Source organism: Paramormyrops kingsleyae, chromosome 1 (assembly GCF_048594095.1).
Source record: "Paramormyrops kingsleyae isolate MSU_618 chromosome 1, PKINGS_0.4, whole genome shotgun sequence".
NCBI lineage: Eukaryota > Metazoa > Chordata > Actinopteri > Osteoglossiformes > Mormyridae > Paramormyrops > Paramormyrops kingsleyae.
Window position 1 is genome coordinate 72,298,831 of NC_132797.1, and position 253,169 is coordinate 72,551,999.

At 46.5% G+C, this 253,169-nt stretch overlaps 13 protein-coding genes and 3 long non-coding RNA genes across 29 annotated transcripts; 6 read left to right on the top strand and 10 right to left on the bottom strand.

Moving 5' to 3' along the window:
* Positions 1 to 13,029: 13,029 nt before the first annotated feature.
* Positions 13,030 to 32,529, bottom strand: LOC111852169 (cholecystokinin receptor-like). Of its 2 annotated transcripts, XM_023827877.2 has the most exons (6): positions 32,366 to 32,529; positions 32,072 to 32,243; positions 27,540 to 27,788; positions 20,701 to 20,962; positions 19,332 to 19,459; positions 13,030 to 18,300 (listed from the first exon to the last, which is right to left on the bottom strand). In XM_023827877.2, the coding sequence occupies exons 2-6, from the start codon at positions 32,238 to 32,240 to the stop codon at positions 17,768 to 17,770; spliced, it is 1,341 nt and encodes a 446-aa protein (XP_023683645.2). In that variant the 5' UTR covers positions 32,241 to 32,243; positions 32,366 to 32,529; the 3' UTR covers positions 13,030 to 17,767. The 2 variants fall into 2 exon arrangements, with proteins under 2 accessions (XP_023683645.2, XP_023683556.2); XM_023827788.2 differs by having other exon boundaries at positions 32,072 to 32,529.
* Positions 32,530 to 37,544: 5,015 nt separating this feature from the next.
* On the bottom strand, positions 37,545 to 44,080 carry LOC111858454 (uncharacterized). The gene is made up of 8 exons (XM_072698417.1): positions 43,928 to 44,080; positions 43,182 to 43,458; positions 42,278 to 42,613; positions 42,095 to 42,193; positions 39,487 to 39,783; positions 39,232 to 39,270; positions 38,983 to 39,072; positions 37,545 to 38,285 (listed from the first exon to the last, which is right to left on the bottom strand). Exons 2-8 carry the CDS (start codon positions 43,195 to 43,197, stop codon positions 38,161 to 38,163), a joined length of 1,002 nt encoding a protein of 333 aa, XP_072554518.1. The 5' UTR covers positions 43,198 to 43,458; positions 43,928 to 44,080; the 3' UTR covers positions 37,545 to 38,160.
* A 1,378-nt stretch (positions 44,081 to 45,458) lies between these two features.
* LOC140578211 (uncharacterized) lies at positions 45,459 to 49,895 on the bottom strand. Of its 3 annotated transcripts, none has more exons than XM_072698421.1 (6): positions 49,763 to 49,895; positions 48,958 to 49,293; positions 47,686 to 47,982; positions 47,419 to 47,469; positions 47,166 to 47,255; positions 45,459 to 45,917 (listed from the first exon to the last, which is right to left on the bottom strand). In XM_072698421.1, exons 1-6 carry the CDS (start codon positions 49,812 to 49,814, stop codon positions 45,793 to 45,795), a joined length of 951 nt encoding a protein of 316 aa, XP_072554522.1. In that variant the 5' UTR covers positions 49,815 to 49,895; the 3' UTR covers positions 45,459 to 45,792. The 3 variants fall into 3 exon arrangements, with proteins under 3 accessions (XP_072554522.1, XP_072554521.1, XP_072554523.1); XM_072698420.1 differs by having other exon boundaries at positions 47,686 to 48,015; XM_072698422.1 differs by lacking the exon at positions 49,763 to 49,895 and having other exon boundaries at positions 47,686 to 48,015; positions 48,958 to 49,086.
* Positions 46,352 to 51,673, top strand: LOC140578215 (uncharacterized). Its single transcript, XR_011982305.1, has 3 exons — positions 46,352 to 46,746; positions 47,648 to 49,221; positions 49,880 to 51,673. It is a non-coding gene; the product is annotated as an uncharacterized lncRNA (long non-coding RNA).
* Positions 51,674 to 51,725: 52 nt separating this feature from the next.
* Positions 51,726 to 58,177, top strand: pdzk1 (PDZ domain containing 1). Its single transcript, XM_023827422.2, has 9 exons — positions 51,726 to 52,239; positions 53,852 to 54,068; positions 54,225 to 54,465; positions 54,908 to 55,044; positions 55,342 to 55,537; positions 56,000 to 56,196; positions 56,524 to 56,736; positions 56,999 to 57,385; positions 57,501 to 58,177. The coding sequence occupies exons 2-9, from the start codon at positions 53,862 to 53,864 to the stop codon at positions 57,549 to 57,551; spliced, it is 1,629 nt and encodes a 542-aa protein (XP_023683190.2). The 5' UTR covers positions 51,726 to 52,239; positions 53,852 to 53,861; the 3' UTR covers positions 57,552 to 58,177.
* A 576-nt stretch (positions 58,178 to 58,753) lies between these two features.
* Positions 58,754 to 167,214, bottom strand: si:ch73-390b10.2 (Golgi pH regulator). 2 transcript variants are annotated; one of them, XM_072698397.1, is made up of 15 exons: positions 167,093 to 167,214; positions 64,862 to 65,028; positions 64,610 to 64,669; positions 64,277 to 64,380; positions 63,972 to 64,078; positions 63,671 to 63,772; positions 63,284 to 63,404; positions 62,961 to 63,041; positions 61,468 to 61,577; positions 61,216 to 61,304; positions 60,440 to 60,532; positions 60,142 to 60,237; positions 59,924 to 60,013; positions 59,712 to 59,777; positions 58,754 to 59,144 (listed from the first exon to the last, which is right to left on the bottom strand). In XM_072698397.1, the coding sequence occupies exons 2-15, from the start codon at positions 64,901 to 64,903 to the stop codon at positions 58,938 to 58,940; spliced, it is 1,368 nt and encodes a 455-aa protein (XP_072554498.1). In that variant the 5' UTR covers positions 64,904 to 65,028; positions 167,093 to 167,214; the 3' UTR covers positions 58,754 to 58,937. The 2 variants fall into 2 exon arrangements, with proteins under 2 accessions (XP_072554498.1, XP_023683396.2); XM_023827628.2 differs by lacking the exon at positions 167,093 to 167,214 and having other exon boundaries at positions 64,862 to 65,083.
* On the top strand, positions 74,008 to 100,619 carry LOC111834019 (uncharacterized). Its single transcript, XR_002835895.2, has 3 exons — positions 74,008 to 74,082; positions 74,319 to 74,405; positions 99,391 to 100,619. It is a non-coding gene; the product is annotated as an uncharacterized lncRNA (long non-coding RNA).
* On the top strand, positions 104,695 to 124,253 carry st6gal2a (ST6 beta-galactosamide alpha-2,6-sialyltranferase 2a). Of its 3 annotated transcripts, XM_023792630.2 has the most exons (7): positions 104,696 to 104,939; positions 112,330 to 112,457; positions 115,372 to 116,171; positions 118,833 to 118,930; positions 119,021 to 119,122; positions 119,334 to 119,508; positions 120,775 to 124,253. In XM_023792630.2, the coding sequence occupies exons 3-7, from the start codon at positions 115,409 to 115,411 to the stop codon at positions 121,020 to 121,022; spliced, it is 1,386 nt and encodes a 461-aa protein (XP_023648398.1). In that variant the 5' UTR covers positions 104,696 to 104,939; positions 112,330 to 112,457; positions 115,372 to 115,408; the 3' UTR covers positions 121,023 to 124,253. The 3 variants fall into 3 exon arrangements, with proteins under 3 accessions (XP_023648312.1, XP_023648398.1, XP_072554507.1); XM_023792544.2 differs by lacking the exon at positions 112,330 to 112,457 and having other exon boundaries at positions 104,695 to 104,939; XM_072698406.1 differs by lacking the exons at positions 104,696 to 104,939; positions 112,330 to 112,457 and adding an exon at positions 112,472 to 113,465.
* On the top strand, positions 131,475 to 143,804 carry uxs1 (UDP-glucuronate decarboxylase 1). Its single transcript, XM_023790498.2, has 15 exons — positions 131,475 to 132,078; positions 135,465 to 135,492; positions 135,720 to 135,768; positions 136,473 to 136,516; positions 137,824 to 137,884; positions 138,023 to 138,203; positions 138,764 to 138,868; positions 139,437 to 139,496; positions 139,754 to 139,875; positions 141,439 to 141,558; positions 142,489 to 142,532; positions 142,779 to 142,839; positions 142,924 to 142,981; positions 143,062 to 143,165; positions 143,257 to 143,804. Exons 1-15 carry the CDS (start codon positions 131,988 to 131,990, stop codon positions 143,386 to 143,388), a joined length of 1,260 nt encoding a protein of 419 aa, XP_023646266.1. The 5' UTR covers positions 131,475 to 131,987; the 3' UTR covers positions 143,389 to 143,804.
* On the bottom strand, positions 143,860 to 145,414 carry ecrg4a (ECRG4 augurin precursor a). Its single transcript, XM_023790612.2, has 4 exons — positions 145,224 to 145,414; positions 144,736 to 144,786; positions 144,484 to 144,644; positions 143,860 to 144,176 (listed from the first exon to the last, which is right to left on the bottom strand). Exons 1-4 carry the CDS (start codon positions 145,285 to 145,287, stop codon positions 144,027 to 144,029), a joined length of 426 nt encoding a protein of 141 aa, XP_023646380.2. The 5' UTR covers positions 145,288 to 145,414; the 3' UTR covers positions 143,860 to 144,026.
* otos2 (otospiralin 2) lies at positions 147,335 to 149,677 on the bottom strand. 2 transcript variants are annotated; one of them, XM_023805416.2, is made up of 4 exons: positions 149,237 to 149,677; positions 149,022 to 149,094; positions 147,810 to 147,845; positions 147,335 to 147,679 (listed from the first exon to the last, which is right to left on the bottom strand). In XM_023805416.2, exons 2-4 carry the CDS (start codon positions 149,083 to 149,085, stop codon positions 147,495 to 147,497), a joined length of 285 nt encoding a protein of 94 aa, XP_023661184.1. In that variant the 5' UTR covers positions 149,086 to 149,094; positions 149,237 to 149,677; the 3' UTR covers positions 147,335 to 147,494. The 2 variants fall into 2 exon arrangements, with proteins under 2 accessions (XP_023661184.1, XP_023661258.1); XM_023805490.2 differs by having other exon boundaries at positions 149,217 to 149,677.
* On the bottom strand, positions 149,800 to 167,091 carry LOC111840268 (cytoplasmic protein NCK2-like). 6 transcript variants are annotated; one of them, XM_072698410.1, is made up of 6 exons: positions 166,957 to 167,085; positions 157,508 to 157,587; positions 153,530 to 157,409; positions 152,772 to 153,013; positions 151,019 to 151,689; positions 149,800 to 150,887 (listed from the first exon to the last, which is right to left on the bottom strand). In XM_072698410.1, exons 4-6 carry the CDS (start codon positions 152,995 to 152,997, stop codon positions 150,693 to 150,695), a joined length of 1,092 nt encoding a protein of 363 aa, XP_072554511.1. In that variant the 5' UTR covers positions 152,998 to 153,013; positions 153,530 to 157,409; positions 157,508 to 157,587; positions 166,957 to 167,085; the 3' UTR covers positions 149,800 to 150,692. The 6 variants fall into 6 exon arrangements, with proteins under 6 accessions (XP_072554511.1, XP_023660888.2, XP_072554509.1 ...); XM_023805120.2 differs by having other exon boundaries at positions 153,530 to 153,608; positions 153,930 to 157,587; XM_072698408.1 differs by having other exon boundaries at positions 153,530 to 157,587.
* Positions 167,215 to 172,676: 5,462 nt separating the features above from the next.
* Positions 172,677 to 176,004, bottom strand: c1h2orf49 (chromosome 1 C2orf49 homolog). The gene is made up of 4 exons (XM_023814874.2): positions 175,872 to 176,004; positions 175,176 to 175,333; positions 173,775 to 174,111; positions 172,677 to 173,586 (listed from the first exon to the last, which is right to left on the bottom strand). Exons 1-4 carry the CDS (start codon positions 176,001 to 176,003, stop codon positions 173,530 to 173,532), a joined length of 684 nt encoding a protein of 227 aa, XP_023670642.1. The 5' UTR covers position 176,004; the 3' UTR covers positions 172,677 to 173,529.
* On the bottom strand, positions 175,872 to 185,493 carry mrps9 (mitochondrial ribosomal protein S9). Its single transcript, XM_023820039.2, has 12 exons — positions 185,344 to 185,493; positions 184,618 to 184,800; positions 181,628 to 181,690; positions 181,509 to 181,539; positions 181,228 to 181,307; positions 180,109 to 180,194; positions 179,530 to 179,605; positions 179,144 to 179,312; positions 178,914 to 179,022; positions 178,294 to 178,463; positions 177,173 to 177,802; positions 175,872 to 176,140 (listed from the first exon to the last, which is right to left on the bottom strand). The coding sequence occupies exons 1-11, from the start codon at positions 185,467 to 185,469 to the stop codon at positions 177,711 to 177,713; spliced, it is 1,185 nt and encodes a 394-aa protein (XP_023675807.2). The 5' UTR covers positions 185,470 to 185,493; the 3' UTR covers positions 175,872 to 176,140; positions 177,173 to 177,710.
* Positions 185,494 to 207,997: 22,504 nt separating this feature from the next.
* Positions 207,998 to 212,098, bottom strand: LOC111848919 (POU domain, class 3, transcription factor 3-B). Its single transcript, XM_023821343.2, has 2 exons — positions 210,031 to 212,098; positions 207,998 to 209,694 (listed from the first exon to the last, which is right to left on the bottom strand). The coding sequence occupies exons 1-2, from the start codon at positions 211,252 to 211,254 to the stop codon at positions 209,581 to 209,583; spliced, it is 1,338 nt and encodes a 445-aa protein (XP_023677111.1). The 5' UTR covers positions 211,255 to 212,098; the 3' UTR covers positions 207,998 to 209,580.
* A 1,347-nt stretch (positions 212,099 to 213,445) lies between these two features.
* On the top strand, positions 213,446 to 225,926 carry LOC111847424 (uncharacterized). 2 transcript variants are annotated; one of them, XR_002839113.2, is made up of 3 exons: positions 213,624 to 214,078; positions 222,455 to 222,604; positions 222,756 to 225,926. It is a non-coding gene; the product is annotated as an uncharacterized lncRNA (long non-coding RNA). The 2 variants fall into 2 exon arrangements; XR_002839109.2 differs by lacking the exon at positions 222,756 to 225,926 and having other exon boundaries at positions 213,446 to 214,078; positions 222,455 to 222,647.
* Positions 225,927 to 253,169: the final 27,243 nt, after the last annotated feature.

Below are 253,169 nucleotides of genomic sequence, written 5' to 3' on the forward strand. Positions count from 1 at the left end.
ATATCTTGCATTCGCATGTAAGCATATAACTGACAAATGCATCACAATGGAGAGATAAATCATTGTGGAAAAACTAGGCAAATCAAGAGTGCAAAAAATCAAAGACCTTCCTCATTCTATGGTGGTCGTGATCAATGTTGAATTACAACCACCCCCCCCCCCCATAGTTATTCACATTAGCATTAACCACCAATTATTATTAACTGACAATGATTCAATTAAAACAAATTTTATTTATATGGCTTCAAGACAGTACTATAGTGTCGACTGACATCCCAAAGGGCCTAATCTGTTGTACTTTTGAAGATGTAGCTTAACCTTAAAGAAATATACGTAAAATGATGAAGTACCTCAGTGAATGATGTAAACTGTGGGTGACTCATATCACAAAACCATCTACCTTCAAAATATGTATTTATAGACTATGAATGACTAAGGCAGGCAAGCTTATTAGTCTGAATACGTAAACGAGCTAGACCTGAGGTAATTAAGTGAGATGTCACATGCTGTCCTAAACTCGTCACTGAGTCAGTGTGGAGCGCGAGTCACTGCTGTTGCCGTGGCAGCGATCTTCCTGCTCCAGTCTTGCCCCATTTTTCCAGTTTGCCTGTTCAGACCCTTTGGAAGCTGCAGGAATGGGCCTGTAGCCGGGGCTCCTAGTCTGAGTGCCTTCTCATCTCCGTGCCGAATTTAAACCCGTCTAAATGCCTCGTCCGTGACTCACATCGTTCCCCTGGGTCCCCGGGTGTCGTCTGTCTGGAAACACCCGCACACCCTGCCGTGTTGTGTCTACCTCAGTGTTTTTCGCCGCTCAAGGTGACAAGGCTTCCCGTCTGTAAATCCCAGCATGCCGAAAATCCCCATCAATCAGGGACGCTGTGGGGGACACCACTTTGCCGTCTATAATTATTATTATCTGAGTGTGTCTGATGTGCTGTATCATTTGCCTAGTAATCATTACTCTCTGACACAGGGATGTAGCTAGATATTCTGGGTCCTCTGACTGCATAGAGGCCTTCAATGGTAGATTTTGGGTACAGTGCCGGGGTCCCTGAATCTGCCAGGGTATCCATGCCCTGCCGACGCCCATGTTCTGACATACTCAGTATTGACTTTCTTTGTTCTCCTCAAACCTTGCTCTGGGCTTGAGTAGGGAAAGCCCAACAAAGACCTAGATTTTCATGTAAGGTTTTTTTTGTCGCTTTCCAGAGGAATGCAATAATATTAGCTGCAAAAATGAATTAATAATAAGATTCAAAGTAAAACCACATATTATGAAGTACATTAACCATTCGATGAGGTGTTTCAGAACCTCCTGAACTTATAGTAGATCAAATTAACAGACCCCTGCCTGATCTGCACATTCAGAAGATATGCAGTTTGGGATTTGAGATTTAAAACGAGCAGTAAAATTTTTTTAGTTTATGCAGTCTACCAGTCTACGTTTGCTGCTCAGTCAGTTAGTACATTGTTCCTGGGATTGGAAGGTTGTGGGTTTGAATCTATGGGTCAGTGGAGTATCACTGGATATCACTGGTGGGCCCTTGAGCACAGCCCCTAACCCCCAATTACCCCATTGGATTGGCTGACCCTCCTTTCTCAACTATACATCGCTCTGGACGAGAGTGACTGCTACATATATAAACGACAATGTTCCAGTTTCGCCATGTATGTATCAGTAGTTATGTTTACGTTATTTTATACAACACAAAGAAGTCTCGTGGGGCTGTGACATGACAGATCTTTGAAGTACCATAACATGACAGAAAACATAATATTTATAAACGGAATGAATGAAGGCACCACTGGGTTTCCTCTGAACCACAGCGATATCGGAGAGGTCAGAACTGGGCCGTAATGGACTACACCAGGTTAACCGTCTGGACGTGACTTGTCGATTCCCAGCTAGAAATACTCACTATACGTGTCTCAAAAAAATGAGAACAGATTGTTTCCCTTTTGTTCAAAATGTAATTTTTCTTAGGAAAAAGGATCGAGATTTTCTGGTATTGTTTGCATTAAATCCAACAATGTTTATTCTGCCCAAACCATCCCTTGGCTCTATTTCAGCCGGGTGTGATTTTCATTTATTAATATTAAATATGTTGGTGTTTTTCTCCTCAAAAAAGGGAAACTGCACTAAAAAGCATGTGGAGATCTGGTGTCTTTGCAAACAGCCAAATATCGTCACGCTGCAGCTTGACAGTGTTGCTACAAGGTCAACACACACAGCTCTCTGCTGCCGCTTCACTGTGGGGATTTCATGCTGAACTTCTCTAGGTTACAATAAATTTCAGTGCTACCTCAGACTTTTTTTAAATCTGAACCTATGGATAAGTCTTTGTTAAACTGGGGTGTTAAGGTGCGCTGTAATTTGCCAAATTAAAAAAAAAAGTGTATTCTGGGGTGTTCTAGAAGTGGAAGTCGGGATTATTAATAGTCACGCTCTATAAATAGGCATGGCGTAACAGCAGGCATCACTGATTGGTCTGTGTGGCTGTCCATCACCAAGCACGCTGTGCGTTGGCAGACGATGCTCGCAGCTGGAGGGATGCAGTAAGCAATGAGGTCAAGCTTACTACTGTACTGCACATGTATAACCACTTACAGGCCATATATACTTCCAACTGTCTGTCAAAGTCTGCTGAGGTGTGGCATGAGTAAATGGTGTCCTGCAGTTGTGTTCTTGACATACAGCAACTCTGGATATAACGGACTTTGGATATAACGGACTGTTTGGCCAGATCCCTTAACGTCCATTATAACGGGATTGTACTGTATAACGTTTGTACAGAGTAGAAATAAATATGAATATTTTAAGTGTAAACTTTATTTCTGAAAAAGCACAAGTAATAATACCAGGAATAATTAGTTATTTAGACTGGACATTTCTATTATGTGTCATTTATGAAATAATACAAACTATGGGCAGAGTATTGAGCTGGGAGCAGAGCACAGTGGAACGACAAGTACACATCTGTCTCAATGCGTTCTCTGTCCTCGTGATCGTTCTTGCAAAACAAGGTCGCAAGACTGGTCTTGCCAAGACCACAAGTACGGTCTTTGTATTCTTAGTATTGAGATTCACCCCATATCTGTTTTGTGGTAGAGAATGGGGTGGCGTAGAGGTGGTCCACATCAGTACTGAGAGGAGGAATGTAACTTCAGGACTGTGACAGACAGATAGGTGAGAGACACTGGCCTTTTGGCTTTAATGTTCCACTGACCTAAGGAGGCTCTTTGAAGTGGACTGGTCTGATGTCCCTGTGCTTGAAGTGGACGACATAATGAATCACACTTTATCCAGTTTGGCTTACTGTGTTTTATACACACTGACCGTTCCTGCATAACTTCCCATCCAAACCATGCTACAATTTTCATCTTCTTTGCCAAATAGATGCAAAAAACATGCAAACATATTCAGGAAGTGAATTCTACAGCAGGTGAACCTTACATACAAACTCCTGCACATACTGAAGTGACCAAGTGACCCATAAATTAAAATGTGGAGTGAGGCAGATGTGGGTGACACCTGCCTGATATTCATTCCATCCTGAGGAAGCTATTAGCCCTGAATGATCCCCCTCACAGGTAGTGTTTCCACTAACAAGGAAGTCAGGAACATGCACACGGACGCATAATGAAGCGAACACACACGTACGCCCAGCCAGGCAATGAACACACACGTACGCCCAGCCAGGCAATGAACACACACGCACGGCCAGCCAGGCAACAACCCAAAGCCATTTTTTAAATGCCAGACTAAGTGTTTCTACTTACCGTGGTGGCACATTGTTAATATAATCAGTTAAAATACACTTACTTCATTAAAATCTCATTTGCATTCAAGCAAAATGTTGCAGCTGGCCCAATCTGATTTGTTATTTAATGTCCACACTGATCTGACACACTGTTGACATATTGGGTTTCATTTCATTTAGAACAATAATTTCCAAGAAGAATAATTATATATATATAATTTAAAATTTCTAAAAAAGTTACATTTTTAAAACTATTAATACTTTCATACTTTTTCTCTAAAGACTATTATGTTATTTTGCTGTAAAAGTAAAAGATGTCCCTTGATTTAAAAGATAAATTTAATGTACAGTTTACTTAGCCCTTGAGGACTTCCTTATGAACATGGAACAGATTTATACCTCAATAAGTAACTTGGCCTCCATGCAGGTTATAATTCAGCAGACGCCTCCCACACAAGGGCATCCCCATGGTTGCCGTTTGTGTCTAAGGATTTCCTGTTTCTGCTACTGGCTGCCTGCTGAAGACTGGTGAAAAGCATGCAGAAAACTCCACCTCCACTTTTAATTTAGTCTCAAGCTCTTAAATCTAAACCTAAACTTGCAGGAGGCAGCAAAACGAAATGGCTCAGTCAATTTAACAGGTGACAGGTTTGAATCCAGGAGGTGATGTCTGTTATGTGTCATGTGATATATATATATATACCAATTTCCTAAGCTGTCATGTGATCAAACTTGCAGTCTCAGGAACAGCACTTTGGGTGTTTTTGTCCTTCACACTATGTTTTGTTACTCTTTCATTACTGAAAGGATTATGGGCACCAGTGGTGACATTTTGATAGCTTTTTGAAAAAATTCTTAGACGTGATGTCCATGGTGCCGTGACCTTTACTCCCTACCAGACAGACATACGCGTAATTAGTCCTTCGACAAGGGACTGCTCTGCATTATGGGGTGTAGTTCCAGCTTCCAAACAAGCGAAGGCCCAATCGCGCCATCTGGCTGGGCTCCAGCAGGAGATTCATGGCTTGTTTTCCAGCCCGAGCCGCACTGGGACCCAGCATGGCCATTATCATTCAGCTCCAAGCGCGGAGGAAACATAGCAAACTCACAGATCCTCCTGAGACCACATCCAGCCCGCAGGGTTTGTTTCGATTACTCAACACAGGTGGCGCCGCTGGCAGAGAAGGTGCTGCATTAAGCCGCCCCCCCCCCCATACCCCCGGCTCCATAAAATAAAATAGTGCTGTTAATGCAGGACGAGGACCTTAGCGTCCTGGACCGGCTTCCAGTTCTCCCCCTCGCCGGTGTCTGTCATAATGTGTGTCATTAAATGTTTCTCGCAGGTACCATGAAGCTTTCGCAAATAGACATTTCAACACTAATGTTCTCGTTGTCACTTTGACTGACACAGATAAGAGGAGAGTTATTCTCTGCCGAGGACGAATTAGATGGAAACGGTACACCAAGACCGTAGGTAAGCGTTCGAATTTTAAGTACTTTTACACGAAAGAGTGCGACGAACACATGAAAGACAAAGAAATATGAATCGTTTGGGGAAAGATTGACTATGACTGCATTGGCATATAAGGCGTATATGAGACATGTTCAGAAGTGACTTCTGAGGTGCAGGAAATGTGTCATGTGTGTTTCAGAACATGCCGGAAAGGGCAGGACAATGGAGAGTGACACATAAGCAGGCAGACCAAGCACCAATCACCCTCCATTGTCTGTACTGTACATCCATTGTATATTATTCAGTGGAGCAGCTGTACATTGTCAACATGCAGAATCGTTATGGATGTCAGATTCATTAGCCCATCAACAGCGTTAATTACCCACATGTGCAGAATGTGGTGTTTTACTCTTTGTTTTGCAGAAGCTTCAGAGAGGAGGAACAAAGACAAAATGCTCCCTCCAGGTGTCAATGATTCTCTTTCCCTTCAGTTCAGCCATAAAAATGGTTGTGAGAAAAAACTGTCAAGAAGGAAGGAAGAAAAGAAGCCTGGAAGACGTACTGCTCTTCGCTTCATCCTCACATCCACCCACAGATCAGAAACGTTCCAGGTGGTCTGAGACGGCTTCTTGTGACAGCTGATCGCCTTCAGCTTGGGGCAGAGCAGCTTCTTGTTTTTCTGGTTTTACCAAAGTCACATCAAAGATATTTACTGTGCCAGTCAAAGGTCTGGACACACCTACTGAAAATGACTTGTCTCTCAGCAAGACAACGACCGCAAGCAGACCTCGAGGTCATGTAATTACTGTGGTATCTTGTGATCAAAGATAGAGATGGAGTGCTGTGACAGATGACCTGGCCCCCACAACCCCCCGACCTAAACCCTGTAGAGCTGGTTTGGGATGAGTTGGATTGAAGAGTAAGAACAAGGTAGCCAACATGTGCCCAGAACTTGTAAAAAATCCTTCAGGACAAGCAAAAGGGGGCCATGTTCTAATCAGAGGCACAGTGTCCTAACCCGCTGACCCACACTAAGCCCTTCAAATCTCCAAGAAGCCCTAAGACATCTGGAGAAAACAGGAAATACAAGTTTGAAGCCCTACACCTGTAACTGTATCTTCACTGCCTCTTTAACATGAGAAATGCAGCCCAAAGCCACAGAGACCACAGCTGTCAAGCAACAAGAAATTATCTTGAGGGTCCAGCGGTCGTGCCCTTGAAGGAAGCACCTTCCTTGACCTGCATCGACATTGATGACCAACCGTACCCATGCAAGAAATCATGAGGCACTTAATAATGCTGAAGTGCGTAGGACCTGGCGAGATGCCAGTCGTACAGGAAACCGAATTGTACCTCATTAATAAGCCACATTGCCTCAGCACCTTCCCAGAAGACCTAAGCGAGCAGCTTGATTAGTTCTGATGCAATATTCTGATCAAGCATAAATGAGAATGACATGGCAGTGGGTAAAGTGTGCTCTTGGTGTCACTCGTACGGGGAAATAAACAGGACTTTGATTAGTGTGGTGATCTGACCCTGACAATCATTGAGCATTTCCCGAAACAAGAGCAACGTGAGCCGGCCATCTGTGAATGCGATGGCCAGCTGACGATGATGATCTTCGCACAGCCCTCCCGGTTCACAGCAGTCCGTGTGGAGGTTTGAAGCAGGGCTACCCCGTCCGGCTCCTCTACGGCAGGGCTACCCCGTCCGGCTGCTCTAGGGCAGGGCTACCCCATCCGGCTCCAACAAGAACATCCCCTTCATTGGTTCTGTCTACTCGCTACAACAATCCAGTAATTCCTGACTACAGCGACCCCTTTTGGACCAGCCTCACCTCCTGTTCCTTCTGAAATGAAAACAATGCTCTATTTGCCATTTGCACAAGCACAGGTACAGCAAAACGCACCATTTCACATTTCTCATCATTCTCTTTTTATTGAGACATATACATACATATATACAGTTTATAGTAAAGTTTGGAGCCAGAGCACAGGATCAGCCATTTATCCCCCATCCCTGGGGCATTTCAGGGGGGTTAAGGGCCTTGTAACAGGCTCAGCAGACATGTGAGTATTCAGAAACCAGTCCATGGATGGGATTCAAACCTTCTGACTATAGACACAACCCACTGAACCACACTCTGTCCCTGTGTTATTATTCTAACACATATTCTGCATATACAAACAGAAGAAAACATATGGCGGGCTGACTGACTCATTTTGTAATAAATGTGAGCACTGGTGCTTTATTTGTAAGTGTGAGCCTGGGAGGGGGGGGGGACTCACCCCAAACTGCTATATTCATTTATTGTTGTATAAATAAACGTGGTTCCATGCCTGATGAAATACCCCCATAAATCTGAAAACAGCGTCAAAAAACACAGCTGTTGCTTCCTTCTGTGGGCCCCCTCTTAATTGTAATTGCCCCCCCATGCCTATGAGCTGTTTGCGGGGTGCATCCAGTGTCACATTCAGTGTCTGGCCCTGTGAGCCTTTCAATGCCTCCCGGACCAATTTAAGCCTTCGCCAAAGCTACCAGCTAAGCCGGGAATGGTGTCCTGTTGCTGCCCTCTGACCAAACGGATCCTAGCAGAGACACTTGTATCTGACCAGCTCCCAGGTTGACTAATTAGAGATGGACCAGATAGTTAGAACCTCCAGTGTTTGTGTTATGGACCTTGGTCGCTGTCAAGCTACTGAGAGCCTAATTAGGGGTGAGTGAGAGCAGCAAACTATCTCGCATTTTTCTTTATCGTTTAGTCAGTTTTTTTCCCCAGCAAAAGCTGAATTACATTGAGGACAACAAAAATAATAAAAGCATGCTTAAATAAACGACTTAGACACAGTGGCAATTAAGAGGAAAGTTATCCTTATATTGTTATTCATTGAGTTGTCAGATTATTCTGCCAGGAGTCACTGAAGTAGTTTAAGTTACTCATGTTTTATTTGTTCTTTCACATGAATATTTATCATTGTAATATTTTTATATTCACAAAGGCTGCACTTCATGACGGGTCGTTCATTTTCATCAGCATCTTTACTAAGTGTTTTCCCCATTGTTCTGTGAAATTTCTTTCAAGATGACCTCCTGTTTTTTTGCTTCGTTGTCTGTAATTTTTCTCATTTTGTGGATAAGATGCCAGTCGTGGTGTGAAAACCATGTTGTCTCACACCATTTTGTAGCTGGTCCTGTTCCATGTGCGACGCTTCTGTCTAATTAGCAGCCAATCATTTGTTAGGTAAATCCTCTGCCTTTCAAGCCTCTTAATCCTGCACGCTGATAGACTTTGTATTTATTTACTGTCAAAGGCAAATTCTTTTCAACGATACCTATGAGTGCTAGTCAGGCATTCAACCGCTTTTGTTAATATCATAGTTCATAAATTATCTTAAAAATAGATCAACTGACCTTTGGACACAAGAGAGCCTCCTCATTCCTTTGGGAAAGGGTTTCCTAACCCAGTCCTCGGAAACCCCCACATTTTTGCTCCCTCCCAGTTTCCAACCAATCAAGAATTCCAAATACTTGGTATGGGTGCATTGGAAGCTGGGAGAAACCAAAAATATGAACTGTCTGGGGTCCCCGAGGACTGGGATGGGAAACATTGCTGTAGCTTCTCCTGATTGCTCTGCATTTTGAAGGCTGATTTATATTTGAACTTCATGACCTTTGCCAGGAATCTCCACAGCATATTCACACATTGACCTCACATTCATTGTGCTGATACTCTGGAATAAATTAAGCCGTTTGTTTTTTTAGCACTGACTCCTTATTCGATAGGAGGATTGCAACAGCATGCAAAGGTTTTGATGTAGATTACTGTGTGACTGTTGCCTGGAAACTGCCTCATCAGAGAGTGATGGACTCCTGTAGGTTTGCATCTTTGCCATTACCTTGTTTTCCTTTCCCGCAGCAATTAAACCGACAAATACCTAAAAAAAATATCTTTTTTTCTGGACCATTTTGAAGTAGTTTGCAGTCTGGGTTGTAGTCCTGAAAATATGTCAAGCAGCCTTCATGCAAATGAATACTTTCAGTCACTGAGTGGATATTTCATTAAAGTGCTTGTGCACAGGCAATCTTCTGTGAATTTACCAGGGGATCACCGCAATAACCCCACCCTAACAAGAAGGTGGGGGAGGGGGGCTTTTTAAATGTTTTTTTTTTTAATTCAGTGTATAGACACTGTTTCTTTCCCTCTTAGTTTGGTACTGGGTATTATTGGTGATTTTGATGCTGATGATGATCAGGGACATTGGTAGGTCTATTTTAGGGGGGCTTAAGCCAGCCCTCTTTTATAGTCAGTGGTTTTTAGCTCCTCCTCACAAATAAATGTGCGTGTCAAATAATTGGCTTAAGTCATAAATAGTTTACCATCAACCCCCCCAAGTAAAGACTCAGCCCCCCTTTCTCCCCTGCTGACGATGATGACGATAATAATAATAATAATAATAATAATAATAATAATAATAATAGTAGTAGTTTTAGTAGGTTTGCCCCAAAGGGCTAATGTAAAGCGAATTCATATTCATTGGACAAATATCAGTCAGAATCCCTCAGCCTTTTCTGTTGGCTGTTATTTAAACGAGTGTGAATTGAGAGATTTTTATATCCTTATGTTTTACTTTCGCATTTCCGTTACGCAAAGTAGTCCTGACAGGAAATTTACAAATACATTAAATTACTGGAATTACTGTACTGTTGTTACGGATAGTTGATAGCTTTTGTTTTTCCGCACGCTGCCTGTCATTCCCATTCTGCCTTCTGGAACGTTCTCTAAAACTAGGCACCACGCTGTCTGCACATCATTCAGAATGAGCACCACGTCCGCGTGTCTGTAAGTGATGGAAACGGTGGCTGCGGAGCCATTTTGGGTGGGTGGGGGAGGGGACATTCATCTGGGAGATGTAGCGGATGGTGAACATGTGTAAAGGCTGGATTATCGAAGTACCACAGAAGGTTCTGGAATAGCAAGCTGAAGCCCCAGTCCTGCTGTGATGCAGCTCTCAGCCATAACCCATGTGTCAAATGTCATCAGTTAGTCATTCTCACGGCAAAAGGCTGTGGACCCTCCATCAACCTAGAACAGCCACCATTTTTATGTGGAAGCCAACCGAAAACATGGTAGATGTGTGGTACTTCTGACATCTGGGTATGGAAACAACACCAGCCATTGCAGATCAGGCCTCCTCTGGGGAAGGCTTACCAGCCAAGCCAAAGGAACTCTTTCACAGAATATGAATTATTTACTGTAAATTCTGAGCTCGGCAAAGTGAATATCACACATGAACACACATCTTTTTCCAAGATATATCCCTCCTTCTTGGTAACCCCAGTCAAGAGAGGAAATGCTGCTGCAGAATGATTAGTGGCTCTGTGTTCGAGTGACAGGAAACTTTGGCACCGTTTATGGTGAAGTCTATAGTCTTTAAAGAAAGGGTGAAAGTATATTTCACAATCTCCTGTGCTGCTCTATGTGTCTCACGTACCAGGGCTTTTTAGATGACTCATAGCTCATTTCTTCGTTTACTTACATTTATTTGTTTACTTATATATGTAGAGCAGAAAACAGAAAATCACTATGAATTTCAGTCATATTGACAATAACAGTACAGGGTGTCCCTGCTGGGTGTCCACTGCCGCAGCTGGAAGATGGATGGATGGAATGATATTGACAGTTTTCTGATATAGCTGGTGTGTTGGCGCGTTGTACCATTAAATGTAAGATGTAGCTAAACCACTCGCTGTGGCATTTGCAAGTCAATTCTTCTCTCGACTTCATGGAGAGAAGTGAGGAATTGTCCAAACCTCAGAGCATTAATTAAAAATGAAAAAGAAAAAAAAAATAGTTTTGGAATTAAATATAACAGACTACCGTGAACGTGGTCTGTATTCTCTAACCTCATTACTGGGACTGGAGTCATTATTATTTATTATTTAATCGTTATTAGTCATTATTATTATTGCTATATTATTATGGAAGTTATTGACTAATACAGAATTAGAATCAGGTAAATCTTTTGAGTCAACAGAAATAAATATACAAGCAGACTAACTGTTAAAAAAAATAATAAATACTAAACCAGGGCTTCCCTGTTTATCTTGTTGTATATCTTGTTAAGCACCGATCAGCCCTAATATTAGAACCACTGACAGGCGACGTGAATAACATTGATTTTCTCATTACAATGGCAGCTGTCAGGGTGCCTGGATAAATTAAGGCAAGTGAGCAGTCAACTCTGGAAGCTGATGCTTTGGAAGCAGAAAAAATGTGTAAGGATCTGAGCGACTTTGACGAGGGCCAAATTGTGATGGCCAGACGACTGGGTTAGACCATCTCCAAAACAGCAGGTCTTGTGGGGTGTTCCCAGTATGCACTGGTCAGTACCTACCAAGAACAGCCCAGGAAAGCTAACCAGTGAACCGGCGATGGGGTCATGGGTGGCCAAGGCTCATTGATGCACTGGGGGTGTGAAAATTACCCTGTCTGGTCCGATCCCACAGGAGAGCTACTGTAACACAAATTGCTGAAAAAGTTAATCTGGTTATGACAGAATGGTGTCAGAGGACACAGTGCATCGCAGCTCGCTGTGTATGGGGCTGGGTAGCCGCAGACCAGTCAGAGGACCCATGCTGACTCCTGTCCACCACCGAAAGCACCTACAATGGGCACGTGGGTGTCAGGACTGGACCATGAAGCAATGGAAGAAGGTGGCCTGGTCTGATGAGTCACGTTTTCTGCTTCATTTACCCGTGGAAGAGATGGCACCAGGATGCACTATAGGAAGAAGGCAAGCCGGCGGAGTCTGTGTGATGCTCTGGGTAATGTTCTGCTGGAGATCCTTAAGTCCAGGCATTCATATGGATGTTATTACCTAAGCACTGATGTAGACGAGGTTGCCAGCTTCATGGCAACAGTATTCCCCGATATTAGTGGCCTCTTTCAGCAGGATAATGCACCCTGCCTCACTGCAAAAAATGTCCAAGAATGGTCTGAGGAACAAAAAAGAGTTCAAGGTGTTGACTTGCCTCCCAGATTCCCGAGATTTCAATGCAATCAAGCATCTGTGGGATGTGCAAGAGAAACAAGTCCATGGAAGCTCCCTCTCAACTTACAGGACATAAAGGATCTGCTGCTAATCAAAGTTAGGCAGGCGGTTTTAATGTTATGGCTGATCTGTGTATTATGGCGTACCACAAAGATTTGAACCAAGATATTTGCTACTGTAATGCCATAGTATTTGCACCCTGGGATGCCAGTGGTTGGCTTGACCTTAGTCCCAAGGCTCCAGCTTCTGGGTTTGCCGGCACGAATGACTAAAACATGAGGACAACTTAATCAATTCGAGGGCCTGAGATAGCAAACTGAGATCATAAAAAAAAAAATGATTGTGTGCACATTTTAGGGATTCTGTGAGCTCAATTTGTTGTTTTTTGGCCACATTAATCTAAATTGTGAGCACAGCTTAGTGTTTGTATGTATAAAATTAATGAAAAACTTTGTGACTCCTTCAGGGCTCCTTATTATACAATTACTATAGCAGAATATATTCCATAGCAATGATAAATGGTATTTTGGGCTTGTTATGTACACTTTCTGACCCAGAACACATAAATCCATCCATCCATCCACCTTATAACCACTTATCCTTTCCCTATCCCAGTCAATCCCAGGCAGCACAAGGCTGAATTGGACGTCAGTCCATCACGGAAACCAAAGAGCATCCAAATCGAAACCATTAAAGATACGCTTCATGGCCATGTTTAGGAAAAGGAAAGATCATTCTTGATTTCGGAAAAAAAATGAAAAGCTACATGAGAGACAGAAATATTTATTAAATTCTGATCCTACAACAGCGGACAAGGCAGTGTAGCGAATAACAGGTCAGCTTCTTCAGTTGTTTACACTGTTCAGGTATGTTTTTGGTAATAACCGCTGACAGTACATATTACAGAAGACAAAATTATACACTTTCCTTCTAACAGAGACACTGTGTACATAAATGATCCTACTTTTATACGGCTTTTTGGCAAACCGCATGCCTGTATTATATTCCACTCCTCTGTGTCTCTTTCCGTCTGTCACACACATATAGGTACTGTGAATACACAGATGATTTGACACGGCAGTTTACTTCAGTGTAACATACAAATGTTATTATATAAAGAAATACCCCCCAGCTTACATCGCAAGACACGACACACGTATGTTGAACCAGCCTGGACCATTATTTTACTGCGGGGGTGGGGAGGCCGGGTAATTCAGCGCGTCTCGTGTTTCTGGTAGCTTGACAAATATCATTGAACCAGGGGGTGTAATAAGAGTAGGTATAACATTACGGTACACACAATAACCAACATCAAAAGCACAAAACCACAAATGATCTATAAACGACAAGGCACAGGGAAGAGATAACAGATCTAACAAAGGACTGCGGTACTAACATGAAAGAATATCAGATATGGAGGCACAAGCAGCAGTGGCAATCATGTCTGACCCCCCCCTCCAAACTGACAGAGAGGAGATTCCCCCCAAAACAACCTCCTGGCATCTGCTGTATCCGAACACATGCAGCATTGTGCGACCAACATGGGTCTGAATACTGTAAACCGCTTTAGATAAAAGTGTCAGATAAGTCAGTTCAGACCATGGAGGCTGGGAGATCATCTCAGGCCAGCCTGGTACCTCGGTAACTCAAAGTCCTCGGATACCTTCCTCTCGCAGTCCAGTCATGCCATGTTTCCACTCACAGGCGACACAAACCATTGTGAGTTAGCAAATGATCACCATTAGCTGCCACAGAAACATCCACAGATAGAATTGGTAAATTTCAAAGCTTCTGCCAGATTCAGTGCTTATTTTGCTGTTGCTAAAAGTGATGCATTTATGGGGGACTGGGAAGAGAGCAATGACTGTAAAACAGCTTTCTGTAATCTTTTTACTTTAATGATCATTGATTTACTTTCTTCTTAGATATAATAACATTAAGTATGAATAAATAATATATGTGACTGCCTGAATCCCCAACCAAACACCAGCACAAGAACAAACATTAGAGATTAATGAGACTGACCATTGATTTGAAGTAATGTAACAAAGATCTGCCTGTTCTGTTCTGAGGTTAACAGACTTTTGGAAATTGCTTAAAATAAAGCAGCACAGACTGCGCATTTCACTAGGAATAAGACATTCTGAGGTCTTTAGGGGCACATCTGCCTTACTTGAAAACTCACCAACATTACTGGGTTTTCAAAATGAGACTGAGACCACACAGTGACTGTCTGTACAGGTATGTGTGTCACCGTCAGACCTTGCTCTGAAATATACTCTGAAAGGTGACGCGACACGTATTTCTAGGGGAAAATGCGGTTTTATATGCTGGAGCTGACAGATAGCCAGTTCACTGGGAGCACAGACTTCATTGGCGACATTAAGTCTTTGCTGATGATTATCCAAACACCTTGGAGGCTGTTATATGGCCTCTGAATCCAAGACACATAAATCTGCAGTGAGGAGCAAGACTGTCATGAAAAACAGGCTGCAGGCATGTAGGAATCCGGGCTTTGTACATCATATAAACTCACCCAAAGCGTAAGGAAGAATCTTCATGAATGGAGACCATGGCTGGTGAGTCACAGGTGATAGTCTCACACGCCACGATGCGCTGCCAGTCTGCATGTAGTTTACAGTTAAAAAGCACTGCGGTCACTCTGACATTATACCATGAATTAAAAGATGAAACGGACAACAGATGTTTCCTAGAAGTGACACATAAGGAGCGACGTCATGGTAGCATCCTTCACCATCTGTCCATGGGCACCACTGAGCATGTGGCCGTCTATTAAGGAACTTTCTGGTAAGTGATGCTATGAAAAATTTGAGCACATTTCAGAGAATAGTTTGGCTCTCTTCGTGATGAAAAGCCTGCTCCGATGTGCTGTTTCCTTCAGATAAAATGCTGTGATTGTCCATCCATCTTCAAATTGCATATTCTGGTCAGGGTTGCAGGGGGACCTGGAGGCTGTTCTAGGCAGGATACGAGACAAGGCTGGGGGGACACCCTGGATGGGATGCCAGTCCATCACAGGGCACGGGGCAGGGGTACACCCTGGATGGGATGCCAGTCCATCACAGGGCACGGGGCAGGGGTACACCCAGGATGGGATGCCAGTCCATCACAGGGCACGGGGCAGGGGTACACCCTGGATGGGATGCCAGTCCATCACAGGGCACGGGGCAGGGGTACACCCTGGATGGGATGCCAGTCCATCACAGGGCACGGGGCAGGGGTACACCCTGGATGGGATGCCAGTCCATCACAGGGCACGGGGCAGGGGACACCCTGGATGGGATGCCAGTCCATCACAGGGCACGGGGCAGGGGACACCCTGGATGGGATGCAAGTCCATCACAGGGCACGGGGCAGGGGACACCCTGGATGGGATGCCAGTCCATCACAGGGCACATGCATGCAGCAACATACACTACAGTCAATTTAGAGACACCGATTATCCATGGACTATGTGAGGAAACTCACACAGCATATAGAGATCTTGCGAATTCCACACACTCGCCAGAGGTGGGACCCTAATCCCCAGTGCTGCTGGTGTACTACCCTCTGAGCCATCATGGCACTTGCAGTGAGCATCATATGTCATAAATCTATCGATAATTTATTCAGTCTCTGCGGGTCTTATGTAATAAATCTGAATCCACTGTACACTGATGCTCCAGAACCAGAAGATCCAGTAATAGGAGGCATGAAGCTACGGAGGCTCTGTGCCTCATATTACATCAGGCAAAATGAGGCAACACTTGGGCGACTCTTCAAATACTGTAACAAACTGGCAGCAGAACCCCAATGATGTCCAGCTGCAGCCCAAAAGACTAGAAACACCCAGCACAAGTAACGCCTACAAGCCACGCCCACTTTATAGTGATGTCACACTACAAGACACGCCCACACGACAGTACTGTCAACACAAGTAAGGCCTACAACAAGGCGGCACGCCCACTTTATAGTGATGTCACACTACAAGACACGCCCACACGACAGTACTGTCAACACAAGTAAGGCCTACAACAAGGCACGCCCACTTTATAGTGATGTCACACTACAAGACATGCCCACAGGACAGTACTGTCAACACAAGTAAGGCCTACAACAAGGCACACCCACTTTATAGTAATGTCACACTACAAGACACGCCCACAGGACAGTACTGTCAACAGAAGTAAGGCCTACAACAAGGCACGCCCACTTTATAGTAATGTCACACTACAAATTGGGAAGTCTGCACTCTCAATCAATACATTAACTGGGAAAAAATGTAATGATAAATGTATTTGGCTTTAACCAGTTAGAATGTATCTAATAGAATCAAACGTAACAGAAAAAATATGTAGATTAGATAGGTTAATAAATAAGCTACATAAATATGTAATTGGTTCAACTTATATTATTGACATGATTTATAAGACACGCCTCCTGCCACAGGCTATGCCCCTACATCTTCCGCCACCGCAGACAGACCCATCTCGCAGAACAAGCCTCATCTCAAAAGCCCCGTCTCTATCATCCCTCTCTAAGCCAATCAACAGCCTCTGTTCCCTGGCTGCTCCCTTTTCGTTTTGGTCCACTGTCTTCCCTCCAAACTGTGAAACTCGTTAGCCCAAAAAAATGCCTTAATGTACACTTAAGGGGCCATTATTTTGGCATATTTTAGGGTATCCGGCTGTAAAAGCAGAGCAGTGGTAATGATGTCTATACGTGTTACCTCATGATGGAGTTTTAGAGAGTACCCATGGCCAGCCTGGGTCTTCCCAGTGACCCTGACCAAGATAAACGGTTAGAATGGATGGATTAATGGATGGATCTACAGAGCAATCACACAAAAGGGGCCCTCACGCCAATATAACTGAACACGGGGTAAGAACCACAGCTATGGAAGAAACCAATAGGCGATGGTTCTAGGTCACCACAAAACTTGACCCAGTGGTGTGACCCAGAACCATCACCCATAGCCATATGAGGTTTCTTCCATAGCTCTTACATCTTATGATGCACACAAAGCAAACCCCTGGCACTCTGGGTTAGTGCCGGTGTTGACTTTTCCCCTGGTGGAATTTATGTAGCCCACTGATGAAACCTATCAAGCAATTTTCCTCTGTGATAAGAACATCGTATGTAAGTCACACGTCTGCCCTGCTGTAGTTCCCCAGCCACCTGCTTGATACCTTCTACCACGTGATGACAAAGTCAATAATCAAAGCGGTGTCAGGAAGACAGAGGGGTGTCCCCGCTCATTAGTCACCACGGCGATTTGCTTACCTCAGCCCCAGGCGCAGGCTATAGCTACCACATTCCTTAGGGACGCCCCAACCAAGCAAAACAAAATCAAGTACATGGGAGTGTAATCATGAACTGCCTGTGTTTGTTGGTCAGTGAAAGAGTGAGTGTGTGGGAGATGAATAAATAAATAAGATAAATAAATAATAAGGTGCCGTCGCTGCTGTACGGCTCCCACTTTCATGTGAGGCGTCTACCCATCAGGGCGGCCCCACGGTGCTGACAGTGGTATAGCTGAATTTGGAGAGCGAGGTGCCGATGGCGGTGATGTCATCGTCGGGCGGTACGGGCCGGCCCCTGCGACGGCATGGGCGGCAGCAGGTGGCGAAGGTGGCCAGTAGGGCCTTGCGGAAGCGTTTGTTCATGAAGCAGTAGATGACGGGGTTGACGCAGGCCGACGTGTAGGACAGAAGGTGGATGAAGGAGATGGGCGCCCCCGACAGAGCGCGGTGCGCCGACTGTAGGTCGAACGCCTTCCAGGTGTTCACCGAGTAGAGCGGCATCCAGCACACGAAGAACATGGCCACGATGACGATGAGCATGCGGATCACGCGCTTCTTCGCCGTCAGCCGGGCCTCCGAGGTGTTGCTGCGGGGCCTCTCCACCCTGCCGCCGGCTGCCGGGGCCAGCGCCGACATCTCCATGGTGCTGGACCGCTTGGACACCTGCAGGTAGCAGCCGTCGCCTTCGTCGCTGCCGGACGACACCACCACATTCAGGCCGTTCTTCTGGCCTGCGGGGACAGAAAACGGGGAAGAAGATCTCATTAACCTCCTGTGAATCCGGGCTGTCCTCATCCTGTCCGACAGAAGCCAGATAGCAACAATTCTCGGTAAGGGAATGACGGCAAGCATGAGTTCCCTAAAATAGACTCCTGAAATACACCAGTTATTCACTAAATGGAGGCTATTTGGAAACTCAATAATTCAGAGGAATTTAGAGAGTCCACCAGCTTGCTACCCTATTAGTGCGTGAGGTCCTCTTTAGAGACCTCATGCCGCCTCAACAGCCATTTATCATAAATCAAAAGCCACCAGGTGCAGCTGATAGAAAAAGGATAAAGGCACGTGGAGGAGCTGTGGACATCCGGCACGAGCCCACCCACCACTGCCGGACACGCCCCCTCCACCTAAGCTCACAGAGAGAACGCGGCTCTTAGCACCTCAATAAGAGCAGAACTTTGCAGGCAACATGCACCACCTTGGCCTCCAAATCACACGACTCCTGCATGTCACCGATTGTGTTTCTTTTCCACACCCTGACGTTGTCGCTCATCACTGAAGTAGAGGGTCGAAAACGATCATCAGGATCTATCATCCTGTCCAGAGGGTTCCCAGAGAATACTATCCTATCCTGAGATCAAGGGTGGATGCATGCAAGACTTAAGAAGGAAACTGACATAGCTTATTCATGAAGGCACTTCCTCGGCACATTAAAGAACTAATGGGTGAATCCCAATACTTAGAACGTAAAAAATGTACTTGTGGTCTTGGCAAAACCAGTCTTGCTAACTTTCCTTCCAAGAACAAACTTGAGGTGAAATAAATCATGAGATTAGTCTTGTCTGGCGAGGATACAACCGATGTATCCGTGATATTTAGGGAGCAGCAAGACCAACATCCAGGGATTTGTAACCGTCCTCTGTACTTCTGTTCTCAGTATTGGAACTAGTTTTCGGCAATGGAAGATGACATAAAACGGGTACCGGAGAACACAGGTACTGTCAAATACGCATATAGAGATCCACCCTATGGCAAACCCTACCAGTGAACTCCTTCTTGTGCTCCAGCTCTGACTGTATGCCCCGATACAGTTCTCTGGATATGAGTCCATAAGCAACGATCATCACCACTCCGGGGATGAAGAAGAGGATGAACAGGAGCAAGATGTACCTGAAATGAAGACACAGAATGTCAGTGTTCAACTGAACGCATAGACCTGACAACAGAATCCAGCCGCTCAATTGGGCTGTCAGTACTGCCAAAATCAATCATAGGAAAGCTTTATGAAGTGACAGCCTGTCATTTGAGGCTTCAACACGCCAGTTCGGGCCATCACTGATGTTTTATTTCTGTTGAACACGTCGTGAGTTGGTTATGGTACTTTTAGCAAATGTGAAACATCAGACTAACTGGATCTTGGGCTACTATGTACTGTAAATGTGAGACCAACAGAACACAACATAACTGCTGACTGTCTAAATAAGGACTTGCTGTGTTTTTTCAGTCCATTTTAACAGCCCATAAAATGTTTTGCTAAAATACCTCTTGTCCCGTTTTTTATTAATTGATTGTCTGGATGCAGTTTAAAAGTAGGGCTCAGGTACAGGCTTTTCTATTATCTGTTTCAGCGACAAACTACAGACCCATTAATGAATAAAAGCTACCAGTGAAAATAGGAAGAAGAAACGGAAGATACGGAAGATCTCTTTATACGTAATTGTACCAAGACACTCAGTGTTAAACATTCTCTTTTTCCATTATCTATTGCAATAGCTAATTTTGATTGACAGCCAGAGAATTTGCAAGCCACCATGTCTTCACATTCGAAGAAAAGGAGAAAAATAGCTAAATATGAACATTTGTTGCTATTTCCAAGCTTTTCTGTCCCTGCACTCTTTCTACAAACTATGATCACTTTGTCCAAATATGTGTAACTGAAATCTTTACATAAAGTCTATGGGGAAGGAGTATCCGGAGTTGGATCAGATTTTGAGAAGGAAAGAGATCTGAAACCTCACTGAAACATCTTCCAGACCCTGTAAATCTGGGCCCTGTCTGTGTGTCTGTTCAAGGCAGGCTGTTAATCACATCCCACTTCCCTGCAGCCTGCAGGACACTGCAATTACCACCAAACAAATGTGAAGCCACATTACCACCCCCACCCCACTCTGTCTGGGGCATTCTTCTCCCTGTGCCCATCTCCCTGGGCTCTGCCAGGTGACTAATGAAGTAAGCACACTTGTCAGATGCTGTTTTTTATGAGTGGTGATAAGCTTTTTTCCCAGGGTGCATAAACAACCTGGAGTGGTCTCCCAAATCAGCTCAGTGTTCTTAAAGGCTACATAAGTTCTGTGCGTCTAATCTAAGAAGCGTCATTGGTTCATCGGTGTCACATGGGCCTGGAGACTCACCATGACTGCTCCACCTGACTCCACGGCCAACTCAGACGACACATGTGTCCTGTGGTCATGTTGGCCTTGCTGAAGGTCACCAGGCCACTGAAGATGGGGTACGGAGCCATAATGACCAGGGAGAGGATCCAGGTCGCTGCGATGACGCGGTAGGCGTGCGAGCGGGTCTGCCACGCCCGAGACTTCAGCGGGTTGCAGATGGCGCTGTACCTCTCGATCGCTATGGCGACTAGGCTGAATGTGGAGATGCTCACTGATATTCCTGCAAATGTGGCAGGTGGTAAGAACTGAGAGAAATGGCCCAAGAAAATCTAACGTACAACAATACGTCTTTGTTGAAACATTTGCAGACTGGATATCTGAAGAACTGTCCCATGTTCAGCCATTTATAAACCAATACCGATTGATCTATCCCAAAGAAGATAGTTACTAAGTGTCACGTTCGGGGACCGGCGAGCCGGGAAGCAAACGAGAACAAGCCAGGACTGACGGGCAAACGGGGTTAATTCTGAGGCTGACGGACAGACGAAGCACAGTACATGACAATACAATGCCGGATCTGGCAGACATGGGGAGACGCGGACTAATATACACAGGACTAGGTAAACGGAACAGGCAACAGGTGAGAACCATCAGGGCTGAACACGAGGTAATGAGGGGGGCGTGGCACACATCGGGATCGTACGGAGCGGGATATGACAGAACCCCCCCCCAAAGGCGCGCACACCGGGCGCGCCAGAGGAGAGGCGACGGACGAGACGAACCGGGAAAACAGGACCAGGAAAACAAAACAGAACATCAACCAAAACCAGGGAACAGAACGGAGACACAGAACAAGAACAGGGACGAGACGAAAGACAAGAGGCGACACAGAACAGGGAAGGCGGACAGACAAACCAGGAAGGGAGACACAGAAGGAGAGACAGGCGGAACAAAAGGGCCAGGAGTGAACGGAGGAGACAGAGAGGGACGAGGAGCAGAGACAGGCGGGACCAACGGAAAGGGAGGAGGAACAAGGGGAGCACGAGGGAGCCCAGGCGGGCGACAGGCAGCAGCCGGAGGGGCCGCAGGGGAGAGGGAGGAGGGAGCAGGAGGGGACCACCCAGGGGCCAAGGGAACGGGACGAGGGAGTGACAGAGGGGACACGGAGGGAGCAGGAGGGAACCCCAGTGAAGGCGGGCAGGAGGGGGAAGCCGCGGCAGGCGGAGGCGCAGCCGGAGCCGGCGAAGGCGCCGTCCGACGCACAGCCGGAGCAGGGGGGCCCGGAGGCGACCGACATGGAGCCGGAGGAGGGACCGAGGACCGGCACCGAGGATCCAGGGGAGGACCCGACGGCGACCGCCGACCCCGAGCCGGAGGACCCGCAGGCGGCCCCGGAGCCCCAGCCAAGGCGAGCGAGGGCGAGCCAGGGGGCAGGGCGGGCGGGAACCGGGCCCCACGCCTATGGCCCCGTCCCTTTCGGGACACTGACAGGCGGGGTCCTAAGGGGCGTCGGCTTTGCCGGGGTAAGGGTGAGGGAGTCAAGGCCTTCACAGAGGCAACAGGCAGGGCAGTCAGAGCCGCGGGCGTGGCCGCAGGCGGGACCGTCAGAGCCGTTGGCGTGGCCGCAGGCGGGGCAGCCGGAGCGGCGGCCTCAGGCGGGGCCGCGGGCAGAGCGGCGGCCTCAGGCGGGGCAGCCGGAGCGGCGGCCTCAGGCGGGGCAGCCGGAGCGGCGGCCTCCGGCGGGGCAGCCGGAGCGGCGGCCTCAGGCGGGGCCGCGGGCGGAGCCGGCTGGACAGGCGAGCAGGGCTGGGCCGGCTGGACAGGCGAGCAGGGCTGGCCGGACAGGACAGGCGAGACGGGCAAGTCAGGTACGTGACCCGCAGGGGGTGCTGCAGGCAGAGCAGGGACCGCTGTAGGCTCCTCGGGCATACGGTCAGCAGGGGGCGCCTCAGCGGGCGCCACCAGCACGCGACCAGCAGGAAGTGCCGCAGCGGGCGTACGGTCAGCAGGGGGCGCCTCGGCGGGCGCCGCCAGCACGCGACCAGCAGGGGGCGCTGCAGGCAGAGCAGGGGCCACTGCAGGCGCCTCGGCGGGCGCCACCAGCACGCGGCCAACAGGGGGCGCCTCGGCGGGCGCCGCCAGCACGTGGCCAACAGGGGGCGCAACCGCGGCCGCCTCAGGCAGTGTAGGCGCCGGCAGGACAGGCAAGACGGGCAGTTCAGGTGCCGGCTGGACAGGCAGTTCAGGTGCCGGCAGGACAGGCAGTTCAGGTGCCGGCAGGACAGGCAGTTCAGGTGCCGGCAGGACAGGCAGTTCAGGTGCCGGCAGGACAGGCGAGACAGGCAGTTCCAATGCCGGCAGGACGGGCGCCGCCATCCCGTGGTCAGCAGGGGGCGTCTTGGCGGGCGTCGCCACCCCGCGGCCAGCAGGGGGCGCCTCGGTGGGCGCCGCCAGCACGCGGCCAGCAGGGGGCGCCTCGGCGGGCGCCACCAGCACGCGGCCAGCAGGGGGCGCCTCGGCGGGCGCCACCAGCACGCGGCCAGCAGGGGGCGCCTCGGCGGGCGCAGCCTCCACGCGACCAGCCACCGGGACTGCAGGCAACGCAGGCAGGACAGGCGGGTCAGATGGGACAGGCGGGTCCGGCAGGACAGGCGAGACAGGCGGGTCAGGCAGGACAGGCAGGACAGGCAGGACAGGCGGTGCCGCGGGCAGAGCGGCGACAGCTGCAGCCGGCAGCGCAGCCGCGGGCAGACCGGCTCTAGAGACCCGGGGAATGGCGTCTCTCACCGGGCTGATCCCTTTGCCGTGCAGGCGTTCCGGCCGGTACGGATACGCCTCCCGCGGTGGCGGCAGCTCACCCGGGACGCCGAGCAGGCGGGTAGCGGCGAAGTCATCCCAGGGCAGCTGTGAGCCCTCATGCTCCCTGGCTAACTCCCAGGCGGGGAGCAGAGTGCAAGCCCCCAGGAAGAGAGACGGAGCCTCCTCCTGCTGCACTCTGTCTCTGTATTTCCGCCGCTTCTTGCCGCTTGTAGCAGAAAGCGGAGCCACCGCGAACACGTCGTCCAGGCTCCGGGCGACGCGTTCGTCTCTCCGCCGCGTGAGCCGCTCACTCAGACGGCGCATGAGTTTGCGTGCCCGCTCGAGCGGGTACTGCTGTCCAGGCGGGCGCTCTTCTGTGAGGAGGTCCGCGCCCCGGGTGGCCAGCTCCAGGGCTACAGGATCCTCCAGTACTTGCGGTTGGGAGCGCCAATACACGAAGTCTTGCAGGAGACCGAGCCGGTGGTGCTCGGTCTCCCGCGTCGTGTTGCTACAGAGATCCGGCATTCTGTCACGTTCGGGGACCGGCGAGCCGGGAAGCAAACGAGAACAAGCCAGGACTGACGGGCAAACGGGGTTTATTCTGAGGCTGACGGACAGACGAAGCACAGTACATGACAATACAATGCCGGATCTGGCAGACATGGGGAGACGCGGACTAATATACACAGGACTAGGTAAACGGAACAGGCAACAGGTGAGAACCATCAGGGCTGAACACGAGGTAATGAGGGGGGCGTGGCACACATCGGGATCGTACGGAGCGGGATATGACACTAAGTCCATTTGTGACCTTGTTTTCCTCAATATTACAATAATTAATATTACTAAAGTACCATCGTGGTTGACCTTACCAGCACCTCTAAGGATCTCACAAACCTGTACCCATCACAGAGTTTGATTAAAATTAAAGTGATTTAGTGGTGTTGACTCAGCTTGTAGGTTTCAGGAATGCCTGGCATCCAACCAAACTTCGAAGCAACCATGCATCACTCCATCAGGCTCTCACCTCTACAGAGCAGTAGGTGCATGTTCAACACTAATTGCGCCAATGACTCGCAGCATATTAAACAAATTCACCATAATTACAGCAATCCCAAATTTTTACAGAACAACGAGAGCAGCGTGAAGAGGGTGTGTGTCATTCATGAACCAGCTGTTGTCTTTTTTTGTCCATTATTATTGTTCTGCTAATTGCATTCTTACAACTGAGTGGCTCATTCTGAGCCTTCAAATGGGACTCATTTTTTCCAATTATTCCTGCCCTTGCATGGTTGGTAGGAATGTTTATTGTGGGCCCGGAGATTCAATTATACATTTGAACAGCGATCAGTAAATATATTTCATACTGCAAACTGAGCAAATTAGCTGAAACACTAATCGTGGTAAGAGAGTTTAACTTCAAGTCGTCTTCAGTCTTCATGAGTTATGCTGTTTGATTCGCCCACCACAACATCGAGGACATTGACTCCCCTGCTCAGAACTCAGTCTATAGAAATTAACCCTTGCCTCACAATCCCCCTCCTCACCCAAAACAAACCATTAATGTAACGAATCATCTGACTGCCAGACCCTCTATGGATAAATAGCACATGTGAACAGGCCAAGCTAATAATTTTTCGTTCTATGAACGTTTAGCGAACGTTATGATTAAGGTATGGAAACATTCAAAGTGTACGGTTTTTCTGATGTTCCCGGAACGTTATCCCGCTACTATAACTACTACTACAACTTAGACTAATAACACAAACCCAAAAGAAGGGCATGTTAGAGTAGTGGGTAACTCTTGCGCCTTAAAGGTCATGGGTTCGAGCAGCATCTGCCCTTTTCAACATCGTGTTAAAAGGACATTCAAGTAATAATGTTACCATGCAAACATTGACAGAAGCTTTGTTAAAATGTGACGTGGAAATAATAATCCATTACAGTTGTAGTACAAACATTCCCTCCAGCTTTGAGAAGATCTTCACATAATGATAGCTAAAGTTCTCGAAACGTTCCCTGGTAGTTGGGGGGGAGGGGTGCTTTAATGCATGGGCTTATACCCGGGCTAAAGCCCAGGGGCGTGAAACAACCCTCAAATCTCCGCATTGACAACTTTTATTGTCACCAAATCCCCCCACCCCCCACCTGTTGACAACTCAAAAAGCCAGGGGCCTCTGACCACGTTAATGTTCCTCTGCATGTCATTCATTCCTCTTGACTCTGAGAGTCATCAGAAGTCCATTCTGTTCCTTTTTTTCTTTCCTTAATGACTTTCTTCCAGACTTCTCATAGATGCCCTTTAATTTTTAAATTCAAGGAAGCTGGAAGAGTCATTATAAGAAGCTGATAAGCTCTGAAATGCCCAGGCTTCGAGAATGCATGAGCCTGTTTTAACATTTCTTTCTACTCTGACATTGTATTTTTTTCTATGTGAGTCATTCACCGAACATGCTAAACTATACTTGTCATCCATTTCTGAATATTTTTTTGTAAAACTTTGATCAAAGGGCCTTCGGATCAAACTGAAGAGAGTGATGTTGGTTCTCTCTCAGGAAAAGCCTTTTAAATTATTAGAGTCCATGTATTTCCAGGATGATAAAACAATTCTGTTTGTTAAGTTCTACTTGAGATTATCTCACACTGTTTAACATATTTCTGAGAGAAAATTGTGAGCCTTTTGGAACTGTGCGGATCCCTGCATTCTCTGTTCCGAGGATGTGGTATGATTTATATATCTATAAATAGTTCATCTGTTTAAACAGCACACAAACGATTGTGCTTCATCATATTTTCTTCAAACTCTATTTATTTATCTGTTTATTTATCTATTTATTTGTTGCAGTCTGCTTCCATGCCAGACTTCTATACCAATTTGCACAATCTTCCCCTACGAATTAGGTGGTGACCTGTATCTCTTTGTCACTGTCTTAAAATGTCTTGTCCAGGTCTTAAAATGTCACGTCAATATTATGTTTATATGCCTTGGTATTTATATTACAGTATATGTATTACGTCTCACTTGCACTACAACCAACAAGGACGGTACTACAGCTCAGTGCATGACTTCACACATCTTATATCTGAAGCTGATAATAAATGATACTTGATCCTTGAGTCTATGGTGAAAACAGAGGGAATCTAAATGAGGTACCAGGTGTTTCCTCCCTAGTTAATTCCCAGGAGCAATTTGCTGACGTCAAATACAATTCAGTTCAAGAAAGAGATACCAGATTAGCTTTCTGGTGCTTATAGGCCATGAAACTGCTACACAACTTTTCTAAACACTTGTTGCTTGTATCGATTCAAATTCAGATACTTCAGTATGATGGATCATGTCCTTGGAATCCTGTTCCCAACAACAATTAGCACGAGAGTTTACCGTAAAATGCTAAAGAGGCAGCCAAGAAATCCTGAGGTGATGGGCAAGAATCTGCAGGCATCTCCTGCACTTCCTAACTCCTGTGCTACTCAGGTCGAAATAAGAAAAACAGAAATGGAGAAAGAACATGGTTTGTGGGGAGGTAATGTTTTGGTCGTCATTAATACAGGAATCCGGCTGATTCGTTCTGTTATCTTGAACAGCTTATCATAATCAATCTATATTTGGATATTACTGAGTCCTGGATGACATAAGGCTTAGAGAGCAGAGGTCTTACACTCCAAAACCCACTGGTCACTCGCTAGGGGGTCTTCAGCATAAGCGGACCACTCCAGATGAATTTTTTAGCCGCAAGAGAAAAAATATTTATGACGGGTAATGACGGGGAAATTTGTGAACTGGGGTTGGGGGGGGGGGGGGGGGGTTGTGCAGTACTGAAATTCACTCTGCTGGCATATTTTACCACTGCTGATTAGCAGAATGATGTTACATTGATTTTAATTTTCTACAGAAAACATTCAATCGATTGATTAATGATGATTAAAAAAACTTGCCAAGGGCCGTATAAAATCGTCTCACGGTGCAGATAAAATCATCTCTTAGAGCGTCAGCCACACCTGGGACTAAACCACCCAGTGGAACACTCTGCCAGTACTGGTCAGGGGGGGCATCTTACCCATAAGGTAAGCGACGATCTTGCACATAGCCGCCCCAAAGATGAAGTCCTCCAGCAAGTTAGGGATGAGCGTGAAGGGCATGCAGAAAATCGCCATCATCAGGTCGCTGACCGCCAGCGACAGCAGGAAGGAGTTGGTCACTGTGCGCATGTGCTTGTTCATGATCAGCACCATGATGATGAGGAGGTTTCCGAAGACGCCCAGGAGGAAGATGAGCGTGTAGAGCAGAATTCGCACAGAGTCCATCTCTGAGAGAGAGCGAAGGGGCGGGGGGCAGGACAGAGAGAGGTGGATGGAGAAGAAGAGGGAGGAATGTTTACGCACTTTTAACCCTAAATGAAAAAATTCTCCGCATCATGATACGTTTTCATGACCGTCTTTTGTGGTTCAATATCACCTCTAAGTCATGTGGATAAGACCGCCACAGCACACCTAAAAAGAATAGCAGCTCTTTGATTTTGCTTTGATTTATTAAATTAATATCACTAACACTATACGTTCCTCCAGAGTCTTAATATTACATTATTTCAGTAAATCAATCCACTTGCTATTCGGTATTTTTCTTGATCTTACAAAGAAAAGTAATTTGACTGAACTTCAGGCGGCCAGATTCAACACAAAGGATTTTAAATCTTTCTCTAAAATAATCATGAGTTCGCTGCACACATGAAAATGTCAAACACAAAAAAGACAGTCATGCATAGGAGCTACATTATACATTCATCGTATTAACATATAATTAACATCCATCTCAACAGAAGTATTAACCCCACCTGAAAAAAATGGACTTTTCTCCATTCCTGGCTACTATTTTGTCCCTACAACACAGTTGTACATCTGCAAACAAGTTCAATGAACATCAAGTCCATTATCACTATAAATATTTAAAAAAAATGCTCATATCAGACAGTAACACCAGAACATTTTCTTTAACTATTAGAGTTTATGTTACATACTAAAGGCCCCTAAATGTTCACTGAATGACTCATATGTTCCTGGGTTAACTGCTTAAGCAATCAACACAACGTTCAACCTCCAAATGAGCTTTAAAAGGCCTAACGCGAATGGAAGGGGAAGCTGATGAGTTCAGTGTTTAATTCAATCCACATTCCTTCAGAAGCGAATCAATAATGTGGTGTATCGAGTTGTTCTTGCTGACAAAGGATTCTTACAATCGATCAGTGCTGCGTCCATCTGTTGGTGGTTAATGGAAACTCAGCACGATTTCACATCGTTTACTTTAAGATTCATAGAGTGAAAAACCGGGATGAACAATGAAGTTTAGTCATCCAGGACTGATATAATACATTAGGTGATGCTTTGACTTTCAGCCTGAAAACAACATACATCAAGTTCTGACACCAAAGCAAAGTACACAGGCTGTTAGCGAAATGGATAAATTCATTACAATGTGGGCAATCAGAACTGCATTCATGATAATCAAAGACAACATGAAATATGACTGACTATGTACTAAAACAATTTTGCTTTTGATTAGGATGTAATGTGCACTGATTTTCCATCTAATTGTTTTGAATATCCTTTGAGAATTTTGTGCCCTGCAAAGCCTCATCTTTCAGAAGGCTAATTGTCTGGAGTGGGAACCAAGTGAAGCTGGAAATTTAATCTTTTAGTCCCTATTGCAGGTCTTATCAAATTCCTGTTCATTGATTCATCGAGTAACAAAATCATCCGTTCATGAATCCATATCTATGAAAAAAGGCCAATTAGAAGCTGCATTACTAATCACAATTTTATGAGTTGTGCAGTTATATACTTGGACTGGATCTAGAATTATTTCACTTTTTTGTAGCTGTTCATACCTCAAGGTTGATTTTCTGCATGGCAGTACTCATAGATATTCTACAGTGAGGGGAGTTTAAAAGTTTACACTCCATAATCAAAGGTCTTATGCTGTCGACCCTGTTTCCTTCATGTGGTATCTTCTCATTTCTCTCTCTACTGGCAAACAACCGCTGTCTCCATTCTTCAGTCACTGTCTATATGGTAGCCAAGAGGGTAGCACTGAAGGACCAGCCAATCCTGAAGAAGGCAGAAAGGCTTTGGTCACCCCTGTGCTTAGCGACTGTGTGCTTCCAGGTATTACAAAACAAACAGGGCTCGCTGGTGGGTGTTGTACCACCAGATAGTGTGAAATTACTTTGTTCTTAAGCTGAAATGTGGCACCTCGAGGATGAAAAAATTATTTTATTTTATTTTGAAGAAGTGAGGGGCTACTGAACTCGAAGCTACCGTCCTGGTCTGGGATAACAGGCTGTGTGATTCACTGTATCTTCTTTAAGGCTGGAACCGAACTGCGATCCACTCTTTTCTTGAGGTGGATTGTCTGCAGGCGTGTTTTACACATTTAACAGCTTAGTGATTACAAGGCCTCTAGTGAAAGAAGAGTCCCAACTGGGGTCGAATGGCGCAACCAACTAAAAAGGCCAGAAATGATGGAAAAAGAGTCTAACTTCAAACTTGCTGACCTAAATGAGAAAAAAATCCCAGACGAATTCTTTTAGATGTATTCGTTTATTCAGCATCCACACCGTGACCTCATTAGAGAAGTTCCTTGTATTTCTCTAAGTACAGAAATTCTCATTGCTGTTGGTTTGGCTTCCTTCAGACCAATTAGGGCTCATGTCTCACATCTCAAAGGAAGCTTCAAACAAGCCTGTACACAAACCAAGATGGTTTCACCATTTTATGGTGTTTTCTAAGTTTGTTTTTAGAGTATAGATGAAAGGAACTTACATAGTTTTGTGTTTGTATATAGTCATGGGAAATAATGCAAAAATAAAGCTGAAACTAAATCTCTGGATGAATAATAAGGGTTTGGATTTTAATAACCAATGATCCTCACTCTTGATATTGTTGCTGACTAAATAAATCAAAGATTATCCATTGGGAAGGTATGACTGCAAATCTCTATGCTAATCCCATGATGGTGATCATTACCCTCAGCTGATAAATGACTCCGCTTGAGTGTCTCCCTCCAATCAGCCCCACAGAAAACAGGTGGTTCATAATGCTGGACGTCGTCCTCTCATCCCACACCCACCCTCCTTTACTGATGTCTGTCACTAAAGGGACACCACTTTGCACACGATCCCTTGACCTATGACCTAAGGGATCCAGAAGAGCAGGGCGGTCTGTTTATCAACTGGTGATAAACAGGTGGATGTGGGGTGGATATACAGAGAACCAGGGTCGGCATCGGGGGGGGTTCATCACACAATGGCTGAGAGCATCGACTGCAGGATCTCTACACACGCAAAAAAAAAAGAAAATTCGCTGGTTGTATTTGGTTAAAACGTTTCTATAGAAATTTTGCTTATTTGTGGTGATACCACATTGATTATTGTACATGTTCTGCTGGAGTACCCATACATATTTATTGTCTCAGTTCTCTGTGAGTAAAATATGGAATGAGGGAATGATGTAGACTGCATCCAGGTATTCCCAGAAAATTCAATTTTAGGGGGTGAGCATCTTCAAACTCAGCATCTTCCGAAGGCAAAAATCGTTTAAGTTTCCGTTGGTCTGGCTTTTCTTTACAGAAACGTCCACAGAATGGCCAATAACTTTCACCACTGCATGAACATTTAAAAGCAACAGCACCCGCATAGCAAGACCTGGATGGTATATATTGTTTTCCTGGAAGAGAAAGATGGCTTCTGTAATGTATTTCACACAATCCAGGCATACCCTTTGAAGAGAGTCCTGTACAAATATGTACAACAAAATAGGATGAATTTCACCAGTTGCTCTTTGATAATAATCTCTTCTGGTGAAATGCTCCCATTTATCTGATTATATTCATCACCATAAGTGCTCATTGCGATGAAAGTCGGAACGACCAATAGACTTAAGTTCTTTCGTAGCTACAAAAACGGCAGTCCTTTTGGAGAAATTATCATTAAGTCGCCACTGAGACAGTTCGAGGGAAAATAGCATAAGGCTATGGTAGGAAAGGATTGGGATGCGCGTCGTTTAAGGTTTAAAAGCACCGTCCTTTGAGAACTGATACCCCCGACTTTGTGGACACGTCACTCCCCTAACGATCTTCGGAGAGCTTATCTTCATCATGTCGATTTAATTACGTGTTTTTTCACCAAATCGTTAGGCGTCAGACTGCAAATGAAGGACATTTTTCACGCGGCCCATTAGAATCTCCTTCAATCATCATGATGAAATGGGTTTGAAACTGTCAGTGCGATACAGGTCAATTAACTGGAAGGGACTGGAACACAAATGAAAGTGGGAAGCGCAATGCAACTTGCCTTAGTGGAGTGTTCATGGCAGCGAACCATAAAAATTACTCACAGGGTGATGGATGGATGGATGTTATCTCAATCATACCTACTTGAGTATGTTCCACTATAATAAACCCAGTATTGTGATCTTACGAGCTGAGCTTATGTGATAATTAACCTTAAACAACGAGCGTGTATGTTAGATAGCCTACAGAAAGACGCAGTAGTACAACAATCATAAAGGCATCTTACATAGAAACATTTCATCTCACCCCTTTGTCTCCCTGGCTGCAGCCGTACAATAGCGGACGCATTTCCACAGTTGGCGGCATCAGCGGCGTCCGCGGTCCCGTTTTCCGTGCCGTTTCCCGATGAGTTCCTCTGCACCGCCACGCAGCCCAGCAATGCCGAGGACGCTTCGCCCAACTTCTGCAAATCCATCGCCTTTATCGGAACAAATTAATGAAGAAGCCGGTTGCACCGGTTCAGAGTGAAGTCTTTTCTTCCAGACCGAACCGCAATGGCTAAAACTTACTTTTCATGATAGTAAAACAGGTTTCACTTACAGGTGAAGCAATTTATGTATATCCCATAATAAAAAGAGCAACAGTGTGAAGTCCCAGTTTGTCCAAGCATGTACCAGTAAACTGACAGCAGCAGCAATGCTGTCCTGCCCTCGTCCTATACAGAAAGGTGCAGATTGAGGAGGGGTGACAAGGCGGCTTTATTTATGGGTGGGCGAGGATCGGAGCAGCTTAGAGGGGTGTTCCAGTGTGTCTAAATACGGACCCAAGGCAGAAATCCCAGCCAAGCTGGTATATAGCGCCACCCCATGGCCGCTCTGTCTCGGATTAAAAAGTGCGCGCCTTCAGTCATACCACCGCGATTTAGTATGACAAACATGCAATGGCCGTGTAGCAGCCGATGTAACGTACATAATGCGATATATGAACATGATGTACGATGTAGCCCTATATGCATGGCTCTGTAACGGTACAGGATGCTGCGGAAATCTTACAGAAACGGCTTCTGGTTGTGTAGTTAAACTAAATAGGAAGTTTTTTTAACTTCACTAAGTTTTGGAATTTTTGTCAGGTTAATGATATGTTTATTGTACGTTAAATGATGACTACATGTTTACCACTGTATGGCCACGTCTGATGATGAGAACGTTCATTTTGGGGGCGCAGGGTCTGGCATCTTGCCACCTCGGGACCACTGAAGTGGGAAATGTGCTCGCTCAAGTTAAACTCTTCTTTTTGTAAGCAAAATATGTTAATTTAATTTTAACTTTACTTAATTGTTTTGGCATTAATCCAAGTAGTAAGAAGTTTCGTTCGTTTCCCTTTTCCGTGGGTGAGAGAGAGACATTGGCCTTTTGTTAATTAGCTTGTCGATTTTCAGGTATGACAGCTTTAGTTAGAAAAACATTATTCTTGCTTGATATATTTTGTCATTTAATCTATTGTGTGTTACTAACATGATTTGCTAAGTTGGGTTTGCCATAAGATTTAGTCTAATTGTGCTAGTTATGTTCAACTGTAGTAGTCAAGTGAAATTATATAATCCAATTATATAATTTATGTTTAATCAGTTACCTCAGGACCGCTGTAGGGGGTAAGAGGGATGCTGCCCTTCTGCTAATTAACTTGTCAATATTCAGTTAATTAAATATCAGATTCCCTGCGCCACGAAGCACCGGCCGCCACAATATCAAGTCCGCTACAGTTGCATTGATTTGCAGACATCCCACCTTAGGCATATTTTAGGCGGATGAGGGAGAACCGAGAGGTGGGGGATGCTGGCTAGGCTTGGGAGGTATTACGGCAATACATACTGTGGTATATTTGGTATTTCGGGTATATCGTGGTATTTCCGTTTGCGGGTGAGGGGCTAAGATTGTCTAGATCAGGGCGGCTCATTCCTGTTTCCGAAGATCGACCCGTTATGTCGGCGGGTGAGGACAGGAAGACGTGACCCAGCACTTCGCACTTCACCCCCGGCGGGCAACTTTATTTGGGATACAAGCAAATACAGTACAGGAAACAGACAGCACAAACAGGGGATAATGACCGGACTGGGGTACACAGGATGAGGAGGTATTAATATACCTGACTAACTAACTAGGGGAAGGAGCGCCACCTGCTGGCCCTCACAGGAATAGGACAGGGCAGGCCAGATCAGATCATGACACTCGTACCCTGCATCATATTAGATGCGATAATCATATTAGATGTGTCTCCCTGCCGGCCACTGGAGGATGGGCTCCCCCTTTGAGTCTGGTCCCTCCCAAGGTTTCTTCCTTCTTGGGAGTTTTTCCTGGCCACTGTAGCTTATGGCTTACTCGCTGGGGGCTTTGTGTGGGGATGCTGTAAAGCGCTTTGAGACGATGTAATGTTGTGTTAATGCGCTATACAAAAATAAATTTGTTTGTTTGTTAAATTAGGGCTGCACCTATGCTCTGCAGGGTAGGTAGATCCACAGTAAATCTGGGTTTTATTATGGTCAAAGGTGACCTGTCTTAAGTTAAATGGCTAACCAGAGCAAACTCCTTACAAACTAAACCATTAGCAGTGGCTGTAATGACTTACTGGCTAAACCGTTTACCTAACAAGGTAGATGAAGACAGATATGCACTCCTTATGGGATTCTGTAGATTGCTTTTTTTGTGATTGTTGTGGCGCACGCCTTGAGTGCGCAATTTACATTTTCAAACTCTCAAATTCAGTTGTGCTCACATTTCGGTTTTCTGTGTGCCTGCCTGTAGAAAAAGTGTCTGAGCCAGAAGCTGGCGTGAAGTGTGCAAATACTAAAGGTTTTATGGTAGTTTTCATTTATTCACTGAAATCTTTGTAATAACGCATAACATGTCTCCTCTTCCATCTTGGTCTTTCTGCTTGTCCTACCGCTTGTCCAAACAATGTTTCAACCAATACTATGGTGGAAATTAGGGTTTATGATCATCTATCCATCCATTTTCTATATTTGGGTCCTGCCTTGTACTTAAAGCTTCTGTAATATCATCATGTAACCCTTAATACTGCACATAGTAATATCTCATTTATGTACTGTATACATTTCTGAACCTTTATCTTTATAATAATACATGTCTTCCATTCTTATTCTTCTATATTTTTAATAATAATTGATACTTTATTGATCCCCATGGGGAAATTCTCTTTACGCCTCCCCCATCTTGCTCTTTGTAGAGTAAGTTGCCCGCGAAGGGCAGCCACCTGTAGCAGCGCCCAGGGAGCTGGGGGTTAAGGGCCTTGCTCAAGGACCCACAGATGTGCTGAGGCTGGGTTCGAACTGGCGACCTTCTGATTACAGGCACACAGGCTTAGCCCAGTGAGAATGGACATTTAGTTACCATTCACATATTTACACATCAAGTAATTTTTTATGTGAATGCAACACAAACAGTGACTTTATCATCATAGTGGGAAAGCACATCTATAGTTCTCACTCTCGTTGTGTCCTGTCAACCTAAGAATTAATTCAAATCAATCAGCATTTTCAGAATATCAGGGTTCTTTCATGGTTCATGTCATTTTGATCGGCTGGCTGGCTAGAAACATGCATCTTTATCGATCAAACAATTAATCTTCATTAGGGTTGACAATTTTGATTTTAAGAAATAAGGGAAACCAGCCCCCACCTTTGTGAACAATAAAATTTGCTGGGGCGGGGGTGGTTGAGTGTGCAGTCCAGCAATACAAGACAAATTGCATCCCATATTGGTTCAAAATGGAACACCGCTGATTTGATTTTTCAATACATGAATTTACATGGAGTACAAGGAGTAATATGTGGGACGAGTGCCAATAAAGATAAAAGAATATTAGATAATCTAAGACTGTTCACATTACTAAATACAGATTACAAGCTCCTTAGTAAAGTTTTAGCATCAAGGTTGAAAGAAGCAATAGATAATATCATAAACCCAATTCAATCAACTTCCATTAAACTCATTCATCCAGACCTGTGATTTCAGGCATGCAACAGGTTCTGCAAAGTGCCTGGATGAGTTTCTTTCTATTCACTTTGTTTCTAATGAGAAACTCACGTGTTTTGTTTTTTTCCCCAGAGTGTGGATTTATCAAGGGGAATCGGCAATGTTAATAAAAGGACATTTTACCTTGTAATTCTAATTGCCTGCATACCTGAACTGGGTGGTCAAGGGCTTTATGATTAGCTCACAAGAGGATACCTAAAGACTCCTGTCATTCCCCAACAAAGAATCACTCACCAGGAGCAATGGCGGGTTTGTACTGGACAGTTATGTGTGGCTGAAGTCATGCATGTCCACTATGCATGTGCAAGAAAATTGACTAGGTGTTTCCAGCAGGTGGCAGCACTGAGTTTCACAAAGTAAAGGTCAACAAAAAAAAAAAAAAAAGCAAATTTTGTCATAAGGATACCGCGATATCCTTCGAAATCCCTACCCTCCATGCCACCTAGCAGTGAAGTGGATTCCTCGATGAGAGTCAGTTTTAAAGCATTCAAACAGCCCCCAGCAGGGAATATATTCCCTCACACGAACATATATTCTATGAGTAGATGTAGTATTGTGAGCCGGGACAGCGTAAAACCAAAAAGATTAGTCAACATTGAGCAGTACAGTGCTCTTGCCTTGATACATGGGTAATGTGATGTAGTCGACTTCATAGGTGTGAGAGTAGGTCTGTGATGTCCAGTGAGTTGTAGATGATGCTGTACCTTTTCAATTCTGTGTCAACTGTGCTAAACAGAATTTTTCATTGATACTGTCTCACGGGAAGCATATGATTGAATGGTTATAGGTTGAGCTGGAAGCAGCAGCCTACTAGTCTGGGATAAAAGGCTGCATGTGTGATTCACCGCATCATGCCCCTATGTGTACTGCTAGTTCGGACAGGTGTGAAGTAGCATGTATAGTCGGAACCACAGTGAGAGCGATATTCGGATCAGTATCGGCGCCGATCCAGACTTTTTCGACGGATCATGTGTGACCGATCTACGTCCGGTACTTACTCATTGAGTTTTTGGCAATCCCTAAAAAGACAGCTTTCATTTCATGTTAAATCCGTTTGAACAATCAATCACACAACAGCTCTTTCCATTTTAGACGTGTTTTTGCGGCATTCAAACTGAACACTAACGCTGCCACGCGGTTTCTTTTGCTACTCGGTGGGTGTGAGCACTTCCGAGTGACTTCCGCCTGCGGTGACGTCATGCGCATACACTTTGCAGTACGAGGAGCGAATAAAAAAAATCAGAAGGTGAGGATCTGGGGGTATTTTACACTTTAACAGCAACTAGTAGCACATCGATTTGCAGTCTTTGTAAAGACGAACTTTTAAGAGGTGGGAATAGCTCACGGGACTGTGCGAAATAGCGCGCATAATACGAAAAAACAGTGAATGATTTGGGAGTTAATAGCGTGGGCAGTTTTGCGTACTGAATACAGCTTGTGATGCACGGGGTGATGAGGGGCTGCTGTCACAACGAAGCAGAAGTGACGCTGTTGTCAGTGGGAGAAACATTGTGGGGTATTTTAAACATTCACCACTTTAGTATCCTCGTTACATACTGAGGGACAGAGCATCAGAGCACGTCGAGGTATTGCATAGTTGTACAAATTTTTCCGCTGTTATGTAAATCGTGCTTCATAATAATAAAACTTAAAAACTGCTGACATAGGCCAAAACCCGCAAGACACCCAACCTAACTTCATTACTAAAAAAGAAATTACAAAGCAACCACCAAAAACAATTCTTTAATTCAACCACAAAAGAAACCATTTCCCATCCACCGACATATTTAACACCGGCAAGCACCACTTGAAACAACGCTCCAAATCACGCAGGTGTCACTAATGTGTTAATGTGAAACAGCAGGAAGAGTCTTTCAATCAAAGAAACTGACCAGTCAAAGCAAAAGAAGAACTGAAGTATTTAGCCAAGAGCAGGAGCATTTCAGTTTTAAAGTAGTCTGTAAACCCTGAAGTGGCTTAGAGCCACTCACCCTGCCTGTCCTGCACAGAATAACAGAAGTTCCACTTCACAGTGCAGACGGTCCTAGTCCATCTGCTCTGGCCTCGTTCAGGCAAATCACAGCAGTATCAACCTTTAAACTAAGTCCGATTTTATGAGGTAAAGAATTTCCTAAGGGAACGCTGTCTGCATACAAAGGGGTCACTGCCATTTACCAGGATGACATGCTGTGTGTTGGGTCTCTGGCACAGGCTATTGGCAGGAGAGGGGGCCAGCGTGGAGTACAGAATACAACATGACACAAACAGCAGGCGGAAACGAAAACTTGCTGTGATTAATTGGGTTAACATTTACACACTGATCCCAGGTCAGTGCAGTATGTATCACACAGCCGCACAGTCATCATAGTCCAGTTCAGTGTCGTTCTCTGTCTCAGCCTGGATGGGATCCCCCCCGGGGGTGTCATCCTCTGTCACCTGGACTGGGGAGCTCCTCCCTTTGGGGTACGCTTGGGGGTAGAAGGCACAGGGGGTGAAATGTAGAAAATTCACAAGACGAAGGGTAATCACACAAATTGCTTGAGACCCAGCCTCGTACTGAAAGCATATTTCTTGCTCTGGGATTAAACCATGCAGGGTAAGTCAAAGTCTTGCGCCCTCTTCTGGCTGAAATGGGCTATGCACCCAACCAGGCTCCTGACCACGGAAAGTAATTACAAGATGGATGGATGGTGTGGTGCTCGCCCGGACAGAAAACACGGATCCGGAGATGCAAGCAACAGCCGGCTTTAATGGCTGGATCGGGGCGAAGGTACAGACAGGTATAAGCAATAAGCAGGGTTGATGGTCGAAAGCGAGGGTCAGTAGTCAGGGAATCAGTCCTACGGGGAAGCACGGGACACGACCACACAGGGAAGCGGGGACGTGAGGTGCCGATCTCGGCAGGGAAAGCAGGTCAGGTACGGGAAAGGAAAGGAAAAAGGGTAAGGAGAACACACTAGGCAGACTGAATTGGCGTGGGAAATAGGGCAGACGAAAGACACAGAATTGCTCGGTATGGCTCAAAGTCATTTAGCTCAATTCTTCGTAATGTGTAGCGGCTTCTCGGTCTCTATTGAAAGTCCGCTAATCAGCTGTAATGCTGCGCACCCGGTGGGTCCCGCCTGCGTGGGCGTGACAGATGGTCATATGGTTTGCTTTTTTTACCTGACAACTTCAGTCTCCAGTAAACATTAAAAGCAGCAAACGATCCCAGCAGAACTGTGATCTCTACTATCTGCACAATGTTGAGAATCCCTTTGAAGACACACAGACACACACATGCAAAATATCAGTGTCATTGTAGGAGTTACTGACATGAATACATTTAAAATGTGTACCATGTGTATGTATGTATGTATGTATGTATGTTAATACACATATTATAGCTGACATGTAGGCGTGGTCTGAGCATACCCACTGTTACATCCCGTCCACATTGTTTAACCACATCCCCTGTTTGTGACGGCAGAAAGAGGCCGTTAGTTATTTCATATTCATTGGAACTGACAGATGTGTGCACTTTCTTTTGACCAAATTCCTGTTTTTACTGCATGCTACATACATCCTGCATATGAGCATGTGCTTTGACATAATGAGCAGTATGATCATTAACTGTTTAACCTGTCTGCAGTCGCAGAGGTGAAGGACGTGTATGAGAGATGGACCCACCTGACGCCAGCAGCCGAATCGGACTGCTGAGAACGTCTCCCGTGACACAGGGACCGGCCGGTGACGCGTGGCAGTGATACTCTCCTGAATCCGCCGCGCCGATGTTGTACACGGTGAGGTACGAGACCCCCCAGGCCGGGCTGGGCTGAAGCCACATGAGGCTGTACTTGTCTTTGTCCTCCAGAGGGGTACAGAGGCCACCATCTTGTTTGCACCACGTCACTGTGGCCGGATTCTCAAACGCAGCTCGACAGGACATGATCAGCGGGGCGTCGGCTGACCGGCTCCACCAGCAGTCTTCAGACACAAACGTATATTTACATTTTTGACCTGTCAAAGATAATGTTTCCTTCAGCAGCTAAGTCAGCTAAGTACATGTCACACCACTCTTTCACATGGGGCCTTGGAGGGCGAGGGGAGCTGTGCAGGTCCTGGGTCGGCTGCTTCGGCTGCCCACAGCTGGACTGCGCAGCTCCCTTCCCCTCTATTTTAACTCCACTTTAGACACTGAGGGCTTGGGGGGGCGGTGGGGGAGGACCGCAGCTCTGGCTGGGGTGTCTTTTCCCCATATGCTCCCCCATATTGTAACGACACCTTAGTTCACACACATGTTCACCATCAATGATCAAGGTGGATGAGGGGCAGACGGGGTGGGGTAGGGGGTCCTGGGTGTGGCGGAGGCGGCAGGCGCTGGCAGGTTGGCTCGGGGGGGATGACTGCATCTGTGGGGTGCTGCCGGCCTCAGGCGGGTTGCCCGCTTGCCTTCGATCTGGGGGGGTCCATCATCTGGGGCTGTCCACTGGGCAATTCCGGGGCATCTGTTGCCGGGCCTCAAAGACGATCAGGTGCGACTGGGAGTGTGTGTCTGAGTGTGTGTATGTGTGTATGCATGGTTCTGTACACTGTATACTGCTGTCTGCATGTTTGTCCTGGAACGGGGGAGCACGTGGATGATGGGGTGGTGCGGGGGCGGTAGTGAGGGGATTTGGGGGAGGGAGGGTGCGCCCGGTGCCTCCCCCCTCTGCCTCCCCCCTCTGCCTCCTTGGGCGGACGCGAAGCCCTCCGGTGGCGGGGGGCCCGGGTGCCTGCCCGCTGTGTGGCGACTGGGTCCATGATCGCTCGGGGCTCTCCTGGCTGTCTGGGGGGCTCCGGGGCGGTGGCTTTGTGGTCTCGCACACTCATTGGGAATCATTTCATATTAACCTGCACACTAATACATACACTCACAACACACAAACATACACACATGCGCACACACACACACGTACATATGCACACGCACACACATACACACACACACACACACACACACACACACATACAAGATAGCCCAGGGCTTTCTTGCCCTATTTTATCCCTCTCTCCTCTTCTTGTCTGTGTGTGTGATACCCAATGGCAGTCAAGGTGCTGCTGTCTAGCCTGTAGAGGTCTGTGTGTCCCTCCATGGATATGCCTCCCCTGACCATCACTGACCCACCACCAAACCGGTCATGCTGAACAATGTTACATGCAGCATAACGTTCTCCATGACTTTTCAGACCCTTTCACATCTGTCACATGTTCTCAGTGTGAACCTGCTCTCCTCTGTGAAAAGCACAGGGTGCCAGTAGCAGATCTGCCAATTCTGGTATTCTATGGCAAATGCCAATCGAGGTCCACAGTGCCGGGCAGTGAGCACAGGGTTCACTAGAGGACGTCGGGCCCTCAAGCCACCCTCATGAAGTCTGTTTCTGATTGTTTGGTCAGAGACATTCACACCAGTGGCCTGCTGGAGGTCATTTTGTAGGGCTCTGGCAGTGCTCCTCCTGTTCCTGCTTGCACAAAGGAGCGGGTACTGGTCCTGCTGATGGGTTAAGGACCTTCTATGGCCCTGTCCAGCTCTCCTAGAGTAACTGCCTGTCTCCTGGAATCACCTCCATGCCCTTGAGACTGTGCTGGGAGACACAGCAAACCTTCTGGCAATTGGCATGTATTGATGCGCCATCCTGGAGGAGCTGGACTGTGCTGTGCAACCTCTGTAGGGTGCAGGTATCACCTCATGCTACCAGTAGTGACACTGACTGTAGCCAAATGCAAAACTAGTGAAAAAACAGTCAGAAAAGATGAGGAGGGAAAAATGTCAGTGGCCTCCACCTGTTAAACCAAACCACTCCTGTTTTGGGGGTCGTCTCATTGCTGCCCCTCTAGTGCACCTGTTGTTAATTTCATTAACACCAAAGCAGCTGAAACCGATTAACAACCCCCTCTGCTACTTAACTGACCATGTCAATATCCCAGAAGTTTGACTTAATGCTTTACTCTGATTAAAAAGTGTTCCTTTAATGTTTTTGAGCAGTGTATATAAGCAAAGAACAAACCGATACGTATCATTAAAATGTCAGAATTAAGTAGGTGGTGTAATTGAAAGAAATTTGGATTGCTGAAAATGCGCAGCATTTTTTGTGCCCCGTTGTTTGTTGCCATACATGTTGCAAAAACGAAGCGAAATTTTGCTTTGCGTTAGATCCTAAAAATATAGCCAACCGTGTTACATTGCTGTGTACACAGTCATTATCATCATGTTTCCATGCTGAGCAGGACCAAATACACCAAGATAAATTCAATGTACCTGATGAATGAAGTTGATTCTGCTTCAGTCTGGTTGGAGTATGAAGCTGTGAATCCAGCACAGCGACAAGCTCACTCCGTGGGCCGTATGCAGGCAGCACTGAAAAATAATATTCATCGTTTTAGTGTCCTGACATGATCTAAAACGCATAGAAAACAGGGAGCTGAGGGATTTCTGTCTTACCTGTAACAGTGATGTTAATGCAATGGCCGACAGGGGGCGCACTTCCAGAAACATCACACCTGTACAGACCAGCATCTTCCATGGATATATGTTTAAAAACCAGCCGTGAGGTGCTGATGTCTGGATCTGTTTTGTCTCTTTTCCATTCTATTTTAATCTTGTCTGTCTCTGTGACAGTCATGCAGTAGAGCGTGGTTTTCATTTTACACCATGTAAGTGTTGGTGTCCCTCCACAGTGCTTCACTGGACAGTTCAGTGTCACTCCGGACTTTTCCACAGCCAATATCACCGTGTTCCATCGTTTCAGAATCTCCACAGCACACTGGTTAACATTTTCTAAAAGTAGAAGGTACCGAATAATCAGCTGGTCCCTCTGTTGACCAGAGACCACAGCCATGTGTTCAGCGCGGTAATTTACTCTGTTTTACATGGACGTAAATGTCCTCACTCTGGCTCGTGCACAGGCAGTACAAGTTAGCAGCATGAAAAATCAGAGCAGGGTCAGAACGCCATAGAAATACTTCAGAAATATTTCACTTCATTACCCATCTGAAGGTACATTACATGTGCAGGCGCAAATATCACTTTTCACAAATAGCTTGAACATTTGTTTCATGTTGTAAAATATTTAATCAAGTTTAAGCAGTGTTTAATCAATTATCAGTATCATTAATATTATTATTATTGTTATTATTGTTTTATTTTTTATTTTAGGATATTTTTCTTATGTTACAAACAACGATAAGGGGTTAATCTCACCCCATTTGGAGATTCTTATTTTCAATAGAGATTTCTTATTTTTAATATGCAGGAAAAGAGCAGTTTGTATGAAAAGCCTGTTTTACCCGTGACAGAGACATTAATGAAATGACTGACAGCAGTCACATTTCCATAAACACCACACCTGTACAGACCAGCATCTCCCATGGACACACGTGTGAAAATCAGTTCTGAGGTGATGATACTTGGCTCAGTTTCATTGTTTTTCCATTGTATTTTAATGTTGTCTGTTGGATTTACAGTAATGCAGTGTGTAAGATTCCAGATTTTACACCATGTAACTGCTGGTCTCCATCCACAGTGTTTTATTGGACAGTGCAGTGTCACTGGTGAGTTTTCTCCAGCTGATGTATTGGTATGTCGTGGTACTCGAACCTCCACAGTACAAACATCATCAGATCCTGAAAGGAGGTTTTAGTTTGATTAGTTTTAATTATCCATCTATTCAGAATCTCCATGCCACACAAACACTTGCTAAAACAGAACAAAAACAAGTTTATATCCTTACCCTATCTAAACTAGTAAATATTGTCTTACCTCTCCGAGATAATAGACAGATCACTGTCTGAAATTATCTTTCACATTATATTTTTTTGTTCCGACAGCTTAATGAAAACTATAAACACTTGCACTAACATCCTTAAAAATGTTAAGGTTTTCTTTTCAAATTGTTCCATTATCATAGTATAGTATAACATAATATTTATTATTTAACATATTTACACATTGTACCTTCAAATTGATCTGTTGAATTTACAATAAAGCATAGTATTATGAGCAAATATACACTTACTGCACAGCTAAATAACTTTAAACATAATTTCCTTTTGCTGCCTAAGACATTTGCACAGTGCATGCAGATATTCTCACCTTCAAGTCGATTTGTTAGGACCAGAATTAACAATCCAATCATTCCCTTCATAACTGCAATAATTTTGATTATGGCTATTTTCTGAAGGTCAGGGTGTCTGTGAATCTGCTTCTCAGATCTCTTGTCCTCACTAAGACCTTTCAGGAGGTTGTTAGCTGTATATAATCAGAAACAGGAAACAGAGACAGTGGTGTTTGTGTGTCTGCATCCCTGACACACTGTAAGGTGTGTACTCTCTCTCTCCTACACTCTGTCACCAATGCTGAATTAGCATTCACTTTAGTTTTCATTTAAAATATATAGTATGTATTTTATTACAGGGCCTCTGCAATATAATTGTGTATATACATACTCATTACAATATTTTGACCTTTCTAGTTTTGTGTCTATGGGTGTTTAAAAATGAAGAAAGAAAAACAAAACTCAGGGCAAATTATACAAAAATAAATAACAAGTAAATGTCAATCTAATGGACAACATGTAACCAACCACAGTGAGGCTGACTGAAGGAACTCTGTTACTAACGGAAACCGATACCCAACCCCCCTCCCCCCATAAAGGTGCGGTTTTATTTCAGCTCCTTATTGTTCAGTGATGTTTTCTCACCGTTTAGTTTCTGTCTGACCTTTAAAGTTAATAACTCACAGTTAATATAAGACGTATTAGCTTGATTCAGATCTTTTTTCCTTTTGCAATATCTTGCAGTTCCTTTAGAGTAATACAGAGTCACAAAAAGAAGCATATAAGTAATTTAAGAATAGTGTGTGTGCAGGGGGCAGCAGCAGATCAGTGTGTGTGTCTCAGTTTGAGGCCGTGTGACTTCCTCTTTCTTAGAAATCAGCGTAAGAACAGGAGTGAGTGACTGTGCCTTTAAGCCTCTCTGCCTCGCTCCTGTGAGCCTCTTCCACCAGGGTCAATGCGATGCTGCTGTTTCTGTGTACTTGCCTTTGGTTTCTGTTACTGACACGTTTTAGCTCCTATAGCTGTTATAATAACTTTGTGCTGGTGACTGCGAGTGAGGCTTCACACTGTTGAATTGCTCTTTATTATTGTTTTCTAATTGCTGTTTGTGGTCATATGATTCTTACTGCGCTATGTTTGTATTTTGTAAATTAGTGCTGGTGTTCTACAATGCGATATATCCACTTAAGGAAATTCCTCTGTCACCCCCCTGAGGTTTACCAGAATTTTACATTGCGCCTTCAAAATCTGTTTTGTATTAATTGGCCATTCTGAACAATATCCCAGAAGCCTTTGCTGCCGACTTTCTTTCACCAACTAGCTGAGCCAATCACTTCTCCACAATACCCTGATATGATGACCAGGGCTGGTTACACACAGTATTTTAGGTCTGATTTCTGCCCAGTACCCTGATTTACTTGTGTGACGGATCTTCATTTTGTTTCCCTGTCATTTTTTTTTTTTTAAATCAAGCCTCGCTTGTTTTATGCAATTTTACATCCGAATAAGTGCACAAAAAGGTAGCATTTTATAAAAGTGTACAGGAAATTATGTCAATATTTCTTGTTTTGTTAAAACAATGTTTTTATTAAAAAGCTCAGAAGGAAAAGGGGTCCCATTCAGAAATGGCTGATAGTACAGCATCAGAAGCAGCTGCATCAGGATTCTGCCTCAGTCTGATAGTCTAGTCGAGTGCTGGTGATACACATGACTGCCAGCAGGGGGAGGTCATGCTCCTTGACAAAAAAAGCAGCACCCACAGATTACATACTGTAGCACGAAGAAAAAGAAAAGAAACAGGACACAAACAGCAAGGAGGAACCAAATCTGAATTAATCACAGCAAGTTAACATTTTCAAAACTGATCCCAGGCCAGTGTAGGTCCGATGGCCGCGTGTATGTATCACACAGTCGAACAGTCATCATAGTCCAGTTCAGTGTCGTTCTCTGTCTCAGCCTGGATGGGATCCCCCCTGGGGGTGTCATCTTCTGTCAGCTGGACTGGGGAGCTCCTCCCTTTGCGGTACGCTTGGGGGTAGAAGGCACAGGAATGTAGAAAATTCATAAGTAATCACATGAAATTCTTGAGATCCAGACTGAAAATCTGCTTCTTGCTCTGGGATTAAACCATACAGAGTGAGCCCCAGCCTGTCGCCCTCTGCTGGCTGGGCTGGGCTCTGCGCCCAATTCGGACTTTTAGCTCCAATTTTCCGCTGGCCAACAGTTTTTGGAGATCGCCGATAAAACCTGAGGCCCATCAGCTTTCGATCGCTATGTGTGAACAGTTCAAGATGTGACCCTTACGAGTCACCAATGCGCCAGTTATGTGGCGCCCTAAATATCTAGACCAGGGGTCTTCAACTCTGGACCTCGATTCCAAATCCAGGCTATGTTTTCAGTTCTCCCAGGTAGTTGTTTAATAATTACTGATTCTGATTGGTCAGAGGCTTCACACCTGACTGACAGGTAAAGGAAGGCTGGAAAACCAGCAGTGCTCGGACCTCGAGGACCATGAGTTGAATAACCCTGATCTAGACTTTGTTGGCGACTCCAATTCCTGCAGGTGCGGAACCACAGCCAATGAGAGCACAAGACACGGAGTTTGGTAAAATTCCTTTAGCCCCTTTAGAAAGGTGTTTAAAAGGTGTTAAGAAAGCGTAAAAAGTTCGGGGCACTTAGAAATTGCCTTGTTTCCGAAAGAAAAGCATTAAAAACAAAATCAGGTTAAACAGAAATATAATGTGGACATTGTTAATGTTGTAAATGACTATTGTAGCTGGAATTAGTTGAGTATCTGGAGCATCAGCAATTGTGTATTCGATTAAAGGCGTAAAATAGCCAGAAGCAAAGACCGAAGGTATGTGATACCGTTTCCTGAAAGTTCTCAATATACGAGGTGAATTTGTCAGGCGTTTGTAAATGCCGAGCATAAATGTTGTCATTTGATTGCCGTGTTTAACAGTTTGTGGCGCATTGAGAGTAGTTTTTTGATTTCCCGGTGTCATTCAAACGCGTGTTTTCGTGACAAAATGTAGTTTGGAGACCAGACGAACTCGTCTGAGATTCTTCCTGGTGAAAGATCTTGTGGTGTGTGACCCCCTGTCTTTGATCAGTCATGCAGTGTGTAAACCAGAACAACTTAAAGACTCCCGATTACGACAATTCGTGTAGCGTGAACAGTACAGCAATCTAACGACTTTGAATGTCATGTAGTGTGGAGTGTGGCTGGCTTAAGCAGTTAGAAGACGGATGGTTATATGGGTTATTTTTTTTTACCTGACAACTTCAGTCTCCAGTAAACATTAAAAGCAGCAAACGATCCCAGCAGAACTGTGATCTCTACTATCTGCACAATGTTGAGAATCCCTTTGAAGACACACAGACAAACACATGCAAAATATCAGTGTCATTGCAGGGGTTACTAACATGAATACATTTAAAATGTGTACCATGTGTATGTATGTATGTATGTATGTATGTATGTTAATACACATATTATAGCTGACATGTAGGCGTGGTCTGAGCATACCTACTGTAGGGGGACCTGTTACATCCTGTCCACATTGTTTAACCACATCCCCTGTTTGTGACGGCAGAAAGAGGCCGTTAGCTGTTTCATATTCATTAGAACTGACAGATATGTGCACTTTCTTTTGACCAAATTTTTGTTTTTGCTACATGCTACATACATCCTGCATATGAGCATGTGCTTGGACATAATGAGCAGTATGATCATTAACTGTTTAACCTGTCTGCAGTCGCAGAGGTGAAGGACGTGTATGAGAGATGGACCCACCTGACGCCAGCAGCCGAATCGGACTGCTGAGAACGTCTCCCGTGACACAGGGACCGGCCGGTGACGCGTGGCAGTGATACTCTCCTGAATCCGCCGCGCCGATGTTGTACACGGTGAGGTACGAGACCCCCCAGGCCGGGCTGGGCTGAAGCCACATGAGGCTGTACTTGTCTTTGTCCTCCAGAGGGGTACAGAGGCCACCATCTTGTTTGCACCACGTCACTGTGGCCGGATTCTCAAACGCAGCTCGACAGGACATGATCAGCGGGGCGTCGGCTGACCGGCTCCACCAGCAGTCTTCAGACACAAACGTATATTTACATTTTTGACCTGTCAAAGATAATGTTTCCCTCAGCAGCTAAGTCACTCTGATTTACAACCTCTCACATGGACAACACCAAATGCACTGTAATGATTAGCCTTGTCCTGTGGGTGGTGTGGTGTTTTTGCCCTTCAGCAGGTTGGCCTTGGGTTTGAGTATAATTATTGGCTGTCCTCTCTTGAGTTGCTGTTACATGGTTGATCCCCTAAGGTTGTTGTCATCTGTTAGAGCAGTGGTTGTCCTGTGACATCTTTCTTTCTCGACCAACTGATCTCACAGAACATGTTGCATTTCAGGATTATGCATTTTTATGCATATTCAGAAAATAATTTTGTGACCCCCTCCCATTTACTTTGTAACACCCTGTGGGGTCATGACTCTGTCTGCGAGCCACTGGGCCCTATTTCCCACCAGCGCAGCAACGCGCCACAACGTGGTTTGATAGTTTTGTACCAGCTCATTGCTCATTTTCACGCCATACAGGCACATCCTCAAAATAACAAATTTTGCGCCCGCCTTCTGCTCGTAGGAATGGTGTTTTTAAAATAATAAATGTCCTCACTCTGGCTCGTGCACAGGCAGTACAAGTTAGCAGCATGAAAAATCAGAGCAGGGTCAGAACGCCATAGAAATACTTCAGAAATATTTCACTTCATTACCCATCTGAAGGTACATTACATGTGCAGGCGCAAATATCACTTTTCACAAATAGCTTGAACATTTGTTTCATGTTGTAAAATATTTAATCAAGTTTAAGCAGTGTTTAATCAATTATCAGTATCACTAATATTATTATTACTGTTTTATTTTTTATTTTAGGATATTTTTCTTATGATACAAACAATGATAAGAGGCTCATCTCAATCCAATTAGAGATTCTTATTTTCAATAGAGATTTCTTATTTTTAATATGCAGGAAAAGAGCAGTTTGTATGAACAGTTTGTCTTACCTATGACAGAGACATTAATGGTATGACTGACAGAGGTCACATCTCCATAAACACCACACCTGTACAGACCAGCATCTCCCATGGACACACGTGTGAAAATCAGTTCTGAGGTGCTGATATTTGGCTCAGTTTCACTGTTTTTCCATTGTATTTTAATGTTGTCTGTTGCATTTACAGTAATGCAGTGTGTATTATTCCAGATTTTACACCATGTAACTGCTGGTCTCCATCCACAGTGTTTCACTGGGCAGCGCAGTGTCACTGGTGAGTTTTCTCCAGCTGATGTTATGGTGTTCCGTGGTACTCGAACCTCCACAGGACAAACATCATCAGATCCTGAAAGGAGGTTTTAGTTTGATTAGTTTTAATTATCCATCTATTCAGAATCTCCATGCCACACAAACACTTGCTAAAACAGAACAAAAACAAGTTTATATCCTTACCTTATCTAGACTAGTACATATTGTCTTACCTCTCCGAGATAATAGACAGATCACTGTCTGAAATTATCTTTCACATTATATTTTTTTGTTCCGACAGCTTAATGAAAACTATAAACACTTGCACTAACATCCTTAAAAATGTTAAGGTTTTCTTTTCAAATTGTTCCATTATCATAGTATAGTATAACATAATATTTATTATTTAACATATTTACACATTTTACCTTCAAGTTGATCTGTTGAATTTACAATAAAGCATAGTATTATGAGCAAATATACACTTACTGCACAACTAAATAACTTTAAACATAATTTCCTTTTGCTGCCTAAGACATTTGCACAGTGCATGCAGATATTCTCACCTTCAAGTCGATTTGTTAGGACCAGAATTAACAATCCAATCATTCCCTTCATAACTGCAATAATTTTGATTATGGCTATTTTCTGAAGGTCAGGGTGTCTGTGAATCTGCTTCTCAGATCTCTTGTCCTCACCAAGACCTTTCAGGAGGTTGTTAGCTGTATATAATCAGAAACAGGAAACAGAGACAGTGGTGTTTGTGTGTCTGCATCCCTGACACACTGTAAGGTGTGTACTCTTTCTCTCCCCCGCTCTGTCACTGTCACTGAATTCACATGCACTACCGCTGAATTACCATTTTACTTTTCATTTAAAATACACTAAAAATATTTTTTATAGTGACCCCCAAAATATAAACATCAAGTCTTTTATCAATGTATTATAATTTTTTGTACTTTTGCAGTTTTTACTATATGGGAGTGTGTAAGTGAAAAAAAATAAAGAACAAAATTACAAGTAAATGTCAATCTAACAGACAACATGTAACCAGCCACACCGAGGTTAGCTGAAGGAGCTCATATATAATGGAAACCAACACTCAGCCCCCAAACTTCACCACCCTCTATATGTCGCGGTTTAATTTGGGCATCCTGTTCTTCAGTGGTGTTTTCTCACCGTGCAGGTTCTGTATGACACAATATCTTATAAAGATACTTTAAGGTATTAGCTTGATTCTGATTTTTTTTTTCTTTTTGGAATATCTTGCATTTCCTTCAGAATGACACATAATCCCAGAAATAAGCATTTGGATATGTTAGTCTCCTGCAGGGGGCAGGAGCAGATCTGTGTCTTAGTGCATCTCAGTTTGAGGCTGTGTGACTTTTTCTTAGAATTCAGCATAAGAGCTGGAGTGAGTGACTGTGCCTTTAAGTCCGTCCCCCCCGCCAGTCAGTGCAGTGCTGTTATTTCTGCTTACCTGCCTCTGGTTTCTATTACTGACCCCCCAGAAATGGAATTGGAGAATTATTGCTACTGGCCAGCTGGGCTCGTTCATCGCCCCACATGCTCTTTCCCCCCTAGTAACTGGGCTATTGTTCAGTTTTTTTGGTACTAACCCTAAGTGACTCACCTCCTGCGAGTGGGTGAGCTTTATTTCCAGCCCTGCTGACACCTCTAACCTCCGTTAGCTGCCCTGATGACCATAAGCTGCAGGGTGCAGGTTCCAGAATGACTCTACAGCACTGTGCAAAAGTCTGAGGCAGTCAAAGAAAAAGATGTTTAAATGATCTTCCTGTTGGTGAAAAACTATGATATTCTGTCTGTCGAAGTGTGTCAGCTTAGCCATTTAAAAACTTCCCCTAAATATTTGCAGTAACTATCCGATATACCCATGCATTTTTTATTCGACAAATTCCTCGCCTTGTTTGGCTAATCAATACCTCATGAAGTTATTTGACTCATTATATTAATTAATTAACTGAGCTGGTGGTAAATTTTAACAAAGATATGAAATGGTTGGCGCACCCCTAAGAGGTCTGGGAGCTGAAGCAGTGTTCATCGAGTCATACAACAAGGTATAAGTAACTTTTTAGAGAACTAAAGCAATTCTTGCTAGTTTTTGTTGTTACTCTTAATTTGCATATGTTCTAATCTTTAATTGTTTTTTTGTTCTGAGCAAATATACACTTAATACCCAGATAAATAGCTGTCGACATTTTCTTTGACTGCCTGAAACCTTTGCACAGTACTGCACATGATTGAGCTCTGATTACTGTGTTTCAGACCAATGGTTGACATTTGTTTGTTGACATTTTTTTGTGCCCATAAGTTTTAGCCACCCTAACCCTATACTTGTTTGTTCTATACAGGGGTCATAGGGGTCTAGAGCCTGTCCCGGAATCTACTGGGCACCAAGTCATCACAGGGCACACACACACACACAATTTGGTATCTCCAATTCACCTTAGCATGTTTTTGGGCTGGGGGGCTGGGGGGCTGGGGGGCTGGGGGGGGGGGGGGGTCACAGGAGACCATAAGTACTCCACACATGTAGAGTTGAGGCGGAGATTGAAACCCTGGTCTCCAGAGGAGTGATGTAACCATGCTAGCAACCCCACCCTCGGAAGCTTTCTTTTTCTTTTTCTTTTCTTTCGTTTATTTATACTGTTGAAATAAGGTACTGATGTTCCACATAGAGATATATTGAAAAATGTCTCTATCACCATGCTGAGGAATTATGTCATATTTTACATTGCATTATCAAAGTCAACTTTATGAACTTTCATGAACTTCATAATATCCCAGCAGCCTTTGCTGTCCTTACAGCGATTAGCTAAGCCATTAACTTCTCCACAATACCCTGGGATGATGCCCACGGCAGCTTAGTTAAATAACTCAGCCTACAAGTCAACCTTTGGTCAGTCAAAGTCCTGCGGGGAGACGGATAACAGGTGAGACGGGCAGGTGTGGATCCTCTTCGGACTGTGACTGTGAGGCAGCAGGTGTGGATCCTCTTCGGACTGTGACTGTGAGGCAGCAGGTGAGTCCGTGCTCTTCTACTGTAGCTTTAGCAGCGAAATACCTAAAACCACTAACAACATGTGACAATATCGTTCTGCTTTTGTGGCATATTTGTTGGGTGACAACAGCAAAAATAACTGGTCATGCAGATCTGAGGGGAGGTACAGGGTGTATGCAAATGATTATTCATTTCAGTTCCTTCAGTAGCCAGCAATCAATAGCAAGCAACTTTGTTCCATGAGCATTGTCCATACTGTGCAATGCAGATTATTGTTTATATACATGTTACAATTTCAAATGCTCACGATTTTAAAATAGCTGAACGAACTGTAAAAAGGTACCATTTTACTGAATTTTGGGTGAATGTCTTACTAGACACAAGTAGATTCACATGCAAATCTTATTAGTGTTTTTTTAAAGACGAAAGCTGTGACAGGCTTGTCATAAGTCAGTTCTCCATTGCAGTTAACAATTAACATTGACGCTAACGTCCAGAGTGCAGATCTTGAAGTCAGACATCAGCATTTCCCTGATAGTTTATTTCAGGGGATCTCCACAGCTGTCACTCTGACGCGGCCATTTCAGGTGTTAGCTTACAGTAAAGATAACGGCGAAGGTGTTTCTCCATCCACACAATGTTTCTAAAATCTGCTGAGGTCAAAGCCAAGGAGACACGTGCAAACGATTCAGGCTTTAAAGTCTTTATAGTTTTCATATTTCTTGTCATGTTTCAATCTCTCTGTGCTTGTTCAATAGACCCCTTTCATCAGGTAATGCAAAAAACGGATGTTTTAGAAACATTTGCTCATAATATCAGTATCAGACAGGTACCTATAAAATAATAAAGATAACACATAACTCACATACCTATCCTGGTGGAGTCATTGGTACTTACCAAAGGTCGGGGACATTTCCACGGTTTGATGTGAGATAGATTATGATGTGACCAGCGGTAGCATTAAATGCTGCTGAGCTCAGCATGGCCTAGGTGTGCTTTGATAGACGTTGTGCCGTCAGGGTCAGCCGGTGAAGTCATGTTGACATGCATGGTGTTGGGGTGGCCTTCCAGATGGGCGATGGTTCAGGAGAAACAGGTGGCTTCAGAAACCTTCCCATTTGACAGCAAAGCAGAATGACTGCGTATCGCTAACGTTTATGCAGCCACTGAGAGGGTAACTGAAATTTTTGTTTTAAGCAGGCAGGGCTGAGTCAGCTATAACATCTTACACTAGGGGGCCTTCATAATGCTTTGCAAAGAGTCAAAGGTGATGGATAGTGGACAAGGATCCGGGTTGTTAGTTCACAGTGTGTTGTAGTTCCCTTTAGTGAAAAGTTGGTTAAGAATTTAACCTGTTTTCGTTCACCCTCCCAGTGATATAGACATCGGCATCTATGTTAAGAACGGAGAAAGACGACATTCAAAAAATCTAAATAACATCTCAGTCAACGAAAACTTAGACTCTACACTTCAAAAACCCTTTAAACAACATAGTTAGAAAGTTTCACATTTTTAGGTGCCTCAGATATTTTGTAATAAGCAAAAATAAACCTACCGCGGCGGCCATATTTAGGATGCTTTGGTTGAAGGCAGTGGGTGACTCTCTAAGCGTTAATGCTGCGTGATGCTCTAGCGGCAGAGAGATGGAAGCTTTGAAAGTGAGGGTCATCAGCCTGAACAAGCGGGAGGGCCAGAGTTTCGGCTTCTTCCTGCGGGTGGAGCAGGGCGAGGAAGGTCACCTGATCCGTAACCTGGAGACGGGCAGCCCGGCCGAGCTCTCGGGCCTGAAGGATGGGGACCGCATTCTGAGGGTCAACGGGACCTTTGTGGACATGCTGGAACACCACCAGGTAGCTGTTTGATTACCCAATAATGATAATAGCTGTTACATAACTAATAACTAACAATAATGTAGCACTAACTCTGGTCACATTAGTCAAATAAAACCAAAGAAGTCGGCTGAGTACGTGCCCAACCTAAACCGGCTGGGGAATCTTGTGGCCCAGGTGGTCGATCTGGTGAAGAACAGCGGGATGTCCGTCACCTTTCATGTTCTGGATGAAGCCTCCTACAAGCATTCCAAGGAGACTGGTGTTGACCTGTCCGATCCGCATCCCAGCTCTCAGTCCAGTACGGCCCAGGCACAGCCCGTTATGAATGGCGTGACCGGTTCAGCACCTAAACCCAAACTCTGTTTCCTGGTTAAAGCCAAGAATGGATATGGATTTTCTATCAAGTCCGCAAAAGGTGAGATGGCAGTAACCCTCTGACTGGTAACATTCATCAAACCAGTATGGCCTGTTTAATCTCAGATAGCTATTTACCTAAGATAAGCACATTAATTATACTCTAGTGGAGAAGCGAATCTATTCTGTATTCATATTAACATCCAAATGAGCTTAAATTAACTGCACATTTCAAGAACATTAAAACTGAAGGATGAAATTAATCAAACTATCCATGTATTGTCCAGTAAGTTGCACTGTCAGGTTGGTGTGATCTGTGCTTCCTTGGATGGACTCTGGATAAATGGCTCTGGAAAACAGATAGTTGGATTAAACAAGATACCTCTGAGTATGTTTTTGACGGAGTACCAACAGCTTCTCTATTGGCTATTGAGCACATGCTGAGATGGTTTAATTCTCTCCTTATACTGCTGCTGTAATTTATACTATCTGTCTGCTTCCAGGCATGGAGGGTGTGTACATGACGGATGTGACCACCTCTGGGGTTGCAGACAGGGCTGGGGTCAAGGTCGACGACCGCCTTCAAGAGGTCAATGGGGAAAATGTGGATGATTGCACCCATGAGGAGATCGTGGAGAAGGTTAAATCAATTTTAATCTATAAGTCAATAATAATCATTCATAAATATAAATGACACACAAATAGAGATGAATGTAAGGATTTAGTTGTAGTGTTTGCATTTATTCTCGTTAAATTCTCATTATGGAAGGTAGTTGGTTAATGGTGCTGACAATACAGCAAATTTGTGATGTTTCATATATATTCATGATATGAGTCTTACTGAGCTTTGAGCCATATTGAATCCTGTCCCCTACGAGTGCTAATGCTGGAGGTTTGTGGTCAAGCCTCTCTCTCTGCCCAACCCCTTCTCCTCCAGATCAAGGTCGCAGGTGATCGGATCATGTTCCTGCTTGTGGACGAGCACTCAGACAAATACTACAGGAACAGGAAGCTGAAGCCGCGGGCTGAGGACGCCACCGTCAGGCACCTCCCACACGCGCCACGCATCGCTGACATGACCAAGGGCCCTGACGGATATGGCTTCTACCTGAGGGAAGACCCCAAAACGAAAGGTGTGCCTGGAAAGACAGAGAACATCCATTACAGACGGAGAACATGGATACAGAGCAGCAGGAATGCCAGTGCCACTCCTCACCTTTAAAATAAAAATGACAAAAGTGGCTTTTGAACACATGAAGGCCAAAAGAATTCAATTTAATCGCTGAATTCTGCCACAGTTGAGACCCTAGCAAATATCACCATTGTCATTTCATCGAATATTTTACCCCCAGTCATCTGCTGCCAGGGGAGATTCTAGGGTGTTTTTTAAGCGGGGGCCTTAAGAGGGGACATAATTCATACAGAGGTGCTAATCTTATCATTAGCTAATGATACGTTTTGAATAGGTGAGTGGCAGGGGAGGGGGCACTCTGGGGCCAATCAGCTTTCAGTTTGGGCCAGTGGCCTTGTGGTTCCGCCCCTGAAATATCCCCGTCTGCTCCCCTGTGTAAAACATTTCAATGTCTGTCTTCTAGGCCATTTCATTAATGACATTGACCAGGGGAGTCCAGCTGAGAAGGCAGGGCTGAAAAACATGGACCGTCTAGTGGCGGTCAGCGGGGAGGAGGTCAAGCACTTGGACCACGACGAGGTTGTGGATCGAATCCAGGGCTGTGGACTGAAATGCTCCCTGCTGGTGGTTGATGTGGAAACGGATAAAATGTACAAGATGGTGAGAAACTCTTTCCAGAATGAGGTGGTGTTCTCTGCACTGAAGCTGTTTTTGCGAACCAAGCAAGTCAAACATTAAATACTTTTCTGTAACAGAGTAGAATCACATTTCTGCTCTGGCAATATTTAACCCCTCCAAAAGCAACCATTGGTCTGTTGTGCAGAATATTGATTCCCATACTTTACAGACCATGACCCCCAAAATAACAAAATTTCATTACCAGGGATTCCAGATCCACACTCACAACCTGGTGGTGGGGGGGGGGGGGTTATCACGATCAACCAGACCTTGATTAGTCACTGACACTAACACTAAGTCATTCCACAGGGAGGTGTGTCTCCTTTTCTTTACTGGAAAGAAATGAGGGGGGTGGAGCCAATCACAGCACTCGGTGCTGAGGAGCCAGCCCCAGTTCGGGGCAAGGACACGCCCCCTGCAAAGCAGCTCAAGCCCAAGCTCTGTAAAATGGAGAAGACTTCCAGCGGCTTCGGTTTCCACCTTAACGGCATCCAAGGGGTACCAGGCCAATACATTCAAGAGGTAGAGCGAGGAGTCACACTTTACTGATCAGACACAATCAGACTGACATGGGACTCAAAATATCATTATCATTAATCAAATATCATTGATTTAATATCCAGGTACAGTAAAGCTCCTCAAGCTAAGCTTGGTCTTCACCTCACTAATATGTACATCTCCACATTTCTCATGATCTACCCACCTCAGTGTGGTCATGCAATCAGTAGGGAAGCCCTGCATTTCTGCCACCACATGTGATTTTGACAGATTGTACGTCTCCCAGGTTGTGACGGATGGGGTCGCCGACCGGGCGGGTCTGAAGAACGAGGACATTGTCGTAGAGGTCAACGGCGTGAATGTAGAAGACAGCACCCATGAGGAGGCTGTGGCCTTGATTAGAGCCAGCGGTGACCGCCTGACCCTGCTGGTGGCCGAGAAGAAGGCTTACGACTACTTCAAGGCGGAGAAGATTCCCATCACGCCCCAGCTACTGGGCCAGACGCCCACACCTCAGCCTGAACCTGCAGCCACGGCCAAACAGATTCATACCACCAAGTCCCAGGACCCCCAAGGGAAGGAAGAAGAGAAGAACGAAGAGGAGAAGGCAGAGGAGGAGGAGGTGGCTACACCAGAAGCTGCCCCACCAAGCGAGCCAAAAACCCGCGACAGGGTAAGAGCCCCAGGGTTGGTGACCTTCCTCAAAGAGAAACCCAAGTAGATAGGATATGTGTGTGAAAATCATCAATTTGAGTTTATTTCCCTTTTGCTTTTATTTCTTTTTATAGACACCATCATCATCCTCTTCTTCTTCATCAGAGGAAGATGAAAGACTCTGAGGAGATTAGTCCTACTGGCCGCTTGCTGTCCATTAGTGTCACTCCAGCTCTCACCCTGATTGGTGAGCATTTTGTGTATCTGAGGGCTTAATGTACTATAGCAGTGTTTCCCAACCCGGTCCTCTGGGACCCACAGACGGTCCACGTTTTTGCTCCCTCCCAGCTCCCTCCAGACTGTCCTATTTTTGCTACCTACTAGGAACTGGGTGGGAGCAAAAACATGTACTGTCTGCAGGTCCCTGAGGACCGTATTGGTAAACACTGTACTATAGGACAACATTGCCACTTCTGCTGGTAAACACTGTTCTTCTGTTGGTGTTTGTCTTGATTTAATCAAGCTAACTTATTACCCTGTATGATGCAGGCTAGCTTCTGTCCGAAATATATTTACATTTATCTTAGGGTTAATAATTATGTACTTTCTTGCTATTATTTGGTTATAAATTTTCTCATGAGTAAACGACGACTTGAAATTAAATCTAAATTAAGTATTCAGCTTGTCACTGAATCTATAATGTGCATTTCTGCACCTTTTTCGTCTCCTGTTTATTGCTGAAAAAATATTGGAGAATAACCTGTCACTTACCATGCCGCGAGGAAATTAAAAACCTTCTCATTAAAAACCAGCCTCTGTCATGCTCTTCATGACGTTGGGATACAAGTTAGCATCATGTCCAAGAGTGTAGCCTTGACTCGCAGTGTCTTCCTGGGAAAGAATGACTGTGACCCAACACAAACCTTCAAAGCGGCCTCCTGGTCCAATGACACTCATATCTGAGGGGCTGAACTAAAGATTTTAAGGATGATGAAGAATAATCATTGGCATCAGGCATGTTGTACAATTACCCAAAGAGGTTTGTTCCATCTCTCTCCCTCATCATTTTGGTAGGGATGCTGGTCCCCCACCCAAACCTATTTCTGGTTATGGGCTTGTTCTTTTTGTCGTTCTTTGTGTGAAATAGAAACACTTCACAAATTACATCTTACAGCAGTGAGTGACTTCTCAGGCAGAAACCCCTGGCTGAGCAGAGACTATTAGCAGTATCAGTTAATTAGACATAAATTAATAAAGAGTTCTGTGCTATACAAGGGAGGACACAGTGTGAAATGTGGGGAAATGTGCTTCAAAGTGACATTGCTGCTAAGATTGAGATTTTACTTCCACGAGTTTCTTTCTGAACTGCAAAACATAAAGACTGAAATTCGTCCAACTGAACCTTTTATTAACTTAAAAAATTAGAGCATCATACAACTTTTCACATGTTGACATCAGAAATGCCTCACAAAGGCTTTACTCTCTCTCTCTCTCACACACACACACACACACACACGCACACATACACTCTGACAGTGAATAAACAAAAGGTTTGAGTCTCTCCCATGTGATCACATGGTCATGTGCTTCTCTGGAGCCTGTTTGTGGGCCAGGTAGAGGAAGAGGATGCTGGAAAGAGCGCTGACGAGGAAGATGACGTCAAACCAGCGGTGGTAGAAGTTAAACTGCAGCTCGCCCAGAACCTCGGTCACTATGGTGCGGTACTCCAGGGGCATACTCATACGCATCAGCAGGACTGAGGAGACAAAGTACATGCCCTGCCAGAGAGAGAGAGACAAGGGAGAGTACTGTGTGAGCAGAGAAGTGAGAAAAACAGAGAGACAGAGAGGTGACAGCACTGTATGAGTGGGGCAGAGAGAGAGAGACAGGAGACAGAACTGCATGAGCAGGGCAGAGAGAGACAGGGGCAGCACTGCATGAGCAGGGCAGAGAGAGACAGGGGGCAGCACTGCATGAGCGGGGCAGAGATAGACAGGGGGCAGCACTGCATGAGCAGGGCACGGAGAAACAGGACAGCACTGCATGAGCAGGGCAGAGATAGAAAGGGGGCATCACTGCATGAGCGGGGCACGGAGAAACAGGACAGCACTGCATGAACAGGGCAGAGAGAGAGATAGACAGTGGACAGAACTGCATGCGTGGGGGAGAAAGACGGGGCAGCACTGCATAAGCAGGGCAGAGAGAGAGAGACTCAAGATCTCAAGAAAACACAAAAACACTGAGAAAATACGGTTTCCATAATTTTTTTTTTGTTTTTTTAATGTATTGTTTGGCATTTTGGGGTCACTGTGCTCACATCTGGATCACATTCCCCAAGAACTCACCATGATCTGAGCCAGAACCAGGACTATGACATTGGAAGACTTGCTGCTGGAAATGGCATAGAAAAACTGTGAACGCAAAAGGATTTTTGTAAAACACAGGCCATGAATGGAAAGAGGGGTTTATGTATAGCCTAACACAACAGAAAGGCTGTTTCTCACAATTAAAATGAATTTTGATAGAGATGAATGTCTGTAATGCTTGCTCCACTCACCTTGGTAAGCGTTATCAGTAGGCCTCTGATTGACGTCACGATGATGATGCCCACAAGAATGAAGGATATGTGCTGAGACCAAAATTTGACCTGACAGAGGGAGCAGTAGGAACAAATAATTAATAACGACCATGTCAGAATGAAAACTAAAATCCCAGCTCCTGATAAAACATTCATTTGAGAGAAGAAAGTGCTGCCCTCCCCAACGGTGAACTCACATCAAACTGAATACCCAGGTAGTTGACCGTGATCTCAATTCCCCGTGTCACAGGATCGGTCTTGCCTACACGATCAAAGACGATGTTGATGGTGGCCTGGAGGGACAAACAGTGCTGCAGATTACGGATCTCTGCTGACAGCAGGCCCATTCATGTGTGCCCTAACTGTGGAGTGTGAAGAATATAACAGTAAGAGGAGATGACAGATACACTGATTACAAAATCTTACAGTCCAGCAGATGACACCCTGAGTAAGACACTAATCCTTTCAAAGTTGCGAGCTACGGGAAATTCTTACCATAAAGATTTTCCATACGCAGTAAATGGAGAAAAAGTATCCCAAGACGTTGAAGTACTTTCCTTGAAATGTTTTGGAATATTCGATCCTTTCCTGGGTTAAGAGGAGACAGACATCACCTTTACTTGAGTGGTACGAAATCAAAGTTCAAAGATCACAAAAGATCAAGGAGATAAGTGTTAGACTCGAAGGAAATATTCTATAAAACTTTGTATAAATCTTTCCTCATCCTCGATGTATAGCTAATCCCCGAAAACGACGGAGCAGAGTAAAAGCTGCTTGTAACGACTCGCCCAACTCATGTTTCCCATACTAAAAAATAGTTATTAATTGAATAACCTGCATGGGTTATTCCACGTGTAAGAAGTACAGTTCTGACACCACACATCACGGCTGTTAACAATTAACAGATACTCCTATCGCAAGGCTCAGCTGATAAAGTAATCCAGAAAATGCGAAGTGGCAGCTGGACTTGTGAGTGTACTACTGAGATACTGCTCTTGGACCAAGGGTGACTGAAAGACCATCTAGCTAAATATAAAGGGAGAGAGCTGGTAAACTGTAATTTATCTGGGTGGGAGAGTACAGGGATTAAATGATGCATAACTGTAGATGTTCTGCAAAGTGGCATGTTGGGTTTCCTCTTAAGAATTGTGTAGATGAGGTTCCTGCTGAGGTCTAAGAGCTCATAGGTTATGCCAGCTCCCATGTCTGACCACCTGTCTTATTTGGCAAAGCCCCTTTAGTTCGGTCTGTCACACCCCATCCATTGCTACCTTGGTGGCCTGCAGATCCACAGTCTCCAGGAAGAGCTGGCGACTGAGCTCCTCCAAGGCGTCCACTTCCTGCTGGATCAGCGACAGATCTGAAGCAGAGCCGTCGAGGCACCATAACCACAAGCAGAGGAGAGAACGTTCTGTGGGACGTGACCATTTACGCAGCCCTTTGCAGACGGACCCACCAGGTGTTGAATGCTGGTTTCTGACATAGACGGTGTGAGCGGACAGCCTGATATATGGGAAGGATACTCTCGCTGTTTGGCGGAGGGGATGTGACACTTCTGATCATTCCCCAGATGCCAGTCTGCTTGCTCTGGTCCTCCCCCCGCTGGTACATCTGTCTCCTGGTCATAGCGATTCTACAGCACAACAATCATTACACATCACTTTGCTCATATCTATTACAAATACCAATTTTAACTTCCCCATACAAGCGTAACACTCTGCGTATCCACTCTGCGTATCCACCCTGCGTATCCACCCTGCGTATGCGTATACGGAAACGTTCATACTTCTCTGTTCAAGCCGCGTACTTTGCACATGCGCACAACGTGTTGAATTTATATTTTCCCTAATGATGATCATATAAATTATTATTCTGATATTCCCTGCACATGTACCACAGCAGTGAGGTTAGTGTCCATTCCTCAATGTTTTACAAATTCAGAGGCAGCTCACAGGGTTGCCTACTTTGGTCAGCTGGCTGGCATGAGATTTTCAATTCGAGACGAGTCTGCACACAAATACACATGCGTTTACATGCATCTAACAGTTTTATTGCCTTGTAAATAGCCTGTAGGGTTTGCAAACCACCCCAATGCTCGTCAAAAGCATCCACACTGTTATTTAAACTGGACACTACCGAATCGATCATGCGCAGTGGCCAGAACTGCGCGCACAGCGCTGTGCAGACACAAATTTGGAGTCCAGCAGGCTTTCGTCCGTTAAGGCGTACAATGACATCAAACGCGTCATTAACGTTCGAGCAGATACGTCCACTAGTATGCGTGCGGAGAAGTATGAACCAGCCTTTATGATTAGTAATATTACCATTGTGTCTGGGGTGAGTTTAACTTAAAAAGTTTACTTAATGGGCCTTTAATCGTTTGATTAAAAACTCGTGTTTGAATACAATGCCACCTGCTGTTCCATTTAAGTATTACATACGACGGTACACAAACATTTCACAGATGCACAACATACGGTTTAACTTCAGTCTGATCTGATTATGAATTCAGACAGATCAATTAAAAGCGGAAAGCAGGGAGCCATATTAACAGAATAACTGCAGACATAATGAGAAGTTCTGAATGTTCCCCAAACGTTTCAGGCCTGAGTTAACCTGACTAGCTACTTCGACACAGGCCAACCAGCCTCACATGTGAGAGGGAGGGGTTAGAGGAGTGTACTGAGAGCTTACCGCATCTCTGTGGGTCACAAATGTGTCTTTAATTTGCTTTTCAGCACCGTTCATCACTTTTTTCCTTAAAGGGGCTACGTTCCCATTTTTGCTCTTTTGAGAAATAAACTTCTTTGCTTGCTCCTCAAGGCTGACTTCTCCACACCACAAAATGAACCGTTCTCCTCACAAATGTCTGATATATGATCCTCAGGAGAGAATCGCAGAAGCTTCTGTCGTCATTTCCCGCTCATTTGGCTGATGCCGGATGCATGTGCAAACGTGACTCTTTCTCCCCCCCATGCACTTTGATTCAAGCAAGGCTGCAGGAACACAAGCTCACCTCTTTTTTTTGCTGATGATCATGTCCATTGTCTGCAGTAGCCTCCTCTCCAGGGCCAGGATGTCACTGTCAGTCACATTCCTATGCAAGAGGAACACGTCTCTCCATTGTAAGTGAGAGCATTCACCATGCATGCGTAAACTATGAGCAAATAACATTAATCAACGTGTTCAGGCAGCAGTATCACGGTTACCATGGTGTTGAGTATGACAACACAATCCTAAAAGAACGATGGCAAAACCGCAAGAACATTAATACTGGTCTCACCCCAGCAAATGGGCCAATGGATAGTAAATGGGACAGAACGAGCAATGAAGACACACCGGAGGAAGTAGGACATGTAGGTGTAAGGACAGTTCACTGCGCCAAAGCCGGACAGTAACGCCATCAGGGTCACACCTATTACACCCACACGGCTGATCAGCTGCTCAATGGACAGAATCCCTGAAGGAGAACAATGGCACTGCATTCAACCTCACTACAGTCTCTAAGACAGATTAACCTTAAATAACTTTAAGAAAATGTTTAAACCCCCTAAAACAACAAGAGCAACAAAACTTTCAATTTGAATTCCAGTATGTAATTCATACAGAGGGAATCTCATTGACAAAGTTACTAAAAGATGGTGAGTATCTGTGGGTTAAGCCTATGAGGTTTTACACAACTGAAAAAAAGCTGAATTTTGAGGCACAATGCGACAGGAATGTTACCGTGTTTGGGACTGAGGATGGGAAAGGGGTCTCCCAGCTTCCAGAAGAAATACATGAAAGTGAACCAGACCACACAGGCGAAAAGCAGCTTCTGCCTCTGTACTAGAGATGAGTCACCAAAAAAAAAACAGTTCAGAAAACAGCAGCATCCATTTCCATTTCTGGACTGCCCATATTTTTAAGGGAAGTGTCCCCAAAACAATCACAGTTTATATTTACAGTATGATTATTCATTACACATTCACAGCAATTTATTCAAAAGTGAATTAACAGGTTATGCAGGGCAGAAAGAGAGACTTACAAAGCCGTATGTTGCTAACCACAAAGTATCCAATGTAAAATGGAACCACGAAGATTAATACCAACAAAATGACGTACAGGTTTAGCTTCCAGTGAAAATACCTAGAACTGAAAAACAAATATCATTAGCTAGACAGCATTAAATTAAATAACATTTTGTTTCATTTTAAATCTTTTTCATACACATGAGAAGTACTGGGTCTGCCAGAAATTCAATTCAGAGTAAAGTCTGAGTCTTCGATGGAAGGCTTCATTAACAATTTGTGCGAAAGTCAAATGCAAAGGAGCACATGCAGAGTCACTCACGTGCTGCTTAAGGCGCCGAGTATCTCAAAGATGATGAGCTCAAACATTGTGCAGGAGAACGCAAAGGTCACAGAGAAGACGACCTGCACAATATAGTGACGTACCTAAAGGATGAAAGCACTGTCAACATTTACTAATAGGTTCAGGATCTCCCAAGACTGACTTCTGCTGAAATAACATTCTGCAATCCGATGTGTTAGCTATCAGTATTTTATCAATAAAATTAAATCAATTAAAATAGTTTGAACTTTTTTATAAAATAGATCTATTTACAGTTGAACATACTGAAGAGTATCAAACATTACTGTAAACTCCTGGACAAAATTCCTTTACCTCATAATCTTTGAACAATTGTCTCATGAAGAAAAGCCACCCGAAGCCAAAGAACAGCACCTGCGGAGTACAAAAGCTGCATGTTGGACTCAGACATTCCTCACATTTTAGACCAGACACCCACAACGAAGCTCAAAGGGGAACATTAACATGACTCTTAACTGCCGCTGCTACTACTACAACTAATAATAATAATAATAATAAAAGTAGTAGTAAAAATAGTAATGTCTATGAAGATGCACTGACAGATACCTGAGAGGTGACCATGATCACAGAGTCTACGAGAAATGACATACTGAACCAAAAAAAAACTGTGGGCGACGTAGGGGTGAGTGCACCGTTCTTGATAAACGTGGTAATTAAGTTTCTGACATGAAGCTGACCAACCGGCTGACACACGGAGCTACACGGAACCAGCGCTTACTCCACCGCAAACCGGAAGCGCTATTACGTCATCATTCAGAATCCTATTAGACAACAAAGACAACTTCCGTCGCACGTTGCGACGTTTCCGTTTGTGTATCCTCTAACAAATTTTAAACGGCGTGGATTGGGTTGCTGCTTGAACGCGGGGCTGTGCTGTATTAATCGGTACTGGCAAATTGTGGCGAACATTATGATCAATATATTTTTTTTCTTTTACCACGGACATGATATTTAAAAACGTAGCCTACATAGTTATTTTAGGTTGACCAGACAATCCATGTCAAGGAAAACACTTTGAGCTACTTCATGTTTGACGAAGCTCCCGTGCTTGGCTAAAACAGTTCAGTTCTTCTCGTGCTTTGAATGGTTTGTTTAGTTGATTGAAAGATTCATCCAGCTGTTTCCAAGGCTGCCAACTTTAGTCAGCTGACTACATGGGACATACATAAATACTTATGTAACAGTTTTATTACATTGTAAATAGTGTGTAGTGTTTGCAATCTACCGGAACGCTTTTGATGTACCTAAATTTAGGTTTATAATGCATTAATATCGATTTGCCGTAAGATTTATTGCGTGATCGTGACAGTCTGAAAGCGTGAGTGCCACGCCAGATGCGTGAATGTTGGCAAGCTTGCCTGTTTCACATTAACCCCAATCAGCATAGAGAAAGAACTCAATGCTTAAGTGAGATCCAGGTCCCTTTAATCCATATGGTAATTCATAAATCCTGTCCTAGTTCAAAGTGACCTCCCTGACATGAATTATCTGGGGGTGTTCTTCGTACGTGGACTAACGGGTTATCCGGATTTAATTGTTGAATATTTGACAACATCCCGTATTTTTCGGTTCTTCTGAACCCTTGTTGAATTGAGTATGTAAGCTCAAACCTGCTCGGAACCGGTATATTCCTTTAAACAAGATTATATTGCATATACAAACAGTGCTCTGACCACTCAGGAAACCCGGCCAAACATACATCGTTATTAAAGTTTGTACGACTATTTTAGTGCTTGATTAATTGATACATTACTGCCGATTAAGGATGTGCGAAATAACTCTTTTTTTGGCACTTTGTATGAAATGGATCTGAAACGCTTACATTCGATATATCAAAATGTCTATTATTTAGGCTGAAGAGTGCTAATGAGTAAGTTCAATACCACCAGGGGCGCCGTAGGAGAGGAGGGTAGAAGTTAGGACGATTCCAAGTGCCCTAAAAACTTGGAAAATAACTGGATTGGTCTGGACTGGGGGGTCCAATATCTTAACTAACGTACCTGCATGAATACCACCAATAAATCATGTAAAATTCTTGTTATTGAATTGTAGTATAAGTCCCTCAACATTGTACCTTAGTTACTCATGTTTGTTAAAAACGCAAACATAGCTAACTAGTCCAAACGCTAACAAGCCTTGATTAAAATAATTTTAAATCATGAGAATGTTCCATCTATAAAATTCAGTTGCAGCATACGGCACGTCACTGCACATGTAGTCTATATGCTACACCAGTAGATGGTGTATTTCAGTCACGATCGAGGTACGGCTCTCCCTCGTTCAGTAGCTTATCCAAGCCTCTAGTTCACTGATTCGCTCACCAGTTCGTTCACTCCGTCGGGTTACTCTCGTTCTGGGTGCATCTCCATGCAATAGCTGCCTCTAGCAACTTACATAGTTGGACCAATTCAGTTGTCAGGTATAAATACAGTACAGTACAGTCCAAAGAATTGTTTAAAACTGTTTATCTGGGTAGCAAGTGTACTTTGACTTAGAACAAAAAACACAATTTAACAATTTAACAATACATGTGCAAATTAAGAGTAACACGATAAAAACTAGTAATAATTTCTTCTGTTTTCTAAAAAGTTACTGATATCTCCACAGGGGCACCTCAGCCGTTCAACGATTTTGCTAAGTTTCACCAAGAGCTCAATTAAATAATTAAATAAATTGGTTTAAAAACTCAGTGACAGATTGACTAGCTGAGGAAGTCAAAAAATACATGGCTGCACTGGACGGTCGCTGCAAATACCAGGATGATTTTAACAGAGGTTCTGAAATGGCTAAGCTGACACACTTTGACAGGCATAATATCATAGTTTTATACTAACACGAGGAAAATCTAAACATCATTTTCTTTGCCTGCCTAAGGCGTTTGCACAGTACTGTACATTATACATGTATAAATACACAACAATTTAAATGATATGCATGCAAACAAAACCTGTTCTTATTTCTGAGCAGAGCCAAATGATCTGGCTCACTAGCAGCATCAGGAATTTCCATCAGTAAATTATCAACTATCGGTCATAGTGGACGCATACGTCCAGTTTCAGGTTTAGTTTCCAGCCAATCATTTGCTCGCTTACAGCACGTCCTTACATGTCTCACTGGCTCTCACTGGCCACAGTCGAGGAGGGTGGTGAACAAAAGTGTGCAGTTCTTGTAGGGGACTAGTTCCCCATGAACGATTCGTATTCTAACGTCACACCATTAAGTACTGATTATTTCCATGTCTGTTTTGCGTCCGTTTTCTGTTGTGCGTTGTATTATGTGCGTTTTAAAATCTCTTGGTTAGGCATAGCCTTGGCTGGTATCATGGTAGCAAATTAGCAAAATTATTAAACGTATGTTTTATAAATCAACGAATCTTTAGGTGGCTTGAATCAAATAAACTGTGTCCCAAAAAGAGTAATTTCGCCCATCACTATCAGTAATTATGCAATAGCAGTCCGTTTCGGAAAGAACCTATTATTCATGCTGAATTCTCGTTAAAACCGGATATTCGGCTCAACCCTGGCGTCTTACATTTTTCCCTGTAACCGTTTCCAGCTCCTCCTAGTGGTCAGGCAGCGTATCGTGCTAGTATTTATTCCAAAGTATTTTTTATTTCGTTTATTTATAAAACTTTTTATATTATGCACAATACATGGTGTAGGACCTGCCCTTAGGTTACGTGGTTCACTCGTCTGCACCGCAGTGCTCTTGAGTGAAGAGGTTTGTAAAAGCTTCAATTGTTTGATTTTAAAATGTGGCTTATAATTATTCTTCTTGCCTTTTTAATTAATTACTTTAGTTTTAAATTAATTAGCAATGTTCCACTTAAAGCACATTAGAATGAAACAAACATGTCTAGTGTTATCACCCCATGATAATTCCATGATAAATTCTCTCTGCCGTGTCTCCTCTGAGTATACTGCATGTACATATTAGTCAAAGGAAAACTTTATACACAAAAACTCTGGCATACACGTGTCTGTGTGTGTATTTGTTCAGCTTATCAAAAAGCCATCTATCTTGAAGTGCTCCCAGAGAGCAAGCCAGAGGTGACAGTGGCAAAGAAAAACTCCCCATTAGGAAGAAATCTTGGGAGGAAAAAGACTCAAATAGGGAGCTCATCCTGCTGGGGCCAGCAGAGGAGGTCCGGAATAGCAAACGTGTCACGTGTGGATCAACAAAATTTGCAACAGAATTTGTTAAAACCATGCTGGCATCACAGATGAGTTGCATGTTGATCGAATGACAGAACATTCTGTCCACAAAAGCAGCTGCCTTTCTCCTCATTGTTGCATTGTGTGTGCAGTCAGTAACACTGACTTTTCGCTCCACTACTTCTCTTTTCCCTGCACTTCCACATAACATGTACCAGTTATGCATTAGTGTTTATGAGCAACTTATCAGCAAAGTTTATCGCTTTAAGTTCCATGTAGTAGTTATTGGTTGAGTGAAATGAACCGACTAGCAGGGATTAAAAAAAGGTTCAGTAAGTTCATCTGAAGAACTACAAATCAGGTCGGATTCCTGCTGTGGGAATGCAACAGAAGAAGGATCTGGTTTCTGTGATGGGAAAGTGCCTAACATTAGGAACGATGGATATTGCTGTACATTGCGTTTTAATGTCTGCCTGTACAACCACACCTTGACAGTCTGTGAATAGCAGTCACTACTTGAGGAATACTGGAACTCAGTGTGGACTGGGATATCCCTGATCTGTCAGGCAGTTGACTTTGGTATGTTCATGTCATCAAAATTCTAGGTGTTGTCAGTACTTGAGTACTTGGAGATGGACAGGACCAGAATGATGTTGTAATGTAGGTCCTTCAAGAGTCGAAGGCCAATTCAACACACAACTACATCAGGATTGCCCTTGGCAGTCTAAAATGACTGATAAGCCAAAAATTATCTTTGAAAAAATAATTTTGATCTCTAAATACTCTCTCTCTTCATATGTAGCCACATGCAATATCCTCTATCAAAACTAAATATGCCCAGATGATGTTGCGTGAGACATACTTTTTCTTGATAAATCCCAAAATCTTCATATAATAGTTTGTACAAATGTTTCTTCTCTCCAAGCTTTGTCTATGGGGGTTTGGTTTGACTTCAGGGGGCGATATGACCCCTAGAAAGCATTAATGTTTGTGGCTTTGACATGAAGAGAAATGTTTGCATAGTGGAATTACAGTGGCATTTAAAATTAAATCTGCTGTTTAATAAGCATGAGCGTGCACGGTCACGTCGATGAAGACTGACTGCCTTTTAAGAAAGAGGGTTCGCTGTGTGAGGTGGTATTTGCACCTTGGTAATTCCATCTAGAACAGCTGGAGGTTTTCATCTTATTTCAATTTAACGGCTTCAGGGAGAGTGTTTGGAGCAGCACGGTTTTAACCACGGATATACATAACTGCTTCGTTAGTACGCATTTGGACGAAATGGAGCAGTACCATAAAAGAAGCACATGTGACAAAAAAATTCTGACTAAAATTATATCTATGTGCAATGATACTTGAATTTTCATTTAAATTTTGAATTCTTATGAACTCACAAATTTACACATCCTTACTACTATGGAATTGTTCCAAGTAACCAAAGGAAGGACATGAAATGTAAAAATCCTGCTGTGTGCACAGAAAAACTCAAAATTCCTGCAACTCTGTTTGCACTGCTTGTAGTGTTGATAGCAACGGCGTTGAGGGAACATGCCGTGACCAGGATGGCTAGAAGATCAGAGTCATGCACTGGCATCCTGCTAATCTAACGAGCTGAACAAGTTCGCTGTGTTGGCCTGATTGTTCCGGTTATCGCTTCCAAAGATGATTTGTGGCTGCCTTTTTGTTACTTTTCATTTGCAGGAGACTCATTTTCGGACTGTTTATGACACTTTAGGGGCGTTCATAAATCCTCATATAGACACGCAGCTAAGGTGGTGCTTTTATCAAGTGGTAAATTTAATCTGTACTTGCGATATATTCGGGGACAGCAGAGAGCTTGCTGTTTTCAGCATTGTCATTTTGTGGGTTCCTGTGTTGCGCCAAGGTACAATCTTGGCTGTGAAACCTGTGAATGACTTAAAAGGTATTTTTAGGATCCAAAGTACACAGTGCATTGGACACTATTGTTTTCTTCCTGTTTGTTCTTTCAGTGTACAGTATCTGTGTAGTTTTTGGGCCTAATTCAATTCTGTTCACCAAGGGCCCCCTTTTTTTTTTTTTTTTTTAAATCCCTGCTCAGACAAAGCGTTGTAAATGTATCTATAACTGTATCTCTTGATTGAAGAAGGAAATTTAGGAGGTCAAAGTGCCAAGTTTTGCCCCCCCCCCCACTCCACCCCACAAGTCTTATGGGCAACTTCCAGAAATCGAGACAAAAATTTGATGAATCTGAGGAAATGGAAACCTTCAAGTGTTTGGTAGACAGCATTGTGAAAAAGAAGTGAATCAGACTTACAGCTCAGCAGTATGTCATTGAGATCTTGAATTGCTGAGGAAATTCCCTCCCACTGTTCATGCAGGGATGTGGTTAGGAGACCGCTGAGTGGAGAAGGGCCCAGTAGGATTGTGATGGACAAGAGTCTGCAACTCTCTGCCTCATGACGACTACTAATCTGCCCCCTTTGCAGAATAACGTATCAGAACTATGCATGAGACCATCTTAAATGGGTCTGTCATGACGAGGGGGCTGGCTTTAATTGTAACGGTTGAATTACCCCTTCAAAATATACATTGAGACTCACCGCTAGTTGTTTCATGTCCCAACTCAGGTCAGGCTATGAGAGAGTTTTTTTTCCTCTGCCACAGATAAAGCAGGTAAAGCCAACAGATACTTTTAGTGTGATAGAGGATGTGTCCCTGTTCTGTCTAGTTTTGTCCTGTCATGAAAATGAAATAGAGTGCTTTGTATCTGATAGCTGTCATAAACACAAAGGCGATCCCATTTAAATTCATTTTATTATTGATTGATATTATTGAATTTTGGCACCTGAAGTCTGCATACATTTCAGAGCTCAGAAATGTATTTTTTTTCAGTTGCCCTCTGAGAGGTAGTGCCTTTTCTACACAGTGAGTAAAAAAAAGTGTTTTATTAAGAAATGTAACTTTTTTAGTATTACAGCTAGGGGTGTGCAAAGCAGCCGGTATTTGTATCTGTATTTGTATTTGTTGAGGGGGGAAAAGTATTTGTATTCGTATTCGAGTAAAATTCAAAATAGGCGTAAAAATCCATTTTTTTTTGCGTTGCACTTCTAATTTACGCTATAGTGTAACTATTCTTTAATTATATCCATTATAATAATTATGGATATGCAGTAGACAGAGTAACTTAAACGTACCATATAACTCCTACAAGTGCATACAATTCGACACAACTACACAAGCATTGTTTTAACCTTTTTAACCAAACGTTAACGTTACTCTGTCAACAGCCTATTGTCTAAATTACCGAGCTAACAGAGCTACGTAAACAGAGCGAACATGAGAGCACCTGATTGCAGACGTCAATAATGCAGCGTAATGGAATAATCTCCCGATCAAACTCCGCTTCCCGAAAGTTATAAACTGCCTCCGGAACCCAGTTAAGGTACAAAAATCTATTCAACAAAAATAGTGATACAGTTAAGTCTTTTTTCGCTGAGCCGAGCCTTCTCTGTTGCTGTGTGGAGCAGCCTGTGTCAGTCACCTCTTTTACTCCCCCCCCGACTCCTGAACTCACTCACTCACTCACTCATCCGGGCATGCACTGCGGTCTCAAGAGGAAACGCAGCTTTTTGATATAAAGTTTTTCTTGTTCCCGAATACAAATATTTTTTTAAGTATTTGTTCGAAATAAGTATTCGTAAAAAACACATTATTTGTGCCTTTCCGAATACCGTATTCGGGTTCGGCTCCACCCCTAATTACAGCTACATGGCATTATGCTTTATAGCTCTTTGGAAAGCTCAAAAAGAATACTTTTTCACAATATGGTCAAATTCGACATTGGAATATTTTTTCAAGGTCAAATTCCTTCTCATGAGCTGCATTTTTTTTTTTTTTACTAAATTTGTTTATTACAAAAACAGTGAAGCTTTTGGAGTAACAAGTGTGTATGTGTTCTTGTCGTATGTAAAACCTTGACTTCCAACTTGGTCTCCTTCATGAGACAGGCAAATTTACTTTTGAAAGGATAAAAGATATTTTTGAGCCTCAAAAGTCATGTGTTTTTTCATTTAACTGGGGAAAAATACTCTTTATATGCTTTTCGGTAATGAACAGACTTGGGATCCAGTAGCAGGGTGAATTTACGTTTAATGTGCAGCCTCAAATCGTAATTGCAAACAGGCAGGTTCAAAGCCAGAAAGGCAGTGAAGCGAATCCGGCCAAAGAGGAAATGCAAAAGCACACGGTTCAATGCTCTGGGGACGATGATCTCTAGAGGTGTAGCAGTTCAGGTGACTCGACATAGTTTGGTCCGTTCAGATGCAGACGTGACACTTTCAAACGAACAAAAAAGAAAAGATCTGTTATTCAAAGGGGTGTAGGGGTTACGTGACTGAACTTCCAGGAATGATGTGGATGGACTTCACCTTGCAGGACAAAGAAGAAATTCTCTGAATAGCCTGCCAAAGTACATTAAGCACTTTACACTACATGTTAGGAACACCTCAGGTACACTTCAGGCTATTTAATGAACAAAGGTGTGTAGCCTCAGGGATTTATTTGTTTATTTTTATATGCAGAGCCTCCTAAATCCTACACACCTTTGAAAATCAAAACATTTTTTTGTTTGAAAGCAGATAAAGTCTGAGGCAGCTGAGAAACATAAAGCTGCCTCTTCCTTTCTTTTTTACTTTCATGCCATATTTTGTGTTTATCTAATTACTGCCTACATGTCTGTAAAGCCAAAGCTTTGGATTTTGATATATCCACCACTCTTTTATTGTCTTTTCTGTTTTTAAGCTACTTACAGCAATGGTAATCCTAGACGACTTCTTGCAAGACAAATGAGAAATTCTCTGAATAGCCCCCAGTGTTTCCCCTGTGTTTACAGCTTTGATAGATTGACACCGACAGGATTCATGGTGTTTATGTGTTTCTTTTAATGACAGTAGTCAAAAAACGCAGATATTTTTGTCTGCATTTCAGGTGGTTGACTCTCTGTCCTCTGGTGGGAGTGTGCTCACCTGTGTGTGCGTGCACGTGTCTGTACACGATGGTCGGGGTGGAACTCCGCCATGCACGATACAGAGAGCAGAGGAGAATTGTAAACACGCGACCGTGTAGAGACAAAAAATGACAAGCTGTTGTGTAAAAGTTTGTTTAATAAAAGGACAATGTATAGACCTGTCCTATAGGAAAGGTAATCTTAAACGACTTCTGTTGTGATCCGGCGCTATATAGAAAATAAATAAAAATAAAATTAACTTGACCTTCAAGGGGGGGGGGGGGGGGGGGGATACAGTGGCCCCCCAAAACATGTTATCCCTTTTGAATAACATTTTTTTGTTTGCTGTCAGTTGCACTACCAAGCGAGGGAATGATCCAGAAACAGCTGTTTTTATGCTTCACTAATCACACTGATTACAGCTGATCACAGGTGGAAGCCAATAACCATGGTCTGATTGAGTTTACGCCTGATTGAGTTTACATTGTTTAGGAGAGGGGTGATCCTTTATTAATCTCAGTATTTCTTGTTTTTTATTTTTTACAATTCTTCAGAACTGTAGCTGTGAAATCGTTCACTTGGATGTCATAGGTTGCATTGAATAAGTACAGCTGGCAAAAATATCGGTTTGTGTGTTTTCATTTAAGACTGTAAAGCAAAAAAAAAAAAATGGGAATATTTCAAACTGGTTGATTCTTTTCTATACCCACTGTATAAATTGTCTTTGGATTATGAAAGCTCTTATTGACCTCAGCACGCAACACCTCTTTGAGTATAATTATGACATTTTTAATTCGACATAGCACAGTGACCTTGGTGACCTTTGCACGGCTGTTACTGAGCTGGTTTGTTCTCTAATCAGTCTCACTGCTGTGATGGAATCCCCGTCCCATCGAGGAAGGAGGCAGATGTGAAATGGGAAGCTGGTCTGGGGGTCTCTGACCGATGGGTAAGTGTCCAGATGAGTCCTAGTCAGTTGTGTTTATAGCCTGGACACAAACCGTGAAAGTTGCTGGTTAATCTGTGCTACTTCAGCAAAGGGATGAAACCTGGGGGTCTTTATTTTTGCACATTCACATCAATGCAATGTCACAGGCAATCGCCAGTCTCTACCCTTTTTCGTTTCCATTTGTGTCATATCTCATATTTACCTCATTGTTCCCCGCATGTCTGGAAGTCAAAAGCTTGGATTTAGATGTGTCAGTCACTTCTGATTTCTGGATTTGTGTTCGTGATGATTATATGAGATGTGCATATAAATAAAAAGTCTTTGATGTATTTTAGAAAATCTGAACCCAGCTGGATTTTACAAAGGTTGTGTCATGGTGGAGTTGGGCTTTTGTTCTGGGGATTAAGTAGCATGTTCAGCTAATTTGACTGGGGTTTGGCATACAGTAAAGGTCTTAGGAAAGGTTCCTGTTTGTGACCTTGTTGACTACCCACAATACCCACAATTCCTTGCATAATAATGGAAATTATATAAAGGGGCACCATGCATGCTTAGCAACACCTCCGTCTCACAGTTTCTTTTTAGCATCTTTGCGATATTTTAGGTTTTTTAAGACGTTTCTGCTGCATGGACTTGACAGGATACTTTCATGTGTCTGCATTTGTTGCTGCTCTTTTGTCTGCATGGGACACAGATTCGTTTGAAGGCAGTGTTGACTGTGCAGTATACAGATTAGAAAATGCCTTCTTTATGTGTGTCGGCCTGGTTGTTCTTCATTTTGAGGGCTTGCAGAGAATGGGTGCAGCCTTGTGAACATACTTGGAGAGGAATACGTCCTCACCCTTGATTATTTCTGCCACGTCTCTGGGCATTTTAGTTCATATCTGAATGAGCAGCTCACATAATCTGACACATTCCATCAGCAATTAATGAGCTCATGTCTTCGCCGTTCTGTGGATCCTCTGGGAATAAGTTCCAAAGGAGGTCACTGCTCTTCTGTCTGTCAGTAATCAAACAGACACCAAGAAAAGCTTCTATGCCACTCATAAAATGACCCTCCCCCCATAACCCCTTATGCAGTACTGGGTCACAGTCATCTTGGAGCCTATCTCAGTAAGCACAAGGCTGAGTCGGTCAACCTGTTAATTAGGCAGGCCTGGACTGGGATTAAGAATCGACCCTGGACATGATGAATTTTGCTGGCCCACAAAGCCATTGGCCCACCGGGACCATGCCTGGTGCCTGGTTTGCCAGATGGCCAGTGTTGGCTTGCCATCAGGCCTTGGCACCAACTTGTCCTGGTGGTGAAGCTCGCCTAGGCTCACATGGGCTTCCACTGACTAGCTGCATATGGTACCAGTCTTACCTAAAACATGTCTTTGGGCAGAAATTGGAGTTCCTGGAGGAATCCCGTGCAACCAAATGGAGAACAAGCAGACAAACAAGAGTAAGTGAGGGAGTTTGTACCGCAGTGCAACATGCTCTGCGTCTTCATGTTGCCCGGAATGGTCACACTGTTCTTGATATTAAGTTTGATGTTTAGTTTGTATGACTGTTACGTTTTTGTATGCATTAGTTGAATCTCCATAACCACACAACCCAGGAGAGTGCAATCTTGAAGGACAATTTGTGCTGATGGAGCAAGGTGAAGATGTTTGTTAGGGTGCACTCACACTAGCTGGTCCGTACTGTGCCCAAGTACAATTGACCCCCAAAGTCCAGTTCGATTGACTAGGGTGATCACTCCATACCATGCCCTGGCCTGCTTGAAGAGGTGGGCCAGGGCACAGTGAGTCGCATCTAGTGTGATCGCCAAGCGTACCCAGGTACGGAACACAGAAATGATGTCAATGATGCAACTGACACGCATGCACACATGTACACTAGGGCTGCCGTGATTAGTCGATGTGGTCGATGACGTTGGCGCTGAAATGTGTGTACAGTCATATCTTAAACTGACACATCATTTATCTAAAACGCTTCAACCCATTATAACAAGTGTTTTCCTTTAATATCACTGCATAATTACAGGAGTAGTTTGTACACTGTGCGATTTCGATGGCGTACCACAGCGGCACGAGCGATATGCACGAGCACCTGAAGGGGAAACACAGGCGCCGTTCTGGAGGATGTTTATGTCTATTTATGTTTATTGAATTACCATTAATACACTTGCTAAATATACTTATTATTAAAGCCATGAGGTTGCCAGCCTGCTACCTGAGAATCTCCATTGAATAAGTTTGAGAAAATGTTTCGGTTAAAATCTGGGCTTATTCTACATTGACGGTGCCCGTGTGTGTTTGTGCTCACTGGGCTTATTGGGAGCAGTTTTATTATCGAAAAATAAAACCAAAACAAAACGGAAACTAATGAAAAAAAAATCATTACCCGAAATAAAAATGGAAACTATGTTACCAAATAAACGAGTCAGACTTTAATCAGCAGAGTACCCCCACCCCACAACGTCTGTTTACCCAGATTAACCACAGTATCTCCCCTTTAAAAAGACGTTCTGGTGGCTCAGCCGTCCCTTTCTTCACCTCCACTTCAGTACTTACTGCTTCCATTATTTACCCACAGGACAGCATGTGGTGCTTCACCATATTTCATAAGCATAAAGATACGCCGAATTTATAGATTACTGATGTTTGGGCATCACAATACGAATCTCATAAAAAATTTAGGCATCAAAAAATAATTTATGTTTACTCAGTATAGATATTTACTTTTAGGTCACATAAGTCTGGAGAGAATGTCTGCTTCCTTCTGAAAAAATCAATTATGTGAATTGGATTCTCTCTGGTCCACACTGACCAATTCCATTATATGGGGGGGGGGGGGGGGTCGGCTGTGGTCTCATCCCCCCGTGGTCCTGGTGGGTGGTGGGCTGGGTCTTGGAGCTATGGGCGTCTAGTGGCTTCTTGGAGCTGGGGGGCTGTGGCTGCCATCTTGTGATGTCTGGGTGTCTGACCTGGCTGGTGGTGGTGGGGGGGGGCTTGGGCAGGTGCTGCCTGGCGGTCATGGGGCGTGGGATCTGGGGTGCTTGTGGTGGTGGGGGCTGTCCCTGGGATGCGGCCTTTTTGGTGCAGGCCTGGGTGAGGGGTTGGGGGCTCTGGCGCCTGGGGGCCTGGCCATTTCCTCGGTGAGTGCCTCCCTGCGCCGGGGTGGCCTGTGCTCCCCCTGGGGCGCCGCCGGGGGGGGGGGCGGGTTGGTCCATGTCTGGGCATCCGGCCTGTGCAGTGTTGGGGGTAGCATGTCTCGTGCCCGGGCTAGTCTGCCACATTTTTGTTGTCGAGTGAGTGGGCGTTTGAGTGCGGACTGCCCTTCGAGGTGGGGGGGGTTGTTGTTGCCGGGGGTCCCGGGTCCACTCCTTCCTGCACAGTGGTGGGGGGCTGAGGTGCCTACTGAACCAGCTGGCTAGCTGGCTCTCTCTTGCCTCTCACACAGGTGCATGGGGGAGGAGAGTGGGCGGGTATTCCTACACCCCTGCTCCCTGTCAGAGATGGTGGTGGGGGGGGGGGGGCTTGGGTGGTTGCTTGGCTGGTGGCGCCCTGGGGTCACGGCTGCCACCGGGAATCGCGTCCGTTCTCCCGCACGTTGGAGGGCAGTCCGGAGTGGATGGGCTTATGTCTTTTTGTCTCTATGTGTGGGTGTCTGTGTATGTTGTGGGAATGTGTGTATGGTCTATGTGCATGGCTGAGAGGTGTGTCTGCAAGATGGTCTGTGTGGCTGGTGGGGGCCTGGGTCCGGGGCTTGCTGCTTCACGCCTGGGCGCGGTTGACCTCCTGGGCATGGTTGCTGGCCCTTTTCCTTGGGGTGGTGGCCTGGGGGGGCTCGGGCCTCTCCGGCGTGGGCGGAGCTCTCTCCGGTCATCTGGGGTCCTAGGGGCCCTGGCTTTGGCTCGTGCGAGAGCGGCCCTCCCCTCGCGGGGTCGGCTGCCTGATGCTTCTGGTTCTCTGGGGCTCATGCCCTTTCGGCTGCGGGGGCTGCGTCTGGGACCTCCCTCCTCCCCTGGCTGGGGTGGGGGAGCGGCTGTTGTTGGGATGTGGGGCCCTGGCTCTTCCGTGCTCTTCGGGAGCTGCGGACGTCCTTGGGCCTGTCTTCCACTTTACTCCTGTCGTTCTTGACTTATCTCTCTCACTTACTCTTTTTTTTACAGTTTTTTTTTTTCTTCCCCCTCCTAATCTGTCCCTCCTCTTCGGCCAGCTCAGCCACTGCAATATTTAACATGTGCTAAAAATGAAATAAATAAAATAAAAAGAAATCGATCAACATGAGGGGCCTATACAGAGTTTATAGAGCCCCTCATGGTAAAGCGAACATGTTTGGCACAGCAGTGCATTCAGACCATGATTGTCACGATCCGTTCCGTTCGATCCCGATGTGTGCCACGCCCCCTCATTATCCACGTGTGCTTTCCCGATCGTGCCCAGCTGTTCCTTGTTATGTCGGCTTGTCTTCTGTATTTAGTCCGCGTCTGAGTCAGTCTTCCCCAGATCCGTCATTGATGTTTGCCGCTGTCTTGCTCCTGTCTGCCCGAATAAAGCCCCGTTTCCCTGCATTCTCGGCTTGCCTCGCCTGTTTCCCGGCTCGCTCGCTCGCCGAAGCGTAACAGAATGACGGATCTCGTTGAAGACACAGCGCAGCAGACCGAGCGCCAACGGCTCGGTCTGCTGCAGGAAGTTGTGTACTGGCTGTCCCAACCCGAGGTCCAGGAGGACCCCATGGCACGGGACTTAGCCAGCCGGAGTGGGGACCTCTTGAGTGAGGCGCCCCCACCCGGAAACGCGTACCCCCTCCGCGAGGTACACGAAAACCTCCGACAGCTGGTCGAGAGGATAACGGAGAGGCAGCTCCAGCCACTCGCCTGCTCCCCGGCCGCCCCGGCTCAGTCGACTAGCCACAATCGGAGGAAAAAGAAGAGGAGAGAACAACAGCAGGGAGAGGTGCCAGCGATCTCCCTAAGGGCGTGCTCTCTCTCTCCTGCTTCTCACGCTGTCACCCCGGAAGTCACTGCCGCTGCCTGTCTGGAGGTACCTTCGCGGGCAGCTTCCCCCTTCCGGGGAACACGGCTAGCCCTTAAAGGGGCCAGGGCCGTCTGGGAGGCGATTCCCCGGATTCCCAAGGCCCTTAAAGGGACAGCGCCGGTACGCCCGGCGCCGATCCTGGCGCCTATTGCAGCCCTGCCTGACCCGCCCGTCCTGCCTGTCCTGCCTACTGCTGCTGCCGCCGCCGCCGCCGCCGATCTGCCCACGGCGCCGCCTGCTGCCGCCGCCGAGCTGCCCGCGGCACCGCCGGCTGCTGCCGCCGCCGCCGATCTGCCCGCGGCTGCGCTGCCTGCTGCCGCTGCCGATCTGCCCGCGGCACCGCCGGCTGCTACCGCCGCCGCTCTGCCCGCGGCACCGCCTGCTGCTGATGCCGCGATGCCAGCAGCTCCGCTTGTCCTGCCTGCTGCAGCTGCCGCCGCTCTGCCCGCGGCACAGCCTGCTGCAGCTTCCGCCGCTTTACCAGTGGACCCGCCTGTCCTGCCTGACCCGCTTGTCCTGCCTGCTGCAGCTGCCGCCGCTCTGCCCGCGGCACCGCCTGCTGCAGCTTTCGACGCTTTGCCAGCGGACCCGCCTGTCCTGCCTGACCTGCCTGTCCTGCCTGCTCTGCCTAGGGCAATGCCCGAGGCGGCCGCTGCGGCGCCCCCGGCTGGCCGCGTGATGGCGGCGCCCGCTGCGGTGCCCCCAACTGGCCGCGTGATGACGGCGCCCCCTGCTGGCCGCGGGATGGCGGCGCCCGCCGCGACGCCCCCTGCTGGCCGCGTGATGGCGGCGCCCGCCGCGACGCCCCCTGCTGGCCGCGTGATGGCGGCGCCCGCCGCGACGCCCCCTGCTGGCCGCGTGATGGCGGCGCCCGTCCTGCCGGCTCCTGAACTGCCTGTTTTGCCTGTCCTGCCGGCTCCTGAACTGCCTGTTTTGCCTGTCCTGCCGGCACCTGAACTGCCTGTTTTGCCCGTCCTGCCGGCTCTTAACCTGCCTGTCTCGCCTGTCCGGCCGGCACCCGAACTGCCTGTCTCGCCTGTCCTGCCGGCACCTGAACTTCCTGAGGTGCCCGCCGAGGCGCCTCCTGCTGGCTACCTGCCCGCGGCCCTGCCTGAGGCCCTGACTCCCTCGCCATTACCCCGGCAAGGCCGACGCCCCCCAGGACCCCGCCTCTCCGTCTCCAGCAAGGGACGGGGACATAGGCGTAGGGCCCGGGTCCCGCCCGCCCTGCCCCCTGGCTCGCCCGTTCGGCCCCTGGCGGTGGCTCGGTGGCTGCCTGCGGGTCCTCCGGCTCGGGGTCGGCGGTCCCCTCCGGGTCCCCCCCTGGATCCTCGGTGCCGGTCCTCAGTCCCGCCTCCGGGTCCTTGTCGGTCGCCTCCGGGCCCCCCTGCTCCGGCTGGGCGTCGGACGGCGCCTTCGCCGGCTCCGGCTGCGCCTCCGCCTGCCGCGGCTTCCCCCTCCTGCCCGCCTGCACTGGTGTTCCCTCCTGCTCCCTCCGTGTCCCCTCCGTCACTCCCTCGTCCCGTTCCCTTGGCCCCTGGGTGGTCCCCTTTGGTTCCCTTCTCCCTCTCGCCTGCGGCCCCTCCGGCCACTGCCCGTCGCCCGCCTGGGTTCCTTCGGGCTCCCCTGGCTCCTCCTCCCTTTCCCTTCGTCCCGTCTGTTTCTGCTCCTCGTCCCTCTGTGTCTCCTCCGTTCCCTTCTGGTCCCTTTGTCCCTCCTGTCTTTGCTCCTCGTCCCTCGGTGTCTCCTGTGTTCACTCCTCGCCCTGTTGTTCCTCCGTTTTCTGTCCCCTCTGTGTCTCCTTTCTCTGTCTGCCTGTCCGCGTTTCCTGTTCTTTGTCGGGTCCTGTCCTTCTGTTGGTCCTTGTTCCTGTTCTGTGTCTCTGTTCTGTTCCCTGTTTTTGGTTGATGGTCTTGCTTTTTGTCTTTCAGGTCCTGTTCCCCGGTCTCGTCCGTTGCCTCCTCTCGGGCGCGCCCGGTGTGCGCGCCTTTGGGGGGGGGTTCTGTCACGATCCGTTCCGTTCGATCCCGATGTGTGCCACGCCCCCTCATTATCCACGTGTGCTTTCCCGATCGTGCCCAGCTGTTCCTTGTTATGTCGGCTTGTCTTCTGTATTTAGTCCGCGTCTGAGTCAGTCTTCCCCAGATCCGTCATTGATGTTTGTCGCTGTCTTGCTCCTGTCTGCCCGAATAAAGCCCCGTTTCCCTGCATTCTCGGCTTGCCTCGCCTGTTTCCCGGCTCGCTCGCTCGCCGAAGCGTAACAATGATTCTGCTAAAGCTGCCGGACAGGATGAAGGAATTAAAAAATAAATTAGGCATACTACTAAACTGCGTATGAAATTATGAGCGAAAATAATGTCTGTATAGTGCCAAAAAGTTTAATTATATGGTCAATATGATTTTCTGGAAGAAAATTAATCGTCTAGATTAAGCGACCAATAGTAAAACAGTCGTTAATGGCAGCCCTAATGTACACTACACATGAACCGAATCCAGACGCAACGGAGCAGACAGGCTGTACAGATTGTGTCATTTCTAAACTGCGTTGCGACAAACAGTGACTCATACAGATCGGGTAGCTTCAACCATTTCACAATCATGGAGGCAAAAGATCACTTTGCTCTACAGTATTGTTGTCACGATACCAAAATTATAACCTCCATACCGATACCAGTTTAAGTATCACAAAACTAGTGCTGCAAAGATACCAGTGTGGAAAAACCAGTTTGGTTCATGGCAAGTTACATACTTATTTCACTGATTTTCAGCAGACATCTCAAATGCATTTACATTAGATTCAACTTGATTGTCATTGTACTGGTAAAACAAAAAAAGTTTAGCATCTAACCAGAAAGTGTAAAGGAGCAATAGTCAGTGAGTGCAATAAGTCGGCATACAAATGAGAATATGCATATTGTATATGAAATTTGAATTTGCAGGTAGTATTTACAGGAGTAATATATACAAATGAGAGTTTACAGATATGTGTACTAATCAGTTAGTATAGATAAGAGATACATGATATATGAATAAATATAGATGTATGAAATATTTTACAGACAAGATAGATGTATGTAAACAGGTGACATACACATGCCAAAAGTTATTGATATTTAGAAAGGTCAGTTATTGAGTGGTGAGGGTTCAGAGTTCACAATGGTGATGGTTATGAAAGCTTGCTGGACCTGAGGTTTCTGTGGCCCCTCCCTGATAGGAGGAAAATTTAAAATGTTACAACTTTAATTTGAGTAAGTTAAGCCTCAGTCTGCTTCAGCACGCAGCCTAATATTGCTAATATGATTGCTTTGATACATTCAGGTACACAGAGAATATGATACATTGTATTACATTTATGAAGAGTATATCCACCCCTGATCATTGTGCACTTCTGCCTTATTAGTATTAATAATAATCATTTTTAGAGCACTGCGGATACCAAGTGTAGTTCCTTCTAATCTGGGCCAGCCCAAAGTCCTTAACCTCAGACGTATCCTGTGGAAAAAAAGTCTGAAGGAATGCAAAACAGTGAGCCTGTTTTTATGGACACTTTTTTTCAATCCGTTTGAATTTAATCAGATTAAAGGAACCCAACCGAACTGTGTACATGAGCGTCAAATAAAGAGATCCGCGTTTGTTCCACGTTTACATGTTCCACCCATTTAATCCGATCGTATATTATTTTGACATGCGCTGTGGTAAGCCTAGGCTACCTTTCCTGTACAGAAAAAGAGAAAATGCTCTGTCTGAACCTCTGAGGCTTCCTTTCTCCTGGTTTATCTCGCCTTCATCACGCGATTAAAAAGTCTCTCGTTTGTTTACCTCAGCATCGGCTACCTGAACAATCCCGTCTCTGTTGCCACCCGCTTATTTACATTTGAGGCTGGCTCATTTAAAACATGGATTTGACATTAATGTTTATTCTGTGTCTCTTGGTAAATATGCTGTCGATAATTCATTATCAGCGGTTTATGGTACTCTGGCACTATTTAAGGGAGCGAACTGAGGGGGAAGTCTTACCATCGCCACTGTGGTTGGCCCCCCTTTCTCCTAAGGTGACCAGATAATCCGTGTCAGGGAGGACAGGAATTGTAAATTACCATTTCAATTAAATGGACCTGGATTTCACTTGAGCCCCGAGTTCTTGCTGTGTGCTGATTGGTCAGTCTCCTATAATCATGCATATGTCACTAATGCTAATGTGAAACAGCTGGGTGAGTCTTTCAGTCAAGGAAACAAACCAGTCAAAGCACAAGAAGATCTGAACTATTTAGCCGAGCACAGGAGCCTTTCAGTTTGAAAGTAGTTTGTAAAACGCGAAGTAGCTCAAAGTGTCTCCCTGACATGGATTATCTGGTCACCCTACATACAGGGCTGCTTATGCAATAATGATAAAAGGAACCATGCCAAAGTCTGCTAAATGGAGTGGAAAAGAAAAGAAAGTAAGATCAACACGAGGACAAGATCAGTCTTAAGATAACATTACAGATCTGTGGAGAGTTGAGCAAATGATCTGGTTTTTTTGGGTAAATTGGGGTGCTTAGAGAAGGAAAAGAGCCAAGCGGTGATCTGGGCTGTGTGTGAACCTTGGGAAGTAGCAAATTAGCTGGGGGGGCAATATTATATTAGCTGACGTAAACAATTTAGGTGGTAAGAGGAACCTGAGCATAATTACCGGAGCGCCGGGCCATTTCGTGGTGCGTAATGTCAACCAAGTGCCTGATCTCTTCTCCTCACTGTTTATTTCCAGTTGCTAGTGGTATAATTCCATCCATCCATCTTCTGTCATTTATTTAGGCCACGTACTGACAGAAAGAGAAATTGGTGCTCATGAACCTGGCAAAAAGGTGAAATCCGTTTCGACCAATTAAAATTAAATGTATGCACATGTCACTAAATCATCTAGAACCTGCAATCATTTACAATGCAGTGCAAAGAAGTTTTAGGTGTGGCTCCCAAAGCAAGTAAACTAATCAAGTGCTGAAACACGCTCTGCCCATATTTAATGTTAACCTGCTTTTCCACCACAAGCCACAGTCAAAACCAGAGGTGTTAACAGTGTCTGGAGACGGGGAAATGTGAAAGAAAACTAAGAGATTAGGATCATGGGGGCCCCAGAAATCAGGCTTCCAGGTCAGAGCAGCTAGTGACGGACTCCAATGACTCGGAAGCATTTTCCGGAGACCAAAGGCGATGGTGAAAATGCAGCGGCGGATGCATGACTAACACCTCCGACGCATGGGTTATGAGATGCCATGGAATGAACGTGCGACATGACGGAACAACTGATATAAAGACGCATATCTGCACCACTGACCTGGGCACTCTTCCTGTATGCTTATCAACTCATGTGCTGTGGGTTCACTCACTGATAGTGCAGATCATTTATTACTATATAATGTATTTATATAGCTCTGCCTGTCATTTCATGTAACTAATGGGCATGTGTAACAGTCAACAGTATTCTGACTGGGTTCAGTAGGTGTACTTGTCTTGAATTGCCGTTACTACTATATATTTCATTGGCTTATTCATTTCTCTTTACTATTCTTTATATTGTCACTTAGTCAAACTAAAATTGTTTGTGTTATCTAGTTTGTTTCCTTTCATCATTCTCGGGTTGCTGTGTGCCTGAGAGCATCCTACCAAGACAGATTCCTCGTATGGAGCTAAACTTTACAGATAAACAGCAGCCGTTCCTCTCCCACATGGCGCGTTTTATACCGAGCGCACATCTGTTTGTTTAGTCTCGTTGTTTGTTGGCCTGTGTGACCGCATGTTTGCATGCGCGTGTACAGGGTCTCGTTACCCTCCCTCATCCTGCCTCCCCACGGACCCGGGGGGGTCCTTTTCAGTATCGACGGCCTGATTTCCATGCCAGAATGGTGCTCGGAATTGTTCCGGAGCTGCTGATGAGCAGCTGCCGCTGCTTTCGCACTGAAGACGTAAGATGATGAGGAAAAAAAGAGCAACAGGAGCAGTGGGGAGGTGCTCGGGGGAGGGGGGGGGATGCTGCTCCCACACAGCTCCCCCCTGTGATTAAGTGTGGTTTTAACTCCCTGCCAAATGCAGCTAGCCAAGATTCTCCTCTCCCTTTTCCAGTCAGTTTGACACAGTCATTTTAGCCCTTTTCCACCACCAGGAACCAAGCTGTACTGCGAACTACTGGTTTTCCATTGCAAAGTACATGAGCCGTACCTGAGCCATAGGCGCTGACATGGGCCTGCTTACTGAATTTAGAATTTGAAGATCAGTGGTCATTGTTGACACACCACAGCACACAACAACAAAATGTGTCCTCTGCATTTAACCCAGGAGTGTCAATCTCCAGTCCTGGGGGGCCGGAGCCCTGTGTAGCTTAGTTCTTTCCCTGTTCCACCACAAATGATTCAGCTCAAGAGCTGTGTGGTAATTAGCACAAGGAGTTGAATACGGTGTGTAAAATGAGTACCTTGCTCAGGGTGCCTCAGTGGTGCCTTGCTGGTCCGGGATTTGAACCAGCAATCTTTTCAATTATAAGTGCGCCTCCCTAACCATTAAGCCACCACTGCCTTACTAGTGGGGCCGAAAGCGAGGCCAAACCGGGCTGGATACGTCACCTCCACCTGATCAGTCAAAATGCAGAGAGAAACCAGTGTTCTGCATGTGGAATAAAAGGGCATATTCTATACATTATTCATTATTAGTAGTATCACAGGTGTGCGACGACAGTACTAATCATCATGACAGCCCTAGAGTGTATGTGTTTGTTATAATATTTGTACTTTTGCAGTATTGTGCTTATGGGCGTGTTTAAATACAAACTATATAAAAATAAACTAAAGTGAAGGCAAATCTAATGTACGACTGAGTACCAACCCCAGTGAGGTAAGCTGAAGGAGCTCTGCTAACGGAAACTGACACTCTGCCCTCAAACTTCACCACCTCCTGTGCCATTTCCTCATCGTTTAGGTTCTGTCTCACGCTTTAAAGTTAGTCACTCAGTAAGCTATTCTGGGGTATTTCCTTGACTCTGCATGTTCGTTTTGCAATATCTGGCAATTCCTATAGAATAATACAGAGTCACAAAAGGAGAAGCATAATAATACAATAATACTGGTGTGCATTGTGTTTTATACTGATGTGTGTGTGTGTGTTTGTGTTTTGTGTGTGTGCGTGTGTGTACGGGGCAGCAGCAAATCTGCAGCCAATGCCTGTTTGCGTGTCTCAGTTTGACGCTCTGACTTGCTCTCAGAAATCATCATAAGAACAATAGTGAGTGACTGTGCCTTTAAGTCTGTCCGGCCCAGTGACCTTCATCCACCAGGGTCTGAATGATGATGTTTGTTCTACTTACCTGCCTTTTGGGTTCCGTTACTAACACCTCTCTAACCTCCTATGGCTGCCTTCAGACCCAGAGCAGCTAATCGGGAACTCAGGGGAATTCCCAGTGGGCCAGGTAGCTGTTTTTTGGTCAGAAACAGAATAATGTGACGTTTAAAATTAAGACCGTCGCAAACAAAAGCATTTTACAAGTTTAAAATTCTACGACAATGCTTCAGAATGTTAAACAGCGTTCTCACACACACGTGCACAGACCATAGTTGCTCAGCATAGAGAGCCGCACAGTGTCATGCAGAGCTGAGTCCGCGCACTTTGAGGATGTGGAGGTGCCACAGCTAATCGCTCGCTATTGCTAATCGCTGGATGTTTCTTAAACAATGGATGCTAGAAAGAGACCAGGCAGGCGGGGGGCCGAAAGAGTCAGACTCCTTGCACAGTTCAAAATGCGATATTTTATTTATTTTCTTCTTGAAGTAGTAATAGTAAATCTATTGGGATAATAACACTTGAATTCTGGTATCAGAATGAAGACAAAATGTAACTCATCTCTCTTCACGGTACGGCTCGGGTATGGCCCGGTTCCTGTACGCCAGTGGAAAAGCACCATTAGAGAAGGAGGAAGCCCCTCACCCTCCTCTGCCCCTCCCCCCCCACCCTCCTCTGCCCCTCCCCCCCCACCCTCCTCTGCCCCTCCCCTGGCCTGTAGGCCTTGGCGGTCACATGACATTCAAATATCTCCTCCCTCATGCTTTGGGGGACATCAATCACTCCTGTTCGTCTGAGTCTGAGGGTGCTTTTTCCACCGCACTATGTACAGTACTTTTGGTACTTTTTCTTTTCCATTGACTTCCAGTCAAGTACCAGTACCAAACGTTCCAGTACCCAACGCGTCAAACCAGCTGGTGACTTCTTTGGTACTTCAGTACTTGTCTTAAGAACATATACAACAAAAAGATCCGCATGTGACAAGAAATGAAAAAGTATTTTGTTGAATATACTAACACAGCAGGCATATAGCATGCTGTCCCAGCCATGTGATTTGGTGACAAATGCAGCAATGTCATTTTGTTGTAGTAATTATTGGGGTATTTATAAAACAAGTTCATAAATTGCTCACAAACCCGTCTTCCACTGATTTAAACAGCAAGGTTGAAAATGATTATGATTGTCTCGGAAAATGCATGCAAAAACAGCAGAGGTAAAACTTTGATTTTTAAACATATATTAGATAATCTATAAAAGGAATAATAATTAAAATTCCAAAGCTTGATAAGTTTTTTTTTCTATGAACAGAGTAAAAATAATTTAGCAAAACTTGAACCCCCTCCACTTTAATGTCAGTATACAGAATTGAAAGTAAGAAAAAGCCTGATCTTAATCTAGCTGACTAGCGATGTAAGGACTGCATGTGCATAACATGCGATGTTGGTATTAATATTTTTCAAATTCATTACAAAATGCCCCGCCTTGTGTTGTGATGTCATTCAGTGCCGGTACCGGATTTTGCGTCAGTGGAAACCAATACCTTGAAGTACTGTACTTTTACTACGGTGCGGTGGAAAACGCCCTCGGTGAAGCTTAATTTGTCAGCCTGAATTCTGGGTGGAGGGTGTTAATTGGGCCATCTTCAGTTTGCCCTCCTCCCAATTATGTAATCTATGCACAGTTTACTGTGCCCTCAGCTGGACCAGGTCTGTGATGTCGATGTTGTGAGCAGACCTCTGGAGAAGACCGTACGCCCTAAGACAGGCAGTGCAGGCAAGGGAAGCCAGTGTAATGAGCAAGAAGTTCAGTGACGACAAAGAGCTGGAAGCTACAGGTGGTGGGGGCCGCAGGCGTCTGACCCCAGACCCTCATTCTCTCCCCCCCAACACTCGAATGTGCGTCTGGCCTGTGCTTATCTGCCCCCCTCCCTGATTTGTTTTATTTTCTCATTTGGTCAGGCCCCAAAGTGCTGCACAGATCAAGCATAGATCAATGGAGCCCCCCCCTCCCCCCAAAGGTGCTCGTCTGGGGGCTGTCAGACTGGACAGGACAGGATGCTTCTCGCTTGCATTCCAGTTGTTGTGCTTCCCAGGGGGGCTGCAGTACTTTGAAAAGCAGGAAAGAGACATTCCAGATCTTTCCTTCCTTCCCCCAGCTCTCTAACTGCCTGTGGGGGGGGGGGGGGGACGACGTGCTGACTCTGCATCATGGGAAAGCCGGGCCGCTGGGAGCAGTTTTCCCTTGATGACCGTGAGCCGTTTCTGCTTCATGGCCGGTGCGTCCTGCTCTCACACGCCTCGCCCCAATCGCGTGCACAAACACAGCCTTTCTGTGCCCCGGACTGCAAGCCCCAGCCCTCATCGTTTGCATTTCTGATCTGTTTAGCAGATGCCCTCATCCTGATGGACATATAATTCGTGATCCCATCTTCGGTCATTTTCGGCCGAATGTATATTTTCAGAGGCTGGTCTAGGTTGGCTCACTCAGGCATTTCGGTCAGAGACCCTTCGACCTTGTCCAGTTCGCCCCCCCCCCCCAAGAGTTAAGGTACCTTCCATTCCCTGTTTGAGCGTTCGGCTCACTTTGAACAAACTTTACGAAGAACATCAAGGGCGTGTTTGCGTGTTCAGTTATTCCAGCCGGTTTCACTTGCCAGGGAAATGTTGGACTGCTTTGCCATCCATATATTCTGCTTGCCCGCGCAGTGAGAGTACATAACACCAGGATTCTATGCCCGCATGTGCCAGCATGTCCTGCATTTGGAGTGAGCTGATTCAAACGGTGATTCAAATTACACCATTCAGGATATGTAATCTCACCCTGGAAGGTACCCACCTTCGCGGTTAGATTTCAGTGTGATGACGACGACGACGACGACGACGATGATGTGTCTACGCTGACGGAATGGACGTGCGATAGGGACACTGAACCTGTGCTGAGTCTGTCACAGGAGAAGAAGGCTATGCTAGAGATGAATTCGCCACACGTAGCATCTGTTCTGCCAGTGACCCAGCTGACCTTCTGCGGGCAGCGGTGTTCTAGACACTCTGGCGTTCAACGGTGAAACGGTACCTGTGAGAGGTCAGGCTTCCCCCCGAATCGGGCGGCCTTCAGCCCCTCCCTGCCTTTTTTGTTCCACGGCCTCCAAATTAGAAGCCCTTTATCATCTGCTGTGACGACAGCTTTGGCGTGACATAGTGCTGTGAGCGGTTGGCGCTGTCACCTCCCGCAGAGGCATGTAATTGGTATGGGAAGCAATTTCCCCTGTCACTACCACATACTGCCTCCCCCGCCCACAGACACACACACACGCACGCACGTACACACACACACACACCCAGCAGTGCCGGAATGTCTTCAGAAAGGAATCTGCCAATCAAAGAAGGGCAGCAAGGCCCATGAAATTCAGCTTTGGGAATCGGGGAATAGAGGACAGAGAGAGAAAGATATGAAAAAGGGAGGGGAGGACATGACAAGAGAGATCAGCGACTCGTCGTGTCTATAAATGTGTTTGTGTTGTAGCAACAGTAACATTATAAATGCTGGTGGCAGTATCTGTTTTCTATTCTCTCATTCCTGACCTTACTGTGCTGCCAAAATACAATTCATTCTTGAAAAATAAATTAACACGGAACAGAGGTAGCGGGGGATGTGGGAAAATTATGCAATTGGATAATCGGCCTTTATTTATCTCTGCTACCTTTTCTCCTCCCCCACCGTCATGTGATCAACACCCCGCAGAGACGTGCCAGCCCCCTAGTGCTGTTTCACTGTGGGCATAAGATGGCAAATAACAGGCCCCCACTCAGTGCCTTTAGGTATTTTATGTGGGCAGAGATACAGTGTTGACATAAGACATCATGGCAAACAGTCAGCTGATCGAGCAGACACTGTTAATTAATGACTCAGGCCTTGAAAACGAACTGCTGTGGGGCTCATCAACAAGGAGAAATGAAAGGAGTAAAGTGTTTGTGGACTCCAACACATCACACATACACGTTAGGCGTTTTCACACCGAGGTTCTGGAACCTGGTACCAGTTTCCGAGTCCCTGGGTTGTCCCAACCTGGGGGTTCTAAAACTCCTGGCCACTTCCGTGTGTCACTTTCACACCGCCAACAGAACTGGGCCCAAAATATTAAGTACGTGTAGGTTAAACTTAACAAATAACTTGAAACTTCACCATCGCCAGAAAAGAATGGAGGATGAACGAGTTCTTTTCTCAGTTATTTGTTTGTTATTAGAGGGATTGGCAGTTGTATGACGGTGCACTGTTGGGTTCTGGGTTCTGTATGTGGAGTTTGCATGTTCTCCCCATGTCATCATGGGTTTTTTTGGGTGCTCTGGTTCTCTCAGAATAAAAAACAATTTAACGTATTCCACTAAAAAGTGCTGGCAAGTGTCACTGCCGGTTTTGCTGATTATGTATTTTCTCCACACTTCCATGTAACTTCCAAGTTTGCGGCAGTGCTTCGAGCCAACCAATCAGTAACCTATCACTGTAAGCACCTCCCCTGTAGTTCGTGTTCGAATGAAAAGTACCGAGTCTGGAGTAGGTACTAAAAAGGGTCCTGGAACTGCCTCTGAGGAACTACATTCGTGCTGAGTTCCTGTAGTCCCTGGTTCCGGAAAAAGGTTCTGGTTCGTGCTGAGTTCCTGCAGTGTGAAAGCTCCTTTACCTGAGCCAGTGAGGCACTTTGAACCTGCCCTACAAAGCAGCTGTGACCAGGCTGCAAGCCAAAGGAATGTCAGCTTCTGCACACTTCAGGTTCTCCTGCCAGTCGTCTTCCAGAGACAGAAAAAAAAGAGAAAGCAGTGAGCCACGTATCAGGAAGAATCTTCTTAAGCATTCAGCTGCACCATGTAATAGCACATTAATACCCCCATCAACACAGTCAGGAGATCACAGGTCACCTGGCAGGTCAGACTCTAGCAGTCGATACATGAGGCTCCTTCTGAAGGCTTCTCTTCCTTGAAAGCCTTGGGTTTACAAACCCAGAATGATATGCATTATATTTATGAAATTCAATCAAAATAAATGATATTCCTACAGGGAAGGCTTTGGTTTTGTTCATTTATCCTTCTCCCAGCCATCGGTCCAATATCCTTGTTGTAATTTGTGCCGTGATCGAAACATAAGAGCTTCCCTTGGGAAAGACGTCATGAATATTTATGGTGGAAGAAAACTCTGAAGAGCATTTCTCACGCCGAAAGAGATGAAATTCCACCAATTAAACAGCAGCCAATCAGAGGCCGTGTGACAGCCGATGATGCAAAAAAGCAATATTCAGCCAGGCAGCAAAAACAGCCGACCGGCCTCTCACAGAGCATGCAAAATATTTAGCCTGGGCTGTTTTCCCAACAAAGCGATCTCAGGATAAGATACACAGGGGCGGGTGAGCGGGCAGGGTTTCGACACGTCAGCCTGTTTGCCTGTCCTCGCAGGGGTGGGTATCAGCCTGCATAGGCCTGTGTCTATGTACGGTGAGAGCTTAAGAAAATATCTTACAGGGAATACTAACGATCATCATTCAAATGAAACGGGAAATGCAGTCTTACCCTTTTTATATCTTGTTTACAGACAAAAGGAACAAGTTGTTACTGATCAAGCTTGAGATTTCAAGATGGGATCAAGGATACCTTTTAGAATTTAACATCCATCCATCCATCCATCCGTCAGTCCATTCAGTTTTGTAACTGCAGTTATCCTCAGCATGTTTTTGGACTGTGGGGGGAAACCAGAGAACTCAGAGGAAGCCCCACAGAGAAAACCCTGGTCCCAGAGGTGTGAGGGAACAGTACTAACCACCACACCAATTTGGCATATTTAATATAGCTGTTATGCTTAAATAACTTTGTTTATTTTTATTAATTTTATTTTATTTTTACTAGAGCTGGTGTAGATAAACAAGGATATGAGAATCCTGTGAACTATCTTGACGACAGATCCTTAAACACATATTTAACCAGTTAGACTAATGACAAAGTAGCAGATATTGATTTACCCAGGAAGTCATGTTAGGCATAAGGAGGTTGTGTCAGTGCCAGCCAGAAGGTCCTCCTCCCAAGAAGGGAAGATATAGGGGAATTCAGGGGCAAAGCTACCAGCTGAAGCTGTTTCTGATGGAGACGCCAGTCAGAGCTTGCTAGGTTTGTAATTGTTGTCTGTTAGATTTTTATTGCAGAATGAGGTCAATATGTCCCAGGCCCATCAATTACCCACTGCAGGCTTTACTGAGCTGGATCTAAACTGGGCAGCTGAGCCAGCTACTGAGAAGCAGTGTGTTGACATACCTTTCGGCATGGCAGGCCTACCTTGTTGACATACCTTTCGGCATGGCAGGCCTACCTTGCATTCCTTTGAGAAAACATCGAACGTCCGTGAAGGAACGGCATTTTGAGGACGCATTCTCAAAACAACCTATTCCATTCAACAGCTAAGTAGCTGTAACGCTATGTGGATTATTTTAATCGGATTCGAGTTTTGAATGGTGTAATCTTAGAAAAGTTCACAAGTGGTCTCAACAATGTTGGAGGGAATGATTGACAGGCCAAGTTATTAGTGAATTTCAAAGCCTGCCCCATTTGACAACCCCCCCCATTCTCAGCATTGTTTTCTGTTTGTCGTGCCTTTAAAAATGCATTTTCTCATGTAGTCACGAAGCAGCTCTCTGAAAAATGACTTGAGGAGGTGTCGTTTGGGTAATGACACTGAAAATAAAGGGGGGGGGGGGATCGTACACCGCATGCATCGCTGACATAGCTGGTAGCTGAGAAGTCATCATAGGCTAGGCTGGGATCCACAGGTATTCATTAACCACAGGCCATTTCGAGGAACAGGTAACACAAACGGGTCCACAACAGTCATTTTCTGGGCAATTTAACCTTTCTGTGTGGAGGAAACGTGAAATCACTGACTCCATTGACCTTAAGTAAATCGCATTCTACAGAATCCCTGTGGTCCCTCCCTGGGAGATTCAACCAAATGAAACACTTGATAACAGTGAGAGATGTACGCTGAGTTTTACAGCTGGGTTACTTCATCAGGCCTCTGTCTCACTGATTTTGTGTCAATAGTATCCAACCATCACAGACTATCGAACTTGGCACAGAATGTAGTGTGTCCTTCTAGTTTCTGGTAAGAACCAAGGTCTGCTTCTCTTATAGTTTATAATGCATGGATCTAGACCTGACTCCCAAAAGTGTGTTGGGTCACATGACCTGTCACCAACAAAATGAGCTACAAACAGGTATTTATAGATGCAATACATTGTTATGGTTACATGCTATTGTTACAGGCTGGTGAATGATTTGCAATCAACCATGTGTTACTGAAGAACAGTGAGAGCCTCTCTGAGCCTCAAACAGGGTTGTGCAAAATCTATCATTTATATATAAATTGTGCTCCATTCCATTCATGAATCCTCCCTAGATTTTGCTGACTGAAATTTCTCAGGGGGGTCAAACTCATGATTTTACTATCTGGCTTTCTGCCTCATGAGTCACAAACAAATTTCCATTGGTCGTTTTATCCAAACACATTATTTTACTATGTGGCTATGTGCCTGAGTAACTCATTCTCAAATATTATTACATTTCATGGATCTAAGGTTTTATCCCTTATATTGTGGCCTAAAAATTTTCCTGCTACACTGAAAATTCCCTCATCTGGTGCAGAGACTGCTGCTATAGCAGGGTATTTGCAGGCTAGTTGTGCTGTCGGACGGGTCGGCATCCTCTGCTGAACATGGGTGATTCAAGTACACAGTGACATCATGGGAAACTTTGCAGAAGGTGAGGGGTTAGTGTGACTTTCCTGAAGAGTTTGGGGACTTTCTTTGGTTGGGACATACAGTCATTATAGCCAGTGTTGAGTCTTATGAGGAGATTTTTCTTTACTTTTTCTATGAGAAGATTCGTCATGGTACACAAAATGACAGTTAAATTATTTGTATTGTAGGTCACACTTCAAATCTTGCATTCTTTCATTCTGAGTTGAATGCCATTTGTTGTGTATGTGTTTTCAACCACAATTCAAATTCAGGAAATTGACTGAATTTGTTTATTCATGGAAGAAGGACTCCTACCCAGTAAGAAGAGAAGTCACGTCATGTGCCTCAATCTGACCTCTGGAGTAGTGTCACCACAGACAGCTGACAGGAATGATGGGCAGCACCTGAACACAACCAAGAGCAGCCATCCAGCATTTTCACAATGAGCTGAAAAATTGCAAACATGATTGTTGCGTGTTATAGCCGACCAGCACCTACTGGGGAGAATCTGTCAGGTCAGAAAGAATTTGGAGGTTCATCATACCTGCATTGCGAGGGAGCATCAGGTACGGCGATACGGCCATGTGGCGCGTCTCCCTGACGGTGATCCGGCTCGCAGGATCCTCATTGCTGAGGATACGAGCGGCTGGACCAGGCTGAGGGGACGCCCACGTAACACCTGGCTGCGGCCCATGGATGGCCATTTCCGGAGGGTGGGACTGGATCACATGTCGGCCTGGGGGGGGGGGGGTCGCCACCTGGGATCCCGTGCTGTTTGTTGTGTGTCAGTGCTGGCTCCCCCACCTGACCTGACTATCCAGGTGGTGCCTAAAACGGAGGAAAATGGAGCTTAACAGAGTGAGCTGGCTACTATCAAACCGATTCCTGAGAGAAGCCTCTATGTCCAATGAATGAGAAAATACAACTTATATGAGTTACTGTACGGCGCTTCAGACTAGTCACCACAGGCCATTGAGATGTCAGTTATTCAGAATGTGTAACCTTGCGCTCAGCCAGAGAGGAATGGCCACTTTAATTTAAACTATCACGCAGATTTTCAATCAGGCCATTTTCACAATGGGCAGAAAAATTACAGACGCAATTGTTCTGTGTTATAATTGTATTCAGCTTCAGAGTCTTCTCCTGAGTGGTTGACATTCTCCTTTTTCAGCTCTTAAACTAGCATATTTGGATGTAAGAATGTAGGTATGACTTTTAAATAATTAAATGTCAAGTCCTGCAAAGGCAGGACAAATGAGCAGGCATTGTCTTCTGGGTGCTGTGGGCCTCAGGAAAAGGGTGTAAATCCTGCAGGTCACAGTGACCTGAAACAGACGTATTAGACAATCAGAAACGAGGTCTTTGGGTCACAGATAGACTGACTTTTCTTTAAATTCCCTTAAGCTTCTTTTGGCTCCCAGTGGTGCTGTTTTGATAATGGAGGAGGATGTGAGACTTTAAAGGAGTTACCTCTTCTGTGCCAAAGAACCTCTGTCTTAGACAGAAGGACATTATGCCACGTTGGCTTCTGTTGTGAAGAGGTGAAGGTTGGGCTGGAGTCCAGGCAAGGTGAAGAGAGGAGAAGCTCAACAGAGGAGGGAGGGAGAGATGAGGGGGGGGTGGGGTGGGGGGGAGACCAGAGAGATGCAAAGGGGGAGAGAAAGATCAAAGGCCTTCTTAGTAGACTTTGGAAGTCCAGCACTGCCCTTTAAATGTCAAAGTCAGCCAGAAAAATCCAAGTGCAGTCAGCAACCATGCTGTGAAAGGACCTATTGTTTCTCTGTCACCTGAAATAAGCTTAACATGGACCTCAGAGAAAAAAAACAAGATCCTCTCGTGGCAGACAAGACTGACTGCATAACGTTAAAAATGATTATGAAATCTGTTAAAGTGCATGTTTGGAGTTTGGGCTTCATTTGTTTATTCATGTGTGTCTTTTGGGTTCTTCCCACCACGTTGTTCTGTTCCTGGGTATAAACTGGGTCTCCCCACAGGAGAGCACATGTCCAATCAGGCAACTTCTCAAGAAATGAACTTCCTGGCAGTGGAAGAGAAAAAGTGCAGCTTGACTGGAGATACAGTAATGCATCTTCGACTAGAACCACAGTGGAGAGGACCAGCTCACCAAGAGTTGATCTGGCTACCTAATAACTGCAGGAGAAATTCAGAAGATGGATGTGTATTTGCATGGGAGCATAGAACTGGGATGGTCCTGTCAAATGGTTTGACAAAATTACTGCATTGACGCCCTAGGCAAGAAGCAGCTGCGATTGTGTAGGGTGATGACGACCCTCTTTATCACAGCCCCCACCGTACTGGGCCTGAGAATGGATCGACATTTTCTTTTCTGCTCGAGTTCACAAACTGCCGTTCCTTGTTGCAGAATTCCATATTGTGGGAGAACATGCCAGATCTTGCCAAGACAGTGGATGTGAAGACTTCATTGAGCATTAGGAGATGTCTCTCTACATGAAACATCTCACCTGACAGCAGCAATTTGTGCCGCAGGCTGACAGAAGCTCCCGTCTGAGAGGACAGTTTGTGATTATTCCTTCTCAACCGCGGATTCCCACTTTTTCGTATCTTCTTCTTGGTGATCAAACAGAATCAGTCAGGCTCTTGCCGTGGTTGACTGCTCACATGAGCTGTGTTTTGGGGGAAGGCCTGCAGGTGTTTTTTGTGTTTTAAAGGAGAAGACCGTTCGTTATAACAGTTCCCATTTCCCGTACACCGCAGTGCCACTCCTACGCATCTGCCAGTACATGCGGTGTGTTTGCTGTCTTCCTGTCCTCATTGGTCGTTTTATCCAAGGTCCTTGAGGGCTTTAAAGATAAAAAAACACCAGGGAAATTGTACAACATGACTATCCGTCCTTGATAAAGAAGATGGCTGTTTGGTTTCTAGAATGAACTAACCTGCCAAAGTTTAAATTGAAATATTCTGCCAGCTTTAGTTATAAATGCAATTGCACATGGTCGATTTAGAGAATATCATATCATGACCGTTAACAGTATCCTAACATGCAATATCAGATTTTTACCAGACTTGTTAGTGTCTTTGGTTTGTTTGTAGTTTGTTTGCCTCTCGAAAAAAGAATATCGCTATGGATGTACTAAAATATTCTTTTAATGTGGTTTGACTAGTTCGTGTTTCTCGTTTGTTTGTTTCTCGGAAAAAAAAGAATCTCTCTCCAAATCTGCTAAAATATTATAAAGCAACAACGCACAACAGCAGCGTGTTTGTGGAGGCTGCCACGTTTGTCCCGAGATGTGTATCTCCAGCAGGAGATTGGTTGGATGTGACGTCACGCACCTGGGAATTTCCGACTTCGCCGACATAATCGAACGCGCCATTAGCACTGGTCCACACTTAAAAGACTAAAGAATGTCCCCCTATGATTAATAAAGTATTATGATATTTATTGTCTCTAATCTTACTTGGTCTCTCTAGAACTACACTCACCTGCAGTGTTTGAGCTCAGTGAAGCTACAAGGACAGATTGAATGCCAGGAATGATTCTATCCTAATCTAGCATCCTTAACCACAGATCTGGTATGGCATCCCACTCATCCACAACTACAGCAGGATGACTACAAAGAATAAAATCAAGGTGAAGGACTCTGTAATCAGGAAGTAAAACTTCAAACCCCCTTGTACTTAAACATCACCTCCAGACCCTGGTGAACTTCTGCCCCAAACTCCCACTGCCCTAAACTCCATTCAATATAGATGTGGCTTCAGTTCTGCTGCTGCTATATTTACGAAGGTCTTTTTTTAGTGTCCCACGAACACCTGCTTTTATATAATAGTCCCGCATGGCAAACTGAGAGGAAGGAAAGAGAGCCGGAAAGCAGGCCGGCATCTGAACAAGCCAGACGGTAATTACAGTACGTTAAGAGTCCAAATTACTCCTAGCAGATGGCTTAGCTGCACTAGTTGTCCTAATACTCCGTGAGCATTGTAATCCCCTCAGACTTCGATGGCGTCCACAGTCAGGGTCTTTGACGACTGTCTTTTTTTTTCAGATGTCAAATTACCATTTAAAAAGCGTCTGAAAAGCTCATAACATAAAGCCAGACGAGCAACAGCAAGAAGGACGGACCTCGAAAGGAGGCTGTCAGTCTTGTTTTGTTTCACAATCCCGGTTGTGAAGGACAGTTGAATCATGGCAGATTTTGTTTGGATTTTCTATGTACGTGTCTTGATTTTGTTGCTTTGGGAGATCGCGAGGCATGGGGGGGGGCTAATCCTGGAGGCCGTTTTTCAGAGCCTGTTTAATAGTGACAAAAACAGCCAGTGAAGTGTGACCAGGACAAAAGTCCCGGGTCCCCAACGGGGCCGCGTGAGAAGCGGCGGGGCACCTCGAGTTGCCTTTTCCTCTCTGTCGCTGATATAAATATTCAGCAATTAGCAGGGGAAGCAGGAGATTGAAGCATATTCACCGCAGGTCAGAGTGCTGCATGCTAGCAGAGCTTTGGCACCAGCGGCCCCGAAGAGCAACGGTGCAAGACGGAAAAAAAACACCCAAGAAAAAAATCACACTGAGGCTGTCAATTACACAGGAGTTCATTTAGATTTCAGGCAAGGCAACCCTTACACGGCGATTCCTCCATCATTCCTGTCGTCTCCATGGAAACAACCTAGTTCAGTCTGGCGCAAAGGCTGTTGCGGCAATGCTTACGGGTTGGAAATGAAACAAAAAGCTGGGGCAGTACGCCAGGGATTATATCACATTCAAGCCCACCACCCAGTTCAAAAAGGATCCAGGCATCAATGCCACACATCAAAGACCAAGTTGTGTTTTCTTTAGTGTCATTCTCTGATTTGGGGGGGGGGGGGGGTCACATTCAACTCAGCTATAATTAATTTCCTTTTTCAGGAATCTGTATCCGGAAGCGAGATACCAGCTGGTGCAAAGAAGAGGAATACGAGGAACACATGAGCTGCGATGGCGGACACAGCCGTGTGACGGGGAGTGACAGGAGCAGAAGGGATGAGATATGGACACAGAGGCATTGTGGGAAAACATGAACAGGATAGAAACACGAGACTGTGACATAAATATGGTAATATGACATGAACCTAGAGGTGATGGAAACACGTGTGGAAGTGTGAGTGAAGGTAAACACATTGATTTGTCGTGGGCATCAGTGGTCTTTCAGGGAGAAAAGATTGTGATCTTTGTCACCTGGGATAAAACAACAGTCCCTGAGCCCCGTGTCACTAAGACATTTATGGACCCTTATTTGGACACACAAAACCATGATTACTCAGGATTCCCCAGCCACCATGCTGGGCTAACACAGCTTCTTAATGTTTTTTTCAGAGCTGTCATCAAAGTTTCCAGAGATCATACCTCATGTTAGGAAACACCGTGCATTGTAGGAAATCTCAGCATGACCTCATCTCTGAATGTCCACCATGAAGTAATCTGTAGTTTGTGATTCAGTAACTGGCTTCACCTACTTCACTCAACTCACTTAGATGATACGCTTATCTGACATCAGCGTATTATTGATGAAGCATACTTTTCATAAATATATCCTTCACGATTCAGCATATCTTAAACACTATTTTGTCTTGCACCGTCCTCATATTATTAGTAGTAATTGACACGTGTGTGTATCTATTTCCATGAGTGAAGTGGCTGACTGACAGAGCACATGGTTCTCAGTTTGGGTTTCACAGAGGGGTGAGGTGAAGCTCCACTCTTATTTACAGGCCTGACACCTCTTAGGAGATCAAAAAGTCTGGTGACAGGGAAGCCCCAGCGGGGGGAACCATGAGGAGGCCAAGCTGAGAGAGGCTGCTCTCCGCTGGGTGTAAATATCACCCAGCGGTGGGGATACATTTGAGGAGAGCGTCTGCATCCCTGAGTCCTGTGTGGACGCTTCTACCTGATCCAAGAAGGAGTCAGACCTGCATCTCAGACTGCTGGCTGCTTTGGCCCAGTCTTTTCACACATCAACTATGTACTGCTGGGTTTCTTCCATAATTACCTCATTAATTTTGACCTTTCTCCTACTGTAGTCTAAATATTAGCATTGAATAATATTAAATAAGTAGCCAGTGATAAAATGTGTGATTTTTAATAATCTGTTTCTCTGTTTCCATATCTCATAAATTAAAGCACCATTATGTACAAGAAATTGACATCATCTTGTTATTTTGAGTTCCTCCCCTAAGGCTGAAAACTAACAAGGTAATAAACTCACAAGCCTAGTGAGCTGAGCACTGCCTGCACAGATGCCTGTAGCTACACAGACTGTGTTTTGGGGCTACAATGCACAGTCATCATGTGATGTGTCCAGGAAGTGTGGTCTGTGCCCTTAAGTGACCTCGCCGTCCCAGTGGGAGATAAGGAACTACGGAACTGCCTCGGCACATACGGCAACACATTTATCTTCTCTAGGACCAGACTGAATGAAAGGCCTGTTCCCAAATGGAACTCTTCCTGTTTTTTTTTCTGTATTGCTTTTCTCTGGCCTTCTGTACAGGTGCTATTCCAGCCCCCATTCTGAGTTCCTCCCCCCCAGGATGCTTTTGATGGGGACGCCATACAGAATCATGTGACACAGAGGTGCGAGGAGAAGCTGGTGCGTTGTAAATGTCCCTGTCCTGATGGCAGATGAGATCAAGGCAGGTACTAGATAAAACAGGCAAATGGGAGCCCAAAATAAACCCAAAGTACTGTTGTTGGAGTTTTAAAGATAACTGAAATGGGCCAGCTCTGGGCTGGTCACTGGGAAATGAAAAAAAATGAAACGATCCTTTATTTGCCATTTGCATGGGAATGTTTCTTTTTACATATCCTGCCTTTCTCTATTGTGACATAAACACAGCTGAGAGTGAAGTCTGAACACAGGGTCATGCCATTTATCCGGCACCCCGGGGGCATTTGGGAGGCTTAATGGTCTTTGCTCAAGGGCCCAAAGGAAATGTAGCAATTCTGCCAAGGCTCGAACCAGCGACCTTCTGATCAGGGGGCTTAACCCCCTGAGCCACACACCACTCTCCGCAAACTGCTATGTTACCTTTAATAAAGTAGCAATGAAGAAACAGATTGATAGCAGCTGGAGACACGCTAATGTTTATGCCGTTGAAATGATTTACATTTCCTAAAATCAGAATGAAAGTTAGGGTATTATAGCAAGCATTACAATTGCACTAAAATGACAAGATCACTCAGCATGACATCCCAGTGTAAAGACGACCAGCATAACTGGACGCTAGCAGACGCATTTCAATGTTCGGTGTCAGGTTCCCCCTGCATTTTTCTACATGACGATCACAGGCAGTCTTGACTGGTGCAGTTCACTGATGTTACTTAGATTGTAGTCAGCCATGGGTCTGTCCTGCTATCCTGATGGCCGGAGATAGAGAGATAGAGAAAGAGATAGACGAGTTCCAGTAGTAGCAACCAGGTTTCAGACGCTAACAGGAAAACACAAGGTCTGGGCGCCAAACCACAGAGCTCGTTGGGAGAAGAGTTACAGGATTGGTCAAAGGGTGATGTGCTCTCCATGGTCAGATTTACACGCCTAGTCAAAGGCTGATGCCAGTTTAACTACATTTCCAAAATCATGTTTTGGGAAATGTTTTGCAGATAAAGGACAAAGCCTGTTTGCCTTTCTCAGAAGCATCATTTAAAAATGCACTAGGGCAGGGAGGCCCAATCCTGCTCCTAGAGAACTTAGGTACAGCCCTAAGGTACAGATAATCAGACACTAAAGTTATATCTCAATATGAGAACCTCTAATACTCTAATACTGAGGTGATACTGAAGGGCCTGATTATCTGTATCAGGTGTGTTAAATTAGGGCCGTACCTAAGCTCTGCAGGGTGGTAGCTCTCCAGGGGCAGGATTGCACAGCCCTGTCCTAGTGCGTGCCACTGCATTTTTCATTGCAAGATTAAAATATGCAGAAGATTGTTTTTCTGCTGTCAGATAATGCGGAACTTACATGTTCTATTTATCTGTACTGTTAGCCCAGAGTGTGTCTCTGGGTGAAGTTGTGGCTCAGCAGAAGACGCAAGCTCATACTGTGTGGATGAGCCACCAAGTATCACTAAAAAAAACCCATATTCACCTATTCAGCTAGTGCGTGCCACTGCATTTTTCATTGCAAGATTAAAATATGCAGAAGATTGTTTTTCTGCTGTCAGATAATGCGGAACTTACATGTTCTATTTATCTGTACTGTTAGCCCAGAGTGTGTCTCTGGGTGAAGTTGTGGCTCAGCAGAAGACGCAAGCTCATACTGTGTGGATGAGCCACCAAGTATCACTAAAAAAAACCCATATTCACCTATTCAGCCATCCTCAGCGATCCACACATACACCATGTATCTGAGAATGGGTGACTGTACTGTATCTGAGTATGACCGACTACATGCAAGTCGCAGTGTTATTAGGTCAAATTTCTCCTGAACGTCAATCAAGGCAGCAGGTGGACGGCGAGACATTAATAAACAATTGTCACTTTCATCACCAGAGATTAATTATTTATAGACATGTTAAATATAGCATATTTTATCAAGAGGTGCAGCAACAGGACAGATAGGGTAGGCAACAGCCTGGGGCCCGAATTTGGATGGGGCTCCTGAAGGCCGTTGATTACGTAACACATTGCATCAATAAATCTGCTGTATTTGTGTATTCAATTTTTCACAAAAGTGAAAACCGAGGTCTTTTGTTTATTAAAAATGCTAAATCCACCCCCACCCAGCAAATTTTACTGAGTACCCATTTTGTTAACAATTTATTAAACCTCCTCCCACCCCCCGCTGAGAGAGCCCCCCCCCCCCCGGTTAGGACACCATGCATCATGAATAACTTTGGAAAGGGATGAATTTCACCCAAAGAAATATAAAGTGGAATTTTACCCAACAGCTCAATAGCTCTATCCGAGCGGCACTCAAATGAACTGTGTAAAACATAAAACTCAGATAGTGCCACAGAATTTTCTATGGATGTGCCCTTGCTCACCTACAGGAAGCTCCAAGAAGATCAATTGAAAAAACAGGGTAATTAACCCTGATTTATGAAGACTGAGAACGGTTCAAGGCTGCCGTTACCAGACAATAACTAGGGCTATTTACACTGCTATTTGTTTCGTGATCTGGATTTAGATTTGCATAAAGATCTAAATCTTTTTGAAAGAGTAAAAAGGAATACAAAATGAAATGCACAAACCTCTAAACGTGTGGCAAGTGAGTACCAGCCACACTCGATGCCAATGAAAAGCCTGAAGCATATTCAGTTTACATTTCAAGTGGTAAGTGGAGATATTTCAATTCACTTTGTCCTATAATTTGACATTAATTATTATTTTGGATTAGTTATCGTAGGCAAGGTGAATCCTTCTTCAAATGTAAGTAGCCTACTGGTATATCAAGCAACCAAAGTCATTGACTTGAGAAATTAAAAATTAATACTGACGATGGATAACTAAGGGCTGTATTTATATTTGAATATTAAATATGAAGTTCGTTTAAACTACTGTTATTGTCCTGTAGAAATTGAACAATGAATATCAGAGAAAGGAGTAACAAACATGTCAAAGGTGAACAAAATATTATTCCTTGCACGCGTGGATGCCATTATGTTTCTCGCCGTGCGTCATTCCTGAACTATGGCATAACCAGCAACCTCCGGCTAAAGGTGTTTACCGTTTTCCGAAAAAGCACCGAATTGTAGTTTGTCATAAGGAATACATGAATGACTGGGATAGGAAACAGACATATTCATTCTCCATGGCAGACCGCTGTTCAGATGTAGATGTGTTTTACAGAGCAGGAAGAGCGCCAACGAAACCTTGCGACGACTTGATTCACTTAGACGCGCGACAGAAACTCAGCGGCATTCGGGGCACCGGGCATGCTGACAGACCATATAGCGGCAGTATTTTCAATTCGGCCATGTTGTAACACATGCATGGCAATTTCATGACAAAGAGATATAAATAAATTAAATAAAAAGGAACACATGATGGGGTGGTGCTCGGGCGAGAAATTAGGACAGCTGCCAAATGTTTATTGCGGTAAAAAAAAAAAAGTCATCGGCTTCCCAAAGGACGATCCCGGCTGGTGGGACCAAGGTGACAGCCTTACCAAATCACTCCACTATGAAAAAAAGACCATCCTCTGCTGCTTTCCTCTCCTCCCCCTCCCCTTTCAGCCCATCCCCCGTCAGCATTGTCTAATCCTCCACCTCGCCATCGGGCTGTATGCTGTTCTGGCGCTGGCACGGTAACTCCGCCTTCCTCCTGCACATTAATGTACTGATCGCGGACAGCCGTGCTGCCCTAACCGGCGGCACATCAGCCCGACGTGCCTAACCTTTGCGGACCTGGACCGTTCAGGATCGGGCGGAGCGCCGCGATGACGGATCTGGTCGTTTGAGAATGAAACCGCGTTTCGCTCGCAGGTGAGCCTTTGTCCGCCCTCCCGCATGCTGCCCAAAGCATTTCACAACACCGCTTTAAATGCCGCTCATTATGGGTTTAGAGGACTTGTTATATAGGTGCGGTAATGTTTATACTGAATAAATGTGAAGTAACCGGGGATACTCGCGATTTCTTCTTAATTTTTCGTTGAGCATTTAAATCGCTGTTTAGTTTTCTTTTATGTGATGTGAGCGATGTGCGGGGTCAGCCGTACAAAACCCGCAAACATGCGGATAAATCCCGCTCCGCTCCCTCTGTTATTCCTGGTTGCTGTTGGGAGCGCTTGTTTCGGGTCGGACTGCCTGCTGGACCTTTTATCCCCCGAACAGTGATAGGAACAGCGGCCATGCGGCTCGGCTTCGGCCGTGGGAGCCGAGAGGGGAACGCGCAGTGTGCCGCTTCCCAGCCGGCTGCCGGGTATCGTTTGGCGTCCAACGGAGGTCAATTTCTCGGTACCAGTCGGTCTTATCTGACTGATACAGCCGGAACGTTATGTAGTATCAGCTTAAAATGTATCAGCGTGACTCTAACAGGCTGTCTCGTTAGGGGCGAGAGGATTTAAGTGCCATCCCAGCAGATGAACACCAAACACTGAGTTAACTTCAGCATGTGCTACACTGCTGTGTCCGTAGCTGGAAAGGGGGGCTTTGACTGGTCTAAGAACTGTATGCAAGCCGCAGATGGTGTATCCAGTGTGGGAGGCGGGGGACTGACTCTGCGTGTCCTGGGGACAGTTTGCGGGAGGTACAGGAATGTCTCCGGCGGTGACCTTAAGCTAAAGATATCCTTGTTACTCCTTATTCATTTTCGACGACAGTGAAGTCTGCTTGTTTCTCACCATCTGCGGTTTTAATTTAGAAACCTCAGCGGGGCTCTTATGGATGTTTGCTGGGACTGTAAGGCATGTCCATTTGGAAGATGTGTTACTGTGTACGTGCCTCTGATCTTTACTTTCAACACGATCCAGTGTACTGCAGTGTGTTTCAGTAACAATGAAAAATGAAGGCCACTCACTCACTATTGGCAAAGCCATCTTGGGTGGTGGGTCCCGGTTTTTCTAGTAAATAATGGTGATCATTTCTGACATGGACTGATGGCAGTCTTATCATACAGGTCAATTTTGATCCAGTGCAGTTACTATTACTGTAAACCTCCACATAGACAGAGTTTTAAGCATTGTACATAAAATTTAACAATTACATTAGTATGCGAGAGTTGTATATTTGCAGCAAGGGTAAGGATTGTGAGTTTAGCTAGGTGAAACATGCTGAGCTAACAGTCTTACTGCAATACTTCTCAGTTGTCGCTAGTGCCCTGTTTTTAAATTATTGCCATTTATTTTATTTTTTTAAACATTTGGTGGTTTTGAGATGGTAATTCCAGCTCTCAGCCAGCTGCAGGTGGAGGTTTTCAGCCTATCCCTGACGGTCCGTGATTTGGCTTAACTCTCGGGGGCTGCTGATGGGAATCGGAGCAGCCTGTCAGCGTGAGGCTTACCTTTCAGTGCTGTGTGTGCGTGCTGAAGCAGGTGGCCGCTTGGGAGGTGGGTCGCCGTGTGCAGGCCAGGCGCGTGACAGCCGCCCGGGCCACCGTGCTCCGCGGCAGCCTGCGTAGCGGAAGGACATCGCACTCTGTGACGCCTCGCTCTGCTGTTCCCGGCACTGACCTGATTTTTTTATTTTTTTTTTACCTCCGTAAAAATACAGTTTCTGGACTGCTGTTTGACTGGCAGAGAATGCTGATTGAGCGATTATATGTTGTGTTGTGGTCTTATGGGAAAGTCACCTGGAAATATCAGTAGTGTACATTCCCAGGGTAACCAGACACCTTGCTGCTAGTTGTCTTTACATTTTTTTTTTCTTTCCATCAGTTGAAAGAAATTGCCAAACATTACAATATTTTGCCATATATTTGAAAACTCCCTGGTTGACGTGCCCTGCCATTGGATTGGTTGGGCTTGGGTGACAGTCAAACTGAAAAGCAGTGGTCTCTAACCTTCTCCAAGGTGAGGGCTACTTTTATGAAGAAGGTAATCCGGGGAGCTGCCGCGTCATTGGTGGGGGGCTCAGTAGTGCATGAAGGTGAAGGTCTGATTGCTGTGATTTGACTAAGAATGTCTTTAAGATCGACCTGTCGATTTGCGGCTGACTGGTTGGTCTAAAGCAGGGGCTTGTTGGCTAGAAGAGGGGAGGAAGGTGAGCTGTGAAGGGGATGGACCACAAACCTCATGGCCAGCCTCCAGACACTGTGTCCTGCTGGGTTGGCTTTAAGGAATGTTCTCTAGTTCCAGGCCTTTGCACATCTGTCCCCACCATGGGCTGTGACTCCTGGGCCCTCAGCTTGTCTCGCAGCTGGCAGAAGGCTCGAGCTTCCAAGCTCTCTAGTTACATTTTGTTCACGAAACTTTGCTGGAAAAGACGTCACGATCCATCTGGTACAAACTAAAACTCTGGTGTGTGATACCAGATTCTGACACACGGTGCATGTTGTGAGGCTAATATTTTAAATGATGATCTTGGGAGCGGTTTCATGTTGACAGATATATTTACATGCTAAGTTAGTATGGCTTCTGTCTAGTGCTACGTTGTGAGTCTTTTGTAAGCATGGAAACGACACATAGCAGCTCCACCATGTTTATTTGCTTTGGTGTGTGGTTGTGGTCTTTGATGATGACGACAAAACAGCGGAAGAAGTGAAGTTAGCGGTGCGATGGGAGGGGGCACCTGGCTGGGGAGGGCCTGTGTAACGTGGCGTGAAACACTCCTCTCTAGCTGCCTGCTTCTTTTACCTATTTTCAGGACCTTGTTTATATTTCTGCACTGTCCCCGAACAAATTATACATACATGGAGAGTTTGGTACTATGGAAGCCCATTTACGCCAGTGTGGAAAAGATGTACAGTGGTACCTCAGTGCTCGAAATTAATCCATTCAGAACTCCGGATCGAATCCTAAAAAGTTCGAGTTCTAATCGACTTTTCCCCATAAGAAATAATGGAAAACCAATTAATTGGTTCCCGGCCTCAAAAAAATTACACCAAAATTTTTTTACCATTTAAACACAATGAACCGGACAAAACAAGAAAAGCACATACTGCACTAAACACATCTAAGCACATTTATCAAAACTAATTTTTAAAGTAAGAAAATAAATGTATCCAAACAATGTGTCATGCCCCGACCGTCCGCTCCTTCCGTGTGCCACGCCCCCTCGTTAACCCCGTGTGGAATCCCCGTGTGATCAGCTCTTTCTGGTTGTCATTAGCCCTCTGTATTCCGTCCGCGTTTCTTTGTTTCCCTAGTCCGGTCATTGTATTTTTCGTCTGCGTTTTGCCTGCCTTACCTGTAATTAAACCCCGCATTCCCCGATACCCTGACGACTGCGCCTTTGTCTCCGTTCTGTCCCCGCTGGGCACGACAATATTATTATAATTAAATCTATTAATGGTTTATTATTAATAAATAATTAAGTAATCTTTTTTTTAATGTATTTTATATAATTACTATCATTGTCTAAATGTATTTTTACTGTCTAAATATATGTATTCAGCTAGTGTAAACATGCACGATGCTATCACAGCGAATGCGAGGCTGAGATTGAAGCTTTACCGTTTGTTTCCGCTGAGAGACGTGCCGCGTTACTCATTTACCTGCGCGTACAAGTTATCTTAGGTCGGCTTACACGGCTTTTCACTTTTGAGATTCAGATCGAATTATAGGTAATTTTTTTCGAACTGGTTGGTTCAACTTTTAATCAATTCGAGTTTTAATGAGTTCGAGAACTGAGGTACCACTCGTTATATAATTTAAGTTGAAATAACGACTTAGTCATCTCAAAAATAATGACTTGTTATATCGAAATTTCGACTTAGTATCTCAAAATTATGAGAAACTCGCAGTCACGTTTGTGTGCGTTTAAGCAGCTTTTTGGAAAAGACAGATTTGGAATACTGATTTAAGTTAGCTTAACAGTTTGATGAATGGTATATCAAGCACTGTAGTATGTCGCTCTGGATAAGAGCGTCTGCTAAATCCTGTAAATGTGAATTGTGCTGAATGATCTGCTGGCTGATTGAATGAATTACTGAATAAGCTGTGTCCGATTCTTCAGTGGTTGGGTGATGTCTGTTTATTTTTCCTGGGGTTCATTACAGTATTTACTAAGTATTTGAACAAAATGGATATGAGTGAATATGGAATTCCAGATTGTCTGTACAATAATCACATTAGGTCATATTTGCCTAGTATCGTGACTCAAACTGATGCTGTAATATAACCGTCAATTTAGAGAAGTCGTTATTTTCGTTATTCCGTTTGACGCAAAGGGCACTGCATGAATGCTTAAAATGACTGAAGGCAGAACTAGACTGGAAAAACATGGCATTCTTCTTTTCCCACTGCAGGCAGACACCAGAAGAATGTCTGTACATGTCCTCGCTATGGTGGGGTCAGGAAAGTCACCAGTACCAGTATGCAGCAGGAGTACATAGCAAATGGGTGGTCTGGGATCTGGATTTGTAATGCTGCCACGGCCCCGATTGATGGACAGTACTTGCTTCCATGCGGTCAGTTATGCTGAAGTAATTCTGCCTGAATTACCCCCCCCCCCCCCCCCACCCTGCCGCATGTAACTTGCACACATGTGAGCCGACCACCGTGTCTCTGGAGGACGATGACTTTAACTCCACATACTCCTCTCGAGGGCACTGAGCAGATACTATATCGGCTGGGTTTTGGCACACGTGATGACATCAGCAAGGTATTACGGATACAGAAACCCTGTGGTGCTACTGCTGCCGATGAGAGTTTTAATGCTGTAACCTGAGGGTTCTAGGTTCTAGGCAGGTCTGCACGAGGTGCCGCATTAATATCGACATTGCAGGTAGTGCACAGTTGCACGCTGTCGCATCGCAAGTACTGTAATAGCTAGATTGAGACTAGGCTTGGGCAGTATCTAATTTTTTTTATACCTTCATACCGCCTGGACATCATAACGTGGTAAATGGCATTTTTTGATGGTATTTTGAAAAGCGACGCTGTTGCAGTATTTTGAGATCTTGGCGATAGAATTTCCGCTGGGGGGGGGGGGGGGCGACGATAAGATTTGCCAGATGGAAATAATCAATGAATTTCACTAGAACATTTTTACTCTAACAGAATGTTTTGATTTTAGCTGTGAATTTTAGGAAACCTAAGCGAGCTTTGCATGAGCTCTGCCTGTGCTCTCCAAGCACAGCCAGCCATAATCATTTTCATCCTTCCTGTTGGACACACTCAGACAGTGTGGCGCATTTGTGAGAAATTCAAAAATTAAGTGAAAAGTAAAAAAGAATTAAGATACCAAAAGACATGCGACTTCCGCTGCATGGAAATATTTTGGATTCCACAGAGACGATATTGAGCTAAAGCAAGTGATCTAGCAGCACAACGCGCAGCTCATACCTAACGTATGCTCACCTGCCATTGGCTTTTCTTGACGTTGGCATTTCCAAATCGGTTGATGTTAAAAACACACTCTTGGAGGTCCTGGAGCTCACATCTCCAGGGTCATGGATTTGAATCCCACCTCAGCTCAGTGTGTGTGGTGCTCACATGTTCCTTGACATTTCCAAGTCAAATCTGTTGATCTGATGGATTGGCGTCGTACCCCAAATGTCCTCTGTAGCCCTGGGACAGGCTCCAGGCTTCTGTGATCCTGACCAAGCTAAGCAGGATGGATGGATTGATGGATGGGAAAACAAGCTCTGATGCCATTTAGCAGCTTCGAAACGCCGTCCTGAGGGAACCCCGGATGGTCCACATTTTTGCTTCCTGCTAGGGAGCAAAAACATGGACTATCTGAGGATCCCTGAGGGCCTAGTTGAGAAGAACTGCTTTAAAAGGCTTTATCAGTAAAAGAAATCAATCTCTTACAGAAAGCGCTTTTTTTGTTTTTAATTAACTCACCACAATAATTTATTCATCACATTCAAGGTTCTATTGACTTTCTCTCACTGCGGAGGAGATGGAGATTTATGACATTAATTTTCATTATTATGGGGCTTTTCTCATTCATTGCTGAATGTCTCTATGTTATTGCTAATGAAGGGATGATTCATTTTGTAAAATCACTGTGCACTTATTAAAGTCCTTTATGTCCCTTGTATAACTGGAGTGGTAAACTTACCCAGGGGTGTCTGGGACATACAGGGTCAGCGCATGGAGACGGCCATGAAACGGGGCCAGTGTGTTTGCTGCCGTCGGATGATGTTTCAAAAGTCCATGCTGGTCTCTGTTCCTCCCACACTCAACGTCTGTGTCTGGTTCCTCACTGCCTCCAAGCTTGATGGTCGCTCCCTCCAGAGATCTGAGATTTTGAGATGTTGAATGCGATGATGAACGCATTCTCTCTTTGATGATGGATGTCGTTTCTGACGTGTGGGCTGGCCGGTAGGTCAGCTTTGGGAGGGTGATGGTCACACTAGGCATGTATAGTTAATTGGAAATGCAAGACTGACATTTAGAACCTCTCACAACTTATTCTTGGTCATCTCTGTTAATTCGGATAATACTTTGTGTACGTTACCATTCAAAAATGTTTGTGCCACTTCCATCTCTTTCATAAACTACAGGTTTTTTTATTGTTAAGTATGGGAAAGTTGAGTGAACAACTATAAATGAAAATTTCCTTTACAACCTGGAAAGAGTATGTAACAGTGCACGTCTGACATCCTGTTAACTGGTTGTGTGGTGATGGCAGTCAAATTCTAGGCTGTCCTTTTAACTTTAAATGCACCAGTTAACCGTTTCATCCCATGAAACAGAGCAGTATTTAATGTCCCTTGTAGAAAGAATGCCTCAAATTTGCTCTGCTGTTATAACTGCTAGAGGAGGTTATTTTGATGAATCAAAGATATGACATTTTCTTGCTAATAAATGTATACTCAACTGGTGAACATACTGTAAATTTGTTAGCAAAGAATATTGGGTGTTTTTTTGTGAATATTTAGTAACATGCAAATGTAGAAAATCTCAGTGTGTGCAAAAACTTTTGAATTGTAGTGTAGGTTCATGATTATTACTACGTCGTGTTCAGTGTCAGGGCCTGTCCAACAAACGTTATTTCGTGTTCAGTCAAAGCAAAGCTAGTGGATTGGATCACATGGGCACCGACACTGAGCTTTAAGCTTTAATTGTTCAGCATATCTACAGAAAAGATCTTGTCAGAGAACTATGAGGGCAGTAAAAAAAATCATTCATTAATTAAAATCGAATAATCATGATATCAATCATGATATTTTCTCTCATCGGCCAGCCCTAGGTCACACACTCTCACCTCGGGACCCTGCTTGACACTTATCAAGATTTGAGCCAATTCCGTGTCTGTTTCCCAGCTTTTTGGACCTCCTGCTGAGCTGGGCCTGATTTAATACGTAGCCCCCAGTTACCCTGGCTGAGGGGGCTTGAGCTGGGCAGACCGTGGACACGGACTGTGGCCGTGTGAAGCACAAGAACGCTCCAGGTGAACATTAAATGATCTTTTCTTCACCAGCCTGGCTGTGCTAACGCACAAACACCCATCTCAGACCTTCTGCTGAATGGCACACTTGACATGTTTAGTTACTTGTTTTAGTTTTGTTCTGCGTGTCGTCCTGGGACTGTCCGCCCATCCCAGTTCTGTTGCCCTTCTCTCCTGTCGAGTTTTTCACCTCTTCATAAATGGTTTATTCCATAAATGCCTGTTAATACAGCTGAAAATAGCTAAACTGGTTCTGTTTGAGTACTGACTCAAAGGCATGACAGGTGGGGCCTCTTCTGGATTACTAACAGTCCTGTAATCATATGTGTTTAATGACTCCCTCCTCCTTCCCAGTGGGAGGTAGTTGTCCATGTGGTGAAGGTGCAGGGAATAGGACAGAGGTTCCGTTTGGTGGTGGGGGGGGAGTGGGGAACACCCACGGGCCGTGCCATTGGTCGGAGGGGAGCGGGGAACACCCGCGGGATTTCCTGCTCCACACAGGTCATAATCTTGACTGATTATCTCCCATGTTATTATTTTATATGCCATTTTCATATTTCTCTTGCCTCTGTTGGTTGTATTGTTGTCCATTCTTTTATATAATTAAAATGGCAGCTTTAGTCAAGACCTCCCAATCTAGGACAAGCAGGTGCAGAGGATGGCTGGATGGATGGATGGATGGACCGTTAAAACTCCTTGAGTAGGGACCGGTGCTGCTGAGAACCGCCACAGGTGGAGAAAATGATATTTGTGGTCGAGCCGGAGCAAGACGGCGTGGGAACGGCACGGTATCTTGTTACCAGTAGTGCGTAACGCAATCTGTCTGTCTGGCGGTGACGGCGAATCTGGGGCGGGTGGGGGGTGCGCGTGGCCATTACACGGCTGGTCGCCCTGGGGCTCTTTGATCTTCAGCTCTTATGGACCTTCCTGTGCAGTTCCTCGTGAAATGGTGGATGTGATTTAAACATGGGGACGCTGAATAAGGCACTTCTTCATGCGGAGAGCTTCCTGGTGAGTGATTAAGAGCCCAGCTGATATTATCCTTGGGTCTTTAGGTTAATCCATTGTCCTTTTTAATGCCACTGGTGTTTCTTGAATGTCGGTTTACACACGCACACACACACACACACACACACACACACCCTTCTGGGGCTCAGACCTGCTGTCATTATTCTAGTTCTCATTTCTGCTTAACCTTTGGCTTGTTAGGCCCCTCAGTCGATGCGCTGCGTTTTAAAGGCCTGACCGATTTTGTCTGGCTCCCCCACCCAGATGCGGCGTGGAGCTCCTTCCCGAAGTCGCCAGCCCCGTAATTAATATCCCAGGGCAGTGCTTCCCCCCCCCCCCCCCCCCCCCATCTGTGGACTGAGAGTCTGTGGAATGTGGGAGGCGTGACCACCCTTTGCTGCCACCCCCAAAGTGGACGGTGTCTCTGCATCGCCCCAAAATACTTCTGAAGACATTTTTTGCTACAGTAATCAAAAAGCTGCCAAAAGCCAGTCGCTGTTTTGTCTTGTCTTCCTGACTACAGAACCGGGAAGGGGGGTCCGGTCCCACCCCACCCCCACAAAAAAAAACGTCTTGGGAGTGGGGGGGGTATTCTGAGAGTTTCCCCATGCGCCACGTGTCTGCTGTGACTTTGGCTTCCTGTGCCAGCATATCCGGGTGCCCCCCTCCCCCACAGCTGGCTGCAATCCAGGTCACTTTTCAGCAAGCTTGTGGGGGGGGCTGGTGCTCTGGGGCCCCTCTCTGTCCCCCTGGAGACGAGGCCGTTGGGTTCAAAGCCCCAGGCCCTTGACCTAAAGAGCCAGGACCCCCCCACCTCCCCCCTCTACCATCAAACAACCACCCCCATAAAATGCCAAGGGGTGCTGGGAGGGCCTGTTTTTTTTGTTGTTAGCCCCCCGAAGGTGACAAGCTGCTGGTGACAGGCTGTGTCATGCCACTGTTTTAATCAACAAAGGCACTGATTGAAGCCCAGATCCTGTTTCCTACCGACGTCGTGAGTGACGCCGTCGGCTTGTTTGAGTGGCGAGCGGAATGCGATCATGTCAGGACACTTCATCTGGCTGCTTTACAGCGTTTGAGGGTTGAGCGTGCGCACTGGTGCGGCTCTGCAGGTTCAGCGCGCCAGGCCGGTTGGAGTCCTGGGTCTGTAAACAGAAGGTTGTCGGGTCAGACCCAAGGGTTGACGGTGATGTTACTGCTGGGCTCTTGAGCTTTGGATGAGAGGCCAGTCAAGTCAGTTTTATTTATATAACACAACTGAAATGACAGCAGTTGACTAAAGCGCTGTACGGTTCTCTTAAATAGGTATAATAAATAAATAAATACATAAAATAAACATGAATGAATGGAGAGACAAAAACTCACCGTTTACAAAGCCAAGAGGACAAATAAAATCGTTTCGGAAAGTAGAAGTGGGGTTGATGCCCGGGACCACCAGAGTCTGCCGGTCCTCAGCAAATCCGCAGCGGTGCCTTTATAAATGAGCCGTGAGATACGGTAGATTAGCCAAATGGCTGCGAGGCTTTGGGAGCTCGGCGGACGGCCCAGGCGAGCCCGTCTCCTAGACGATATGGTGATGTGCTGATGGGCCGTAGAGAACAGCCTCCGCATCCTGCCAGCCGTCGGGTAACGCTTGAGGAATCGTGCAGAAGGGGGAGCGTGAGATCTGGGGGATGCTCATTTGAGGAGGGGGGTTCTGCCCGCCCACGCGGCGATTTGAACGCAGCTGATGGAGATGGGATGCCTGCAGGGGGACAGTCTGCTAAGCAACAGGGTGCCTGCAATCTGGCCAAGGCCTGCAGGGGGTGCTGTCCACACACCAGCCTGCCAGCAGGAAGGATTGAGACAGATTTGGGGGTAGCTGAGAGAGAGAGGTTGTACATTTTACTGTGGTGATTCTGCCTTGCAGGCCTAGCCTCCCCGTGTCTCCCACCCCTGAGGCGACCATGAGGTCCAGCATGAAGCACTGGAAGCAGCTGGTTCTGCTGGGAATGTTGGCATGGGCGTTCTTCTTCCTGGCACTCTTCGCCTACTTCTTGGACTCGCACGGCATGGCCGCCGTCTTCCACGTGGAGTCGCAGCGCCTGGCCCCCCCGCAGGGCCGCCCCCGCGCCATCATGGGCTCGCGGCCCCAGTCTGGCCCTGGCGAGGCGAAGAGTCCGGAGGAGACCGAAGGGGGGGCCTACCCAGAGCTCCAGACCCGGGAGTCGCTGCTCGCCATCAACGATTACCCCGAGGGCCTCCGGGCCCAGGATCAGAGCCAGGAGGAGGAGGAAAAGCCGCAGAGGGATATACAACAGAACTCGCGGACCTTCAAACGCTGGCATCGAGAGAGACACCTGGGGGATTACTACTTCTCCAAGTCCAGGACGGTGCTGCAAGGGCTTTGGAAGGGGTCCATTTCAGCTCAGATGCTGAGCCCCCGGCTGCAGAGTGCTATGAGGGAGTACATGATGGCTAACAAGCACCACGTGGCCTACAGGGGGCGCCGGAACGCAGAGCTCAGGGGCAGCGAGCTGCTATGTGAGCTCAAGAAACGGGTACAGGTCCGGGCCCTGGACGGGCGTGAGGAGCCTTTCTCCCAGCTGGGCTGGGGCAGGCTGGTTCCCATTCGACCTCTGGAGCAGATGTTCGCCTCGAAGTTTCGTACATGTGCGGTGGTGACCTCTGCTGGGGCCATCCTGAACTCTGCCCTGGGAGACGAGATCGGTGAGTGACGGGAACCGCAATGCTTTGCCTCTGGATGTTTCCTGGGGGCAAAGGTCGTATGTGCGTGCGTGTGTGTGTGGGTGTGTGTGCAGATTTATATATATTATATTGTGGCAGCCCAACAAGGGAAACTCTGTTTCATAAAAACATGTCACTGCGATCAGATAACAACCACCACCACTGTAACTACCGTTCACATACATCATATGAGTAGTATCAGTGTGTGTGTGTGTGTGTGTGTGTGTGTGTGTGTGTGTGTGTGCACACATAAGGTTTTCTCCGAATCCTGTTCTTTCATTAATCACGGTTGTGGTCATGTGACCCTGGCGGCAGACTCTCGCGTTCCGAGCTCCTCCAGCTGCTGCTGTTCGTTTGGTGTCGCCCTGCTGACCCTCTGCCATTTCCTGGCCTGTTGTCCATGAACCCCGTTGCATAGATTGTCTGAGCAGTGTGGTTTTTGTGTGGGGGGGTCCCTGGCCTGTAAGCAGCCTGTTATTAAGGGAAATGGTCAAAATTAGGGCTGACATTGTGGTGATGTATGTGGAGTTTGTATGTTCTCCCAATGTTGTCGTGGGGTTTCATCCAGGTTCTCCAGTTTCCCCCTGCACCCCTGGGTTGTTCCCTGCTTTCTGTCCTGCCCATGGGCTCCGGACTTCCTGCGACCCTGAATGGGACAAGCAGTTACAGAAAATGGATGGATGGTCCAAACCGTGCTTAGGCAGCGTCCCACGTGTCTCCTGTAGTCGCTCCATCTCCTCACACCCCTCAGATGGTGTCTTTACCCATCGCACCGAAAGGAGGGATGTGGAAAGTGGAAAAGGCCCCTAGCGCTTCCCGGGGGGGGGATGTGGCCGGGATGTGGCCATGGCTTTGATCCTCCTCCCCCCTTCCTGTTTCTTGCACTCACTGAGGAGCCGCCATGCAGTTTATTTGTCGTCCATTAATTAGCATCTGCAGAGGCGCGGTGCTGCTAATTGGCGCCGGCTGCATTGCCTGCATGTGCAGCTGCCGAGGGCTGGCAGCAGTAATCGCCTCGGCTGCCCTGCGGTGGCGGGCACTGGGATTGCCTCGCGTGTCCCTGCGTGTCGTGTCCCTGTCCCTGTCCCTGGCAGTCGCCTGTCCTTGTCTGACCTCTCTGAACTTTAAAAAAGACCAAGAGTCTCGCTCTGCCCCCTCCCACGCAGCCGCCCACACACAGGTGTCCTTGCCTAAAAGGGGGTTCGAGCTCTCGCTCGTGAAAGGTGCATGACGCCAGTGAAGTAGCAGAGGAGTGCTAGCAGGTGTGTGAGAGTGCTAGCAGGTGTGTGAGAGTGCTAGCAGGTGTGTGAGAGTGCTAGCAGGTGTGTGAGAGTGCTAGCAGGTGTGTTTTATGTCCAGATGCATGGACACATTCTGGCTTGTCTGGATTTGTGTTTTTTAAGAGTTTAGGATTGGCTGATTGATAGGGGGATAAAAGTGTGCGTGTGTGTCTGTGTGTGTGTGTGTGTGTGTGTGTGTGCGTCTCATCCTTACAGACGCAACTGTGTCATTACAGGGTATTAAAATAACCTCCAGACTTTACTGCTCTTAAATGAAACCTTTGGCTGTTACACATGCCTTCTACCCATTTTAAAGATTAGTGCCGAAGGGCGGGGGCGATATGTTAAAGAAATATATGCAAAATCATGTACATTATTATGTAAATGATTATATATAGTCATCCAACAGCCCCCCTTCCTACCTATAATCCGCTAAACGGCCGGTATTAACTCACCAGCAAGAGGGAGGCTTGGCCCCCTTGATCATTTTTTTAGTTTCTGTGGAAATCGGTCGATTTATCGGATTTAATTATGATTTAAAACGCATCACAGGCTGTTTAAAGCCATCTAAAGCAGCAGTGCACAAACTTACAGTAAAACCCTTTACACGCAGCATCATTATAACCAGCACACACACACACTGATACCTCCGCTTGCCATAGAAGGAATCTGTGTGTCTATTGTGTTTATATTACATTGTTGTGACCAAATGTCCCCCACAATGTAGTTATAACCTGTTATTTTGACATTGTGGGGACAATCTTTCAGGTCCCCACAAAGATCTGTGAATACAATCAAAAAAACTAAAAATGCCAAAAGTCTCGTATTTTATTTGGTTATTTATGGTTAAGGTTGGGGCTGGGTAGGGGTTAAGGTCATCATGTTGGGATTAGAATTTTCCCCACAGAAATGAGTGGAGAGTTCCCACAAAGATATACTTACAAACCTGTGTGTGTTTGCATGGATTGTCCCCAAAGTGCAGTAAAACCTGAAATTTCTCTGCTTTTGGGGACATCTTTTGAGGTCCCCATTTGGATGACCTCAGTTTTATAAAAATCTGTGAATGCAATCAAAAAAGTAAAAATGCCAAAAGTCTTGTATTTTGGTTGGTTACTTATGGTTAAGCTTAGGTTAAGTTATTGGACTAAAAACACTAAAAGCTGGTCTGCCTCAGACAGCGAACATTGAAATCAGTATACTGCACTATGTACATTAGAATAAACACAAATCAGTGTCGGTTTTTGACTGTGGAAAAACAAACACGGGACGGGACGGGATGGGTGGGAGGGGTGGAGTTCGTTTCAGCTTTGCTGGTGCCGTGTGACTCGGGGCCCATCTGACAGACTCCAGTTGTGACTCGCAGATTCCCATGATGCCGTCCTCCGCTTCAATGCGGCGCCTACGGACGGCTACGAGGACGACGTCGGGAATAAGACCAGCATTCGCATCGTTAACTCTCAGGTGAGATGCCGCGCGCGGATCCTGCATGGGGGGGGGGGGTCCCAGAGGCCCGCTTGCCCCCCATGTGACGGATTGTCTGAATGCTTTCAGATCCTGGCCAACCCAAAGCACCAGTTTGACACCAGTGCCTTGTACAAGGACGTGGCTTTGGTAGCCTGGGATCCGGCGCCGTATGCGGTGGACCTCGTGAAGGTATGGATCGTGCTCTGCAGCACTGTGGCTTCAGATATCCAGGCTTGTGGCTTTGATTTCCAGCTCCTTTGCTGACAGTTACTGAAAGCTGTTGCTGGCTAAGCCTCACGTACAATGGGCCTCGGGGGATTTTCCAACACTGAATGTCTGCAGGGCTCTGGGCCGGTTCCGCTGCTAGACGGTACTCACCGGGCCTTTTATCCCTGGGCAGTGGTACCAGAACCCTGACTACAACCTGTTCAAGCCCTATGTGGAGCGCCTTAAGACGAAACCCAAGCAGCCCTTCTACATCCTCCACCCCAAGTTCATCTGGCAGATGTGGGACCTCATTCAGGCGAACATGCAGGAGAGCATCCAGCCCAATCCACCATCCTCAGGCTTCATCGGTGAGGGCCTCCCTCTCCCTGTCTCCTTGTTTCATGGCCCTCACAAATTCATCAAGTTTGACGTGTCAGAAATGGGCGGGTCTTCGGTTTGACATTTCTGTGATTGGCTGGCTTGTGTCTCCTAGTGTGCAGTTGGCTAACGTTGTTCTGACTTTTGAGTAACTGCCAGGACTCATTCTAAACCATGTTCCCAGGTGGCTTTAAATCCCGCCCCCTGCCCAGCCCAGCAGGGCAGCAAACCAGTGAACGCTCTGCCCTGTGATGACTGACAAATGAGAAACACGACACGCACTGAAAACGATTATCGCAGAGATCTGTATTGTTGGAAATGAGACTCTCACCTGTAGCATGAGAAAACAGGATTCAGTCCGATATGAGTCACGTGTGTTTGTGTGTGGGTTATGTGTATATTATCTTGTGGGGACCAATGCCCTCACAATGAGATGAAAACCTGTTATTTTGACATTGTGGGGGCCACCTTTTTGGTTCCAAAAAGGGGAAACTCAATTTTATAAAAATCTAACTGCACTCAAGCTAAAAATGCCAAAAGTCTTGTATTTTGTTTGGTTACTAATGGATAAGGTTAGGGCTGGGTAGGGGTTAAGGTTGCCCGTTGCTGGGATTAGGGTTTTTCCCCATAGAAAGGAATGGACGGTCCCTACAAAGATATGAATACAAACATGCATGCGTGCGCAGGTATATTTACAGCAAATGTACGATAAATAAAAGGAGGCCTTTTTCTGACATGTCTCATATAGTAAACAGCCAGGAACTGAGTGTTATTTGTTTAAAAATGAAAAAACGCTGGGAAGAACAGATACGATCCACTTATGACTCATATCGGAGTACGGAATGGCAGCAGGAGCATGTGAAGGGAGATCGTCGGGCATCAGAGAGCGCCCCCTAGAGTCTGGGTGGGTCACAGTGTGCGTGGTGCCAGCTGCAAAGTTATGGTGGGCCCTGCCGTGAGGGAATGCTCATGGTCCCGGACAGTGCTGGGGGGTGGTTGTCCACCAGCTTCCGTTCACAGCAGTAGAGGATCACGAAGCACCAGTAGAGCTAAAAATGAGGGTGGTGGGGGGGGGCATCATTCGATTGACTCCACCCAGAAAGGACCTCTGGGCTGCAAGTGCCAAGGATGCAAAACCTGTAGTGGATCAGCTGAGTACTTCACAGGAAGAGTTTGGGTTTCCTTACTCACGGGTATGACGTCATCCTGCTGGGACTGAACTAGCATCTTATGGTTTGTTTGTGTGTGTGTGGCAGGGATCTTCCTGATGATGGCGCTGTGCGAGAAGGTGCACGTGTACGAGTACATCCCCTCGATGCGGCAGACCGACCTGTGCCACTACTACGAGCAGTACTACGACTCGGCCTGCACGCTGGGCGCCTACCATCCACTGCTCTATGAGAAGGTGCTGGTGGCACGGCTCAACGTCGGCAGCGAGCTCGACCTGCAGCGCAAAGGCAGGATCACGCTGCCCGGATTCAGCACCGTGACCTGTGACCCCTGACCTCCGACCTCCCCTCGACCCAAACTGCTGCAATAACCGCCTCTGTGAGAAGGGGGCGGAGCCAAGGAAGGAGCCACAGTCGCTGCCTTTCTAGCATTCGGGTGGACCGGGCTTTCGACTGTCCCGCCTCGAATCTCGAAAAGGAAACCTTGAATGGATTGTGACACAGTTCTCCAAGAGGGGGCGCTGCCCCCCCTAATCTCTGCGGTAGCTGAGCCTAAAGACACTTAATTATGGGTAGGATAGCAATAGAGCAACCACTGTTACGGCTGTATTGTGGATAACTGGATGTATTTTGCTGTGATTGGCCGTTCTGTTTTATCGGGGTCGGTTTGGGAACCGTTCGCAAGGGGGTCACGTTTGAGTTGACCACAGTTCCCCTCCTTGTGATCGGGGTGGGGTCACAGAGGGACCTAAGTATTCTACTGAATGTTCCATCAGACTTGCCCACACATGCCAATCCAGACACAGCTAAGGGCATGTTGTCATTAAAGAGCCACTTAAATTTGTGGTTTACCTTTTATTTTTTTGTTGTACCACATGGTGTACAAGTGAATCTACTCTGCAACCCCCCCATGCCCCCCCCCCCTTCCATGGCGACATTGCATGAAAGAGCAAAGGCTTTATTTGTACAGCACTTTCAGCCAGGTGCACGCAGGGTTGTGTGAGAGACACATCGCTGTTCATCCGCATTCCGGTTTGCAGGGCGGGGAAGATTCAGGCCAGATACGGAGCCATGGTCAAGGTGTCACTCCTGCATCTGTCCTGTGACTCAGCACATTGCGTATAGTGCAGATTCGTCCTGGATTGGGGCGCTGCATGGCGGGGGCGGAGGCTGGCGGGGGCGGAGGCTGGCGGTACCTGATCACCGGCCCGTTTTGCCCGGACTATTTAACATGAACTTTAAAGGTACTGAGTGCCCCTTTAATAATCTTTGAGCACCTCTCCCTCAAAAAGTCTCTGAACAGCCCCAGGCAGCACTGTGGGCTGAAATCTCTGGGCCTTGTCGACTCGCTGCGATCAAAGGCGGCTTTTCCACAGATCGCTGACGTTCATCCGCGTGGTTAAAGGTACGGAGCCTTGCTGGGATGCTGGACGGCCCAAATCCTCCACAGTGTTGATCTCTGATCTGTATAATGCAGAATGCTGTATTTTTTTTTTTTTTTTTTTTTTTTTTTTTGTGTTTACCTTGAAACTGTAGCACGTTCAGTTCACCAGACCAGGAGCAATGGTAGTAAACTATCCCAGAGAGTTTAATCCCTCAAATGAAGGCGATTCCCCCCCCCCCCATATCTTGTCATATGTAATCTTTCAAATGAAGGGTGTTTTCTGTCACGTGACCCAGCAGGTATTTCTGCTGTATTTCCTATTTATTCACATGAATAAATTCAGGTGTAATGTCCAAATGTGACCTGTGACTATGAAGCGTCTTTTACGCCCAGAGTTGGGTGACAGCCCCCGCCCCACATCTTCAGCACCGCCCTCAGCACTCCTGGCCCTCAGGGTTCCCACTCATCCTGGAAAACCTAGAAAAAAGTCAATTTTCCAGTCATGGAAAACACATGGAAACTGAGAGGAAAAAGTAAAATGTCCTGGAAAATCTTGTGCTGTCCTGGAAAAATTTCAGCAAACAAATAATACTGCCGTATGCAGTTTTGAATATGTTGACATTTCCATGACTGGAAAGTTTATTGGCTACTTTCCAAGTTCTCCAGGATGAGTGGGAACCAATTGTGTTGGGATAAAAACATTTGATTATACTTTGTTTGTACCAGAATAAAAAGAAAATCAGTGGTATCGGCCGTCCATTTGATTAAAGTGGCTTTAATCTGCTATGTTTTTTGTGAAAGGGGCGGTTTGTATATACTTATAGACTTGACTGGACTTGCCCCTCGAAGCTGAAAACCTGCACTTTAACATGCTCAGAGCAGGTTAGACATGCAGTGTAAATTACCATGACAATAGTACCTGAAACTTGCAACTAAGCCTCAGGAAACCTCGCTAAGCCAGCGAAACCTCTTTGTAGTACAGCTGTCTGTAACGCAGAGAGCAGGTGGGCCTGTGTGAGCACAAACGGTGGCCTGTGAGAGGCTATGCATGCCGTCATCTTTCTGGAAATGAAATGGGGAGTAAATGAAATGGGGAGAAAATGAAATGAAATGGGGGGGAAAATGAAATGAGGGACCACTTCTTTATTTAGGATAAACCCTTGTGCTCAGTCCTGAACACAGCTGGGGGGTGACAGAGCAGACAGCCGAAAGCCCCCATGTCACGAGCCTTTCCAAGCAGGGAAGCTTGATTCCAGCCCCCACCCCCCTGCTGGCCTTGTGAACATGTGACCTTCCGTCGGTTTTGCTTGACATAAGACATGGTAATTCGGGAGCGATGCTTTTTTGAATGCCACCTCAACCGAACAAAGGTGACGAAGATAAACTTGATGTTTTTCTCGTTTGCTGTGTGACTCTTTGTAGCCTAAACTGTAGAGAAACAAGTTAATCCTCTGTTTTGAATCTTGATTTTAAAATTAAAATCGGCAGCAGCCAATCGAGCGATCACAACTAAGAATTGGAGCCCTTAGTGAAGATACGTTTGGTTCACCAGAACCTGAATCGCCAGCATACAACAAGACAGTGATGCTAATCTCAGATCTGCTCTCAGGCACTGAGAATATCTGACTTGGCAGTCTGCCATCTGAGCTCATGGCTGCTTCCGGTGTTTACTTTATTATGAGAGTGCAGCAGGTGAACAGGTTGCTTTCAGAATTACACTCATCCCACTGTGCCTGATCTATTCACACGAGTGTTACTTTGTTATGCTGGCATTGGGGAGTCTGATCTGTGAAGGTACAAAACCAGGTACACGTTTCTAGAATTACCAGGTGTGAGACTACTTTGTTTTACGTAAGATCACGATCACTTTTTTGGGTGTGGAGGGGCGGTAATACGTTTTCTGCACGTTACTTGATTTAGCAGACGTTGAAATAATTAATCCTGAGCAAAAACTCACATAGGAACAGCCTTAAATACTGACAGGTATTAAAACTGCTTTGACGAGTAAGTGAAACTGGACTTTTTTGTTTAGGGAATTTTTCCTTTTGACCAATTTGGTCCTTTTTACATAATTCAATTTGTTTATACAAAACAAAAGCTGGTATAGTTTGTATATGTTGTTTTTTCCCTCACATGTCAGTCCATTGTTTTTTAATATGTAAATAAAGCACTGTACGGTAAACCGTGTCTGGCAAGTATTGTAAACAGGGGTGTAGCTGGTGTAAATGCAGGGTTACACAGCTAGGGGGCGCTCACCCGCTCGTTCAGGAGGATGTAGATCATGGAGATAATGTCAGTGCTGCTTTGGTGGTCCAAAACTGGCTATAACTAGCATAGCACCACGGTGACCACCACAGGCAGGATGTGGTACTGCGCTCTTGCAGATTTTCCCCCACCCGCATTACAGGTTATGAGATGTGCCTCAGCTGGCGATAATGTGGACAGGCTGTGCCACAAAACCACGGTACTTTACCTTAGTGCTAAAGCAAAGAATTATGGGAAGTTCCATCTTGTAGGTGCAATCTGAAAAATGTCCCCTGATGTTGGTTTGTGATGTTGATCCTTCAATTAAGGTGAAATAAATATGCCAGTAAAATTAAATATTCCAGTAAGATTAATGACCCAGTGAGATTTAACAGTTATTTACCGATTCTACGTCACATGTCAAGCAGGACTCCTGATTTTTTTTTTTTTTTCCAGACTAAACTAGTAGCTCATCTCTGTAAATTATATCTTGGTAGAATATTCTAGATGATAAAAGTAACATACTCCTGTTTTGATAAAATTGATGCCTTCAACCAACTAATTCATGACATTTAAAAGGTTAAACTCATTCATGACAATATTGTTAGATGGCAAAATATACTAAGGAAAATTAATCAAATTTATTTAGCACCATCTAAGTATGACAGTAAAAACATGCTGATGTAGCTGGGATGTAGGAGTTATGTGCGACTGGCTATTTTTTTTTAGGAGTTATTATATGTTATTGGTTGTTTTTTTGCCTCACTCACCTGCTTGAGTGCATACGCCAGCCTGGCATAACTGTAGACCATGGTCAGCACCGACAGAGCGAGGCAGAAGATGAAGAGGCAGATGATGTAGCTCACTGAGCAGTTCACTGAGCAGCTGGTGTCGGCGGCCTTCCAGCCATAGCTGCTCTGTCCAGAAAAGGGAGTATGACTCGGCCCTGGTCACCACCAGGAGAAGCTTGTGGGGGCCGGAGCCACACCTGCTGCAGATGGGTTACAACCAGGGAAATGAGGGACGTGATACCTGGAAGGTCTAATGACGCCAGGACACGGGTTCGACAAATCGCTCATCTTTCTTATAAAGCAGAGGAACCAGAACAATAAGCAGAAGAGCTTATTGGAACTATGGAAAAGGTGGCCCTAGATTGGGAATCCTGCGGAGAAGGTTTGGAGTCATAAAGATCCACAGCATGTTTCCATTTTCTCAGCTTTCATCTAAATATAACACTTAGGAGGTTTGGGAAGCACTTAGTAAACGTATGGGAACCCATCTCCATCCAAGGAGACGTTCTGATCAACTTCACCTTGAAGTGACTGATGCAATAATCCAGCAAGGATGATCAAACTAGTGGCTTAATCTTTGAACATGCAAATCTCCATCTTACTATATTTAATTGCATGAATATTCAGAAATGTCAGCTAGTCCAAAAGATCACAGAAGGATCGTAAGTTATTGGCTTAACTCAGTGTCAGTGAGCAAGAGATGCAGTCTGCGGGAACTCCGGTGACTTTTAATTTAGAGGAAGCCTGTTGATCGCATACAGAAGTAGTTCCTGTTTTGTCATGACCTCTGACCCCTGACCCCACCACGATCATGAAGACATCAAGGAGAAAGCACACCACAAATGATGTTGGCATCAAAAAATATCAACTGAATCTCCTGTATTGTGTGTCTGAGGTATAAAATATTAACTGAGACAAGGCCTTGAGAAAAACTCACTCCCTTAAGACTCGTTAAAATGAGTGAATTACGAGGTCAGTGGACTGAGCTTTGGGAGTCATCTGAAGTACTTGGGGAGATGAGATACTGTGATTCAATACTCAATAACATAATAAATGACAGATAATTTACCCAAATTTGCCTGCAAATTGAGGCAGTGAACTATTAGGTTTTTATCACACTTCACAGTGCTATTCAGGGACTTGTTGCTTGAGCTGAAATGGTTTATAGTTTCCAAATTATAATTTCGCTTAGAAGCAATTCACGAAAATTCATGTAAACCAATAAAGAGTCAAAAAACCAGAGAAGCAGAGTGCTGTCTATGGGATGCCCTGTGTGACTCATCTTACTTTTATCCCCCTTTTTTAGGGGAGTCCAGTCTCCAAAGCAGGAGTCGGCGAGTCTGTACCACATGCTGCCCACCCCATCAGCTCAGCTGGCCTCTGGGTCCAGCCAGAACCAGCCAGGCGGTGTTAACTTACAGCATGTGCGGGGGGGGCTGCTGGAGAGTGACTACTTTTCTCCTTCCTCTGCAGTGCATCGTCAAGATTACAAATTAGTCAATAAAGCACCACATGAATGTGCCGCTGTTTATGTTCATTTATTCTCAACATATATTTATGAGCCGATGTTTTATTCACATATCTTGTGAACCTCCGTTTCCATGATGGTAATTGGGTCCCTTGCTCACAGAACTTTTCTCCCAGGGGCTGTTCAGCATTTATGAAGGAGTCTTGCTGAACAAAGGCAGGCGTCACCTTCCAGTTTAGAAGAAGGGAATCCCTTGTAATTCCAGACACATCCCAGGGTAATGAGAGAGTGAGGACCAACAGAGGCCTTCACCAAAGAATCCATGAGTTTGGGGGAGGGGGGGTGTTGCTGCTGACAGTATTCACATACTGGTAATTACAGAAATACAGGTGACATACTGCACCTTCTACCGTTCCTTAGAAAATGAGCACCACACAATTCAGGAGCATGCAGGTTCTGCTCCACTCTTTATGCGACTCTGTGAGAAGTCAGTTGGTTCCTTGTAATCCATCCATCCATTGTTCCATCTGTCCATCCACCCATCATCCATCCATCCATCAATCCGTCTATCTGTCCATCCGTTTTCTATACCCACTTGTACCATGCAGGGTCGTGGTGGTCTGCAGCCGATACCAACCCATCACAGTGATCCCTTGTTATTATTATTATTTTAGATTCCTTTCAATTGTTTTTTCTGTGACAATTAAGAAAAATGGCATGTCATAGGCATGTGATATTTTGAAAGCTGGAAGCACCTCATATCAGGACCTCAGAGAGGTTGCCATGTTGATCTGAATATACAGGGTACACATTTTACAACATTTAATCCACCTGTTTCCCTCCATATGCTGCCAATAAGACTCCTTTCCGTTTGCTGATGCGCACCATGCTGGTCATGTGACCAGCCGCTTGCCGGAGCGAAAGCGTTTGATTATGCATGTTAGTCACCTCAGATGCATTCCAGATCATCACTCTCTGCAGACAACATACTGTTCTAGAGGCAAGTCTGGGCTTTAAAGATGGCAGATAGACCAGTGTAAATGCATCTCTCTGTCGTTCGGTGACTTTGTCACATGGTTAAGGAGCAGATAAAATAACTTAGGGAAGCATTTCTGCTGTTCTTTAGGTTCCATTTTAGTTTTCCTGTTTTTATATCTCCCTGCAGACCAGGATAAGCAGTAGCCGGTTGGCTGAATGGACATTTTTCCATAACATTTTCTTCAGAAGATGACCTACCAGGGGTTATATGTGTGTGGAGACCCTCTGTGCTTTTAATTAGACAGCCTCTGTGATACGCAAACTTGCTAAAAGCGAATCATTATATGCCAAAATTCATGTTGTTGTGCATTTTGGATTCAAACAGCAGGATCTGGACAGCTGGCTCAATGCAGGATTTTATTTGTGTTCATGCCAACTGGAAGGTTGTAGGGCCTTGTGGTCTCGTTCGACCACGCAGAGAGAACAAGGAGAAACACGATGGTCTCACGGGGACTACTTAAGACAGCAGAGGTTTGTTAATGAACCTGAAGACATCTGCTAATAATGGGAGAGAGCCCAAGTGTCAATTCATGACAGACTTCAATCCGGCTCTCCTGCTGAAATTGACTTGCTTGACATCAAGTTCTGTGAAACCCCCAAAACTGGGTGATAAAGATCTTCAACCTCAGAGGACGCGTATTGGTTGAATCATTGAACCATTTCTCTGATCCTCTTGCCTGACAGCTGAGTACCACTTCATATACACAAATGCCTTTCTTGTTTACACAAGGTTTGCTTCCTGAAATATCGTGTGCCTGCCATAGATTTGCATTAACAATCCTTGGGTCCATGTGTTATTTCTATGTATGAGTGGAAAAAATAGTTTTTTTGCCACAATAATAGGTCAGTCATCAATATTGCGTGGACCTTTGGGCAATACCGTACTTACGCTGAAGTTTATTCAGCCAGCCATTGCTGTAAAATGATGTTTACAAATCCTGACTCCTCTGGCACATCAAGAAGCAGATGAATATCCCACGAAAAACAAGTGTCTCTTTTGAACATATTGATGTTTTTTGATATATTGCTTGTGGTTCAGTTCTATTTAGAGAAAGAGCAAAAATGACAGGCAGCTTTGGAGAGATTAGCAAAGGTCAAAGGGGGGGGGGGGGGCGGTGCGGGTGAGGAGGGTTTAGCTGAGAAAATGTATGGAGTAGGGGGATGATAGTCATGCATTCCAGATTAAACTGTGTTTCATTCCAGGGTCTGCCAGTACATTTAGCTTCACTGAGTAACAATTACACAGAGCAATTTAGGAGGATGGTGGGGGGGGGGGGGGGGGGGGGTGGGGGGGGGCGGTGGTGGTATATTTTTAAAATGGATGTTCTTTTTTTTCCTTTTCAATTTTTTCCCACATGGAGGGTTACCAATATAAAAGCAAATTATACAAGATATAGCAAGGCAAGGGGCTTTGTTCAGTGCGAGATGTCAGTATCACTGACATACATTAGCTTCTACCCTTATAGGGATTAATCTGGCCTCTGGATTGATTTCTGGAAAATCTGATGACAAAATCGACACTTGTGTTGGTAAGGCTACACAGAGAAGCAATGTGAGGGGAAACTCACAGGTAAGGGCAGGTAAGGGAATTAAGATGTAACTGTTTGATACACAGTGCAGTTGATTCTTTACTGAGGAACCGAAGAAAACAGAAACAGTGACAGAACTACTGCAGGAAATGACCATGTGTTTTGCATTTTTCATCCCTCTCTTTTCCAGGTCTGCATTGTGACAGAAATTCATGCAATCAAAGCCATTGCATTTGAATGAACTGCAGTGCATGCAGCACACAGAATTTCCATTAGAAGCACACAATACAAGGTACTACCCATTGTAATGAATTCTAATTATACCACTATGCAGGGGTAATATCCACTGTGAGCTTGGAACCTATCCCAGAAGGCACAGGGCAGGTCACACATTAGGTGGGATGCCGCTACATTGGAGGGCAGTGGATACACGCCCAATGGGAAGTTTAGACATGTCACTTTACCTCACCCATAGACGATTTTACCGGGAGTAGAAGGGGTGCTATTGCACCCCCTACTGGTCAGATGAAAATGCTATTTCAACATATTAAGTTCATCCATCGATTTTCATGGGTCATGGGGATATTAAGTTCAATAAAATTAAATTATATTGCAAAGTTATATTTGAACTACTTTGAATTATTTTTACATTTACGTATCTAGTTGGCTGGTTGGGCTCTCTCACCAATAACACCCAGGGAGAGAAGCTGAGAGGTCCCTGTAGTTTGCAGGTTTGAATATCAAATGCACTGAAAATAACCAAAGCAGCATTTTCATGGACTGCAGACACACAATGTGGGCGTGGTGAGCAGACCTCTAGATCAGGAGGATCTCCTACTGTGGGCTTCCTCATGGTGAAAGACCTCAGGCATACTCACAAGTCCCAGGCTGAAGGCTGGGCAGCTGGTCTTATTCCCAGTAAACAAGAGGGCCACGTATATACAGCTACTGGGTCACAAAGGGAATGAGGCAGATATCTGGAGGTTCATGATTGAGGAGAATAATCTCCCAGATCCAAACCTGGAAGGATGAATCCTTTGTGTACTTTTGTGCAAGCCATGGGTAGTCCCTAATGAACACCATGTACGAAAATAAGGATGTTCTTAAGCATACAGGGTACCAGTACCCCCTAATCCAAAGGTAAACATTGGAGTTGTGTCATCTGACTTGAGGTCATGTGTTTTGTGAAGAGTGTGGAAGTTGGCACCTAAAAATCTGAGGCTATGGTACTGTCTCAATAAAAAATGAGTTGTTCTTTCAAGTGGGAGAGTCCAACCTTAATGAAGAAGTTTAATGACTTTGGGATCTTGACCAAGGAATGGTTTGGTGAATGTGGTTTTGTGCAGTTGTTGGACTTACTCTCTGTGACAGGGCAAGGAATTCAGGGATCAAGAAGAGCCTAGAACTGGAGCTGCTGCTCCTTTTGATCAGGAGTAGATCTTATAAAGATGCCATCTGGATGACTCCCAGGAGAGCTGTCCTGAGTCATGTCCCACTGGGTGGAGGCACCGGGGCAGACCCAGGACACACTGGAGGGATTATATTTCACAGTTGGCTTGGGAACATCTAGGGATTCACCAGAATCCATAGAAAAAGTGGTCTGGCCTATCTGTACAGTATGCTCTCACCAGCAGTAGCGATAGAAAAATAACGATGATAAAGTGATAAACTTTTCCATGTAAGATTATATAAGAATTGATCACATAAAGAGAACACAGTTTAGTACTTGCTAAAGACTCAATAATTTAATAATTTTAAATATTACACAACAGATTTGATGAGATCTTTAATGTGCGACAGTGATATATACAAGCTGTTTTTGTGCTTTCCCTGCTTTTCTGTTATTTGATTGTTTATATTTTCCACTTTCTGTTCTGGTATTTTTTGTTTCATTGTTTCTCATACCCCATTCTATCTGAACTTAAGTTGTCGTGAATAATTAAGGGTCCTGTATTTTACTGTTATTTGAAGCAAAATACTACTACTACTACGAATGAATAATAATAACAATAATAATAATCGTCATAATAATAATTATTATTATTGATAATTATTATTAGTAGTAGTATAATCATCATCATCATCGTCATCAGAAAAAAACGTATGCCGATATCCAATGAAGGAGCCTCTGTCCGTATATCGAATGTTTCTGCAATCGACTACTGCTGTCTAGGTGAAAGTTCATTTCCCTCTCGCCCAAGTTTAAAATAAAGTTGTTATTTTATTGTATATTTTGAAAGGTCTCCGCCGCGACTTTACACGCAACTTCAGTAATTGTACTAGTGACATAAAAGCTGCGCCGAAAAAAATATTCCCGCAGATTTCCTGCTATCGCGGCAGGACGCTCAATGGATCATAAAGCGGTCGCACGTCGCCTCCTCCCCGCGCGGAAAGGAAGCCGCGTTGAGCAAAACAGCCAAAACGGTCCAGCTTTCGCTGTAACTGCGACGGCGAAGCTGCTTTCGCCTGCTCGTATGTCGTCGCTGTTTTCTGGGGGGAAGATAAAAGAAGAAGCTGAATAGAAAGATGAGAATTCAGGAAACACCAATACAGCGTAGCTCGCTAAGCAGGCTGTCGGCTCGCTGAGGCTGGCCCGGGGCCGTCGCGCTGCCTGCTGGCCGATCTTGACGCCTCTCTGCTTTTTGTTTTTTCTTTATTTTAAATTAAATTAAATTTTATTTGTTTTAGTGTGCATATAAACACGGACTGACTTGGGCTCTTTCGAAGGTTTCGCTCATGAACGCCCCCGAACAGACCTGAAGCGCACCGGGAGCGACCGGGGGTGTGAGCGGGTCTGCGAAATGCTCTAGACGGCCGTGGGGCAGTTCGCCTTGGGGGGGGGGGGGATGATGAAACGGATCTTCTGGGTGGTAACGGGATTAAACAGGCGGATGATGAAGCTGCTGGTGGCCCTGGCGCTGATCGCCTACGTCGCATGTGAGTACCGCTGGCGTTTTGGTTTGGAAGTGTTCGGTCGGGATGTTTTATGGGTCTGTAGACTGTTCACGGCCCCCTTTCCGCCCTTCTGCCTTTGGACCGGTCCGCCGTTTGATGTTAAGCCCACCGGCCCACGAGTACTCGTGCATCATGTAGTTTTTATTGATTTTTCGATATCACAGGTAGAAAAAGATCCGAGGTGTTTCTCTAAAACAGCGAGGTGTGCAACAGGTGTAACAGTCAGCCTCCCGCAGACCGTCCTCTCTGCGGTCACGGCGGGGTGGATCAAATCCCGCCCGTTCGGGGACCTGCCCTGGGTCCATTTATTTCCCGATTTGCCTGTTCACTGGTGTATCTAGATGCGAGCATCTGCCATCTGCGTAGCTAAACTGACTCCAGTCAAAGGAAGACTGGAGCCGGCGAATCACCGCTGTCGCTCAGAAGGTGCAGGTTCTGCATTCGGGGCGTGAGTAATTGACATTCCTTTGCGGTTACGTAAGGCAACTTTAATTGTCCCCATTGAAGATGCCTGCAACTGGCTTTCCCGTCCTACTTTTATGTCCAAGCATATTTGTTTTTGTCTTCAGTTTACAGCAGCACGGATTACAGCCTCCTGTGTGTAGATAAGATATAGAAATTCCCCTCAAGATCCCAAGATCTAAAGACTCCCGCTGGGAGTCCAGCCTGGCTTTGCTGTGAAGTCCCTGCCCTTAAGAACGGAGTGATCAGTTTAATTTTTTACTTGCACTCTGGTTGTGGGATCACACTATGTGCCAGTTTGAGTCTTTCTTTTAGTTCACTCCCCAAGTATCTGGCCTGGGCAGGCTGACTTTTATTTTGTTGCATTAAAGGAAATTCAAGGCTTCTTCATAGAGAATGTTTGAACCATGCTGGCTGCCCACATGGCTCACAGCAAAATGTTATGGTTTGTAGGTGCACTGATTTAACTGCTACCCTACAAATGTAGTTTTCTGAACGGATGTGTAAATGGATCTCAGTATGAGTCAGTTCATCTCCAGCAGAGTAACAGTACTGCCATTAGTACTTGTGCTTTCCCAGTACGAGTCTATGAAGTTGTACTGGTCTTGTGTAATCTGGGTTTAAGGTGAAGCTGCAGAAATATTTAGGGGATCTAGAAAGTCAGTCAGGCAGGTTATTGTCCTCCGTAATTGTGTAATGAAATCCCCTGTTGATGGCTGTCTTGTATATTATTGTTGTTAGAGGAATAATGGAGTGGGTTAAAGGGTTAAAGGATGATCTTCAGTAAATGGAAGAGGAGTGAAGAAAGTTGATCTGAGTTATTCTACCAGGGGATGAACCAGCCACAAAACAAGCATTTCAGCCATTTTATTGTGGGATGTTTTGTCTCCAACCTCCCCCCCCCCCCCCCCCCCCCATAGACACACACACACACACACACACACACACACACATTAAATCTATAATGTACGTTTGGGGCTTGTTAATAGTTTCTGGGCTTAAAGTCACAGCTGTTCAGGCCTTTCAGGTATTCAGTTGAGATTTTATTTTTTTTTTTTAACAATGATTACATGGCAGATGTAACACTGACTGGTGATGGAATTTTCCCCCTGTAGATGTGGCCCAATTAAAGGTTTTCTGTTTTTCTCATGTTTTAAATGTTAGGCGGGGTTTGCCTGCCTAGGCTCATACTTTATGTTCCTGTTACTCTGCTGTGCATGAGATGCTGTGTGCTGGACTGGTTTTGAAGGCCTGTAACTGTCAGTGCGCCATGTCTGGCTCAGAAGTGGGTGGCATAGCTTGCATATGTGCTTGTCGGTTATGACAACTGGCCCGGGACTCCTTGAGGGTCCCACAGCTGCCTACTGCCTAGCCCTCATGGAATTTGCCCCTGGCTGAGGAAATGCCCTGGGTTTGCTTTGCCGGGGAGCTCCGCCCCTCCGGACTCCGCTGCTGTTTGTTCAGGAGCTCAATGGGTCTCTTGTGCTTCTCATAGGAGCTCTTTTAGCGGTGGGCGGCTGTCTCGAGTGGAGACGGGCTACGTGGCACACGTCGGCCCGCTGCGCCCCTGCTTCTCCTCCGCATACGGCAGCCTGTGAGGCGTGTGACTGCTGTCAGAATAGAAAATGGCTGTCCTCAGAGACTTGGTTTGTGACTCGGGGGGTGGTCAAACTATTCCTTTACCTCTGTTTTGTTATTGATGGACTGCTTAACCACTGATGTGAGTGGTTTGGTGGTGACTAGATATGCCTGGCGGGTGATGTATGTTTAGGGCTCCCAGTGAGGTCCTCAGGGCTGATGAGGCCAGAATTAAAACTCAAAGTGTTTGCAGTCTCTGTGCTTGAGAATCCCTTCACTTGTATGTGTCACCTGGTGCATTTTTCTCCATGCAGAGAGCCCTCCTGCAAATTTTGCTCTGCACTGACTCATGACAATGATTAATTCGGTCGGCATGGTTACATGCTTGTTATGTCCATGGGCCTGCGCTGTACACTGATGCTGGGATGCTCGGAAGTCTTCAAGTGGTCTTGAAAGCTGCTTTGCCAGTGCAAGCATGTGGAGCCGGGGGGGTGGGGGCAACCTGGCAGTGAGGTTCCCTCTGGTGTCACTGAGCTCTCGGTCTCGACTGTCGTGTGACCTGCCATCTGACCTGTCTGTCCCATCTTTAATGGACATAGCATGTGGTTTGTCAGAGATTCCTGTGGGGCAGTTCCTCTGGGTGGGGAGGGGTGTCCTCCTGCCTTGGTTTGATTTAGCAAAGACTGCTAACTGCTTTATTTGTGAACCGTCCACTTTAGAGCAGGCGTGTTAAACCCCAGTCCTGGGGGACCAGAGTACTGCACATTTTTGTTAAGGTTTCCCCTCTTAACACACCTGAGTCAGCTCCTTGCATCTCCTTGTGCTAATTACCACATAGCTCTTGAATTGAATCATTTGTGGTGGAACAGGGACAGAACTAAGCTACACAGGGCTTCACCCCCCCAGGACTGGAGTGTGACAATCCTGCTTTAGAGGCCTGATGCCTGAGCTCCATGTTCTTTGAATGTTTGTAATGTTGGTCTTTATGCTCATTAAATAGTTTTTACCTGATTGGGTTATTTTGTTCTGATGTAGCTTTTGCTCCTATACTGCGTTTACTTATAAGTGCCCAGTTACACCTAGTCGACAGCACTTACTTGTGATGTGTTATTTGCTTGATGTGTATGTCGCTCTGGACAAAAGCATCTGGTAAATGAAAATAAATGTAAATCTAGACTTCTACCAGTAATGTGTATCTATAAACCATCTGTAATGATCTAGCCTGGGATTTGCCGTCATTACACAACAATTTGGTTTGCTTGCTGGAGGGGAGCACTGATTAACACGGACTGAGTCAGCAAAAGTGATATTTCTTCTTTGCTTTCCAGCTGTCTGGGGAACCTACACCAACATGAGGTGGAGTATAATGCTTTCCTGCTCTCTTCAGTCCTTTGCGTGCAAATACAGGCATTGATTTCCTTTTACGTAATTGTACTTTCTTAATTTTGGGTCTGTTCGGATCATTTCCTCTGGGTGTGACAGTGCCATGGCACTAGTGGTCAGGCTGTCCTGGGACTCTGTTACTCATGGGGATGAAGAAGCTGCTCTTGACCTCTCTCTTTGCTAACCTTGACCCCCTACAGGTCCATACAAGAACACGGTGAGATGAAATTTGAGCGCAAGATAGATGAGGTTGGTAGAAATGTCCTCAGTTCTGTCTGTCAATGTTAGGGGCACCCTGTGCTTCATGCTGATGGCCAGGCTCATCCAGTGCAGTTCTGTCCTCCATTGAGAGTAACTGGACTTCATTTCTGCTGCTGAATGTTCAATGAGAAACAGTAAATTAATGAAGATGTGTGAGATGGCAAAAAGCGCCTGTTTGCTGAGGCAGGGGTAATAGGGTGAAGGAGGGTGGGAGATGGGTCCCAGTTTCTGAATGTGGCCTGTCCTCTCAAATGAAAACTCTTTCACTTGAGGCAATCCTTCAGTCATTGACTGCCATTTGTTTTAGTGAATTTAGCCCTACCCAGCTCTTTGTTCCATCGCTCTGTCTGTTGTTACATGTGCACTAACATGCGCAGCTTCCGTGCTTGAGGCATGCTTCTCCTTCTGTTTTTCCAGTTACATGTACACTAACTTATGCCCAATCTGTGCTTGAGGCATGTTTTCACCTGTTGTACCGCCTGCACTATACTCTTTGGGATGGTGGGGCTATTGTGCTGGGTGAAAAATGACCCCCCCCTCCCCCAGCAGGGGAGTCATTCTACCCTAAATCCCAGAATTTTTATGGTACAACAACCTATTCTGCCGATTTGGTACATGCTTTTAAACCAGAAGCTAAGTGGGCAGTGTGATAATTGAAAATAGTCTTCACTGATACCTGCCCTCTGTTGTAGGCAGTAGCTCCTCTCCGGGAGAAGATCAAAGATCTGGAGCTCAGGTAGGAAAATCTTATGGTGGATGATCTGATTCTGAGAATCAGGCAGGATTGTGATTAAGTGTCCCTGCGTGGAAGTCAGGATTGTCCATTGTTTGGAACTGCAATGACTGCAGTGTTTATAAAACTGGTAGGGAAATCTGGGTTCCCCGCAAGACTGAAGGTATCTATAAAAGCACAAGGTAACAGGTCACAGCAGACTTCCCAAAGTGTGTCCCAAAAACTCTGTCTAGACCAAGTGTGGGTTGTATGTGTTTTTTTCATGTCTCACTTAGACAGAAGCTGGTGTCAAAACCAGGATGAAATGCATTTGTGTCATTGGACATGACTCTGTCCTTCATGTTGTGCCTGCCCTGCCACGTTTGACGTGTCCCCACTGCACATATTCTGTTTCCAATTTGTCCTATTTTTTTTTTTCCTTCTGTCATTTTTTTTTCTTGGTTATTCCGGATCTCCACATTGATGTAGCCAGGCGGACCTTATTTAAACTGCCGACATCTCTGCCATTCCACATAGTTTTTGTGGGAACTGTTTGCTTTCATGAATTTAGAGATTGTCCACATCTGATGAATCTTCGAACGTGCCCCTGCTTGTGCTTCGACCTTAAGGCCGACATGTACTTCCACATAGAATGTATACTATAGTGTGGCAGCATACCCTACGCTATAGCCTACACTGTGGCCTGACGTGGACCTCCCCAGAAATGTAACTGCACCTTGTGGTAACGTAGACTGTGTACAAGTATGAATGCCCGCAGTGGCATAAACCACTTGAGTAGACCACTGCGTAAGCTCTATGTAGGCTGAGCGCAAAAGTATGAGCCAGCCTTTAGCCTGTAAGTGGGACGAGCATGGAGGTGTGTTTTGACTGGCCCAAGTATAGGTGCAGTAGTGGTTGGGTTACTTGATCAAAGCATTGCATTCTGGTGAGCGCGCCTAGTTAGGCAGCAGGTGCTGGTAGTTGGGTTGAAGTTGCCGTGAGTGTCAAAGACCTCAGGCGCCTTGTGTGCACCTTTTTAATGGTTTTCTTTTAATTGTATATCTGGTGATGAAAGTGGAATGAGGACCCTGTGTCTGCAGGGCAGTGTGGCCACTGTCTGGTTTACCAAAGGGATTTTGACCCTTCAATGGTCATGGTCTGCACCACTTATAATGAGAACCTTCAGTAACTGTGTAGATGTGGTGTGGTTTGCTGTTTTGACCAGAATGCTGCCTTGAACATTATCTGTGGCAGGGCTTAATGCCAGCAAGCTCTTTATTGGTACTCTCTGCTACCTCATGCCTTCTAAGATTTCCCTTTTGTTGTTGCAGCTTTTCTCAGAAATACCCTCCTGTGAAGTTTCTGTCGGAGAAGGACAGGAAAAGGATCTTGGTAATCACTTAGCAAATATTCTGACGTAACTTTGTCATGAGCAGTCTGACCATTTTGCTCTTTCTGGTGTAGCTCTGAGAAATGATCAAACAGCATTTGTCTTGTCAACACTTGCCAGTCATCCATCTCTGTGTGTAGATCACTGGAGGGGCGGGGTTCGTCGGATCCCACCTGGCGGACAAGCTGATGATGGATGGGCACGAAGTGACGGTGGTGGACAACTTCTTCACGGGTCGGAAACGCAACGTGGAGCACTGGATCGGCCATGAGAACTTCGAGCTGATAAACCACGATGTGGTAGAACCTCTGTACATTGAGGGTGAGCTGGGACACCATTGTCTAGAGAACTGGTGTACTATTCATGTTTCCAAAGAGCCTGTTGTGGTTCTGTTCCAATAATCCTCATGAGCGACGTTTGTTTATAAAGTGACTGGATGTTGGGTGAGGGAGCAGGAACACATGGAGGTTGGGTGGAACCTTCCTGTCCACATTATACGTACAGCCTCTACATTCTGATAAGCCTATCATAAGGTGCAAATAGCGTAACAAACATCATAGCCTAGCATATAGCCTACCTAAAACATGCTTAGAACACTTGCATTAGCCTACAGTTGGGCAAAATCATAATAAAATGCTGAATTATTTTTTGAGTAATGTACTGAAACTGAAAAACATTTACCCATCTTAAAGTTGAAATATCGTGGCGAGCATCTGTACTAGCAGCACAGACCAAACTTCTGCTGGGAGCTGAGGATGGAAAAGGTGGGACAGAGGGTGTGGTCCAAACAGCACCGTGCAGCAAGCCTCTGCTCACGGTCCTGTGAGTATATATCTAGAGTAACTCATGAGCTCTGTTGCGTTGTACCTTTTTTGTTGCAGTGGACCAGATCTACCACCTGGCTTCCCCAGCCTCTCCCCCAAACTACATGTACAACCCCATCAAGACCCTGAAGACGAACACGATAGGCACACTGAACATGCTGGGTAAGTCTCAGCGCTGGCCTGCAGACGCAAGCTGCTTTCCCTTGTAGCTCGTGCTAGCTCACTGCCGTATGAGGGGAAAATGGTTGCAGAATTGCCATGGTAACGTTCTGTACTCATCTTGGCTGAGGCAAGGCAGCTATCACAATGCGTTTGAGTTCAACTGACCCGTAGAGGGGGATGTCAGGGGTTGGCTGAGATTCATGCGAGCTTCTTCAGGGACTAAAACTCTGGCATGAGGTGGAGCTGCTGACAGTGTGGGAATGCCGATCGCACCAGTCTGACAAGCGCGCTACCATTTGGGATCACTTTTCAGCAGTCTGACCTTGTGAAATGGCTGTTGCCCCCTGTGCATTCTGGGTAATGGAGCTCTGAATTTAGTTAGGAACGTGTCGCTGGTGTGGGTATACTGATTTTAATTTAGTCTCATTTTTGTTCATCTGCCTCTGGGTTTGACTCAGTTCCCAGGATTTATGATGGGGTTTACCTACATGTTGAATTTAGTAGGTATTGATGGTCAAGTTCCTCCCTGGTTCTAAGGTTTTGATTAGAGGCACATTCGTCTCCCCAGGACTGGCAAAGCGTGTTGGTGCTCGGCTCCTCTTGGCATCTACGTCGGAGGTGTATGGAGGTAAGGTCTGTCCCCAGTCATTGGTGCATTCTGGGAAATGTGTGGGGAAGGATATGGATGTGGATGGGAGAAAGTAATGGGGAAAGAAGGAATTAAATGGCTTTGACTGTGTTTGACATGTTGGAATGAAAAATGGGAGTTAATGAGTGTCTTTGTTTTTTTTGTGAATGGTGAGGCTCCTGACTGGCAACCTGAAAACATAAGTACGAAGGTGTGCAAAAGGCTGACCACTCAGCCCTGTTCTCCCCCCCTCCCAGACCCAGAGGTCCACCCCCAGAGTGAAGACTACTGGGGCCACGTAAACCCCATTGGCCCCCGTGCCTGCTACGATGAGGGCAAGCGAGTGGCAGAGACCATGTGCTACGCCTACATGAAACAGGTGAGCCGCTTATCTGTGAGCTGTAACAGGAGCATCTGCTCCTGAGTGTATGCTGTACAGCAAGGAACTGACAAGAACGGGAGGTTGGTGGTTTCAGTTCCTCAGCCCCGTTTGATCAGATCTTGATGTCAATATATATAGCTTTACCCAAAACCCAGTAGTATCCAAAAATAAGGACCACAAACACGTACTACAGACCAAGACAAATAGTAATGTTTGATGGCTGGAGTTTTAAGAGGGAAGTGTTTCCCTGTCCAGTCCTCGGAACTCTGACGGTACATGTCTTTGCTCCCTTAAAGATCTCTGCCAGACAGTCCACATTTTTTCTACCTACTGGGAGTTGGGAAGAAGCAAAAACGAGGGCAGGGTTGGGAAGTACTAGCTTAGTGAGATACAAACGAACTTGTGCCACTGGAGGTCTGACAGGGTCCAAAAAGTTTCTGATTACGGAAATGATTTTATGGGAATGACCTTGATGTGGTTGACATGAGGACTCGTCTATAAAATCAACAGACCTTGCATGTGGGGCTACAAAAAATTTCAGTAAATTTTTATTTTCAATAAAAACGTGTTTTAATAACTATTACATGGATAATTCAACAAATGGTATTGAACTTTCCATTTTTAATCTGTATTAAAGCAGGTTGCAATAGCCACACTTGGCCGCATCTTGAGTAAAATAGGGGATCCGACAAAATCAAGCCAGCCGTTAATGGCCAACATTGTCAGATCTGGTATTTTTTCACACCAGTGAGGGCTGAGTATGTGTAGTGTGAAATATGCAGAAATAAATTCACATCATGACGTGCATGATAGAGCATTTGAAACAAACATCATTGTGCAATGGAGAGTTATTTATAGTCAAGTCTGGACACACCTACCCATAGAAAGGCTTATTTGTACTATTCTCTACATTTTAGAATAAATATAAAGTCATCAAAACTGAAATAACATACATGGAATTATACATTTCATTGTATAGAGTCATTATATTCTAAAATATAATCATGAAAATTTTCTAAAATGAAGAATCAGACTTTGGCACTACTGTCATGTCAGTCGTGGTGTGAGCTCAGTCCTGAGTGTTCGATGGTGCAGTATGACAGAGCAGCAATGTCTGGGTGCATTAGTCATTAGCAGTAATCATCTGTTAGCGAGCGATCAATTATGACATGTGCACCCTCAGGAAAATCGGCTGTGGCCTCCGAGGTGGTGATCATACGCTAATTTGATGTGGTTAGCGGAAATGTCAGATGCCATGAAGGTAACTGAAGTCCTGGAGATTACATGAGGGAGCTGCTGCCTGTGTAGCTCGTTATCAGTGACGGCTTGTGGAGCCTCCTCTGTGGTCAACGGAGCAGATGAGGATGAATGTGCAGGTAGCGAAGGTGGTGATGTGAGGAGATGCTGGCGGTAGTTGTGAGATCCGAGTGACAAAGGTACAAATAGTGTGTATGAGCTTTTGCATTTTGTCGCGAAAGGTGAGCCAGATGGGAGAGTGCAAGGGTACAGACTCCCTCGAAGGCCCATGGGCGTGAATGATGTCATTTCCCTTCACCGCAGGAAGGGGTGGAGGTGAGGGTGGCCAGAATCTTCAACACGTTTGGCTCCCGGATGCACATGAACGACGGCCGGGTGGTGAGCAACTTCATCCTGCAGGCCTTGCAGGGGGAGCCCTTGACGGTGAGGTGCTGGGATGTAAGGGGATTGTAGCCAGCCACCGCTGGACCTTAACAGAGCCGAACAGAACCCTGTTAGTGGCGTATCTCCGAGGCCAGTATCTGGTGCTTTAAGCATGCTGACTGTCAGTTGTACTTCCTGGGGTGATGATGTTGCTGAAGGTTGTGTGCAGAAAATGTGTGCTGGGTTGTGGCTGAATGGATTGAAAGAAAAAAAATTAATAGTATAGATGCACCGATTACCGGCCTTCTATTGGTATCGGCTGATACAGTAACAATCGGCCATCGTCCCATGGTTAAAAACAAGCCGATATATTATTCCCATTAAAATGGTACCTATATTGCTTTGCAGACCCACCCACGTATGTGCAAACTAATAAACATTTCAACACAACAAATTTGATTGCTCACCTTAAGTCGAGACAGTGAAGCAGGCTGCAGTACTACTGAATAACGCTAGTCAGTCAGTATCACAATCAGCCAGAAATTTCCTTATCGGTGCATCGCCAATTAATACTTCATTTACCATTTGTACAAGTACAGGGATTTTGGAATTCATTTTTCTGGGGGTGAAGGGCCTTGCTCAATGGCCTGACAGAGATACAACTATTCCCCCAAGGATGTGATTTGAACCGGCGACCTTCTGATCACAGGCTCAGAGGCCTAACCCACTGAGCCACACACTGCCCCACCAATAGAAGTGAGGTCTTACCCCAGACCACATGTCATGTGGAGGTCAGTGAGCTGGGTACATGGTAATGGGACCTTGTCGGTGATTCATGAAGCTGACCGAACTTTCTCCTTCCTGGCTCCAGTTAAGGGATCTAATGTGTAAGCACTGTCACACACAAGTCATGAGTTTTTTCTGCCGTGGTAGGGATGTGTTTTATGAGGTAGTCTGGATTGAAGCCTGTGGTATTTGGTGGTTTTGCAGGTGTATGGGTCCGGCTCACAGACAAGAGCCTTCCAGTATGTAAGGTAAGTGATAAGGAAAGCAGGACTAATACATACGTGAGCATCAGTATTGATTTCAGTGATTTGAGTGGTCAGAACAGCAGGGGCAGGAAAGAGTGAAGTATGTAAAGGTATGAAAAATAGGTAGGAATTGGGTACGAGAGAAACAGGTTTACATTTGCATAATGCCACCATCAGAGGGCATCAATGAACAGACAGTCTCGCCGTTTGAACACATGGTCTCCCATCCTGTCTCACATGCTACTGCAGCGATCTCGTCAACGGACTCGTCTCCCTCATGAATAGCAACATCAGCAGCCCCGTCAATCTGGTGAGAATCGACACACTGGGGCGTCCATCAGTGATGCTACAAAAACGAGCTTCATTCATTCTCACTGTCACACTCTCGCTCTAGGGGAATCCCGAAGAACACACCATCCTTGAGTTTGCCCAACTCATCAAGAGCCTTGTTGGTGAGTGAGTCGGTGCATGCACGGCCCGCTTTCCCTGTTACTGTTTTCGCATTGCTCACACTTCTCACACCGCCCCTCAGTCAGCCGTAGTCAGATCCAGTTCCTCCCTGAAGCCCAGGACGACCCACAGCGAAGACGACCCGACATCCGCAAGGCCAAGCACCTTTTGGGTTGGGAACCCGTGGTGTGTGTGGTTATCCTCCTACTCGTGCTTGTACCTCACATCCCTGACTGGTGAGTCTGCATCCCTCCTTCACACTGCTTGTCACCCCCAGGTCCCCCTGGAAGAGGGCTTGAACAAGACCATACAGTACTTCAGCAGGGAACTTGAGCACCAAGCGAACAACCAGTACATCCCAAAGCCCAAACCTGCTCGCATGAAGAAGAGTCGTACTCGTCACACCTGAGCCTCCTGGGCTCTCTGCTCTCTGTGCCAGGAAGGAATACTCACCTTGCACTTTTTTCCCTCTCCACTCCTCCCATTAAGTTAAAATGAGATGTGACAGACTTCTGCTTTACGTTTTTTTTTTTTTTTTTTTTTCTGGGTGAGATGTCTTGCCTCCCAGCTGCCTTCCATTTTATTTCTGACCTGATTTTTGGACAGAATGCTCCTGTCAGTGGACGAACCGGAACTCCTTTCTGCAATTGGTCAATCAATGGGGGCACCTACTTTTCAACAAACTTCCGTTTACGGCCATCTAGTTTGAGTTTTGTGTTCTGCTTTCCAATGGACTACTGTGGAAGGCTTTTAAACTTTCAGCCCTCTCGAGACACTTACCTTTTGAAGGCAACTGTGTTTGTTTGAATAAAAATATTGATGCCAGTTTGAGTCCTTGTGCCAAGTTACTTCGGGGTACCTCAGACAACAGGAGGCCTGGTGCAGCTATGACTTTATTTACTCCATGATGCACTACAGTTGTTCTAAAACTCATCACTACTGGCAGAAATGGACACTAAAACATGGTATCCAGTCTTACCATCTACAAAAGCATGTATAGGGGCTGGGTTTCGCATGTGGGAAGCACTAATCGGTTGGTCAGGTGACTTAATAGTAATCGTAGTTGACGTCGGCGCCGTGCCGGTGGGAGCTCCGGTGCTGGGGTGCCAGGGGGGAATTCTCATCATAATGGTGCTGACGGCCCCGGTCAATGCTCCTGTAGTAATCCCACCAGTAGGACAGATCTGCCTCCAGTCTCTGCAAACAGTGAAGTCGACCATGTGTCAGATCTCTCGACTCGTCACTTTCTCATTGTTTTTGTGACCGACGTCAACCTTTGTAGGATGACGAGGGATAACAAAGCCTGTGTTAGAGATGCCGTCTGGCACGGAGCTAGTGAGGATTGCCTACTTCACAGCTTTCGTACGAGACTTTGGTACTAGCCAGATGACACCCCAGTTTTACAAAAAACAGGCACACATCCACAGAATTTCCCCTCACATCACCACTCTGTGCCAAAATGAAAGGTATGGGGTATTCAGGTGGATCAATGGCAGAGCCTTACCGTCTCGTCAAATCCCATGTACCTATACTGCATAATCCACTGCTGCACATCTGGTCTGCTCCTGTCCCACACGTTCCTCTTTGGCCTCCTGACAGGCGACAGGAACTCCCTCGCCTCTGCCGGTGTCAGCTGCAGCCCGCCGGGCTTTTGCTCCTCTGGGGCTACGGGATGGAAAGACAGACGGCCTTGTGCTGAGCTTTGCTTACGAGCACAGATCTCACCAAGTGACTGCTTGGATTAGCATCTCCTCACCTTCTCTCCTCTTCATCAGGACCGAGTGCAGCTTGCTCTCACCGCACACATCTGCATGGGACATAAACATGACGTTAACAACGACCAGTGAAGTTGCCTTCGGTGCTTCGCTAGCTGTTTTAAAAGGTCCAGGCTTCCCGGGGGTGTCCGATACTCCGGCACCGTCCCATATCCACCTCACGGCACCTCCAATACGACACTCGTGCCTTTTCAGGTCACCGTCACTAAGCTATTTCCATTTTTCCATCTTCCCCCGCTTTCAGGCCCTGCACAAAACCTGCACTTATGCTGCACCCCTCCAATCTGTGTTCCAATCGAAGCCTTGCACGATCTGTTGGTTCCACGACCGTGCTGATATCGGGAATGCATCCCTCCAGGCTCTTGGTTTACCCTCTACTTACACAAACGGAACCACGGATGTCTCATTTCCTGTGGACCCCCGCCCCCCCCTGCTCCCATCATGGCCTCCTCCCTAGGGGCCCCGTTACCTTCGCAGGCGACAAGGATGACCAGCAGTGCCACGAGCGGCATGCGGAGGTCGCAGGAAGGCATGGCGTCCCTTGCCGTACGTTCTGTGCTGTTCAGGACCGGAGACGGAGAAGAAAAGCCTGGAGGAGAATGCGAAGCGTGCGAGCCTTCCACAGCTGCAGGAATGCTGCAGGCAGAGGGCCGGCCCACAGGAAAACTACACGTCCAAAAAGTGTGTGCGTGAGTGATACCCACCCCCTTAAACAGCTAAAGACCATACCTCGTCCTTCCCTCAAAGGCCTGCTTGAGAATGTCTTTCCCTGGCAGAACAGCTCTGCTTGAAGCATGACGGCTCTCGAGGATTAGGGATGGGGGGAGCCTAGCTTCTGCATAGACCTCCTTCCGTGAATCCTCTGTTCCATCCTAAATTTCAGCCTGCTCTTACCCTGAGCCTGTTGGTGACATTAAGCTTTTCCGTGACACGTCACTTGGACATCCTCTGAACAAGCAGTCTTCCCCAGGATGTCCGCCTTGCGCTGTCCCTCATGTGTAACATCTGCTTGCAGATGCCATGAAACGTGGTACGGAACGGCCTCACGACGTTACGGTCTACCTCTGTTTCCTGCACTCTCTCCTGCCCGGTTCTCTCTCTCCCCCGAGGCCTAGGGTCTACTCTTTTCAAAGGCATCTGGAAAGACGCGACTGAGCTCAGATTTTCCATACTGATTTCCATAGTCTGATCCCACCCTGTCTGCTTGAGCTCCAGCCCCCAACCCCCCGCCCCCACAAACCCCCTCGTGCGTGTACGTGGAATAGCAGATTGTACAGTACATGCTTACGTGGATTTGTGCTCAGCACGTGACACTGTAATGGCACATATGCTGAACACATTACCATTAACACTGTCAAGTGGTTATGCTGCTTCATTTTCTATTACTTTGGTCTGTGTTTATTGGGTTGCTTTGGCCAAGTTAACATTCGCTACTCAATGAAGGTTCTTTGTCACACACACACACCCCCCTGCACACATTGTGTTCCTTCGATGTTTGCACTTTCACTTCTTGAATCATAATACATTCAGAACTCCATTTGTTCTAAATGTATTGTTCCTCAACTGGGACACGTCTTCAGAAGCCCTCTGCTGTTCTTCATCTCTCTGCTCCACACAGACCACTCTAGAACTTCTGATCCCTTTGGGGTCTGATCATTTCAAACGTTGTAGACAGAATCCCATTTCTCTGTCAATGGTGATACACACACTCCTTGTTAATCTGGATTTGGGTTTCAACTCTCGATACATCAGTGGACCTCAGTACACCTGCACACCACCCTCAGATTATACAAGTGGACAACTCATGTCTATACATAAGTTATGACAGGAGCAGAATACTCAAGAGCAACCAATCACCCTACAGAACAGAATTCCAATTACTGTCAGATGTACATGCGACTCAACCTGCAAGATTTCTGTACCCCACCCTGATCAAAATCTAATGCCAAAAGCTCATTTTGCACTGAATCTCATGGACATCAGATACACCCCAGATAAAGTGAGCATTATGACACCCATGAGGTATAGCTATCGACTTATTGGGCACCAACTCGTCACTCATGTTCAGGGATCAGTGTGGAAGTTTTACAGTAAGTTAGCGGCAAGACCACCTGCAGTTCAGGCTCAGTAATCCATTGGAAGCTAAGCAGGTTTGGGCTTGGCCAGTACTTGGATGGGCTGCTGCTGGAAGAGGAGTTGATGTGGCCAAGCTCCTGTGGTCTGAGTGGATCCCAAAGCCCCAGTGCAGTGACAGGGACACTGCTGTCCATTGAATGATATGTAAAACCAAGGTCCCCATTCTGTGAGGCCGTAAAAGATGTCTGGATATCCTTTAAAAGAGTAGGGTTTACAATCTGGCCTCCTAATTATCCCCTATGTCTAACTGGTGAATTCTTGCCTGCCCCTTCCCCATCTTAGCTACTGTGTAGCATATTGGTGTGGAATAGCTGCCGTTCCATCATCCAGGTGGGGGCTACACAGTGGAGGAGGCTCCCCATTGGTTCTGTAAAGCGCTTGGGTGTCTTAAAGCTATATGTATATAATATGTGTAACGTTCATTCAAGAAAGAGAACATCTTAACACCGTGAATCTTCAATGATTTATTTCAGATTTAAATATTACGTTTTTGTTGACAAGCTGTGTTTCCGCTTTCTATAGCATATATCAGAACATCCTGCTATCAGCTTTAAACAAGAGCTCTGTTCTCCGTCACCTTCCTGCGGATCCTCCCCCCTCCCCATCACTCCTCCGGCTCCGGGCTCTCGTAGCCCATGTGGCTGGCGGGGGGAAAGTGCGCCCAGAAGGTCCTGGCCAGATCCTCCATCTTGTCATAGCCGGCATGGGCGCGCAGGTTCTCCACCCAGCCGAAGAAGTCTGAGGATGTCAGGGCCCAGTTTGGCAGGCCGCGCTTCTCGCGGGCCGCCGCTACCGATGGCCCAATTGCAGAAGACCAAAGAGTCACAATCAAACACAAATCTGCTCAACACTTACACACTAAAACCAATTTTAACAAATAGCTATGTGACTACTGGTTTTGTCCAGAGTTATTCCCTACCTTCGACTTGTTCATCTGAAGTGCTCTGGTCTGCCACTGCAGGGGGGTGGGGGGGGGGGGGGGATAGAAAGAAAGAGGACAGGACAAAGCTGTCAGGGTTCTGAGAGCAACAGTGTTCCTCCATCTATGCTCTCAGCTACAGTTTCACCCTTTCCCACAGATGGATGTCAGACTTCCCCGCTGGGGTTCCCTTCAGTTCCTGGGGCCTGGCGTTCACCTCACAGACTCATGATATTTCCACACTACGATGAGTCTTTGGGGCTTTGACACAGATGACTCCAACTGACTCCCACTGTTTACAAATGACTCAAAAAGATTTCTATTCTGCCATTGATGCACTGTCAGAGTACAGTGTACAGCCCTGGTACAACATTAATTAGTGGCAGAAGTCAGATGATTAAAACACTGTCATGCCTACACACACAGTGGAACGTGAATGCGACTGATTGTTCTTTACCTCTCACCCACCCATCCATCCATCCATCCATCCATCCATCTCCACTATCATGTATGAAGCCACAGTGCTACCCCTGCTCTACCATGTCCTTCATTTGCTTTAATATTATTATTTTTAGTTGTAGCAGTGGGATTAGCTTCTGAGAACATCAGGAAAACTGGACACATTTCTGTACCTGAATCATAATGTTTGGTAAACATTGGTAGAATGAAAAATCATTTGCGGGGAGCTTATTAAACACAGTGACATTTGGTATATATATATATATACACAGTATACACAAAAATGAACATGCTGGCTACCTTCATTAAGCCCCAGTATAACAGGATGATTAGCATATGAGACAAACTATCAACTGAAAGTCATGATACAGGCAAGGCACCTTTATGGCAAAACCCATGAAGAACTGGATTATTTAGAGCTTTCTTCTCCATCTTCATGTCTTAAGGTCAGTTTTTTAGCAGAAAGGTAACAGGAACGTGCAACATTAGATAAATGATAACCAATCGTCCCCAGTTCACCAAGTGAACAGGACAACTGCACTCTCTGCCTAAACCACAGCTACAGCACGCTGGAAGCATCTCTTGACCGCTACTGACACATTTTGGAAATACAGGATCAAACACATCCTTGTGTAACAAGATCGTGACTCACCTGAAGCCTTCAAATTCGACATCGCGCAGCCACAGACGAAAGCTCGGGACTCCCCTCCCTCCCCTGCCCCCTGCAGATTAGATGGAGCCCTTAATACCTACCTGCAAGGCAGAGGAGCCCCAGGAAGAGCATGCACACCAGCAGCGCCGCACACGGTCGAGGCATGGCTTTCCACTGCCAGACAGAGACAGCAAGAGGCAGATAAACCATCTCTCAGGAGTTCCAGAACCTTTCAGTAACCATAGCGAAACAATTCAAACAATTGTAACAATTGTAACAGTGAATTGAGTGGTTACCTTTTCCTCCAATTCCTTACCGTCTAGCAGGTCCCGGTCCTGTCCGCTCCTCGTCCCGGCAGTTCTGGTGCAGGCAGCACAGCAGATCCTCAGCTTTTGGCGCCGCGTTGCTTTTCACAGCCTCCCTGCACATGTGGAGTCCACTCGCTCCTTTTCCCACCCCACCTCGACTTCTTGCACCCGCCCGACCGAGCCGTAGCTCAGAGGAGCCGCTTGTGGGAGGCCCCAGGAGTCACCGAAAGGACCACAGCGAAGGCCTGATAACTGCACCCCCCTCGCCCAGGCAGGCCGGATGGGAGTAGGTGGCAAAGAATGAGCAATGATGGGGAGGGGGGGGGGGGCAGAGTAAGTTTTGGACAGTGGTAAAATGTGTCACGTTACTGTGTAGTGGTGGAGATGATTGAGAGTTACTGGTAACTAATGGCAACAGCAGCTAGAGTTCCAAGCACAAAGGGGTTAAAATCTGGGATGGCATGACTGTAAAACTGTCTTTTTCAAACAAGAAAGAGGCAAACAGTATTACATCATCATTCATTACACTATGATTAACGTGTTAAACAGGCCCAAAAAGAGCCTACAAAAATTATAATGCAGAATTTTTTATTATTATTATTATTTAATTACATGTCCAGAACCAATCAAAAGGTCAGTGGAAAAACAAATGGGCAGCTGGATCCAGCCCAGGGGCTGTTTATTGATTAGCTTTCGGTTGGATTGTGGACTCAGCTTTGTTTGGTTTTCCTGTAGTGAGAGCGCCACCTGTTGAGGGAAACACGAGGGGAACCTTCTTCAAACCCATTTGATTCATTCGTTCCATCCACTGTGTTTACGCTATTAAAAGGAAACTACCCAGGGACGGTGATCCATTCTGTGTCCTCATTCATTAACTGCATCACCGTGAGCCAGGGCCGCTGCCTCGTTACATACAAAGATAACTCGACATATCACCTGAAACGATCCCTCTTACTGAAACACGACAGCAAGGATATTCACACCTTCCTCCATTAATAAGCGAATCCTTTAATCGAACAGAACGATCTCCCTTCCTGACACGTGTCCACGGCTGTGGCGCTCCGGTCCACATGCTTCACATACACACTTTAGGAGCTTTATAGCTGCACATATAGCAGTAACCAGAGTTCAATCGAAGTTCTGGAACATCAACAGGTGATACTTAAAAAGTAGCAGAAGTCAGATGATTAAAACACTGTCACAGCTACACACACAGTGAAAAGTGAACAGGACTGATTGCCGTTCCTTGCCTCTCATTCAACCATCCATCTGCACCATCATGTTTGTATCAGTCAGAAAACTAGACAGCCACTAGTGAGCCTGCACTCTCTGGCCACGCTGGCAACCCGTGGTAAATCCCACTCAGATGCCCTCACACCCCCAAAACAGAGCGGGGGTCCGGCAGTCTCCGTCTGTCGCTTTGCAAAGAGCTCGGCTGAGGTTGCCGGGTCCCGTGGTGACGTGTCACAGCAGCGGATGGATGAGGTAGAGCCGGTCGCCGGACTCCCCCGTAAAGATGGCCGCCTTTTTGTAGTGCTCCAGCAGCTCGTCTATGGAACAGAAGCGCCGCTGCCCGATGCAGAAGGAGCCCTCCGACAGCCGGACTTTGAAGTGCTTGTTCCTCCCCACGGCCTTCAGGGAGATGGAGAAATCGCTGGGCTGTGGGAACGCAGCGGGACAGTAGATGGGTCAGGATGCTTTGCGTTCAAGTATTTATATGGAGCTCCCAGACCGAACTGCTTAGCAGGCCAGTAGGGGGCGCTCTGGGATATTAAGTAGGATTAACTCACCGACGACTCGCTGTCCCTCACCAGAAAGTCTCCCTCCGCCCCCCTCTCGTCAAGGGCGCGCTCAGCTTGCTGCCGGGTCACCTTTCCATAGTACCAGTCCTTGCCAGCAAACCTGCCAGAGAGGGCAGGCCCCGAGGCGTGTGGGGGGGCCCCGTTCCAGGACCCCTCGCTCACCACCACCACGTAGTTCTTGGGCACGAGGCCAAGCTGGCCACGGGCGTTGCGGCAGCGCCACCATTCCGGGTCGTTCTCGGGCCTCTCCACCACCTCCATGATCTCGCCTTTGTCAAAGTCAAGCTCCTCCTCCGTGGCCGAGCTGAAGGGGTAGAGCGTCCGCACTTTGTGGAGCGCCCGGGAGGGGGAGTCAGTAGTGGGCGGGGCACGCTTCGGCGATGCCCCTGACGCCTCCCCGCCCTCCTCTGACACGTAGTTGGAGGGGAACCAGCCCGTTCGCCCCCCACAGCTGCCCCGCCACCAGCCGTCGCTGCACTTCTCCGTCACCAGCACGCGGGCGCCCTTCGACAGATTGAGCTCGTCCTCACGCTCCGCCGCATACGTGAACTTCACCAGCGCCGGGACGCTCAGCTCGTGGGCACGCTCGCGGCCGGACGGTGCCTCCTCCGCGCTGGGCGTCGGCGAGGAGTTCGCCTTCCGCTTCGCCTTTCCAAGGCCTGAATGGCGACACAAACACGGTGGAAATCACACTCACTTCACACACAGGAAGGTCCCCGTCTGATGCTGGACGGGAACCACCACCCTGGGCTGCATACTCTACATTCAGGCCCCTCCATATTGAGCAGCACTGTTACCATGACGATGCCAAAATCTTAGTATATCCTCCTGAGACCCCACCCATTCATTTATGTCCATTGCAGTGGACATTTTGTTTTTGCATCTATCTTTTCACTGATGTAAGGAAACATATTTATTCCTGTTGTACACTAAAGAGGACATGCTGTGAAATTAGAAATAAGAATAAATTTGAACAAAAATCTAAATTGTAAGATGTCTTATTTCCTTCAAAGACAAAAAACCTAAAATTGAAGGACACTTTTCCCCTTGGGTCTCAGGAGGATCTGCCAGTGAACACACATTAGCAGGGGTGCTACCTGTGACTGTATGTCTACCTGTAATCATCGCTATGTTTCATTTCCGCCACAAGGGGGCAAAGCTGCTCCCATCTAACACCCTTTCATCTTCAAGCTGTTACACAGAAAGGGTTCTGATCATGGGAAGTCGCGTCACACATTTTGACAGAACTCTCTTCATTCTTTACTGCTGCCTGGAGCCTGAGAGAAGCTCATCTTTGAGGATACACTTTCCCGTCCTCGAGTAGATATCCATCATACTGCAGTACAGATCAGAAGGTTCACGCCCGGCTGTGCTTGCCATCCCCCCCCCAGCGCCTCTGGAGTCTGAGAACCACCTCAAACAGGACTCAATCACGGGGCTCTGATGCCTCAATCATCCCTGCGCTGACCACTGGGTGGCGATCTGCAGGTTCTTTATATAACAGTGCTGCCCATTCCAGTGATCACACCCACACCCAGAGGTGGATAGTTCAGGTCCAGAAAGTAAAAATCCAGACCAAGATATTGTTTTAACCAACCAGTTGAGTACTCTCTTACTCTTTATACTCAACTGGTTGGTTGAAACAAAACCTTGGTCTGGATTTTTACTTTCTGGACCTGAACTCTGCACCTCCGCCCACAGCAAAGCGATGACAGCCACAGCCAGCGGCGCCGCTGCTCACCCAACGTGTCCCTCAGGTTCCTGACCAGTGAGCTCTTTTTCGGGCTGTTCTTGCGCTCCACGTAGTTGGACGGGACGTAGCCGGTCCGGTTGCCGGCGTTGCGGACCCTCCACCATGTCTTGGAGTCGTCCAGCAGCCAGAGACGTTCGTTCTTGCGGATGTCAAGCTCCTGGTCCTGCTGGGCGGCGTAGTCCCACTTGGCCACCACCACCACCTCCTCGGTCATCGTTCAGGGCGTCCTCCTGTATGGGGAGGGGGGAGTTTGCCATGGAGTGAGAAGAGCAGGCACACAGCAACAACGTGCCAATGGCCAGACGTCACCCTCAGCCGGCTGGGCCCGGAAAACAGGGGTAGAATGGGGCAAAAGAGACAGACAGAGGGGAAAAGAGAGGGGATCTCATTTTTTCCTTTCGTCCTGCCATCTGCAGTGCTACTGGAAACGGAATAGGACTATTAAACCCACGCCCCCATGTTCCACCCCCCCCCCCCCCAAATGCCCCCACAGTGACAAATAAGGAAAAAGGAGGAGATTCCTTCACACAGTGTGTGTAAACAGCAGCATGCCAGGGAATGTGTGAGCAGGAACTACACAGGACCATGGGGGAGGGAAGAGAGGTCATGATAGAGAGGGTAGGGGGAGGAGAGGGAGACAGGGATAAGGAGAGTGAGAGAGAGGCGAGGAGAGTGAGAGAGGGATGTGGAGAGGGGCAGAGTGTCAGATAGAGATGGAGGGAGACCAGGCATGTGAGAGAAAATACCTTTCAGTAATGAGTCTGGCACGGCCGCTGACACCCCCTTGGTGTCTGAGAGAGCACAGGTGCAGAGAGCAGCCACCTCCTGAGTGACAATGAAAACCCTCCCCAGTGTAAAAACTGTGTTTCATCACGTTGGCTTGGTGCCAGATCCTCCAATCATATAATGCGGGTTATGTGCGAATTCCCCTGCTGATCACACCCCCCGACACCATACACTGTAGTAAAAATGCAGCCTGGCATTCACACACGCAGTTTGACACCCCTCCTGGTAAGCCCCCCCCCCACCACCAAAGATGAGACATGTACTTTTTAAAGGGTGATGATGCCATCTTCTGATGACACCGCAGTATGTGAGCAGAGGACTGGAAGGCGGAGTCTCTTACGGTCTCGGCTCGACACGTACCGGAATGTGAAACTCTATGAGGCAGACGATGCGATCCGGGCTCAAAAATCTAATCGGATCTGTTGTGATGCCAGCGTTAAATGAGCTTGGACAGTCTGACTCACCAGACAGGTGGCTCAGAGTTCCGGAAAACAAATCGCCTTCCGGAACACAGCACTATGGGTGAATTACATCACTCTCCGGGGTTAAACTTGAGATTTGTGTATCCTGTCGAGTTCTCTTTAGCCTGACACATCACACGCCTTCCAAACCAGACCTGTCTGACTCACAGTCAGCGAAAGGGACCTAGACCGAGCACTGGCTGAGCCCAGAGGCATGGATGCTCGGATGGTCACTGCTCACTCTCTGCCGAAGCACAAACAGCAATTCCACCTTAAATGTTGAGCTTTTCGCATCCCTCCCATGGGTGTGCATGAGCCCTGGTGCTTCCTTGACCCTCTCTGGGGTTTGAGGTAGGCAGCACATACGCTACGCGGACAAAAGTACTGGGACACCAGCCTGTCCGACATCCCACTCGGAATCAAAGGGTATTAATATGAAGGTTGCTAACCCTTAGCTGCTACAATAGGCCGTACTATTCCGGGAAGGCTTTCCAGAAGATGGTAGAACATTGCTGGTGGGAGAAGGTCCCCGTGTGTGAGCTTGTGTGGCCGTCACCTCGCAGCTGAACTTCATCCCAGATGTTCCCACGTCACAATCACTTCACTTGCAGTTGACCAGGGCAGCTCTAGCAGGACAGAAACGGGGAGAACCGACTTGCTGGAAAGGTGTCCAGTGGTGTCCAATGGTGGTGCTGGGCTGACTGGCCTCTTCTGTATGACCCCCCCCGTTCTGCTGCCGGTGTTTGATATTGCAGATTGCATGGCTGTGTTCAAAATTACACACCTGTATCTCAGCAATGGGTGTGGCTTATGTAGCCAATTCCTGTAATTACTATGGGTGTCCCAATACTTTTGTTCATATAGTGTAACATATCCTAAACTATACTCAGCTCCTGTACCCGAGGACCCAGAGTAATTAGGACACGTCCAAACACAGAAGGCCTTCATATTAAAATATTAATTGGCCGAGTCAGATCGCTAAGCGAAAAGACTGCTTAGTCTTCATCTTGCAAAAACTGCTGAGGCTGATAAGATGGAAAGCGGTTTTTAGGAAGTGGGGGGGGGGGAGGTCCTGAGAGAGAGACCATGACTGCGGTTAATACTGCGGGTCTACAAAAATGTGGCAGAGCTGACAGAACAAGGCATGGTTTTACTCAAGCTCCGTAATCCCCCCTAAGACGATGAGAGAGAGAGAGAGCGAGAGAGAGCGCGAGCGAGCGAGCAGATGAAGGCCACATCAGTCCCTGTCAGAGGGCCAATGAGCTGATGGCTGTTCTTAAAGACACAGAGTGTTCATGGTCTAAATACAAGGGTACAGCTTCTTCCGTGTTTGATACTCTGGGGAAGGGGGTCAAAAGAAAGGTCAACATTAATGTTTTGTCATTTTTACATTATTACAGTGTGTGTGTGTGTGTGTCTGTGTGTGGTCATGTATATATTACATTGTGGGGACCAGATTTCCCCACAATGTGCTAAAACCCTGAAATTTTCTGTCCCCACAAGGATTCAATTTTATAAAAATCTGTGAATGTGATCAAAAATGAAAAATGCCAAAAGCTTTGTATTTGGTTTGGTTACTTATGGTTAAGGTTAGGGCTGGATAGGGGTTCAGGTTGTCATGTTGGGATTAGGATTATGCCCATAGAAATGAATGGAGAGTCCCCACAAAGAAATGAATACATGGACTGTAAAAGTGCATAGAGCAAACAGACAGGGGTAGGGGGGCACGATAAAAGAGGAACTGAACAAGCAGATTTCTGCTTCTAAAGCATTTATGGGGAGCTGGATCACAGATATTCAGGGAACCACCCTCCACAGCACAAGGCCCAGATAGAGCAGTTGGCAGATATATAAACAAGGAAGACACAGTACTTGCAAAAACCATCCACCGGGGGTGCTGTGCTTATTCCCTCAGATGCTCAGCCAATGACAGAAGCTGAATTTTAGGCTTGGGTGATTGGGGAATAGACATCTTCGTCTGATTGGAGAAAAAATGCAGGGTTCGCCTCCATCTCTTGTAAGGTTCTATAGCGCTCGTTGAGTTTGGAAGCCGTAGGTTACCCCATAGGATGCCACGTCCGGCATCTGCCGTGACGGCTGGAGATAGCGTTAATCTCACCATCTGTTAATAAGATGCCAAGAACTGCACCGAGACCTTGAAACGTGACTGTGCTCGTGCTCATGTGATCACAGCCCCACTGTGCATGTGTGTGTGTGTCAGAGAACTGCACTCACTATTCTGTTCCTCACCCCAATGTTGGGGTCACAGCGAGGTCATGTTGACATAGTAATTACATTTTTCATTCCAGGACCACATAAAAGGTCAAAGGGAGACTAAAGCGCCTTTCAGACACGCACCGCCGCTCTGAAGTTTTCTAGACATTAGCTGGAGGGGCCGAATGTGTGAACGCAAATGTTTGAAGCAGTCGAGCTGGACATTAAAATGGACTTTACCCTGATAGCTCCCTAGTACAAAGTCCGGGCAATTTCCGATTGACCCTCATGCGTGAATGGAAATTGGCCAGAGAATTCAGAGAGCAGGTGGTCATTTTGATGACGTTTCCATTGCTGCGTTTGAACTCGGAAGTTTCTAGTCAGAAATTTCACCTAGAGCACCCCCTGAAGTTGAAATTCCTCTGCAACCCCCGACTTTGGAACTCAAGATGGCTGCATAGTCAAATGTGCAGTTTTATGCCGTTTATTAGCACTTACGTCTTACGTTTCTTTAATTGGTCGTACACACAGTACTGTCCAAGCGCTATCTGTGGATATGTTGCTACGGTGTTTGCATGCACAAAACACCACGTAATGTGTTCTTATTAACTAATATTGCTAACAATGGCTAACAATAAACTAACAATAAAAACAGAACTAGGCCCTGTTTCAGAAAGCAGAATTTCTCATCACAGCAGAAAGGAAGAGCAACACAGCATCGCTCACCAGAATCCGGAAGATTCCAGCACTCAGCACGACCGATGTTACTGCCTGCACATCAGTGTTTATCCCCCTGTCTCCTTCCATGTTCATATACTGACCATTTAGAAGAGACTGCACAAAACAGTCTGCACCATTCAGCTGTGGTGCTTCCAACCGAGAAATCTGAGACCCCCCCCCCCTTCCCCCACGCATTTCAGCATTCTAGCTGCCCCATCTGTGTAGTACAATAAAACTCATTTGAAGAAGTAATACCATGTAATACTGAAGCCATTTACAAGTAAATTAAGCCTGAATTGGGATCCGGTTTGAACACCAGGAAGCAGGCTTGAGGCAATCAGTCTCTGCAAGGGGTTCCCATCGTCGCCCATCAACGGCCGCCATCGAAACCCCGCTCTGCCATTCATCCACAGCCAGATAGGTCAATTTCAGCCCAAAATTGAAACTGCAATTGAAAGGGCTTGTGGGTAAATGAGAGGAGTGATTTCAGGTGAGCCACATCAGGAGGCCAGTGAGAAGGAAAGCCGTCCGAGCCAGACTGACGTTCTTAATCATGCTTAAATCTTTGATTCGGCCCGGTGGAGGGAAACAGTCCAGGTGTGAACTGCGAGGCGTCTTGACCGCTGGACAGGAGAAGAAGAAAAAGAGGTAAAGCCAGTGAGGTGTGAAAATGCTGCCAGATGTGCCACATCTGCTCTCTACTGTGAAAATGCTGGAGGACAACATCAGCAATGCCGGGTAAATAAAGGAACTACAGTAGGAACAACATCTGGGCCATGAGGTCAGGCGTCAGCGGAGGGAGGTGTGACCTCCTCAGTCACCTCCTCAGAAGCAATCTAGGCAATTCAAAGATTCCCTTCCCCACCGCCCAAGCTGTGGTTTCCATGGCGTCGGTCCATCCTACCCTTTCCCACCCGAGTGGGCGTGACCTTCTTCCAAGACCGAGGAAGGAGAGCTAGAATAGCTTGGTCTTTTTTTGACGGGGTCTGCGGTGGATCATCTTCCCATCAGAGGTCGGCGACTCTCTTCCGGACCCCCACAATGTGGGACTCAAATCGAAAACATCTCTACAGACCAAGGCCAAAACGCACAGCAGATGTCCGTATGCAAGACCAGTCCATACATGTGCCAAGCAGCAGGACAAGGCGGAATCAAGATTCATTGTTTTACAAATCCAAATTAAATATTAAAAACTAATTGCACTGATAGAGACTGTTACCAAATGCTTCTGAAAAGTCAAACCTTTTCTTAATAGTGTTACCATCTTTTCTGTCATCTTCATATCTCACTAAAAGTCTTTGGGTGACTATCACCTGCGGCTGACCACACAAATGAAAAGACCATTTAATACCTTGTGAATCCAAAAACAGCCCAAAACTAATACACAACAATCAGTGCTGAGTGACAGTGTGTCAATCAGAGGAACTGCTTGGTTCCTATAAACCAAGCAGAAGAAAAAGTCACCGTGGGAGAAAATCACAGCTATGAAGGAACAATGCTCCAGTTTTTTGTCGTAAGGGAGGGAAAAAAAATAAAAATATTCATTTACCATTTGTACAGCTACACTGGAATGTGTTTGTTTTCACATATGCCATTTTGCTCTCACAGATATGAGGTGAGAGCGAGGCTTAGGATCTGCGTGTAGAGGCATCCTCCCATCCCGCAACCCTGGAGCAGTTTTCCAGGGATTAAAGACCTTGCTTAAGGGCCCAACGGTGACATGCAATTCTACCAAACAACCTTCTGAGCACAGGCACAGAAACCACACACCACCCCCCAAACAAAGGACAGATTAGGCCCCAGGGCCGTCACCACCACAACCCGATTGCAAGCCAATTGTGTTATTCAGCTCTTATGTTCATCAAACCAGAAACTATCCACACAGGCTGCTGCATAACCTATGGGAGCCCCTCCTCAGCCAGCAGGTGACTATCCAATGAACATGCTTCATGTAAGATCCTGGACTTAACGGCACCTCGAGTCACGTGACCCATGCAGTTATAATCCTTTTTTTGGGGGGAGGGCGCAATTTCTCATGTCATATGTGGCAGTGCCATTCCCATTCAACGACTCAGAATAGGGCTGATTGATTTGGGGAAAATAGCTAATCGTGATTTAACAAATATTGCGATTGGATTCAGCGTGTAATAGATTCAGTGTGTAATAGGTAATTCACTTATAAATTGGCAAGCGGAATCAATATTTTTTTGTACTGCGAATGCAATGTTTTCCTTGGGCTTCATGTGTTTGTTGTTTGTGGGCGTATCCACCGTCACCTTGTTCAACTTCTGATGGGCGAAAGTCACGGACACTGACTAACCTTACGAAAGTTTTAAACATTCGGTCAGACGTGCTGTATAACGCACATCCAAAATCGCAACCTTTGCGATTTGCCAACTGCATTGTTTGAAATCACGATTTCGATTTGAAATCCATAAATAATTCAGCCTGAGCTCTTGAGGGGAATCTGTACAGAGGATGCATCAGCTGACAAAATCCCAGTAATTATTAACTAATTACTCTAATGAGAACAGTACGCATTTTCTTCGCAGATGTCCTAGACTGCGATAATTAAAGTTGACGTTATTTAATGACTTTCACTAAAGCACCACCAGCAACACTAACAGCAACAGAGCATACGGCCACTGGGAGGGGGTGGGGGGGACTTATTCATTGGGGGGGCAGACTGGTTCCTAAAGACTTCGCTTTAAAGGAACCTGAACTGTAACTGAAATGCAACCTGAACTGTAACTGAAATGCAACCTGAACTGTAACTGAAATGCCTTTTCAAGGCTGAGCTACGCAGCTCCTACTTCCTGTTCTGATTTATACCGGGGAAAAAACAGATCTATTTCAGTGACACGTATGGCGTCCACAGGGCCGGCTGGACCCTGCCAGAGCAGCGTCTCCTGACGCGCGGCACACCGGGGGAGACCGACGCCACCCAGTACTCAGCACTGACTCCTAACGAGTCTCAGCGATGACACGCGGTCACACTCTGAATTAGTCGCAACTCTACCCAGCAAACCCAGCATAAATCAGGCTGAGCTCCCCATTTGCAATCAATAATTAAAGCACTCCTGCATAATTAAAAGTTGGCCCCCTACAGCAAATCGCTGGCAGCCCTCAGAATCACAGAGAACCCAACAGACGTCTTTAAACCATGTGCCAGTTTACACGAGGCTTGAGGTTAGCATCGGGGCTAAAATAAGGGGGGCTAAGCTAAAATATTCACGGCTATAGCCCTGAGTGATCTGACTGAGCGATGCTCATGCTCTTTCCCCACCATAACAGTCTCTCCTGAATGCAAGTTCAGTCCAAAATAGTATTTTATGCTGCTTGAGAAACACACATACAATAGAAGCAGAACCAAGCACATCAGAAGAGCCTGTTCGTTCCTCTTCATCCTCCTGTTCCTCTTCCCCAGCTTATCCTGCCACAGCTGCAGGCAGAGCATCCAGGAGACTCCTGTGGGGCCCACAGAGTCAGTCGCTAAGAATCTGGCACTAATGCTAATTTACATCCAACTACTGCTATCAGCACCGATCCGTTTCCAGAACCGGGACGACGGCAGATCTGTGGCATCTTCGTATTGAGCTGAACCGCCACCCAGCAGGTGAGAGATGACGACTCGCCCTAACCTCAGTCTGCTGGTTGCAGCTTAGGAAGGGAAACATTTCCACACGTCCCTCTACACGGCGCTGCATGACATGCCGTCTCTGTCAGCGAGAGCGCCAGCAGATGCTAATTACAGTGCCGGTACCACATCCAAGGGTGGAATTCTCTGGGCCTGGAGCCCACGCCGGTGGTGGCTGGAATAGGTCGTGCAGCTAAAATGAGACTCAAAGAAGCAGAAGCACGTCCAACCAGGAAGGCCTCGTTGCTCTGTGTAGAAGACGTATCCTCCATGTTTTTCTTAGCATCCCGTTCATTTTAATCGCCCAAGAACTCGACTGGTGACATTACACATCTACACATTACATCATCCAAGGGTTTATCCTTGAGCATAACAGGACGGCGCACCCCCCACAAAAGCACTGCTCCCGTATAGACCTCCTATATGTTCACCAGCCATCTGTTCCATCGCTGCAAACGTCACACCTGCTGGTTCCGGTCAGCAGAGATGAGTGGTGTGCCCCCCCCCCCCGCTCCCCCGACTACTTCTGTCAGCTCTGCGCTGGAGGGCCATGGCCAGGTTCACACCTCACCGCCGGCTCTCAATCCAGCCTCGGGCGCCCAAAGGGGGACAGCCTGTCACTGGCGGTGACACCGCCTCACAAATAAGGCGGCCCTCTCTCCCAGAATTGGGGCTTTTCATGATGCGTGGGTATTTTTAGGTCTCACCCCCTCCCCAGTGGACACTTGGGATGAGCTCTGCTCATAGTGTCAGTGGGTAACCTCAGCACCCCTCCTCCCACCCCGCAGACCAGCCTGGTATCATTCCAGCTGTCCACATACCAGCACATCGGGAGCCCCCTCCCACAGAACTATAATCGGCAGTGGGCAACTTTTCGCGATCAGCCAGATTCAGATGAGTTGCCCTTTGTCTCAGTTGGCTGGTAGTTGCTCAAAAAGTTGCCCTGTGTATCTTAACCTTTAGGGTCTTAAGGAGCAGCCCTGATCCCGCACTCGGTCCTTAGAAGGCGCATCACCAGGAGTGATGGGCTACATGTCACTTCCTGTTGGGCACCACGTCCATCGCACGCTGGCAGCTGAGGGTATTCCCTGGGGGAACACCCCTCCCTGCCTGAGGATGAGTCTCTGACAGAACCAGTGTCTTTTTACCATCAACCCCCCCCCATGGCATCCTGGTGATACTACTGCCCTCGACCCGACACCCCCCCCCCCATGAAAATCTGGGGGCCAGCTGTCAGATCTGTTCTGGTGCTGACACTGGACAGATGTCACTATTTTACTTCTGCACAGCCGGCTTTCAGCATCACTGGCCAAACTTGCGCAAGGTCTGAATTCACCCTAAATCGCAACAGAACCTCATCCCTTAACCCACCTCCCCCCAGCACCCAAATCCCAGCTTCTTACCTAACCTTTCTGCACAAGTATCCCCCAGCAACCTCTCAGCAGAGGAGCAGAGGCTGTTATTCTCCCTCTGCAGTTCACACCAGCCCAGGCCCTGAATTATTCCCTTTGATGAGCCACGCTTAGCCTCCCCCCCCCCCCCCCCCCCCCCCCAACCGCAGACCCCCATAGCTACAGCTCCTCCCCCCGCACCACCCCAATCCCTCCCGGCACTGACAGAGATGTCGCAGTGCTGCCAGGAAGCGGCTTGCCCATCCCGCCGCGTTCCTGGAAGCCGCCCATTATCCCGCTCATGGCCATTGACCCAAAAGGGCTCCTGGCCAGTCGGTCCATCTCACGTGGGCTGCAGTGACACCGTCTGCGACAGGGAATGGGAGTAGGAGAGATGATGAGGTGGGAGAGTCCAGGAAGTGAGAACCAAGGTGTCCTGGCCCGAAATTACAGCTCTGATCCAAGGTGAGTACTGCCACAACACCAAATGCAACATGAGAGCATTACGGCTAGAGAGAGCCACGTCAGGGAGGGAAGTATGGTAGCATGTTCCGTTTCCGTGGTAATCAGTCCCGGGCAACACATTAAGTGACAGACTGTCGCTTAGGGCGCCATCTTGTGAACAAGTGCCAGCAGTGACCCTTGCCTCGGGCTCCACCTTGACTGGCACTGGTGATAACACCTCTTCCAGAGTCATTAGCAGACCTCCTCGGAAGAGCGTGCTCCTCCCTGAGAAGGCCGTGTGTGCTGGATTCTCCTTCCTTATATATACAGCAAGAAACCCCTGTGAGAAGATTCACCTGGCAGTTTTAAACTCTCTGGGAAGTGATTCATACCCATCTAACCCATAAGAATGGGGGTATTATATGAATCAGAGCTGGAGTCACACACTAAGGCTTTACACAGAACCCGGCCTTCACACTGTAGCTCCATTTACTAGTACGCTACTCCCAGCCAAAATATAGCTTTGGTCAGTTCTCACAAGGAATAATTATTGGGAATACCACAGAGTTTCATTCTAGAATCATCCATCGCCAATGACTTGATAGAGAACCCCACAAATAAAACAGGCGAAGCACGAGCGAATATACGGCGCCGACAGAGGAAATGGACAGCGGCCACCCAGCCAGGCTCTACAGCAGGTGCTTAACGGGTCTTCACCCAATCCCAGACAAAATAAACGCCATATTTTTCCCCACCATCAGTCAGTGCTGACTGCCAATGAAATGTCACACGTCACGGTGTCCACACACAGTCTGAGGAAGGTACTGTGACAGCCTGTTAAAACGTATAAGAGTGATGACATCAGCATCCAGGTCTTTCAGGTTAATATTTGTCAGTCTCCAAATTTTGGCCCCATGATGCCAAGATGAAACCATGTTGGCCGCATACGGCAGCCTGAGATCCTTACTCACACCCTGTTAGCAGGGCCATACAGAAAAGCATATTCTGCTTTCTGGGAACGCTAGAAGAACTATGGCCAAAAATACCAGAGATCCCAAAAATTACCAAAATCAGCAGAATATTACAGGGATCTAATAGACTTACAAACCAAAATCTAAAGCAGAAGACAAGAGACAGATTTCACTGGCGTGCCTTTCGGACCTCGTCTCTCCCGGACCCAAACAGGTTCCAGACCCAGAACGAGACGCACGTTCAGGCAGCCCATAATAACAGTGGCAGATACTGCAGGTTCAGCAGGTGTGTGATTTCACACTGCAGTACACAGAGATGATGACTAAAGGACCCGGAATGTACCATTCTGAAGGCAGCATGGGGGTGGGTATACCTATTGGCTTCTAATCAGTTCAGTCACTACTCCATGCCGCATCAATAAAGCAGGTGCCATGCAGACGGAGCTGAAGTCCACAAGTCCTGTGAAAGGACTATTCCTAGACTGTCACTACACAGAAGAAGGATCAGAAATGACTCTGAATTCATTACAGACTAGTATTGCACTGTTTACCTGTTGAGTGAGGCTGGTCACCCCCAGTACTCAACACTTCGTCTTTCCCTTCTCTCCAGCTCCTTCACCACCTTAGCTACTGTGTGGTGAGTGTACTGGTGCAGAATGGCTGCCGTCATATCGTCCAGGTGGGGGCTACACAGTGGTGATGAAGTGGCTCCCCAGCGGTTCTGTGAAGTGCTTCTGGTGCCTTGAAAACCGCTGTATAAATGCAACATTCACTCATTCACTCATTCACTCATTCATTCATTCACTCATTCACTCATTCCACAGGCTTGAGTGCGCCACCTGTAGGAGTTACACGTTCAGTACAGCAAACACAAAAACAGCACAACCATCGTAACCATTTTAATTGCTGCTTCGCTGGTCTTCTCCGCATTTCCTAAAAAAGGATTCTGACAGAAATGGAAGCTCTGGAAAGACAGGAATCCAGAGCATCTGGATTAGAGCTTAACGGAGCCCGTGGAATTAAATATTCCACAGCCACAGGCGGTCTGACTAACTCAGACCGTGGCGCTTTGTGGCATTTAGATAAGCGAGGGACCCACACTCCAGGCGGGGTAAGTGCCAATCAGACGAGGGGTGCAGCGTTATTCTCCTCGATGTCACACCAGAGTGAGCCGTCCCCAAGGTCAGCCCCTGTAATTAAACTTCAACCATAACTTGCACGACTCCCTTCTACTAGAGGATACTAGACAGTATACCTGGCAAAGTAATTATGGAAGAGGGCGAGGCTATCAGAAATGGCAGCAGGATGTGATTGGTTCATGTGTGGAGCTGGCTAACGGAGCTCTAAGGAGCTTATTAAGAAGCGCACGCACAGCGTAGGCTTAATGTTAGCAGATCGCAGATGTCATCCAAAGCTGCAGGTCTGTAAGGACCCAGACCTCTGAAAGTCCTTAGTCCTGCTCAGACGCCTACATGTTCCCTGGGTGGAGGTAGCCTTACAACACACAGCTTTCACCGCACACCCAACCCTCTCTATGGAAGCATACAACAGCACTTACCCAAAAACCCTCCATCTGCTCCAGGGTCAAGGGTCAGAGGCCGATGCATGGTTCAGCGTCATTAGAGCACAGCCGGATTCAGACCATAGCAGTTCAGAAAAGCTAACCGAGAATGATAAGCCCACAGTCCTCTCATTCTGGCTGGTGATGTGTTGTTTTCTTTATTTGATAAGTTAATTTGTTGGAGAGTGGTCATGAAAAGTGATTTTTCAGTACAAAATCACTTTACTGGAAATCCATTATCCAAAGAGTACCTCTTTAGATGTGACAGGTCCCTCACTGCTTCTGACAGCAAGTTTATTACTTTAGCTAAAGCTGAATATTTGTGTTTTTTTTTGTCAAACTTTTACAGAAAGCCTTGTATGATGAGAAACTGGGACCAATTTGTATTATGCTACTGTGGTATTGTGTAGAATCACCATCTAAAAGCCAGGCAAGTTCAGTTCTGGCCTGAAGCGTTAGATCAGTGGGACAGCTCAGTCCACAGGGGCCGTCATGAGCACCATCATCATAACTGCGAATCCCTTTCCAGCCTATGAGCAGATCCTGGCAAGGGTGAGATGGGCAAATGGCCCGGGGGTGGCATCGTTCAAGGGGCATCATCACATCTGCACATCTGATCAGCTGGTTTACTTTTCACCAAGTATGACAGAGTGTCACTGCGATGCCTAATCTCAGGTGTGTCAGTCATCCACCAATCTATCATGCTGTCTGTTCTGGAGGAACTTAGATAAATTAATATCTAATGATGAACCATCAAAGCCCTATCATACTTCCTCCCAAGGCGAGTGTACAGGAGAACACAGGGTGCTCAAATAATTCTGTGACTACTGAACTATACTGTCTGGGAAAAAAGAGCAGCGATTTGTACCTTTGCTTGTCCCTGGGGCTGTACCCTCAAGGGTCTGCCAACTGTACCCTTAGCTGTAGGTAAACGTACATTTTAAAGCACAGAAATGGAGTCCAAGAATCATTATGTACATCAATGTTGTTTGTACCTTGGGGATGTTCCTCAGAGTCCATTTTATACCTTAAAATGTGCATTTACCTACAATAATGGTACAGTTGGCAGACCTTTAAGGGTACAGCCCCAGTGACAAGCAAAGGTACAAGTTGGTACTCTTTTTTTCTAACAGTGTAACCATGCTGCACAAACACACTTCTTAATACGGAGAGTTAAGGACTTGGTTCCTTAGTCCCTTAAATAAAGTCTTGGCTCGCTTTCTTAACCCTGAAAACACGACAAAAATAAAACACACTTCCTAAAATATATTGCATACTGTACGGCTATAAGCGCAAAGCCTGGTTCAGGTGCACAACTGGACGGTCTTTCCCGAAGCATCTTCCTACCAAACTGGATCTTTTTCTCCATGTTTTTACAGGGTAAAAGAGTAACACCGTGAAACAACAACAAGCAAATCACATATTTACACATACTGAGTTAAATGAATCACGCGGTTTTACGCGGTGTAGTAAACAGCGTCTTGGCGACATGGTCACACAGAGAGTAAGCGTACACATGGGAGAAACCTTTGCTATTCTGTAGCCACTGTATGTAATTTAAACTGAGATCCGATACATTTCAAGTAACACAAACACGTTTCTCATTCGCAGCATGAGTCTAACGCCACGGATGGGCTGTACTAGGAGTCAAATCGCATTCATTTAAAATTTCCATAACCAGGCTCAACTCCGATAAATATAAAGTGGTTTAAATAATAAAGAGCATAGATATGCGCCACACCGGACAGGATCGTGGAGTACAGCCGCGGCGAAAAGCCACCATCACCCGCATATACAGTCGCATTTGTGCCACCGTAGCCGGAGACTCACATATCCTCCACCGCCCCCAGTCCCCCCTCTTCCCCGCAGATCACGCCGGTTCTGACTTTGCATTGGCCGTCCGCCCCCTGGCATCCCCCGTCTCCAGGCACCGTCCCCGATCGCGAACACCCTCCCATTCACGCTACGGCTTTCCCGGTTCTTCTTACCCTGGTGTCTCTCCGGTTCGGATCAGCACAGTCTCGCTGCAGTCACTTGCCGGATACCCAGAAGCTTTGCAGTTTTAAAAGAAAAAACCCTTGGTGCTTGTCTCTCCCCCCCGCAGCTTGTCCCCTCGGCGAACCCCGTAACTCCACGGCGGTCTCCCCTCTCCTCCATGCCCCCAGCTCGGTGACGTCAGGGCCGAGCTAGAGGGACCGTGTCGGGGAGCCGGAGCCGGAGAAGGAGGCGGCACGGCCAAGACAAATTTCATCAATCTGTGAAAGAAAAATTAGTTTACTACGGCTTAATGGCAGGACCGCCGTCTTTGGGGGTCAAGCCCGGGGGATGGGGAGCAGGGGAGGGCCAAGGTGGGAGGGGTTGCGCGTCATGGGGGCCGGTTAAAGTAATTTTGTCCCGGACCTGGGGATTATCCTTAAACTTACACATACTTTAATTAAACACTTGAATTAAATAGTATGCTTTCAGATGGGGAAAAAAGACGCTCGTTTGATACAACGGCTAACATTGCACTCTGTGTCCATAGGTACACATCGCCTTTTCTGTGAATTTTAATAAAACGTGAATCAGATCTCTGCTCGCACGCATGGGACGAATGTCCTGAACTGGACTTTAGTCCATCTCAGGACACTGACCCATTAACACAAACGCAATAAACAGATTGATTCAACCTGTGGAAGGATCCAGCTAAACCAATTGGAAACCAGACACAGTGTCCAACAGACACATTTTTCCTGCTGTACAAAATCTCACAGACGTCTCGCTCTACCAGGACTAAGCTGTTTTATCTGGCCATTCATCTTCTAACCTCGTTAGAAAGCCTTGGGAGTCTGGAGCCTGTCCCGGGCAACACAGGGGTACAGCCGGAACCTGCTGGCAGTCCGTCATACACTCACAAACATAGCCATTCACTACTGTCACTTATTATAACTGCATGTCTTTGCACTGCAGGAGCGACCCTAACCACTGAGCCGCCACGCCACCCCTACTATGTAAATCCTATGGAAATTACACAATGAAGGCATTGCATGGGTTTGCAGCACAGATGAATCCTACGGGGTGCAGGGGAACAATTGCACCCCCTACTGGTCAAATGAAAATGCTATTCGAACATGTTAAGTTCAATAAAATTGGACTATATTGTGGTTATATTTGAAAAAATGAAACTTGTGTTAGTCATATTAATGTATAATAATAATTTATTGTAAATCTATTTATTATTTTTTGCAAATTTATTTATCTGGTTGAGTAGCCTATGGTTTGCAGGTTTGAATATCAAATGCGCTGAAATGAACCAAAGCAGAATTTCCATGGAATGTGATTAACTGCTGTTGTTACATTATTACATTGACAGCATGCTGCGTGATAACCTTGGGGGGGAGGGGGGGGGGTGTCTGAAAGATCTCCAGTTTGGACCACTGGTCGGCTGACTTAATCCTTCAGTCGATGAATTAATGACTTAAATATGACTTAGTCAACCGTGATTGCTGAATTCTTGCCGTGATTTGATTCACATGTCTGAATTCCTTCGGAGATGTGTCATTGAGAAAGCTTAAAAAGTAATAGATTTATCATTTTGTTGCTTCTAAGCAGCGGTCCCTCAGAACTCGTTAGAGGGTTATTGCTTTAGCCAGAGTAAAACTATGATGCAACTCTGCCCTCTGTTGTTCGTGCCGTGTATTTACATGGACTATATGATAACGTTTGTTGTAGTTATTGACAGAAATGTAAATTGAAACCAGTCATGAAATATAAGGAAGACGTGACCAAGTTGCACCCAGGTCAAAACTTGTGTGGGATTCCGGTATGACCCAAAATTAGTTTCTATGTAGAAAAGTATGATTTCTTTTATATGAAATGCCCCCCCAACCCCCTTTATCTCATTGTACATACGTGATGTGCTCACCTTTGGACCGCTACTTGGTGCTGTACACCCAGAGGAAGATAATTTTTTTCTCCTGGTGGAAATCCCAGTTGAAACCTCAAGCCCCCATTGAACCGTTTTATTGAGGTTTTTGGGGCAGATTATCTGATCTCTGTTGTTTTTGGGAATATCGATTTTCTTCTCGTTGGTTTCAACTGCCAGAAACCTTCACTGATCCTGCTGGGAAGGCTGATGGAAAATTCGTCAGGGGTTCCTATACCAGTTTTATACCAGTTTGACTGCGTATCAACTTTCTGAGGTCTTTGAGATGACTGTGACACATTCATTCTGCAAATATGTTTCTGTTCATTGTATTTATATTATCACTTGGCATTTTTTTTGCTATAAACATTCTTTTGAATCAAAGTAGAAAAGTGCACGAATGTCATAAAAAGGATGACGCAGACCAGTATTCAACAATACAATCACAGCTTCCAAATTATAACAGGCTGGAACAGACTGATGTGCTGAGTAAAAACATGTCATCTTGTGACATTTTCACAGTGACACTTAAAGACATTCAGGTTCTCTACAAATTTCCTGTGCCAGTCTGTGTATGACTCATAGCCATGTGAAAAAGTAAGTACACCCCATCATTTTTTTGTTTTTGAACATTTTTGGACAGACATGTATTTAGCTCTTCATTTCAACAACACCAATAGAGAAATATGATAAAATTGAAAAAAGTTATGTTTGAAATTTACATATAATAATGTTAAAATAACCAAAGTTTCTAATTTCTTTAAGAAAACAGTTAGTACACCCCTACATTTATTGCCACGTTAAGCCTACAAATTAGAATCAGATGCACCAAATTAGGTGCAAATCGGTGATTATTAGATGGCATCTTTTTATGGTTTTGTCCTGTCATAGCTAGTTAGGTGTGTAGTACTAGTGATAGACAATGATGCTTCATGAACCATTTGCTGTATTTTTTGACTCCACTAGATGGTGCTCTCTGTTCAAGAAAGGGCACAAAGCATGTCCCAAAGCAAACCAAGAGCACCATACAGTTCTTCAGATTCAGCCCAAGAGCACAACATGCATCATGATGTCTCAAAAAGCCCAAAGGAGTCATCAAGGGATTACCAGTCCGTGTGGATGTGCAGGAGACTGACAGGGAAAGGTGGCCTATCTGTGAGGTCAGCCAAGAAGGAGCCTCTGGAAAAAAAACAGCATGTGAGGAAAGAACCTCATAGCCACTGTGAAGCATGGTGGTAGGAGTGTTTTGGTTTGAAATTGCGTTACTGCCTTAGGACCTGGTCAACTTGTCATTATATAGTGTCTACAATGACTTTAACATCACACTAGACCAGGGGTAGGCAGCCCTGATCCCGGAGTGTCAGCATCCAGCAGGTTTTCCATCCTACCTGAAGAGGTACTATCTGCCTGAGATCAGGTGTGGTTCAACAGAGAAACCGAAAATGTATTTCAGACATCCCGTCTCCTGCAAATCATTCGCAATGTCCCGGAAATCTGTCTTTACGCCATTCAGCAGTGATGAAAGTAGCCGGCAAGAAGTTCTACCACCATCTAGCTCTGGTCAACAGATTTTGCCCACCCCGCCAACCTATGGGACGGAGTGGTGGCTCTGAAGCTTGGGATCTGTACTAGCAACTGGAAGGTTCCATGGGCCCTTGAGCAAGGCCCTTAACCTGCAATTGCTTCGTCCTGGGTATGATGTTAATCTACATCCAGCCCTGCAAGCAGGTCCTCCAACTTACATGGAATAACTTTGGGTTGGTGGCAGGATTGACACTCCAGCCACCAGAAAAACCTCACACTGCTCCATTAGGACTAGTGGGTGATACCTCAGCACCATATACATACATATATACACACACAGTATTTCCGTCAACCAGCCAATCATTGGTCAGCATCCCCGCCCTCCTGGATGCCCCTCATCTGCCTCCCTGAAGTCAGCATCCCTAATGAGTGAGTTGTTGAAGACTTGAGCTACAACTCTGTGTAAAATGAGCTCACATGATGCCTCAGTGGCAGCCAGACCCAGAGCGTGTGCAGTTTTGCAGGATTAGAGTATCATAGCATCACAGATCATAACACTTAATGCAGCAGCCAAAGCCGGTATGTGAGCAGCTGCTTAGAGGGATCATGAAAGGTCAACAGTGGGAAACAGACCAGGGTCTGAAGCCAGAGAAATGTCGTATTATTTAGTTCAGTGAAAATCTGTGAAGGGGCAGCCATCGCGTCACTCATCAGCAGGTGTACCAGAAACTCTCCATCGCCCCCTGCAGGTAATCACTGCTGGCGGCGTGACGTACCACGACCAGCCATGGCATAAAGTCTGCTTCCTGTGCACCGGCTGTGAACAGGAGCTGTCCAGCCAACGGTTCACCTCCCGCGATGACACTCCCTACTGCCTCAGCTGCTTCTGTATGCCAAGAAATGCATCACCTGCACCAAACCTATTAGCGGTACACTCCCCTCCATGCATTTCTTAATGATCTGGTCCAATACAGCAGTGTTTCCCTACCCGGCCCTCAGGGGCCCACAGACAGTCCACATTTTTGCTCCCTCCCAAAATGTGAACCGTCTAGCAGGGAGCAAAAACATGGACCATCTGTAGGTTTCCAAGGTGAAATATAGTATTTGCATATGATTGATACAACAGAAGGTGACTGTCCAAAACTGAAACCTATCAGCATTATTTCATAGATATTGGCTGGAAACTTGGGACCCTCAGTTGTGTTGGGTGGAGTTAAATTTATTTTTATATAGCGCCTTTCATAACAGAGTTACCCTAAGGCCCTTCTCATGGGTGTGTTGTGGTACATAAGAACATCAAGACAGAATAATACAGAAACAGGGAAAGGGGAAGAAAAAGGACTGAAAGAAATGAAAAAGAACCAAAAGAAAAGCCAGATGACAACAGGGAAGAGGAACCAAAAACTCCCAGTTAAGGGGCTTTTAGGTTTGGTCTGTCCCTACAGTTAAAAGTGCTTCTTATCACAGTAACCTGACACAAACGGGCAGGAATAACTGTGGTCTTAGGAATGCAATCAGGTGCCACTTTACCTGGTGACCATCCAACAGCAGCCTAAGCTGCAAACATATATGGAAGCAGCTATTAAATTAAGTAGCAGTTAATGGTTAAATGGGGATGACACAATGTGACTCCAGATCAGTCACCCCTGCAGGGCGAGGGGGCAGTAAGTACATCTCCTCTGGGCAGCGCCAGTGGCACAACCACTGTTTAGGCTGCATGCACAGTGCAGTGTCACTGGCACAACCACTGTTTAGGCTGCATGCACCGCGCAGTGTCACTGGCACAACCACTGTTTAGGCTGCATGCACCGCGCAGTGTCACTGGCACAACCACTGTTTAGGCTGCATGCACCGCGCAGTGTCACTGGCAGGGCACAGCATCCTCACATGCTGGGGTGACATCCTGCATCCCGACTGTGGTGAGGAGCACCCGGGTCGCTCTGGAACCGCCTCAGCAGAACCTGCTTCCCCATGCAGGCCAGCCAGTTAGGGATCCACCCCTGCCTTATTTCACAGCTACAGCGCAGATGCTAGAACATTTACGTCATGTTTATGTCTTTCTCTGAGATTTCACAAACTCATAAATATTACACAGAAATTACATAACGGCCAATTACGTAACAGCTAATCACTCTGCCCCACCCTCACAGCGCAGGAAATTAGCCAAACAGCCGGCGCGACGTGCATTTCCATCTCTCTGCAGACTTCTTAGCTGGACTGAATACAAATAAATCCTCAGCTTCCATTTCTGCTCTAATCTCATTCAGACCCAGCAGCAGGTAGAGACAGACAGTCATCTTTTTATTGGATTTTCTCAGACCCGCAATCATACAGCGAGTATTTCCAGCTCTCCAATACAAATATGGTACAGCTCCGAAACACACCAACCACATGCCTATGACCAAAAGTAAACCAGTAAAAGCTTTATAAATGTAGTCAATCATTTCCCTAAAACTCTGGAAATAGACATGACCTATTGCTGTATTTTCTACAGTTTCCCCCCAATCCCCTGCTCCACACAAGACATCACAGCAGCTGCTCGCTTTTCTGGGACGTCCAGGAGTCACAGCTAGTTGCCGTTTGTGTCACAGCATAAGTCCGTACAGCAGTTGAAGCAGCACTCAATTCTTCAAGCGCTCAATCCACTCCAAAGCCTTAGCGTTACAAAGCATGTGAAACAGAACGGTGGGGGGGGGGGCATGGACCACAGCAGAAGCATGAGGCGGCCCAGAAGGGGAACACTGTTTCCATGGAAATAGCTACTCCTACAGCAACTCATACCCTCCATTACAGTTCCTGGCTAGACTCTAATATTACAGAGCCATTTAAATGCCTCAGAAGGAGAAAACTATGGTTTAATAAGTTAAAAAAAAAAAACATACAAAAGTGACTCCTGATATTATAAAATGGAACATATAACTTGGGGGTCAATAGGACGTAGCGTAGTGTGTACTTCATTTCCTGGAAGAGACGGCTGATCTTCTGGACTCTAAGGGCACTTGAACGTTGGGGTGATGCGCAGACGGCAGCAGTGCAGATGATCCAGAGTCAGAGATCGTCATACAGCCAGAAGCCCTGGACTGCCCCCCCACCCCGTGTCTGCTTCTACGTCCCCTGCTGCAGGAGCGCAGACTCATGGCCACGTTATGGGCTGAATCTTCTTTTTCATTTCTGGGGACTTCAGCTCCCCCTATGGGACGGGAGGAATCGCAACGAGAAAGTGATACAACACCATAACACAAGATCAGATTAGGAGGGTGCATGCAGCTGTATCAGTCAGTCACAATTGGAAAATCACATTTTGTTGGAAAAAAAAATTATCACCAGAGAGATACACGGAGTGCCACTAGGGGGCAGTATACCAATTCATGTACGCACCAAGCTGTCGGAGTCTCCCTCGCTGGTCGCCAGCCGTTTTAACTTAACAGTTGGGGAGGGTTGTGACTTTGCGGTCTCCTTCCCTAAGGGGCTCGTAAGTGTCGGACTGGGGGAGCTGATGGTGATGTTGGGACTGCAGCGGTTGGCAGGGGGGCTGGAGAGCTTGCGGATAGGGTTTGCAAAGTTTCCGGACGGAGGGGGCTTCAGACGATCCATCGAGCCGGAACCTGGAGTCACTTCCGGCTTCTTCAGTTTGATGGCGCCCGTTCTGGTGGGGCTGCCATCGAACACGATCAGCTGCCTCTTCCGGGCGCCACTCTCATTGGAGGAGAGAGAGCTGTCAGGACAAAGCAGGGATCAGAAACCTCAGAACCTGTAGGGTTAGCTAATGTGCCATATTAACATCGACAATGCATAATACACATATGCAATTATCACATCACAAGGACCGCAACAGTCAGCCGGGTTCAGAAGTTAGGCGTCTGCAGTATTTTTTCATACCATCAAAACATTATACCACGTTCTATGGTATTTTAAAAATGTTATTTTACAATACAGTTGCGGTGTTCTGAAAAGTACGTCATAGAATTTGTCAAGTGCGTATGTGTGTTTGTGGGGGTTCTAAACGGAGATCATCAAGCCCTGCTGAAACATTTTTACTCATAGGAAATAAAACTTTGCAAGTGTAATGATGATTTTGCCCATGTACAAGAACTCTGCATGCACTCTCCTAGCCTATCTAAATCATCCTCATCCTTGCTGTTGGACTCACAAACGGTGTGTGCATTTGCAAGGAATTTAACACAAATGAGTGAAGAGGAAAAAAAGTGAACAAGAGAACGTAAGCTAAGAGACAATCGGCTTCCATGGAATGGAAATATTTTGTGTTCCAAAGATACGATAAAGATTAAAGGCCAGCGATTTGTCGACAACTTAGGGCAACATCAACTTATTTCATGGACTATATTGGTGAACAAATTCAGTTTGGGTATATTTTATTTTGGGTACATTTAACTTTTTTGTGAACTTCATCGATATTGCAATATCTATAATATAAAAATAAAAAATTAAGAATCACAACATGATATCTGAATTTCTTTCAATATGCTGCCCCCGTGTAGAGCATCTCACTCCTGGTCCTGACACGAGCACCAAATCCTAAACTCTGCGATGCTTTTAACATGATGCGAGTCATTCAGCCCAAGTCAAGCTCATTAATAAAGATCTCAGCTGAGTCAAACAGCAGCACAGGCTGAGTGCCCCCACCCCCAGATAGCACACAGACCGATTAATACCAACACAGTATCAGCACTGGGCAGCTTTAGATTCCGTCTGCAGAGTCACCAGCAAACAAGAATGCAATAAGCCAATGGGTGGTTCTGGTTGGTCGAGTTTGGGTACCTGTTTGCATGTGACCCTGTGAGGCTCCTCCTCTCCACCCTGCTTCCCCAGCGGCTGTGGGGCAGCTTCCTCTGCGGCTTTGGGGTGATGTGCTGCATGAAGAGCTCCGTCAGTCGGTCCCGGTCAGTCTTCACATCGTCCCCAACCTGTATATTTTTCTGTAAGACAAGAAGAGTAACATTACTTGTTGCCACACTCATTGCTCCCGCGGGGCAAGAACGACACCCGGGGATTTTTACCGCCCTCTGTACTTGTGTCCTTAGAATTGGATCTGGTCTTCGGCAATGGAAGATGACGTCAAACGTGTACACGAGAACACAAGTACGGTCAAGTACACATGAAGACTCACCCCAGGTCACATTACGCTTGTGCTGAACACATCTACCCACAATCCCGTTAGCGTGAACGTCACATATTAATTAGCTCAGACTTCAGGCAGATTTAGGTATCAGTTGTAATAAATAGCCGCGTATCGCAGTGCTATGGATTTGTTGGGAGACCGTCATTACAGCCTGAACATCAGGCTAACGGGCTGCTAAGTGTCGTGTCGTCCCGGTTTGCTCAGCCACACACACCCCCGTGAGCGAAAGGTCGCCTTGGCCAGCAGTAAACACGGCCTCCGAAACAAGCCCAGCTGTCCTTAGCCCGTTAGATAGTTCGCCTTCGCCCCGCTAAATCTGCAATCGAGCCTCTGACCTCCTGTAACATCAACTGGATGAAGTCCTGAGACAGAAGTTCGGGGTGCAACAGCATCTGTAGCTCGGAGATATCCTCTGCTGCAGCCCTATCTTCTCCTCCGCGCCCGGCTGCGCATTTCGCCATTTTCATCTCAGCGATCCCAGCAGCCCTTGCGGCCGATCACGTGTCCCTGCAAGGTGCTTCTTAACCTTTGAATCGGGTTTGGTTTTAATTAGGATAGGAAATTACTGCTGGTTATGATTGGCCAGTAGGAGGGACTCTTCCATCTGGAACAGATTAAACGAGGGAAAACCCAGAAAAAAAGACACTGTACAATGCTCAGTAAAAATAAATGAAAATAAATACAAATAGAGCCAGTCCCTGTTAGAAAGGAATACTTTATACAATCTGGTTGTTATGCATCTCCAAAGAGCCCCGAAGTCTAATGAAATCCTTGCTTAAATGATTAAATCCATGTCCTGTCCGTTTGCCCGTTTTGGAACTAACAATATATTTAAAATATTAAGCTTGAGATTGCGTCATAAATACAATGGCTCCGCCCCATTCATCTGCAGGTGAGACCCTTTTGGCTGCATTTCTTGTATCATGATCACACTCAAGAGTTTCATTGCACGGCTGTCTCTGATAAATCACCTAACGGTAGCCAAAGGATCGCTCACAATGCGGCGAAAAACGGTTGAATTTGCAAATTGAAATGCATTGATAGCACTTTACTTGAAGCGCACAAGTAACTTAGTAACTCAGTTACTTAGGGTGACCAGATAATCCATGTCAGGGAGGACACTCTGAGCTAGGACAGGAATTGTAAATTACCATTTCAATTAAACGGACCTGGATTTCACTTGAGCACTGAGTTCTTGCTGTGTGCTGATTGGTCAGTCTCCTATAATCATGCATGTGTCACTAATGTTAATGTGAAACAGCTGGATGAGTCTTTCAGTCAAGGAAATAAACCAGTCAAAGCACAAGAAGAGCTGAACTAATTAGCCGAGCACAGGAGCCTTTCAATTTGAAAGTAGTTTGTAAAACCTGAAGTAGCTCAAAGTGTCCTCCCTGACATGGATTATCTGGTCACCCTACAGTTACTACTCAAGTAGAAATCATGAACAAATATAAGGGCATGAAATAGCCGTTATGATAGATTATATAATGAAGAACGAACGTGGGATCAGTAGGCAACAGTTTCTGGTACATTCTGCATTTAAGAAAAGTTGAATCACAGCCAGAATTCAGCGCACGGCTTAGTAAAATGTCAGTAAACACAGCAGTCGTGTATTTACACACTAGAACGCACCTACCCTCTGCCCACGTGGGCTCCTTATTCACATCAATGGTTTGCATCCTGCCAAATTTCCACGACAAACTGTTCAGAGTTCTACAATGGCAACAAATCAGTCAAAGGAATGTGCTTCACTGTAAGTAGATCGCTTACACTAGCCTTCATTTGTAATAATTATACTGTTACAGCAGGTGGGTTGCAATGCGTTGTAATAAAAAATAAAAATTTAAATCAGTCACTGCCCCCGTGTGGCGAAACTTCAGAACTGCTATTTCACTACCCTTTGAAGAGGGAGAGAAGCAGATTAAGTTACAATTGATCCAAATGATTTTTTTTTTTTATTCCAGGGAGCCTTTATTTAAACATTACAGCAGCAATTATATTTTTGTTACATGACAGGTTCACAAAATAGGCCAACAAAGTTGCAGAATCTCTGTAGTCCACTGCGCTGTAGGGACAGTTTCTGAGATGTTGGGGATTCCAACGAAACGTGACCATACAGTTGAAGGTAATCTGTGTCACAGGACGAGACTCTGGGTCCCGGGCCGATGCCGACACTATCGCTTCTTCCAGGTGAATTTCTTCCGGGCCTTGGCCTGGCCTGGTTTTTTGCGCTCTTTGACCCTGGGGTCAGGGGTCAGCAGACCAGCTGGTTTGGAAAGAGAGTGAGAGAAGGTCAAGGTTGATGAGGAGGATGGAAGCACAGAAATATCTTCGTAACTGCGCCACATGCCGTGTGCAGTCAACACGACAGATTTCCTGTACTTAACTATTACATTGTGAGGACCAGATTTCCTCACAATGAAATAGAAACCTTTTGTTTTGACATTGTGGGGACCATATTTTAAAAACATGACTGGAACCCAGAAACTATAAATGCCAAAAGTCTTGTGCATTGTTTGTTAAGTATTGTTAAGTCAGTGCTGGGTTAGGGTTCATTGTCATTGTTGGGTTTAGGGTTATGCCCATAGACATGAATGGAGAGTCCCCATAAAGATATGGATACGTGGACTTTGTGTGTGTCTGTGTGTGTGTGTCTCTGTGTGTGTGTCTGTGTGTCTCTGTGCGTGTGTCTCTGTGCGTGTGTCTCTGTGCGTGTGTCTCTGTGCGTGTGTCTCTGTGCGTGTGTCTCCCTCTCACCCTGCCTCATGGCCTCCATCTCGCTCTCAGACGAGTAGCTCAAAAGAGCTTGAGCGATAGCCAGTCGCAGTGCCCCCGCCTGGGCAGAACGCCCACTGCCAGTCACGCTGCCTTCTATGTCATGTCGCCCCAACCGATCCAGGAAATGCAGAGGAAACATCAGCTGCTCCCTGTGGGGGGGTTACACTTACTTTTAGTTGTTAGCTGGCATTTTCATCCAGTCAGCGTTGTATCTATTTACTCAGCTGGATGGTTTACTGAAAGGGTTCCTGCTGAAGTACTTTTCTCAAGGGTACATTAGCAGTCTATGCTTTAAACCTCCACAGTACCATCTATACTGCATTCACTCAGCTATAGGAAAATTGCAGTAAATGAGGTAAATTCAGCTTGAATCCATTCAGTTCTGTACTATCAAATGTCCCGCAAGCCACGTTTAACCCAGGCTGCTGAGATCTGTCTTCAGTATGACAAGTATTCCAGACATTCACAGCGACTGCGATACTCAAATCGTCCAGTAGGTGGCCGTATCGTATCAGTTAAGGTGCCTATAGCCCTTCCAAGCAGCCGGCGCCAGATGTGTGCAGTGCTGCTGTGCAGGAACTGAGAGATTAAACACACACCGGTCCTGCAGAACAGGAAAGTACTGTGTGTAGTCGATCCCGTTGACAGTGATCTTGCCGGAGCCACTGTCCCGCAGCACTGCCGTGGCTGTGGCTGTCTTTCTCCTCCCTGAGGGAGCCAAAGGAAGAGAGCTGAGGAGAGAAGAGGAACCAGAGCCGTAGCGGGTGACTCCGGAGGGGTGGGAGCCGTGGCGGGCTCTGAGGGACCGGGGCTCGCCTTCTGACATCACCTTCTCCTGTGCTGAAGGCCACGCCCCTCTCGTCCAGCTGCAGGGGCGGGACTTGCTGCCTGCGGGACTGGATCTCCAGCTGCCTGCGGAAGCGGAGGACAAACTCCTCCTCCATGGGGCTGTAGGCCATCGACACCAGCTTCTCCATCAGCTGGAGGAAGCGGGAATACTGGCGGAGCAGGGAGAGAAACTGGGACTTAGTGTAAACACACACAAACAGACATTAATATGAGCGCGCTCTAGTGGGCGAGTTATGAACTGCAGCAGATACTACAGAAAGCCCTGATTCTGGGCATTTCTGCCACAGTTACTTAAGGTTACAGTTACAGCGCAATATAAACATTGTATACATTTGATAACTAATGTGGAAAAAAAAATCTCCTTACATCCTGATCAGACATGACTTCCACCAGCTGCTCTTCTAATTCCTCTTTCACCAGCCATCTGCTGCCACCCAGAGAGCTGAGAGGACAGAGATGGGAGACACGAGGGAGGGTGACGGAGAGGATGGAGACCGAGGAGAGGAGGGAGACAGAGGAGAGGAGGGATACAGTTTGGGATACAGTTTGATTTGTTATTCACTGCTCACATTCTGTCATGCTGCCACTGCTGTTTGCACTTTAGCACTTTTATTGACTATTTATTGCCGTCTTGCTGCTAAAATACAGTATAAGTCACAAATACTTTAACACTATTTATTGAAATATCCATATCTTATGGATATTTGAATCGAATGCCACTTTAATAGTAAGTGTTCCACATATAAACAAGGTGACCATACTGCCCCCCAGGATTTCCGGCGGTACTGCGTCTCGCGTACGCGGAACGTTAGTTCCACTCATAGGTGCACCTACAGCAAACGTGACGAATGCAGGACATGCGCGGCAGCCATAATGCGTGAGTGAACACGCTGCGAGCATCGAGTATAAACCAGCCGCAATACTGTCTGCATGTGTGACACTCACAGCTTCTTGGTCTCCTGGGACAGGAGACCTTTGCTCCTCATGCGATCCTCATGCTTCTCCAAAGCCAGCATCTTCCCATAGATGTCCTGGGGGTGGGACAGTAGGGTTATGGCTGATGTAAATGAACCCCCACAGGCCCAGTCACCTGACCCTGTATCATATACAGAGGCCACGCCCCCATCGGCTGGACCTTACCGCTTCCTGTTATGCCCATTGATCCACAGGCCTGTCTGTCACGCTAGGGGGCGTCACTATAAGTCATTATTCTGTCATGATAGGTGGGGTGTATTGGATAATTCAGGAGACTCAGGCGGAGTTGGGGAGGGTCGTTACGGCCCCTCCCCGGCGCACGGCCAGCCGGGCGGATATGAGTGGCGACGCTCGCCAGTGTCTGAGCTGGTGTGGCGCCCACACTGCCCCCGGGCATAAGCGGGAAGCCGCCACTTCTGCGCTGACGGCCGCGGTCTCCGCATGCCCCATCCGCCCCCCCCCCCACCCACCCCCACCCCGGCTACTCCGCAGATGTTCACTTTAATTCCTCCACGACAGAGTGCATCTCATCCTCCGCTGGCCGCCAGAGAAAGCGAGCATCACACGGGGAAGAAAAAAAAAAAACAAATTTCCATCGCACCCAGGAAAAAGAAAAAAAAAGGAAAATGGAGGGGGGGGTGAATTACACATTTTCTCTGAACATTCAGACGCCTCTGAATCCAGTCAAACAGCCACTTCTGCCAGAAAAGAATCCCAGTGTTGGACAGTCATCCCCCCCCCCCCCCACACAAAGCACCCACTTCAGGAACCAGAGGAAGATTCATCGGCGGCCATAATACATGTCTGCTGGGGGGGGGCACCTCCCACCAAAACAGGACGACAGAGCTACAGCCTCCCTCCTGTTCAGATCACCCCGGCCCAGTGACCGTCACCGGTTTGAGGCAGAACAGAACCTCGGGTCCTTAGCTCCCGCGTCTGGGTCAGATCACGCCTCTGAATCAGCTCAGATCTGGCATCTTCACTTATCCTCATGCGATACACTTCAGTGCCACACCGAACACCAGCCTGTTTGCCCATTTGCCCCTCACTGGCCCCCACCAGGCGGCGCCATAGTCACCCAATACTCACATGCACCAAGGAGTAATATGACGTCTTCCCCGTGTAGAAGAGGAAGTGGAGGGGGCGCCCATCTTCACTCCACTGAACAGCTGGGACAAAAATAAAACATAAAAAACACACGCAAATTTTAAACTTGTCAGAAAACAGCATTTAATTCAGTGATTACCCTGCATAGGATAAGCACAGACTAAGTGTAGCGGGGCAGATTATGGGCAGCTGGGCTGGTAATTGAACCCCCCCAGGCACGTAACTAACCAAATGTCCAAAACAGACACGCCTTAACGCCGTACCTCTCTGCCTGGGAAATATTTCGTCCGGGTGCTGTGGATAGATGGGAAAAGGCCCATTAGCTCACCGCCGTCATCCATTCTGCCGTACGGCGAGGTGGGGGCTCGGCTTCCCCGCTTACCTTCATGACGGGTCGGGCTTTCCTGTCGAACAGTCCGGAAGGGAAAAGGTAGGCGATGCTGCGCTGTAAGAGACAGAGACGAGAGTCACGCCCGGAATCGCCGCCTTACGCCCCCATTCAAGCTAAAAGGCTTATAAGTGTGAAAAACCCAGCAGATCTGGAACCCAGGCCTGCCCCCACCCAACCTAAAAGCCTCACAGGTCATTTCTCATCCTCCCAAAGCATCCCGACCGCTGACCTTCCCTGATGAAGCGTCCGCACTGCGATCAGCGCCGCCGCCCATCTGGCCCAGCAGGCTAAGCAGCAAACCAGTCAGAGCTACTGCCTTGTTCAATGGCGGAAGCTCAGCCGCCCCATCGGTGCCCAGCTGCGAGTTAGCACGTTAGCATCGCTTGGACACCCCCACCCCCCCCCCACCCCGCTCTCACCGGGGCCATAAGGACCACCGAGCGGAACCGAGTGGAAGCTTCTGATCCAGGCCACAGATCAGCTGAATGCGGCCCATGCTTCAGGAAGCCGCGTCCCACCCCGGAAATGTGTCTCGTGAAGTCTGTCAGCTTCATCACCACAATGGGGGGGGGGGGGGCTTGAACTTTTCTCTGCTTTGATTTTCTCCATTTTTCAATTAGAGGGGGAGCAGATGCTGAAGGGGAGAGCAGGGCGTGGGGTTTTCACACTGTCAACAGCGGAGGAAATCAGAGAGAGAAGGGGCCAGACAGGAAGGGGGGATGAAAGGAGAGGCAGAACGTCTCAGCAGATGATGGCAGCACCTGTTCCTGCCCCAGGACACAATATGGCACCCCCCCCCCCACCCCACCCCCCAGGGAGCGAGAGTGACGTCCTTGTCAGTGGCGATCTGACTGCTTCCTGGACACATCGACGTGGCCCGAAGAGAGGCCAGCATTCCGACTCACCGCGGGGGGGTCAGGCGCTGGTGTCAGCTGGAGTCCCTGGGGTTTGGCTGACTTGTCACTGCTGTCCCCCCCCCCCCCCCACTACCATTCTTTGCCAAAAAACACAAAAGTGACAATGGCAGGCCCGTCAGAGCAGGGGGGGACAGGACAGGAACGTTTAAATGTTCTTTGGGTTAAAATTGCAGATGATCGACGCTTTGAAGACATCCAGCTTAGGGCTAATGGCACACTCTCTTACTATGAGTGGGAGGGGGCCCTAATTCTAAGCCTCATAATGGTCTCTAACCCTCCCCCCAGGGAATGCTGGGATACCAGTTGGGAACCAGATAAGTGCAGTTTTACATGTAAGCAAGGGCACCGATATGGAGAGGTATTCCACAAAAGCAGGATTTTTCTATTAACCAGATATCTTAAGCCAAATGTCAGGACTGTCCAATAGGAATGTCACGTTCCTCCTGTTGGACAGTTTTCAAGTTCGGCTTAAGTTATCCGGCTAACTGGGAAATTCTGCTTTGTAGAACACCTCCATAGTCTCAAACCAATGGACAGGGGCAAGGATCCAAAATAAACGAGACAAGTTCTGTTGTCTGTCCCAAGCAACAGGAACAGGACTCCATGTCTCTCCCCCCCCCCCCCCCCCCACCCCGAGTTTCCCAGTCCACCGTGGCCAGAATGGGGCGGAAATGCTTCCCGGCCGTGGTGGACTCTCGTGTCCCAGCAGCGCAGGTGGATTTGCTATCCCCCAGGTAAAAAAGTGGGGTGCAGGTCATGTTCCAGTCCTTCATTAAGCAAACGCCCCCCCCCCCTTCCATCCCCCCAGCTGTTAAGCGCCATCAGCAGCTTCACACGTTTGTCAACTCCACTGATCTTTCCGGAGATAACCGACGGCACGCAGGTGCCTGCGTGGGACCCATGACCCCTCTCCCACGATGCATCTGGTGTCCGGGTGTCTGCCGTCAGTTTGGCTTATGCACGCCTGTCCTAACGGCTTCATTCATTAGCGGCGAGGGAGGCATCAGGAATGGGAAAAAAAATCAAAAACAAAACGGCAGGGCGAATCAATTACGGGCGGCTCTGCCGCGTAATTACAGACGCGGCGTTTAAAGCCGGCGAACCCGTGGGCGTGCAGCGACGCTAATGCACCGTAATGCACGCGCTAGCCGGCACCTGCTAGACGGCCTCTCTGCCGAACACGCAGGAAGAGCTGCACCTGAGTCTGGGGTCCAGGGCACACGTGCTCCCAACCGAGGCTCAGACACGCCCCACTTTCAGCAAAACCCCAAATCCAGACATTTTAGCAGTGATCCCTCCTGCTCCTCAGTCACACACCTGTTTTTAGTCTCTAGAAAGATGAATTTGGTGAATAATTACTGCAATAGATGGATCTATTTATCCAGACTTCAAATACACTTTACAAATTTAACTCTCTTTCCATAAATGTTCACATTGCAGTATTTTAACAGTTTTGACCTGTGCTGACATTTGATTGATTATGTATCTATGTTTAAATCAAATTCAATCTGCCTTTTACCCACTTTTTACTTCAGCAACTCAATACACACACAGTAGCCTCGTGACTCGCATCACATGTAACCAAACATGCGATAATCTCGCAGAGCACAATGAAGAACGAGAGTGTGATTCCTGTGTGAAACGTTACACCATGAACTCACAGGCACCAAGCAGGAGAGAGAAAGAGATTCCTATCAGGAAGGGTGCTGATCTGAATGCGGGAGCCTGCCACGGTCGTGCCGTTTAAGGAGCAATTATGTTGAACTTAAGTTAAACTAGTAAAATAGGTGAATAGTCCATGTTCCTGTGGACAAAAATTAAGTAAAGTAACTACGTAAAGTATAATAACTAAGTTGATAAATATACTGACTGTTCTGGCATAAGAAAATGCAACCTTCTGAGGACATTATGGGAAGCAAGGAAAGCGAAAAGACAATTTCTCCATGGGGGGTAAAATATCATTTCTGTGTTCCATTCGACTGCATTGCATTACAGAACAATCAATTGAACATCTGTAAAGAGACCAGAGAGGCAGTAATGCAGTGACAAGCCTGAGGTTCTTACATCCACGTCCTCCTGGGTGAAGGTCTCAGGATCCTCGCCCATCATGTTTGCCAGATGCCTCTTTCCAATGTTGAACTCCTCTATCTGTTTCTTGATGTACTCCTCAGAAAACTTCTCCTGGCCCGTAGATGATTGGTGCTTGCCACTGGAGGCTGGGCTCATGTGAACCCGACGTGGCAGCACCTAGGGGAGTTGAGGCTGCGAGGTTAGAGCTCTGCATGCCGTACTTCTCAGATGAGAGGACTGCCGGACAGGACCATCACACAACACCTGTATTTTTACATTACAGTGTGAAGGAGGGATTGTTGGCACATTACAGCAATTGAGAGGGCAGCATCTTCCTGTCCTACCCAGAGGGCCAAGTGACTCATTAAGTAGAAAGACAAGCGGGTTTTAACGAGGAGTCCTTGCATTTTTACCTTCTCCGTGATGAGATATAAGGGTCATTAAGTCACTACAGCAGTCCCAGAGAGGTCATGGGCAAAGAGGAATTAAGGGATTTTAAATCAGCGTGGTGAAGTATATATGTGTTAGTCCAAGCGACAATAAATCCATATCATGTTATATATGTACATCTGATAATTGAGCGAATCAACAGACATGCCGAGAGATGACAGCTGACTGGACGACCGGTAGGTCAACAGCAGCTACCGGAGCTGACAGATACACCTGCTTCAACTGGTAAATTAACACTCTAAGCGTGAAAAACAAATAAGAACTACTTACGGGAGCCGCTGCGGTGACTGACTGCACATTTCCCGACACGGATTTCGCAGTAATTAAAGCAGAAGCCCTGCAGACGCTAAGGAAAGACCTCATGGCGGAGCCACCGGTGGCGGCCATGTTTGACATTAGCAGCGCATGCGCAGTCGCCAAGATACAGACGCGCTTCTCAGAACAGCCGCAGAGTGTGAAATCCTTACATCCACCGTCAAGCTGCTTTTCCTGGTCAGGCTCGCGGGTATAACTGTGAAATTACAATAATTTGCTTATTCTTGTATTAACTATTTAATAAATTAGGCTACTCGTAAAATATTTTGCTTTTTACATTTTCTTTATCGACATTTGTTGGCATTATCTACGTTATCTCTGTCTCTATGCAATATGTATGTGTGTACATATATGGGCTTGACATGGAGCATGTACGCATGCAAACAGGTGGCTATATTGTTAATTCACAATGATTTGTTTTAGTATGTTGAATTTATGACTGATTGTCAGAGATGTAAATGAGCGAATGCTTTTAATATATTTAAAACTTATCTTTACCTCACCGCAAATTGCACGGAGGCCACAGAGAAACGTTTCCCGGTGGCCATGTGGGTCATGGTACACAAATGCCCGTGTGCGTGTGTCCTGATGTGGTGAGATGACAAAGAATCATGAATCTCACATTGTCTTGTAAGGAAAAGTAGTAAAGACACTGGACATTACACTTTCGGTACTGTCTTTATTCTACAATATTATAGATAAATAATTAGCCAGATTATAACCGTAATATGCATCTATCCATCCATCTTCCATGGGCGGCTGATGCAACGCGGGGACGCGGTCATCATCAGCAGCATCAGCATCTTCACACTGAATTGTGAGTCGCACAGCATCGCACTTCTATGTGATCTGCATGACTTACTGTGATATCTCTGTTTGCTGTTGTATCCCAGATATTTTTCATACGGGTGGCCAGACGGGGTCACGCGAAACCCAAAAGCCGTAACTGAATTTCAGGAACTTTATCATGCTGTTATAGCTCAATGTTATATCAAAAAGACTGTGAATGAATATATGCTGATATACTTTCTGTGACATGGGGATGCACTAGAGGGCCATCGATTGTACCTGGGTGACGGCACCATTGGATGTCCGACCATCCCGCTCAGGTGTACCCCGTGTGCCCAGCCGCACGCTCACCGCATCGCTGTAACCAGGGCTGCTCAATCCAACAGACAACATAGGCGGCTGCCTAAGGCGCCACCTTCCGGGGGGGGCGCGCCAATTTCACTTTGCACACGCAACACATCCTGCATGATTGCATGTCCTCCTTCTTGTTTCTGCGGATTAAAAAACTAATGTCATTGTCTGGTATGAATTAATGCAGCACTTAATTTAAACGCCTGATCACTAACACCACTAAATATAAGGCGTGGATCAACAATTTGAATTAAAATGGCACATATGTTTCCCACGAGGCACATAATAGTGCGTGTGAAGGATTTCCCCGCATTCGGCTTTATGTCTTTCGGCGGAGCCCTAGCGCGCCACCGGGCTCGCGGTGGCCGTCACGCTGCTAAGAGGCTTCTGCTCTAAGATCCCGTAATAACTGGTAACACTGTCACCCTAAACGGGCGGCTTACGCAGCCTCACTGGTCGCAGTAAAGCGCACATGCCGGGTAGAATGGATTAATGGCCGTTTCTGAGAAGGCCAAGTATTAGTTTCAGTCCAGCTAGTAGGTCGACTGTTGCATGGAAATGGAGAAGATGTAGTAATATTGCGTGTTTGGTTTTCATTACTGAAAGCTGCTATTGGCGTGCGCCTGTTTCGCGATGGAATTACTCGCATGTGACCACATGGGGGCGATATTTTGCACCGAGTAATTCGGTTTCTGTCTCATCTACCGCTCAGCAATCAAGTCAAGACTGCAAAGCCTCAAAATTCACTACCAAATAAAGCTACCTAAGAATACAAAAGCCTAAGGAATGAAGATGGCTGTCTACACAATAATCAGAGGATTGTATCCTACACTCAGAAGCCCATTCCTAAACCTCTGCCATCCTTTGTGTCCTGGCATCCTGATCTATGCTGGCCCCCAAATAGTTTCCAATTGTGAGCTTGTGTTGGGGAATCAGTGTTAACAGTAAAGTGGTCATCAAGATTGACCTTCTGTGTTCCCTTTAAGGTTTTGTATACACCCCTCATAAGACTGGAGTGGTTTATAGCTTGTAATCTGACCATGAAAGGCAAACCCTTGACCAGAAATGAGTCGCACTGCTAGTCTTTGAACTTGTATCTGTTTGATGGTGTTAAGACGAGATGGCGTGCGGCAAAAACCGGCCGCTTTCAGCAATAATGGGGGGCAGGCGCGGGATAGAGTGGGAGGATGACATCCACCTCTCTCATCACATTTTTTGATGGTCCAGCGCAGATTAGTAGTGATTAGCTACGTTTGAGAACATTACGCAGAGTGGCAAGGAAGCATAGAGGACCCAGACCTGGGGCTGCATGTGGTCTTCAGACTGAGCCTGTCACAGCCAGCTCACGAGCTTAATAAGGCAGATTAAATGTGATCAGAACCAAAGTCTTTGCATTACCTACTTCTTACTTTCTTTCCAGAGATAAATGACACCTGCTCTTCCATATGTAAAGCCTTTAATGTTTGATGTTAATCCACTGTATCCCTCTCTGTGTCAGGATCACGAAAGAAAATCAAAAAGGCTAAACAGACGCTGGCGACAAACCGTTTAGCCGTATGCTAATTTCGTTTTAGAAAAATGCTTTGTAGAGAGAGTTGTAGTTCTGCTTGTTTTAAATTAGGCTTGGTTTCAGACATATCTACCTGTATAGGTATATGTGGTATTAGTTACTCAGCTCAAGAAACACACAGGCTGGTACAGGGACACACACAGGCTCGTAGGGGGACAGATACAGGCCGGTAGGGGGACACACACAGGTCGGTAGGGGGGACACACACAGGCCGGTATGGGGACACACACACACAGGTCGGTAGGGGGGACACACACAGGCCGGTATGGGGACACACACACACAGGCCGGTATGGGGACACACACAGGCCGGTATGGGGACACACACAGGTCGGTATGGGGACACACACAGGCCGGTATGGGGACACACACAGGTCCAGCTGCTCAACATGCTGATTTAAGCTTGCTGTCATTGATTTAATTTATTTATTTATTATTTATCTCTGATCCAAGGTAAAAAAAAAAAAAAAGACATTCTGGTGTTGGACAGCACCGATCGATCACAGAAACGCTGCGGAGGAGATGTGTGGATTCAGTGAGATTTTGCATATTGATTTGACTGGATGAATTATCTCAGATGTTCCACTTCAGATGCCTTTAACTCATATAATACAGCTTAAAAACACTAGCTAACGATCTTTCATCCTTAACGGTAATGTGCTAATTGAAAGCAATTACTATAATGTAATGTAAATCTTATGGTTAAACTGATGTGATTTAATTACACCTGATGCCTAATGATGAATTGAGACTAATTAAATAATTCAGTAGTTCGTGGTATTCAGAACTCCGGCAACAGCTATAACTTTGCAGGATCTGGATCACATTAGTAGCCTGTTCTTCTCAGATATGACTTTATCTAAATTTACAGACTCAGTTTTTACAAACAGATAAAAGTGTTTCGGGGGAAATTTAAAGTCATGCTAATTTTAAGATAAATAATGATCCTAACAAGCATTTGCATGACTCTAGGTCTGCTCTTCAAGGGATATTGAAATGTTTAAATCTTTGTAGATATTTACAAGAATAATAAAGCATAAAAAACAATCAAGAATCAGTAACTGTGGTGAATTTTAAATACACATTAACAATATTAAATTTATTTCAACATAAAACAACATTCACTAGTCTTTAATAACAACATTTGTTTTTTGTAAATATTATTTTTGTCGCCTCCCGGTGTTAAAAGGGGTCATTACATGGTTGATTTCACGGTGAATGAGCGATCGTTTATGAACGAAAAGGCTGGACACGAGGCGCGGCGCGCGGTGCGCGGCGCAGATTAAGAGGCGGTTAGATCTTGAGCGAGGAGGAGACGGCAGAGAAAAGACGTCAGGTCTGGGTGTCGGAGAGCAAATTAGAGTTAAGGATGGTGTTCTAACAGCTGAGGAAAGGCAGAAAGTAAGCACTTTTTTTGTCAGATAAGGGGGAGCAGACGGTAAGCTCTACCGCCCCCCCAGTCTTTTGGGGAGAGGCAAGGAGCACAAGAACCAGTGCTGACTGACTTCTTCATGGAGGGAGTAGGGGGGCTGATGGGAAATGGTAGCAGGGGTTAGGGGGTGGGGGATGGTAGGAGAGATCACAGCTTCCTGATTGTCTCAAGAGTGCAGAAGAATTCTTCTGTAAGGCATCATAAACCACTGTGTGTCACTCAGTATTTAAATGCTGGTCTTTAAACACAGTGTAACATCAAATGTGGTGAAACTGGCATCCCTTGGTTAGGATTTCGACTGTGACTCTCCGCCCACTTCCTCATCTGTGGAGGGCCGTTGATCACCCGGTGACTGCATGTGACTCACTGTGGACACGTCCCGCACGGTTTGGAGGGGCCTACTGCACGGCGGCAGGGGACATGGCCGGGGGGGGGGGCAACATGGCTGGATTTGCGGGGCCGTCCCGGGCCGAGATCTGGAACGTTCCGCTTGGCGCGCGTCCGCAGCGGGCTAGCTAACGAGCGAGCTAACGAGCCTGGGCGCCCCGCCAGAGCATGGCGGTCCTGCTTCAGGTGCCAGGGCTGGGGGCAGGCCGATTCGGTGGTGGGGGGGCTGTCGGGGGGGGGTTCGGGCCAAAGTTAACAGACTGACAAAATCAGCTCCTTAGAGAAGCACTGGGGTATGAGAGCGTTGCAAATAGCTGCTGTTTATCGAGCATGTTATTTCATTTTAACATATTTAAACAGTTATAAGTGGATAAGCAGTTCCTGAATATGTTTGGATATGACTCTGTTTACAGAGTAATAATGTTGTATTTCAGCAATAAACGATATAGTTTAAATATACACGTCCGCACTGGGTGACGGCTCCTTCCGGAACGTTCCGTCTCTCCGCCCCGCCAGACGGACAGTCATCAGGGTCCCTGGATGCTGAAAGGCCGCAGCGGAGGAAGCCAATGGAGCGGCCAGAGGGGAGGCGGACCCCCACCCCTCAGCCTGTCCGTCAGTGACACGCTAATTAGCGAGGCGCTGGCAGCATGGGCACTGTGCACACATGTGCGCTGGGATGTTGGTCCTGCTGGACGGGGGGGGGTTGGACACCGACACGCCGCCACCTGGGCCCAACCCCCCCAAACAGACGTGCGCCCTGTCGCTCCGGCGTAAGCGCCCTGCCCAGCAGGGGAGTGTCATACAGGAGACAACTTAGGCCCCCCCCACAAAGGGATGTGGGGAAACCCCATCTGAACTACACCCCCGGTTAACCCCACCCCCACTTTGTCTCCAGCAGAAAGGGGCTTTGTTAGGCATTTCACTATTATCGGGCTGAAATACTTCAAGTTAAAAGTACCAAATGCAAACTTAATTGATAAGAATTATATTAACTCACCACTAATTGTAGTGTGTGGATCCTTCCTTATAGTTCACTAAATTATTGATTGGACATCTATATATATATATATTTTTTTTTTTTTACCTCACTGGAGCCTAATCAGACTGCAGACCAATTGGTTATCAGTATATAAGTCCAAAGATACTGTCAAGAACAGAGAACCCTGTTCAATGCTCTAATACATGAGTGATAACAAGGATTTGGGTGTGGGGGGGGGGGTACTAGGGCGGGATGAAGATTCAATCTCCCTGTTTTCCATAGGATAAAAGGGGGGCGTAGTGATTATGGAGTTCACATCCGTTCTACATCTGCCGCATGCATCACTTCTGAAAAAAAAATGTAGTTGTGGGTAAAGCAAAAAAATCAGTAAAACATCCCATTTGTCTGAAGGAGCAGAAGAGAATAAAATAAATGAATGATAATTACGGAGGAAGGGGAGGAAGGGGAGGAGGGGGGGGGGGGGGCTGGTGGAGGCGGCAGAAAAATGAAAAGCGAGGACAACAGCATCCTCCGTAGCTGTGTGAGGGACTGAGAAGCATTTAACCCCACAGCCCCCCCACACCCAGCCAAAGCGGCCCCCTTCTGGGCAGCCCCACGCGCGGACGCTAACCCCGTCGGAGGCGGATTCCGGGATGCCCTCCTAATCCCGCACACTGCCTCTTCCCGTCTGGCTGCCATGTTTGCTCTGCCTCTCAACGGGGGTATCAGAAAGCAGCTGCCAGGGAACGACTCGAACCCTGGCACCGGGAGCCCGACGGGAAAGCCAAGAAAATAGGTATATCCCTACATGAGCCGCCGGCGCCTCGTGTTTAACCCTCATTTGCATTTCGGTCGCCCCCGTGGCTATCGGCCCGTCTGTGTGCGTTCGCTCTGCCCTGTCAGTGCCACGCGGCAGCCCACCCTCTGCTGGATGGCTTCCGAGAGTGATTTATCAGCCGCGGGGGGGCTCTTTTGTCGCCATTTGATTATTTATTTGTCTTGGCAGACGCTACCCCCCTGGCTTAGGAAGCTTTGAAAACGGCGGGAAAATCTCCAGCACATTCAGGTTAAGTACGTGACTCGACGCGGCGTCTGCAGACGAGAGAGCCCCGTTCTGGGAGTGGAACCCGTCACCTTCCGGTTAAAGGCCCGTGTCCCATCTTTCCGTCGCGAGACTGTCTGGATGGCAGGTGCATGGAGCCGCGGGTCGGGGTGCCGCTTGTGTTTGGCCGCTGTGAGGGTCTTCCCTCCCACATGGAATCAATCTGAATGCTCTCTCGTTCTCTCTTTCCTGATCTGATTTTAACTTCCCTACAGGGAGGATTGGGTTTCTTTCCTGCAGGCTGGGGAAGGGGGGGCAAGGGGGGGGGGGCTGCCTCACTTTTTCCCTGAGCCCCACCCCACCCCCCTGCCTCCGTTTCTCCATCTAACGCAGTCTGGGCCGGAGGCGGACAGAGGGTCTCTCCTTCCCGACGAAGGAAGGAAACCATTATGGGGGGGGGGGGGGCATTTCCAAGAGGCCCAGGGGGTGCGGGGTGAAGATCAGTGTCTCAGACAGGACAGCCCCAACCCCAGCAAAATTCCAGAGAGGAACCATCTAAGAACTTGCTCTCCTGCCTTCTCTTACTGTGCCCGATGCGATGGTCTGGGTTGCAGACCACCCTCCATCGCTGCCCCTCTCAGTCTGCTTACACCTGTCACCCTCTGTATTCCTCCGCATCTCACCCGTCCGGGTCGTCCACGCCATTTGCGTTCTCCACAGGTGCTTTGAGCTTAATCTGCTGTGTTTGTTTGTGCCGCAACCACTACGCTTTTCAAACAGGGGCTTTGATTGTATCTCACACCCCACAGAAGCTCATCTAAGCAGGTTTGGGACTGAACCTGGACTGATGAAGAGGAGACCCTGTTTTGCACCCCTAAGGTAAGTTGACACCTCCACTCTAGATTAAAGTGGTGGGCCAGATCTACCCTCAGACATTCCAGCCTTGTGATCCATGCCTCATGCAGCCATAAGACACAGAGGTCTACGGTGATGCTGACCTGGTTTGTCCTATGTTGTGTCCATAACTTCTTCAGATCTTCAGAAACTGTAATTCAGCATCCTCTACAAATTGGCCCACCCCCAAAAAGAAAAATGTCAGATTCACCCCCCTCCTGTTCTTCTGTCACCCAAAAAAGGTTCTTGGGAGTGTGGAGTACTTCCACTCTCTGAAGGCCAATACAGAGAGAATGGGGAGGAGTTTCTTCCCCCACGACATTCGGACCCCCGACCAGGGTAACACCTCGGACTGGCTGTTAATCCCCCCCCCCCATTACAAATCTACTTATTACTTATGGAACTCCCTCTGCCTGCTGTTATTTTTATTCACACAAACTGCTATAACTGCACATCTGTACTTAATAATATCCCTGCCCCCCCCCCCAAAAATGTTAGATTCCTATGTGTAATTATCTTTTTATCTAACCCGGTCTAACCCTGCTACATTTGCATCCCCTTGTTCTGTTTTAGTGTCAAAAAATAACATTTCACTGCAAGTTACACTGTGTAGCACTGGTATGTGACAGAGGCAATTTGAATTCAGATACCAGGGAGGTAAAAACAGGTAAAAGTTTGTAGTAGCTGTCTAGTGGTGGGGGGGGGGGGGACTCTGATTCTCTTAAATTCCCAACATATTATAACCACAGCCCTCCCCACCTGCCACTATGAGTCAGTGTCCCTGACGTATGCAGATGGAGATGACTCCCATGACAGAACCTGTGTTAACAAGTCCTGCTAGATGTCGCGCTAAGGCTGCCCCATCGAGTGACCTGCGTTTCAGCAAACATGCCACTTCATCGGGTCCATCCTCCTATCCGACGGGGTCGAGATCACGGCGTGGCGTAGCGCCTCCACGCTTCCCGAGTCAGAAGTTCAGCGGGTGGTCCGGGGGAGTTTAGAAAATAGGACAGTCTTCTGCGCTGATATTCTGGAAAAAACACACCCCAAAACACAGCGGTCGTTGTCTGTTTTGGCGGCTGCGGCTACGAGCCAGGGAATGAAAAGGCCCCCGGGGGGGGATGTGTGTTTTTAAAAAGTGAAATATGCATTGCGGAGACGCGATCCCACAGCGAGACGCGGAATAATAAAGTTCCGCCCCTAAGATGCTCCCTACGGATCGGCAGATGAGGCGGTCTCCACCGACCACACCGGCATCCGCTCTACCAATTTATCCGCACCGTAGACTATAAAGGTTAAATGACTAAAATCTAATATTTGCCTGGAGGGGGTCAAAGCACTGCAATTACGAGGTACAATGGGGCGGGGGGGGGGGGGGGACAATCAGCTACCTCAGCTTAAAGGGGGCCAAGTCTGCAAGCAAAGCTAGATCAGAAAGGCCTTATTATCCCTCATTGTTTACCTATTTAACCCCCCCTTAGAGAGATGTGGCGTTCCCCCCCCCTTCCTGGTCCAGGCCCGGCTAAATTTAGCCACGAAACGCGTTCAGGTAGGAGAACATTCACAGGCAGGCGTGCCGATGTGTGTCTCCTCACCTGCTCTGGGAGAAGGCAGACGCCTGATTTTGCGGCACGCCAATCATTAACTGACACCGGGATGATCGGCATCGCCTGGGGTGTGGAACGAAAAACTAAAGGTAGAGACTGGGGGGGGGGGGGGAGCCAGCTCCTCCACGTGCCTCTGCATTTGTTGCCGCTCTCCGACGCGCAAACCCTAATGACTGAAAATGAAAAGTGGGATTAGAGCATAATGCACAATAATCGTCTTGCGTCTGGCACTTCTGAACAAGGCTTGGAGAACAATTACTTGTAATCAAATATGTGTCTGTTACTGAAAAAGGTAATTATGTCCTTTGTGTATTACATCAATTAATTACTTTTATTTCTGCACGAGAAGCTTTTAAGCAAGCCGACTGCTATATATAAACTGGCACAATTTCAAAGGAGGGTTCTGTAGGTATTTTTTCAGACCTCTCTGCTTTCCTTATTTCTCGCCTTGAGCAGAATGACACTCTGGGGTGTAATTATCAGTCACTCTCTAACATCCATGCGATTTTATTGTTCTATCAGTCAACAGTGCTCTGACTGCTCTAATGAAATGATCCATACGGCTGACCTCGAGGTCACCGAGGGCTGACGGACGTGACCTTCCAGGCATTATGTCATGTTTATATCTTTGTGGGCCAGTGAGAAGATCTCATTCTGAACCAGCAGAGGTCTTCAAAGAAAAGGTTCAACCGGTATCCATATTTATCCTTATATACAGAACTTACGAAAGAATGACCTTCGTTAGAGAGGCATGATATCCTGCTGCTCCTCTATGAAGGGTTTTCACTGGATGGAGAAGGTCATAAGAGGCTTTTGAAGAAAATAGCGTGCATCCTATAAGTGTGACATGGGTTTGTAAAGGAGAAGATTCGGTTCGGTCACGTTTGGTTAAGATTGTCGCCATTCGTGCTGCATGAGGCACCTGTCAACCGTTCAGAGGCTCTTGTGTGGTGTTGGTGAGGGATGGCGCTCCACCGCTCAGGACCGCGTGCCCAGCTGATGCCACGCCATGCTGCAGGCCCAGAGGAAGACGGTGACACAAATTACCGGAGGCTGACATGACCATATGCTCCAACCGAGCAGGACTGAAGGAGAGGTGGGGCCGGGGTGTCACTCAACCTCAGATCGCAGGGATGGAGGGAACGGCATCTGCTGGACTGTAGGTACTGGACTAATTACCTCCAAAGACATATAAGCTCTGTTTCAGTTCTCATTGGGCAGGTAACCCTTTGTGTCAGGATATGCATAGTTTACAATTAGAGGGGGGGGGGAGAGGGGGGAGGGGGAACGAGGATGAACCTTAACCCTCACCCCAATAAGCTCTAAGGGACCCCATAAGGAGGATGGTTTTACACCATTCCAGTTTATGGTGACTTTTAGGAGATCATCTCCAAGATACGCCGATTATAAGTCAATGAATTTACACATCGATGCAGGGATCACACACTTGTACTGGATGGTCTGGATACACAATTGGTGCACCCAATAAACCAGCGACAATCACAGAGAGCCTGCAATGTTTCCTGCACTCTCTGTAGTTTATGGAGTTGATAGTTATGAGCAAATAGTAACATACCAGGTAATTATTATTATTATTACTGGGACTATGGACAGAATACAGACCCAATCAATTAGAAGAAGGAAAAATACAAATATATTGGCATAATATATGGAGAACCTGTGTGTAACTTATATGTGGATAGGCAGCCTCTGTGAGCTCACATCTTAACCATCCCAAGCCTCAGACATGGGAGTTTCCCACCGTTTATGTAACATCTCTGATTCGTGAGGTATTCTCCAGCTTCTCCGTCTGTTCAGAAATCTCACAAAATGCGTACAGGCAGTTAGAGAGACACAGTTAAGACCTTGAGTCTGAAATGAAGAGCAGAGACAGAATTACTCAAATCTGGCAGTGAGGAGAGCTGTCTGTGTGTGTGTCTGTGCGTGTGTGTGTCTGTGTTGGTGTGTCTGTGCGTGTGTGTGTCTGTGTCTGTGCGTGTCTGTGTTGGTGTGTCTGTGCGTGTGTGTGTCTGTGTTGGTGTGTGTGTGTGTGTGCATGTGTGTGTCTGTCTGTGTTGGTGTGTCTGTGTGTGTGTCTGTTCGTGTGTGTGTCTGTGTTGGTGTGTCTGTGTGTGTGTCTGTGCGTGTGTGTGTCTGTCTGTGTGTGTGTGTGTCTGTCTGTGTGTGTGTGTGTGTCTGTGTTGGTGTGTGTGTGTGTGTGCATGTGTGCCTCTGTGTGCATGCATGTCTTAAATAACCACCACAGTGAGCTACCTAACAGTTTACCTGAGGGATTAATCGTTAACTCGAGACACCCTTGTGCAATGATAAGTAATATATTAAAGCTGAAACCCTATAATCCATAAACAGGCACATTCCTCTGCTACACCCACAGCCTGATTAACCAAACAGCCATATTCTCTCTCCTGGTAGTTCTGTGGTTAATATGATACTGATGCACACAGTCCAGTCGGACTGATCTTCTGATTGCACTCAGTGACTCACCCAGCCACACGCACACACATGCACACACACACACACACACACACACACACACACACGCACCCTGGGATGATGCCGATCAGTAATGTTCTTTCTGCTTCTCCTCCATCCTGCCTGTACCTACAGCTTAATTCATACATGTCTGCACACCCACACACACGCACAGACACACACACACACACCGTGTCAGACAGCGTACCGGCCAGCCAGCAGCAGGAGCGTGTGCCTCTGCACGTCTGTGTGTCTGCGCAGATGTTTGCGTGCCGGCGTATGTGGTAATTTGTGTGTGTGTGTGAGTGTGTGGGTGTGCGTGCATGTCAGTCCCTGTGTGTGTGTGAGTCCTTGTGTAGGTGTGTGTGTGTGTGTGTATGTGTGTGCATTCGCTCTGCTTCTCCCAAACTAAGTATTATCGACAGACGCATCAGAGGCAGTGATGCATCAGCTTCCAGTACCCCCCCAGCTCCCACCCGCCCCCCCCAGGACATGGCTGTGACATGCTGTCACCTTGGTAACCGCTGCCAAAGTGAGCAGCCTGCTGGGATGGCTGACCTCTGTCTGCGCCACGGCAGGGAGCCACGACAGGAAGTGTCACCGGGACTGGCTGTTTGCCGACTGCTGCCATCGATCCGTCAGTGATCTCGCCGGCCATCGATTGCCCCCCCCTGCCCCACCCCCAGGTTTGGGTGAATTTATTCCATTGATACACAGGGTGTGTGCAGGGGGGGAGGCAGGGGGGCGTGTTTAACAGCCCTTGCCAGATGGGGAAGGCGGAGCCCTGCAACGGATCTGAATTTTTAATTATAAACTCAGGTCCTTACTAAGGACAGGAGCACAGATAACGTCAAACCCTCTAGAGCCAAATAAACAGTGTTACCATCTCGTATTTCACTTTCTGAACTCCTGTTTTGGGAAATGTTTTCACTTCAGCCCTAAAAACATAAAAGTTAAACCAGGCACCGACAAAATGCGTTATCTCTTCCACATCTGATCCAATTTCTGCACAGTCAACAGGTTGATCGTTTGCATGTTAATGCAGCAGAATGTTTCCCCCTAAAAGAATCGTAATTTGCAATATATTACAAGACCAGGCTGATGCTGCCTGTAGTGCGTCTGATCGTTTTAATAAGCGCTGGGGCTCAGTGAATACAGCAGTTGTGCAAATATGGATTTGACTCAAAGCTGGTCTCCTTCGGTAATAAATCAGCCTTAATGGGACCACCTGAAGCAGGCATGAAGCTACTGAGCAAGTTAAAAAGAATCTACGTGCAGAATTCAGTGAGAACTCCGAACAGTCCCACCACATTTGATAGGTGTTTTCCTTTACTTTTTTTTAACGATAAAGGTTTAAGGTGAATTTAGGCAGATTGTCCATTTCCCCGTGTTCTGTGTCAGTGCTGCTTGTATGATGTCAGGGGTTAGAAAGACTTCGCCATGAAAGGCGGAGGCACCTAAGGCTGCAGGCCATTAAGCCTCAGCCCCCCCCCCCCATTTGATGTTATGGATGAGGGTAGCAGCCCACACAACAGGGATCCCGTGTCATGGCTGGATCCCATCTGGGGGGGTCATGACTCTGCGCACCCCACGCCCAGCCCCCAAAACCACGGGCACACATGTGCGACCTGTCATTCTGGGCCTGAGCCTTGGGCATACTGAAGGTCCCGGGCAGGTGGGTATCGGGTGCGGCACAGGTGTGCGGGGTCAGGTGCCCGGGGGTAACGAGGCACGGGGCAGGCATGGGAGTTCAGAGCCGCAGACCGAGGGGGTAAATGAACCCTCAGCAGAGCCACTGGAAAAAGTCCAGGTCCTTCTGGAGGCCAACCAGATGAGAGCCCCGGGGATGCTGTGCGCCAAGATGGCAGCTGGCCTGTGAGCGGTGATGGCTCAAAGCTGGTACAGAACCTGAAGAGGCGTGGGGGACTCGGCCCAAACCCACCAGGGAGAACAGAAACCATCCTACACCGGTAAACACAAGCAAAGTGTACCCACAGACAACACACGGAAACAAAGGAAAGTCATACGATACTGTTCACCACTCACAGCACACACACAGTAAGAACTATAGACCATACAAACACGCAGAACACACTCTGTACTGTACACAAACTAACAGTACTCCCAACAAACAATTCACTACTGTTACTCCGATTACATGCACTATACTTCAAAACTACAGTATATATTATGTGTTCAGTATTTGCACTTGATTTCGTTAACCTCGTCTCGTCTATAAATTGTGTAGATCTATGAATCAGAGGTTTTCTAAATCCAGAACCCAACCGCAAGGTAATCCGGACCCAGTCGACAACGCACCCCATGAATCAATATGTTTAATGTGAAAGTTCATGAAACGCTGTTTTGTTACTGAACATTGTTCCGGAACTCTGAACAAAAATCTGATGCGGACCTTTGAGCAAAATGTTTGAGAACTCATGTATGTACACTAGTTCAGCTACAGAAATCTTACATGCACACATAATGTCCCGGATTAATGCAAACAACATCCACAAAAACATGGAGCCAATGCTGACATCGTTGCTGAAAGAGGAAAGATCTCCCTCTATGATGTAAAAATTCGCTTTTATCTAGCATCACATAATAAGAACGTGTTATGTGAATTAAGGTTACAAAATTATATCATATGGGCGACCTTAATTATTCGTTTCATTTTATTAAAAATAACGAACAAATTTCCCAAAGTGATAAAAAATAAACAACCACATATATGAATTAACGGGAATGAATACAACTTGCAAAGTTAAAATAACAAAGAAATATTATAATAATAATTTAGGTGCGACGATATTTTGTCAGCGTGTAGGGTAAAATAAGCATAATAGGTTTTGGTTTCTAAACGCCTTTCAGTCTGCGTGGTGTGGTATAAGACTTAGCGTAATTCCAAATACGAAGTTCTGCGCGAGCGACATGTTTGTATGGGAGGACTATATCTGCACAAGTTGATTATATTATAATATTATATATACTATATATATTATACAGAGAGAGCGTTTAATGTCTACAGTATTCTGTTAGACTGTTGTTTAAATTCTAGTTCTATATATTACAAGAGGTTATTTATTCATACCATAATAATCCATATTTCAGAAATAAAACATTGCAAAAAAGTTTTACCGGTAGGCCTATGTTACATTTTATTACACTCTTTCCTGGAAGCTAAATGGACACAATGAAGAAGAAAAAATCCTCACGAGTCTATTTGTGCAATATTTATAATCGATAAATCTAAAAAATGATTGAATCGCTATGCCTGAGGTGTTGGGGAGCTGAAAGTGCTCATTAGGAGAAATAAAACTGCTTAAAACTGGTTAATCGGTATTCACACTGGCGTTAATTAATACCACGAACATTCCGATCTTCAATTTCATATGAAATTCAGAAAGCATTTAGCGATAAAACCGTGAAAGTCTACATGAATCTCTCCAGGGTACCTTGGTCCATCCTCTGCAGCCTTTCAGGTACCTTCTACATAACGTAAGTAATTATTTTTATTGGGCCGTAATTGCCATTAGCTAAGGCCTAACTGCCACAATAACTTTTTAACTCTCGGCCGAATGTCGCGTACACACTGGTCACCCACAGCAAAGACAGGGGACAGAGAAGGTCACTGCAAAGAACATGCCTTGTAATTAATTGTGCGCGCATACACGGAGTAATATTACAAATCTGCTAAATCATGTTAATCTTGCAGATTTGCCCACCGAACTGCTTCTCGGAGCTTCTGCTCTGCTGTACCTATCTCTCTACGTGCAGAATGAAAGTGCAGAGACTATAGCAGCCCCAAGCACGGAGATTTAATTTCAGACACCGCGAAAATAAGTTTCTGTTTACAGTGTACAACAAAAACTCACTTTTAAGTAAAGCAATAAATGCTAATCCCGCTGCAAAAACTCCGTACGTTTGGCGATGATAAATAGGAAAAAACGTCAGTTTAAGTGTGGTGTGCTTTTGAAGTAGGCCTACTTCTTTTAACATTTGAGACGCGGCGTCTTTACTATTAGATTGCAGAGGCAATGGATACTATTTAGTGATGGGAAAAGAGCGTCATGTAGGTCTATCCGTATAATTACAAGCGTAATAGCAGAAAAAAGGCCAAGGAGGCCACATCTGAAGCGAGATTCGGTTGCGAAAACGCGATTTGTGACATCTGACTTTAATAAAATGCTTATATTGGTAAATGCCCCCGAATTATATCAAATGGTTTTTTAAACTTCCAGCCATAGCCCTGCGATCCTAAAAAAAATCAGCTGTATGTTGAACATATATATTACATAAAATATCAACTTTAGCGATTTTTTTTTTTGATGTTTAGAAATGTTTACCCATTGTGAAATTATTTGTTTATGCATTCCTTTTTATAAATACGATATTAATTATAATTGATATAATTAATGAATCATTGCTGAAAGCTGCAATATTTGCAGAAGATTTAAAATATTTTTTCACTGTTGTCCCAAACGGGATCGTGTATGTATAACCTGCCCCCAGGTGGTGGCGCTGACGTTTCGCAAAATGTTTCTGCAGGAAGATTGACTATAAAATTTAAGTTGATACTTAAGTAAAATGCCAAAATAGTCGCTATTATATCAGTCGATTTTATTCACGTAACGACGTAATCTAGTGTGATACGTCTGATTTACAAGAGCATTAAATTATAATTGTATTTGCACTAACTTAAAATTATTTATATATCCCCGTTTCAAAACAAAACTTTGCAAAATGTTTTCACTTTTAAATTCAGCCATTACTGCGTGTACGCATATTACCAGAACATAATAAACGGAGTAACGTAGTACTCAAATAAGTATAGACCATGCACTTACAAACAAGAAAACATTTTAACTGGATGCAATCCATCTCGGAACACTTCGATTTTATCACCAGAGTTTTACGACCCCTCATGTACTATAATTATAATTGTAATAATAATTATTATTATAATTATTATTTTAATATGGGTACTAATTGGAATCCGTGTTTATATTAAAATTAAATACAAGAACGTTTTGTTTATTCTATTGGTAAAAGTATTTTATTATTTTACGATATCCCTATCTTTGTATTTTATTTTAGAATAAACGTGACAGACCTGTCAACGATAGGTCTCCTTTAAGAAGCGAAGTATCCCCAATGAATATTTAGGCTTATTGTCTAAGGGTGACGTGTTTAATGTCCATACACATAGCAGAGTGGATGGGGCGTTATGGGCGCGCTAGTTATGGAAACCCGAAGGCTCAGTAGCGCTGAAGGCTGAATGGCTGGTGGTTCACGTCGAAATTATTTATCTCACTTTTCTTTACCGTTTTCTCGGCGAAATGGGGATCCCCCACCCCCTCCCCCGTTTTGTGCGCGAGCCGTCACTGGCTTCGGCGCTTCTCTAGTATTATTACACTGTTAAAGTTAGGCGGCCTCCGCCGGTAATGATAGTGCTTGCTTAGCAGTGACAGCCCTTCTCCTTCAAGACGCTGAAAAATAAAATCCCAGCGTGGTTGAACTTCGCAGTGAGCCATGTGTACACAGTAACTCGGCTCTTATTTTGTTAACTGCAAAAACTGAAAACACGAATGGTCACCTTTGCCCAGACTGCCATCTTCAAACCTACAGTATGGAAATAATACTGCGTTTGATTGGACACGCTTACGCCAATTACGATTGTCAATAAGGTCATTTTTATTTAAATATTCATGGAAATTATATAGCTAAAATCAGTTACTTATTTGATTAGCGCCGTTTAACCTGATTAATATAATCTTTTGTGCCAAAGTAAACGTGTCAAGCTAAACAATAGATGCAGACCTGTAATTTGCTGAAGTCCAGTTATTTATCTTTTTTAGAATTTCGCCGGTATCAAGCCATGACGTTCAAAATTTATGTAGAGGAGACGCCGAGAGTCGCGTCACCGTCTGTACATATTTTAATATCCTGAATACGGAAGGTACAAAGCAGACAGTGGCTGAGTCAAAAGCTTCACATGGGGATAAGACACAGGCCCTGCAGTCCACACTTCTTTTTGCACACAGCCATCCACAGGACGTTTGCGCTGATATGGTCCCTCTCCGCAGAGCGGGTGATTAATAAGTTATCGGTGGAGATGCTTGCGGTTCTAAGTAGCCGACCGCTTCAGTATACATATGCGTTTCCATTAATGAGGCACCACCTAACCCACGCTTCATGCTGTCAATATAAGCGGACGTGGATTGCCATACTAATAACACCTTTTGTGTTGAGATCGCGCGGAAGTTTGTCTAAGAAACGGGGCTTTGTTGGCTTTTCACGATCATTGTACTACCAAGAACGGTAAGAATAGTATGAACAAAAAGGTAAATTTATCATATTATTGTTGATTTATTATTTTTAGGAAGCTAATGAGACAGTTATTGTCCCCTATACTGTTACTCGAATGCAAAATCCAACAATTCACATACAGGTCTAATTTAAAATTGCTATTTTCCATTGTAAAATATCTACTGTTAATAACAGAGGATTCCAAATTCTTAACTTTAATAGTGTGATTTAAGGAATGCTGCGTGCTCTTTCATATGCCGAAAAACTCGGGATATGTCTTTCTTTTACAGATGTTCATGACTAGTGTGACATTCGTCGGGAGGTCCGAAAGGCGGCCTTTCCGGCGCTCTCGCGGAAAACACAACATCTTCTGCTGGCGGACAAAGTCACAAAGGATTTTTAAACCGCTCTAACATCCCTTCAGCGTTTCGAAATATGGGTTTTATAGAATATTCAGGGAGTTATCCTTGTCTCAGAAAAGTCATGTCTACTCCCCATCAGTTGTATGCCCCCACACACCTTTCTGAGAGGCAAGCCAAAGGAACTTTGTATTTTTTTCCAGATAGGCAGCCAAGCGATAATTGCTGCTGTTAACAAAAAATGTAAAAGATAATAGGAATAGTTTAGCAACCCAATGCATTTTACTGAACAAATATGTAACACTGAGTAAATTAAGCCCTTAAACTAATCATTAACACTTTGGGTAAGAATGGATATGTCAGTGTAGCCTACTTCCAAAGAATTGTAGAATATTATAAATGAAGTAAATGTTTTACGGGAAAAAAAAGTTCCGTCTTTAAAAAAGTTAATCAGCTTGAATTATGACGTCTAATATCTATTGCTCATGATCCAATGAACTGCTTGTCCATCCATAACTTGAATTAGAGGAATTACAGGATATATCTCACTGGAGACCAAAGACTACATTTAACTACACGTGAGACGCACAAGGGGATATCCTACAAGCTAACAGAAGACGGTGCAGTCCGCAGGCTGTTTCAAAGGGGCTGCTTTTCTTAGCCGTTTATACTTGTGTCATAAAGACAAAAAAAAATACAATGCACATTAGTATGCGGAAATAGCACTTAGAAGGAAAGGGGGTTTTAATAAAATGTCGTAAGCTTTCACGTTGGAATATACGATGACAGTGCTTTGCAAATCTTAGCTGCCCCGTAGTATAGCTATTTGGACCACAGCAGAAGACATGGGGCTGTTGAAAAAGGGGTGGGGCAGTACAAACGTGGTTTTCGGTCTCTTAGCTATGGAAGTGTGCTAAAAATGCGCAAATATTAACATCAGGGATCGGCCTGCATATGCGGGACGCAGGCGTGTTCGCTCCTTGCAGTTCTAGGTATTTAGCTATATATTTAATGTGCCTCCGTTTAAGCCATATAAGCCGTGTTGTTGTTGTTATTATTACTATTATTATTGATGTATTGCTTTTTGTCGTAGGCCTAATAAATGTAAAATACTCTTCTGCTTAAGATGTTCTCGTTGTTCTATCATTTAATATGCAATAATATTTTTACTACTTTCATAATAAGACATAAATTATACAAGCAATATTACTTGTCACCTAGACAGGCGCAAAAAAACACTATTCCAACTACATAAATATATTCTTAGATATATTTTTCTTAAAAACGTCTATAACGTTTTCAGATAGTCATAACGTCTTATCTGCTATGTGGGGGTACAGAAATACAATAATACCAAATTTATCTTAAGCTTATACCTCACCGAGAAAGTGGCTTGTCCTACTTAAGAATGTTCTTGTAAAAGTTTGACGCATTCAGGCTCCTCTTCTCTACTAACGAAGCTACGAAGGTGAGGTGGCTGGTCGTTTTAGACCCGGTTACTTCAGTCGGTAGCGTGAAAATGATCCCTTTTTATCATCGCGATGCGAGACTGAAACGATCAATATCCATGCTGGGAGGCGATCAACTAAGGTTTAGTATTGGCAGCGTGCTATAATATGTTGTGTTCCCTTATGCTATAATTAATATCTGTGTTAATTGCGTTATTTACATAATTGCGCCATTCAGTACAAATTCATACCAAATTCGTATGTTAGGCTTAACTTTGGATATCAAAGACACACCCATTTGAATAAATCAGCTAAGTTGAATACACTACCACAGTAGACTAAAATATATAAAGCAAGAATTAATTTATTTGCTGGTACTAACTGGGGTAACAGTCTTATAAAAAATAGTTATTACCGTAATGTATATGTTATTTTACCTCCTGTGATAAACGGGGTTACCCCCTTTACTGCACCGTATCAGAACCCCGTGTAAACTTAGCGGTCTGCAGTAGCGCTTACAGCGTTTCTCACTTAAAAAGTTACACAGTGCACATTCAAAAATAGAGAGAAAATCTACTTGCATCAAAGTATTTCTCAAGACACTGCGCTATCACTGATATACATACGATGTAAACGTATGAACTGAATTAAGTTGAAATTCAGGGCCAAGAGCTGTAATTGAATTTGGAGGTAAGCTAACTACCGCAGAGGTCATCCTAGCGGTCCAACAGGCCGCAGTGGAGATATTAAGTTTTCGAAAACTAAGCGTTTATTACTCTAATGCTTTACCACAGTCTACATATCTTCCTCTGTTTGCTCAGTCTCCCATTAACGAATAAAAAAGAAAAAAAAGTCTGTCTAAAAGGATGTGCCGTCCTGAAAAGAAGAAAAAACAATGACCTGGAGAAAACTGTACTATATTTTCCTGGTATAAAAAAGAATAGGAGTAGCATTTTGCACAGTTCCTACAAACCAGATTTGTGTTTTAAAAAGGAAATATAATATCAACGCTCTGGCTTGGATTGGGCCTGTGTTGCATTTAATTTTATAAATAAACCACCAGCTGTCATTCTTCCAACTTCGTTTTAAATCTGCGGGTAGAGAACCGTCATTTAACGCAGCAATCAGACAAGGACAGGATTAGGTTACGTTATCAAGGTAACTGAGTGGGTCTAGGGCTTAAACTTTTGTAGACGGTTCCTGAATTTTAATAACAAAATGCGTTGTATTTTCCTTGTGGAATTCCTATGATTGGAATAATCCAAAATCAGTGTGCGAGTCTGAGTGGCATTTTTATTAATGGGATGAGAGGAAAGGGATACATTTTCTTATAGCGCCAGTTGAATTCAGTTGCTAGGCAACCGGTGTACGGCAACTCATCCGCGAAATTTAAATCTTTGAGAATGGAACTATGCGTTTTGCTGAATAGTCACTGCAGGAGAAAGTTGTAGCATAAGCAAATGCTCGCTCATATCTCACGGCCGAATATATTAAACTACGAAAAAACAAAGAAGAAGCAATATTTAAAAAAATATGGCAAAATTTAGCTAATGGTCATACAATCGGACAAATGGTTGACGAACACCGTGTGCGCGAAGAAAGAATGTTGGGGAAAAGGGCTTAGGACTCAGTTCTTAGACTCCTACCACATTCTGAATACTCCTTCACAACACCATCTATAAGTTCTTCTGCTCGCCTGCACAAGAGCACAGAGAAGTTATTGGATTACGTTATCATTGAATTAACCATATTATTTATAAACCAGAAATGTAATTATCCAGCACGTGACCCTTCCATAATATTAAAAAATTAAATCCATTCCTTTTAATGCCCAAGTCAAGAAAACACTGGCAATGCAAGCCTTTTATCGTCAGAAATCTGACTGTTTCATCTTGTTTTTGCGATGTTTGGCACAGTCTGATTCAATATCTTACATTGCTGTTGTTACAGTTTAAGTCATTACCAAGTTGTGGACCAAAAGCATTAACCAGTCTGTCTCTGACGTCACACAGTCTCCACTTTCTCCCTTCAATACAAAAATATAAATATCCACAGCCGTGTCCATCAAGAGCACTTGCTCCTAAATCTGCTGTCACCGCTGCAAATGGTCATTATAGCCTAAAAATCTAAATAAATAAGAAAGAATTGATTAACGTCAATACTACTACTACTAATAATAATAATAATAATAATAATAATAATATCTAAAGAAAACAACAATAATTGGGTGAACGACATAAAATGTATATTTGATAAACTTTCATAATCTGAGTAAACCGGTCACTTTCCCCACCACTCTCCATCAGAGGTCAGGTGCGATGTCCAACAACGCGCCAAACCATCGCAGTAACAATAGCAAACGTTCAGCACGAAGGTAACCGCACGTAGCACCGTTTGTGAGCCAAAACATGAGCCCTGCTAACCGTTCGTTTAATTTAAGGAAATGTAACAATAATGATCTCAACCAGACGGTGAATACATGTAAAACACCATTACACGGAAAGGCCCGCAATTTTATAAATCAAAATATTAACGGGATGAAAGAGGGGGCACGTTTTAGCCTTCAAAGTTATTTTATCCCGATTGCACGAGATGGACGGCGTATGCATGTTTTATAAAAGCTATCATACCTAGAAGAACCTGCGAGCTTTTTTTACTCGCAAGGCCTGTGTAGTACACATGATAATTGCATGGTACACAATCTGACAGTCAATCCATTTATATAAAGGCTTCAGAAATATTTGCAATGGTGTACGAAGGAGCTACCCACGACAGGAACGACAAATTGAATATTTTAATCTAGGGGGTGTAATACAATTTTGTCGTGAAACCGTTACCTCTACCAACGGCACGACTTTTTTTTCTAAAAAAAAAAACAGTGGAATACAGTACAAAGTATTTCGAAAGATAAGGCACCATTAACAACAATTAGCAAAACGGCCTTTTCTAACAAAGGGTTTCAATTGGCATATTGGGAATGAATCATATTGTAGTCTTAATACACATTCACAGTGAACGCAAACAACAAAACGGTATTCATCTTATATGGAGATGCAGGAAATGTAAAATACAAAAAAAATTAAATAAATAAGCGTGCAGCTCCATTATGCTAAAACAAACGCACATGACACGGGAAAAAAACCGTTTACGGTGTTCAGAATTAATTTAACAGGTTAAAATTAACAGGTTAAATTTGAAAGAGCGCAAAATATAAATTTTAAATATTATCCTCTGACATTGTGCTGCTTTGGAAAAAATAGAGGAGACGAATCTAGTTGGTTTGTTTTGTATTATGTGCGTGTCGTTTTCAGGGAAAATAGTCACAAGGGAAGATAATCGAATTAAGGGCCATCACCTAAATCCCCAAAACACTTTTTAAAACAAAGCAAAAAAAAAATCGACTGTTTTAACCTACTGTATATAAAACGGACAGCATCCTATTCGATCTACATTGGAAAACAATCGATACACACCTTTCATTACAACGAATTAAAATCAAATGTAGCAACATGTTTGCTCATGTAATTTTATGTTTTCAAAATATAAATCTGCTCTTACAACAGGCAACACACATAATCACGTTATTTGAGTTCTAACAAATTTATTGTTCTCAGTCATCTCTGACGGAATCACTACTGAAATTAAATTACAATCAAATCATCACATCAAAATATACCCTTATTACCTAACAACTGTCCATGTCAGTTTACGTTGATTTGTGCTCCTTTGTGAATAATCAAAGTACAAAATTAAGCAAAACAAATAAGAACAACAACGAAAAACTGGAAAGGAAAAAACATCTTACAGAAGTTGCGGGAGGAAAAAAATAAATTATCGTTTGCAACAGTCAATAGTTATTCCGAATAAAATATTAAAACAAGTCATTTTGGAGAAAAATATAAAGTAAATTCAGATCAGCATCTGATCTAGAGAATCTATTTTGCCGGAGTCTGTTTACTGTAACCTACCAAAGAACACGGCTAAGGGAAGGCGGCTTCTGCTCGGTTACATCCACGGCACCCAGTCCGTCACACTTGGCGGCGGCTTTTCGGAGAGGAAATTTTCAAATAAGTGCAGCTCAAGACAGTCGGTCTTTCAGTATTTCTTTTCCCATTTCGTTTTTTTTTTTTTTTTTTTGTTTTAAAAAAATCCATTTATGTGTCGGTCAACAAAATTAAAGATTTTTTTTTTTTTTCAAAAGATGCGATCTTTGAGATCAGAGAAAAGGGCAAAAACAACGTGGTTTGCCTTTTTGGGGAGGGGGCTAAGAACGACAATTCCTTTTTTTAAAAAATATTAAACCATGCAGTCTTCTTTGTAAGTTGTGTTCAAAGCGTCCTGCGTCCCAATCTTCTTTGTGTTGTATTTACTGATTTCTTTGCAAGGCGTGCCATAGTCTCTTATTGTTAAATGCGTAAACGCTCGCTTTTGGTGTCATACAAATTAAATGCAAGAGAAAAAGGAGAAAGATAAATATAGAAGTGTTGGGTTTTTTTTCTACAGTTGGTTTTTGTTTTCGTGGTGATGTTGTTAGTGCGCCAAAATTACCTGATGGTACGAACTTGTAGTTGTCACCCTCGGGTCGTTCGGTTCGCTCGGCCCAGATATACTGGCGTCTTTTAAGTAATCTACTAACAAATGTCCCTGAAAGAAAGAGCAGACAGAACCTTTTAGGTTAAGACAATTTAGGGCCTGGGTGAACGTTATCGTTGCGTTTTTTTGTCTTTTTTCTTTTATTTTCTGAAGACTGGTTGCGAATGCAGGGTCGATTTTTTTCTGTTAAAAAATATAAAACACATCTGCAGTCATATTCACTTTTCCCTCATAATCACAGTATCAAAAATTATTTTCACTATCTTGCGACAGTCTGTGTCCTATCAGATATATCATATACAAAACATTTAAAGTCTGTGTGCTGTTCTATGTCTCACTGAACATTCGTTTGCAGTCCATAGAAGGGGGCGGAGTGTCTGCACTCACATTGCCGACCTGAGAGTACACATCCTCCGGCGTCTGTGGCACTCCAGGCGGCGTCATCCTTTTCTCTTTCTGCCTCCGATTGCAAAACCAAACCCTGACCACTTCCTTTTCAAGCTGCAAGCTGTCCGCCAGGCTGGTGATTTCTTGGGCCGAAGGCTTGGGGCATTTAAGGAAGTGACTCTCCAACGCACCTTTTACACTCACTTCGATGGAAGTTCGCTTCTTTCGCTTCCTGCCCTGCGCGGCGATTTTATCGATGCTCGTGGGGCTCCCGGTGGATGAATCGGCCTCCTCCAGCCATTTGTTTAGCAGAGGTTTTAGCTTACACATGTTCTTGAAGCTGAGCTGCAGCGCCTCAAACCTGCAGATCGTGGTCTGGGAGAAGACGTTTCCATACAGAGTCCCTAAAGCCAAGCCGACGTCGGCTTGCGTGAAACCCAGCTTGATGCGGCGCTGTTTAAACTGCTTGGCAAATTGCTCCAGATCGTCCGAGGTCGGCGTGTCCTCGTCTGAGTGCGGGTCGTGGCTGTTTACTCCACCGTGGTGCTGCTGCTGCTGGTGGTGCTGATGCTGGTGGTGATGGTGGTGGTGGTGAGCGCTGTGGTCGAGCTCTGGGGTGTCTCCACGCACCAAACCCGGGTGCACCAAACTTTGGCTTCCTGGCGGGCTGAGCATCCCGTTCACGGTGAATCCACCGGGCTGAGAGTATATTAAGGACTGCTGCTGCTGCCCGGCTCCTATCGAGGGGATGTGAGCCGCGGTGGTGCCACCCCAAGCCCCGGGGTGAGTCTGGTGGGGACCCAGATGCGGTGGTCTGTGATGCAACGCCGTGCCAGCGTGGAGATCGTCTCTGCCCGAATTGTTTTTGACGTCCTGTTGTTGCGGGCTGCCTGTCATTCCGACTGGGCTTGAGGACCAAGGCGACCCGGCTTCTGCAGCCGCCACAGCCGCTGCAGCGGCGGCAGCAGCGGCATGAGGCAACGACGTGACCCACTGGTGGGCATGGCTCAACATATGGCCCCCGTTGCTCGCCGCCATGGCTCCTTGCATGAAGTTGCTCTGTACCATCTTTACCGTAGGATCTCCTCTGTAGCCGCCAGACACCGAGGTAACAGCGACGCTCCCAGACTGCATGCCACCGCCTCCGGAGTCGGAATGCACGACTGAGCCTGACGAGAGAATGCTATTGCTGGCCAGATATGGGTTGGAAGCCGCGGTGGCCATTCCGTTAACCCTTATGAATATATCTGCTGGTCAAACCCCCTCCCGCTTTTAAACTTTTTTTTTGTTCAAGTAGGCAAATTCTATTCCATGAATTATTCAAACTTAAAAGGTCAGGGTAGTATCTATATTATACCATGCACTTCTGAAATTAAAACATCAAAAAAGAAGAAAATGCTTTTTAAAAAATCCGCCAAATCCGTGACTGCTGTATTTACAATATTCATGTAATATCAATATTATTATTTTTTCCGTTTAAATCCACGTTCTTAACGTCAACAAATAGAAGCCCTTTGAAACCCTGTACAGTCCTCGAGGAAAGTTTCTTTTAAAAATAAAAAAAAATTAAAAGGATTAAAAAGTTTTTTCCTGCAAAGTTAGAATAGCGTCGCAGTTTGCACCTTCCCCTAAGATGAAATCCTTTTCAAAAAGTTCCTGCTTAAGTGAAGAAAAAATAATATCGCTAAAGAATCATACGCTTGTTTGTAAATTAGTATCTGAGATTCCCCCTGGTGCTTTTCCGTTTTTTTCTTTAGCTGTTTCCTTTATTCTGCCGTGGTCTATTTCTCTTTGTTCCGTTTTGATGTGTTTAAACCTGCAAAGCCGCTAACTCAAGCTGAAGTACAGTCCTGTATTGCAACGCACGGCGAAGGTCCGCAAGCTGTCTCTCTCATTCGCTGGCTCCCTCACCCCTTCTCTCTCTCTTTCTCTCTCTCTCTCTCTCTCTCTCTCTCTCTCTCTCTCTCTTTCCCTCTCTCTCTCTCTCCCTCTCTGACAGGTCTCTCCGTCCCTCCCCCTGAGCACGGAGACTCACGAATGTTTACCCTTTGCCAAGCGTGCGTACACCGTCCACATCTTTCCCCCAAATACGAGGAAGCCGAGCGCAAGGCTCCCGTTGATTGGGTACCGGCGGCCCCCGAAAGCAGTGCTTCAGGCACGCAGCCCCCCCTTCCGGTCGTTCCAATTGGTTGCTTTTTAATTTAGTCTAAATAAATAAAAAATAATTAATTAAAGCACATAATATAAATAAATAACTGTTCGAGAAGAAATATTGGAAATAACAGGAATTAAAGACAGAAATCCGAGAACGAGCTGTGTAAATGCGCGTTTTGTTCCTTTAACTCTTAATGAACTAAGGGGTCAACGCCTCGGTACCTTTGCCAAAATAATTCGTTTTGCATGGTTGCGGTTAATATCCTTTATTTTGCTGTTTTGGAAACAGTTTAATAATAATTACAACGAACCATGCTTCGGTGTCGCGAAACATAAAGCGGAATCTGAAATGTTTATTAGATAAATTTCTGTCATCTGGGGAAGACATATTAATGTTGTAAAAGTTAAACAAAGACTATATCATATATTAAATACATATTCTTTTTATAAATATTTGGAAATGGGTACGAAAAGCATTATTGTCATTGTTGATGCATACTGTTAATCACGCGCTTTTCAGCATAACGGATTCAAACAAAGACACCACACGCTGAAACTGAATTACGCTGTAATATATAGATTGCCACATCCGGCTTGTTTAACATTAACCATCAACGCTCCGGCTTCTCTGGAGTTAACAGAGAATGCAGGTTTTGGGAGATGCTTCCAAGCGGAAACCGGCGCACAGGCGACCTCACTGAACCACAGAAAAAGAGAAAGTGGCAACCCAAACAAGGGCGAAATGGGCAGTCCCGGGGGATTTGCATGGAAACAGCCCCGCTTTATGTCTCCCCCCAACGAAATCCGCCAGTATCAAGCCTAAAACTTTTCATATTTAAAGGCAGCTATACCGTCGATATATGTTGTGGTTCGTCGGGAAGTCTACATGACAACCCCCTACTAAGCCGATTGAACTTAAATACGCTTCGCAATCTCGAAATGCTACATTTTCGTGCTGCGCAGATGAGCATAACGTCCACGTGAACGTTACACCACAGTCAATCCAGTCATTGTTCGACAGCCAGGGAGACCTTCCCACTTTCGGCGTGCAAAATTACGAGGAAACCCCTTACATTTGTAGGTTTAATAGGGGGCGATTGTAATAACATACTAATGATTTTCGTAATAAATGTCGTTCCAAAAAATCCCCGCCACCCTTCCTCACCCGAAAGGTCCAACACACGTTTCATTGAATTAAACCTAGATATCCAGGTGCAGTCGTTTGAACACTTGAAGCCAGAATACTGTTTTTTTTTCTTCCCAACAGATTTAATTTGGAAACGACTCAAAAATCGTGTGAGCCTCGTGGATTTGTTTACATTGAATGGGGAGGATAGGGCCGGTGCCATGGGCCGTCTTATTCATTAATATACAGTGAGGATTTTGTCTAAATTACTGCTGTGAGTCGCACAGAGGACGCTTTCAAAGGGCCTCACACGCGTGAGAGCTAGACTTGGAAAGTCATTTCTTCCAAAACAGTACAAAAAAGAGTAGGGGGGGAGGGGAGACATTTTCAAACCTTCACGGTTTCACGTTCAGCTTTTTAGTATTTTTCTTTAAAGTGATATGTTTATTTATTTATTTGTTTATTTTTAGGGTCTCCTTGTTCCCTGCTGTGGAGTTCATCTGTTTTGTATGCAAAAAACAGAAAGAGAAAAAAATCCCCAAGTATAACAAGAGAGGAACAGTTAGTGCTGATTTTCATTTGCATAAATTTTCATATATTTTAGTGAAAATAATAGCTGAGCGGAGGAGAGCTCAGCTCAGTTGAGTCAGAGGAAAGGAAAATCTTAGGAAGGACCGTTTCAGAGCATGGAGGGAAGAGTGCACCAGTTCCAACTAAACAGATATTGAGCCCTTCGTATTTTTTGCATTTTCCTGGATCTTCAGGGGGGTAAGTTGATAAATTCCTATTACTGTGATATATACCGCGGTCATTCGAGATCCAGCGATCGACATATACGCCTATTATCGGAATCTTGCACATATTCTTATTGTCATATTGACAACTTTTCACATTATGCATACATTTACGCATATATATATATTTATATATACACACACACACACACACACACACACACACATTCGCATGCAAATACACACGACCACAGGCACTTACATGTGACAATGTATGACATTCTCGGAATTGGGGAAAGTCATTATTGGAATAAACGATGTCGTTAGAGGCCTGAAACAAAAAAAGTAGTATATTTTGCTTTTTAAAACCAAAAATCAATAGACGCGTTCGCTTCGAGACTGGGGTTTATAAATAGTGAACAGACGGTTAAGCAGCACAGTTTTGTAGTGAAGGTGCACTGGGGGAAAGCGCAATCAATCAAATCTAAGCAGGACACCCCTCGGTTGAATTCTCTGGAGAAGCAGAATACAAGTGGATTTCAAGGCCTTTACATATATTGATTCATTGCGGCTGCGCTTTAACTTAGTTTTGAAGTTTAGTAACTAGACTAACCACAACTCAGCACTAATCTACCACTTTATGTACATGTTTGCCTAGGTAAGCGATGAAACGCATTAATAAAATTGTAACACTGGATAGAATTTCACGTTCAGTTATGTAACTATTCGCACAGACTAAATAAACACCGGAAAATATCTGTATACGAACAAGTGAATAGACCATTTCATGTTTATTTAGGTCTTATTACTATATAATCTGTATGAAATATAAATTGTATTAAAGACGATTATGTACACCGTATAAAAGCGGAATGGCATGATAGTGCTTTAAGAACCTCCTACGCCTACGAAGTCAGTTTGAAGAGATAAAACAGGTTTTTAACACGTTTTATAAATGCCTGAATGACAGCAGGCAAGCTTGCTGTGCATGCATGACAGTAGGCTATAAAGGGTGGCGTTACGGCATTTTATCGTTTTCGAGTACGATTTTCTAACTGATCAAGATTTTGTTCAGTTTCGGCGTTTATTTATTGTTTTTGTCACGGGTCAACTTTCGTGTGGACTGCCCCCCCCCTCCCCCCGCCCGCACAGATGCTACCTCGCACAGCCCCACCAAGATCTTTGGTTCATTGATGGGGAGGCATTTCTAAACCCCGCATTTCAGTTGCCATGGTGAGCCGAATAAAAGAGGAAACACTAGTCGCATTAAGCTATATGTTTGTGCACTGGAGTCGAGATGAAAGGGGCGCGGAGAAGCCAAGATGATCTCGCGGACAGCCAAACTGACCACCAATACTCTTGGTTAAAACCAGAACTACATTTACCTGGAAGATCATGTGCGACACGAAGGTGCCCAGCTGCAGATGTATCAGTCTGTGCAGCCGATAACTTTCCGATTCTTAAATCAATTCCTCTCTAAGTTTGGGCGGGGGGGGGGGGCTTTATGTCCAGCAGGGGTCGCACTTACTTGCGAGCTTAACTTCGGTAAGTCATTTTTGGACTCGGTAGTTTCTGACAGATTATTTCACCTATCTATCTATCTATCTATCTATCTATCTATCTATCTATCTATCTGTCTATCGATTTGCATATCTGTTTATTTATTTATTTATTTTGGCAAAGGCGACTTAGATGAAACGTTCGTGAACTACCGGAAAACGCCCCAAAACAAACCAATAAATAAGTATGTACCGCAAATATAAAATTGGTAGCCTATTTTTATCTTCTTGTGGTAATTCTGGCTTTGATGAGTATATTATTATTAATCAAAAATCCAAACTGATGGTAAGACAACTAAGATAACTATGTCATTATTTATAAAGCAATTACTGTAGCAGGCATGTAATCACAAAACACTTTATAGTTCTGTTTCTGGCGTTTACATTATGGTTTAAAAATATAATTAAATACATTATTATTATTATTATTATTATTAAGTTACCTTAAAACGCAAGCAAACAAAATATCCCTTTATTTTTCAAATTAAATGTGAATAAAATGGAGACTTGACTTCAGAAAAAAAACGTACAATGTCATCAATCATCCTGATTACATAAATTACTATTATTACAAAAGCTCCACGTTAGCACACATTTATTTCAATTTAGTTAAATATTTCCCATATCATGTTTCTTTTAATAAAGTGGCCTTTAATGTGTCTTGCATATTTAAATTACAAGTATTTCAATCAGATTTTAAAAATCAGTCGGCGTTCCAAAAATGTTATGAATGTGGAGGATATATATATATATATATATATATATATATATATATATATATATATAGCGCGCCCCTGCGTCTCTGTGTGTGTAAATGACTAGCCCCAGAAACCCGTAAAACCAGCAGAAGTAACATGGAAATCATCACGACGGCGGCGCTCTTATAACAGCTTAAGGATGACAAAAACACGGTTCAGGTGCTGCAAATTTGCTTTACTGGTCTAAAACAGACGTAAATCACACAGAAACAGACACAAAGTTAATATTAAGACGGAACACTGAATGACGAATATATATATACACACACACACACACGACTTATATTTTACATGCAGGTTAATCGATTAAATATCTCCATTTAAAAGTACAGCCTTCCATAGATATAACCAACGTGCTCTCTCTACCGTATTATGCGACTTAAAATCCAAAGCATAGAGGCTTGTGAACTGGCAGTAGCATAAAATTAATTTTTAAGTGGGGTTTCCCGGACGCTAAAGAATAGAATTAACGGACCACGCTACTACTGGAAACCACTACTTCTTTATTCCTTAATGTTTAATTTCTCTCCTCTCCTGACGTCTTAGATGCAGAGAAACATACCATAGCAGCTAATGGCTTGTTATGTTCATTTTAAAAATGTTTCAGCTGATTTACAATCAGTTTAATTAATTTATTATCATTGAAACCTGCAGCCGAAATTAAAGTCTACCAGGGTAAAATAAAATTAATCAAGTGGAATAGCTGATATTAAATTTTTTAATTTAATTACCAGCACACAAGTTTTAATTACACTTAAAGAACGTATTATTTATACCGCTCACTTGGTCCACATATATGCTAATCAGGCAACACGTTAATAGCATGTGTTCTGCGTTCACGGTAGGCCTAATGAAATTGATTTAGAACAGCTTATAACATCCAACAGTTTAATGGTAATGTACCCTATTCATTAAAAGCACGTATGTAGAATACATCACACATAACCAGGATTGCTCATTTTGACAATACAAAATACCATAGTTCAGTGCAGTGCCACGCTCGTTTGTATAAGACTATATGCCAATTTATTATTATTTATTATTATTATTTTTTGTAATCTCTGCGGCAGTCTACGATGAAGAGCAAAGTTCAAAGCTGCACGTGCAGACAGTAATTTACCTTGGAAATCGCTGATATGATATTTCCGTGCCAATATAATGGTAAATCCTAAATTATTTATAACCGTTGCAACTGTCCTCTATTGATTGGGTTCTTTTTGTATAGTAGGAAATCAATGTAAATATCATAATTTTTCATAAACGGTGACTGGAGAGTATATGTGGAGAGAATGAAACATGTGACGTAATGTTATGTTTAGGTAATGCAGTGTGCATTTACACAGACTAGGTTTTAAGCGGTGATTGTTTTACAAGACACATCTGTTTTCCTTGTGAATCCATGCCGTGAACTACACAGCCATTGTGTTTGTCCACATTAGCGCTCAAAGTGTGAGATGCGCTGCTGTAGCTCGTACTGCGCACGGTCAGGAGTTAACCGGACCCACTGTGAAGGGCAAGGCGTCTGTGCAAGTGCCTTTCGGAAAACAGTCGCAGGAAAGAGCACAACCGACAAGCCCCACATGCAGTCCCGGGACCCTTCTGGCAAGGCGGGGGCTCGCCAGCTCGCGCAGGAGGAGATGGGCGTGGCGCGGAACGGACTGCTCTGAAGCCGTCAGGGCAGACAAAAGGCATGATGTTCGCCTGAGTGGCAGGGTCAGAGGCACCATGAAGAGGTCCTTTTCTCTAGCCCCCAGACGTGGCTGCCTCGTGCTGGCCGTCCTCTCACCCTCATCCTCCACCGTGAAGCAGCATAAAGACCCTCTCATTGGATCTGAGAGCCGTACTGATCTCCTCACATAGATTATTCCCTAGCAATAACAGGACAATATGCACTGCTCCGCAGCTACCCTTGCAGAATCGATGCATTTTTTTCCCAACTTTAGGCAGTCGCGATACGCCAGTGAAATTAAAGAAAAAATTATATTTATGAAATATATATATAGACACACACACATGTGTGTGTGTGTGTGTTTGTGTACACACATGCTTTTTTTTTTGTAGTGTACTTCCAAATGGTCAAATTTATGCACAAATGTAGAATCTTGATGTAAGATCTCCAAAGACTATGCCATTAACACCATACAGGTTCCGGCCCCTTAAGAGCAGAGAATCTATAGGCAGCTGGTGACCAAACATGGGTGTGTTTGTGTGTCTGTTTGTGTGTGCACGTGTATATTTGTGCGTGCGTGTGTACGAGGTGTGTAGCCTGCCACAGTCGCTGCTGTGTTTTTGTTTGTCAAACAGGACCCGTTCCCCCGGGGAGGGGGGGTGGGTGCGTTGCACCTCCTACCCCAGGATTACATTAATCAAAGTATTTATTTCCTCTGGGAATCCCAGCACAAATCATGCCAAAGCCCAATAAAATTGGATCATGGGTAAACTGAATATTTTAAGTTCACCCTTCCATTTTCCGCTAGATTTTAGCATTCCCCTGCTATATATACACCCGGCCGCTTGAAGTTGCGGGGACTACGTGTCATGTCTGGGGTGGTGCCCATCTCCTCCAGGCAGCTTTTTTGACGGCAAACACACACTGGTGGCCTGAACCCCGAGCAGCAGCATCGCAGCGAGGAGGCTGACGTACAACCGATCCGAAACAAACCGTCCTGGCTACGTGTCAGTCGCATGCCCGTATTGCCCAGGACAAACTGTAAAGGTGCACACAGGTGTTCTGCAGCTCGCGACGGGATCGGACACAAACTGGACGGCCTGGCTCTGTAGTATCTCCAGAACTGAGATGTTCTGCCCCAGGATTTCTATAGCACATGAACCTGAGCAGAAGCTTGGAGAGTTGGTGGTCCAACGCTGAGACGGAGGGTCAAGCTCAGCTGGTTCATCCTCGCCTGGCAGTGGGTTGGAGGGGTGGTCCGGCCCAGGGTCTGAACCTCCCGATTCCAGTCTGATGGATATTTGAGATCAGAGACCTCGTTGAGTAATGAAAATGGGAAACAAACCATGTTCTTTCTTTACTCACAGAGAATGATGGTGTGTGATTTAGGGGGCCTGATGTGGCACAGCAGTAAATCAGCGTGTGTTTACCACCGCCCGCCTGCACTGCCGTAATAAATACCACACACAATACACCGCCTATTACAGGTAATGCAAATAAAGAAATACAGCTGTAATTTTTCCTCTGCGTTGGTGAGCAACAACAGGGCCCCGTCGTTTGATATTCATGAAGGAAACTGGGAGGGAATGTTCAGCTCTTTACAGGACCGTATTGTGACATAAACCCCTTGCTCCTGTCCTCACTCCAATCAGGGATAAATAATTGCCTCGTTGTCTTGCGAGAATACAGTCGTCTGTCTCACAACCCGACGCCTTTTCCCCTCACGAGTGGGCATTAACGGGCCAGGGCGTCGGCCCACGTGCAAGGGCGTCCCGTCCTCTGAGGTGCCAGGGGAGTGCGGGGACTGAACGCGAAGCAGGGGTGGGTTCCGTGTACCGCTACGGGGAACCTGTTCCCTGCCCACCGGGACGAATGCGTCTGAAAGCCGAAAGAACAGGAATACCGTAAGAGTCACGTATTAGGAAAAGGGCACGGGAGAGCGGTGTTCATGTTTGTTTGGCTTTTATTATGTTATTAGTTGTGGTTAATAGGGTGTGAGAATCCATAGTCCGTTATCACAGCCCAAATAGTAATTACGGCAGAACAAAATGAGAGGAGGAAAGAGAGGTGAGGGAGGATGACCGCTGTGCTGGTGGTGTTTGTTTTAGACGTGTCGATGACGTGGCGCGTGGGTGGGTCCTGCGCTCCACACCGGCGGGAACCTCTGGTTCCGCATGTTCGGTGTGTGCGTGGGCGCTCGCCACACCGCCCCTAGGAGACCGCCAGGAGACGGATGCCATTTGTTCTGGCAAGGTCTAAGTGTTGCGTACACGTGCTTCTATACATTATGCCCCCGCCATGTCATTGCCATGACAACAGTGTGGGTCGTCAGGGTACCATGCTACCCTCCTCTCTCTGTGCACGACTCACATACGAGATTATCTTCTTAAATAAAAAGTGTTCGGAGCGCTGCAATGTCTCAGGGTCAAAAGAGAGACTGTCAATGCAAAACCGATCTTGCCCCTACGATCATCACTGCGGTGCTGAAATAAGTACAACTATTTATTATTCTATTTCTAATTCAGGTGAGCTCACAGATGCACAGCTAGGAGAAATTGTAGGGGCAGAGCCAGATGAGCTCACAGGTGCACAGCCAGGGGAAACCACAGGTGCACAGCCAGGTGAGCTCACAGGTGCAGAGCCTGGGGAAACTGCAGGTGCACAGCCAGGTGAGCTCACAGGTGCACAGCCAGGGGAAACTGCAGGGGCAGAGCCAGATGAGCTCACAGGTGCACAGCCAGGGGAAATTGCAGGGGCAGAGCCAGATGAGCTCACAGGTGCAGAGCCTGGGGAAACTGCAGGTGCACAGCCAGGTGAACTCACAGGTGCACAGCCAGGGGAAACTGCAGGTGCACAGGCAGGTAAAACTGTGCTCATCCAGCTGAATCCAGCTAAGTGAAATCATAGCAGCAGGTGACAGATACTTGGCTGACAGGGATGCTGTCATGGTTACCAGGGCACTTACCGGGATTACCATGGTGTGGGGTAGACCAAAAACAAATTCAGCCAGCTCCTATCTCCATATATGTTATGAGTGCTCACACATATGCACAAGCACATGTGAAGGTCTGCTGCCCTTAAGGACTGTACTGAGAAGACCCTGCATATTGATTCCTAATACTCCCGGTGTAATGTGTTTGTGAGCTTACATACACGTCCTACATCCTGTGGATCGGCGCACATCTGAGATCTGGGTCAGTGGTGCCGCACTATCGGAGCATCCATTCGGAGACATGGGAAAAACTGCTAAAATGACCAACAACAGCGCCTCCCTCAGGCCAAGCAGGAGATGAGAGGGTCAGGCAGGCGTGACTCACAGGGGCGTGTCACAGACCGAGAAGTGTCTCAGGTCAGAACCTTGGTGCACTGTGCAGAGCGGCAGATCCACTGTGTTGCCACATATTATGAAACAGGATGGTAATAAAGGAGATTGTTGTAGGAAGAAAAATAACATTACATTAAAAAATATACTTGTTTTAAAAAGTTAGGAGAACGTAGTGCCTTTCCCTGTTAAATAAGATTTGTAAAGAATATCATTACAAGCCAAACAGTGGTTATTGGTGAAAGTCTGAGGGTTGGAAGAAGCCCAAATGTCAACAGAGGAGAAGAAGCAAGAAAAACAGTAGAAAAGTAAGTTCTGGGGGCCCGAGGTTCAGCCACCCAGCATGTGACCCTCAGCACTGGTCAATGAGTCAGAAACAGACACCCATGTGCTGCGAGAACAGAAGCTGCAGAGGATGGATTCGTTTGTTTTTTTTCTGTCTGATTTTAAGTGTCCATTTCGGTGTTCTTTGGCAGGCTTTGACATATGCGGGGAAAATTTCTTGGCAGTTGCCAATACAATAATACACTACATTTCTAAAGATGTAAACAACACTGTTGAAGAAGTGCACTGCACTGCTGAGGAACTGCACACCAGTGCTTAAGAAGCACACTGCATTGCAGAAGCCTACTGTGCTTCTTATGTACACTGCATTGCTGAAGTCCAATGCACTGCTTAAGATGTACACTGCACTGCTGAAGAAGTACAATGCACTGCTTATGGCGTACACTGTATTTCTGAAGATGTACACTATACTACTAGTGTTCAAGCATACTGAGATGTGAAATGAAATTCCTAAACTGTTTCTTCAAAGTTTCTTGAAAGCAGAAATGAAAAACTAATTTAAAAACTGCAAGAGCAAGTGAACAAAAGCAGCCCGTGTCAGAGGCGTATAGCAAGAGCAAATGGCTGGTGGGTTCAGCTGCTTTTTTTCCTGTTAATTTTAATTTTTATTCAGGCAGACTCTCAAGTCACCTAAACAATATTACTGTCTTTGTGGACAGATTCCCGACAGAGCATCACATGCACACGTACACTCACATTTACAGGCAACTGATTCTAATGTGTGTATATTTGTACCCCCCCCCCCCCCCCCCATCAGGAGCGAAGATGTGCCCTGATTCTTCTCCCATCCCTGGAATCACATCCACCTGAGTCAGACAACCCAGCATGGACTCGGCCACTTCCTGCTTCTTGCTTGAGGGGAAATGACCACATCTGCAGGACCATTGACTGCAGGCTGTTTTCCTTGGTGCTGTATAAAGATATGCAAATATACTTCTTTAAAAAATGCATTCATTATTTTGTTCTTCTTCGTAGGAGGCCTCCCTTTGATTGGGTTCTGAATTTAGGTCTTTTTTTATTTAGCAGGCCAGTATTTTTTTAAATTTTTTTTTTTACAGACAGGGAGAGGGAACAGATGATGACCAGCCCACGTAGAAGACAGGAAATGAAAAATATTTTCAAAAGCTTGGCGTGTTTGGGATCTGCTTCTGTAATGGAGCTCAGCCATGATTAAAAGGCCCAAAGAAGCAAAAAAAGATAAATAAATAATAAAATCAAATGTGAGGTTTGTGATACAGAGCAGTATTCAATGTTGTGGCAGAGCACTTAAAGAAAGTAAGATGTCTGGTGGGAAATGTGTCCTGGGACCCCACTGCCTTCGCCAGGTCATTTCCAAGGTAATTAGGAAGCCGTCCCAGACCAGGGGACCAGCATGTCCCTTGTGACAAGGGCTCATCCCTCCGAATGTCCCCTTTTGGCCAGTTTCCTCATGCATGGAGGTTAGAGGATGTGAAAAAGGTCAACCAAAGACAACAACAACTACAAACTAATTGTTCCAAAGTAAACATTGATTTAATGAAATGAACAATAAACAGTGACAGGAAGTGATTACATTATCTAATTATTAAATAATCGCCTTGGGGTGTTTAACATAAGATTTCAACTGTGTTTTACTTTTTTTTTTTAATTTTGTAAAACCATTACAGTTTAATTGGGATTTCAATGCCACTCAAGGTTGTCCTGAAGAAAATGACATTACCCGTATAAAACTTGCGGATTTCTGCAAGAAGCCAAATAGTGTTTGCAGTTTAATTGCAGTGAGTGTGTCTTGCTCCAAATAAACTGCTTAAGCCACATAAGAATGTGCGACACATTTTTTTCACAGACTCCCCTAAAGGAGGATATAGCTGCTTTTGCAGGATCTATCACCACAGATATTTCCTTACAAAGGCGATATTTTTAATTTCACACCATTTTAATATAAAAACCAAACCAAATAATAAAATTAACTCAAGAAAACAATCTTCCAAGAAAGAATGCAGGTTTTCGAGGTTTTTTTGAACAATCAGAGCAGGAGATGCTTGTGGTGGTGAAACGTGCTTGAGAAACCTTTCTGGAGCTCAGGAGATCGGTCAGGCAGCAGTGATCAAAACTGAAGAATGGGCTGTCTTGGCCTTTCTGAATAGCGGGTTTTCTGTAGCTGGTCTCTCTGGCTCTATAACTGAGAGGTGCTCCAGGAAATGTATTAGCAAGGTAACAGGAATGTGCTCCTGTGAACTCACCTGGTCATAAACCTGCAAAATGACCTAGCTATGCCCTTGTGAGGTCACCTGGCGATGGAGAAGCAAGATCACTTAGATGTGCTCCTATGAGTTCACCTAGCCAGAAACCTGCAAAATCACCTATATATGTTCCTGTGAGCTCACCTGGCCATCGATCAACGACATTACCTACATTTGCCCCAGTGAGCTCATCTCGTCGTAGACCTGCAAAATTACCTAGATGTGCGTCTGTGAGCTTACCTGGCCATAGATGTGCGGAATCACCTAGATGTGGTCCTGTGAGCTCACCTGGCCATATACCTACAAAATCACCTAGATGTGTTCCTGTGAGCTCATCTGGTCATAGACATGCAAATTCACCTAGATGTGTTCCTGTGAGCTCATCTGGTCATAGACCTGCGAAATCACCTAGATGTGTTCCTCTAAGCTCAACTGGCAATAGAAAAGTCAGCTAGATGTGTTCCTGCGAGCTCACCTGGTTGCACACCACTAAATTCACCGAGATGTAGTCCTGTAAGCCAGGGTTGGGAAAGCGACAGCAGCAGTGAGAGACACTCTGTGTGACTGCCTAACAATCCTGGTGCACAATGGGAAGGAGCTCTCTCTGCGAGTCTGTCCTGTGCTCCTACCTTCCGCTGCTCAGTCCACTGAGACTAGCTAAAAGGGTTTACGGAGGATAAAACTCATTTTCTTTCATTTTGATTCTATTCTTAAAGTGTTTTACCATTTGGCTGTAAATTGTGCTATCAGGTCTAAATAGCACCAGGAAAGAAAGGACTCAATTATGCTCCTGGAAGTTAGATGATGATTCACATCTCAGTCTTACAGAAACAGACAATGAGACACAGACGGAGAGAGCGAGAGAGAGAGAGTGTGTGAAAGAGGCAAGACCCAGCCTCGTTTTGCAACCGCTGTAACTATTAATCATTATTAATCCTCATATCATCATCCATACCATGACCGCTCTGCCTCTGTATTGTTATTGTCATGTTCAATTTGTCGTAAACAGTGATTCAATTCGCCGGCAGCTTTCGCATCACTCTCCGGCTTGGCCAATGATATACCTTGGAATGCAAACTGGCTAAACTGAAAGTGACAGAGGCTCACACTAATTAGACCATTAAAGGTGATATCTTGCTTTCACAAAGGTAGCAGTAAACTTAATTTCACGGTACCATTCGTCCTGTAGAATAGCATGTATGCATAATGCGTTTTTGCATACATGTGTAGCCAGATTACCATTCAGATGCTAAAAATGAAGGCTGATGTCTCTGTGGCCGTAATTCAATTGAGCAGCTACTTGGTTCCAGACTTTAGCTCCTGACGGATCTGACCGTTCTGTGTCTCAGGGCTGTCACAGCACGGGAGGTCATCCGGGCGAATGGCTCCCCAAACAAGTACCGAGGCGGTATGTGGGGCCCGTCGGCGGCACCGCCACGCACGGTAACGGTTTATGGGATATTTCTGCCTGTTAGTCACCCCGCCGCGGGGCGATAGACACGGAGACGGAAGCAGAGCTGTCAGTCAGGGGTGTCAGACGCCGGCAGGGAGAGGGGCAGCCCAGGAATGTGGGGCTTGCCAGCGGCCCTCTTCCGTTAACGTCTTTTTTAGCACCGGGAACTCCGGAGAGGCCAGCTGTGCCACCCGCGCTCTCCAAACCTCTTCTGTTCCTCTGTGAAAACCGGTGAAACTAAGGTGACGCATCAGCACTAATGGCCATGGGCTTCGCAAGCCTCCGAACACCAAAATCGGGAATTTGATGTTGTGCCACGTGCCTTTTGGCATTCAGGGTGCCCCAGACCCGTTTACACTCCCCACCCCCTCCAGGCCAGTTCCAGGCGCCAGCTGGGTCAGCAGGGTCCAGACCCCGAGCTCCTTCCCACAAACGGGCCATTCAGCACCAGCGATTTCCCGGTGAGGCCACAGACAAACACAGGAGCCCCTCCTTGTGTCACCAGACACGGCCCATGAATCCTCTTTTATCTGTAGAGTTTGTACATAAAACCGAGCTTCACACTCCTCCGGATGCAACAGTGAGAGAGAGAAAAGCTGGGCGGGGGGGGGAGGGAAGAGTGATAGCTGGAGAGAGAGGGAGATGGAGAGAGGGAGAAATTCTCACTTGTCAAACTAGCAAACAGCCAGGCAGGAAGACACGTGTCAGTCTCCAAAATGCTCCTCTTCACCCTAACGTGGCCTTGATCTTCTCGCCGAGGAGACACTCCACGCCATACAGGGCCTCGTCTGTATGAACATCGGTTAGTCTCCGCGAAAGTCTTTCCGCTCCCAATGCCTGAGAGCCTGCAATATTTATTCATATATTTTCTTAGCCGACTAACTCATACATGGTGACTTACAAGGCCAGAATGCTCTTCAGCGGCCATGAATTATTCACGCTTTGTTTACTGCCGGCTTGTTTTACAGACGCGTACCAGGTAGTGCTCCACACCACTCCGCCTACCTCGTTTTAACCCAGGACGTGAGCTTGTTCGCGAGTCGCACTCCACACGTCCGCTTGTCTTACCACTCAAAATGACAGGCAACTGTCACCATGACTGAGCGGTAGAACCCTGTCCAGGGCTAGGAGCTGCTTCTTAATACACCATGCTGAAGGAAGGCATAGCTTCACACTGAGACGTACTGTTACGCACCAATGGCTACAGCTTCAGGACGGCACATGGCCTTTCAAACTGCAGCGTACCATAACACACTGATAAATCTCACCTCAAGAAAAACCATCGCCTTACGCACTGCAAAGTACTGTAGCACACTGATCAATACCACTTCACAAAGACACATTCCAGCACACTGCAAAATACCACAACATACTGATAAATAACATTGCAGGAAAGCATGCAATTTTACATGCAGAATCATACTGTAACAAACTGATATGACTTCATGAAGACATACTTCTACACCTTGCAAAATACCATAACACACTGACAAATACCATTTCAACCAAGGCACATTATAATACTGCACTTGATGCAAATCCTGCACTTTTACATACTGAATAATATGGTAACTGACAAATCTCACTTCACCAACAGATTATCTTACACACTGCGAATACTCTCGCGCACTGATAAATACCACTTCACAAAGACATATTGTAACATGTTAAAACTGTACCACTCAACTGTACCAATAAATATCACTTCATAAAGATACAGACTTCTACACACTGAAACATAGCGTAACACACTAACAAATAGCACTTTATGAAGATACGCACTCTTACACATTGAAAAGGACCATCAGGCACAGAGAGATGTCTCTTCACAAAGCTATATACTCCTGCCCCACTCTTCCTGACCGGCCAAATAATAAACGACGCGGTAAACGACCCGGAACAGTGAAGAATGCCCTCGTCAGCCGCCCAGGAAGTGTGTTTGACTGTCAGTGATCTGGATGTGTGTGTTTCAGGTGATGATCACTGTGTGAATGAGGCGTTTAACTGGCCGTTGACTGCTCACTCTTATGGGGTCAGAAAGGTCATCTGGGGGTGGGGGGGGGCTTTCAATGGACAGTTCTGGAAATGAGACTGCCGATGCGGTGAACCCAGAGACCTCTTACCCCCCCTCCACCCTCCCAGTCACTGATTCCCCTGTTGTCTGAACCAAACGCTGAGTTCTTTGCCGTAGTTAAGCTCATAGCTGCACCTCATAGAGTTCCCCTTTTGAGTGTATATGCATGTATCTATATATAAAAACATTCATCAGCACGTACATTTTGCCAGAGAGGTTCTGTCTGGCCTCTGTGTCCTTTTAAAAGCCATCTCGCCATCCACAGTGCTCTTTGCATGACTTGAAAGTCACTATGATAAGTGTGTGATAAATGATAGATAAGCAATATAAATATCCCCCCTCCCCCTGCTATGACGCTATATTTTAACGTGGATCCAGTAGTAGAGGGGTAGAAACGGGGAGACACGCTCACCAGCCCCACATCACTCCTGTTGTCCTTGATCGTGTCTAATTAACACCTTGGCTCATATGAAATGACATATAGCCACCAAACACCCTCCAACCACCCCCCACACCCCCCCATCCCATTGACCTGCTTTATCCGGACTTACACTGGGGCTAAGCCGGGCTCTATCCTCGGGCTCTGAGTGGTAGTGGGCCCCAGCATCTTATGCTGCAGGAAGGGCCCCAGCAGTAACCTCTCCCCCCTAAATAGGACATATACAAAACCCACAGGAACACAGGTCAAGCCAGGACCAGAATCAGAACCATTGGGAGGAAAAGGAGATAGCAGAATCCCGTGGTGGGGGGATATGAAAACGACTCAGATCTATTAACGACCACCCGCTAACTGCAGGACCGCTCACCCGCATCGTCACAGACGGAGGTCAGGACAGCAACCCCCCTGCCCCCCCCCCCGGCCATCCCTGGTTTGCGATCTCTGCTCTGCGGTGTGTGGGGAGTCTCGCCTTTTTGTCACAGAGGAAATGAAGACAATTCGCTGGGAGATTCTCAAGCAAAGCAGCCCTGTCCGCTTCAGAGACCCGTGTGAGACGTCCTCCAATCCAACCTCAGAAGGTCTTATTATGAGACTAAAACATCCTTCTAAGAAACCCCATCACAAAATAATATGGCTCTATAATTATTATTATTATTATTATTACGGACCTATTAAGCAGGGTATACAAACAGTACATCTCCATAATCACCGCCTTGTTAAAATGCCATTGTTAAGGGCACGACCACAGGACCCCTCTGCCCCCCCGTTCCCTTTCACCCAGTGGGTTTGCCAGTGTGGTCCTCACCGTGCCCCCTCAGAGTGTCAGAAGCGGCAGGAGGAGCTGCGCTTTCATCTCAGCCCTTCAAACGCCGCCCAGACGGATAGCAGGTCACTTTTCCCATTTCTCCATCCAGCACTTTGTCACTCCATGGGACCTGTCCTCAGTGGGGCGTCCTTACAGCTGCCTGCCCGAAAAGGAACGACTGCGATGGGGCGTCCTTCCAGCCGCCTGCCCGAAAAGAAACGACTGCCATGGGGCATCCTCCCAGCCGCCTGCCCGAAAAGGAACGACTGAGATGGGGCGTCCTCCCAGCCGCCTGCCCGAAAAGAAACGACTGCCATGGGGCGTCCTCCCAGCCGCCTGCCCGAAAAGAAACGACTGCCATGGGGCGTCCTCCCAGCCGCCTGCCCGAAAAGGAACGACTGCGATGGGGCGTCCTCCCAGCCGCCTGCCCGAAAAGAAACGACTGCCATGGGGCGTCCTCCCAGCCGCCTGCCCGAAAAGGAACGACTGCCATGGGGCGTCCTCCCAGCCGCCTGCCCGAAAAGGAACGACTGCGATGGGGCGTCCTCCCAGCCGCCTGCCCGAAAAGGAACGACTGCGATGGCTCTCCCTGCTTCCGAGGGCCCCTAAGTCCCAGCCTTCCCTGCTCCACCTTGCCACCCCCTGGGCCTCCTCTGCGGCCTCCCGCTTGCCTATTATTCACTGTCTCAGCACTTATAAAGCTGCTCTTTAACAAAAACAAGTTGTTAAGAAAAAACCATGGGACACAAAAAAAAATGTCACCCACCAGCAGTGACAAATGAAAGAGGTATAATTCCAAGATTCATGACGGAGGCCCGACATCGCGATTAAACCTCGCGCCGTAGACATTTTTCACTCTCCAAGACGGTTCATCACGGCCCCTCTGCCTCCCTCTCCCAGCAAGTCGGTTTGGTGTCGCTGCTATGTTTGTTTTAATTATTTTTCAATATGCAAATGCATCTTAAATTGCTGCTAAGCAGTGTCCCAGAAAGATGTGTGTGTGTGTGGGGGGGGGGGGGGGGGGGGGGGTGGATGGGGTAACAGGGGTGGGGGCACGCTCATTATCGATTCCTGTGTTGCCCCCCCAGGAAAGCTATCGCTGCTAGATGAAGTAACAGAGCCCTCAGAAGCATTAGCTTCAGTACAGGCAGGGAGAGGGGTTTTAATGTTCATCTGAACCATCAATCAGACAGAGGGAGGAAGAGTGGGAGAGAGGGAGGGGGGAGAGAGATGGAGAGAGACAGAGAGGCAGAGAGTGAGGGAGTGGCAGGAATAAAAGGAGTGGATAGATATGCATGCAGCTGATAGTGCTATACAAACGAGCGCTTCTTGTGTAGGGGATTCCTGCCGATTCCATCGCTGTATGTGTTTGTGTCTTTGACATTCATTCAGTTATTAAGCTGGTTGTAATTTCAACACATGGGACAAACACACAGAAGAACTTGACGCAGTCTTGAGTGGAATCACTCTGATGAAAGTCGAATCGACTAAAAAGCATCTCATGACTCGTGGTACCTGTGTGGATGTGGGGGGGGGGGCATGTATGTGTTATGTTGGGTGGACCAGGTGTCCCAATTTAATAAAAATCTGTTATTTTATGTGGATGTTGTGGGGACCATTTCTTTCAATTCTCACAAGGGGAAATTCAGTTTTATTAAAATCTGTGACTGCAATCAAAAAAGTAAAAATTCCAAAAGTCTTGTGTTTTGTTTGGATACTTATGGTTAATGTTAGGGCTGAGTGGAGGTAAAGCTTGTTACTTTTTGAGGTTTGGGTTTTGCCCATAGAAATGAATGGAGAGTCCCCACAAAGATGAATAGACTGAATAGATTAATAGAAACGTCTGTGTGTGTCTGTGTGTATTTCTGTGTGTGTGTGTGTGTGTGTGTGTGTGTGTGCGTGTCCGTGTCTATCTGTATGTGTGTGTGTGTGTGTGTGTGTCTGTCTGTGTTTTCTGTGTCCATCTTGAGGCTCAAGCCCAGTCTGACCAGGTTAGATAGTGGCTGACACCTGCATCAACAGCCGCTTCCTCCCATTCTGCCCAGTCTGAGTCCTTGCAGATGTCCACCTGGAGCCCTGGTACAGCTCCATCAACTCAAGTACAGAGATGGTCTGCGACCAAGGGATACCGGATACTGCATGTGCATAATGTGTCAAATGGCATTGCCATTGCCATTTGCCCCCCACTCCCTGTAACCCCTCCCCTCTTGGTAGATGCCAAGCTTATGCTCCGGACTAAGGAACAGGAAACAACAACCATCACAGAACTGTAAGCTGGAGAACCTCTGTCCTGTTTCAAAGTCAGGCATGTAATCCATCTTCACTGGACCTGAAGAGCCATCAAACAGTGCCCCCCCCACCCCCATGCCCCGTTACGCAATAACTCCACACCCCCTTCACTGCACACACACAGTCCACACAGAAGGCGTTGGGGTCACAGCAGGTTATGCTGGTGTGGGTTATGTATATGGGGACCAAATGTCCCCACAATGTGCTAAAGAAACCTCATTTTCTCAATCCCCACAAGGAGAAATTCAGTTTGATAATAACAAAGCTATTTTATTATTGTTTATAATAAATGCATCTGTGAATGCAATCTAAAACCTAAAAACACCAGAAGTCCCATATTTAGTTTGGCTACTTGTGGTTAAGGTTGGGGCTGGGTAGGGATTAAGGTCGCCATGTTGGGATTAGAGTTTTCCCATAGAAATGAATGGGGAGTCCCCACAAAAATATAGATACCTAATCTGTGTGTGTGTGTGTGCAGCATGGATACAGGTACATAAACTGCTACACACTGGATACCATGCAGCATCCCGGCTGTTACAGGGAAAGAGCAGAAGCTGACGAGGAGTAGGTGGCCCCCCGATGGCAGAGTGGAGGTGCTGCAGGACGGCCGAGAGCCCAGGGCTGCCAGCTGGCTGAGGGAGAGGACGCCGGCGGACGAGCTGGCAGAGTCTGCACTGCTCTGGGGCTGGCTGGTGGCTCCCAGCCCACGGTCCCTCGGCGAGGAGATGGGTCCCCTCTGCCGGCCAATGTGACGCTCTGCTGTGACCCCAACGCCTTCTGTGTGGACTGGCACCGTGCCAGGTGGTGGTGGGGGGGGGTCTTCCTGGGAGACTGGGCGGTCACTCAGTTCAGCTATGACACATCCATGCATCCGTTTGTCCATCCATCCATCCATCCATCCATCCATCTTCCAACTGCCTATCCTGATGAGGGTAATCGGGATGGGGGGGGGGGGGGACTGGCAGCAAAGGGGGCCGGGGTACACCCTGGATAGGACGCCAATGTATGACAAATCCCTCTCCTGAAAACACTAAGCAACACTATAAAAGCTACATATCGCAGGGTAAATGTATAGATAGCGCCTCCCCATGGTGACTAGGCAGTAAGCGCCTCATCGCTTCAGGCCTGAGGGTTGGAATTAGGCCCCCGCCACCTGGGTTTCCCCCCGGTTTCCCGGGACTGACGGATTGGCAATCCTGCTTTATTCCCTCAGCAGGTGACCTTGACACGGTGACCTTGACGTACGGACATATGGACGGCAAAGCTCCCGTGTACAAACCGCATAGAGCGTGGCTTTGCCGTCCAGCATGAGCTGGGAGAGGCAGGCAGCTGTTCGGGGGAGACCCTGACTGATAGGGATTCATCCCAGTGAAGCGGAGAGACATTCCTGAGGCAGGCAGTAACCGCGGCTTTTCCCGCGGTAGGCCTTCCTCTGTCGGAGCGGCCTGCCGTGCGGCGATGGGGACCCCGACCCAGACTTTATGAAATTAGGGACAGATAATGGAAGGGAGAGAGGGGCTTACCAGGCTGGCCCGTGGCCCCCGGGCACCGGGGACGTTGCGCGTGAGAGAATCGGGGGCAGGTCGTCCTTCATGGCTCTGCTCACCCCCACGGTGGCCCTGGCCTTCAGAGCCAGCGGTATTAGCGTCTAAGCCCAGTGAATCGAGCTCCCATCCTGACCCGCCTTACTGCAGACACCAGCAGCTAAATGAGCACTGGGAGATCTGTGTGCGTGTGCGTGAGTGTGTGTGTCTGTGTGTGTGTGTGTGTGTGTGCGATTCTTTCATCTGTGCTGTGTTCTTCTGTTTGTTACTCTTGGTTTGGGGTTAGGAATCATCAATTACCATAAAAAATAAAAATATAATCACTTTTTGCGTCTGTGTGTGTGATTATTTAGCTCAAAACTAATAGCTGGATAATGAAAGAGAGCCACAGCGCCCTGATTCAACTAGGATCTCCCAGCGGTTCTTGACCTTTCCCTCCTCTCTTCCCATCTTTTCTCCCTCTCCTCTATCCTCCCTTCATTTCTCCCTCTCTGCCTGTACCTCTTCCCTCTATGTTCCCCGCCTTTCTTCTCTCTCCCCATATCACTCCCCTCCATCTTCCCCTCCTATCTTCCTCTTCCCTCTATCTTCACTTCTTTTCTTCCTTTTCCTAGCCTGTAGGTCTCTCTCTATCTCTCTCTCCCTCCCATAGTTCTTCCAATCTCTCTCCTTTTAATTTCCCCCCCCCCCCCCCCTGTCGTTTTCCATCCTGCCTGTGTCTGTTCCTCTGTCCCGTCCTCTTTGACTCATTCTCTTTCCGTCCCCCAGCGCAGACTCCCAAAGCGGGTCACGCTGTGTGGCCCCTGTGCGCGTTGGGGCAGTGTGTGTGTGTGTGTGTGTGTGTGTGTGTGTGTGTGTGCAGGCCATCCCCATTCCGGTCACATCCTCGGCACTCTTCAGGCTGACAGAGTCACACCACTGTCCTTCACATTTCCATTTCAAACTGCCACCACCGTTCATCAATTATTCACCAGCTCCGAGCCACGACCGAGGACGTCTGATCCGACTTCCCAAGGTACGTGGCCCCTTCTACTCCCCCCCACCACCCCCCACGCCCCCCTGCCTCCTTCCCAACCTACCTTCACTTATCCCTCTCCCCCTGTCTGAGTGGAAGGAAAATTTTGTCATCAGGTGCATTTTCACAGCACAGGGAAAACATGCCACACACTTAATTCCCTACAGTAGAAATAGAATATTTTTTCATAACGCTTATTTATTTAAAATTTTTTTGGCTTCAATTTCTTTTCTCGAATTTGCAGTCTATCTGAACCAGACCATATATCCTGAAGACTGATCTATCACTTTCCTTACGTATCAATCACACACCGGGGACGAGGAGCGATGCATAGATTAGGGGCAAAAAGGTGAGCGATGGATTCAGATGCCGGCCGGGATGCAATCGGCCTCATGCACTTTAAATGTCACACCTGTGTTCCGTGAATGTTAAGTAAATAAACAGTTGCTCTTGCCTTTCTGAACTCATATCTTTCTTCAGAAAAAAACAAGTTTGACTGGTCAATTTTTAGGACAAAAGGGCGCAGTGAGAAAAACATGCGTCCGAGTTCAGAGAATAACTTTGGGTTGGATGTAAAGAAGGAAGGCTTACAGCGAGATCTGCAACGATGCAAGACCTTACATCAAAAGTGAAGAAGCGACAGTGAAGTTTCACCTGGGTAGATTTATATACACCTACCAAATAACAATGGCTACCCTGAACCTGAACAAATGCACTGTAAGTATGATTACTGATTGGTAGAAGCAGTAACCTTCTGATGACCTTCAAATTCAGTACCACAATTACTCCCATTGTCACTCTGGGTATCCAGACCAAGTAAGTCCACAATCGATTGAGGCCCAGGTTCAGAGAGACAGCAGGCTAACGCCTGTGTAAAATACAGGACATCCTACAGGCATGATGCAATACTAGTGAATGGATCCTTATGTCAAAAGAGCAGTGCAAGGCTGTAATGGATTCTGTGGGACCTTCTCAGGATCTGACAGGGAAGCGGACAGTCATCCCCCTGCCTGATCTACAGGGTTCACAAGTACACTGGGATTAACAGGCTGTAACATAAGCATATGCACTTTATGAAAGCCCAGCATATCAGTAAAGGGCCCAGCTGAGCTACCAGCCTGACATCTGTATTGGTTGCAGCGTGTGTCCATCGGATGACATTAACCAATGAGCAAACAGGGGGTGGAATGCCTGGAAGTGCCAGTGTTGGGTTTATGGTTTGCAAAAGGAGACTTTTGGGGGCAAAATAGCAGGAGAAGAAATGAGAGAAAGAGGATATCATTCAGGGGAAGGGACCTCAAACAAGCTTCCTAGTCAATCCTGTCCCTTGGCTGGCCATTATTGGCTGATGGTGGGAGGAGGCGGGCAAAGACTCCAAACAGGCTCTCAAAGCCTCATTGAGGAGGAGCAGCTGTCTGTGCGCATGTCCCAGCAAACACTGCACCGCAATGGCTGCCCCACTGTTCGGAGAGTACAATACCCCGTTCCTGTCGCACGTGGAAGCAGAGGCTGCTTTAGTAGTACCGTGAGATGCCAATTCATGTTTTGTGACAAATCTGAGTAACATTTCCATAAAGAGCCCCCCCTTCTGATGCTAATCAGAGGTTTGATTATTTCTCTGTAATTACACTAAAGCACTGCTTCGCATGAGCACTGGGAGCAGAACAGAAGGGCTGCATCGGCTTTGACAAATCGAGCCGATTTAGGGTGTAAAACACAGCAAAACGGGGAAAAAAAACATACTGTAGCTCGACCATGTCGCTAAACACAGTGCTCAGCTGTTGAGGAAGGAGATTAATGCAGAATAATGTGAATAATAAAGTTATATTCTCCTGTGGCGATCCAGCGCCATGATCCTGACCTTGTGCTGATTCTCATACTGATTGTGAGCTAATCTCATGTTGTTTTCAAGCTGATCGCCAGCTGATCTTCTGCTGATCCCACTGCCTTCCCACAGTGTCAAGTTTCAGCAGGAGGGTTTAAACTCAGTTTTGGTCTTCAGAAGCATCTCCTTCAATAGCTCCTGTCCCGTGGAAAGTCTGTGTGACTTAGAGAGGAGACCAGAGTCACCGCCATTTTCAGTAGACTGAACTATATAAATACCCTCGCAGTCTGGCAGCAGTATGTGGTGGAGAAGGTATGTGTGATTTTTTAAAAGTCAGTCCAGTCGATTGGGTCAGAACTTATAATGGAAACCAGTATGACTGCCTTAACCCAAAGCAATATATTAGTCAGTCCAGTTTAGCAACTATAACTGTAACAGATGATGACCTGGCAGCTTTAATACAGTTTCCTGCTTCTAGAAGTTTCTTGAACTCAATGTAAGTGACCATTCAGCTATAGATCTCGACCTAATGAGGTAAAACAGAGGATATGGAGGTAAAGCGACTTTCGGGCATCGAGCTCCAAAACGACAGTGTCTAATTAAAGTAAGATTCACCTTGCCTGCGAGCACAGCGAGAGAGTGATAATTAGCATCCCATACGTTGCTGCCTTTCTCCCGGCGTGCTTGTACCGTCTTGTATAAATTGCAAAATTCACTTCACACATGAGGATAGAATGAGAGCCAAAACGCAAGTTGAAAAGAACCAGAGGATACGGATGTGGGGGGGGGGGAGAAGAAGGGGGTTGTGGGATTGCTGGCCAGTGCTCTTGGCGGTAATGGAGCAGGCCGCTGAGTAATGAAGCGATCTGATGTCCTCTCCAGTGGGTCCCGCTCAGCAGTGGCAAAAAAGCCTGACAGCGCGGGTTGGCACGGACCCGGACCGCTTGGCACGGACTGCTTGGCTTTGGCACGGGTGGGTACAGCTTGGCACCGACGCGTCGCGTCTCCTGGCTCGAGCCCAGCCTGCCATGCGTATCCGACACGCTGCCAGGACCCTCCCTACCCCTCCCACCAAACCCGTTACCCTAGTCGACGGGTGGATTCCGGAACAGTCCTGGGGACAGAGTGTCCTACCCCCCACCCCCCACATACAGAGTGCGTTAAATGAGGCTGTGTCGTCCAGCCTTCCCTTGTGTGCAGTTCACCTGGGTAGTAGTCAGTTAAGGAGATACTACACAGATACACACACTCTACTCCTCACACCTGCAGCAGGTGCTGGGTTTGTGTCCCATATTAATATCAGGAGGGTATGTCTAATGGAAGAGTATGAAATAGTGTCGGTGATTATTAGTATGGAAAGATGATTAAAGAGACGCTCATCGTGTTATTGGTCCCCCCCCCCACCATGAGTGGTTCCTCGACTGTGGGGGGGCTTAAGACCTTCATTTAAATGCGTATTTGGCAACAGCTTATAAAGACAATAAACCTCACAATAAGAGAACATGCAGGAAACAGCAGCGCCACAATGCCAAGCTTTGATGGAGGGTCTCTGGGTGCTGCGTCTCGGGCTGCTGTGTGGAGGCTGTCCACCCCCCCCCTCCCCCCCCATCCGCTGATGGCTCTTTCTGATGGTGAAGTTATTCCTGAAAGGTGTCTTTGCACAGAGATAATGGTGAACAAAGATCTCACTGGCGTACTTGTGTAAGACCCGAAACATGGAGACCTCACCCATCATGTTTTAGGCGGGAGGGGGTGGGGGGGGGGTTAACGATGCAGGATGATTGGAGGTATTAAAAGTGAGTAAACCCCCCTCCTATTGAGCAGCTGTTGTCGCTCACCCCCCCTCCCTCCACACCCCCCCCCCCCCACCAGCAGGCCAGTTTAAAGCTCAATTGTGCATTTTGCAGATAAAGTGGAAAAACTACCAGAGGCTGTGTTGCGGCCCGCTGTCACCATGGCAACGGCGGTTTGGAGACCAGCTTCTCCATTACCACTTAATTTGGTCCTCCTAATTGCATTCCATAGAATCTGTGGCGACAATATCTGCTGAGGAGGAAAAAAAAGGGGAGAAAGCCCCTTCACCCCCCCCACCCCCCACCAAAAAAAGCCAAACACTACAAGCCCAATCTGGTGTCCCCTTCAAAGTGCCACCGACCCCACAAGCTCAGTACGACGTAAAATATGGAAAAGAACCAAACTACACTTCAGATACAGTATATTTAGGTTACTCCTGCCCTCAGGTCCCTTATAGACAAACCTCTGCCTAGAAGCACTGTGCATGTGTGCTTATATCTTCTGTGTATTGTCTGAGTTACTCTGTAAATAAGAATTTTCTACATGTATATTTTCAGAGTGCATTCCCTGGGTTTTTTGTATATAAGTGTTGTGTTTCCTATGTATTTCCGTTTGCCTGTGTCTGTCCCTGTATCTTTATGTGTGTCTGTGTGTGTGTGTTCCTGTTTTATTCTCTGTGTGTGTGCGTGTGTGTGTGTGTGCCTGCTCAGAAGACCAGCCCCTCACGGCAGCTCTCCCTTTGAACCGCGGCGGCCTGCAGCCCTGCAACAGCGCCTTCCCACAATGCCTTTCCTGATAGGCTTTTTTTTTTTCGTTCCCTGTGGGTCTGATATGATTGGCAGCTGCTGGCCGGTGTGGTCTCACGGGACCCTGCAGAATGATGCCGGGGCCGAGGTAACACATAGGCACGGTCAGCGATCCCACCTGGGGACCCCCCCCACCCCCACCCCCCAACCGGCACACAGGTTCTATTAAAGCGACAGTGCCCCACTTGAGCACACACTGGTGCGGAAATGCTGCCACTGTTTGTGGGGGGGGGATGCTTTGAAGGTCAGAAGGTCAGAATAGAGAGGGGACACAGAAGCAGAGGCTGGGGGGGGGGGGGAGTCACTGACTAGGAGAAGCTACCCCCTCTACCCGCAGAAACGTACGTGGGTGCTGGGGCCACTGGTAAAGTCATCCTCCCAGTACCAGATAATCGGGTGGTGATGAGGGGGGGGACCTTTCCCCCGGTGTTTTGACTTCTGAACCCTCCTTCGCTTGACGACCGTTGCCCTGGCACCACCCAGCCCCCCCCCCCCCGCCTGACCCCCAGCTTCATTCAGGTCTGCTTGACCCCCAGAGCTCAGGGGGGTGACCTCTCTGGCTGCACTGACAGCCCTTTCTCTCTCACACGCCTCCACGCCCCCCCCTCCCCGGGCCCCCGCCAGCCGATTTAGTGCCTTCTGCCATTTTTCTCTCCTCTGCCTTTTTTGTTCTTTTTCTTCCTCTCGTCTCCACCGGTGCTGTGATTTATGTCGTTGCCAGGGGCCCCGGGGCCGACCCCATTGTTGGGGATTATCCGGCGGTGACCCCGGGGCCCGATCCGGGCACGCAGGCCCATTGTCGTCTCGTTAGGGCTGGCCGCGACAGGAGAATGATCCCGGCCGGTTCCCATGGTCCCCTCCGGACCGGGCTGAGGCCTGAGTGAATGTTTACCGGACCGGTGCTGCCCAGATCTCTGGTTCGGGCCGATTAGAACCGGAAGGAGGAAGAAATGGGCAGGCAAACAAAGAAGTTTGGTGCATGTGAGCTAGGGGGCGCCGCTGAGGGCTGTGGTGTCACTGCTAGGAAGCCATAGTGACGTCACAGAGTGTAGGGCACAGATGGAAAGTTTCGTCGCGAGGGGTATAAGTTATAAATGCAAGACACACACACACACACACACACTGCACACACTGCACACACTGCACACACTCGTAGAACATAATCACGGACACCCTCACAGCACACAAGCATACAACATACATGCTGCACACTCATAGACCATAAACATACTACAAACACACTACATACCCTAAAGGTACATAAACATACTACAAACACACTACATACCCTAAAGGTACATAAACATACTACAAACACACTACATACCCTAAAGGTACATAAACATACTAAAGACACACATTCACAAATAATAAACACAGACATGTGTGCGATACGCAAATATCCCACGGACACCCTCACAGCACACAAAAGTACCCCAGACAATCAGAGGAACACCTCTAGCTCTCCATAACCTCCATCCATCCATTATCTATACCGCTTAATCCATCTGGGTCGCGGGGTCTCTGTAACCTTAACATTGTAATATTGCTTTTTTATTGTAGCATGTGTTTTCTTTGGTGGCAGAGGCACTAAACATGTATCATGCTTTCAAATATTAAAGATGAATTTTATCCACCTCCTTTTGCTGCTTACACACACACACACACACACACACAGGTTTGTAATTATGTCTTTGTGGGGACTCACCATTCATTTCTATTGGGAAAACTCTAATCCCAACATGATGACCTTAACCCCTATCCAGCCCTAAGCTTAACCATAAGTAACCAAACAAAATACGAGACTTTTGGCATTTTTACTTTTTTGATTGCATTCACAGATTTTTGTGGGGACCAGAAAAATGGTCCCCACAGTATGAAGAAAACAGGATTATATTGCAGGGGAGATTAGGTCCCCATAATGTAATACAAACACACACACACACACACACAGACCATTATTCCTTTATCAAGGGGTTTTCATCAGTGTAGTCCGACAAGGAGGAGAGCTAAAGGAGAGAAATGAAAAGTCAGATCACCCTCATAGGGCTCCTCTGAAGTTACAGCCGGCCACAGTCGTGTATCCCAGCATGCCCTGCTCTGGACCGGGGCCGCAACCCCTTCCCCACGGGCCTCGGCGATCGATGCACAAAGCCGCGGGAGGAATGATTAATCCCACTGGCTACAGGCGCTGTCACCAGGAGAAATTGTAAAAGATCAATTTACACGACGCCAGCGCAGGAAAGTTATTGATATAACACAGGCAATCGGCTCCTGTTGCAGCCCCCCCGCTCCTTCTGGGTGCCCTGTTTAGATGGGGAAGGGGGTGTCTGAGATTATGGAGTGTGTCAGAGGCCATGACCGCCCCCCCCCCCTGGCTGCTCAGGGCCAACCAGACCTTGTGGCTGACACCTGCCGGGCACCTAGACCAGGCCCTGGGCGTGGCTCAGATGCGGCTCCGCCCATTAATCACCCACCCCCCTCCCCGCTGCCCCAGAGGTCAGGTGCACCCTGAAGGGCTCAATTTGAAGTAAAAATGAATCAAATTGACCATTTATCTAATTACATATTTAGTAATGATACCGCAGTACTGGTATAGTATGGTAAGTATGTTAGGATACTTATAGGTTAGCTCTGCTCATGTTAGTAATGATACTGCAGTACTGGTATAGTATGGTAAGTATGTTAGGTTACTTATAGGTTAGCTCTGCTCATGTTAGTAATGATACTGCAGTACTGGTATAGTATGGTAAGTATGTTAGGTTACTTATAGGTTAGCTGTGCTCATGTTAGTAATGATACCAAAGTACTGGTATAGTATGGTAAGTATGTTAGGTTACTTATAGGTTAGCTCTGCTCATGTTAGTAATGATACCGCAGTACTGGTATAGTATGGTAAGTATGTTAGGTTACTTATAGGTTAGCTCTGCTCATGTTAGTAATGATACTGCAGTACTGGTATAGTATGGTAAGTATGTTAGGTTACTTATAGGTTAGCTGTGCTCATGTTAGTAATGATACCAAAGTACTGGTATAGTATGGTAAGTATGTTAGGTTACTTATAGGTTAGCCGTGCTCATGTTAGGTTAAGTCTTAATGATCCTTTTGGTTTCTACAGGTGTATCAGACACCATTCTGACCTGCCCCCCCCTGCGCCACACTCCACCTGCCACACTTTACAGATGAAATGGTCCGTGGGGAATTCCCAGTCAGGCTTGTAATGGTTGGTCCTGCTGACGGGGAGGGACGTGCATTCCCAGCTGACCTCCAGTTAGCAGCTGATCGTTTTCTCTCTGCTCCATGACGGATGTGAAAGGCCGCTTCCCGTATCCAATCACCTTAAAAAAGGGGGGGTCTCCTCATCTGGCCGCCCCGGGGGGGCGTGGAGCAAGGTGGCGGCCCTGTTAATGATGCCACCTCATAGTGGGGTTTGATCACACCCCCCAGCTCCAGCACTGGGCAGATTCCTGTCCAGTTTCAGCCCTGGGAGTTACCATTGTTGGCTGCATGCACACAGACCCACGATCTGAGGAGACCAGGGTAGAAATGCTGGAATGCCAAGACCTCATGCAGTCCAGCCACAGGTTCACAGCAAATGTGCCATGACGGCTAGATCGGGTGTCCAGCAGGGGACGCCCTAACGGAGAGTAACAGGTGTGACGCTGCCGGGGTTAGAGCGTGCCCCCGACGCTGGCCGTGAATGCTGGGCTCATTGTGCTGCCTCGGGATGGGGGTGGGACCGGGGGGGGCGCTGGGCCACGGCGAAGACACAATGGCCGTCAGGGAGATTTAGCCGCGACCCGTCAGCATAATCCGGTGGCAGCGGCGGCGTGAGTGGCAGCTGACACCTGCCAGCCAGTGGCGGGATTAAAGCCGCGCGGGGATCAGCGGGCGGGGGGGATCAGCAGGCGGGGGGGATCAGCGGGCGTGAGCAGCTGCCCGCTCCGAGGCCCCGCCCACCTGGGCTCTGCGGGGGCGTCGCCCTGACACACGTGCACGCACACATGGACGGGGCTCGGCTTCACCCCACACCATGGGACACACGTTACCCCCCCCTCCCCCATAAACCCAAATATACCAGCACCTCCCAAGTACACGCCAATCCTGACTGAGCTTGAGGGTGGTAAAGTTCACCTGTTCCACCAGTGACTGAGCTCAGAGGGCGTCACGTAAAACCCTGTTCATGTAGCCTTTGCGCTACTTCCATCAAAGGTCCAACAGACGCACTTCACTGAGGTTTTATAGCCGCGGACCCATAAAACGCTCACAGGGGTTTGGTCTGCAGGCAGGGTCGGGCGGGTTGGGGCAGTGCGGGGGGGGTCACAGTGCTGAGAGCTGTGAAACCCAGCCCCGAATCAATTTGTCTTAAAACGCACTTCTCGGGAACTTATTATGCAGTTTAGAGATATATTATAAACCTTCAGCTGCAAAGCGAGAAAAATCGCCACGCAGACCGGGGGCCATTTCTCCCAGCAGTAGGACTTCGCTGCCCCCGACTAGCCCCCCCCACCCCACCCTGCCATCACGGGGGGTGTGAAGAGAGCCCCCACCTCACAGACTGGAGCACGCATGCCGTGACCAGACCCAGCCAACATAAATCACGATAATTCTCTTTGTGCTTTGAACTTGGACCCCCCCCCCCCCACACACACACACACACACACATACACACACACACACACACACACACACAGACACAAACACACATACACACATGGCTGTCAGCAGCAGGCCTTGAGGAGAAGGAATAAAAATATGAAAGAAATGGGATGAAAAAAAAGTCGGTTGGTGATTTCCAGCTTTAGCCAGGGGGAGGGAATGTGGGGGGAGGGGGGGGGGGCGGTTGGGTGACTTGGTGAGGTTGGGGGCTGGGGGGTGGGGGGGGGGTCGATTAGTCACCATCCAGATTGAGGCCTCATTGCATCTAAATGGTGTAGTTTATGAGTCATTTGTCTTCAGTCCAGGTCGTTTTCATTACACCAAAAAACTGATTCGAAGCTACCAGCTGTATGCTATGATACTGCTGGGTGGAAATTAATAACCCTGCTCTCCTTCCCTTCTGATGGCCCCCGACCCACACACACACACACACACACACACACACACACACACACACAGCACCCTGTGCCCGCCCCCCCTCCCCCAGTGCCTCCTGCTTGCGGGGGCCTCTCTCCTCTCCTGCCTCTGTTTTGTTACTATTTGCATTGCAGTATCTCTGGCAGTCTTTCAATTTTCTCAAGTCTCTTAGCCTTTGCCACCCCCATCACCCCCCCCTGCGCTGCCACCCCCCCCCACCCCCCGAACTGTTTTGCTTCCACTGCACAAACAATTCATCCCGAGTGTTTAAAATTCTCCCAGTGGCCTGACACTGGGCAGGCGGCTTGGACAGAGTGGCCGGCCTGTGTGGTGTACAGAGGGACGTTAGCGCTTATTAATTCTCCTGTCCTCATTTCTGCTGCTGAATTGGGGGTGTGTGTCCATGGGTCCCCCCCCATGGTTTCCTTAATGACTGTTCTGGGTGCAGCGATTTCATAGCAGGGGCTGCTATTAATATGTACTGGGGAGAGGAGTGCAGCATGTGTGTGTGTGTGTGTGTGTGTGTGTGCGCGTGTGCGTGTGGCTGCCTGTGTGTTTGCACCCACCCTCCGCGGGGATGCTAGACCCAGGCCGGGGTGCCGGGCAGCGCGATGACAATGACACACGGTGACCAGCTTAGCTTCTGCCTCTGTTAACTGGGCTCCTCTAGTGGTGGGAATTAGAGGGAATTAGCAGGACCTCTGTGATGCTGAAAAGGCAGTTTGATCAGGCTGATTAAGGCTTGTACTGTTTAAAGGAAACTCATTACAGAATTAATCAAAGTACAACAGAAGCCAGCACCTCTCTCCTCTCTCCCATCCCTCCTCCTCCTCCGTGCCGAGTTCTCCTGTTTTGTTCACCCTTCTCTCCTTCTTCTCCTCTGTCCGCTCCTACTTCTCCCATCCCTCCTCTCTCTCCACCCTGAGTCGCATCATTCTGCTGGAGTCAGTTCCATCCTCAGTAGCATTTTCGGAGAGCAGCCCTTCATCTTCGTGGAAAGGCAGAAGAGTCCTTTATCCCACAGGGATCTGCTTTGGAGCCCTGAAGCTTCCACTGAAGCAGGGATGAGAAACGTAAACCTGATGCCCCACCCAGCAAAAGCCTGCTGAAGTGTTTCCCAATCCACTCCTCAGGGACCCACAGACAGTCCACATTTTTGCTCCCTTCCAACTCCCTGCCAGACAGTCCACATTTTTGCTCCCTTCCAACTCCCTGCCAGACAGTCCACATTTTTGCCCAAGGGAGGAAGCAACAACCTGGACTGCTTCCCGGTCCCCAAGGACCGTACTGGGAAACACTGGTCTAGTGCATTATGGGTCTGACAATATAGCTGACAGAATTATAAACTCAATTAAACATACAGAAGAACTTATGTGACTGGGTTACTGACATCTTACATTATGGACAGTACATTACCCCCACTGTGCCCCCTACTGGCCATGCACAAACAGGGGCGCAACATGTAAACTTATTGAGGCAGCTGTGACCAGAAATCAGGCCTATCAAAGGCCCCTGGCACCCGCTTAGATCCCGTCCATTGTTCATCACCAAAGTGGGGTGAATTAGGGGCAAACAAAAAACAAGGATTGGCTTGAGGTTCAGACCCAGATAGCTCAATAATCCATCCATCCATCCATTTTTTTCCATCCACTTGGTCAATGGGGTCAGAAGTCTATCCCAGAAGCGACACAAAAATCAAGATTTGCAATACGACTAAGTATATTGCTTTTAGGGCAAGGAGGCCCAGTGCATTGTGGGTAAAGATTTCCTGTATATTCATTTTCCCAGGCAGCAGAACCTTAGTAGCAGACAGGTCTTTGGTCTCATAATTCACACTACGGGGACGGAGGCAGACTGGTGGGGGGTATAAAAGGAACAGCTCACAGGAGACGGGTACATGGTGTGGACGAGAGCAGCGGAGCGGAGGGCTCTCGGTGAGTGAGGGCGCGGAGGCGCGGGGGCGCGGAGGCGCGGGGGACTGGGACTCCAGGAGTCTGCGGCACTTAAAGTGACTCTTTTCTCTGCGAATGGCGACATTTCCTGGGATAATTTATGACACATTTAAAGTCTGTAATGGCCGACGGCTAATGACTGCGCCCACAGTCTGGGCCGCGTGTTCCTGCCGGAAGCCCCTGCTGGCCGACCCCTTTCACCACTATTTTTATGCTCCCTGGTGCAAACAGAGGCTCCATTGAGTGAAGGGCCTGGCATCCGGGCCCAAGGGATTCGGGGGAGACTTCCACTCGGAAGGAGCCCCCGTCCCGCCGGACGAAGTTAGTCTGAGAGTCCTGCTTGGTCAAGAGACACAAGAGGAACGCACCTTCGGCGCGGGCCGGAACGTTCCGCAGATGTGACAGGAACGAACCGGCAAAGGTCACAGGGAGGAGATCCGGGGGGTGTGAGGTGGGGGGGTGGCGGGGGGCCATGCAGGTTCACCCCAACACTTCTTTTCTCTTGGCTCATCCACATCAGTTTATTATAAGAATAAGACACAAAATACTCTCTGGCAGACAGCTTTCCGTGACAATTTCTATGCAGACGCTTGCATCAAAGGACGGAATTCTATATATTAATGGGGTTATGTAAATGCAGAATGCAGTATCACCCCCAGCCCAGATATAACAGCGCATCTAAATCCAAACGGCTGTGTACAACGCAAAACCATACGCTGCATTTCTCCATGCGACATAAATTAAATTTGCCGGATTTCAATATTACATCAATCGCACTCTTTCCAACCAATGGATTCTGGGACCCAGAGTCTGGAAAGTTTGTTTGATTCTTGGCCACCTGACCCAGATCACATGACCTGCAAGATGCATCCCATTGCCAGAGGTGAAAAAGTTCAGGTCCAGACATATCCAGATCAGGGTTTTGTTTCAACCAACTAGAATCCCAGTCGCAGTCAACTGGTTGATTGAAACAAAATTCAATTTTTACCCTCTGGACCTGAACTTTCCACTTCTGTCCATCACCAGTGAGACTTGCATGTCACAATCAGAGCAATAGTGATGGCCAGCAGTGAGTGCACCGGTTAAGAAACACAAGACCAGAGATGGAAAGTTCAGGTCCAGAAAGTACAAATCCAGGCCAAGCTTTTGTTTCAACCAACCAGTTGAATATAAAGACTCCCAGTCACAAACTATTTGATTAGTTGGCTGAAACAAAACCCTGGTCTGGATTTTTACTCTCTGGACCAGAAGTTTTTCACCTCTGCACAAGATGTAGATTTAGGATAAGTACTGAATTAGCCGCATGAATGAAACAGCCCAGAGTTCAAGGCTATGGGATGTTTGGAAGTTTCTGCCGCACACTGATACGCTATATGTGCCTTTGTGTCGTGTCCGTGTGAGTTTGCTGCCGCTCTCTCTTCAGGAATGGCTCTGATCCGGAACCCTGCTGGGTTCCTGCCAGGAAGGTTTCATCCCCATCACTACCCATCCAACCACACCTGCATCCAGAATGCAGCTGACCTTGTTCTACAAGCTGCCCTGTGTGAGTGAGCCTGTACCCAAAAGCCCCCTGCTGGCTGATATCAAGAATAACAGGGAGAAAGGGCCGAGAGTGGAGGAGATAGAGAAAGCATGAAGAAAAAGACATGGGAGTGACCTAGACAGATGGAGGGTGATAGAAAGAAGAAAAGGGTGGAGATGGATAGCAAAAAAAGGAAAAAGGTGAGAAAGTTAAATAGAGAGCGACAGAGGAAATGGAGTCAATATCGGGTGTCTGGAGGCCTACATGCAGGGGCGTGGCCACAGAGGAATTGGAAGCTGATTGGCTCCCAGGGTGCCAACTCTCCTATCACTCACCGATTCAAAACATATCATTGGCTAATGATAAAGTTGGTCCCTCTGTATGAATCACGGCCCCTGCCTATATGGGTAGTGAAGTGCAGTGGTGCCACTGTACCGCTCCCTCGGTCTCCCCAGTGCCCCCTCATTTTCAGAGAGTCCTAGGTAGACTCCAGATTACTCTTCGGTGCTCCTGAGAGGGGCTGCTCATCCATGAAGGTGCTGCTCCGTACTGGGGAACATCTGCTAATATATCCAGGGGAAAATACTGGTGTGGAGGGCATGCACACACGGTCCCAGCATGACGCTGCAGGACGAGGACCGAGCTGCATCTTCCATCCCCGCCGCGTCGCCCAGCCAGCGGCTGGCTGATGAAGTCGCCCGGCTGTCCGTCACACTTGGCTTTCCCAGCCGGGTGCCTGTCAGCGGAGGGAACCCGTATCAGGCCTCCTCCCCGGCTGATGGGAGACACAGCTGGAGTCCCACAGCTGGGATGGAGGGAGAAGAGGACGGGAGAGGAGGATAAGAGAGGAGAGGAGAGGGGGATTAAAGAGGAGAGAGGAGAAAGGATGAGAAGAGAAGAGCAATCAGAGAGGTAGCTTGGAGACTGAGAAAACAGAAGGGAAGATCCTAAGAAAAGAGAACATAAATCAGGAATGAAGAGAAGAGAGGATAAAATAAGAAAGGAAGGAGGAGAGGAGAGAAGAACACAAGAAGACAGGAGAGAGAAGAAGAGATTAAGAGAAAAGCAAAGCGGTCAGTGGACATTAAACCACGAAAGGTATCCCAGAGCATCATGGGAAAGTGACCAAACAAGGTCGGGCACCCAGGGTCCGGTTTGATAATGCCAGTGAGCCAACACACAGCTGAGGGTGTTGCTGATTGGCCGGCCGCATCCGGCAGCTGACCGGCGAGCTGCCACAGTCTGTCCTGGAAGGAATGTGAGAAGATGAGAAAGCAGAGACACCTGCAAGACACTGAGACATAATCCACAGACGTGTGCTCTTGCTATGCCTGATCTGTGGTAGTAAATCCAATTCAGGATCCCCCGCTAGGAGGTGTGGGGACAGCTCTAGGAGAGACCCGCGTGTGGGGGCCACCCACCACCCAAAATACATGGGGTCAAGCGTAATTTAATAACTGGAGTAAGACTTCACCCAGTCATGTGACCTCCGACCCCCTGGAACCAACCAATGAGCAAATAATGCAGTACAGGTCTGAGAAATGTAAGGAGGGCAGTCGCATGCCTGTGTATGGTGGCGGTGGGGGGGTTAATTTTTAGTACTCTTCTTATTTGGCGCACGTGGTGTTGCGTGATCATGCGCTGTATGGGCCGCCAGGGGGCGGGGCTTAGGGGGCACACCCAGAACGGTTCTTCTTATCCACTATGTGTACAACTCCTTCCATTTTCTTTTAGATTCAACTGCCCCACATAGAATAAGTGCCCCCCAGAGGCGTTATTATTCCCCCCCGGCAGAAAGCCCACTAGCTGGGGAGGTCGAGCCCAGACATCCAACAAAGTTCCTGCTTTCTGGAACCTTCCAGATTTCTGCTGAACAGCTGAGAAAGAGAGCCTCCTCTTCGTCGGCGTGATAGAAATATTCATATACGCAGAAATATATGGACAAAGACTGCAGCAATTTATGGCGGTTATTGACGTAAACGCAGCACAGCCAACTGAACGGTGCCGTTATTTGGGGAAGGGAATCTGAGACCTGGAGGCGCGAAAACGAGCCAAACGAAACATCTGTAGGACATCGGAGGATATAAAGCATTAACCTAGATCATAATCTTAATGGGTGTTTACTATCCAAACAGTGGCAGTAAACAGCAAGAGAAGGGTTGTTGATGAGTCCTGAGGAAATTAGCATGAGGTATGACGGGGGGGGGGGGGGGACCCTGGAGCTGTCAGGGGGTCCAGGAGGCCGGGAGAGGTTGATGCCGGAAGGTTGCAGGTTCAGATCACAAGAGGAGCACCCCCATCGCCAGGCAACAGGTACTGCTGACAGCAGGGGTGCGGCTTGACGCCGGGGGGCTGCTCCCAGAACCGCCGCTGCCCCTAATAGAGTCATTATGCTGCCAGAGACAGTGACAGGAAACGTTTAAATTCCCCCGAACTTCTCCTATCGCGCCACAACGCCCGTCCGGTAATTGTACGTTTTAATTAGTCATTAGTTAACACGCTTTCCGCGCGGGAGATACGGGAGGGGAGCGCGCGCATGTTCCGTGGGGGGGGGGGGGGCTATCGCAGGGAAGGCATCATTCACGCGGTGGCGGTTGGGGGGGGGGGGGGTATTGCAGCCATGTCCGTCGCTAATGAGGGCTTGCGCGTGAGCGGGATCATTGTGCGACCAGACAAAGGCAGCGGCCGACCCCTGACACCACCCGCTCATGGGCACTCGCTGCCCCGCCGTCCCCAATGATTGGCTGCGGCACGCCGAGCCTGCTCACCGATTGGCCACTCTGCTGTCGCCTGACACCGGTCAGGAAGCGCGGGCAGCGATGGGGATTAAGGCTAATTAGCACAAGCAACAACAACAAACAAACAGAGGAAGAGGGACGGGGTCACGGGCCGCCTGAAACCCCCCCCCCCCCCCCCCCCCCTCCAATTAGTGTTATTTACTGAGTGACGTGGTTCATACTGAGAGCAGAGAGCCGCTAACATGCTTACGGCAAAGGGACAGACACACACAGGGTCATGCTAACGGGGACAAGCACATAGGGACACACACAGGGACAGACAGGGACAGACACACAGGGACAGGGACAGACACACAGGGACAGACTCACAGGGACAGGGACTGACACACAGGGACAGACAGACAGGGACAGACATACAGGGACAGACACACAGGGACAGACACAGGGACAGACAAACAGGGACAGACACACAGGGACAGACACACAGGGACAGACAAACAGGGACAGACACACAGGGACAGACACACAGGGACAGACATACAGGGACAGACACACAGGGACAGACACACAGGGACAGACAAGAACATGCACAAAAGGACACATATAGAAACACACAGAAGTTCATTGACATACACACAAGCGGAAATACACACGCTCAGTGACACAGACACACACGCACACAAGCTCACTTACACTCACCCAAACCCAAAAGGAGAGCCTCCCCCCCGCTGGAAGATGCTCACGTGAGCTGCCATCGTTATTTTTTAATCAACATAATTTCCGCGGCCATCCTGAGAGGTGCAGCCTGTGTCAGTCCATGAGCCAAGCGGCACGGCGTGGAGGTCATTCAGAACAGCCCAAATGCAAAGTGATTAAAGCACCGCCAATCAATAAACACTTTATATTATCCCACCCCACCCCCGCCCCCCCAGGACAGAGCAGCATCAGCAAAACTGCAGTTCTGGCTGCGTGTGATGGAACAGACCGGCCTCAGAACCGGGTTTGCCCCAGGACTCACAGCGCAGATTCTGTGTGTGGAAGGAAGACGACTGGACCATCTCCTCTTTTTTTTCCACGGATTTTGATCATGACAGCCTCCCTCCCCCCTTCCTGCACGGTTCCCCCACCTTTTGGTGTTAGGAGAGGTTTATGAAATATGCACATGTGATACACGGACGTATTGATCTCGTTCACCACACTATATTTTTATCCGATCATATTTTAGTTGAATGCAGGTCCTTCTTCTGTTTTTTCCTGCTTTTTTCCGATAGCTGTATGGCGCAGTGTATAACGACCCGGAGAGCCGGAGGTCCGGGCCCCCATCCCCAACGCCAAGAGCCTGGTTCTGTTATCTGCCGGCTGCGCCACGGGTGGAAGGGGCCCGGCTTCGGCCACGTGGGTAAAGGGTCGAGTCGATAAATAAATATGGGGGATTTTTAAATGGATGGTGAGAATGCGGACGAGGGAGGGGGGCCAGCGGATGGATCCCAGGGTCGGGCCGTGAGCCAAGATGCCAAACAAAACAGCCGTGAGACACGCCACGGCCGGCAAGGGACACCCCACGCGGGCCGTTTTGCCAGACACGTGTCGCCTTGTCCCAGCGAAGGGACAGATGGCATTGGGGAATGGGGGCCCCGCAGGCCGAAAGGCCTGTCAATCAGCCGGCAGCTGCTGAGGGGCCACAAAGACGAGGGGGGGGGGCTTCAGGCAGGTATGCAGTTATTTCCTTTGCCCTGTTTGTTTTTGCTGGAAGCGACTAATGCAGGCCTGCAGTTTGACCCATTTCTTCAGCTGCCTGCTCACGTACGTAGCTCTGGTTGAAGCTCACGGCTCGCTCAAAGGTACAACACCAAGCCCCTGGGATCTGGGCCATCCGCTGATTGGTCCGATGCCCAGACTACCTGCATGCGTGGCGGAGTTCCCCCATTGGTTGAATTTGTGACCGGCCCACAATAGTGCTCATTTGCATACGGATCAACGCATGCTTCTCCTGATTGGTTGACCCCTCACCTCCCTCCGCCCCTCAAGTCAACGACCTCCGAAGGGCTTGGCAGACGAGAGCAAGATGCCCGAACGGGATTTGCTCCCGCTAAATGTTTTCCTGTTTTATTTTACGGTTTGCAGGAAGACAGTGAAAGCGAACAGAGTCTATTAGAGAGGCGTCTCTTTGATGTGATCTAATTGGGACGAGTGAATGGGGCCCAGCTCGCTCGCCACTTTGATTGGAATTATACAATCAATTACCACCCCCCGCGGAGCAGGCCCCGAAAGACCGAGGAGCCGGTTAAATGTTATTGTGGGGGGAGCATTATCCCACAATCGGGCCAGTTAATGCAAGAAAATGACATTCATTAGAATCCCCAACAGGAAGCTGGGCGAGACCCTGCAAAGGGTGACCCTCCATACCTCTATTCAGTGGCTGGCTTTGTGAGGGAGATCACGTCTGACGCCGCTTTGTGTGAGCGCGCGTCTGTGGGGGGGTGACGTCACTGCCTGCGGTGGGTGGGTGTGTGTGTGGGGAGGGGTGGGGAGGGGTCGGTTAATGTTATTTTTCAAACATAGATCATTAATGATCGTGCAGTAAAACAACAACAACACATGTTCCGTCGTTAGCGAAAGGCACGCAACGAGCTGCTCCGTGTCAATATGGACGCCCGCTGGTATCCGATGTGACACGAACTGATATGAAAATAAAGCGATAAAGCATGTGGTTTTTATAGGAGGAACCGGATAAGGCCTCGGTTCAGTTTGCTTATTAATGACTTTGCATATGCGATGCATGTTAATGGCGAAAAATGCAGGATCAGAAATATTAACGGCAGCTTTGTAAGCTGGGCTCAGAGCGAAGGCTGGCTGGGGGATCCAGCGCTGTATTATTATACCGTAGCGAGATGCAAATCACCAGAAGAGAGCAGTCACAGGTGGGGAAGAACACGTCTCATCTGAATACCACCTCTAGTTGGCACAGTGGGCCACGAACACTTGACCTTTGACCTTGCCCGCATTTGCATTTCAAGACCCCGTATTTGGGGAATGATTTAAAAAAATGACTTTTTTTTTTCCCTCTTTACCATACTGGTTTACAGCAACAGTCCCAGGCAGCGTACAGAGAAGAGTGCCCCCTATTGGCCGTTTTGTGTGGGGGCCCTAAACAAAGTAGCGTCGCCGGGGCCACACCCCTCGGCCGGCATAAAGGAAGACCTTTTAAAATGCTAAGAGGCCTGACTGGATCGCGCGCGCCGAGTCCTCCTGCCTCGCTCGTCTGTAACAATTTAGCCCGCTATGCAGATCTCGCTCTCGCCGAAAAGACAGGTTGACCTTTCGCGAGGGAAGAGGAGACGGTGGCCATGGCGCAGCCAAGAGCTGACCTTTAATGCCTCTCTCCATCTGCTGTGCCGGCAAGGCTCTTCAGCCGCAGTGAGAGCGGTGTGTGCGTGTGTCTGCGTGCGTGTGTGTCTGTGCGTGTGTCTGTGTGTGCGTGTGTCTGCGTACGTGTGTCTGTGCGTGTGTCTGTGTGTGTGCGTGTCTCTGCGTATGTGTATGGATTATGTTTATATTACATTGTGGGCACCAAATGTCCCTCACAATGGAATAAAAACCTGTTATCTTGACGTTGTGGGGACCATTTTTCAGGTCCCCACAAAAATCTGTGAATATGAAAAAGGAAAAAAGCCAAAAGTCTTGCATCTTGTTTTGACACAGAAGCAGAGATACATGTACAAGAATGCACACACACACACACACACACACACACAGACTCACAGGTTTGTAATTATATCTTTGTGGGGACTCTCCATTCATATCTAAGGGGACTCTAATCCCAACATGACGACATTAAACCCTACCCAGCCCTAACCTAACAAAATACGAGACTTTTGGCATTTTTATTTTTTTGATGGCATTCACCATTTGGTCCTC

Bases quoted from the DNA above. Each gene is read 5' to 3' on its own strand.
- uxs1 (XM_023790498.2), top strand. From the start codon at position 131,988: ATGATGAAACGGATCTTCTGGGTGGTAACGGGATTAAACAGGCGGATG. The intron at 132,079-135,464 runs GTGAGTACCGCT...TTTGCTTTCCAG, and splicing joins GCTGATCGCCTACGTCGCAT to CTGTCTGGGGAACCTACACC. The intron at 142,840-142,923 runs GTGAGAATCGAC...CTCTCGCTCTAG, and splicing joins TCAGCAGCCCCGTCAATCTG to GGGAATCCCGAAGAACACAC.
- LOC140578211 (XM_072698420.1), bottom strand. From the start codon at position 49,814: ATGAAGGGAATGATTGGATTGTTAATTCTGGTCCTAACAAATCGACTT. The intron at 48,016-48,957 runs GTAAGACAAACT...TATCTTTGACAG, and splicing joins CATTAATGTCTCTGTCATAG to GTCAAAAATGTAAATATACG. The intron at 47,470-47,685 runs GTGGGTCCATCT...CGTCACAAACAG, and splicing joins GATTCGGCTGCTGGCGTCAG to GGGATGTGGTTAAACAATGT.
- ecrg4a (XM_023790612.2), bottom strand. From the start codon at position 145,287: ATGCCTTCCTGCGACCTCCGCATGCCGCTCGTGGCACTGCTGGTCATC. The intron at 144,787-145,223 runs GTAACGGGGCCC...TGTCCCATGCAG, and splicing joins CATCCTTGTCGCCTGCGAAG to ATGTGTGCGGTGAGAGCAAG. The intron at 144,177-144,483 runs GTAAGGCTCTGC...CACTGTTTGCAG, and splicing joins ACATGGGATTTGACGAGACG to AGACTGGAGGCAGATCTGTC.
- st6gal2a (XM_023792544.2), top strand. From the start codon at position 104,917: ATGAAACCGCGTTTCGCTCGCAG. The intron at 119,123-119,333 runs GTATGGATCGTG...ATCCCTGGGCAG, and splicing joins ATGCGGTGGACCTCGTGAAG to TGGTACCAGAACCCTGACTA. The intron at 119,509-120,774 runs GTGAGGGCCTCC...TGTGTGTGGCAG, and splicing joins ACCATCCTCAGGCTTCATCG to GGATCTTCCTGATGATGGCG.
- LOC111858454 (XM_072698417.1), bottom strand. The intron at 42,194-42,277 runs GTAAGACAGAAA...ATTATTTTTCAG, and splicing joins CATTAACATCACTGTTACAG to TGCTGCCTGCATACGGCCCA. The intron at 39,784-42,094 runs GTACATTGAATT...TTGTGTCTGAAG, and splicing joins GAATCAACTTCATTCATCAG to ACTGCTGGTGGAGCCGGTCA.
- LOC111848919 (XM_023821343.2), bottom strand. From the start codon at position 211,254: ATGGCCACCGCGGCTTCCAACCCATATCTGGCCAGCAATAGCATTCTC. The intron at 209,695-210,030 runs GTGAGTGCAGAC...TCTTTCTTTCAG, and splicing joins TGTACTCTCAGGTCGGCAAT to GGACATTTGTTAGTAGATTA.
- c1h2orf49 (XM_023814874.2), bottom strand. From the start codon at position 176,003: ATGAAAATGGCGAAATGCGCAGCCGGGCGCGGAGGAGAAGATAGGGCT. The intron at 175,334-175,871 runs GTCAGAGGCTCG...CTTGTCTTACAG, and splicing joins TCCAGTTGATGTTACAGGAG to AAAAATATACAGGTTGGGGA. The intron at 174,112-175,175 runs GTACCCAAACTC...TTGTCCTGACAG, and splicing joins ACAGGGTCACATGCAAACAG to CTCTCTCTCCTCCAATGAGA.
- si:ch73-390b10.2 (XM_072698397.1), bottom strand. From the start codon at position 64,903: ATGTCATTTCTCGTAGACTCTGTGATCATGGTCACCTCTCAG. The intron at 64,670-64,861 runs GTATCTGTCAGT...TGTACTCCGCAG, and splicing joins TGATCATGGTCACCTCTCAG to GTGCTGTTCTTTGGCTTCGG. The intron at 64,079-64,276 runs GTGAGTGACTCT...TTTGTTTTTCAG, and splicing joins CTCGGCGCCTTAAGCAGCAC to TTCTAGGTATTTTCACTGGA.
- mrps9 (XM_023820039.2), bottom strand. From the start codon at position 185,469: ATGTCAAACATGGCCGCCACCGGTGGCTCCGCCATGAGGTCTTTCCTT. The intron at 179,606-180,108 runs GTGAGTGTCACA...CTGTCCTCTCAG, and splicing joins TCCCAGGAGACCAAGAAGCT to CTCTCTGGGTGGCAGCAGAT. The intron at 177,803-178,293 runs GTGAGAGGGAGA...TTTCCAAACCAG, and splicing joins GATGGAGGCCATGAGGCAGG to CTGGTCTGCTGACCCCTGAC.
- pdzk1 (XM_023827422.2), top strand. From the start codon at position 53,862: ATGGAAGCTTTGAAAGTGAGGGTCATCAGCCTGAACAAGCGGGAGGGC. The intron at 54,069-54,224 runs GTAGCTGTTTGA...CTTGTGGCCCAG, and splicing joins ACATGCTGGAACACCACCAG to GTGGTCGATCTGGTGAAGAA. The intron at 55,538-55,999 runs GTGTGCCTGGAA...TCTGTCTTCTAG, and splicing joins GGAAGACCCCAAAACGAAAG to GCCATTTCATTAATGACATT.
- otos2 (XM_023805416.2), bottom strand. From the start codon at position 149,085: ATGCCTCGACCGTGTGCGGCGCTGCTGGTGTGCATGCTCTTCCTGGGG. The intron at 147,846-149,021 runs GTAGGTATTAAG...ACCCCCCTGCAG, and splicing joins GGGGCTCCTCTGCCTTGCAG to TGGCAGACCAGAGCACTTCA. The intron at 147,680-147,809 runs GTAGGGAATAAC...GGCCATCGGTAG, and splicing joins TTCAGATGAACAAGTCGAAG to CGGCGGCCCGCGAGAAGCGC.
- LOC111852169 (XM_023827877.2), bottom strand. From the start codon at position 32,240: ATGGATTTGCAGAAGTTGGGCGAAGCGTCCTCGGCATTGCTGGGCTGC. The intron at 27,789-32,071 runs GTGAGATGAAAT...GCTCTCTCTCAG, and splicing joins GCAGCCAGGGAGACAAAGGG to AGATGGACTCTGTGCGAATT. The intron at 20,963-27,539 runs GTAAGATGCCCC...CCACATTTGCAG, and splicing joins GATCGTCGCTTACCTTATGG to GAATATCAGTGAGCATCTCC.
- LOC111840268 (XM_023804951.2), bottom strand. From the start codon at position 152,997: ATGACCGAGGAGGTGGTGGTGGTGGCCAAGTGGGACTACGCCGCCCAG. The intron at 151,690-152,771 runs GTGAGCAGCGGC...GTCGCCATTCAG, and splicing joins GAACCTGAGGGACACGTTGG to GCCTTGGAAAGGCGAAGCGG. The intron at 150,888-151,018 runs GTGAGTTAATCC...GCGTTCCCACAG, and splicing joins TGAGGGACAGCGAGTCGTCG to CCCAGCGATTTCTCCATCTC.